The sequence below is a fragment of the Oncorhynchus mykiss genome, chromosome 11, assembly GCF_013265735.2.
Source record: "Oncorhynchus mykiss isolate Arlee chromosome 11, USDA_OmykA_1.1, whole genome shotgun sequence".
In the NCBI taxonomy this organism is placed as follows: domain Eukaryota; kingdom Metazoa; phylum Chordata; class Actinopteri; order Salmoniformes; family Salmonidae; genus Oncorhynchus; species Oncorhynchus mykiss.
The window spans coordinates 65,348,888-65,592,680 of NC_048575.1; the positions used below are offsets into that span (position 1 = coordinate 65,348,888).

At 42.8% G+C, this 243,793-nt stretch overlaps 2 protein-coding genes across 7 annotated transcripts; both read left to right on the forward strand.

Moving 5' to 3' along the window:
• The first annotated feature begins 93,774 nt into the window (after positions 1 to 93,774).
• LOC110536240 (semaphorin-4C) lies at positions 93,775 to 222,051 on the forward strand. 3 transcript variants are annotated; one of them, XM_021621910.2, is made up of 17 exons: positions 93,777 to 94,409; positions 185,438 to 185,631; positions 203,745 to 203,899; positions 205,374 to 205,436; positions 205,554 to 205,652; positions 206,222 to 206,318; positions 206,413 to 206,532; positions 207,365 to 207,516; positions 208,987 to 209,162; positions 211,475 to 211,619; positions 211,897 to 212,110; positions 214,797 to 214,912; positions 216,382 to 216,539; positions 216,793 to 216,884; positions 217,140 to 219,425; positions 219,974 to 220,150; positions 220,462 to 222,051. In XM_021621910.2, exons 2-15 carry the CDS (start codon positions 185,529 to 185,531, stop codon positions 218,036 to 218,038), a joined length of 2,589 nt encoding a protein of 862 aa, XP_021477585.1. In that variant the 5' UTR covers positions 93,777 to 94,409; positions 185,438 to 185,528; the 3' UTR covers positions 218,039 to 219,425; positions 219,974 to 220,150; positions 220,462 to 222,051. The 3 variants fall into 3 exon arrangements, with proteins under 3 accessions (XP_021477586.1, XP_021477585.1, XP_021477584.1); XM_021621911.2 differs by having other exon boundaries at positions 93,775 to 94,409; positions 214,800 to 214,912; positions 217,140 to 220,150; XM_021621909.2 differs by having other exon boundaries at positions 217,140 to 220,150.
• A 7,139-nt stretch (positions 222,052 to 229,190) lies between these two features.
• On the forward strand, positions 229,191 to 242,721 carry LOC110536242 (cell division cycle-associated protein 2). Of its 4 annotated transcripts, none has more exons than XM_036936138.1 (13): positions 229,191 to 230,123; positions 230,346 to 230,476; positions 230,731 to 230,872; positions 231,609 to 231,802; positions 232,022 to 232,195; positions 232,504 to 232,621; positions 232,894 to 233,189; positions 233,467 to 233,521; positions 233,621 to 233,692; positions 233,959 to 234,035; positions 234,266 to 234,343; positions 239,086 to 239,242; positions 241,274 to 242,721. In XM_036936138.1, the coding sequence occupies exons 1-13, from the start codon at positions 229,967 to 229,969 to the stop codon at positions 242,377 to 242,379; spliced, it is 2,757 nt and encodes a 918-aa protein (XP_036792033.1). In that variant the 5' UTR covers positions 229,191 to 229,966; the 3' UTR covers positions 242,380 to 242,721. The 4 variants fall into 4 exon arrangements, with proteins under 4 accessions (XP_036792033.1, XP_021477587.2, XP_021477588.2 ...); XM_021621912.2 differs by having other exon boundaries at positions 229,192 to 230,105; XM_021621913.2 differs by lacking the exons at positions 229,191 to 230,123; positions 230,346 to 230,476 and having other exon boundaries at positions 230,752 to 230,888.
• The last annotated feature ends 1,072 nt before the right edge of the window (positions 242,722 to 243,793 follow it).

Genomic DNA, 243,793 nt, shown 5'->3' on the forward strand with positions numbered 1-243,793 from the left:
TTCCTTTCGACACACCCACTCCTTTCCACAACTTTCCTTTTGACACACCCACTCCTTTCCACACGCCCGCAACTTTCCTTTTGACACACCCTCTCCTATCCACACGCCCACTGCTTTCCTTTTGACACACCCACTCCTTTCCACATGCCCACAACTTTCCTTTGACACACCCACTCCTTTCCACATGCCCACAACTTTCCTTTTGACACACCCACTCCTTTCCACACGCCCACAACTTTCCTTTTGACACACCCACTCCTTTCCACATGCCCACTACTTTCATTTTGACACACCCACTCCTTTCCACACACCCACAACTTTCCTTTTGACACACCCACTCCTTTCCACACGCCCACAACTTTCCTTTTGACACACCCACTCCTTTCCACACGCCCACAACTTTCCTTTTAACACACCCACTCCTTTCCACACGCCCACTACTTTCCTTTTGACACACCGACTCCTTTCCATACACCCACTACTTTCATTTTGAAACAACCACACCCCCATAACCACATGCCTACGACCGCAAGGCGCTACAGAGGGTAGTGCGTACGGCCCAGTACATCACTGGGGCCAAGCTTCCTGCCATCCAGGACCTCTATACCAGGTGGTGTCAGAGGAAGGCCCTAAAAATTGTCAAAGACTCTTGCCACCCAAGTCATAGACTGTTCTTTCTGCTACCGCATGGCAAGTGGTACCAGAACGCCAAATCTAGGTCTAAGAGGCTTATAAACAGCCTCTATCCCCAAGCCATAAGACTCCTGAACATCTAATCAAATGGCTACAAAAACTATTTGCATTGGGGTCAGATAAATTTATATAAGAAGTTAACTCTAAGAGGAGAGCGTTAGTACTGTTCCATAACAGTAGGATGTGGTCTATGTATCTTTTCCAAAGGGTGATATTCTGGAAAAATGTTTTTTGTGGACATCATAAATGAAGGTCTCCTCCCAGTATCCCATAAATACATTTGCATAGTTAGGAGTGTTGGCAACTCCCATCGCTGTAACCCGATTCTGATGATAGAAATTGCCCACATATTGGAATTAATTTGATGTGAGGGCTTTTTCAGTGAGAGAACCAAGTCAGATGGAGGCAAGATACGGTCTAGTGTCGAGATAGCGAGAGAGTGTTCGTAGGCCTGCTTCATGAAGATATTAGTGAAGAGCTACTGAATGTCAAGAGTAACCAACATGCTTTCAGTGTGGCATCTATAGTTATTGATGATCTTATGCACATCCCTGGTATCAACTAAAAGGGCTGGCAATGCATCATACTGAGCTAAGGGTTCAAAAGGGCTACTGTTACCTGACACTATGGGACGTTAAGGAGGTTTATCCATACTTGTATGTATTTTCGGTAAGCCATAAAAAACAGGCAGGGTATGGCATAATGAGAAAGTCCTTCTCCGTTTCCGTTATCCAACCCTCACCTGTTCGCATCCTGTACAATGGATTTGCTAAAAGAAATCAATCTCAGCTTTTTTTGATGAATGCTCCAACACCTTTCTGTCTTGAGTTCGTCCTTTTGGAAGTTTTTCCTGGTAAGCTCATCTCAGTGGTAATAGGAAATCAACCCAACATTAGATAGCTGTCACGACTTCCGCTAAAGTCGGTTCCTCTCCTTGTTCGGGCGGCGTTCAGTGGTCGACGTCACCGGTCTTCTAGCCATCGCCGATCCACCTTTCATTTTCCATTTGTTTTGTCTTGTTTTCCCACACACCTGGTTTACATTTCCCTCATTACTTGTCGTGTATTTAACCCTCTGTCCTCCCCCCATGTCTGTGTGTGTTAGTTATGTTTATTGTGTGACGCGTCAGGCTGATTTTTTCCCGGGTATTGCTTTGAACCCGTGGTATTGTATTGTTGTACATTATTTTGTGTGACTAGGGCGCTATTTGCTTCTGCCTTTGGCTGGAGTGTTGTGACGCTGTTGCGTCCGACTGTTTTGCTTCTGACGATTTAAAGTGTGCCTGTTCACTCATCTCTGCTCTCCTGCACCTGACTCCAGTTGACCAGTTGCGCACACAGTCTGACAATAGCTTATTGTTCCAAACAGTCCTTTTGGTCCAAGACAGCAGCCAGTCAAGTGATCCAGAGAAACTAGGTTAGAGTCGAAGTTGAGGAGGAGCATATTAAGTATTAAGACGGTTGTGAGTGTGAAATCTCCAAGAGTCCCCACAAAGATAGTAAAACAAGAACAATTCTCCATTTTGCGGACATTTCCGACATCCCCACGAGGACAAAGGGTATTTTAGGCTTAGGTCTTAGGTTTAGGGTTAGGGTTACAATTCGGGTTAGAATTAGGGTTGAGGTTTAGGGTTAGGGTTAGAGTTAGGGGTTAAGGCTAGGGTTAGGTTTAGGGGTTACTGGAAATTAGGATTTTGAATGGAAATACATTTTAGGTCCCCACAAGGATAGTAAAACATATGCTGTGTGAGTGTGTGTGTGTGTGTGTGTGTGTCTAGTGTATAGTGTATAGTGTCCATGTAACTGCAGGAGTTTGAGGGCACTGTATGTTTGTGGGAGAGTACTGACAAAATGGACAGCTGGTTGAGTTTCCTCCATTCAGCCCTGCAGAGGGGTTAAAATAAGACGGAGCAGGAAACAACTTCGGAAATAATCCATCCTGAAGGAGCCAGGAGGCAGGATGGGGAATATGTCTCTCACCATTCTCTATTCCCCTCATGCAGACACACACAGATACACACACTCAACAGTCACCTCGACTTTCAGCTCTCTGGGGAAGAAATGTGCAACTTTTTCAACATGAAATGTGAACGACTGGGTAAGATGGAGTACTCCAAAACAAAGTCATTAAAATGAATTAATCCGACACCTGCACATGCTCCCTACATCATAGCTGATCTCTCTCCCCCTTTTCCCCTCTTTCTCCCTCCCTCTTTCTCTCTATGCCTCTCTCCATCTTTTCTCTCTCTCCTGCTCTCCCTCTTTCCCTCTCTCTCCCTCTTTCTCTCTCTCCATTTCCCTCTCCCTCTCTCTCTCTCTCTCTCTCTCTCTCTATCTCTCTCTCTCTCTCTCTCTCTCTCTATCTCTCTCTCTCTCTCTCTCTCTCGCTTGTTCTCACTCTCTCTCCCTCTTTCTCTCTCTCTGTGACTCCGTCTCACCCTTTCTCTGCACTGCAGGGCCTCATGGCCATGGCTGTTTGGCTTCAGACATCACTAATCGCTATCGCTGCTCATCAGGCTGATGCTCACCACTGTTTTGGGCTGCCTGTGGCCAGGGTAACAGGCCTGGGAAATGGTCTCGGTCATAGGTGCTGTGGCGGCACCAACCCAAACATGGGATTTAACCCTGACGCCCATTAACAGGCATCGCGCCCCAGCTGTTCCAAACGAACAGCAGTCCCCTTTCTCTCTCTCTCTCTCTCAGTGTTGTGGCATGGGAGTATTTTTGAGATGGTATTTGGATGGGGTAAGCCCCTCTCTTTTTTCATTGGAAAACAGCATGTGTCAGTGACCTAGATCTATCCGGGCCAGAGTTTCCACTTCATCTGTTTGTTTTTCACTCCATACAACAGGATGAAAAACCCTCTCTATAGGTCACACTGTCAGGCCTCTCCACCTGACTGAAGATGAAGTGAAGTTTGGAGGAGCGCTGCAGGAAAAGGCCAAGTCCTTCTGAGATAATTCACACTGATGCTGTTGGCTCCACACAGACTCACTCCTAACCTCCTACGTTTGACTCCCATTCCATCTCCTCCTCCCTTCTTCTCCTATTCCTCCTCCTTCACCGTCTCTTCCACCTCCTCCTATTTCTCCTTCTCCTCCTTCTGCTCCTCCTCATCCTCCTCCTCCTCCTCTTAAACTAGTTGTCTATGATTTAGACCTTCAACCTTTGTCGCCCTGCTAGAGATTGGGGTTTCTTCAAATAATTTTCAGTGTTGTGAAAAGAAAGCACATAAAGCACAACTCCTTGTTCATTTCTAATTCTAGATGTACAGGACATAGCAAAAATAAAGGAAACACAAACATAAAGTGTCTTAAGGTGTTTGTCCACCACGAGCCGCCAGAACAGCTTCAATGCACCTTGGCATAGATTCTACAAGTGTCTGGAACTCTATTTGGTGTTTTGTTGATGGTGGTGGAAAACTCTCCCATAAGTGTTTGATTGGGTTGAGATCTGGTGACTGACAGACACACACACTTTAAACCCCCTATGCGCCTTACTTTCAAAGTCACTGAGATCTCTTCTTCTAGCCATAGTAGGCAAAATAATGGTCAACTGGGCATTTTTATATATGATCCTAAGCATGAGATGTTAATTGCTTAATTAACTCAGAAACCACACCTGCATGGAAACACCTGCTTTAAATACTATACTTTATATCCCTCATTTACTGAAGTGTTTCCATTATTTTGGCAGCTACAGTACCTGTAGACTGTTGATTAATATGTCATTGTGCTGCTGGAGGTGTTCTTCTTTTCAGTGATCCTCTGCCCTCACACAGAAAATGAAATAAAATGAGATCTCCTGCAGTGAGAGGAGATGAGAAAACAAAATGGTGAAGTTCAGAGGTGAGGGCAGGGTGGATGTTGGAGGGTGGAACACCTGGCTTCAGCGGTGTAATGGTGCCTGGAGAAGTGAGTATATTCTAATTTTGCTAAACAAAATTGCCAAACGGCCCACCTGACAAATGGAAAGGCACCCTGTGTGAAAATTTCTATGAGAAACAGTCACATACACTCTGAATGACCTAAAACGATAAATCCCATATTGTTTTTTTCCAGTCAGGGCAACCCAAGCTGTACTGTGCAAGTAGGCTAATTGAAACAGATGAATGAGGCTGTCAACCGAGTTAGAAATTCCCAGGTTTCTGATTTTTCAAAATAAAATGCAAAGTCACACTTTTTTATAGAAAAACAACTAAATTGGATGTTCATATAATCATCATAATAACACTTTTGAGGTCTGGGAAAAATCTAAGAAATGTAGATTTTTTTAAATGTAGTTACCCTTTAATTCAAGTGCACAGGCACCTAGCACTGTTGTTTGGTTAGCTGGGTTCTGGAGCACTTGATATGGAGTTTACAAATCAAATTGCAACTGGATTGATGCAATAATCATGATATTTCTATACCAGGTTGGCATAGACTACTTTGTAGCTAGTTAACATTTAATCGGGAAGGTTTTAGGGAAAGCCTTTCTATCTACCAGAAGATGATTAGGCCTATAGCATCACTATATTTTTTCCTGTTCCTTTTAAATAATTTATTCTGTAACTTTTCATACTTAAGTATAATTTTAGAACTTACATTTACTTTTGATACTTAAGTACAGCTGTATATTTAAAACCAAATACTTTCAGACTTTCAGTGGTGAGTACTACTGAAAACCTATGCTTTAATATTTATATTTGAACTTTTACTTCACTGCATTCCTAAAGCAAATCATTTGCTTTATACTCCATACATTTCCGCTGACACTCAAAAGTACTCATTCTATTTTGAATGCTTAGCAGAACAGGAACATTTTCCAATGCACGCACTTATCAAGAGAACATCCCTGGTCATCCCTACTGCCTCTGATCTGGCAGACTCACAAAACACAAATACTTTGCAAATGATGTCTGAGTGTTGGTGTGAATCTGGTTTTCCGTATATATATATACAGTGGGGCAAAAAAGTATTTAAAGTAAGTTCTCCCACTTAAAAAGATGAGAGAGGCCTGTAATTTTCATCATAGGTACACTTCAACTATGACAGACAAAATGAGAAAAATTATGGTGGAAAATAAGGAATTTTGAATGACTTATACTTTTGATACTTAAGTATATTTTAGCAATTACATTTACTTTTGATACTTAAGTATATTTAAAACCAAATGCATTTAGACTTAAACTCAAGCAGTATTTTACTGGGTGACTTTCACTTTTACTTAAGTAATTTCCTATTAAGAGATCTTTATTTTTACTGAAGTTTGACAATTGGGTACTTTTTCCACCACTGCAAATTAGCCTTTAGCCAAAATCCCACCATTAATTTGTGGACGCTACTTCCTCATGTGTGTTCTCCTGTTTCATTGGTTTTCTTTCAACTTTATTTCATTGTCAGCATAAGGCCATATCCTAGTCATATTAGCAACCCATGATAGTTGTTGCATCTTTAGATTTCCCTCTTTAAATTTATAACGGATATCTCCGCCTCTGTCCTTGAAACAGCTCACATGTGCGGTGCGCATTTTAGAACAGTGTTTTCCTGCTAATTGCATTTTGGAACATTTGCTCTTAGGCCTACCACCATGTGCACATTGCTGTGCCTAAAATGTGACAAAATAATATTTGATCAACATTTTAAGCTAAACATTCTGATCTGTTACTTCAGCCTTATTAATTGATGTGGCGTACAGTATACCTCCACTACACTACTATGATACTCATCGTGGGAATTAAGAAGTGAGTATACGCAACACCCACCAACAAATACGTGGGTATACGGCGCATACCTGCATATACCTGCAAATCCAGATAGCAGATGTCCTGAAAGAGCTGCAAAACCTGGACCCGTACAAATCAGCTGGGCTGGACAATCTGGACCCTCTATTCCTGAAACTATCCGCCGCCATTGTCGCAACCCCTATTACCAGCCTGTTCAACCTCTCTTTCATATCGTCTGAGATCCCCAAGGATTGGAAAGCTGCCGCAGTCATCCCCCTCTTCAAAGGGGGCGACACCCTGGACCCAAACTGTTACAGACCTATATCCATCCTGCCCTGCCTATCTAAGGTTTTCGAAAGCCTAGTCAACAAACAGGTCACTGACCATCTTGAATCCCACCGTACCTTCTCCGCTGTGCAATCTGGTTTCCGAGCCGGTCACGGGTGTACCTCAGCCACGCTCAAGGTACTAAACGATATCATAACCGCCATCGATAAAAGACAGTACTGTGCAGCCGTCTTCATAGACCTTGCCAAGGCTTTCGACTCTGTCAATCACCGTATTCTTATCGGCAGACTCAGTAGCCTCGGTTTTTCGGATGACTGCCTTGCCTGGTTCACCAATTACTTTGCAGACAGAGTTCAGTGTGTCAAATCGGAGGGCATGCTGTCCGGTCCTCTGGCAGTCTCTATGGGGGTGCCACAGGGTTCAATTCTCGGGCCGAATCTTTTCTCTGTATATATCAATGATGTTTCTCATGCTGCGGGCGATTCCCTGATCCACCTCTACGCAGACGACACCATTCTATATACTTCCGGCCCGTCCTTGGACACTGTGCTATCTAACCTCCAAACGAGCTTCAATGCCATACAGCACTCCTTCCGTGGCCTCCAACTGCTCTTAAACGCTAGTAAAACCAAATGCATGCTTTTCAACCGTTCGCTGCCTGCACCCGCACGCCTGACCAGCATCACCACCCTGGATGGTTCCGACCTTGAATATGTGGACATCTATAAGTACCTAGGTGTCTGGCTAGACTCTAAACTCTCCTTCCAGACCCATATCAAACATCTCCAATCGAAAATCAAATCAAGAGTCGGCTTTCTATTCCGCAACAAAGCCTCCTTCACTCACGCCGCCAAACTTACCCTAGTAAAACTGACTATCCTACCGATCCTCGACTTCGGCGACGTCATCTACAAAATTGCTTCCAACACTCTACTCAGCAAACTGGATGCAGTTTATCACAGTGCCATCCGTTTTGTCACTAAAGCACCTTATACCACCCACCACTGCGACTTGTATGCTCTAGTCGGCTGGCCCTCGCTACATATTCGTCGCCAGACCCACTGGCTCCAGGTCATCTACAAGTCCATGCTAGGTAAAGCTCCGCCTTATCTCAGTTCACTGGTTACGATGGCAACACCCATCCGTAGCACGCGCTCCAGCAGGTGTATCTCACTGATCATCCCTAAAGCCAACACCTCATTTGGCCGCCTTTCGTTCCAGTTCTCTGCTGCCTGTGACTGGAACGAATTGCAAAAATCGCTGAAGTTGGAGACTTTTATCTCCCTCACCAACTTCAAACATCTGCTATCTGAGCAGCTAACCGATCGCTGCAGCTGTACATAGTCTATTGGTAAATAGCCCACCCATTTTCACCTACCTCACCCCCATACTGTTTTTATTTATTTATTTTTATTTTTCTGCTCTTTTGCACACCAATATCTCTACCTGTACATAACCATCTGATCATTTATCACTCCAGTGTTAATCTGCATAATTGTAATTATTTGCCTACCTCATGCCTTTTGCACACAATGTATATATAGACTCCCCTTTTTTTCTACTGTGTTATTGACTTGTTAATTGTTTACTCCATGTGTAACTCTGTGTTGTCTGTTCACACTGCTATGCCTTATCTTGGCCAGGTCGCAGTTGCAAATGAGAACTTGTTCTCAACTAGCCTACCTGGTTAAATAAAGGTGAAATAAAAAAATAAAAAAAATAAAAATACCCTCCACTACACCACTGCCGAGCTTTGTTTGGATCTATCTGCCAGCTTAACCCATAACCCTGGACACTTCAGGCCTGAACAGCCAGTAACAACTAAACTGATTGTTAGAGGAGAGGCAGTGTTTGCCACCCTGAGAGGGCCGTGGCTGTGTGTTTCTGTGACCGGTTCTGAGCCACGCACTGTGACCCATTCTGCAACGCATCACACTACTCTTGGGCGTCCTTCCCTCCATCCCAATCTCGGGCTGCCTCTCCTTCTCTGTCCATCACAATCTACCTTCCTGTCTTTGTGCGAGCCTTTTCTCCCTTCCAGGAATTCTCTTGGAGGAAGTGTTGCGTTTCTGCTCTGATAACACCTTGCTTACCCCCTCACTCACACACATACACATAGGCCTATATAATATATGCACACAAATACACATACTAATCAAATAAAATAAAATTGAATTTGTCACATGCGCCGAATACAACAGGTGTAGGTGAAATGCTTACCTACAAGCCCTTAACCAACAATGCAGTCTTAAGGAAAATAGCCCCAAAAAATATTAAGTAAAAGTAACAAATAATTCAAGAACAGCAGTAAAATAACAATAGCGAGGCTATATACATGTGGTACCGGTAAAGAGAGAACAGTCTATGACTAGGGTGACCCATGCCAAATCTATTCAGTCTCCTGAGGGGGAATAGGTTTTGTTGTGCCCTCTTCACAACTGTCTTGGTGTGCTTGGGCCATGTTAGTTTGTTGGTGATGTGGACGCCAAGGAACTTGAAACTCTCAACCTGCTCCACTACAGCCCTGTCGATGAGAATGGGGGCATGCTCAGTCCTCCATTTTCCTGTAGTCCACAATCATCTCCTTTGTCATTGTTCACTTGGACATTATGGCCAAACGGTTCTATTTTTGTTTCATCAGACTAGAGGACGTTTCTCCAAAAAGTACGATCTTTGTCCCCATGTGCAGTTGCAAACCGTAGTCTGGCTTTTTTATGGTGGTTTTGGAGCAGTGGCTTCTTCCTTGCTGAGCGGCCTTTCAGGTTGTGTCGATATAGGACTCGTTTTTCTCTAGACTTTTGTACCTGTTTCCTCCAGCATCTTCACAAGGTCCTTTGCTGTTGTTCTGGGATTGATTTGCACTTTTCGCACCAAAGTACGTTCATCTCTAAGAGACAGAACGCGTCTCCTTCCTGAGCGGTATGACGGCTGCGTGGTCCCATGGTGTTTATACTTGCGTACCATTGTTTGTACAAATGAATGTGGTACCTTCAGATGTTTGGAAATTGCTCACAAGGATGAACCAGACTTGTGGAGGTCTACAAAAAAAAATTCTGAGGTCTTGGCTGATTTATTTTTATTTTCCCATGATGTCAAGCAAGAGGCACTGAGTTTGAAGGTAGGCCTTGAAATACATCCACAGGTACACCTCCAATTGACTCAAATTATGTCAATTAGCCTATCAGAAGCTTCTAAAGCCATGACATAAGTTTCTGGAATTTTCCAAACTGTTGAAAGGCACAGTCAACTTAGTATATGTAAGCTTCTGAACCACTTCTAACCCATATGTGAATTAATGTCTGTAAACAATTGTTGGAAAAATCACTTGTCTCGTGCACAAAGTAGATGTCCTGACCGACTTGCAAAAACTATAGTTTGTTAATTAACAAGAAATTTGTGGAGTGGTTGAAAAACAAGTTTTAATGACTCCAACCTAAGTGTATGTAAACTTCCGACATCAGCTGTACACAGCTGTGACAATAACTGACGAGAATTCTCTTGGGAGATAATATGGCTGGCGTTTGATTGTAAGGAATTCTAGATCGGGTGACTTGCTTGAGTTCCTGTATGTTTTTATGATTACAAAATGAGTCGTTAATCCTGAAGCATACACCCCCCCCCACACCACCACCCCTTTTTCTTCCTAGAGAGGTGTTTATCTTTGTCGGCGTGACGCATGAAGAAGCCCAGTGGCTGAACTGACTGACAACGTATCCCGAAAGAGACATGTTTCCATGAAACAGAGAATGTTACGATCTCTGAAGTTTCTCTGGAAGGCCATCCTTGCTCTAATTTTGTCTACCTTGTTGTCAAGAGACTGAACATTGAAGAGTAGTATACTCTGAAACGGTGGGCCACTCTCTCTGCCTCTTCTGCAGAGACGTTATTTGGAGTCGGCTTCTGGGATTAAATCCCCTGTCCTGGGTGGTGGTCCGAACAAAGGATCCGCTTCGGGAAAGTCGTATTCCTCGTATTCCTGGTCGTAATGTTAGTAAGTTGACTTCGCTCTTATATCCAATAGTTCTTCCCGGCTGTATGTAACACTTAAGATTTTCTGGGCTAACAAGGTAAGAAATAATACATAAAAAAAACAAAATACTGCATAGTTTCCTAAGGACTCGAAGCGAGGCGACCATCTCTATCGGCGCCATCTTTATATGATGTCCCGTTGGTAGGCTATACATGCTTTTAGTTGGTCTACTTTATTATCCAGCGATTGTACATTGGCCAATAGTACTGATGGCAAAGGCAGATTAGCCACTCGTCGCCGGATCCTCACAAGGCACCCTGATCTCCTTCCTCGAAACCTCCGTCTCTTTCTCCTGCGAATGACGGGGATGAGGGCCTGTTCGGGTGTCTGGAGTAAATCCCTCTCGTCCGACTCAATCCCTCCTGTCTTTGTCCAATTCAATGTGAGTAATCACTGTTCTGATGTCCAGAAGCTCTTTTCGGTCATAAGAGACAGTAGCAGCAACATTATGTACAAAATAAGTTGCAAACAATGCTAAAAACCAAAACAAAATAGCACAGTTGGTTAAGAGCCCTTAAAACGCCAGCCATCCGCTCCGGTGCCATTATCATATGCACGCACACACACACACACACACACACACCCACTAATACACATAATACATGCACGCATGCACGCACACACACACACACACACACAAATATTTATTGTCTACAAGCCCCATGATATTGGTATCCATGACCATATTGGCTAGGTATCTGCTTTATCTGCTATTGAAGCGTTCCCAGGTTATTTAGATCATTGCTAAAACAGGAGACTGATACTCTAATACATTTTCAGTTATCCTTTTATAGCTGGTCAATGGGTATGTCCCAAATTGTACCATATTCCCTGGTCAAAAGTAATGCACTATAAAGGGAATTGGGTGCCATTTGGGACACATCAATTACCAGAGGAGCTGATGAAGATGAACTTGTTCTAGAATGAAGTTACAAAGCAGCCTTGATTATGTACAAAGGCACACTGCTTACCTTGATTGGATTTCAGGGCCCACGCATGCGAAACAACAACAAGGTAACAGAGCTCTATCACATTGTGAATATACTCATTTAGACTGTCCTAACACAGAGCTAAGGTGGGCACTAATGCCGATTCATCCTTAACGTACATTCACATCAGTGCATTTAAATGAGCATAGTCCTCAACCCTGAAAGGTCCTTGCATCATTGAAGTCATAATTTGACGAGACAAGTCACTCCAAGTCATAATTCAACTTCAGGTTTTTGGTAGGTAGGACAAACATCAGGGCTTGTGACGGGCCTGGTAGAGGAAGTGCTGTACTATTGCTTTGGTATGGTTGGTCGGTCAGTGGAGAAGGCATGGTCTACAGAAGGAAATCCAGGGTCAGAGGTCGTGTAAACTCTTAGAAAAAAAGGTGCTATCTAGAATCATAAAGGGTTATTGTCTACTGTCGCCATAGGAGAACCCTTTTGGTCCCTTTTGGTTCACTGTAGAACCTTTTCGGTTCCAGGTAGAATGCTTTTGGGTTCCATGTTGAACCCTTTCCCCAGACTGTTCTACATGGAACCCAAAAGAGTTCTACCTGGAACCAAAAAAGGTTCTCCTATGGGTACAACCGCATAGGAGAACCTTTTGGAACCCTTTTTTCTAAGAGTGGTAGTGAGGGCAGGATGTGCTTCTACACCGTGCTTCTACACCTGCATTGCTTGCTGTTTGGGGTTTTAGGCTGGGTTTCTGTACAGCACTTTGAGATATCAGCTGATGTACGAAGGGCTATATAAATAAATTTGATTTGATTTTGATTTGATGTCCTCCTCTTCCTTGCCTTCACTGCCCTTGGCTCAGTTGAGACTGCTGGCAATGATCCCAGTGCCAGTTAGCGCAGGTGAAAAGCCTTGAACGTATACTGCTGACAAGGTTTAACCACACACACGTACACACCTACATTTGGCTACATACACACACAAGCACACATATGCACCTACACATGCACCTTTCAACACACACATGTGCATGCGCACATCACAGGCTCATAATAATGGCTGGAACGGAATCAATGGAATGGTATCGAGCGCATCAAACATGATTTTCATGTGTTTGATACCATTCCATTCGCTCCATTCCAGCCATTATTATGAGCCGTCCTGCACTACCAATGTAGGGAGTAGTAAACTACATGTAGTTCAACTAGTAATTGAACTACTTTTTTTTTTGCAGTAGCTTGGTTGTAGTTAAACTAAATTCAAATCTAGGTAGTGTTTCCAAATCAAATGTTATTTGTCATGTACTTCGTAAACAACAGGTGTAGACTAACAGTGCCATTTTTTCGGTAGTTATTTACTTTTTGCCATTTAGCAGTGTAGCTAACTCCTGGAACTACAGACTACTTTTTTGGAAAAAAATGTAATTAAATATGGGTGAAGTAGGCAGTAATTTCCTTTCGTTTTCGGCATCAGACCTGCCTAATTCTCATTCTCTTGTGTTTAATAGGCTAAATTACATTGAGTTAACATATGAACCCAAAGTGATCTGTCTTGCAATTTGTAGCCTATGACATTTCAGATTTACCTATAATAATGTTGTATTTAGTGAACTACTTTTTCAATGTAACAATATACATACAGCAAGCCTATCCAGTTCTGTCTCCTGCCACGCATTTCCTGTAAGTCAGAGGTGACATCATCATCTCATGTAACGACCTCTCAGACGGTGCCCTGTGGATCACTCAAAAGGCAGGTTTCCATTGACCCAGGTTTATTAGACAAAAGCAATATTGCAACAACAACAAAAATCATTACAACATCTGTAATGGAAATGGCAGATAAAGGATCAACAACATTGTTAGCCATTTGCCAGGAGTGGATTTTTCTTTTGTCAAACTTTCTATATTTTTTTTACCTTTATTTTACTAGGCAAGTCAGTTAAGAACAAATTCTTATTTTCAATGACGGCCTAGGAACAGTGAGTTAACTGCCTGTTCAGGGGCAGAACGACAGATTGACGACCTTGACAGCTTGGGGATTTGAACTTGCAACCTTCTGGTTACTAGTCCAACACTCTGACCACTAGGCTACCCTGCCGCCCCTATATTGTGACAAATGATGATGGAAACTGTGTTTTTCTAATAAATGATGATTGAGGAATAATTCTGAAGGTACACGGGGCACGTGATGTCACCACATAACTATAAAGCTCCAATCCACATTCATTATAAAAGCCTACTTCTTGCAATATCAATTTTTTCAACAACAGAAAGAATGTTTCATTGCTGGACCAGGATTGTCCTGACCTTAAAGAATGCCTGAATTGCTTCGCCTTGCTTTTCTGGTTGGCTGGCAAGTTTCACCGTCCAATTATTTCAGATTTATAGGAGCGCAAGTTTCCCCATGGCACGGACCGTGGCGATATGTCGGCACATGAGATATGAAAAAGATAGGTGGGAAGGTATACTGGCTATCGCCAATTTCTTAATGCTCAATTTGACTAAATGGGTAATTGAAACACTTCAACCACTACATTTTTATTCAAAGCTGTTGTTTTTTGTGAGATTTTTTGGGGGGAGGGGTGTGACGTGACTATGTCCGACACGAGATATTTAAATGGAAATGCACCCTAGCAGGCAATTGTCACATCTATTTTTTTATCCAAACTATGTAAATGTCGACAACAACAAAAACAAAAAAAACAAAAAAATCACATAGCTAGTGATAATTAATTTAAGACCAGACACTGTGTGTGTGTGGGAGGGGGGGGGGGGGGGGGGGGGGGCACTGTGAAACCAATGGGAAGCTTCTGCCACAGTCAAATGTGCATGGACTGGGTGTAAACTATTGAGGAAAGAGTCCATCTGTATAATAATACCTAGCAATACAAAACAATAAGCACATAATCCAAACAGTAAAAAGCAAGAAATTAAGAATGAGCAATGTCAGACTCCGGAATATACTGTTTACAGTACCAGTCAAAAGTTTGGACACACCTACTCATTCAAGTGTTTTTCTTTATTTTTACTATTTTTTACATTTCAGAATAATAGTGAAGACATTAAAGCATGGAGGAGGAGGTGTGATGGTGTGGGGGTGCTTTGCTGGTGACACTGTCAGTGATTTATTTAGAATTTAAGGCACACTTAACCAGCATGGCTACCACAGCATTCTGCAGCAATACGCCATCGCAACATTTTCAGCTTCCAGGAATTGTGTACAGATCCTTGCGACATGGATCTGTGCATTATCATGCTGAAGCATGTGGTGATGGCGGCAGATGAATGGTACGACAATGGGCCTCAGAATTTCGTCACGTTATCTCTTCAAATTGCCATCAATAAAATGCAATTGTGTTCGTTGTCTGTAGCTTATGCCTGCCACCACCATTACCCCATGGCCACCATGGGGCAGTCTGTTCACAATGTTGACATCAGCAAACCGCTCACTCACACAATGCCATACATGCTGTCTGCCATCTGTCCGGTACAGTTTAAACCTGGATGAATTAATAAAGAGCACACTTCTCCAACTCCCCTTTGGCCATCGAAGGTGAGCATTTGCCGACTGAAGTTAGTTACGATGCCGAACTGCAGTCAGGTCAGGACCCTGGTGAGGATGACAAGCACACAGAAAATCTTCCCTGAGACTGTTTCTGACAGTTTGTGAAATTCTTCGGTTGTGCAAACTCCCAGTTTCATCAGCTGTCCTTGTGGCTGGTCTCAGACCATCACGCAGGTGAAGAAGCCGGATGTGGAAATCCTGGGCTGGCATGGTTCACGTGGTCTGCATTTGTGAGGCCAGTTGGACGTACTGCCAAATTCTCTAAAACGATGTTGGAGGCGGATTATGGTAGAGAAATGAAGATTAAATTCTCAACAGCACGGGTGGACGTTCCTGCAGTCAGCATGCCAACTGCACGCTCCCTCAAAACTTGAGACGTCTGTGTCCTTGTGTTGTGTGACAAAACTGCACATTTTAAAATGGTATTTTATTGTTGCCAGCACAAGGTGCACCTTGCGGATGGATTATCTTGGCAACGGAGAAGTGCTCACTAACAGGGATGTAAACAATTTTTGTACAACATTTGAGCGAAATCAGTTTTTTGTGCGAATGGAACATTTATTTTCTATTTCAGCACATGAAACAAGCATCCAACACTTTACATGTACGTTCATCTCTAGGAGACAGAACGCGTCTCCTTCCTGATCGGTATGACGGCTGCGTGGTTCCATGGTGTTTATACTTGCATACTATTGTTTGTACAGATGAACGTGGTACCTTCAGGCGTTTGGAAATTGCTCCCAAGGATGAACCAGACTTGTGGAGGTCTACAATTTTGGCTGATTTCTTTTGATTTTCCCATGATGTCAAGCAAAGAGGCACTGAGTTTGAAGGTAGGCCTTGAATTTTCCCAGGTGTTTAAAGGCACAGTCAACTTAGTGTTTGTAAACTTCTGACCCGCTGGAATTGTGATACAGTGAATTATAAGTGAAATAATCTGTATGTAAACAATTGTTGGAAAAACGACTTTCGCACAAAGTAGATGCCCTAACCAACTTGCCAAAACTATAGTCTGTTAACAAGAAATTTGTGGAGTGGTTGAAAAACGAGTTTTAATGACTCCAACCTAAGTGTATGTAAACTTACGACCTCAACTGTATCATGGTGTGTTTAGAGAGTATGGACAGAATATGAATAGAAAAGGTGTACAGCAGTAGTTATATAGGATGAGCCATGACTAGATTACAGTATATACGTATAAAGTGAGCAAAACAGTATGAAAGCATAATTAAAGTGACTATGTACGTAGGTCAGCAATCTCTAAGGTTCAGGGTAGAGTACCAGGTTGTAGTCGGCTAGTAACAGTGATTAGGTTCAGGGGAGGGTACAGGGCGGAAGCCGGCTAGAGGTGACATTTTAACATTTTGATGGCCTGGAGATAGAAGCTGTTTATCAGTCTCTCGGGCTCAGCTTTGATGTAACAAACAATCTCAGCCTCACTGCCAGAACAATATAATTTGGACTACGTTTCGCCTCCTTGAAACATATACTTAAATGTAGACATGGTAGTTTGGTGGAAAGTGCCTTTCAGGAGAGCTGTGCTGCATTCAAAGGGCTGTGATGTTTTTTCAGGCAGAGATTAACACGGGGTGAATCATCTCTTTGTCCATCGTGTTCTCCATATCAGACAGACCACCGAGAGAGAGAGAGCGAGAGAGAGAGAGATGTTTCCCATAAGTTTCCCATGCCAATAAAGCCCCTTAAATTGAAATTGATTTGAGAGTGCGAGACAGAGGGTGAGAGATAGAGAGAGGCTAAATAGAGACCACAGAGTGAGAAGAGCGAGAGACCAGAGCAAAAGAGAGAGATAGAGGGATGGAAATGAAAGAGAATTCACTCAACATCCTCACATTATTGAAGAGCAGGTTGTTAATACATAAGCAACAGTATTCTATTCCTTTACTGAAAACTCTGAGTAGACAACTCAGCTTAGATCTGTGGGCCAAACAGTGTTTTATTCAAAAGCCCCATCACTAAAAAGTGCTCTTACCCAAGGCCGTTCAGGCTGGTGCTCAATAATTCATCAAACATAGAAATGTATCCTGATTGAAGTTCCTTTGAAATTGGGGCAAGATTTTTCTCAGCTGTTTTTCTGCCGATTTGGGGTAATGTGCTGCTCTATAGCTGAACATAACTGTTTCGCAGGCAGTTTCGCAGGCCTTCGTCCCTGAAGGCCCGAGAGTTTAATTTAAAGCTTCGTAAATTATCTTTAACACAACCATGCTAAATTAGCCTTTTATAATATGTTAATAGAGGAAGCGCAACCTACTGTTTATGGATGCTCTCCTTTTATATTCATATTTCGTATTCTGATATGGCACATTATTATCAACTTTATAGTATTACCTTGCCACGTTATGAGTACAATAGAAAAAACATGGAATTTCAATGTGGTCAAATCCCATTTGGTCACAATTGTCGATAAACTGCTGTCTGTGTATCATATTTGTCCATTTCTGTGGTAGTGTCTCCTACAGACATATCATCTGTTTCATTTGTCATTGTCCAAAGAGGTGTATCAGTAGATGAGAAGCACTCTCTCTTTCACACACACACAGACAAACACACAAATGCAAGTGCACACCAGCCTGGTTTCATAGACTAGACATGACATAGTAAACATATGTTAAGTTTGGTATGGTAAATAAAGGTGAAAGAAAATTTAAAAAATGGTTACTTAAGACAGAAGGTTACTTCAGGGAAAAACAAAAGTAGGGTGGTTGTTCGGGGTTGGTGGGTGGATAATGTGATCGTCTAGCAACCCAAAGGTTGCGTGTTTGAATCTCATCACGGACAATTTTAGCTAATTAGGAACTTTTCAACTACTTCTACTTAGCATGTTAGCTAATCCTTCCCCTAACCCTAAATAACTATTTAACCTAACTCCTAACCTTAACCTTAACCCTAACCTTCACCCTAACCTTAACTCATAACACTAACTCATAGCCTAGCTAACGTTAGCCATTAGCCACTCAGCTAATGTTAGCGTTAGCCACCTAGCTACTGTAACGTTAGCCACAACAAATTGCAATTCAAAACTTATTGTGCAAATTGCAAATAGTACAGTGCCTTGCGAAAGTATTCGGCCCCCTTGAACTTTGCGACCTTTTGCCACATTTCAGGCTTCAAACATAAAGATATAAAACTGTATTTTTTTGTGAAGAATCAACAACAAGTGGGACACAATCATGAAGTGGAACGACATTTATTGGATATTTCAAACTTTTTTAACAAATCAAAAACTGAAAAATTGGGCGTGCAAAATTATTCAGCCCCTTTATTTTCAGTGCAGCAAACTCTCTCCAGAAGTTCAGTGAGGATCTCTGAATGATCCAATGTTGACCTAAATGACTAATGATGATAAATACAATGCACCTGTGTGTAATCAAGTCTCCGTATAAATGCACCTGCACTGTGATAGTCTCAGAGGTCCGTTAAAAGCGCAGAGAGCATCATGAAGAACAAGGAACACACCAGGCAGGTCCGAGATACTGTTGTGAAGAAGTTTAAAGCCGGATTTGGATACAAAAAGATTTCCCAAGCTTTAAACATCCCAAGGAGCACTGTGCAAGCGATAATATTGAAATGGAAGGAGTATCAGACCACTGCAAATCTACCAAGACCTGGCCATCCCTCTAAACTTTCAGCTCATACAAGGAGAAGACTGATCAGAGATGCAGCCAAGAGGCCCATGATCACTCTGGATGAACTGCAGAGATCTACAGGCGAGGTGGGAGACTCTGTCCATAGGACAACAAGCAGTCGTATATTGCACAAATCTGGCCTTTATGGAAGAGTGGCAAGAAGAAAGCCATTTCTTAAAGATATCCATAAAAAGTGTTGTTTAAAGTTTGCCACAAGCCACCTGGGAGACACACCAAACATGTGGAAGAAGGTGCTCTGGTCAGATGAAACCAAAATGGAACTTTTTGGCAACAATGCAAAACGTTATGTTTGGCGTAAAAGCAACACAGCTGAACACACCATCCCCACTGTCAAACATGGTGGTGGCAGCATCATGGTTTGGGCCTGCTTTTCTTCAGCAGGGACAGGGAAGATGGTTAAAATTGATGGGAAGATGGATGGAGCCAAATACAGGACCATTCTGGAAGAAACCCTGATGGAGTCTGCAAAAGACCTGAGACTGGGACTTAGATTTGTCTTCCAACAAGACAATGATCCAAAACATAAAGAAAATCTACAATGGAATGGTTCAAAAATAAACATATCCAGGTGTTAGAATGGCCAAGTCAAAGTCCAGACCTGAATCCAATCGAGAATCTGTGGAAAGAACTGAAAACTGCTGTTCACAAATGCTCTCCATCCAACCTCACTGAGCTCGAGCTGTTTTGCAAGGAATGGGAAAAAATTTCAGTCTCTCGATGTGCAAAACTGATAGAGACATACCCCAAGCGACTTACAGCTGTAATCGCAGCAAAAGGTGGCGCTACAAAGTATTAACTTATGGGGGCTGAATAATTTTACACGCCTAATTTTTCAGTTTTTGATTTGTTAAAAAAGTTTGAAATATCCAATAAATGTCGTTCCACTTCATGATTGTGTCCCACTTGTTGTTGATTCTTCACAAAAAAATACAGTTTTATATCTTTATGTTTGAAGCCTGAAATGTGGCAAAAGGTCGCAAAGTTCAAGGGGGACGAATACTTTCGCAAGGCACTGTACATATCATATGTCATATGAACTGGATGACAGACATCAACAAATTAATACAGACTGTAAAAAAGTAACATATCATACTAATTGGAGTGTATCGCATTTACATTTACTATGTTACATCTACCCCTGAGTCCAGGTTGCGCACACACACACATACACGAAGACACGTACCCACACTCATTTACCATAGCTGAAGAAGATACAGTTGAACTCGGAAGTTTACATACGCCTTAGCCAAATAAATTTAAACTCAGTTTTTCACAATTCCTGACATTTAATCCAAGTAAAAATTCACTGTCTTAGGTCAGTTAGGATCACCACTTTATTATAAGAATGTAAAATGTCAGAATAATAGTAGAGATAATTATTTATTTCAGCTTTTATTTCTTTCATCACATTCCAAGTGGGTCAGAAGTTTACATACACTCAATTCGTATTAGGTAGCATTGCCTTTAAATTGTTTAACTTGGGTCAAATGTTTTGGGTAGCCTTCCACAAGCTTCCCACAATAAGTTGGGTGAATTTTGGCCAATTCCTCCTGACAGAGCTGGTGTAACTGAGTCAGGTTTGTAGGCCTTGCTCGCACACACTTTTTCAGTTCTGCCCACAAATGTTCTATAGGATTGAGGTCAGGGCTTTGTGATAGCCACTCCAATACCTTGACTTTGTTGTCCTTAAGCCATTTTGCCACAACTTTGGAAGTTTGCTTGTGGTCATTGTCCATTTGGAAGACCCATTTGCGACCAAGCTTTCACTTCCAGACTGATGTCTTGAGATGTTGCTTCAAGATATCCACATACTTTTCCTCCTCATGATGCCTTCTATTTCGTGAATTGCACCTGTCCCTCCTGCAGCAAAGCACCCCTACAACATGATGCTGCCACCCCCGTGCTTCACGGTTGGGATGGTGTTCTTCGGCTTGCAAGCCTCCCCCTTTTTACTCCAAAAATGGTCATTATGGCCAAACGGTTCTATTTTTGTTTCATCAGACCAGAGGACATTTCTCCAAAAAGTATGGTCCTTGTCCCCATGTGCAGTTGCAAACCGTAGTCTGTATTTTTATGGCAGTTTTGGAGTAGTGGCTTCTTCCTTGCTGAGTGGCCCTTCAGGTTATGTGGATATAGGACACGTTTTACTGTGGATATAGATACTTTTGTACCTGCTTCCTCCAGCATCTTCACAAGGTCCTTTGCTGTTGTTCTGGGATTGATTTGCACTTTTCGCACCAAAGTACGTTCATCTCTAGGATACAGAACCCGTCTCCTTCCTGAGTGGTATGACGGCTGCGTGGTCCCATGGTGTTTATACTTGCGTACTAATGTTTGCACAGATGAACGTGGTACCTTCAGGCGTTTGGAAATTGCTCACAAGGATGAAACAGACTTGTGGAGGTCTACAAATTTATTTCTGAGGTCTTGGCTGATTTCTTTTGATTTTCCCATGATGTCAAGCAAAGAGGCATTGACTTTGAGGATAGGTCTTGAAATATATCCACAGGTACATCTCCAATTGACTCAAATGCTTTCAATTAGCCTATCAGAAGCTTCTAAAGCCAAGACATCATTTTCTGGAATTTTCCAAACTGTTTAAAGGCACAGTCAACTTAGTGTTTGTAAGCTTCTGACCCACTGGAATTGTGATACAGTGAATTATAAGTGAAATAATCTGTCTGCAAACAACTGTTGGAAAAGTGACTTGTGTCATACACAAAGTAGATGTCCTAACCGACTTGCCAAAAAATTATAGTCTGTTAACAAGAAATTTGTTGAGTGGTTGAAAAGCAAGTTTTTATGAATCCAACCTAAGTGTACGTAAACTTCCAACTTCAACTGTATATGAGCTGCCTGGCACGATCTAAACGAGCATTATAGATTTCCAGTGTTGTAATACATGTATTTATTTTTGCTTTGGGCACACTCAATTGTACATTCCATCTAGCCTCAAGTTAATTTGAACCTTCTTTTCCCTGACTATCTCAGACATTCTGACAACAAGTCCAGGCTGAATGTCACTGCATCCTAACCCAGTGCAACCAGACACGAGCGTTGAACAAATGCATGGAATAAATTGCAACACACGCTCTCTCCGCTCTGACTCGGAGAGCTGCAACGTAGCCGCTCGGATGCTGGATCTGTTACAGTGTCAAATCCACAGAAGTCCTATCAGTCTCTCTCTCCTCAGTGGAAAAAAAGGAATGTTTTGTGTTCGCATGTTGCTGAACCGAATAGCACAGATTCATCTGGCGAGCAAACATGCAGTCCCCAATTAAAATAATGGTACGTGGCTGGTTTTGTTGCTTGTTTGTTATATTCACACACTCTTGGGCTGTGGCCAACCCTTTCTCCCCCTCTCTCCCCCTCCTCACTCAGCCCAGACTCAGTCTGGCAGAGGGGAGATGGGGAGAGAGGGGGAGAACAGGGTCGGTGTGCGTCACATATTGAAGCTGCATCATTGAGCATACCGTCACAACATTGCCTGCCCGCCCAGCTGGATGAGCTTCTTCTGATTCAGGAGATGCAGATTGTTTACTTACTTACGTTTCTTTGACAAGACAGCACAGCCCATATCCTCCTACATGAGAGGCAGGCAGTGTTAACTTGTTGGCAGGAAGTAAACAAGAGTTCCGTGTTTGCTTGTTGTGGCCAATCATGAGTTTGGGCTTGGACTTGAAAGTGCCATGTGGAGAGGAGGGTGGAAAATAAGGCAGACATGTCTGTCAAAGGCACGAAGAGAAAGGAACCCTCAGGACTGAAGGCTGGGATAGAGACTGTCAGCCGAACACAGACAGAGACTGACACACAGACACAAGCACACACACACACATGCACACACACACGCACATGCACACACACACACACACATACACACACAAACACTAACACACACACTTCCGCGCGCAGGCACACATGCACACACACACACACATATACAGAGAGGAACCTGATTCACAGCTTCAGTTGATATGACCGAGAAAATCTGGTTAACAGTCGAATGAAAACAAGACTTGATATCAAAACAAATATGTTAAATAATATTATGGTAATTTCTCTGTGTTGTCTTAATAAGAAGGAAGACTGTATTCACTCTTATCTTAGTACACAGTCTTATCATCCAAGACATGGGGGAGCACTTACAACATAAAGGGTACATGAATATTCATTATGTATGATTTCATTATCCAATCATCATTATAGGCATAACCATGTGAACTGTGATATAAGGGGTTTCCTGATGAGTTTTTTCAAAGCTAGTTTTGTGAATTCACACAACAAATTTGTAATTTTGTTTTACATTGATGACATGATTAGCATATTCTATAATGTTGAACAAATAAGAGACAATAGGACCAGTGGGACCCAAGGGAAAATATGAGCCGCATATAGATCCACACTGCCTTTCTAGGGAGTTTTTCCGAGCCACTGTGCTATTTCATCTGCATTGCTTGCTCTTTGGGGTTTTTGACTGGGTATCTGTATAAGCACTTTGTGACAACTGCTGATGTAAAAAAGCTTTATAAAATACAATTGATTGATTGATTAATTGATTGATTGACGACTCACTCATTCTGAGAGAATATAAATGTATTATGCATGTCATGTACCTTTCTTATTGTTCCATGTATAATGGACTTGAGGCTTTCATATTAGAGCCACAATGACCATGTGACTTATGGTTTTCATGTGACACATTGGTTCTCCGAGGGAACAAAGCTAGACGAGACAGAGCTCACTATGGAGAACATCTAATCTCCATAGTGAGCTGTGTGTCAAAGTGACCGGAGGAGAACTCTTGGGGCGGTGGACAGCAGAAACTCAGGGCCTGGTTTATCATGCATGGCGCCTAGCTCCACATACAATGCATGTCTGATTGAATGATGATTGAATGGTATTGTTGTCAGCCTATTTGCAACCTGCTCCTAATGTATTGAAGCCTAGAGCTGAGATGGTCCAGGTAGGGGCTCCCTATGGTAATGCCTCATTCATCTGTCCCTCTATTCAACAAAAAACATATATACGACCCTAAAATAAAAAATCCAACCCTTATCAGAATGTATATTTAAAAATTCAATTATAACATAGCCCTGCAAACGCAGAGTCAAAGGGCTTCCATTTTTTATGGTTATGCTTAATGTATGCATCAGTAATGTATTCTAGCTCAATTTCAGAGTACACTCAGAACTATATCTCTCTCTCCCTCTTCATTTCTCTCTCTTCATCCCTCGTTCCACTCTGCTTTGAGTCGCTGCATGAGTCACCAGCTGTAGGCGATGGTGCTCCTCTTCTCAACAGATGTCGTGGATCATATGATTGCTACCTCTCTTTGAAGTGTCTGGATGGACATGAAGGTGATTAGAGAAACATGGCCTCCTCCCCTGCCTCTACCCTAACTCCTTCTTTCAATTCAATTAAATTCAAGGGGCTTTATTGGCATGGGAAATGTTTTCATTGCCAAAGCAAGTGAAATTGATAAACAAAAGTGAAATAAACAATGGAAAGTGAACAGTAAATATTACACTCACACAAGTTCCAAAATAATAAAGACATTTCAAACGTCATTTTATGTCTATATACAGTGTTGTAATGATGTGCTAATAGTTAGGAAAATAAATAAATATAGGTTGTATTTATAATGGCATACTGTGGTATTTCACCCAATAGATATGGGAGTTTATCAAAATTGGATTTGTTTTCTAGCTCAGTTTCCACCTCATTTTGTGGGCAGTGTGCACATAGCCTGTCTTCTCGAGAGCCAGGTCTGCCTACCGCAGCCTTTCTCAATAGTAAGGCTATGCTCACTGAGTCTGTACATAGTCAAAGCTTTCCTTATTTTTGGGTCAGTCACAGTGGTCAGGTATTCTGCCACTGTGTACTCTCTGTTTAGGGCCAAATAGCATTAGTTTGCTTAGTATTTTTGTTAATTCTTTCCAATGTGTCAGGTAATTCTCTTTTTGTTTTCTCATGATTTGGTTGGGTCTAAATGTGTTGCTGTCCTGGGGCTCGATGGGGTCTGTGTTTGTGAACAGAGCCCCAGGACCAGCTTGCTTAACGGACTCTTCTCCAGGTTCATCTCTCTGTAGGTGAAGGCTTTGTTATGGAAGGTTTGTGAATCGCTTCATTTTAGGTGGTTGTAGAATTTAACGTTGTACACTGAGGATATTTTTGTGGAGTCTGAATTTGGTGTTTGTCCCATTTTGTGAATTATTGGTTGGTGAGCGGACCCCAGACCTCACAACCATAAAGGACAATGGGGTCTATAAATGATTCAAGTATTTTTAGCAAGATCCTAATTGGTCTGTCAAATTTGATGTTTGTTTTGATGGCATTGAAGGCCCTTCTTGCCTTCTCTCAGATCGTTCACAGCTTTGTGGAAGTTACCTGTGGCGCCGATGTTTAGGCCGAGGTCTGTTTTGTTTGTGTGCTCTAGGGCAACGGTGTCTAGGTGGAATTTGTATTTGTGGTCCTGGCAACTGGACCTTTTTTGGAACACCCAATATTTTTTGTCTTACTGAGATTTTCAGTCAGGGCCCAGGTCTGACAGGATCTGTGCAGAAGATCTAGACACTGCTGAAGGCCCTCCTCTCCCTAGCTCTATTTCTCTCTCCCTCTATTTCTCTTTTCCTCTCTCTATTTTCTTTCTCTCTCCTCTCTCTTTTCTGCCCTGATTCACAGTGAGTCTGTGCTATAGGTAGAGAGAGAGCGAGAGAGAGAGAGAGAGAGAACAAGAGACTCTCTCAACACACTGAAGCAGCAGCAGCCAGTCAGGAGACTATTGCCTGCCCTCTGAGAAACTCACTAGCTGAACTTGAACACACTCTGTTAAAAGGTTTCGTTTGGTTGCATCACTGCAGTCATAATGCTTCCACTCAGATCGTAAGTTGTATTTTCCCCTCTGTACATAAATGCCTTTATACATTTAAATTTTGCTCCTGTATTCATAACACAATACCTACATTTCTTATGTTACCCTGTCACACATCTTAACAAATTGGTGAAATACATGAATTTAGTTTTTTATTTTACCTTTATTTAACCAGGCAAGTCAGTTAAGAACAAATTCTTATTTTCAATGACGGCCTAGGAACACTGCCTGTTCAGGGGCAGAACAACAGACTTGTACCTTGTCAGCTCGGGGGTTTGAACTTCCAACCTTCCGGTTACTAGTCCAACGCTCTAACCACTAGGCTACCCTAACAGTACAGACATTTACACTTGCTTTTCTGTACTTTCCGAGATGGACGCAGGACTGATAGCCGCAGGACTGATAGCCGCAATCAACATACATACAATGTATAGTCAACTGTGAAAGGGAAGGAGATAGGGCAAAGAATGGGAGAGATAAAGAGGAAAGGAGTAAGCGCAAAAGAAAGAGAGAGAGCCCAAAAGATAAGGAGAAAGCAGAGAGAGAGAGAGAGAGACGCTCACAAACACAAACAGACCCCACAGAGTCCCAGGACAGCAACACAATTAGACCCAACCAAATCATGAGAAAACAAAAAGCTTATTACTTGACACATTGGAAAAAATTATCAAAAATACTGAGCAAACAAGAATTCTATTTGGCCCTAAACAGAGAGTACACAGTGGCAGAATACCTGACCACTTTGACTGACCCAAAATTAAGGAAAGCTTTGATTATGTACAGACTCAGTGAGCATAGCCTTGCTATTGAGAAAGGCTGCAGTAGGCAGACCTGGCTGTCAATAGAAGACAGGCTATGTGCACACTGCCCACAAAATGAGGTGGAAACTGAGCTGCACTTCCTAACCTCCTGCCAAATGTATGACCATAGAGTCACATATTTCCCTCAGATTACACAGACCTACAAAGAATTCATAAACAACCCCATTTTGATAAACTCCCGTATCTATTGGGTGAAATACCACAGTGTGCCATCACAGCAGCAAGATTTGTGACCTGTTGCCACAAGAAAATGACAACAAGTGAAGAACAAACACTGTCACGTAGAGTAGGCCAGAAGGCTATACTGGAAAACCTAAACTCTATCAAAATAAAAAGATGTCAGAGCCACAAAAGTTCTTCTGTGCTTCAGGGTGTTTATTTACAAAGTGATTCCGGAACAAAAACAACAGTACTGAACTCAACCGTATACCTTATGGTACAGCTTAAAACCAATGTTGCCCCATTCACAGCTCAATCCAAAATAACCTCTCCGTGAACTGAAAGAGAGGCTCCTTTTGTAGGGCTAGCCCCTCCCCTCGGAACAATTAACCCTAATTAATTAAGCAATTACCTAGTCAAACCTACATTTTCCATTAACTAAACATACTAAAGGATATACATTGCTACACGTTTTTGAAACAATATCACCACATAACAGTTACAAAATTACATCACTACTGACAGTGTCTTTTAATATGCCCATTTACATTAATGAGCCATTTGGGACAGGCACTACAAAGTCAGCCCAATTCCCTTTGCTCGGGTCCTTATCCAGCATACTTGGAAGCTACAGAGATAGAGAGGAACAGAACAAACAAACAAAAAAATGCTCATCCACAACATAGATAAGTATAATACATATTGCATATATTAACTATGAACATTGAAGTGTGAAATGTATGTACTAAGACAGAAGTTAACTTGTGTGTCGACCCACATTGTTACCTTATCTGATAATGGAGCACGGAGGAGTGATGAATGTGTGCGTGCTTTAAAGTACTAAATGCTGCCTGCGGCCAGTGACGGACTTCTACGTCATAAACACCATTCTAAATACAACCATATTTTTGTTTATTTCTTTTCCCTTTTGTACTTTAACGGTTTTCAGATAATATGACATTTGAAAAGTCTTTATTTTTGAACTTTTGTAAGTGTAATTGTTACTGTTAATTTTAATTGTTTATTTCACTTTTGTTTATTATCTAGTTCACTTGCTTTGGCAATGTTAACATGTGTTTCCCATGCCAATAAAGCCTTTAAATTGAATTTAATTGAGAGTGTAGAGAGAGAAGGGGAAGAGAGGCTTGATATCAGGAGCTAGGCCATGCCTCCCTAGCAGTTGACACGGGGAGGAGAAGAATAGACAGAGGCGTTTGAAGTCAAACAGGCATTTCTTCAGCGGCCTCGGATATCTAATGACAGAAATGGGGTAAGGGAGCGAACTAGGGGCAAATGAGATACGGGGGAGGCGAGGGAGGGAGGCAGAGAGGGAGGGAGAGGTTGAGACAAGGTGCTAAATATTAAAAGGTGGAAAGTAAAATTGGGAATGAGCAGAGAGGCATCGGGAACAAATAGTGTTGAAAAATATGAGATATGGTGAAAGGAATGTGTTTTGGTTGAGTGCACTGAAGGGATTTGTAGAGGAGGAGAGGAGAAATCTGTGGTGCCGAGAGGGGATATCCATGTTCAAAGTGCATTTACTCTTTTTCTACATTTTGATTGAATTTCAAATCTGACATCAAGTATTTTTATTACCATGCCTTGTATAAATGCATTATATTTGGTACCACAGAGAATTTGTTAACTTATGCGAATACAAAATAACACATTGCCTGATTGCCAAGCGTGCTGACAGTAACTTCCGTCTCAGATGGTGCTATGCCATGCTTTAGTAAATGGGCACAGTCAAACATACTATAGCTTTGAGATGACACATTCATATATGTTTTGGAGTGGCAGGCCAGTAATAAGCTGGTCCTGAACATCTCTAAAACAAAGAGCATTGTATTCGGTACAAATCATTCCCTAAATTCTAGACCTCAGCTGAATCTGGTAATGAACGGTGTGGCTGTTGAACAAGTTGAGGAGACTAAATTACTTGGTGTTAACTTAGATTATAAACTCATGGTCAAAACATACAGACTCAATGGTTTTAAAGAAGGGGAGCGGTCTGTCCGTAATACAGAGATGCTCTGCTTTTTTGACACCACATCCCAAAGAGCAAGACCAGCAGGCTCTAGTTTTGTCTTATCTTGATTATTGTCCAGTCCTGTGGTCGAGTGCTGCAAGGAAAGACTTTGTTAAGCTGCAGCTGGCCCAGAACAGAGTGGCATGTCATGCTCTTCATTGTAATCAGAGGGCTGATATAAATACTATGCAGTCAGTCTCTCTTGGCTAAGAGTTGAGGAGAGACTGACTGCATCACTTCTTCTTTTTAAAATAAACATTAATGTGTTGAAAATCCCAAATTGTTTGCGTAGTCAACTTACACACAGCTCTGACACACACTTACCCCACCAGACATGCCGCCAGGGGTCTTTTCACAGTCCCCAAATAGTATAGATCAAATTCAATAAATTGTACAGTATTATACAGAGCCATTATTGCATGGAACTCCGTTTCACCTCATATTGCTCAAATGAACAGCAAACCTGGTTTTAAAAAACAGATAAAGCAACACCTCACGGCACAACGCCTCTCTCCTATTTGGCCTAGATAGTCTGTGTGTGTGTGTATTGGTATTGATATGTAGGCACAGCAGTCTAAGGCACTGCATCTCAGTGTTAGGCGTCACTACAGACCCTGGTTCGATTCCAGGCTGTATCACAACCGGCTGTGATTGGGAGTCCCATAAGGCTACCCACAATTGGCCCAGCGTCGTCCAGGTTAGTGTCTGGCCGGGGTAGGCCATCATTGTGAATAAGAATTCATTCTTAACTGACTTGCCTAGTTAAATAAGGGTTAAATAAAATAATTAAATATGTGTTCCTTTAAAAAATATATATGTGTAGTTCTGTCCTTGAGCTGTTCTTGTCTATTCATGTCTATTGTGTGGACCCCAGGAAGAGTAGCTTCTGCTTTTGCAACAGCAAATTGGGATCCTAATAAAAGACCAAAATACCCATTGCAATCCACATAATCGCAATGTTTAAAATGCATATCCGGCAGGATAGCTTTCCACTGATCTGATCTGTCACTAGCTTCATTATCCACCTGATCTAATCACACACACACTCACTCACACACCCACAAGCACACACACACAGTCGCTAATCTATTGTCATCAACACTACAATACATTTTTTATTGCATTGCGACAGTCAATAAAACCAATTATGCTTCTCTTTTGAGTGCAATTTCCCAGGCTATTGCATCTGGATGTGTGGTAGTTTGGAGTCTGGCTCGTTTCATTCCTGTTCCTAACTGAATGCTTACTGAGAGACTGGTTGAGGGACATAGACACAGTGTGTCTATCCCAAATGGAATCCTATTCTCTATATATTGCAGTATGGGCCATGGTAAAAAAGTAGTGCACAGCGTAGGAAATGGGCTGCTATTCACTAGCTGTTTATACCACTTGAATGAAGAAGGAAAATAAGTGTCCACTCCGTAAAAGATCAACTTTGTCAGATTGTTGTCAAATGTCAACTCCGTCAGAGGGGATTTTTAAATGAATGATTTTCCATGTTTTACCAATGTTTCTATTGAACTTTTAGTTTAAGAGGCAAAAATGTTTTGAGAATCTGTATTCAACTCCATCAGTAGCTTGTCAACTCCCCCATCGACTGAGTGAATGTTTTTGTCAATATTCTGGAAAAAATATTTGAATCCCTGTTCTTCAACATGTGATTAAACAACTGAAGTATTTGCTGTGCTAGACTTAAGGGATAGTGTTTGCTTTATAATGTTTCATGTTCTAAATGTAGAAAAACATGCCAAAATGCTAACTAAAATGAATCCTGGAGCATGTAATAGAGCTAGAAAACAAAAACAAGTTTGGAGATTTGTGTTACATATTTAAATCATCTGATTTTAGAGTTAAACAATCAAGGCATTTAAACACTTACTTGACAATAATTGTAAAAATAAAATGCCTTTTTTTGGTGTTAGTTGCATTTTATGAAAGCATTTTTTTTTTTATTAGGAGATTGTTTATATAGATTGTTTATATAGATTGTTTATATAGATTGTTTATATAGATTGTTTATATAGATTGTTTATATAGATTGTTTATATAGATTGTTTATATAGGAGATTGTTTATATAGATTGTTTATATAGGAGATTGTTTATATAGGAGATTGTTTATATAGATTGTTTATATAGATTGTTTATATAGATTGTTTATATAGGAGATTGTTTATATAGATTGTTTATATAGATTGTTTATATAGGAGATTGTTTATATAGATTGTTTATATAGATTGTTTATATAGATTGTTTATATAGGAGATTGTTTATATAGGAGATTGTTTATATAGATTGTTTATATAGATTGTTTATATAGATTGTTTATATAGATTGTTTATATAGATTGTTTATATAGGAGATTGTTTATGTAGATTGTTTATATAGGAGATTGTTTATATAGATTGTTTATATAGGAGATTGTTTATATAGATTGTTTATATAGATTGTTTATATAGATTGTTTATATAGATTGTTTATATAGATTGTTTATATAGGAGATTGTTTATATAGGAGATTGTTTATATAGATTGTTTATAGAGATTGTTTATATAGATTGTTTATAGAGATTGTTTATATAGATTGTTTATATAGATTGTTTATATAGGAGATTGTTTGTTTATATGGATTGATAGCTGATACTTTGGTATATCAAAAAATACACTACCAGTCAAAAGTTTGGACACACCTACTCATTCAAGGGTTTTTCTTTATTTTTAATATTTTCTACATTGTAGAATAATAGTGAAGACAACACTATGAAATAACACATATGTAATCATGTAGTCACCAAAAAAGTGTTAAACAAATCAAAATATATTTTATATTTCAGATTCTTGAAAGTAGCCACCCTTTGCCTTAATGACAGCTTTGCACATGCTTGGTATTCTCTTAACCAGCTTCGTGTGGTAGTCACCTGAAATACATTTCAATTAACAGGTATACCTTGTTAAAAGTGAATTTGTAGAATTTCTTTCCTTCTTAATGTGTTTGAGCTCAGCTGATGTCTTCACTATTATTCTACAATGTAAAAAATAGTAAAAAATAAATAAAAAACCCTTGAATGAGTAGGTGTGTCCAAACTTTTGACTGGTACTGTATATTTAAAATGTTCATATTAAGACTAATATTTTGTGGAGATTGTACCGTCTTTCAAGAATCCCTGATCTCTAAAACACTGCTACGCCAGTGATGCTATTTGGGTCAAAGACAGTGTCAGTGAAAGCCTCCTCTGTTCTGTTTAGAGGACATGACAGGAGGACATATTGAGAGAAACCAGACCCTTGAAGGGAAGGTCATTTTCCTCTGGTGACTGTTCAAAAGATGATTTTCATGGTTGGCAGTTCCCCTTGTGTGTAGTAAGGTCCATACTTATCAGGGAAACACAGACAGCACAGACAGCACAGACAGCACAGACAGCACAGACAGCACAGACAGCACAGACAGCACAGACAGCACAGACAGCACAGACAGCACAGACAGCAGCACGTATACATTACTAATGCAATGCTTGACGGACATGCTCATGTATCATCTTTGAAATATGATTCATTTTAGCCACAATTCTTATTTGAAAAATATTTTTGATATGAGTGTAATGCCCGTAAAACTACATAAAAAATGGACTCTGGTCACCCATTGTACAGTAAATGTTATTCTTAGCATGTATCGAACCCTTTTACTGGGATTAAAGCACATGACTGGCTATGTGAAACAAAAAAATTGCTTATTGAATTGAAAAGCAAAGCAGAGCTGATTTGATTAGGGAGCACATGAATGCAAGTGTTGTTTATCAGGATTTATTTATGAAGCTAACGAAGCAACAGCGTCAGTTTTAGACTTACGTGACAAGTTGACCCAAATAAGAAATTTTCTCTGGGGGAGCTAAAGAACTAGGTTGCATCCCACATTGTACCCTATCCCCTACGTAGTGCACTCCATTCTCAGTGTTAAAAGGAAATAGAATGATTTTAATCAGCGAAAGGGAAAGGGGGATACCTAGTCAGTTGTACAACTGAATGCCTTCAATCAGGGTAACAAGCTGAAGTAACATTTCTTTGTTCACCCAAATGTCACATCTCTAATTCATGTTCTATTCCATCTCTATACTGTTCTTGGAAAATTATTATATATTTTTTTCCTTTTCAACTGTCATCTCTGAAATATTTTGATTGCAGTACCTTCAGAAAGTATTCATACTCCTTGACTTATTCAACATTTTGTTGTGTTTCAGCCTGAATTCAAAATGGATTAAAAATGTTTTCTCACCCGTCTAAACCCAATACCCCATAATGACAAAGTGAAAACATCTTTTAAGAAATGTTTTCAAATGTATTGAAAATTAAATACAGAAATATCTAATTTACATAAGTATTCACACCCCTGAGTCAATACTTTGCAGAAACACCTTTACATTACAGCTGTGAGTCATTCTGGGTAAATATCTAAAAGCTTTCCACACCTGGATTGTGGAACAGTTGCCTATTGTTCTTTAAAAAATTATTCAAGCTCTGTCAAATTGGTTGTTGATCATTGCTAGACAACCATATTCAGGTCTTACCATAGATTTTCAATCAGATTTAAGTCAAAACTGTAACTCAGCCACTCAGGAACATTCACTGTCTTCTTGGTAAGCAACTCCAGTGTAGATTTGGCCTTGTGTTTTAGGTTATAGTCCTGCTGAAAGGTAAATTAATCTCCCAGTGTCTGGTGGAAAGCAGACTGCACCTTGTTTTCCTCTAGGATTTTGCCTGTGTTGAGCACCATTCCATTTATTTTTATCCTGAAATACTCCCCAGTCCTTAATGATTACAAGCATACCCATAACATTATCCAGCCACCACTATGCTTGAAAATAAGGAGAGTGGTAATCAGCAACGTGTTGTATTGGATTTTCCCCAAACATAACATTTTGTATTCAGGAAAAAAGTGAATTGCTTTGCCACATTTTTTACAGTATTACCTGCCTTGTTTCAAACAGGATGCATATTTTGGAATATTTTTTATTCTGTACAGGCTTCCTTCTGTTCACTCTGTCACATAGATTAGTATTGTGGAGTAACTACAAAGTTATTGATCCATCCTCAGTTTTCTCCAATCACAGTCATTAGCAGTTTTCTCGTATCAGTCATTAACAGTTTTCTCCTATCACAGTCATTAAACTGTTTTAAAGTCTCTGAGTGGTTTCCTTCCTCTCTGGCAACTGAGTTAGGTAAGACGCCTGTATTTTTGTTGTGACTGGGTTTATTGATCTAAAGTGTAATTAATAACTTCACCATGCTCGAATGGATATTCAGTGTCTGCTTTTTATTTTTACCCATCTACCAATAGGGGCCCTTTGCGATACATTGGAAAACCTCCCTGGTCTTTGTGGTTGAGTGTGTTTGAAATTCACTGCTCAACTTAGAAACCTTATTGATAATTGTATGTGTGGGGTACAGAGATGAGGTAGCCATTAAAAATAATGCTAAACACTTATTGCACACAGAGTCCATGCAACTTCTTATGTCACTTTTTAAGCAAACATTTACTCCTGAACTAGGTTTGCCATAACTAAGGGGTTGAATAGTTTTTGACTCAAGACACTTCATCTTTTCATTTTGAATTAATTTGTAAAAAAAAAAATTAAAACAAATAATTCCACTTTGACATTCAGGCTGTAACACACCATGAAATGTGGAAAAAGTTGAGGGGTTTCTGAAGGCAGTGTACATCTGCTAATCAAAATTCACTGCCTGTTTTCCTTCCACCAAGTGAGTTTACCCGTGGGGCCCTGGGTTGGGTTGCCAGCTGTAGACAGTAGTCCTGGATAGTGTCAATGGCTTGATACGATACTAAGTGCCATTATTACCCCATGGGTTTCAGGGATTTTAAAATATCTGCTATCAATGATACATATCAGTGAGTCATTTAAGCAATAAGGCCCGAGGGGGTGTGGTATATGGACAATATACCACAGCTAAGGGCTGTTCTTAGCACGACACAACATGGAGTGCCTGAATACAGCCCTTAGCCGTGGTAAATTGGCCATATACCGCAAACCCCCGAGGTGCCTTAAGCTATTATAAACTGTTTACAAACGCAATTATAACAGTAAAAATACATGTTTTGTCATACCCATGGTATACAGTCTAATGTACCACGGCTTTCGGCCAATCAGCATTCAGCGCTCGAACCACCCAGTTTCTAATGTGTAATATAGATTAATGCTTACCGTTAATCAAAACAGTATCACTGATGAAAAAAGCTGCTTGGTTCCTCTCCCTCTCTTTCTCTCAAGTAAATTCAAATCAAGGGGCTTTATTGGCATGGGAAACATATGTTAACATTGCCAAAGCAAGTGATGTAAATGATCAACAAAAGTGAAATAAACAATAAAAATGAACAGTAAACATTACACTCACAAGTTCCTCACTCTAATGCAAACACACAGGAGATGAAGGGAGCAGCAGAAAAAAGGAGGAGAGGAAAGCTGTGTGAGGCAACAGAAAAGAGAAGGGACTTTGTTTTCTCTTTCTCCTTAAGGGCGTGGTGGCACCTCAGGGCTCCCTCTTCCTTTTTCCTCCCTCTGACACTCTTTTCCTTGCTCTTTCACTCTCCCAGCTCCTCTCTACTTGTTTAAGTGAGCCCCCCTGTGCCACGATGGAGAGGACAGACGTCTCTGGTTAGCTTACAGTTAGTCAGGGCCGCTTCTCTCTCTCCAGGCGCACTGCACTGATGAATTTACAAGGCACACACAGATAGTGGGCAGGGCAGACATACACAGAGAATGTATGAGTGGGGTGAGCAGACGACTGTGAAGTTAATTAGAACATCCTGTGCCTACTTCTCTCTCTCCCTATCTCTCATCCACCTTCTCCCCCTCTCTGCCCCTCTCTCCCTGTCGGAGAAGCTTTGATGTGGTGTAGTGCCTGGAAACTTAATGAAACATTTATCATAGCCTTTCCATTATTTCCCTCTTCTCTGTCCCTCTATTTTGTTCCCTCTCTACCTGGTCCTGCCTCCAAGACAAGACTATTTTACACAACATAAGGCAAAGCAGGGTTGAATGCTGTAGACACCACTTGTAATACTTACTCTCTGAGACTCTCTCTTTCTCCTCCCTGCTCCCCTGGCAGTGTCTTTCTTCCAGTCAGGGAAAAGAGTGTTTGATCATTTTCTCTTTGACTCTCTCTCTCTTTCTCTCTTCCTGTCTCTCCCTCTCTCTCACTCTCTTTCCACTCTCTCTTAACTTTCTCTTGACCCTCTCTCTTTCTCTTTATCTCATACGGTCTCTCTCTCCTCACCTCTCTTCTCTCACTTAGAATCTTCATTACTTACAATCAAGTTCAAAGATGTCATTTTTGACTGAAGTAGGACCTGTCAATTCCTCTGACGTGATACACGCTACATTGAATAACTGACAGAATGACTCATGCGAAGCCCATTAATGATATCACAGTTTGGAATGGGGAATGTCAAATCCAATCTATCAGGGCATGTTGCACTTCATCTCGCCTTCAATAAATTTAGTTAGGTATTGCAGATGACTGTGTGTGGAATCATCAAACAAGTCACAGTACCCTGCAGATACACAGTATATTTGCACATCTTATTGCTAAATAGATTTTTCTAACTGGAGCTAGCTCATTAAGCCGACCACGTCTTGGCTGTCTTCGCTTCTGTAACTGTCATCTCTCGTTCCCCTCAGCATCTTATGCATCTCTCCATTCCTCTGCTGCTGTGAGTCTTCATCAACAAAATGTTCCCTCATCTATCTCTCTCGCTCTATTCACTCTCTGTCTCTCAATTCAATTCAATTTAAGGGCTTTATTGGCATGAGAAACATATGTTAACATTGCCAAAACAAGTGAAGTAGATAATAAACAAAAGTGAAGTTAACAATAAAAATGAACGGTAATAATTACACTCACAGAGTTCCAAAAGAATAAAGACATTTAAAATGTCATGTTATGTGTATATACAGTGCCTTGCGAAAGTATTCGGCCCCCTTGAACTTTGCGACCTTTTGCCACATTTCAGGCTTCAAACATAAAGATATAAAACTGTATTTTTTGTGAAGAATCAACAACAAGTGGGACACAATCATGAAGTGGAACGACATTTATTGGATATTTCAAACTTTATTAACAAATCAAAAACTGAAAAATTGGGCGTGCAAAATTATTCAGCCCCTTTACTTTCAGTGCAGCAAACTCTCTCCAGAAGTTCAGTGAGGATCTCTGAATGATCCAATGTTGACCTAAATGACTAATGATGATAAATACAATGCACCTGTGTGTAATCAAGTCTCCGTATAAATGCACCTGCACTGTGAAAGTCTCAGAGGTCCGTTAAAAGCGCAGAGAGCATCATGAAGAACAAGGAACACACAAGGCAGGTCCGAGATACTGTTGTGAAGAAGTTTAAAGCCGGATTTGGATACAAAAAGATTTCCCAAGCTTTAAACATCCCAAGGAGCACTGTGCAAGCGATGATATTGAAATGGAAGGAGTATCAGACCACTGCAAATCTACCAAGACCTGGCCGTCCCTCTAAACTTTCAGCTCATACAAGGAGAAGACTGATCAGAGATGCAGCCAAGAGGCCCATGATCACTCTGGATGAACTGCAGAGATCTACAGCTGAGGTGGGAGACTCTGTCCATAGGACAACAATCAGTCGTATATTGCACAAATCTGGCCTTTATGGAAGAATGGCAAGAAGAAAGCCATTTCTTAAAGATATCCATAAAAAGTGTAGTTTAAAGTTTGCCACAAGCCACCTGGCAGACACACCAAACATGTGGATGAAGGTGCTCTGGTCAGATGAAACCAAAATTGAACTTTTTGGCAACAATGCAAAACGTTATGTTTGGCGTAAAAGCAACACCCTGAACACACCATCCCCACTGTCAAACATGGTGGTGGCAGCATCATGGTTTGGGCCTGCTTTTCTTCAGCAGGGACAGGGAAGATGGTTAAAATTGATGGGAAGATGGATGGAGCCAAATACAGGACCATTCTGGAAGAAAACCTGATGGAGTCTGCAAAAGACCTGAGACTGGGATGGAGATTTGTCTTCCAACAAGACAATGATCCAGAACATAAAGCAAAATCTACAATGGAATGGTTCAAAAATAAACATATCCAGGTGTTAGAATGGCCAAGTCAAAGTCCAGACCTGAATCCAATCGAGAATCTGTGGAAAGAACTGAAAATTGCTGTTCAAAAATGCTCTCCATCCAACCTCACTGAGCTCGAGCTGTTTTGCAAGGAGGAATGGGAAAAAATGTCAGTCTTTCGATGTGCAAAACTGATAGACATACCCCAAGCGACTTACAGCTGTAATCGCAGCAAAAGGTGGCGCTACAAAGTATTAACTTAAGGGGGCTGAATAATTTTGCACGCCCAATTTTTCAGTTTTTGATTTGTTAAAAAAGTTTGAAATATCCAATAAATGTCGTTCCACTTCATGATTGTGTCCCACTTGTTGTTGATTCTTCACAAAAAAATACAGTTTTATATCTTTATGTTTGAAGCCTGAAATGTGGCAAAAGGTCGCAAAGTTCAAGGGGCCCGAATACTTTCGCAAGGCACTGTATATGTCTAAATACAATGTGCAAATAGGTCAAGTTCATCTGTATCTCTCGCTGTGTTCCCCAGTCCCTCTTTATTTGGATCTGTTAGATTTGATTTGATTTAATTCGATTTGACTTGATTTGATTAGACTTGATTAGCTCCCTGCTGTGAAATATTCATTTTATTAGATGAAGTTGTGTGTCCCTCTGCTCTCCACTGACTTCTCCCTGGTGGTTGGTTGTATTTAAAGCCATGTTTATTTGGGTTTCACCTTCCTACTGAGGACTGCCTCCTCAGTCTGTTCCTGAGTGTTTTCCCTTCATCTTAACTCTGTCTTCACATAATACTCAGAGCTCCTCTGTCTACTGACAGACACATACTGTAAAATCTGCAGGTAGTGTAACATCTGAGTAGAACATATTTCCTCTGTCATTTCTGAGCAGATTCTTCTTTTTTTGTTTCTCTCTCTTTAACTCCTGCTCTTAACATCCTCTATAGCAGGGCTACTTAACTCTTACCCTACGAGGTCCAGAGCCTGCTGCTTTTCTGTTTTACCTGATCATTAACTGCACACACCTTTGTGTCCCAGGTCCAAATCATTTCCTGATTAGAGAGGAACAATGAACAAATGCAATGGAAGTGGCTTGGAGTTCAAGAGTTTGAAGGCTCTATAGTGTCCTCTCCTCCACTACTACTCTCCTGGGACCATCATGCTTATCTCCTCTTCTTCTCTCTTTCTCTCCCGCTCTCTTTTTTTCAATTAAATGAAATTCAAGGGGCTTTATTGGCATGGGAAATATCTGTTAACATTGCCAAAGCAAGTGAATTAGATAATAAACAAAAGTGAAATGAACAATGCAAATGAACAGTAAACATTACACTCCCAGAACTTTCAAAAGAATAAAGACATTTCAAATGTCATATTATGTATATATACAGCATTGTAATGATGTGCAAATGGTTAAGTACAAAAGGGAAAATAAATAAACATATATATGGGTTGTATTTACAATGGTGTTTGTTCATCACTGGTTGCCCTTTTCTTGTGGCAACAGGTCACAAATATTGCTGCTGTGATGGCACACTGTGGTATTTCACCCAGTAGATATAGGGGTTTATCAAAATTATTTTTTTCAAATTCTTTGTGGATCTGTGTAATCTGATTGAAATATGTGTCTCTAATATGGTCATACATTTGACAGGAGGTTAGGAAGTGCAGCTCAGTTTCCACCTCGTTTTGAGGGCAGTGTGCACATAGCCTTCTTCTCTTGAGAGCCAGGTCTACCTACTGCGGCCTTTCTCAATAGCAAGGCTACGCTCATCCTTTCTCAATAGCAAGGCTATGCTATGGTGATTTTTTCCAATGTGTCAAGTAATTCTCTTTTTGTTTTCTCATGATTTGGTTGGATCTAATTGTGTTGCTGTTCTGAGGCTCTGTGGGGTTTGTTTGTGTTTGTGAACAGAGCCCCAGGACTAGCTTGCTTAGGGGACTCTTCTCCAGGTACATCGCTCTGTAGGTGATGGCTTTGTTATGGAAGGTTTGGGAATCGCTTCCTTTTAGGTGGTTGTAGAATTTAACGTCTCTTTTCTGGATTCTGATAATTAGCGGGTATCAGCCTAATTCTGCTCTGCATGCATTATTTGATGTTTTACGTACACTGAGGATATTTTTGCAGAATTCTGCATGCAGGCTCTCAATTTGGTGTTTGCCCCATTTTGGGAAATTTGGGTTGGTGAGCGGACTCAAGACCTCACAACCATAAAGGGCAATGGGTTCTATAACTGATTCAAGTATTTTTAGCCAGATCCTAATTGGTATTTTTAGCCAGATCCTAATTCTATGTTCCTTTTGATGGCATAGAATGCACTTCTTGCCTTGTCTCTTAGATCGTTCACAGCTTTATGTGCTCATCGGTAACGATGTCTAGATGCCATTTGTATTTGTGGTCCTGGCGACTGGACCTTTTTTGGAACACCATTATTTTGGTCTTACTGAGATTTACTGTCAGGGCCCAGGTCTAGCAGAATCTGTTCAGAATATCTAGGTGCTGCTGTAGGCCCTCCTTGTTTGGTAACAGAACCACCAGATCATCAGCAAACAGTAGACATTTGACTTCAGATTCTAGTAGGGTGAGGCCGGGTGCTGCAGACTGTTCTAGTGCCCTCGCCAATTAGTTGATATATATGCTGAAGAGGGTAGGGCTTAAGCTGCATCCCTGTCTCACCCCACGGCCTGTGGAAAGAAATGTGTGTGTTTTTTGCCAATTTTAACCGCAGGCTTTTTTGTGTGCATGGATTTTATAATGTCTCTCTCTCTCATCATCTCTTTTCTTTTACGACTTGGCTGTCCTCTGTCCCTTCTCATGCTTACATCTAAAAGGCATCCAAGTACACTTACATACTCTATCACACACACACACACACACACACACACACACACCCTAAACCTAAACCCGAGCCAGAAATGGCCTTTTTACAAGTGAGGACCAGCTAAATGTTCTCACTTCTCTGAATTTTCCTTGGTTTACCATTGTTGTGAGGACTTCTGGTGCTCACAAGTATAGTGAAACAAGCCCACACACGCACACAGTCAGTCCAGTTGAGAAGAATGTCAGTGTAATCACCAGTCCATTGGGGAACAATGCAGGAAGATATCTTGTGGACAGAGAGCACTTTGAATGTACTCTCCTGTATGGATGGGGTCAACTGAAACACACTTTGCACAGGGGCCCTGCCAACACGTCACCCCCATCAAAAACACAGGCTCGCTTTTAATCAACTGATCCCTTGCCTTTCCCTTGCCACATTTGTGTGTGTGTGTGTGTGTGTGTGTGTGCTTGCTTACTCTTGCATGCGTGGTATTTGGCATTTTATTAGGATCCCCATTAGCTGTTGTAAAAGCAACAGCTACTCTTCCTGGGGTCCACACAAAACATGAAACATGACATAGTACAGAACTTTAATAGAGAAGAACAGCTCAAGGACAGAACTACATCAATTTAAAAATGGCACACATAGCCTACATGCTGGTGTAGAGTTTTCGGGGAGTGCATGCCTGTATGTGTGTCACTGAATGGGTGTGGTTGTGTGGGGGTGGTGAGGGTGTGTGTGTTTGAGAATATTTGTGTGTCCAAGCTGTTGGTTGTGTGTGCTCTGATTTGCAGACAGCAGTGACCTTTTCCAATGGCCCAGTCAAGGGATGGCAGGTGGCCTAGTGGTTAAGAGTGTTGGGTTGGTAACTGGTTTGAATCCCTGAAACAGCAAGTTGAAAAAATCTGCAGTTATGAACAGAGCAGCTAACACACATAAACAACTGGTTGCTGATAACGTCAATTAAGGCAGCCCCTTGCACCTCTCTGATTCAGAGGCGTTGGGTTAAATGTGGAAGATGCATTCAGTTGTACAGACTAGTACCTCAGTCTGTCTGTCTTTTTTGGCAAATAGAGAAAAATAATAGACACCAATACGTTTTAAGGGGGTAGATCAGTTTTAATACTGCAGATAGATTGAAGCTTCCATCAATTTAATTGTCTGCGTCACAGCCAAACCCCCATATATATTTTTGTAAATATATATATATATATTTTTGTAAATATATATATATATATATATATATATATATATATATATATATATATATATATATATATACATACATACATACATACATACATACATACATACATACATACATACATACATACATACATACATACATACATACATACATACATACATACATACATACATACATACATACATACATACATACATACATACATACATACATACATACATACATACATACATACATACATACCAATTCGTTTCTTGGCTTAGGCGTATTATTTTGCTTTGCTCCATCCCTCTTTCTTTGTTTACTTGAGGCTCAATTTGCCGTGATTGATTCTGCACTGAGAGCAGACCGAGACCAGACTCACCGCCTCTCAAATTCAAGACAAGCTTTTGGAGATTGTCAAGCATCGATTTTCAATTACTCTTACAATAACTAGATGATAAAGTATCAGGTGTCTCTCTCTGAGGATGGTGAATGAATGTTCTGATTAGGTTTAACACTAAAGGGGCTGGTGACACACACACACTCATACTTACAGTACACACACACACAGTCTGTCGTTCTATTAAAATCAAATAGTCCAGATGTGAACTATTCTGTGTCATGGCTGAGGAGACGTGATGAAGCTAGAATAAGGCTCCTTAAAATGTTGCCAACTTGGACCAAGATAATTCCCAGAGATTATGAAAGTCCTCCAACTGTTTTTTCCACATTTTAGTTATTAGTTTGGTTACACTACTCTATGACAGATGGGTGCTGGAGTGTCTCTGTAACTTCCCCAGTCAACATGGCTGCTTCAAAAAGGAGTGCATACTTCTCTCCACTCCTCCGCATACAGTATTTCTAGATGCCATATTGCCATCAATAGAAAGTGTAACAGAGGACATCCACAGTCCATGGTGTTCTTAAAAGCAATAATTCAGTCGCTGCTCAAACTCTCTTCTCTGTCTACCTATCATCTATCTCCCGCTTTCTCCCTCTATCCCTTTGGGGCGGCAGGTAGCCTTGTGGTTAGAGTGTTGGGCCAGTAACCGAAAGGTTGCTAGATCAAATTCCCGAGTTGACAAGGTAAAATCTGTTGTTCGGACCCTGAACAAGGCAGTTAACCCACTGTTCCTAGGCTGTCATTGTAAATAAGAATTTGTTCTTAACTTACTTGCCTAGTTAAATAAAAAAACATATATATCTCTCCCTGTATATCCCCCTCTCTATCCATATAACTCTATCTCTATCCATATAACTCTATCCTCCTGATTCCTGCTTACAAGCAGGAAGTACCAGTGACTCGCTCAATAAGGTCAGATGACGCAGATGCTAAGCTACAGGACTGTTTTGCTAGCACAGACTGGAATATGTTCCGGAATTCTGCCGATGGCATTGAGGAGTACACCACATCAGTCACTGGCTTGTGCATTGATGACATCATCCCCATAGTGACCGTACGTATATACCCCAACCAGAAGCCATGGATTACAGGCAACATCCGCACTGAGCTAAAGGGAAGAGCTGCCGCTTTCAAGGAGTGGGATTATAACCCGGAAGCTTATAAGAAATCCCGCTATGTCCTTCGACAAACCATCAAACAGACAAAAAGTCAATACAGGACTACCATTGAATCATACTACACTGGCTCCAACGCAAACTATTACGGACTACAAAGGGAAGCACAGCCGAGAGCTGTCCAGTGGCATGAGCCTACCAGACAAGCTAAATAAGCTAAGCTATTCTCGCTTCGAGGCAAGCAACACCGAAGCATGCATGAGAGCATCAGCTGTTCCGAATGACTGTGTGATCACACTCTCTGTAGCCGATGTGAGTAAGACCTTTAAACATTCACAAGGCCACAGGGCCAAACGGATTAACAGGTTGTGTATTCCAAGCATGTACTGACGAACTGGCAAGTGTCTTCACTGACAATTTCAACCTGTCCCTGACCGAGTATGTAATACCAACATGTTTCAAGCAGACCACCATAATCCCTGTGCCCAAGAACACCAAGGTAACCTGCCTAAATGATTACCGACCCATAGCACTCATGTCTGTAGCCATGAAGTACTTTGAAATGCTGGTCATAGCTCACATCAACACCATCATCCCAGAAACCCTAGACCCTCTCCAATTTGCATGCTGCCGCAACAGATCCACAGATGATGTGATCTCTATTGCTCTCAACACTGCCCTTTCCCACCTGGACGAAAGGAACACCTACGCGAGAATGCTATTTATTGACTATAGCTCACCATAGTGCCCTCAAAGCTCATCAATAAGCTAAGGACCCTGGGACTAAACACCTCCCTCTGCGACTGGATCCTGGACTTCCCGACGGGTAACCCCCAGATGTTTACGGTATGTAACAGCACATCTGCCACACTGATCCTGAACACAGGGGCCCCTCAGGGGTGCGTGCTCAGTCCTCTCCTGTACTCCCTGTTCACTCATGACAGGGCACGACAATGCCTATTCCCCCTCAGGAGACTGAAAAGATTTGACATGGGTCCTCAGATCCTCAAAAAGTGATGCAGCTGCACCATCGAGAGCATGGTTGCATCACCGACTGGTATGGCAACTGCTCGGCCTTCGACCACAAGGCAATACAAAGGGTAGAGCGTATGGCCCAGTACGTCACTGGGGCCAAGCTTCCTGCCATCCAGGACCTCTATACCAGGCGGTGTCAGAGGAATGCTCTAAAAATTGACAAAGACTCCAGCTACTGCATGGCATGCGGTACCGGAGCGCCAAATCTAGGCTTCTTAACAGCTTCTACCCCCTAGCCATAAGAATCCTAAACAGCTAAGCAAATGGCTACCCAGACTATTTGCATTGTCGCTCCTCCCCCCCACCCACATTTTTACGCTGCTGCTACTCCCTGTTTATTATCCATGCATAGTCACTTTACCTCTACCAACATGAACATACCTTATGTGCCCACACACATTGCCTCTGTACCGGTACCACCTGTATAGCCTCGCTACTGTTATTATATAATTATTTGTTATTTTTCTTCTTTATTTTTTTATTTTTTATTTTTATTTTTACTTCAGTTTATTTTAGTAAATACTTTCTTAACAGTTATTTTTCTTAAAACTGCATTGCTGTTTAAAAGGACTTGAAAGCATTTCACTGTAAGGTTTACACCTGTTGTATTTGGTGACAAATAATATTTGATTTGATTTCAATAGGATGCCATTTGGGACAAAGCCCAAGCCGACCCCACAGCCGACCCCTCAGCTCGTACAATGTATAGTGCATTTTTAATTATTATCATATTTTACGACCTACTGACTGAGACCAAATTCTCAGTAGTCAAATTAAATCAACGTTTATTGGTCGCGTACACAGATTTGAAGATGTAATCACAGGTGCATCGAAATGCTTGTGTTTCTAGCTCCAACAGTGTAGTAATACCTAGCAATATAAAAAATACAATACACACAATCCATAAAACTATAAAAAAGTTATATAGGATGAGCCATGACTAGAATACAGTTTATACATATGAAATGGGCAAAACAGTATGTAAACATTATTAAAATGATCAGTGTTCAATAACTATGTACATAGGGCAGTCGTATCTAAGGTGCAGGGTAGAGTACGGGGTGGAGGCTGGCTAGTACTGACTGTTTCACAGTTTGATGGGCTGGAGATGGAAGCTGTTTCTCAGTCTCTTGGTCCCAGCTTTGATGCACCTGTACTGTCTCCACATTCTAGATGGTAGTGGGATGAACAGGCCTTGGTTAGGGTGCCTGAGGTCCTGAGGTGTTGGTAGTTTGCCCCTGGTGACGATTTGTGCAGACCACACCACCCTCTGGAGAGCCCTGCGGTTGCGGACGGTGCAATTGCCGTACCCGGCGGTGATATAGCACAACAGGATGCTCTCAATGGTGCATCTGTAGAAGTTTGTAAGGGTCTTAGGGGCCTTCTTCACCACGCTGTCTGTGCGGATGGACCATTTCAGGTTGTCAGTAATGTGCACGTAGAGGAACTTGAAGCTTTTGACCCTCTCCACTGCGGCCCGTTAATGTGGATGTGAGCCTGATTTCTCTGCTCTCTCCTGTAGTCCACGATCTGCTCTTTTGTTTTGTTGACGTTGAGGGAGAGGTTATTTTCCTGCCACTGTTGTCATCAGGCCTACCATTGTTGTGTTGTCAGTAAACTTGTTAATTGAGTTGGAGATGTGTGTGGACTCGCAAGGTGGGTGAACTGGGAATACAGGAGGGGGATGAACACATGTTAAAGATCAGCGTGGTGGAGATGTTGTTGCCTACATTCATCACTTGGGGTCGTCATGAAGTCCAGGACCCAGTTGCACAGGGAGCAATTCAGACCCAGCGCCTTGAGCTTAGTGATGAACTTCGAATGTACAATGGTATTGAAGGCTGAGCTGAGGTCGATGAACAGCATTCTCACATTCAGTTGAAGTCGGAAGTTTACATACACTTAGGTTGGCGTCAATTAAACTTGTTTTTCAATCAATCCACAAATTTCTTGTTAACAAACTATAGTTTTGGCAAATCGGTTAGGACATCTACTTTGTGCATGACACAAGTCATTTTCCCAACAATTGTTTACAGACAGATTATTTTACTTATAATTCACTGTGTCACAATTCCAGTGGGTCAGAAGTTTACAAACACTAAATTGACTGTGCCTTTTAACAGCTGGGAAAATTCCAGAAAATGATGTCATGGCTTTAGAAGCTTCTGAAAGGCTATTTGACATCACTTGAGTGAATTGGAGGTGTACCTGTGGATATATTTCAAGGCCAACCTTCAAACGCAGTGCCACTTTGCTTGACATCATGGGAAAATCTAAAGAAATCAGCCAAGACCTCAGAAACAAAAATGTAGACCGTCACAAGTCTGGTTCATCCTTGGGAGCAATTTCCAAATGCCTGATGGAACCACGTTCATCTGTTCAAACAACAGTATGCAAGTATAAACACCATGGGACCACGCAAACGTGTACAAAAGTATCTATATCCACAGTAAAACGAGTCTCATATCGACATAACCTGAAAGGCCGCTCAGCAAAGAAGAAGCCACTGCTCCAAAACCGCCATAAAAAAGCCAGACTACGGTATGCAACTGCACATGGGGACAAAGATCATACTTTTTGGAGAAATGTCCTCTGGTCTGATGAAACAAAAATAGAACTGTTTGGCCATAATGACCATCGTTATGTTTGGAGGAAAAAGAGGAGGCTTGCAAGCTGAAGAACCTCATCCCAACCGTGAAGCACGGGGGTGGCAGCATCATGTTGTGGGGATGCTTTGCTGCAAGAGGGACAGGTGCACTTCACAAAATAGATGACAACATGAGGTAGGTAAATTATGTGACATCATTAAAGACATCAGTCAGGAAGTTAAAGCTAGGTCGCAAATTGGTCTTCCAAATGGACAATGACCCCAAGCATACTTCCAAAGTTGTGGAAAAATGGCTTAAGGACAACAAATTCAAGGTGTTGGAGTGGCCATCACAAAGCCCTGACCTCAATCCTATAGAACATTTGTGAGCAGAATTGAAAAAGCGTGTGCGAGCAAGGAGGCCTACAAACCTGACTCAGTTACACCAGCTCTGTCAGGAGGAATGGGCCAAAATTCACCCAACTTATTGTGGGAAGCTTGTGGAAGGCTGCTTGAAATGTTTGACAAAAGTTCAACAATTTAAAGGCAATGCTACCAAATACTAATTGAGTGTATGTAAACTTCTGACCCACTGGGAATGTGATGAAAGAAAAAAAAGCAGTTATTTATTTAAAATCATTCTCTACTATTATTCTGACATTTCACATTCTTAAAATAAAGTGGTGATCCTATCTCACCCAAGACAGGGAATTTTTACTAGGATTAAATGTCAGGAATTGTGAAAAACTGAGTTGAAATGTATTTGGCTAAGGTGTATGTTTTTCAGCTAAGGCTAGCTTTTCAAACAGAAATTTGCATTCTGTAGTTCTAACTCCAAAAAGTTCTGAGACACTGTGAAGTCCATGGAGAATAAGGGCACCTCCTCCCAGCTGCCTACTGCACTGAGGCAAGGAAACACTGTCACCACCAATAAATCCACGATATTCGAGAATTTCAATAAGCATTTCTCTACAGCTGGCCATGTTTTCCTCCTGGCTCCTCCTATTCCGGGTAACAGCTCCTCTCCCCCCGCTGCTACTTGCCCAAGCCTCCCCAGCTTCTTCTTCACCCAAATCCAGATAGCAGATGTTCTAAAAGAGCTGCAAAACCTGGACCCGTACATATCAACTGTGCTAAACAATCTGGACCCTCTCTTTCTAAAATTATCCGCCGCCATTGTTGCAACCCCTATTACTAGTCTGTTCAACCTCTCTCGTATCGTCTGCGATTCCTAAAGATTGGAAACCTGCCGCAGTCATCCCTGTCTTCAAAGTGGGTCACACTATAGACCCAAACTGTTACAGACCTATATCCATCCTGCCCTGCCTTCTAAAGTCTTCGAATGCCAAGTTCACAAACAGATCACCGACCATTTCGATTCCCACTGTACCTTCTCTGCTGTGCAATCCGGTTTCCGAGCTGGTCACGGGTGCACCTCAGCCACGCTCAAGGTACTAAACGATATCATAACTGCCATCGATAAAAGACAATACTGTGCAGCTGTATTCATCGACCTGGCTAAGGCTTTCGACTCTGTCAATCACCACATTATTATCGGCAGACTCAACAGCCTTGATTTCTCAAATGACTGCCTCGCCTGGTTCACCAACTACTTCTCAGATAGAGTTCAGTGTGTCAAATCGGAGGGTCTGTTGTCCGGACCTCTGGCAGTCTCTATGGGGTACCACAGGGTTCAATTCTCGGGCCAACTCTTTTCTCTGTATATATCAATGATGTCGCTCTTGCTGCGGGTGACTCCTTGATCCACCTCTACGCAGACAACACCATTCTGTATTCATCTGGCCCTTCTTTGGACACTGTGTTAACAAACTTCCAAACGAGCTTCAGTGCCATACAACACTCATTCCGTGGCCTCCAACTGCTCTTAAACGCTATTAAAACTAAATGCATGCTCTTCAACCTATCGCTGCCCGCACCCGCCCACCCGACTAGCATCACTACTCTGGACGGATCCAACTTAGAATATGTGGACAACTATAAATACCTAGGTGTCTGGCTAGACTGTAAACTCTCCTTCCAGACTCATATTAAGCATCTCCAATCCAAAATGAAATCTAGAATCAGCTCGCTATTTTGCAACAAAGCCTCCTTCACTCACGCTGCCAAACATACCCTCGTAAAACTATCCTACCGATCCTCGACTTCGGTGATGTCATTTACAAAATAGCCTCCAACACTCTACTCGGTGAACTGGATGCAGACTATCACAGGTCCATCTGTTTTGTCACCCCATATACCACCCACCACTGCGACTTGTATGCACTGGTCGGCTGGCTCTAGCTACACATTAGTCGCCAGACCCAGTGGCTCCTGGTCATCTATAAGTCTTTGCTAGGTAAAGCTCCGCCTTATCTCAGCTCAATGGTCACCATAACAACACACACCCGTAGCATGCGCTCCAGCAGGTATATCTCACTGGTCATCCCCAAAGCCAACACCTACTTTGGCCGCCTTTCCTTCCAGTTCTCTGCTGCCAATGACTGGAACGAATTGCAAAAATCGTTGAAGCTGGAGACTTACATATCCCTCACTGACTTTAAGCATCAGCTATCTGAGCAGCTTTCCGATCGCTGCAGCTGTACATAGCCCATCTGTAAATAGCCCATTCAACTACCTACCTCATCCCTACCTACCTCATCCATATTGTTTGTACTTACTTTTTTTGCTCTTTTGCACACCAGTATTTCTACTTGCACATCATCTGCACATCTATCACTCCAGTTTGCTAAATTGTAATTACTTCGCTACTATTAGCCTATTTTATGCCTTATCTCCTTACTCCATTTGCACACACTGTATATAGATTTTTCTATTGTGTTATTGACTGTACTTTTGTCTATCCCATGTGTAACTCTGTGTTGTTTATTGTCGCACTGCTTTGCTTTATCTTGGCCAGGTTGCAGTTGTAAATGAGAACTTGTTCTCAACTGGCCTACCTGGTTAAATAACGGTGAAATAAATAACATTTTTTATTTAACTTCCGATTTCAACTGTATATGCATGCATGACTCTAAGGGGCTTTGGATAAAAGCATCTGCTAAATGGCATATACTGTATTATTATATTATCCTCTATGCACTTCCTGATGAACCCAGTGACCGAGTGAGTGAATATGTTGATACTATTCTCAGAAGAGACCCAGAACATTACCCAGTCCGCTTGATCAAGACAATCTTGAAGCATAGATTCTGATTGGTCAGACCACCATTGAACAGTCCTTACCATTGGAGCTTCCTGTTTAAGTTTCTGCCTAGAGGTGGGGAGAAGCCGAATGGAGGCTTGATCTGATTTGCCAAAGGGAGGTCGGGCAGGGCCTTGATCCAGGGTCCTGGTTGCGCATGTAGCACAGGAGATGTGTTGATATAATTTTGGTAGTGGTGGCACAGAGTTGTCCTTCATCTCCTCAAGGCTGGGTAACTAGGTGGTGTAAACTTCAGATGTAGATAGCCCCTATGTCATGTTGTGCCTGTTGTGACTTTGGGACCTAGGGACAGACATAGGCCAAGGGTGAGTTCCCAAAGAGTCTCAAAGTAGAAGTGCTGATATAGCGTCAGGTCGAGGTCCCCCCGTTCATATAATCTTATTCATTATGATCTAAAAGACAAAAAGCTACTATATCAGCTACATGTACTCCAAGACTCTTTGTGAGTAGCAGCCCTGGGATGTTATCGGCTGTCATTGTGGTGTCAAACCTTGCTCCAGTTTCTTTGTTGATATTCAACAAGGTCTCAGTACATAGCCATTGCTATGAATATAAATGTATAGAAGTAGAAGGTCACTGATTGAATTTGACCATTTTCTTTCATAGTTCTGGAGTGGATGTAATGTCTCCCCGCCCACACTTAGTCATGAACATGAACCTTTCATCCTCTACCGGTAAGAATGTATCAAAGTCTGACCTTTTCTTCACCTATCAGTTAATGGGTTTAATGGCTAAAGACTATGAGCTTCCACTTTAAAGTGGGCATGATCCGGCTACACACACGTGCGCGCAAACACACACTCACCCGCACACTTACAGACCACACGCAGCTTTCTAAAACCAGATCCCAGGGATATTATTCACTCACGTCTATGTATCCTTCTCTCATTCTGGCTGTATGTGCTGCTGTAGGATGGAGTCTGCCTAGCTTTCTGTACATTACAGTACAGTACATCTGTCTCTCTCTACTCCTTCATCCCTCACTCCTCTACCTCCCACGCTCTCTCCTTCCTTCCATTGCCTCCATCTGTTTTTGCCACTTCTGTCTGTCCTGTCTCGATTTCAGTCCTTTTCTCTGCCCCCCCCCCCCCCCCTCTCTTGATCTCTTTCTCAAGGGTCCTGTTCTAATTCAGTCCCTTTCCTCCAACCTAGCTTTCTATTTTCTAATCCTTTTTACACTTTAACTGCTTGTAGGACATAAGATAGCAAGGGCCCTCTCCCCTCCTCTGCCTAGACCGTTCAAAGACATGACTGGCTGGAGGGCGGTTGAGGGCTTTTGCCAAAACTTTCATAAAAGAAACACATTTTCAGAGAGGAATTACAGAGACAGCCGTTTATCCCTCCGCACCTGACACCTTCCAGTGCCTTCCTTCTGCTGGGGTAAACAACCTTACTCTGTCTCGGTCGCTAACTGTCAGCACCCATTCTATCCTGGAGTCAGGGCTCAGTTTCTCACACAGACACACAATCAAACACACTCAGACACACACGCACATTCAGACACTCAGACACAATCAAACACACTCAGACACACACGCACATTCAGACAACTCACACACACAGCGGCATGTATCAGACGGTGTCTGCCACTCTTCCCTGACAGCCCCCTTTCCCTGACGGTGCCAACCAGCCAATGTGTATGTGAAAGGCAGGCCAAGTATGCATTGTATCCAGCTGAACACACACACAAAAACACATAGATATGCAAACATACACCAACAGCCCACAGATAATGATTAGGCGCATCATGTACCCGGCTACCCGCAGCTCCATGCACTCACTAAAACAGGATTTGTGCCAGGGCCTGACTCTTTGGGCCACACACACCGCTTAAGTGCAGTCTCCCATGGACACAGCACAATGCTCTACAGCTCCATCACAGTCTGACCAGTAATGTTGTAAGACTAAATCCACATCTTACATGCTTCATTGAGTAGTAAGCCATGCGTCAGAAAATATTCTAGACAAAGCAGTATCACTATCAAGACAAGGAAAATAATATATATTGTTTATAGGAAACTAATTCAACAATTTTAGGTGAATTTGTGTGGAAAAAAGGACTGGGGGGCAGAATATACTTTTAAGTAAGTTATTGGACCATTAACAGATAGGGCTCATTAATCTATACGGTCCAAATAATGATGCTCCATGCTTCTTTGAAAATATATCTAATAATTTATCAAATCTACAAGCAATACAATACTCTATTATGGTGGGAGATTAAATACCTCAATGGAGAACAACCCTTAGTTCTAAATACCTCAATGGAGAACAGCCCTTAGTTCTAAATACCTCAATGGAGAACAGCCCTTAGTTCTAAATACCTCAATGGAGAACAGCCCTTAGTTCTAAATACCTCAATGGAGAACAGCCCTTAGTTCTAAATACCTCAATGGAGAACAGCCCTTAGTTCTAAATACCTCAATGGAGAACAGCCCTTAGTTCTAAATACCTCAATGGAGAACAGCCCTTAGTTCTAAATACCTCAATGGAGAACAGCCCTTAGTTCTAAATACCTCAATGGAGAACAGCCCTTAGTTCTAAATACCTCAATGGAGAACAGCCCTTAGTTCTAAATACCTCAATGGAGAACAGCCCTTAGTTCTAAATACCTCAATGGAGAACAGCCCTTAGTTCTAAATACCTCAATGGAGAACAGCCCTTAGTTCTAAATACCTCAATGGAGAACAGCCCTTAGTTCTAAATACCTCAATGGAGAACAGCCCTTAGTTCTAAATACCTCAATGGAGAACAGCCCTTAGTTCTAAATACCTCAATGGAGAACAGCCCTTAGTTCTAAATACCTCAATGGAGAACAGCCCTTAGTTCTAAATACCTCAATGGAGAACAGCCCTTAGTTCTAAATACCTCAATGGAGAACAGCCCTTAGTTCTAAATACCTCAATGGAGAACAGCCCTTAGTTCTAAATACCTCAATGGAGAACAGCCCTTAGTTCTAAATACCTCAATGGAGAACAGCCCTTAGTTCTAAATACCTCAATGGTGAACAGCCCTTAGTTCTAAATACCTCAATTGTGAACAGCCCTTAGTTCTAAATACCTCAATTGTGAACAGCCCTTAGTCTTAAATACCTCAATGGAGAACAGCCCTTAGTTCTAAATACCTCAATGGAGAAAAGCCCTTAGTTCTAAATACCTCAATGGACCATAAAGGAAAGGTGCTGTTGTGTTTAAAAAGTGTTGATAGGGGACAGAATGCGGTAGGACCATCAAATAATTGGTATATACAGTATATTACTCTTACATAATTTCCACGTGGGCGAGGATATTGGATATTTTATTAAAGCCTAGTGGATAAAAACCTGCTTTAACTAGGATAGGAACTTATCAAAAAAATTCCAAAATGGTATTCTAACACCCCCCCCCCCCCCCCCCCCCCAAAAAAAATAATAAAAAAAAAATATATATATATATATATACATTTACAAAATAACACTTTCATATATTTATAATTTTCCTAATAGCTTTTCAGAAATGTTCATATCTGATCAATAGTCTTCTGATTAAAACTTCTTCGGGATAGGGGGCAGCATTTTCACTTTTGGATAAATGGAGTGCCCAAATTCAACTTCCTGCTACTCATCCCCAGAATATAGGATATGCATATTATTAGATTTGGATAGAAAACATTCTGAAGTTTCTAAAACTGTTTGAATCATGTCTGTGAGTATAACAGAACTTATGTAGCAGGCAAAACCCAGAGGACAAACCATTCAGATTTTTTTTTTTTTAAGTCACTCAATGATTTTTCATTGGGAAACTAGATTTCTAAGAGACTTGTTTGCAGTTCCTATGTCATGTGTACTGTTTGATAGTTGCGCAAGACCAGAAAGCATGCTTGAGTTTGTTGTCTTCCTGTATTGAACACAGATCATCCCTTCTTCAGTTTTATCAATGATTTACGTTTAAAAATGCCTAAAGTTGTATTACAAAAGTAGTTTGAAATGTTTTGGCAAAGTTTACAGGTAACTTTTGAGATATTTTGTAGTGCCGTTGGTCAAGTTGGAACCAGTGTTTTTCTGGATCAAACGCGCCAAATAAATGGACATTTTGGATATATATGGACAGAATTAATCGAACAAAAGGACCATTTGTGATGTTTATGGGACATATTGGAGTGCCAACAAAAGAAGCTCGTCAAAGGTAAGGCATGATTTATATTTTATTTCTGTGTTTTGTGTCGCGCCTGCAGAGTAGAAATATGCTACTCTCTCATTGTTTACTGTTGTACTATTATCAGATAATAGCATCTTATGCTTTCGCCGAAAAGTATGGCTGGATTCACAACGAGTGTAGCTTTAATTTGGTATCTTACATGTGTGATTTAATGAAAGTTAGATTTTTATAGTATTTTATTTGAATTTGGTGCTCTGCATTTTCCCTGGCTATTGGCCAGGTGGGGGACGCTAGGGTCTCACCTATCCCAGAGAGGTTATTAAACAGTCCAAAATCACATTACACAATTTTACAAACAGTATCATCCTCACTCATTCATCTTATAAAACAATTAGATTGTAAACCTCATATCTGAGGCTATTATATAAACAGCGTTATGGTAATGTGGCCGCACCGTCTCCCATGAGTTTTACCAAACAGACCAGTTCGTAGCTGGATTCTTCACCGATCTTTTATACCTTCTCCGGAACATAAATGTTGTTCGGACCTCAAGTTCTGTGAGGTGGAAGAAATTCCTTTGTTCTCTATGAAACTTCACTCTGACTCTATACTGTGGCCATGAGGAGACAATCTCTTCCAGGAATTTACGACCTCTCTGACCACAGCAGCCTAGTTGTAAGAGGCAGGGAGAGGGGGATGGGGCTTGCTGTACCCAAAGAGGGCAACGTCATGACAGCGGTCAGCCAATCAGCATTCAGGGCTCGAACCATCCAGTTTATAATACACATTGGATCACAAAAAAACAACTTTACATTACCATGTAGTTTATCAATAAAATGGTCTGACGGTGATGTGTGTATACTCTGTATACATGTCCCAAAATAAAGAAATTATCTTACTACGATACATTTTAATAGAAAGTTAGCAAATATAGATAGGATTTTGCTACCTTGGAAAGGAAAATACCTGTCTATTTGTGGAAAAATCCCCCAGATAGACTAAAGAGTTTACCTATTTACTTATGGTCTTGCCTACACCTACACAAATATTCCATTTTATTTGGAACAGCAACCCAGACAAAAATAAACTGGCCTATTCTTATAATGAATATGAATTCGGAGGGCAGAAGTGATTAAATATTAAAACATTAGACCTCTCACTAAAGGCGTCAGTCATACAAAAGTTATATTTAAATCCGAACTGGTTCTCTAGCAGATTAGTAAGAATGGCTCACCCCATGTTCAAAAATGCCTTTTTCCCCTTTATTCAGATTACAACCTCTCACTTCCAGAATATTGCTATTTTTAAAACACACTGTAGAAAGTTGGTTGATATTTAGATTAATCCACCAAAAAAGAAAGAAGAAATAATAAAACAAGTATTGTGGTTATACTCAAATACACCAACATTTTGTTTTTAAGTTTAAAAAAGTTTAATATTTGTAAATGATATCATAAATAGGACTGGTGGAGTTATGTCACACATGCAGCTAACAAAAATATATGGAAATGTTTGCTCTACCCAAAATTACAACCAACTAATTGCAGCATTATCGCAAAAATGGAAGAGGCAAGTGTATGGGGGAAAAAGAAAGCAACTTGTCTGTCGGCCCTGCATTAAAGACCAACATTTGTTTTAAAAAGTTGTTATGAGTAAAAAAAGTATACCAACAAATTGACCGCTGTGCCATATAGATCGCAAAATAGTTGTGAAGAGGTTTTCAATATACAGTTGAAGTCGTAAGTTTACATACACTTAGGTTTGAGTCATTAAAACTTTTTCAACCACTCAACAAATTTCTTGTTAACAAACTGTAGTTTTTGCAAGTTGGTTTGGACATCTACTTTGCGCATGACACAAGTCATTTTTTTCAACAATTGTTTACAGACTATTATTTCACTTATAATTCACTGTATCACAATTCCAGTGGGGCAGAAGTTTACGTACACTAAATTGACTGTGCCTTTAAACAGCTCGGAAAATTCAAGAAAATGATGTCATGGCTTTAGAAGCTTCTGATAGGCTAATTGACATAATTTGAGTCAATTGGAGGTGTACCTGTGGATGTATTTCAAGGCCTACCTTCCAACTCAGTGCCTCTTTGCTTGACATCATGGGAAAATCAAAAGAAATCAGCCAAGACCTCAGAAAAAAAATTGTAGACCTCCACAAGTCTGGTTCATCCTTGGGAGCAATTTCCAAATGCTTGAAGGTACGACGTTCATCTGTTCAAACAATAGTACGCAAGTATAAACACCATGGGACCACGCAAACGGGTACAAAAGTATCTATATCCACAGTAAAACGAGTCCCATATCGGCATAACCTGAAAGGCCGCTCAGCAAGGAAGAAGCCACTGCTCCAAAACCGCCATAAAAAAGCCAGACTACGGTATGCAACTGCACATGGGGACAAAGATTGTACTTTTTGGAGAAATGTCCTCTGGTCTGATGAAACAAAAATAGTCATAATGACCATCATTATGTTTGGAGGAAAAAGGGGGAGGCTAGCAAGCCGAAGAACACCATCACTGCCATGAAGCACGGGGGTGGCAGCATCAAGTTGTGGGGGTGCTTTGCAGCAGGAGGTTGGAAAATTATGTGGATATATTTAAGCAACATCTCAAGACATCAGTCAGGAAGTTAAAGCTTGGTTGCAAATGGGTCTTCCAAATGGACAATGACCCCAAGCATACTTCTAAAGTTGTGGCAAAATGGCTTAAGGACAACAAAGTCAAGGTATTGGAGTAGCCAACACAAAGCCCTGACCTCAATCCTATAGAAAATGTGTGGGCAGAACTGAAAAAACGTGTGCGAGCAAGGAGGCCTACAAACCTGACTCAGTTACACCAGCTCTGTCAGGAGGAATGGGCCAAAATTCACCCAACTTAAGCTTGTTGAAGGCTACCCAAAACGTTTGACCCAAGTTAAGCAACTTAAAGGCAATGTTACCAAATACTAATTGAGTGTATGTAAACTTCTGACCCACTGAGAATGTGATGAAAGAAATAAAAGCTGAACTAAATAATTATATCTACTCTTATTCTGACATTTCACATTCTTAAAACAAAGTGGTGATCCTAACTGACCTAAGAAAGGGAATTTTTACTAGGATTAAATGTCAGGAATTGTGAAAAAGGTGTATTTAAATTTCGGACTGTACCTATTCCATGGCACATGTTTTATGAACTGATAGGCAAAACAATGCCGTATTCAAAACTTAAATTATTGTACAAATTTCTTGCAACCAATAGAATGTTATCTGTATGGGGGATACAACCATCCCGTCTCTGCAGATTTTGCTGCGTAGAGACAGAATCATTAGATCATTTGTTTTGGTAGCTTGTATTTGGCCGCAGGTCCAGGAATGGTAGAAGAAATGTACCTGGAGCTAACTCTGCAGATAGCACTACTCAGTGATTTGAAAGGTCATAGTCAATCGATCAATAATATAATACTTTTAGCAAGATAATGCATCTTTAATTTACAATCTGTAGAAACTAGGAGAATATTAAGGTTCAAAACTTTTGAGAAACATCACAGCACATTTGAAAAATATATATGGCAAATATAAATAAAAATGGATGCTGTATGGAGATAGAGTGGAGCTAAAGGGTGGGATTAAAAATAAAATAACTAATGTAAAATATACTGTGTCTGTAAAATGGAGAGAGAGTGGAGCTAAAGGGTGGGATTAAAAATAAGATAACTAATGTAAAATATACTGTGTCTGTAAAATGGAGATAGATTGGAGCTAAAGGGTGGGATTAAAAATAAGATAACTAATGTAAAATATACTGTGTCTGTAAAATGGAGATAGATTGGAGCTAAAGGGTGGGATTAAAAATAAGATAACTAATGTAAAATATACTGTGTCTGTAAAATGGAGATAGATTGGAGCTAAAGGGTGGGATTAAAAATAAGATAACTAATGTAAAATATACTGTGTCTGTAAAATGGATTCAGGTTCAGAACCTTTCTGAAACAGCACAGTTGAAAATATATGGCAATATAGAAATCAAACTGGATGGGCTTCAGAGATAGATGGGAGGGGTTGATGGTAGTTGAAGGATGATATTAAAAGCAAACAAAAGATAACTATTGTAAAATACATTGTTTATATAAACTGTACTCCAATTAGGGTAGGGGAATATATATTTTTTTAAATATGTGTATATATACTGTATATAGACAGTGTGTGTGTATATATATATATTTATTTACCAAAACATAAATGGGGGATTGGAAATAATGCAGAAAATGACATTGATGGAAGCTACAATCTAGCTGCACCATTAAAGCTGATGTACCCCCCCCCCCCCCCCCCAAAAAAAAGAAGGAAACAAAGGATAACTATCAACCTTGTCCGTAGTAATATTCACTGTATTACTAATTCTCAATTGTCGCTGCTGTATCTTTGCATGACAATGCCCTGCGGCTGGATCTGTTTACCACCATGCCAACATTTTATTTTATTTTTATTATTTAACCTTTATTTAACTAGGCAAGTCAGTTTTAAGAACAAATTATTATTTACAATGACGACCTACCCTGTCCAAACCCTAACACGGATGACGCTGGGACTCCCAATCACAGCCGGTTGTGATGTAGCCTGGAATCGAACTAGGGTCTGTAGTGACGCCTCTAGCACTGAGATGCAGAGCCTTAGACCAACCACTGTGCCACTCGGGAACTAGCAGTCCCATATGAAGTAGAATCTGACATGCTGCCCTCCATCTCATCTCCCCATGTCTGACTAGATGTTATTTGACTAATGTTTTGCTATTTTCATTTGTCTCGGAGGGCACTATTCAATCCGTATTGCGGCAGTTCAGCATTAGTGTGATTAAAATGTAAACGAAACATTCCCGCATTAGAGGAGACTACATTCATGGTATACGCTGCATGCAGCGGTGAGGGCATGCAGCGGTGAGGGCATGCAGCGGTGAGGGCCCTCGGAGTGTGGTGTCAGGAAAATAACCTCACACTCAACGTCAACAAAACTAAGGAGATGATTGTGGACTTCAGGAAACAGCAGAGGAAACACCCCCCTATCCACATCGATGGAACAGTAGTGGAGAGGGTAGCAAGTTTTAAGTTCCTCGGCATACACATCACAGACAAACTGAATTGGTCCACTCACACAGACAGCATCGTGAAGAAGGCGCAGCAGCGCCTCTTCAACCTCAGGAGGCTGAAGAAATTCGGTTTGTCGCCAAAAGCACTCACAAACTTCTACAGATGCACAATCGAGAGCATCCTGGCGGGCTGTATCACCACCTGGTACGGCAACTGCTCCGCCCACAACCGTAAGGCTCTCCAGAGGGTAGTGAGGTCTGCACAACGCATCACCGGGGGCAAACTACCTGCCCTCCAGGACACCTACACCACCCGATGTTACAGGAAGGCCATAAAGATCATCAAGGACAACAACCACCCGAGCCACTGCCTGTTCACCCCGCTATCATCCAGAAGGCGAGGTCAGTACAGGTGCATCAAAGCTGGGACCGAGAGACTGAAAAACAGCTTCTATCTCAAGGCCATCAGACTGTTAAACAGCCACCACTAACATTGAGTGGCTGCTGCCAACACACTGACACTGACTCAACTCCAGCCACTTTAATAATGGGAATTGATGGGAAATGATGTAAATATATCACTAGCCACTTTAAACAATGCTACCTTATATAATGTTACTTACCCTACATTATTCATCTCATATGCATACGTATATACTGTACTCTATATCATCGACTGCATCCTTATGTAATACATGTATCACTAGCCACTAACTATGCCACTTTGTTTACATACTCACCTCATGTATATACTGTACTCGATACCATCTACTGTATCCTGCCTATGCTGCTCTGTACCATCACTCATTCATATATCCTTATGTACATATTCATTATCCCCTTACACTGTGTATAAGACAGTAGTTTTGGTATTGTTAGTTAGATTACTTGTTGGTTATTACTGCATTGTCGGAACTAGAAGCACAAGCATTTCGCTACACTCGCATTAACATCTGCTAACCATGTGTATGTGACAAATAAAATTTGATTTGATTTGCATATGTCAATCAGAAATTACCTTTACATTTCTATCTGTGATGCTTCAATGATACAGATTTAACAGAGCCCTTAGCCAATAATAAACTTATATTAATTTTGTATTTGCATAGAAAATAATGAGAGTACTGTAGCTCAAGAACCAGCCTGCCAGGTCCTGTGTGATTTTAAAGCAGCAGTAGTAGGCTAGAGAAGAGAGGAGAGCCGCAGTAAATAATATGGAGCGTCGAGGAGCCAGTGATTAAAGAAGTATTATTGTAATGAGAAGGTTGCCCTTCCAAATCCCTATGGTGGTGGAGGGAAGCCATAACGTAAATGGCCTTAGTGATTACCCAGCCTGCCTGCCTCTGCCTGCCAGATAAATGAATGGAGAGTATAACTATATAATATATGGGGGCTGACAGAATTACAAAATAAGTTACAGAGGATACAGCCAAGGAGCTCTGCAAAGAGATAATGTTAGAAGTAGCTAACATCCTGTTGCTTGTATTCATTCATTTCTCTGTGTTCATTTGATTTGCCACACTTTAGGCTCGACTAGGCTAGCCTGTTCCCAGAGCTGTTTGTGCTCTTTTGCCAACTCCTATGGTCATTGTTAAAGCTTGAAAAAAAAATCACAAACAGACCAGGCTAGGCTAGGTTTGAACTACAGCCCCAGACTTAATACTAATGGAATGCTCCAGAGAGTGACTGTGGGTGTGGGGTGGGAATATACTGCTGGACAGCAGCCTTTCAGATCCAGACTAGACCAGAAGAGGACAGAGGCCCATTCAAGCCTCCTAATCCCACTAGAAAAGACAGCAGCGTGGACACAGGAAGTCATTTGAATTTGCATTGAGATTGGTTTGACCTCTGCTCCCCTCCCTTTTCTTGGTCTGCCGTCCTGGCTCTGGACGCTCTGAGTGGACACAGCAGATGTTCCTAGAGGTGGAGTTAGGAGGAGGGAGAGGGGGACAGGAGAAGGGAGTTTTAGCATTCAGGATCCCACAGGGGGAATAGAGGACAGCTGTGCTTTGTCTTTGCACGCCAACCATTGTCTGGGTTAAAACACAGAGAGTGAGAGAGGCTGAGAGAGAGAGCGAAACCTTGAAACATGAGACTCCCCACCCTCCCCCCTGCAGACCCCCCCTCTCCGCAGCCCTCCTTGACAAGTGTAAAAACAGGATGAAGGCTCATCATATTGATGCAGCAGAAGTCAAATTTGAATGAGCACCAGGGCTCATATGAAAACCCATACAACTTTACACACACTGTAGTGTACAGAGAGAGACCTTTTCCCCTTCTCCTCTCTCATTGTCTTCCTGTGTCTGTCTGCCGGGTGGCCCAGTGCCAAGACATAATGGCAGGTGTTTATTTCTGTTCAGGTTTTTTGTGTGCTGATACTGCATAAAAACATGAAGTATTTATTAGGACATGTCGTCAGCAGTCTAGACCCCACCCACCCCCCCCCCCCCCCCCCCCCCCCCCCCCGCCCCCACACCCCTCACTCAGAGTCTGTCTGAACTCTAAACCTTTTATCCCTCATCTAGTGTCATTGTGCGAGGGCACTCAAGCAGGTAATTCACTGACAATACATAAAAAGAGACGTCATTATTTTCAAGCACTCACTTGAAATTAAATGGTTGTGAAACATTTGTCAGTGTGTCCATCATCAGTTCCTCAGCTACAGTGAGGCAGAGGTTAATGTTCACTCCAATCAAAATGTGTTGCTGCTGCATGTCGCTTCAGATTGAGTTGGTTGGAGTGTGTAGATAGACATACGCTCACACACACACACTCTCTCAAGATAGGTAGTATAGTGGGGAAATAGGCCTCTTGCTATCATCATAGGGAATGGCTAACATCCTCTGTCCTCTCTCTGAGGTGCCTGTGGAGGACAAATAGATAGTTCATAAATATTTATTCAGAACAGTTCTATTCGCTACATTAAATTTCAACAGATTTTTCTCAATTACACTCTTTACCATAATATTTAAAACATTTACATTACTCTCTTTCTCTCTACCTCTGTTTTATCCACAAATACATACACACACACTAGTGACGCACAGGTCAGCTGTTTGTCCACCCAATTGCTAATATCCCATCTGCAACAGCCCGTGATGAAGCCCGTATGTGATGAAGTGAAAATCTGGGGCCCGCAACCAACTCTAACCTGCTAATATAGAACATGTGCTGTAGGCTACAGTCAGAGACGGCGTTACAATCGTTTGACGGGGTGCATTCTTTTATCTGATTTAGATATGTTTCTGCAAACAATTTGTTTGTCAACTTGTCTATAATTAGCTACAATGCCTTCAGTATTCACATCCCTTGACTTTTTCCACATTTTGTTGTGTTACAAAGTGGGATTAAAATGTATTTAATTGTCATTTCTTTCTCAACGATCTACACAAAATACTCAGTAATGTCAAAGTGGAAGAAAAATTTGAACATTTGTAAAAAATAAATATGTAAAAAATAAAACACAGCTGTGAATCGTTGCAAACAGGATGCATGTTTTGGAATATTTGTATTCTGTACAGGCTTCCTTGTTTTCACTCTGACAATTAGGTTAGTATTATGGAGTAACTACAATGTTGTTGATCGATCCACAGTTTTCTCCTATCTCTTGGATAAATCCCTGGTTGGGATTTAGGAAGGATTTAGGAAGGACTGAGTTTGGAAGGATGCCTGTATCTTTGTAGTGACTAGGTGTATTGATACATCATCCAAAATGCAATGAATAACTTCACCATGCTCAAGGAGATATGCAATGTCTGCTTTTTATTTTTTTTACCCATCTACCAATAGGGGCCCTTCTTTGAGAGGCACTGGAAAACCTCCCTGATCTTTGTGGTTGAATCTGTATTTGAAATTCACTGCTCGACTGAGGGACCTTATAGATAATTGTATGTGTGGGGTACAGAGATCACTAAACACATGCTTCATGTGTTGGAGCATGCCCCTGGCTATCCGTAAATTAAAATAAACAATACAATGTTGCCATCTGGTTTGCAAGTGATTTACACTTGTACTTTTACTTTTGACACATAAGTATATTTTAAACCAAATACTTTTAGACTTTTACTCAAGTAGTATTTTACTGGGTGACTTTCACTTTTACTCAAGAATGAGAATTGGGTTACTTTTTCCACCACTGGTAATTCATTTGTAAAACATGTTTTTTTTTTTAAACACAACTTCACTTTGACATTATGGAGTATTGTGTGTAGGCCAGTGACAAAAAAACTATATTTAATCAATTTTAAATCGAGTCTGTAACACAACAAAATGTGTAAAGTCAAGGGGTGTGAATACTTTCTGAACGTACTGTAGCTTCTCTTCTGTCATTATATGTTGCCCTAGAAGACTAAATAAACCCTTGCTCACAAGAATGTCACAAATCTGTAGAATAAATGCTTCAATCTAGTTGAAATCGATAAAAAAAATTGTCATCCCTGCTTCTTTCACGGAGCAAAGACATTTAGGGCCCGGGGAGAAAATTCAATAACATTCAAAAACTGGAAAGATTTTACGTGCAAGATTTCCAAAATGACATCAGTTTGACTGGTTATAAGAAAATACTATACAAAGCTGTGAAAACCACCAAACATGTTTCTGAAAAGATTTCAGTTTGGCTTGGATACATATTTTATGTGGTTGAAAATACTATCAGCTTTTACGATGCTGATAAAGATAGGGCCTCTAGAGATGGTATCTAACTGTGCAATCACATTCTCTCAAGAAGCTGAAAGAAATAAATCATATTTGAGACACCTGTTCCTGAGTCAAAATTTTGACTACATTTGGTGTATCATTTTACTGCAAGACATAATTCATTCTTAATTAGGTTATAGAACCACAGTCATTGTCCAATATCAGTTTCCATTTAACCCATCTGAACAGTGGGTTAACAGTTCCCTTGAAATGCCATAGGCCTATTTGAAGTCCCTGTCTTTTGTCAAATGTATATAGCGCCTCACAATCAAAACATAACACAGCCACCACTGCTATCATCCTCTTTGACCACTTCACCAAATCTTTCCCAATCAGTACTTTTCTGGGCCTCCCTTCTCTTTGTTTTCAACTCTCCATTTCGCATCTTTTCTCTTATTGTATTCAACTCCGACATTGTTATTTTGCCTGCGTGGATGGCATTAAGTTTTTCTGCCCGTATCCAATCCATTTGTCGATTGCCGTGTAGTCTATTTGGCACGTGTAGAGTTAGGCCCTGAAGCTTAGACTTACGCACAAACGCCAGATAGCCTAAAATAATGGAAGAAAAACCTCAATATAGCCTATAATGTAGATATAAATTACACAAGCATGAAACATTCATGGATTTTTTAAGGTATTGTTTTCCCTTTATTCAACCCGTCCGACATCCACCCGCCCTTCATCCACACAATAGTCAATGACCTTAAACCCGCCTGCCCCGCAGATGTAACCACGGAGACTGTGGGTTATGAGTCAACCCGTGCTTCACTAACACACACACATTCCCCCTCTTTGCAGATGTAACCACGGAGACTGTGGGTTATGAGTCAACCCGTGCTTCACTAACACACACACATTCCCCCTCTTTGCATCGTTGAGTAAGGTTGGAGTCAGATAGTTTAACATATTAGTGCTTCCCTAGGGCTACTGTTTATACCCGTTCAATTCAATACTGAGCAGATGAGTAGAATTCCAGTAGCTTGCATGCATTAGGCATATATAAGCAGCAGCAGCAGAGAAGGCCCCAGTGGACCAGCAGCCCTTCTACTCCACACCAGATAATCAGGCAGCGATGTGCTCACACTGCTCAAACAGAACCGGCTTGTGCTGCTAACAAGTTACTTTGCAACACATTACCACTCACTAGTCAGCAGTCAGCAGTCAGCAGTGGGTTCACAGTGAGTTCACAAGAGTGGGTTCGCAAGCTCAACAAAAGACCTCTATGGAGAAGAGAACAGAGGTTGCATCCCAAATGACCCCCTATTCCCTATATAGTGTACTACCTTTGACTAGGGCCCTATATATTAGATAGGGTGGCATTTGGGAGGCACGAAGAGGGAAGTCAGGTGACTTCTTGTTCAGGCCACAGTCCTTAATGCCCAAATCGGTTTTGTTTTCCAAATCTGTTTTGGAAGACTGACTGTCCAAACAGCAAGTTACAAGTGACCTGTTACAAGTGACCTTTGTGTGTGTTGATTGTTCAGACTGTTGTCATTTGCTTACACGGCCACGCTAGTTTCCATAGTAACAACGGGTGTGTGTGAAGTGGTGTCCCACATTTTTTGTGGACTAAAGTCTGGATAGAATTGCAGAAAATTAGTCTGTAAATATACACTACCGTTCAAAAGTTTGACGTCACTTAGAAATGTCCTTGTTTTTGAAAGAAAAGCTCCTTCTTTGTCCATTAAAATAACATCAAATTGGTCAGAAATACAGTGTAGACTTGTTAATGTTGTAAATGACTATTGTAGCTGGAAACGGCTGATTTTTAATGGAATATCTACATAGGCGTACAGAGGCCCATTATCAGCAACCATCACTCCTATGTTCCAATGGGACGTTGTGTTAGCTAATCCAAGTCTATCATTTAACAGGCTAATTGATCATTAGAAAACTCTTATGCAATTATGTTAGCACAGCTGAAAACTGTTGGGTTCGATTACAGGATCAAAATGGCCAGAAACAAAGCACTTTCTTCTGAAACTCATACGTCTATTCTTGTCCTGAGAAATGAAGGCTATTCCATGTGAGAAATTGCCAAGAAACTGAATATCTGTGCAATGCTGTGTACTACTCCTCTCACAGAACAGCGCAAACTGGCTCTAGCCAGAATGAAAAGAGTAGTGTGAGGCCCCGGTGCACAACTGAGCAAGAGGAAAAGTACATTAGAGTGTTTGAGAAACAGACAACAGTTTGAGAAACAGACAAGACAAGACCTAAACTAGCAGCTTCATTAAACAGTACCCGCAAAACACAAGTCTCAACGTCAACCGTGAAGAGGCGACTCTGGGATGCTGGCCTTCTAGGTTTCGTGATGAAACAAAGGTGTGGTTGAATTTATTCTGCCACTATGTCTTATTGTCTCGGCCTTAAGCCTACAGTTGAAGTTGGAAATGTACATAAACTTAGGTTAGAGTCATTAAAACTAGTTTTTCAACCACCTCACAAATTTCTTGTTAACAAACGATAGTTATGGCAAGTCGGTTAGGACATCTACTTTGTGCATGACACAAGTCATTTTTCCAACAATTGTTGACAGACAGATTATTTATAATTCACTGTAATTGGTGATCCTAACTGTTGTTTTTTTTACTAGGATTAAATGTCAGGAATTATGAAACCTGAGTTTAAATGTATTTGGCTAAGGTTTATGTAAACTTCCGACTTCAACTGTTCTTTATCACGGTGTCAAGGCATTTAACCCTAAGAGGTTAAAGAGCAAACAACTCAATTATGACAACATATAGGTCGTAATATGGAGTTCTTTCCTGGCTTGGCTTCCACCGTGATTTTACCCACGCACCGCTACTGGATGCAGGATAGAGTACCAGGTGGTAGCCAGCTAGTGACCATGTGTAAGGTGCAGGGTAGAGTACTGGGCAGAGGCCAACTAGGGATGACTGTTTACAGTCTGATTGCCTGAATATAGAACCTGTTTATCAGTCTCTTGGTCCCAGCTTTGATGCACCTGTACTGTCTCCACCTTCTAGATGGTGAACAGGCTGTGGTTCGGATGACTGAGAACCTTGATGATCTTCTTGGCCTTCCTGTGACACCAGGTGATGTAGATGTCCTGTAGTACAGGCACCACCCTCTGTGGTTACAAAGCTCTCCCTCATCCTCCGTTTGGCAAATCTGACCATAATTATATCCTCCTGATTCCTGCTTACAAGAAAAAACGAAAGCAGGAAGAACCAGTGACTCGCTCAATACGGAAGTGGTCAGATGACTCGGATGCGACGCTACAGGACTGTTTTGCTTGCACAGACTGGAATATGTCCCGGGATTCATCCAATGGCTTTGAGGAGTATACCACCTCAGTCATCGGCTTCATCAATAAGTGCATCGACGACGTCATCCCCACAGTGACCATATGTACATATCCCAACCAGAAGCCATGGATTACAGGCAACATCTGCATCAAGCTAAAGGCTAGAGCTGCTGATTTCAAGCAGTGGGACACTAATCCGGGCACTTCCCGCTTTGCCCTCAGACAAACCATCAAGCAGGCAAAGCGTCAATACAGGATTAAGATTGAATCCTACTACACCGGCTCTGACGCTCATCGAATGTGGCAGGGCATGAAAACATTTACGGACTACAAAGGGAAACCCAGCCGCAAGCTGCCAAGTGACACAATCCTAAAAGACGATCTAAATGCCTTTTATGCTCACTTCGAGGCAGGTAACACTGATGCATGCCTGAGAGTGTAACGGATGTGAAACGGCTAGCTAGTTAGCGGTGGTGCGCGCTAAATAGCGTTTCAATCGGTGACGTCACTTACTCTGAGACCTTGAAGTAGTGGTTCCCCTTGCTCTGCAAGGGCCGCGGCTTTTGTGGAGCGATGGGTAACGATGCTTCGTGGGTGACTGTTGTTGATGTGTGCAGAGGGTCCCTGGTTCGCGCCCGGGTATGGGCGAGGGGACGGTCTAAAGTTATACTGTTACAAGAGCACCAGCTGTTCCGGACGACTGTGTGATCACGCTCTTGGTAGCTGATGTGAGCGAGACCTTTAAACAGGTCAACATTCACAAAGCCGCGGGGCCAGATGGATCACCAGGACATGTACTTAAAGCACGCTCTGACCAATTCCCAAGTGTCTTCACTGACATTTTCAATCTCTCCCTGACTGAGTCTGTAATACCTACATGTTTCAAGTAGACCACCATAGTCCCTGTACCCAAGGAAGCAACGGTAACATGCCTAAATGATTATCGCCCGCAGCACTCACGTCGGTAGACATGAAGTGCTTTGAAAGGCTGGTCATGGCTCACATCAACACCAACATCCCAGAAACCCGAGACCCAGTCCAATTAGCGTACCGCCCAAACAGATCCACAGATGACGCAATCTCAATCACACTCTACACTGCCCTTTCCCACCTGGACAAAAGGAACACCTATGTGACAACATTGACAACAGGTCTGCGGTCAACACCATAGTGCCCACAATGCTCATCACTAAGCTAAGGACTCTGGGACTAAACACCTCCCTATGCAACTGGATCCTGGACTTCCTGACGGGCCACCCCCAGGTGGTAAGGGTAGGCAACAACACGTCTGCAACACTGGGGCCCCTCAGTGGTGCGTGCTTACTCCCCTCCTGTACTCCCTGTTCACCCACGACTGCGTGGCCAAATACGAATCCAACACCATCATTAAGTTTGCTTACGACACCGCAATGCTAGGCCTGATTACTGACAACGATGAGACAGCCTATAGGGAGGAGGTCAGTGACCTGGCAGTGTGGTGCCAGGACAACATCCTCACCTTCAATGTTAGCAAGTCAAAGGAGTTGATCGTGGACTACAAGAAAAGGGGGCCCAACACACCTCCATTAACATCGATGGGGTTGTAGTGGAGCGGGTCGAGAGTTTAAAGTTCCTTGGTGTCCACATCACCAACAAACTATCATGGTCCAAACACACCAAGACAGTAATTAAGAGGGCACGATAACACCTTTTCCCCCTCAGAAGACTAAAAAGATTTGGCATGGGCATGGGATCCTCAAAACGTTCTACAGTTGCACCATCGAGAGCATCCTGGCCAAGCTTCCTGCCATCCAGGAGCTATATATTAGGCGGTGTCAGAGGAAAGCCCCATAAATTGTCAGACTCCAGTCACCCAAGTCATAGATTGTTCTCTCTGCTACCACACGCCAAGCAGTACTGGAGCGCGAAGTCTAGGACCAAAAGGCTCCCCTTAACAGCTTCTACCCCCAAGCTATAACTGCTGAACATTTAATCAAATGGCTACCCAGACTATTTATATTGACCCCCCCCCCCCCCCCCCCACACACACACACACACACACACATTTGTTTTTACACTGCTGCTTCACCCTGTTAATTATCTATGCACAGTCACTTTACCCCTACCTACATGAACAAATGACCTCAACTAACCTGTACCCCCACACATCGACTCGGTACCAGAATCCCCCTGTATATTGCCTTATTGTTATTTTATTGTTACTTTTTGTAATTTTTCCTTTACTTTGATAAATATTTTCTTAACTCTTAAACTGCATTGTTGGTTAAGGGCTTGTAAAAGCTTGTATTTCACCTGTTGTATTTGGCGCATGTGACAAATAAAGTTTGATTAGATTTTTTTGTTAATCATGAGACATACCCCTCCACCTCTGTTTTTCCCGGAGAGTTCTTTCTTCCTGTCTGCAAGATAAACAGAGATCCGCGCTGGCTGTGTGGTTGGGGACAATATATCTATAGAGAGCTATGTTGCCTTTAAACAGAGTATGTTACAGTCCCTTTTGTGTGTCTGAAAGGAAACCCTCGCCCTGAGCTTGTCTACGTTATTGTCCAGGGACTGAAATCCAAGATGGCGTAGCAGTCAGACATCTTTGTCTTTGTCTTGTCCCGTGTCCCGTGTATATATATTTTATATCTTTTTGCTTCGCATATCTTTTTATATTTTTCCTAAACCTCAACTTCAATATACTCTCCTGCAACCCGCCTCACCCAATGTGGTATGGATCTGCTCAGTTCTAAAGTATTTGTCTTTACTTTTGAACTGGAATCCCCCAACAGAAGCTAGCCATCTACTAGCTAGTAGTCAGCTAACCACTGCTAGCGGTCATCAGTTAACCTCTAGCTCGGAAATCTCACGCCAATTTGCCCAACCCGATTCAAACCAGAGCATACCGGACTTATTTTCTCTCCATATCCCCGGTTTCCTACCGCAAGCTCCGAACCTTTTCACCTGGATCATCGCAGCAAGCTAGCTGCAATCCGAGTTGCTACTCCTAGCTAACATTTCTGTCCCGAAGCAAGCACCAATTAGCCTGGAGTTAGCCCATGCAAGGCCCATCTCCCAGCTAGCTAAAGAGGTCCATCAGCCACTCCTTGGGCTAAAATACCTATTTTGCCAATTGGCCTGGACCCCTTTTACTACAAGAAGCCCTGCTAATCAATCACGACTGGACTACCGATGTAATCTGCCCGAGGGTTCTTTTTGCTACAGCCCCTCTGTCGCGACATCCCCTGAATGCCCATCTGCTAGCCTGCTAGCCACGGCCCGCTAGCTGTCTAGAGCATATCGGACTGTTAGCTGACGAGGCCCATCGGACAAATTCTTATTTTGCCTTTTTATAAATTATACCTATTTTGCCAATTGGACTGGGCAGCTCTACTAATTGGAACCCTACTAATCCACCATGGCTGGTCTGCCGACGGAACCGCACAAGGAGGCTACAACAGACTTCTTCCGTCGCGACATACCTCTAAGGCCCTTTTGCTAGCTTGCTAGCCCCGGCCCGCTAGCTGTCTGAATCGCTGTGTCTCCAGCCAGCTTAACTACGCACTGAACCCCTATTATCATTTGGCTATGCATGCCTCTCCCTAATGTCAGTATGCCTTGTCAATTGCTGTTCTGGTTAGTGATTATTGTCTTATTTCACTGTAGAGCCTCTAGCCCTGCTCAATATGCCTTAGCTAAACCTTCAGTTCCACCCACACATGCAGTGACATCACCTGGTTTAAATTATGTTTCTAGAGACAATATCTCTCTCATTGTCACTCTATGCCTAGGTTTACCTCCACTGTATACACATCCTACCAATTCTTTGTCTGTACATTATACCTTGAATATATTCTATCGCGCCCAGAAACCTGCTCCTTTTAATCTCTGTTCCAAACGTACTAGACGACCAGTTCTCATAGCCTTTAGCCGTACCCTTATCCTACTCCTCCTCTGTTCCTCTGGTGATGTAGAGGTTAATCCAGGCCCAGCAGTGCCTAGCTCCACTCTCATTCCCCAGGCGCTCTAATTTGTTGACTTCTGTAACCGTAAAAGCCTTGTTTTAATGCGGGTTAACATTAGAAGCCTCCTCCCCAAGTTTTATTTTATTCACTGCCTTAGTGCACTCTGCCAACCCGGATGTTTTAGCTGTGTCTGAAGACCACCAAAAACCATGACATTTCCATCCCTAACTATAACATTTTCCAAAACAAGATAGAACTGCCAAAGGGAGCGGAGTGGCAATCTACTGCAGCGATGCCTGCAGAGTTCTGTCATACTATCCAGGTCTGTGCCCAAACAATTCGAGCTTCTACTTCTAAAAATCCACCTTTCCAGAAACAAGTCTCTCACCATTGCCGCTTGCTATAGACCACCCACTGCCCCCAGCTGTGCCCTGGACACCATATGTGAATTGGTATCTTCAGAGCTCTTGCTGCTAGGTGACCTAAACTGGGACATGCTTAACACCCCGGCCAACCTACAATCTAAGCTTGATGCCCTCAATCTCAGACAAATTATCAATGAACCTACCAGTTACAACCCCAAATCCGTAAATACGGGCACCCTCATATCATCCTAACCAACTTGTCCTCCAAATACACCTCTGCAGTCTTCAACTAAGATCTCAGCGATCACTGCCTCATTGACTGCATCCGTAATGGGTCTGCGGTCAAACGACCACCCCTCATCACTGTCAAACACTCCCTAAAAAACTTCAGCGAACAGGCCTTTCTAATTCACTTGGCCCGGGTATCCTGGAAGGACATTGACCTCATCCCGTCAGTAGAGGATGCCTGGTTATTCTTTAAAAATGCCTTCCTCACCATCTTAAATAAGCATGCCCCATTAAAAAAATGTAGAACAAGGAAGAGATATAGCCCTTGGCTCACTCCAGACCTGACTGCACTTGACCAGCACAAAAACATCCTGTGGCCTACTGCATTAGCATCAAATAGCCTCTGTGATATGTAACTTTTCAGGGAAGTTAGGAACCAATATACAGAAGCAGTTAGGAAAGCTAAGCCTAGTTTTTTCAAACAGAAAAAAGCACAAACTTTAAAAAGTTCTGAGACACTAAAGTCCATGGAGAATAAGAGCACCTACTCCCAGCTGCCCACTGCACTGAGGCTTGGAAACACTGTCAACACCAATAAACCACGATAATTGACTGTTTCAATAAGCATTTTTCTACAGCTGGCCATGCTTTCCACCTGGTTCCCCCTACCCCAGTCAACTGCCCTGCACCCACCACAGCAACTCTCCCAAGCCTCCCCCATTTCTCCTTCACCCAAATCCAGATAGCTGATGTTCTGAAAGAGCTGCAAAATCTGGACCCCTACAAATCAGCCGAGCTAGACAGTCTGGACCCTCTCTTCCTAAAATGATCTGCCAAAATTGTTGCAACCCCTGTTACTAGCCTGTTCAACCTCTCTCGTATCGTCTGAGATCCCCAAAGATTGGAAAGCTGCCGCGGTCATCCCCCTTTTCACTCTAGAAACAAACTGCTACAGACCTCTATCTATCCTACCCTGCCTTTCTAAGGTCTTCGAAAGCCAAGTTAACAAACAGATGACCGATCATTTTGAATCCCACCGTACCTTCTCCTCCATGCAATCTGGCTTCTGAAATGGTCATGGGTGCACCTCAGTCGTCATAATCGACCTGGCCAAGGCTTTCGACTCTGTCAATCACCACATTCTTATCGGCAGACTCAACAACCTTGGTTTCTCAAATGACTGCCTCGCCTGGTTCACCAACTACTTCTCAGAGTTCAGTGTGTCAAATCGGAGGGCCTGTTGTTCGAACCTCTGGCAGTCTCTATGGGGGTGCCACAGGGTTCAATTCTCAGGCCGACTCTCTTCTCTGTATACGTCAACGATGTCGCTCTACGCAGACGACACCATTCTGTATACTTCTGTCTCCTTCTTTGGACACTGTGCTAACTAACCTCCAAATGAGCTTCAATGCCATACAATTCTCCTTCCATGGCCTCCAACTGCTCTTAAATGCAAGTAAAACTAAATGCATGCTCTTCAACCGATCGCTGCCCGCACCTACCCGCCCATCCAACGTCACTACTCTGGACAGTTCTGACGGAGAATATGTGGACAACTACAAATACCTAGGTGTCTGGTTAGACTGTAAACTCTCCTTCCAGACCCACATTAAGCATCTCCAATTCAAAATTAAATCTAGAATCAACTTCCTAATTCACAACAAAGCATCCTTCACTCATGCTGCCAAACATCCCCTCATAAAACGGACTATCCTACCGATCCTTGACTTTGGCGATGTCATTTACAAAATATGCAGTCTATCACAGTGCCATCCGTTTTGTCACCAAAGCCCCATATACTACCCACCCCTGCGACCTGTACGCTCTCGTTGGCTGGCCCTCGCTTCATACTCATCGCCAAACCCACTGGCTCCAGTTCATCTAAGTCTTTGCTAGGTAAAGCCCCGCCTTATCTCAGCTCACTGGTCACAATAGCAGCACCCACCCGCAGCATGCACTCCAGCAGGTATATTCCACTGGTCACCCCCATAGCCAATTCCTCCTTTGGCCGCCTTTCCTTCCATTTCTCTGCTGCCAATGACTGGAACGAACTGAAAAAATCACCGAAGCTGGAGACTCATATCTCCCTCACTAACTTCAAGCACCATCTGTCAGAGCTGCTCACAGATCATTGCACCTGTACATAGCCCATCTGTAGATAGCCCATCCAACTACCTCATCCCCATACTGTATTTATTTATTTTGCTCCTTTGCACCCCAGTATCTCTACTTGCACATTCATCTTCTGCACATCTATCACTCCAGTGTTTAATTGCTATATCGTAATTACCTCACCACTATGGCATATTTTATTGCCTCCCTTATCTTACCTCATTTGCACATACTGTATATATATTTTTTTCCTACTGTATTAATGACTGTATGTTTGTTTATTCCATGTGTAACTCTGTGTTGTTGTATGTGTCGAACTGCTTTGCTTTATCTTGGCCAGGTCGCAGTTGTAAATGAGAACTTGTTCTCAATTGGCCTACCTGGTTAAATAAAGGTGAAATAAAAATAAAATAAAAAAGTTAGAGTGATATACTCAGAAGTGGTGGATGGTTTGATTGTCAGCTGAGCCTGAGTAGCAACCCACTTCTCCTCCCTCTTCTTCGGCGTCAACTTTTTGTTGTAGCACCCATGATGAATGGGGCTGCCTCGGGAAGTCCAAACCAAGGATCCAGGTCAGGGAATTTCGAACTTCAAATTTCTGGTGAGTGACTGCCAGTATTTTTGGCTCTACTAGAAACATTATGAGCAAATAATGTAAGAAATAATGCCCACCCCCCCAAAAAAGATATACTACAAAGTTGGCTAGGGGATAGAAACAGGGCGACCATGTCTGTTGGCGCCATCTAAAATTGGTTGTACCTTTTTCAATAGGTCACCAGAATATGCAGTAACCTACTGCATTTAATAATATCCAGTATCATGACAGGCTATTTCGCAAAATAATTAAACTGATGTTATGATGATACTGAAGATTGTACCATATACAGTGCATTCGGGAAAGTATTCAGACCCCTTGGTGCCAGGTTTCCTCCAGACGTGACGCTAGGCATTCAAGCCAAAGAGTTCAATCTTGGTTTCATCAGACCAGAGAATCTTGTTTCGCATGATTTGAGAGTCCTTTACTGAGGAGTGGCTTCCATCTAGCCACTCTACCATAAAGGCCTGATTGGTGGAGTGCTGCATAGATGGTTGTCTTTCTGGAAGTTTCCCCCATCTCCACAATGGAACTCTGGAGCTCTGTCAAAGTGACCATCAGGTTCTTGGTCACCTCCCTGACAAAGGCCTTTCTCCCCTGATTGCTCAGCAGCCAGCTCTAGGAAGAGTCTTGGTGGTTCCAAACCCCTTCCATTTAAGAATGATGGGGGCTACTGTGTTCTTGGGGACCTTCAATGCTGTAGACATTTTTTGGTACCCTTCCTCAGATCTGTGCCTCGACATAATCCTGTCTTGGAGCTCTACGGACAACTCCTTTGACCTGATGGCTAGTCAGTTGTTCTAACACGCACTGTCAACTGTGGGACCTTACATCAATTTAATTTAGCACAGGTGGACTCCAATCAAGTTGTAGAAACATCTCAAGGATGATCAATGGAAACAGGATGCACCAGAGCTCAAGTTCGAGTCTTATAGCAAAGTGTCTGAAAATGTACGTAAATAAGCTATTTCAGAAAGAAAAAAATATACACATTTGCAAAAATCTCTGAAAAACTGTTTTTGCTTCGTCATTATGGGGTATTGTTTGTAGCTTGATGACAAAAAAATGATTTAATTCATTTTCGAATAAGGCTGTAACATAAAAAATGTGGTCTGAATACTTTCCAAAATGCACTGTACTGAGTATTACTTGCTGTGTTAGGCCTGTAGTCTGCCCTGTAGATAATCATGGCATTCTGCAGGGGCGGCAGGGTAGCCTAGTGGTTAGAGCGTTGGACTAGTAACCGGAAGGTTGCAAGTTCAAACCCCCGAGCTGACAAGGTACAAATCTGTCGTTCTGCCCCTGAACAGGCAGTTAACCCACTAGGCCGTCATTGAAAATAAGAATTTGTTCTTAACTGACTTGCCTGGTTAAATAAAGGTAAAAATAAAAAATTAATAGATGCCCAGGATGGTCCACCATGCAAACAGGCTGTTTTGGTCCTGCATCTTCTGGTGACCTATTGAAAAAGGTACAACAATAAAATATCAAATTTAGATGCGTGATGCCTTTTTGTTTTGATGACAAAAAAAAAAATCCTACACGCCTAACAAGTTTGTCACTGCAGCTCCAACTGACAGGTTGAGTATCACATTCATTTGTTGTTTTTTGAACGGGTAATCGGGTGGGCTCTAGACAATTCTATCAGCCAATCAGGGCTGTATATAAATATATTCAAATATGTATCCCCACACCCACACAGTCAGACTGACCAAGGAGGCTCAGGGAAATAAATTATAAAAAACATATTTGGGAGTTATATAAAAAATACAAAAAAATTAAAAAGTGATTTATTAGACAAACTAATGATTTAAAATAGATTTAGAAAGACTGCATGGGGGCTTTAAAGATACTTTATGTCATGACATAGCACAAGTGGGAGGGCTGGCCTTTTCTTTTGTTCTCCTCAAGCAAGGAGGCCAATGACATCACAAATTCCCATCAGACCAACTCCTTGAACGCCCTACTCCTTAACGTTTGCAGTTGTGTCCAAAAAACACAATTTTGCTCAAAACATATTTTTTTCCCTTTAGTGTGTGTACTTTAATATATTTATATGATGTCATGCTTTAGAAGCTTATGATATGCTAATTGGCATTATTTGAGTCAATTGTAGTGTACCTGTGGATGTATTTCAAGGCCTACCTTCAAACTCAGTGCCTCTTTGCTTGACATCATGGGAAAATCAAAAGAAATCAGCCAAGACCACAAAACATTTTTTATAGACCTCCATAATGCAGACACAGGGAACAAACGGGAGCAGAGAGGGAGAGTGGGAGCAGGCGTGACAGGATGTGTGTGTTTGTTTTAGGTGTGTATGTGTATTACTATCCTCGTTGGTACCAGAAATCCCCAAAAGTCACGACAAGGATAGTAAAACAAGGAAAATTCTCCCTTGTGGGGACATTTCCCACTTCCCACGTCCCCTTGTGGGAACATTTCCTACGTCCCCACAAGGACAGAAGCTATTTTAAACTAAGGAATTAGGGTTAGGGGTTAGGTTTAAGAGGAGAGAGGAGTTAGGAAAAATATGATTTTGTTTGGAAATACATTTTAGGTCCCCACAAGGATAGCAAAACACATGGGAAAGGGAGATACCTAGTCAGTTGTACAACTGAATGCATTCGACTGAAATGTGTCTTCCCCATTTAACCCAACCCCTCTGAATCAGAGAGGCGCGGAGTGCTGCCTTAATCGTCTGTGTCTCTGTGCGTCTGTGTGTCCATGTGTCTGTGTGTGAGAGAGTGAAAGAATCACATGGGCCTGTTTTGTCACACGTCTACAGACAGAATCCATCCCATACGTGGTGCCTTAAAATTTGTTATGCCATGCTCGCTCTGCTCTGCACTCTGTTGGGGTCCAGGTCCAGGGCTACCCAAAAAATATATTTTCACTTTTAAAGGCAAACGTGTGTGTCATGTGGGAGCCTCAGCTGAGCCAGAGTGGGAGACGCTACCCCTGGGAGTGGGGGTAAATCAAGTAATAGAAAATAGGAGGTGGTTCCTTTATAGAGTAGGCTAAAAAAGTATCCTTCTCGGCCCCTCCTTTTAAGGGAATATGCAAACTTAATAACATCTGTGTGAGCCTGAATCTGAACCTGATTCCCTTTAGTGCAGCACAGCTGGAGGGATTAGCCTAGCCGCCTGCCTGGCCACCGTGCCTCGAACTGCGTCCCAATGGCACCCTATTTTCTATAGGGCTTTGGTCAAAAGTAGTGCACTATGTAGGGAATAGGGTAACATTTGGAATACAACCTAGCTTCCAGCCCCTAGCTCCCCTGCGCACCCATCCCAAGCCTGGTAATGGTACAGGTCGGGGTTAGTAAGGATAATTACTACAGTGGTGCTCTGCTCTGCCTACCCTTGCCCCTCATGGCCAAACTGGGAGTGTTTGAGCAGTTGTGTTTTCTTTGTGTGACTAGGCCCGCTATCACATTACTGCACAAATGCTGAGGCAGCACTTATCCATAAAAACTTCTCCCCACCTACCCAACACCAGCACCAACCCCTCCCCTCCCCACCTACCCAGCCCAGCACCAACCCCTCCCCTCCCCTCCCCACCTACCCAGCCCAGCACCAACCCCTCCCTGCTCTGCTCTACTTCCTAAGGACCCTGGCTTTTCACACAGGCACTGAACAAGGCCTGCCCCACACCCACCTCAGTATTCTCTTTCTGCCTCCCTCTCTCTCAGACCGTCCTCCATCTGCCCCCACTGTCTGAAATAGCAGTGTTATAAACCTCAGCTGCCAACATGGCTAAAATCATATCAGCCTGAGTTTGTGACGGCGACTCCAAACGTCCAGGACCTAGGATGTATATTGCACTAGGCAGGAAAGGTCAGGGAGGAACACATCTGAAGATGACCTCCACATGAACAAGGAAAGACTCTCACAACACAGTTTTTAAAGAGTCTCAGTGGAACTAGTATAGTGGGGGCTTGGCTAGGTAGCATACTCCAGACGGAAAGACTGTTGTAGATAAAAAGGGGTTGGTCTGTGTTGTTTTCCAATCCCTGTATAAAGAGGTTCATTGATGGTTTTGGATATGCTTCCCTAGAGGGCGGAAGAGTGGTTTTGAGCTAGTCTCACTCTCTCATCTCTCTCTCTCTCTCTCTCAGCATTACAGTATAATAATAATTGTGGTTGTGTTGGGATTTCAGTGGGGGGAGGGGGAGAGTTTAAGTGGTTATAAAGCACAATTCATGCCATGTACAAAGAGGACTGTACTGCTGTATACTGTACCGGCTGTTCCACCACATACTCACAGACAGATCTTATTGAAAATGTGGTCTGCATTGGTACGTAGATAGAGCACAATGCCGTGTGTGTGTGTGCGCGCCTGTTCGAGTGCGTGCTTGCGTGTGTACGTGCTTGCTTATGTGTGTAGGCTGTGTGAGGAGTCAGAATGTGTGAATCAGTGTGTGGGGGTATTAACGACATGCTGGTATTTAAACCTCTCCTATAACAATGGGGCTTAAGTCTATCATTGTACCCAGAGTCTGTGTCTGTTACACAGCCAATGGCACTAGTCTGCTCACTAAACCAGCAGGACGCTCCACTGACATGACAAGTATACATAAAATACTAAATCACCAAATACGATCAAGACATTTCCATTACCATTTCTATTTAATGGTCTCAGGAGTTTTTCCTGGTTAAATGAAGGTTGAATAAAAAATCGGCAGGTCAAAAGCGCCCAATTTATCATGACTAAGCCTTTTCATAGGAGCTAGATGTGTCAGGATGGGTTCTGAAAACAGCTCTGTCTAGGTACTTTAGGTAAAGGTCAGTGTCAGAGGGAGTTCAAACATTGTCCAAGCTTCCTGCTAGAGATAAAACTACAGCAAGCAGCTCCTCAAAGAGACCTGAAGCGCTCTAAATCAAATAAAATGTTATTGGTCACGTAAAAATATTTTGCAGATGTTATCACAGGTGCAGCAATGAGGAATGAGCGTTACACCGAGGCCTGTACTCTGGAGCGGGATCGATTTGGAGGTGGAGGGTCCGTCATGGTCTGGGGCGGTGTGTCACAGCATCATCGGACTGAGGTTGTTGTCATTACAGGCAATCTCAACTCTATGCGATACAGGGAAGACATCCTCCTCCCTCATGTGGTACCCTTCCTGCAGGCTCATCCTGACATGACCCTCCAGCATGACAATGCCACCAGCCATACTGCTCGTTCTGTGTGTGATTTCCTGCAAGACAGGAATATCAGTGTTCTGCCATGGCCATTGAAGATCCCGGATCTCAATCCCATTGAGCACGTCTGGGACCTGTTGGATCGGAGGGTGAGGGCTAGGGCCATTCCCCCCAGAAATGTCCGGGAACTTGCAGGTGCCTTGGTGGAAGAGTGGGGTAACATCTCACAGCAAGAACTTGCAAATCTGGTGCAGTCCATGAGGAGGAGATGCACTGCAGTACTTAATGCAGCTGGTGGCCACACCAGATACTGACTGTTACTTTTGATTTTGAACCCCCCCCCCCCCCCCCTTTTGTTCAGGGACACATTATTCCATTTCTGTTAGTCACATGTCTGTGGAACTTGTTCAGTTTATGTCTCAGTTGTTGATTCTTGTTATGTTTTATACAAATATTTACACGTTAAGTTTGCTAAAAAATAAATGCAGTTGTCAGTGAGAGGACATTTCTTTTTTTGCAGCAGTCCCTAAGGAGCAGGGAAGAGAGTACCGGGTGGTATCTGGCTAATACCCGTGGTTCAGGGCAGGGTACTGGGCGGAGGCCTGCTAGTGGTGACTAGTCTGATGGCCTGGAGAAAGAAGCTGATTGTCAGTCTCTCGGTCCCAGCTTTGATACACCTGTACTGTCTCCGCCTTCGAGATGGTAGCGGGGTGAACAGGCCGTGGCTCGGGTGGCTGAGGTCCTTGATGATCTTCTTGGCCTTCCTGTGAGACTGGGTGCTGTAGATATCCTAAAAGGGCAGGCAGTGTGCCCCCTATGATCTGAATTTCTTCAGCCTCCTGAGGTTGAAGAGGCACTGTTGCACCTTAACTCACCATGCTGTCTGTGTGGATTGACCATTTCAGGTTGTCAGTAACGTGCACACTGAGGAACTTGAAGCTTTTCACCCTCTCCATTGCGGTTGTGTTGATGTAGATGGGAACGTGCTCTCTCTCCTCTCTCCTGAAGTCCACGATCAACTTCTTCATTTTGTTGACTTTGAGGGAGAGGTTATTTTCCTGGCACCAGGCTGTCTCATCCTTGTTGGTAATCAGACCACTGTTGTGTTGTCTGCAAACTTGATTATTGGGTTATTATTATTTTTGACACATGATATAAAAGGCTGAGTAGTTTATCTGGTGTTTCCCTATATGTCACAAATATAGGCCTCCATTCTGGTGTTTCTCGGGGAGGACGGTTTAGAAGCATGAATGATTGATTGTTGGTCATGATTGTTGACTGTATGGCTAGGCACTGTCACGCCCTGACCTTAGAGAGCCTTTTGATTTCTCTATTTGGTTAGGTCAGGGTGTGATTTGGGTGAGCATTCTAGTTTTTCTATTTCATTGTTGCCAGGTATGGTTCCCAATCAGAGGCAGCTGTCTACCGTTGTCTCTGATTGGGTATCATACTTAGGCAGCCTTTTTTCCACCTTTAGTTTGTAGCTTTACGTTCGTTTTTGTATTTTGTTGTTTTTTCGGTATCATTTAAAATAGAAGTAAAATGTACGCCTACAACGCTGCATCTTGGTCCAATCCATCTCTAAACGATCGTGACAGGCACGTCTCCAACACCATCATCAAGTTTGCCGACGACACAACAGCGGTGGTAGGCCTGATCACCAACAACAACAAGACAGCCTATAGGGAGGTCAGAGACCTGGCTGTGTGGTGCCAGGACAACTACCTCTTCCTCAATGTGATCAAGACAAAGGAGATGATTGTGGACTACAGGAAAAGGAGGACCAAACAAGCCTCCATTCTCATCGACAGGGCTCAAGTTCCTTGGTGTCCACATCACCAACAAACTATCATGGTCCAAACACACTAAGACAGCCGTGAAGAGGGCACGAAAAAACCTATTCCCCTTCAGGAGACTGAAAAGATTTGGCATGCGGTCCTCAGATCCTCAAAAGGATCTACAGCTGCACTGTCGAGAGCATTCTGACCTGTTGCATCACTGCCTGGTATGGCAACTGCTCGGCCTCCGACCGCAAGGCACAACAGAGGGTAGTGCATACGGCCCAGTACATCACTGGGGCCAAGCTACCTGCCTTCCAGGACCTCTATACCAGGCCGTGTCAGATTAAAGCCCTAAAATTGTCAAAGACTCCACCATCCTAGTCATAGACTGTTCTCTCTGTTACTGCACGGCAAGTGGTACCGGAGCACCAAGTCTAGGTCCAAAAGGCTTCTTTACAGCTTCTACCCCCAAGCCATAAGACTCCTGAGCAGCTAATCAAAGGGCTACCCAGACCCCTCTTTTACACTGCTGCTACTCTGTTTATTACCTATGCATAGGCACTTTAACTCTACCTACATGTACATATTACCTCAATTACCTCAACTAACCGGTGCACCCGCACATTGACTCTGTACCGGTACCCCCTGTATATAGCCTCCACATTGACTCTGTACCGGTACCCCCTGTATATAACCTCACTATTGTTATTTTACTGCTGCTGTTTAATTATTTGTTGCTTATATTTTCTATATTTTACTTATCTATTTTTTACTTAACACTTTTTTCCCCTTACCACCTTAAAGCATTGTTGGTTAAGGATTTGTAAGTAAGCATTTCACTGTAAGGTTGAATACCTGTTGTATTCGGCACATCTGTCAAATAACATTTGATTTGATTAGGGACATTTGTAGGAAGTGTTGTAGGTATTTACTGTGTTTTTCATGACTGATTTGCCCTTTAGGAGCTTGAAGATGGCTTTGTTGTGCTGTAGACTTCCTACGGCCAAACGTTGGGGAATGCTGGACACTGTGCCAGCCTTGGCACTGGAGAGAGAGAAGACCCACTGTCTGCCTCGATACATAAAGGGGCTGGGGGTCATGCCAGCGGAAAATGCCCCTGGTAGGATGGGCATGGGGTGGGGAATAACGGCTGTCTACTGAAATCAGCTTCTGGCCGTCCTTGATGTCTACTTTATTCAACCCTAACAAGATGGACATGTTAAATGAGCCCTAGGATAGTTGCCACATGGACTAAGGGAGAGGTGTTTCTCCATTCAGTGGCTTGAATTGCATCATAGAGAATGCATCTCAGTAACTCCTAACAACCCAAATTGCATTAGTTATTATGTAGCGTTCATGGTGGAGGGAGGGATGATGGGGGCAGATGTGGGCAGAAACTGTTGGCACACATGTTTGAAACGTGTGTGAAAGTAGCACACTTACAACTCCTGGCACACGGTTGGTTGACGGGTGCATTACCTCCCCACCCTAGCCAATAGCAATGTGTCATACAATCTGCACTATGTGCCACAATGTTCAACAACATTCAGTTCCATTTGCTCTGCATCGCATTCTATGTCCGTTTTTTTTGTTCACTGGTTCAGTCAGTTGAGGCTCTCAATGTGAAATCAAACAGCCAGAAAGGCAGAATAACACAAACAACATTCCGCTCCAGTCAGATGCAGAGGGTATGTGCCAAATGGAACCCTATTCCCAGTATGCACTGTTTAGGGAATAGCGTACACAAGATCAGCTGGTGGAGGGAGACATGCGCAGGATTCTTGGCAGCTTCTTCAGTGCAAACAGGATAGGACCGTTTATGGGGTTGCTATATCACCACCTAGCCTCAGGCAGGAGATGGCCTTTACAGTGAAGTTAATATGGCTACGTCAAACCAAAACATTGTCTTCTTGGAAAACCTAGCTACTGAAGTCCATGACATCTTCCCTCATGTACAGCAGCTCTCTGTCTCCAACAAACAATTGTATACGGCCTCAGTAAGCCGTGTAACAAGGCCATTTACAGTTCCTTCAGAAAGTATTCACATCCCTTGACTTTTCTACATTTTGTTGTGTTACAGCCTGAATTTAAAATGTATTACATTGAGATTTTGTATCACTGGCCTACACACAGTAACCAATAATGTCAAAGTGGAATTATGTTTTGGTTTTATATGTTTTGTTTTTATACGTGTGCGTGTGTGTATATATATATATATATATAGTTGAAGTCGGAAGTTTACATACACTTAGGTTGGAGTCACTAAAACTTGTTTTTCAACCACTCCCACAAATTTCTTGTTAACAAACTGTATTTTTGGCAAGTCGGTTAGGACATCTACTTTGTGCATCACACAAATAATTTTCCCAACAATTGTTTAAAGAAAGATTATTTCACATATAACTCACTGTAAATTCCAGAAATTGATGTCATGGCTTTAGAAGCTTCTAATATGCTAATTACATAATTGGAGTCAATTGGAGGTATACCTGTGGATGTACTTCAAACTCAGTGCCTCTTTGCTTGACATCATGGGAAAATCAAAAGAAATCAGCCAAGACCTCAGAAAAAAAGTTGTAGACCTCCACAAGTCTGGAGTTATGTAAAAATTGAAAAAAACACAGTGATTTATTAGACAAACTAATGATTTAAAATATATTTTAAAGACTGCATTGGGACTTTAAAGGTACTTTTTGTCAAGACATAGCACCAGTGGGAGGGCTGGCCTTTGCTTGTTTGTTCTCCTCAAGCAAGGAGGCCGATGACATCACAAATTCCCATCAGACCAACTCCTTGAACGCCCTACTCCTTAACGTTTGCAGTTGTGTCCAAAAAACACAATTTTGCTCAAAATATATATTTTTCCCTTTAGTGTGTGTACTTTAATATATTTATATGAAGTCATGCTTTAGAAGCTTCTGATATTCTAATCACATAATTTGAGTCAATTGGGGGTGTACCTGTGGATGTATTTCAAGGCCTACCTTCAAACTCAGTGCCTCTTTGCGTGACATCATGGGAAAATCAAAAGAAATCAGCCAAGACCTCAGAAAAAGATTTGTAAACCTCCACAAGTCTGGTTCATCCTTGAGAGCAATTTCCAAACACCTGAAGGTACCACGTTCATCTGTACAAACAGTAGTACACAATTTTAAACACCATGGGACCATGCAGCCGTCATACCGCTCAGGAAGGCGATGCGTTCTGTCTCCTGAAGATGAACATACTTTGGTGTGAAAAGTGCAAATCAATCCCAGAACAACAGCAAATGACCTTGTGAAGATTCTGGAGGAAACGGGTACAAAAGTATCTATATCCACAGTAAAACGAGTCCTATATCGACATAACCTGAAAGGCCACTCGTCAAGGAAGAAGCTACTGCTCCAAAACCGCCATAAAAAAGCCAGACTAAGGTTTGCAACTGCAAATGGGGACAAAGATTGTACTCTTTGGAGAAATGTCCTCTGGTCTGATGAAACAAAAATAGAATTGTTTTGCCATAATGACCATCGTTATGTTTGGAGGAGAAAGGGGAGGCTTGCAAGCCGAAAAACACCATACCAACCATGACGCACCGGGGTAGCAGCTAAATGTTGTGGGGGTGCCTTGCTGCAGGAGGGACTTGTGCACTTCACAAAATAGGTGGCATCATGAGGGAGGTAAATGATGTGGATATATTGACGCAATATCTCAAGACATCAGTCAGGAAGTTAAAGCTTGGTCGCAAATGGGTCTTCCAGATGAACAATGACCCAAAGCATACTTCCAAAGTTGTGGCAAAATGGCTTAAGGACAACAAAGTCAAGGTGTTGGAGTGGCCATCACAAAGCCCTGACCTCAATTCTATAGAAAATATGTGGGCAGAACTCAAGAAGCGTGTGTGAGCAAGGAGGCCAACAAACTCAACTCAGTTACACCAGATCTGTCAGGAGGAATGGGCCAAAATTCACCCAACTTATGATAAGCTTGTGGAAGGCTACCTGAAACGTTTGACCCAAGTTAAACCATTTAAAGGCAATGCTACCAAATACTAATTGAGTGTATGTAAACTTCTGACCCACTGGGAAAGTGATGAAAGAAATAAAAGCTTAAATAAATAATTCACTCTACTATTATTCTGACATTTCACATTCTTATAATAAAGTGGTGATCCTAACTGACCTAAGACAGATATTTTTTTGCTAGGATTAAATGTCAGGAATTGTGAAAAACTGAGTTTAAATGTATTTGGCTAAGGTGAATGTAAACTTCCGACTTCAACCGTACAATTATCTTTAGGGTCCCTCAGTCAAGCAGTGAATTTCAAACACAGATTCAACCAAAGTTTTAAAAAGACGACATTGAATATCCCTTTGAGCATGGTGAAGCTAATAATTACACATTGGATGGTGTATCAATACACCCAGTCACTACAACGATACAAGTGTCCTTCCTAACTCATTTGCTGGAGAGGAAGGAAATCGCTCAGGAATTTCACCATGAGGCCAATGGTGACTTTAAACAGTTAGAGGTTAATTCATGGCTATGATAGGAGAAAACTGAGGATGGATCAACAACATTGTAGTTACTTCCCAATACTAACCTAATTGACAGTGTGAAAAGTAGTAAGTCTGTACCAATTTTTTTTCTTTCAAAACATACATCATGTTTGCAACAAAGCACTAAAGTAATGCTGCAAAAAAATGCCTCAGAAATTACATTTTTCTCCTGAATTCAAAGTGTTATTTTTGGGGCAAATTCAGTACAACACATTACTGAGTACCACTCTCCATATTTTCAAGTATAGTGGTGGCTGCATCATGTTATGGGTATGCTTCATTAAGTCATTAAGGACTGGGGAGTTTTTCAGGTTAAAAAATAAATGGAACGGAGCTAAACACAGGCAAAATCCTAGAGAACAACCTGGTTCAGTCTGCTTTCCAACAGACACTGGTATATGAATTCACCTTTCAGCAGGACAAAGGTGCTTCTACAAAGTATTGACTCGATGGAGTGGCTACTTATGTAAATTACATGTTTCTGTATTTCATTTTTAATAAATGTGGGAATTTTTTATTTATTTATCTAAAGCGCCTCCAGAGTGGTGCAGCGGTCTAAGGCACTGCATTGCAGTGTTAGATGCATCACTACAAACCCTGGTTCAATCCCGGGCTGTATCAAAACCGTCTGTGATTGGGAGTCCCATAGGTTGGCGCACAATTGGCCCAGCATCGTCCGGTTTAGGGGAGGGTTTGGCCGGGTGGCTCATTGTGCTCTAGCAGCTCCTTGTGGGCCAGGCACCTTCAAGCTACAACGGTCATCAGTTGAGCAGTGTTTCCTCCAACACATTGGTTAAGCGGAAGCGCAGTTTGGCGTGTCATGTTTCAGAGGATCCATGACTTGACCTTTGCCTCCCGAGCCCGTTGGGAAGTTGCAGTGATGAGACAAGATCAAAATTGGGGATAAAAAATAGGGTAAAAAAATGTACATACATTTAATCCATTTTGAATTCAGGCTGTAAAACAATGAAATGTGGAATAAGTCAAGGGGTATGAAAACTTTCTGAATGCACTTTGTTTGCTATGTATTAAAAAGTGAGGTCTTGAGCAGGGATCCAGGCAGTGAGGCAGTGAGTACCATAGGGAGAAGGGGGAGATAGCAGGGAGGAGAGGGAGCTGAGGGATGGGAGGATGGTGGTACTGCTCATTATGGTGACTCAGTGGCCACGGGGGGACAGAGTGACTGAGAAGTAAGTGTAGGGTCCCCTGGGCCCCAGCTCTGCCTCCCTCAGCAACTTTCCGCAGCTCATAGACTGACTGAGCACGCACAGGAACAATGTAGCCAGCGGCCTGGGGACCCAGCCACCGTAGCCGCAGAGCCGACTTCACTTTTAACAGTTTACAACAGAATTAAACAGACCCCAAACTTTTCACTTTACATAAGATAAGGAAATTAGCATAGTGTTACGCCATAGGAGACATAAGACACAAAGTGCGGTGAAGAGGAATATTGTGTGCCAGACAACCAATTTTAACAGCACTAAAGCGGATTTATAGAAGTAGGGACTTACTGAAATTAAGTGGAGGAGAGTTCATGTTTTTTACTTTTAAGGAAATTAGCTACGGCAGTATTTAAAGACAGCCAGCTGGTAATGTTGGTTTCAGGTTGATCTGTCCTGCTTCAATTAAGAAATTACTCCATTTGGGACTTCTAATAACTCACTGTCTTTCAAGGTGATTCAAGAAAGCATATTAATTTTCATACAGTAGGTCAGATAAAAATATCTAGGATATTTGTGAGTTAAAGTAATGAAGGGCAATTGTAAAAAATTTAATTTTCAGTCTAGGAAGCACATGGATTAAAAAAAATGTGTGTGTCAAATCATATCTTCCTGTAATAAATATGCCTACTCAAATTAAATCATGTACTGCTGGGCTGTAAATTCCTTTCCTGGCTCATCCAAAAACGAGAGGTGCAACTCATCATATTGGACATGTTTTAACTATCATCTCAATGTAAATGATTTTCTGCAGTAGATGGCATAGCAGTGAAATATTGGAGCCATTTTTCTAAATGAAATCTTGTCATTTCTCTGCTTCTCTCCTGAAATGTTCACTCGTGAAATTGCTATATAATGAAATGTGACAGGTCAGCATTTGAGGAAAATGGTGGCTGTCAAAAAGCTAAAGTTGCAAAAAGGCCTATGAAGCAGTTATGACGGATCCCTTATTCAGTGTTCAGAATCAAAACATCAATACTGTATGTTACTTTCTTACCTCATACCTCAGTAATTCATATTTGTCTTGAGTAAATAATCAGCCTTATTAACTATTTAATACTAATCATGATTTAGTAGCCTAAGCATCAGTAATAATACCATACAATTACAGCAGCTTGTGTTCTACAGCTTGGTTGTAGACTATAATTACCTGGTAGAGTATAGAAACAAAGACATAATAGTGCAAATGTATATTATGTAAGCTCTGTCATGTTTTAGCTGTGGCCTCAGGTGTGCATTTCAATCGTTGCTATGAACCGGTACAGTAGCTAAAAGGCCTAACATGCTAAGAAATTGTGTATTACAGTATGTTAAATCCAGCAGAATAAGTACTTTATGTCTTTAAACACCATAAACCTCACCCTTTATAAAACATACCTCAAACTATAGCCTCTATAAACTAGCTCATTGTAATGGGAATTTAAAGTGGAGCAAAAACCAGGTAGAACGGGGCTGTCTCAAATGGCACCCTATTCCCTATTTAGTGCACTACTTTTGACTAGGGCTCTCGTCAAAAGTAGCACACTTCATAGGGAATAGGGTGCCATTTGAGATGCAGACTGAGTGATTGGAGACACTACAGCGGAGGCTCCTGGGAGTTGAACTCTTACCTTTGTCATAATGAGGCTGTACCCCACTTCTCACTCAGCCCTGGACTTCTTTCTACAGCTGTCTGTGTCACCATGTGCTCAATACTGTTCTAATACTGTTTCTACTGCCGCTCATGACTCATTTAAACTGGGTAAGACAGACTTGCTACACTCTGGGACCGAAATAAGAAGAATTTAACAAAACAATGATTTAGCATTTCAAGTGTGTTGCTATCTCGCTTATAATACGCCTGGGGATATTTTCTCCCCTTGAAGCTGGAGCGCCACAGGGTTTAACTCCCATCAATACAACAGTTTAAATCTCTCTCTTGTTGCCAGGAAGATTGACCTGATTTGTGAATCCCCCTTTTTGGTAACCCCTACTATGTTTACGATGTGAATCCAAATCTCTACACTACCTTCACAGAGTTGGCCTCACGCGAATCATCCGTCAATCTCTTTACAAGGGATTTATTTAGCCACAGTTATAGAGGTTTGTGTCTGTATGTGATTTGATTGACTTGCCTGGCACTATGTGTTTTTACAGTGTTGTTCACACACTGGATCTCATAGATTTAGCTCCTATCAGCTGGCATGATATATGTTTCCCTTTGAGACCAATTCATCAACACGTGACTGATGAAAGCCCTTTCTCTCTCTGTCTCTCTCTCTGTTTCTTTTTTCAGCTGATAACATAACCCTGCTAGCTTATAGTCACATCCATTACATTTCATTTAAAGCATGAACATGCCAAGGCAGTAAGGTCGATGGTGGCTTATCAAACCAGTTATTACAAAAAATACCCTTTAAATCTATATGATCTATTTAATCTCCTGATTAAATCAAATAAAAAAATCATACAAATCTGCATATTTTATCGCTTTTAATTAACTTTGGGCTAAAAAACACTGTCTGACTGTAGCCTATTGAATTGTTTGGAATTGAATTGTTATTGTCTTTCCTAACTGCTCTATCATCGCTCTAACTACATATTGGGTGTTTCACAAGCTGATTGTTGCATTTTGACTAGCGTTCTTGCCATCTCTGTCAGCAGCTCTAATTTATGCTTTAAGAGTTGTTTCAAACTGCAAAGGCCTAAAATCTGACAGTAAAAAACGATGCCAACTAAACTAAAACTAATTTAGCTCCCCCTCCGTCCTTCCCACTTCTCACAGGTGTTTGAGTTAAGCAAAAAACACTCCATGGATTGGAGGTGTGAATTGGTATGCTAAAGTGGAATGTCCCTTTTTTTTTTTTTGCTACTTAGTGTTTATGTAACCACCTGCTTACCGTTCCTATTGGTAGACACCATACATCAACATTATACTGAACTATAACTGAAGTATCAAAATGTACTTTGCCCAACTGGGATTTTAGTTAAATGGGCCCTCTACATTATTTAAATACATTTTATCTATGCCAGAATCGCTTGACGCTACGAAACCCCACTGTCTAGAGATTTCTGTCAAACATATGAACTGGCTGAGATGTTTGTCATTTCACTTTGATATTTCTGTAACTGGTATAGGCCAATTTCTGAACACGAGCAAACTATTTACCATGAGTCTGTCAGAAAAGCAGGACATAATGCAGTACAATACCTAGCCCACTGTGATAACATAAACTACTGTACCTACAGTGTTAATGCAAACATTTTCTTCGCAGTCTATAGTAACCATTTCAAAAATCGAATCAAAAATCAAATAAAACTTTATTTGTCACATGCACCAAATACAACCATGAAATGCTTACTTACAAGCCCGTAAGACAACAATGCAGTAAAGAAAAATAAGAGTGAAGAAAACGATTTACTAAATAAACTAAAGTAAAAAATAAAAGAGCAACAATAAAATAACCATACACAGGGGGTACTGATAATGAGTCAATGTGTGGGGGCACCGGTTAGTCGAGGTAATTGAGGTAATATGTATATATAGGTAGGGGTAAAGTGACTATGCATAGATAACAGATAATAAACACCGAGTAGCAGCAGCGTAAAAAAAAAGAGGGTGGGGGAGTTGATGCAAATAGTCCGGGTAGCCATCTGATTAGCTGTTCAGCAGTTTTATGGCTTGGGCGTAGAAGCAATGCTGTGCGGTAGCAGAGAGAACAGTCTATGACTAGGGAGTCTTTGGCAATTTTAGGGCCATCCTGTGACACTGCCTGGTATAGAGGTCCTGAAGGGCAGGAAGCTTGGCCCCAGTGATGTACTGGGCCGTGCGCACTACCCTCTGTAGCGCCTTGCGGTCGGAGGCCGAGCAGTTACCATACCAGGCAGTGATGCAACGGGTCAGGATGCTCTCGATGGTGCAGCTGTAGAACCTTTTTGAGGATCTGAGAACTCATGACAAATAGGGAATAGGTGTTGTCGTGCCCTCTTCACGACTGTCTTGGTGTGTTTGGACCATGATAGTTTGTTGGTGATGTGGACACCAAGGAACTTGAAGCTCTCAACCTGTTCCACTACAGCCCCGTCAATGAGAACGGGGAAGTGCTCGGCCATTCTTTTAGTCCACGATCATCTCCTTTGTCTTGATCACGTTAAGGGAGAGGTTGTTGGCCTGGCACCACACTTCCAGGTTTCTGACCTCCTCCCTATAGGCTGTCTCCTCGATGTTGGTGATCAGGCCTACCACCGCTGTGTCACGGGCAAACTTAATGATGGTGTTGGAGTCATGCTTGGCCACCCAATCATGGGTGTACAGGGAGTACAAAAGGGAACTAAGCTTGCACCCTTGAGGGGCCCCCGTGCTAAGGATCAAGGTGACAGATGTGTTGTTGCCTACCAAAACCACCTGGGTTTGGCCCATTAGGAAGTCCAGGATCCAGTTACAGAGGGAGGTGTTTAGTTCCAGGGTCCTTAGCTTAGTGATCGGCTTTGAGGGCACTATGGTGTTGAACGCTGAACTGTAGTCAATGAACAGCATTCTCACGAAGGTGTTATTTTTGTCCAGGTGGAAAAGGGCAGTGTTGAGAGCAGTAGAGATTGCGTAATCTGTGGATCTGTTGGGGCAGTATGCAAATTGGAGTGGATCTATGGTTTCTGGGATGATAGTGTTGATGTGAGCCATGACCAGCCTTTCAAAGCACTTCTTGGCTACAGATGTAACGGATGTGAAACGGCTAGCTTAGTTAGTGTGGGCGCTAAATAGCATTTCAATCAGTGACGTCACTTGCTCTGAGACCTTGAAGTAGTAGTTCCCCTTGCTCTGCAAGGGCCGCGGCTTTTGTGGAGCGATGGGTAACGATGCTTCGAGGGTGACTGTTGATGTGTGCAGAAGGTCCCTAGTTCGCGCCCGGGTATGGGCGAGGGGACGGTTTAAATTTGTACTGTTACATTGATGCTGTTGACCCGGATTACTGGTTGCTGCGGAAAAAAAAGGAGGAAGGTCAAAAGGGGGGTGAGTGTAACGGATGTGAAACGGCTAGCTTAGTTAGCGTGGGTGCTAAATAGCGTTTCAATCAGTGACGTCACTTGCTCTGAGACCTTGAAGTAGTAGTTCCCCTTGCTCTGCAAGGGCCGCGGCTTTTGTGGAGCGATGGGTAACGATGCTTCGTGGGTGTCAGTTGTTGATGTGTGCAGAAGGTCCCTAGTTCGCGCCCGGGTATGGGCGAGGGGACGGTCTAAATGTGTACTGTTACACAGACATGAGTGCTACGAGTCGGTAGTCATTTGGGCAGGTTACCTTGGTGTTCTTGGGCACAGGGACTATGGTGGTCTGCTTGAAACATGTAGGTATTACAGACTCGGACAGGGACAGGTTGAAAATGTCAGTGAAGACACTTGCCAGTTGGTCAGCGCATGCTCGGAGGTCCTGGTAATCCGTCTGGCCCTGTGGCCTTGTGAATGTTGACCTGTTTAAAGGTCTCGCTCACATCGGCTACGGCGCGTGTGATCACACAGTCGTTCAGGCAGAAAATGTGGTATATTTAATGTAAAAATATAAGACAATGTTTATACGACCCCCTTTCAAAGCCTCTTATTCACCACTTTCTTGCAGGTACAGTATACCCCTTTTATACATCAGTGAGTAATGGCAAATTGTGTTGTTAAATCATGTGGCCAATTTGCATTTCAAATTAGGGAGGTGTTAAACAATGGAAGTGTTAATGATTTTATTGACAAAGACGCAGAGAACCATTCACAAATGCAGGAATCATGACTAGGTCTACAGATGAGTTTTAATTTACCAAGTTGAATTATATATGTTATCCCAATACCATGTTCAGATATACAAAAATCATGTATAAAAAAGCAGGCATGGTAAAATAGTGGGATCTGTGTCTGTATATGAAAGGTGTATATAAGAAAAACAACCAATCATATTGACATCGTTATTATGCTTGGCTCACTGTGACAACATAGTTTACAGTGCATATAATGTCAAATGCATTCACATAGGCCCACATTAATCACAAAGTCCCATACGAAGAGACAAAGAAGATGTTTTTGTGTGAATCTATTTGTATGAAATGTCATGGGAATGTGGGATTATCAAATCGAGCTTCTTTCCTGTACCTAATAATCGCCCCACCGAATCTGCCAATCGTAATCCCATGTTTTGTATGTTTACTCTTTGAGATCTGTTTTCTTCCCCTCCTTCATACAATATTTAATCCTTGCTCGTCGTCATCAGACAGACAGATATACCTCTATTGTGTTAACAACAAAGTCCACTTCCTACAACAAATTCCAATAATGGTATAATATTCATAGACTATGCATATATTATTCTAATGTCATAGCGTGAAGTTACCATTACTCATCAAAAGGGCTATTCTTCTGTAACGTGACTCTTGGGACTATCGGGTAGCCGAGTCTGGACAATGCACAGGGGGTGTGTTTGGATGGAGACCTGTTTATGCTTTTATATCATCCCTGGTCGGTCCCTACAGTGATACGTACTGCAGAAGTATGGCACACTGCAGTGTAACGGCACACTACTCCACCGGTATTCCACTGGAATATATGCTTGCCAGCGCCAGCGCCACGACCAACCCATATCCCTGTCTCTCTGCTGACTATTTAACATTTGTAGAAACTTCTACATATCGAGAGTTGTGCAGTTCTGCGCCGGAGAGACGTCAAGAGAGCACCACCAAGGCCAGGTTTTATATGCTTTGGAAGTGAATCTTATTTGCGAATTATTTCCTCCTTGGTTTCGTATTACAGAGGGAGCAGCGCGAGTATCGCTATGTAAACCAACTGCATCATGACATGTTTTACCGATGTTTCGCAAAGAAATCTAAAGGAAAAACGCGAACTAATAGCCTTCAGCTGACATTTGTTAGTATGTGGAATAATTTGTAACTAACTGAATCGTCCGAAAACAAAGCCGAGATAGCGGAAAGGATACGGTATCTGTCGTTAGTTTACGCGGAGGGAACTGACCGGGAGAGTAGGCTATTGCATTATTATCACCACAGCTGCTGAACAGAGGAGCATAAGTGAACGAATACTACGGTAAGTTTGTTGCAGTCATTGCAACATTATTACAATCATATGAGCGTTATCCTGTAGGTTGGATATATTGTGAGACTGCCTAATGTTGGCTCTTTAACGTAACCGAATAGGGGGAAGAAAATTAGAAAAACATCTGATCCTGTTTTTGGCTTAGTCGGCAGGGCTCCAACTGTTGCCCCAAGCTTTAAAGGTAGTCTTTTACCGGGTTATACGCACACTGGACAATATTTTTAAACCAATTGAATTGCGTATTGATGAAACTTTATCTCTGTTTAGTCCACAGTAAACATAGCGCACTGCGGTTGGGAAGCAGTTGGAAGCGAATCAAATGTTTTTTGTTCCGAAACCCCATTTAAATCCTGATTTAGACCATTATATTCGACGCAGTTAGAGATCATCTGGAGAGACGTTTTCCCCATGTTCTCTACATATTCACCATATTCACTCGACTTGTATATTTGACGTGTGTCGCGTTTGTAGTGAGGTACATCATTGGTCCTCTTGGAACAAAACAGAGTCTGTATGCTATTCAAATTCGGGCATAGAGGACCTGAACTGTTATAGCCATTTGAATAAATTGGATCGCAAAACAGCCACTGCAATTAGCTTGGATTCGAAAAAAACATCACATGTCTTAACATGCCTATGTTGTTGTCACCTTATCGCTCATTTGGAGAGGACTTTATTTTAACGGTTATTACAGGGATCATCGACTAGATTCAGCCACGGGACGATGTTTTCTTGGACGGATGGTCAGGGGGCCAGAACATAATTACAAATCATTTGTAGACTGCAAAATCAGCGCAAGAAGAACATAATATATAATATTTGACTAAAACATAATCATTTCAAACATTGCTTACATTGGTGTTATCGCATATATCTCTCTATTATGAGTGGGAATACTTTGGAACAGGTTGTAAAAATTGTATCACTTGGAGCTGGTGTTTTTACAGTCTTTTGTGTTCAACTATAAAATCAAATCACCAGTGGGCCAAATTCCTCCAGTGGTCCGCCAGTTGGGGAACCCTGCATTATTACAATTATCCAGTTCACAGTGACACATTAATTCGGCCTCTTGTTTTGTCTTGCTTTCTTTTTTACGACAATGAAGTAAGTGTTAGCTTCAGCTGGCTGATTACAGTAATTAGGCTACAGCATGGCCAGACCAGTGTGAGCAGAACGGTTGAACTGACTAGCTGGACAACAAGGTTTGTGCATGGGGATATGTGGTGACTGTATTCCTAACGACTGTTGCAGGTTCAGTTTAGTTCATTACATTTAAGAATATGACTGGGGAAGGGAAAGCTGAAGTTCCTGAAAATTAAGACAACCAGAGTTAAATGGGGGAAACCTAGTAAGGTATAGGGAATGGTAAGGATATTATCATGTAATTATACCAATCTCTGTCTTTGTGCGTACATGCGCCACCCCCACGCCGAAATATAATGCAACATGGAAATTACAATGCCATCTTGTTAGTGATGTTGATATTTCCAGGGTGTGTATGATCATCAAATCAAAAATTATTGGTCACATACACATGGTTAGCAGATGTTATTGGTCACATACACATGGTTAGCAGATGTTATTGGTCACATACACATGGTTAGCAGATGTTATTGCAAGTGTAGTGAAATACTTGTGTGTATGCCTATTTACCACACTTCTCCAGAGCCTGTGTGTGTGTCCATTTGGCAGGCAGGAGAAATGGTGGAAGCAGGCACACTCAGCTCCCTCCCTCACCCTAGATGTTAAAGTGTCTATTGAGAGTCCGATTTGGCTCCTGCCAGGTTGATCTCTTCATTGTTACCACACAATGGGCCCCACATCCTGCTGCCTGCCCCTCCTCCTAGGCCCAGAACCCCCACTCGTCAGCCCCCTCTCAGCCTCGCAGGCAGTCTCATGGTTGGCCTATAAAGAGCTTTTAATACTGTGATACCGTCATTCTTTAGGTTAAGCAGCGAGAGATGGATTTGTAATGGCTTGGCCCTCTTTATCTCCATTTTTCACAGCTAGCATGTGTTTGGTTAAGCTGAAGCTGGAGTTAGCTGAGACGTGGGTGCAGAGTGGTGGTTGCATCATGCCTGGGAGGCTGGGACATACTGTAGTCTACATGGAGCACCAACAGATGTCCTGTGTCTGGCTGCTACAGCGTATTCAGTCATCCCTGTGCCACTTGTGACATTTAAATGCAACCGATACTGTAGTGAAGGACCACGCGTGGCAAACAGCCATGCAAACACGTGAATGCATGCGAATTACATGGTTAAATACAACTCTTTACTCTCCCCTGATGATGCTAGAGGTGACATAACACCTCCATATATATGCATGACTGGTTTCAGCATGTTTTGTTCGCAGTTCGCTGGCACTGATCTGTTTGATTGAGATTTACTGCACAGCTCAGTGAGCAACAGTTTGATTTTACCTCTGTGCTACCACAGCAATCTGGGGACGAGATTAAAAAAAGAGCCCCTCTCTTCACAAACTGTTTCATTGCTTTCCTTTGGAAGGATTGGACCCTTCTCCATCTTTTACTTTTCATTCCGCTCCTATCCCTCTCTCTCTGTCAGGTCTCCTTTTCCCCTAATTTTGGCCCTGTCTTTCTCCTCCACCATCCTTCCTTCCACTCTGTCCATCCTCTGACCCATCCTCTCTCCATTCTCCCATCCTCTCTCCATTCTCCCATCCTCTCTCCATCCTCCCATCCTCTCTCCATTCTCCCACCCTCTCTCCATCCTGCAATCCTCTCTCCATCCTGCCATCCTCTCTCCATTCTCCCATCCTCTCTCCATTCTCCCATTCTCTCCATCCTGCCATCCTCTCTCCATCTTGCCATCCTCTCTCCATCCTGCCATCCTCCCATCCTCTCTCCATCCTCCCATCCTCTCTCTATCCTCCCATCCTCTGATCCTGTCTCCCATCCTCTCTCCATCCTCCCATCCTCTCTCCATCCTCCCATCCTCTCTCCATCCTCCCATCGTCTCTCCATCCTCCCATCGTCTCTCCATCCTCCCATCGTCTCTCCATCCTCCCATCCTCTCTCCATCCTCTCTCCATCCTCCCATCCATCCTCCCTATGCCTTCTTCATCCCGGTGTGTAATGAGTGGGATAGTCTTGTATCAGCTCTGTAGCAGGTCAGAGAGGACAAGAGTGCAGTCAGTGCCAGTGGCTGGAGCTGTTATGGTGCGAGGCAGGCCAGCTGAGAGGTCTGTGGAACAGGAGCAGAAGGGTCATCTGGATGTGTGTGTTAGGCCTTAAGAGAAGCGGAAGGGGTTTGGGCTGGGGCTGGACACAGCATTATGTATAGAGAAGCAGGGAGGGGGGGCGGGGGGTCGTATTTTAAGAGCACCATAGAGAGGGCTTGGGGTTGGGGGCTGATATAGGCCTGTGTTTTGATGGTGCTCCCAGAGGCCTGTGTGCTGGAGGGAGGCTGCTCTGTGTGCACAGCTGTGGGCCAGAGAAAGAAACACTCATCGACAGACTGTGAAGTGTGGCTGGGTTCTCTGCAGCACACACAAACACACACACACGCACACTGTCTTGTATAACTAACCTTGTGGGGGACACACATTTCAGTCCCATTCAAAATCTTATACCAACCATAGTTCCTAAACCTAACCCTAGTTCCTATCCCTAAAACTAACCCTGAACCTAATCCTAACACTAATTTGAACCTTAACCCCTAAACCCCCTAGATAGCATTTGATCTTGTGGGGACTAACAAAATGTCCCCAGTTGGTCAAAATGTTCATTGTTTACTATCCTTCAGATATCCCCACAAGTATAGTTACACACACACAAACTACAGGCCATTACACAGTAGGCCTCAGGGCTGGTTAGGAGAGGAGCGGTCCTGTGAATAAATCACGCTGGTGGTTTCTGGCGCCAGTTCTGATTCTACCCTCCTAGCTCTACAAAAGATGAGAAGCTTTGGTCTGTCTTCTTGGTCAAAATACCCAGAGGATGTACACTGTAGTTGGAGTTATTGAGCTTTAGAGAAACCCTCCCACTCTCTACGCAGTTCATAACAAGTCCAGAATTCTGACTGAGGCATTACATTATTTATGGGAGAGAGAGCAGGGGTGGAGAGAGCAATGACCTGCTTCTTTGTTACTAGCTCACCAATACTGACCATCTGCTGTTTCACTGTCCTCCCTCAAGGCTCCCAAACTGTGTGGGTTGGGGGGGCGGGGTTGGGTCAAGTGCAGGTGTTTGTGTTATTTTATGAGAATTTGTGTGTGAGCTTTGCCTGGCATAATGCTATTGGTTTATCGTAGTTTGTGTGTTAAACCTTCTCATAACAGCTTCTTAAAACAACCTTAAATGGGGTCACCTTTTATTTCTTCCATTTGTCTCATCTCAGCATTTGCTTGGTGTGCCCCCCTGAAGCAGCTGGAAGCTAGGTTATATTAGAGACAGTTGGGCAATGATTTCCTTTGTGCCAAAGGCTTGCCAACAAGCTCCGGCTGTATTAGGCCTACGTACTGTGTGTGTGCGTCCCAAATGGCACCCTATTCCCTATAATGTGCCATACTCTTATGTAGGGAATAGGGTGCCATTTGGAACGCATCCATAGTAATTATTCACTGGAATGTTGCTCAGAGAGGAGATTCTTCTGTGGTAGATGGTGGAAGTTGGAACTCCTGCTGTTGCTGTTCACCTTGAACAGATGTTTTCAGCAGCCTGTCTTTCTAAAGTGCATTGTGTTTACTGAGCACCAATGTAATGGTTATATTTTGTACCCTAGTTTATGAGATTTGCCTGTGTGTGGTTGTTGTGCATGTGGTTGTTGTGTGTGGTTGTTGTGCATGTGGTTGTTGTGCATGTGGTTGTTGTGTGTGTGCATGTGGTTGTTGTGTGTGTGTGTGTGTGTGTGTGTGGTTGTTGTGCATGTGGTTGTTGTGTGTGGTTGTTGTGTATGTGTGTGCGTACATGCCTGCATGTCTGCGAGTAAACATGGTGGTGCTAAGGTAGGAGTGTGTGTGTTTTGTGTCTAGCCTGACTGTGGGCCCTGCATTGTGTATGCAGACTGTGGTCCATGCCGATGAACAGCAGGAGACGAGCCCATTTTCCCAGTTGAGCATCGCAGTTTGTTTTTATTAGAGCCTTTTTGGGCATTGTTCTGTTCCGATATAGTTGCCTTGCCTTCTCGTGTGACTGCGCTACCAAGCCGTTAACAGCAGGAAGTGCCAGGAGCACGCCTGTTACACACACACACACAAACTGTTGCTGGAGAAAAATAACTATAAAAAGTAGCCCTGCAGCTGGTATGGAGCAGGAGCTTAGCCAGGAAGGAGTGAGGCTGAACTGAGTTGAGTTGTAGGCCTTTTCTCCAGGGGAGAGCCGGAGAAAAGAGGAGGAGGAGAGTGGGCAGAGGCACAGGGCCACAGCTTATCACTGGGTCCCACCCTTTAGAGACCCAGCCAAACCTAAGCCAAGTTCCCGCCAAACCCCAGCTGAGCTCCACCATGGCTGGACTGAGACAGCTTTTCTCTCAGGGTGTGGTGAGTTGGTTAGTGGTGTTAGCCTAGCCTAGCGCCTCCTGTTGGCAGCCCAATGTCAGTCCAGTCCAATGTCAATGCTCCCTTTCCCAGCTGCGTAAACTGCAGGCAGGGCCAATGCCAGACCTAGGTCCAATAAAGGGGCTGTTGTTAGGGGTGTTGGGCACAGGCCCGTCGCTGTGGCGATGAGGGCCCCACAGGGGTGTATGTATGTGTTTGTGTGTATATGTGTTTACCCCCTTGTCCTCCCAGCCTGTAGCAGCCTGACCTCAGACCAGGGGCTGGCTGCACTCTGCAGACCCCATGCTGATCTTTTCCAGCCGCTGCACCCTATCTGGCTCACTGAGATGGAGAAGGGGTGAAAGACAAAAGGAAAGAGGGTGAGGGAATTGAGAGAGTGAGAGAGATGGTGAGGAGGGAGAGCAATATTAATAGGGAGAAAGAGAGGGAGAGACAGGAAGGGAGAGAGGGGGAGGATGAACTCAAAGACCCCAATATATATAGTAGGAAGAGAGACTGAGTGAGAAATGAAGAGGAGGAGTTGAGGGAGATGAAAGAGAGAAATAGGTGACACAGACCTGGGAAGAGTGAGAGGAGGGCAGACAGAAAGTAATGTAGTGAGGGAGGGCAGACAAAGAAATGGATTGAGGGAGGGTAGACGGAAAGACATGGAGTGAGGGAGGGTAGACAAAGACATGGAGTGAGGGAGGGCAGACAGAGAGAAATGGAGTGAGGGAGGGCAGACAGAAAGAAATGGAGTGAGGGAGGGCAGACAGAAAGAAATGGAGTGAGGGAGGGCAGACAGAAAGACATGGAGTGAGGGAGGGTAGACAGAAAGACATGGAGTGAGGGAGGGCAGAGAATAGCCTTGCACATAGGTTCTGAGAGAGTTAGATAAGGCTGCACCAGCAGTCAACAATTCCACCATCAATCTCCTACATAGTTCTCTCCCTCTCTCCACTTTCCTCTCTTTTCTCTCTCCATTTCTCTTTCTCCCACAATCCCTGTATTTGTAATAGACCCTATCCTGTACTGGCTTCTTTCCCTCCCTCCCTCCCTCCCTCCCTCCCTCCCTCCCTCCCTCAGCACATAGACACACTGACTCGTGGCATATGGAACAGTATATCTGGGAGATTATTTTTTGTGCCTATTAAGCAGTCTCTTTTTTTCCTGAAAAAGGAGAGAGAAAGGCAAACTGTGTTATTATTATGATATTTTACCAGCACTGAGCCCAGGTCAGGCCCATAGTGGCAGGAGACCTAGACCGTTGGTAGCCGGGAGGAGTGAGTTAGTTATTTTGTGCTCGCCCCCTCCTGCTAAGCTCTTAAACCTGCTGCTTCTACACATCAAAAAATCAATAAAGCGTCTCTTTAAAAGCGGCCTGAGAAATAATGGATGAGAGAGACCAAAATGCAGATGGATACCTCCCATCGGTTACCTTTCCACCTCCGTTCTACCTCTTTTTACCCCCTCATCCTCTCTTCCTCCTCTACCTCTCTCTCTCTCTCTCTCTGTCTCTGTCTCTGTCTCTCTGTCTCTCTGTGTGTGTGTGTGTGCCTGGGAAGCATTTAAGGGGGCCAACCTGTAAAGTTAACACATTCAGTTTGTCCCCTATTAAAACGCTGTGTTCCAGCCTCCGCTGTGCTGAGGTCTATCTACTTATGAACCGTGATTTGTGTGCCAGGATTCAATTCCTTAAATTTGTCATTCGAGAGGGCCCTGTTTTTAATTCATTTATGTTGAATGACATTCGCTGTGTGTTTCTGTCTGTGTGTGGCGCTCACATTATTTGGGGTGTGTGGGGCAGTCGGCAACCCAGCAGGGTCTCATGGGTGCGGCCGGTGTGTGTGTGTGTGACCTACTGTGCTGTACTATGTTGTACTATGCTGTGTGGACGTTTCCTTTGTTCTGCTCTGTGTGTTGCTGGTCGTCGACTGCTCCATCCGGGGTTAACATTACCATTGTCTGCTACGCAATGTAGCTAGCCGCCCTGCAGAGAGAGAGAGAGCGCTATATTGAGTCTTGTTTCTCTGTGCTGTATGACTGTGCTCATAGTGTTTCTCTGTGCTGTATGACAGTGCTCATAATGTTTCTCTGTGCTGTATGACTGTGCTCATAGTGTTTCCCTGTGCTGTATGACTGTGCTCATAGTGTTTCTCTGTGCTGTATGACTGTGCTCATAGTGTTTCTCTGTGCTGTATGACTGTGCTCATAGTGTTTCTCTGTGCTGTATGACTGTGCTCATAGTGTTTCTCTGTGCTGTATGACAGTGCTCATAGTGTTTCTCTGTGCTGTATGACAGTGCTCATAGTGTTTCTCTGTGCTGTATGACTGTGTTCATAGTGTTTCTCTGTGCTGTATGACAGTGCTCATAGTGTTTCTCTGTGCTGTATGACAGTGCTCATAGTGTTTCTCTGTGCTGTATGACAGTGCTCATAGTGTTTCTCTGTGCTGTATGACAGTGCTCATAGTGTTTCTCTGTGCTGTATGACTGTGTTCATAGTGTTTCTCTGTGCTGTATGACTGTGCTCATAGTGTTTCTCTGTGCTGTATGACAGTGCTCATAGTGTTTCTCTGTGCTGTATGACTGTGCTCATAGTGTTTCTCTGTGCTGTATGACTGTGCTCATAGTGTTTCTCTGTGCTGTATGACAGTGCTCATAGTGTTTCACTGTGCTCATAGTGTTTCTCTGTGCTGTATGACTGCTGTATGACAGTGCTCATAGTGTTTCTCTGTGCTGTATGACACTGCTCATAGTGTTTCTCTGTGCTGTATGACAGTGCTCATAGTGTTTCTCTGTGCTGTATGACAGTGCTCATAGTGTTTCTCTGTGCTGTATGACAGTGCTCATAGTGTTTCTCTGTGCTGTATGACTGTGTTCATAGTGTTTCTCTGTGCTGTATGACTGTGCTCATAGTGTTTCTCTGTGCTGTATGACAGTGCTCATAGTGTTTCTCTGTGCTGTATGACTGTGCTCATAGTGTTTCTCTGTGCTGTATGACTGTGCTCATAGTGTTTCTCTGTGCTGTATGACAGTGCTCATAGTGTTTCACTGTGCTCATAGTGTTTCTCTGTGCTGTATGACTGCTGTATGACAGTGCTCATAGTGTTTCTCTGTGCTGTATGACACTGCTCATAGTGTTTCTCTATGCTGTATGACAGTGCTCATAGTGTTTCTCTGTGCTGTATGACAGTGCTCATAGTGTTTCTCTGTGCTGTATGACAGTGCTCATAGTGTTTCTCTGTGCTGTATGACAGGTGCTCATAGTGTTTCTCTGTGCTGTATGACAGTGCTCATAGTGTTTCTCTGTGCTGTATGACAGTGTTCATAGTGTTTCTCTGTGCTGTATGACAGTGCTCATAGTGTCTGTTGTTTGAGCTCCATGGTACATCACCAGCTGATGGACACTCGCTGCATATCGTGGGGAACCAGTCCCCCACAACCTCCTATGGTGATTGTATGTGAGCGTGTGTCTCTCACGGTGGTTTATCTACATTGAAATGTGGCTGTGTGTGCTTGTGAGGATGTGTGTGCGTGTACGTCGTGTGCGTTGTGACTTCAGCGAGTCCACAGTGGCTTATCGACAGGTTTATGAGTCCTTTTCAGTGTGTTTTTCTCAGAAGGCAAATTAAGATGCAGAGTCACTGATAGACTGAGTCATCCTGACAGCAGCAGGGAGGGAGAGGGCTGAACGACTGTACACGCTGATCCCCATCTATTGATCTTTATTTCCCCTATTACTCTCACTCTCTAGCTCTCTCTCTAGCTCTCTCTCTAGCTCTCTCTCTAGCTCACTCTCTAGCTCTCTCTCTAGCTCTCTCTCTAGCTCTCTCTCTAGCTCACTCTATAGCTCTCTCTCTAGCTCTCTCTCTAGCTCTCTCTCTAGCTCACTCTCTAGCTCAGCAGCAGCAGGATATAGCAGCAGCAGTATATAGCAGCAGCAGTATATAGCAGCAGTAAATAGCAGCAGCGAGATATAGCAGCAGCAGTCAATAGGATCAGCAGTATATAGCATCAGCAGTATATAGCAGCAGTCAATAGCATCAGCAGTATATAGCAGCAGCAGTATATAGCAGCAGCAGGATATAGCAGCAGCAGGATATAGCAGCAGCAGGATATAGCAGCAGCAGGATATAGCAGCAGCAATATATAGCATCAGCAGTATATAGCAGCAGCAGGATATAGCAACAGTATATAGCTTATAGCAGCAGCAGTATATAGCATATAGCAGCAGGAGTATATAGCAGCAGCAGTATATAGCAGCAGTATATAGCATATAGCAGCAGCAGTATATAGCAGCAGTAAATAGCATATAGCAGCAGCAGTATATAGCAGCAGCAGTATATAGCAGCAGCAGTATATAACAGCAGCAGTATATAGAAGCAGCAGTATATAGCAGCAGTAAATAGCAGCAGCAGGATATATCAGCAGTAAATAGCAGCAGTAAATAGCATATAGCAGCAGCAGTATATAGCAGCAGCAGTATATAGCAGCAGTGTATATCAGCAGTAAATAGCAGCAGTAAATAGCACATAGCAGCAGCAGTATATAGCAGCAGCAGTATATAGCAGCAGCAGTATATAGCAGCAGCAGTATATAGCAGCAGTAAATAGCAGCAGCAGGATATAGCAGCATCAGTATATAGCAGCAGTATATAGCAGCAGTATATAGCAGCAGTATATAGCAGCAGCAGTATATAGCAGCAGTAAATAGCAGCAGCAGGATATAGCAGCATCAGTATATAGCAGCAGTATATAGCAGCAGTAAATAGCATATAGCAGCAGTAAATAACATATAGCAGCAGCGGTATATAGCAGCAGCAGTATATAGCAGCAGCAGTATATAGCAGCAGCAGTATATAGCAGCAGCAGCATATAGCAGCAGGATATAGCAGCAGCAGCATATAGCAGCAGGATATAGCAGCAGCAGTATATAGCAGCAGCAGTATATAGCAGCAGCAGTATATAGCAGCAGCAGTATATAGCAGCAGGATATAGCAGCAGCAGTATATAGCAGCAGCGGGATATAGCAGCAGGATATAGCTTATAGCAGCAGTATATAGCATATAGCAGCAGTATATAGCAGCAGCATATAGCAGCAGGATATAGCAGCAGCAGTATATAGCAGCAGCAGTATATAGCAGCAGGATATAGCAGCAGCAGTATATAGCAGCAGCAGGATATAGCTTATAGCAGCAGTATATAGCATATAGCAGCAGTAGTATATAGCTTATAGCAGCAGTAGTATATAGCTTATAGCAGAAGTAGTATATAGCTTATAGCAGCAGCAGTATATAGCAGCAGCAGTATATAGCTGCAGCAGTATATAGCATATAGCAGCAGTATATAGCATCAGCAGTATATAGCAGCAGCAGTATATAGCAGCAGCAGGATATAGCAGCAGCAGGATATAGCAGCAGTAAATAGCAGCAGCAGGATATAGCAGCAGGATATAGCTTATAGCAGCAGTAGTATATAGCATATAGCAGCAGTAATATATAGCTTATAGCAGCAGCAGTATATAGCAGCAGCAGTATGCAGCAGCAGTATATAGCAGCAGCAGTATATAGCAGCAGCAGTATATAGCAGCAGCAGTATATAGCAGCAGCGGGATATAGCAGCAGGATATAGCTTATAGCAGCAGTAGTATATAGCATATAGCAGCAGTAAATAGAATATAGCAGCAGTAAATAGCATATAGCAGCAGCAGTATATAGCAGCAGCAGTATATAGCAGCAGCAGTATATAGCAGCAGCGGGATATAGCAGCAGGATATAGCTTATAGCAGCAGTAGTATATAGCATATAGCAGCAGGAGTATATAGCAGCAGCGGGATATAGCAGCAGGATATAGCTTATAGCAGCAGTAGTATATAGCATATAGCAGCAGTAGTATATAGCTTATAGCAGCAGTAGTATATAGCTTATATCAGAAGTAGTATATAGCTTATAGCAGCAGCAGTATATAGCAGCAGCAGTATGCAGCAGCAGTATATAGCATATAGCAGCAGTATATAGCATCAGCAGTATATAGCAGCAGCAGTATATAGCAGCAGCAGGATATAGCAGCAGCAGGATATAGCAGCAGCAGTATATAGCAGCAGCAGCATATAGCAGCAGGATATAGCAGCAGCAGGATATAGCAGCAGCAGTATATAGCAGCAGCAGGATATAGCAGCAGCAGGATATAGCAGCAGCAGTATATAGCAGCAGCAGGATATAGCAGCAGCAGTATATAGCAGCAGCAGGATATAGCAGCAGTAGATAGCAGCAGCAGGATATAGCAGTAGGATATAGCTTATAGCAGCAGGAGTATATAGCAGCAGCAGTATATAGCATATAGCAGCAGCAGTATATAGCAGCAGTATATAGCATATAGCAGCAGGAGTATATAGCAGCAGTATATAGCATATAGCAGCAGCAGTATATAGCAGCAGTAAATAGCATATAGCAGCAGCAGTATATAGCAGCAGCAGTATATAGCAGCAGTATATATCAGCAGTAAATAGCAGCAGTAAATAGCATATAGCAGCAGCAGTATATAGCAGCAGCAGTATATAGCAGCAGCAGTATATAACAGCAGCAGTATATAGAAGCAGCAGTATATAGCAGCAGTAAATAGCAGCAGCAGGATATATCAGCAGTAAATAGCAGCAGTAAATAGCATATAGCAGCAGCAGTATATAGCAGCAGCAGTATATAGCAGCAGTATATATCAGCAGTAAATAGCACATAGCAGCAGCAGTATATAGCAGCAGCAGTATATAGCAGCAGCAGTATATAGCAGCAGCAGTATATAGCAGCAGTAAATAGCAGCAGCAGGATATAGCAGCATCAGTATATAGCAGCAGTATATAGCAGCAGTATATAGCAGCAGTAAATAGCAGCAGCAGGATATAGCAGCATCAGTATATAGCAGCAGTATATAGCAGCAGTAAATAGCATATAGCAGCAGTAAATAACATATAGCAGCAGCGGTATATAGCAGCAGCAGTATATAGCAGCAGCAGTATATAGCAGCAGCAGTATATAGCAGCAGCAGCATATAGCAGCAGTATATAGCAGCAGCAGTATATAGCAGCAGCAGCATATAGCAGCAGCATATAGCAGCAGCAGTATATAGCAGCAGCAGTATATAGCAGCAGCAGTATATAGCAGCAGGATATAGCAGCAGCAGTATATAGCAGCAGCGGGATATAGCAGCAGGATATAGCTTATAGCAGCAGTATATAGCATATAGCAGCAGTATATAGCAGCAGCAGCATATAGCAGCAGGATATAGCAGCAGCAGTATATAGCAGCAGGATATAGCAGCAGCAGTATATAGCAGCAGCAGGATATAGCTTATAGCAGCAGTATATAGCATATAGCAGCAGTAGTATATAGCTTATAGCAGCAGTAGTATATAGCTTATAGCAGAAGTAGTATATAGCTTATAGCAGCAGCGGTATATAGCAGCAGCAGTATATAGCTGCAGCAGTATATAGCATCAGCAGTATATAGCAGCAGCAGTATATAGCAGCAGCAGTATATAGCAGCAGCAGGATATAGCAGCAGCAGGATATAGCAGCAGTAAATAGCAGCAGCAGGATATAGCAGCAGGATATAGCTTATAGCAGCAGTAGTATATAGCATATAGCAGCAGTAATATATAGCTTATAGCAGCAGCAGTATATAGCAGCAGCAGTATGCAGCAGCAGTATATAGCAGCAGCAGTATATAGCAGCAGCAGTATATAGCAGCAGCAGTATATAGCAGCAGCAGCATATAGCAGCAGGATATAGCAGCAGCAGGATATAGCAGCAGCAGTATATAGCAGCAGCAGGATATAGCAGCAGCAGGATATAGCAGCAGCAGTATATAGCAGCAGCAGGATATAGCAGCAGCAGTATATAGCAGCAGCAGGATATAGCAGCAGTAGATAGCAGCAGCAGGATATAGCAGTAGGATATAGCTTATAGCAGCAGGAGTATATAGCAGCAGCAGTATATAGCATATAGCAGCAGCAGTATATAGCAGCAGTATATAGCATATAGCAGCAGGAGTATATAGCAGCAGCAGTATATAGCAGCAGTATATAGCATATAGCAGCAGCAGTATATAGCAGCAGTAAATAGCATATAGCAGCAGCAGTATATAGCAGCAGCAGTATATAGCAGCAGTATATATCAGCAGTAAATAGCATATAGCAGCAGCAGTATATAGCAGCAGCAGTATATAGCAGCAGCAGTATATAACAGCAGCAGTATATAGAAGCAGCAGTATATAGCAGCAGTAAATAGCAGCAGCAGGATATATCAGCAGTAAATAGCAGCAGTAAATAGCATATAGCAGCAGCAGTATATAGCAGCAGCAGTATATAGCAGCAGTATATATCAGCAGTAAATAGCACATAGCAGCAGCAGTATATAGCAGCAGCAGTATATAGCAGCAGCAGTATATAGCAGCAGCAGTATATAGCAGCAGTAAATAGCAGCAGCAGGATATAGCAGCATCAGTATATAGCAGCAGTATATAGCAGCAGTATATAGCAGCAGTAAATAGCAGCAGCAGGATATAGCAGCATCAGTATATAGCAGCAGTATATAGCAGCAGTAAATAGCATATAGCAGCAGTAAATAACATATAGCAGCAGCGGTATATAGCAGCAGCAGTATATAGCAGCAGCAGTATATAGCAGCAGCAGTATATAGCAGCAGCAGCATATAGCAGCAGTATATAGCAGCAGCAGTATATAGCAGCAGCAGCATATAGCAGCAGCATATAGCAGCAGCAGTATATAGCAGCAGCAGTATATAGCAGCAGCAGTATATAGCAGCAGGATATAGCAGCAGCAGTATATAGCAGCAGCGGGATATAGCAGCAGGATATAGCTTATAGCAGCAGTATATAGCATATAGCAGCAGTATATAGCAGCAGCAGCATATAGCAGCAGGATATAGCAGCAGCAGTATATAGCAGCAGCAGTATATAGCAGCAGGATATAGCAGCAGCAGTATATAGCAGCAGCAGGATATAGCTTATAGCAGCAGTATATAGCATATAGCAGCAGTAGTATATAGCTTATAGCAGCAGTAGTATATAGCTTATAGCAGAAGTAGTATATAGCTTATAGCAGCAGCGGTATATAGCAGCAGCAGTATATAGCTGCAGCAGTATATAGCATATAGCAGCAGTATATAGCATCAGCAGTATATAGCAGCAGCAGTATATAGCAGCAGCAGTATATAGCAGCAGCAGGATATAGCAGCAGCAGGATATAGCAGCAGTAAATAGCAGCAGCAGGATATAGCAGCAGGATATAGCTTATAGCAGCAGTAGTATATAGCATATAGCAGCAGTAATATATAGCTTATAGCAGCAGCAGTATATAGCAGCAGCAGTATGCAGCAGCAGTATATAGCAGCAGCAGTATATAGCAGCAGCAGTATATAGCAGCAGCAGTATATAGCAGCAGCGGGATATAGCAGCAGGATATAGCTTATAGCAGCAGTAGTATATAGCATATAGCAGCAGTAAATAGAATATAGCAGCAGTAAATAGCATATAGCAGCAGCAGTATATAGCAGCAGCAGTATATAGCAGCAGCAGTATATAGCAGCAGCGGGATATAGCAGCAGGATATAGCTTATAGCAGCAGTAGTATATAGCATATAGCAGCAGAAGTATATAGCAGCAGCGGGATATAGCAGCAGGATATAGCTTATAGCAGCAGTAGTATATAGCATATAGCAGCAGTAGTATATAGCTTATAGCAGCAGTAGTATATAGCTTATATCAGAAGTAGTATATAGCTTATAGCAGCAGCAGTATATAGCAGCAGCAGTATGCAGCAGCAGTATATAGCATATAGCAGCAGTATATAGCATCAGCAGTATATAGCAGCAGCAGTAAATAGCAGCAGCAGTATATAGCAGCAGCAGGATATAGCAGCAGCAGTATATAGCAGCAGCAGCATATAGCAGCAGGATATAGCAGCAGCAGGATATAGCAGCAGCAGTATATAGCAGCAGCAGGATATAGCAGCAGCAGGATATAGCAGCAGCAGTATATAGCAGCAGCAGGATATAGCAGCAGCAGGATATAGCAGCAGTAGATAGCAGCAGCAGGATATAGCAGTAGGATATAGCTTATAGCAGCAGTAGTATATAGCATATAGCAGCAGTAATATTTAGCTTATAGCAGCAGCAGTATATAGCAGCAGCAGTATATAGCAGCAGCAGTATATAGCAGTATTTAGCAGCAGCAGTAAATAGCAGCAGCAGTATGCAGCAGCAGTATATAGCATATAGCAGCAGTATATAGCATCAGCAGTATATAGCAGCAGCAGTATATAGCAGCAGCAGCATATAGCAGCAGGATATAGCAGCAGCAGTATATAGCAGCAGCAGTATATAGCAGCAGCAGTATATAGCAGCAGCAGGATATAGCAGCAGGATATAGCTTATAGCAGCAGTAGTATATAGCATATAGCAGCAGTAGTATATAGCTTATAGCAGAAGTAGTATATAGCTTATAGCAGCAGTAAATAGCATATAGCAGCAGCAGTATATAGCATATAGCAGCAGTAAATAGCATATAGCAGCAGCAGTATATAGCAGCAGTAGTATATAGCATATAGCAGCAGTAGTATATAGCTTATAGCAGCAGTAGTATATAGCTTATAGCAGCAGTAGTATATAGCTTATAGCAGCAGCAGTATATAGCAGCAGCAGTATGCCGCAGCAGTATATAGCATATAGCAGCAGTATATAGCATCAGCAGTATATAGCAGCAGCAGTATATAGCAGCAGCAGTAAATATAGCAGCAGTATATAGCAGCAGCAGGATATAGCAGCGGCAGGATATAGCAGCAGTAAATAGCAGCAGCAGGATATAGCAGCAGGATATAGCTTATAGCAGCAGTAGTATATAGCATATAGCAGCAGTAATATATAGCTTATAGCAGCAGCAGTATATAGCAGCAGCAGTATATAGCAGCAGCAGTATATAGCAGCAGCAGCAGCATATAGCAGCAGCAGCAGCAGCATATAGCAGCAGCAGTATATAACAGCAGCAGTATATAGCAGTATTTAGCAGCAGCAGGATATAGCAGCAGCGGTATATAGCAGCAGTAAATAGCAGCAGCGGGATATAGCAGCAGTATATAGCTTATAGCAGCAGCAGTATATAGCATATAGCAGCAGCAGTATATAGCATATAGCAGCAGTATATAGCATCAGCAGTATATAGCAGCAGCAGCATATAGCAGCAGTATATAGCAGCAGCAGTATATAGCAGCAGCAGTATATAGCAGCAGCGGGATATAGCAGCAGGATATAGCTTATAGCAGCAGTAGTATATAGTATATAGCAGCAGTAGTATATAGCTTATAGCAGCAGTAGTATATAGCTTATATCAGAAGTAGTATATAGCTTATAGCAGCAGCAGTATATAGCAGCAGCAGTATGCAGCAGCAGTATATAGCATATAGCAGCAGCATATAGCATCAGCAGTATATAGCAGCAGCAGTATATAGCAGCAGCAGTATATAGCAGCAGCAGGATATAGCAGCAGCAGGATATAGCAGCAGTAGATAGCAGCAGCAGGATATAGCAGTAGGATATAGCTTATAGCAGCAGTAGTATATAGCATATAGCAGCAGTAATATTTAGCTTATAGCAGCAGCAGTATATAGCAGCAGCGGTATATAGCAGCAGCAGCAGCATATAGCAGCAGCAGCAACAGCAGCATATAGCAGCAGCAGTATATAGCAGCAGCAGTATATAGCAGTATTTAGCAGCAGCAGTATATAGCAGCAGTAAATAGCAGCAGCGGGATATAGCAGCAGTATATAGCATATAGCAGCAGGAGTTTATAGCAGCAGTATATAGCAGCAGTATATAGCAGCAGTAAATAGCATATAGCAGCTGCAGGATATAGCAGCAGTATATAGCAGCAGCAGGATATAGCAGCAGCAGTATATAGCAGCAGCAGCAGCATATAGCAGCAGCAGCAGCAGCATATAGCAGCAGCAGTATATAGCAGCAGCAGTATATAGCAGCAGCAGTATATAGCAGTATTTAGCAGCAGCAGGATATAGCAGCAGCGGTATATAGCAGCAGTATATAGCAGCAGCAGGATATAGCAGCAGTAGATAGCAGCAGCAGGATATAGCAGTAGGATATAGCTTATAGCAGCAGTAGTATATAGCATATAGCAGCAGTAGTATACAGCTTATAGCAGCAGTAGTATATAGCATATAGCAGCAGTAATATTTAGCTTATAGCAGCAGCAGTATATAGCAGCAGCAGTATATAGCAGCAGCAGCAGCATATAGCAGCAGCAGTATATAGCAGCAGCAGTATATAGCAGCAGCAGTATATAGCAGTATTTAGCAGCAGCAGGATATAGCAGCAGCAGTATATAGCAGCAGTAAATAGCAGCAGCGGGATATAGCAGCAGTATATAGCTTATAGCAGCAGCAGTATATAGCATATAGCAGCAGGAGTATATAGCAGCAGTATATAGCAGCAGCAGTATATAGCAGCAGTAAATAGCATATAGCAGCTGCAGGATATAGCAGCAGCAGCAGTATATAGCAGCAGCAGGATATAGCAGCAGCAGGATATAGCAGCAGCAGGATATAGCAGCAGCAGTATATAGCAGCAGCAGCAGCATATAGCAGCAGCAGCATATAGCAGCAGCAGTATATAGCAGCAGCAGTATATAGCGGTATTTAGCAGCAGCAGGATATAGCAGCAGCGGTATATAGCAGCAGTAAATAGCAGCAGTGGGATATAGCAGCAGTATATAGCTTATAGCAGCAGTATATAGCATATAGCAGCAGGAGTATATAGCAGCAGTATATAGCATATAGCAGCAGCAGTATATAGCAGCAGCAGTATTCAACAGCAGTATATAGCATATAGCAGCAGTATATAGCATCAGCAGTATATAGCAGCAGCAGTATATAGCAGCAGCAGCATATAGCAGCAGTATATAGCAGCAGCAGTATATAGCAGCAGCGGGATATAGCAGCGGGATATAGCTTATAGCAGCAGTAGTATATAGCATATAGCAGAAGTAGTATATAGCTTATAGCAGCAGTAGTATATAGCAGCAGGATATAGCTTATAGCAGCAGTAGTATATAGCATATAGCAGCAGCAGTATATAGCTTATAGCAGCAGTAGTATATAGCTTATATCAGAAGTAGTATATAGCTTATAGCAGCAGCAGTATATAGCAGCAGCAGTATATAGCATATAGCAGCAGTATATAGCATCAGCAGTATATAGCAGCAGCAGTATATAGCAGCAGCAGGATATAGCAGCAGTAGGATATAGCAGCAGTAGATAGCAGCAGCAGCAGCAGCAGGATATAGCAGTAGGATATAGCTTATAGCAGGAGTAGTATATAGCTTATAGCAGCAGTAATATATAGCTTATAGCAGCAGCAGTATATAGCAGCAGCAGTATATAGCAGCAGCATATAGCAGCAGCAGCAGCAGCATATAGCAGCAGCAGTATATAGCAGCAGCAGTATATAGCAGCAGCAGTATATAGCAGTATTTAGCAGCAGCAGGATATAGCAGCAGCAGTATATAGCAGCAGTAAATAGCAGCAGCGGGATATAGCAGCAGTATATAGCTTATAGCAGCAGCAGTATATAGCATATAGCAGCAGGAGTATATAGCAGCAGTATATAGCAGCAGCAGTATATAGCAGCAGTAAATAGCATATAGCAGCTGCAGGATATAGCAGCAGCAGCAGTATATAGCAGCAGCAGGATATAGCAGCAGCAGGATATAGCAGCAGTAAATAGCATATAGCAGCAGCAGTATGTAGCAGCAGCAGGATATAGCAGCAGCAGTATATAGCAGCAGTAAATAGCATATAGCAGCAGCAGTATATAGCAGCAGCAGTATATAGCAGCAGCAGCAGCATATAGCAGCAGCAGCATATAGCAGCAGCAGCAGCATATAGCAGCAGCAGCAGTATATAGCAGCAGGATATAGCAGCAGCAGGATATAGCAGCAGCAGTATATAGCAGCAGCAGTATATAGCAGCAGCAGTATATAGCTTATAGCAGCAGTATATAGCTTATAGCAGCAGTAGTATATAGCTTATAGCAGCAGTAGTATATAGCTTATAGCAGCAGCAGTATATAGCAGCAGCAGTATGCAGCAGCAGTATATAGCATATAGCAGCAGTATATAGCATCAGCAGTATATAGCATCAGCAGTATATAGCATCAGCAGTATATAGCAGCAGCAGTATATAGCAGCAGGAGTATATAGCAGCAGTAAATAGCAGCAGCGGGATATAGCAGCAGTATATAGCTTATAGCAGCAGCAGTATATAGCATATAGCAGCAGGAGTATATAGCAGCAGTATATAGCATATAGCAGCAGCAGTATATAGCAGCAGTAAATAGCATATAGCAGCAGCAGTATATAGCAGCAGCAGTATATAGCAGCAGCAGTATATAGCAGCAGCAGGATATAGCAGCAGCAGTATATAGCAGCAGCAGTATATAGCAGCAGTAAATAGCAGCAGCGGGATATAGCAGCAGTATATAGCTTATAGCAGCAGCAGTATATAGCATATAGCAGCAGGAGTATATAGCAGCAGTATATAGCAGCAGCAGTATATAGCAGCAGTAAATAGCATATAGCAGCTGCAGGATATAGCAGCAGCAGCAGTATATAGCAGCAGCAGGATATAGCAGCAGCAGGATATAGCAGCAGCAGGATATAGCAGCAGCAGGATATAGCAGCAGTAAATAGCATATAGCAGCAGCAGTATGTAGCAGCAGCAGGATATAGCAGCAGCAGTATATAGCAGCAGTAAATAGCATATAGCAGCAGCAGTATATAGCAGCAGCAGTATATAGCAGCAGCAGCATATAGCAGCAGCAGCAGCATATAGCAGCAGCAGCAGTATATAGCAGCAGGATATAGCAGCAGCAGGATATAGCAGCAGCAGTATATAGCAGCAGCAGTATATAGCAGCAGCAGTATATAGCAGCAGCAGTATATAGCTTATAGCAGCAGTAGTATATAGCTTATAGCAGCAGTAGTATATAGCTTATAGCAGCAGCAGTATATAGCAGCAGCAGTATGCAGCAGCAGTATATAGCATATAGCAGCAGTATATAGCATCAGCAGTATATAGCATCAGCAGTATATAGCAGCAGCAGTATATAGCAGCAGGAGTATATAGCAGCAGTAAATAGCAGCAGCGGGATATAGCAGCAGTATATAGCTTATAGCAGCAGCAGTATATAGCATATAGCAGCAGGAGTATATAGCAGCAGTATATAGCATATAGCAGCAGCAGTATATAGCAGCAGTAAATAGCATATAGCAGCAGCAATATATAGCAGCAGCAGTATATAGCAGCAGCAGGATATAGCAGCAGCAGTATATAGCAGCAGCAGTATATAGCAGCAGTAAATAGCCGCAGCAGGATATAGCAGCAGTATATAGCAGCAGTAGGATATAGCAGCAGTATATAGCTTATAGCAGCAGCAGTATATAGCATATAGCAGCAGGAGTATATAGCAGCAGTATATAGCATATAGCAGCAGGAGTATATAGCAGCAGTAAATAGCATATAGCAGCAGCAGTATATAGCAGCAGCAGGATATAGCAGCAGCAGCAGTATATAGCAGCAGCAGGATATAGCAGCAGCAGGATATAGCAGCAGTAAATAGCATATAGCAGCAGCAGTATATAGCAACAGCAGTATGTGGCAGCAGCAGGATATAGCAGCAGCAGGATATAGCAGCAGCAGTATATAGCAGCAGTAAATAGCAGCAGTAAATAGCATATAGCAGCAGCAGGATATAGCAGCAGCAGTATATAGCAGCAGTAGTATATAGCAGCAGCAGTATATAGCAGCAGCAGTATTTAGCAGCAGTAAATAGCAGCAGTAAATAGCATATAGCAGCAGCAGTATATAGCAGCAGCAGTATATAGCAGCAGTAAATAGCAGCAGTAAATAGCAGCAGTAAATAGCATATAGCAGCAGCAGGATATAGCAGCAGTAGTAAATAGCAGCAGCAGTATATAGCAGCAGCAGTAAATAGCCGCAGCAGGATATAGCAGCAGTATATAGCATATAGCAGCAGCAGTATATAGCAGCAGTAAATAGCATATAGCAGCAGCAGTATATAGCAGCAGCAGTATATAGCAGCAGCAGGATATAGCAGCAGCAGTATATAGCAGCAGCAGGATATAGCAGCAGCAGGATATAGCAGCAGCAGGATATAGCAGCAGCAGGATATAGCAGCAGTAAATAGCATATAGCAGCAGCAGTATATAGCAACAGCAGTATGTGGCAGCAGCAGGATATAGCAGCAGCGGGATATAGCAGCAGCAGTATATAGCAGCAGTAAATAGCAGCAGTAAATAGCATATAGCAGCAGCAGGATATAGCAGCAGCAGTATATAGCAGCAGTAGTATATAGCAGCAGCAGTATATAGCAGCAGCAGTATTTAGCAGCAGTAAATAGCAGCAGTAAATAGCATATAGCAGCAGCAGTATATAGCAGCAGCAGCAGCATATAGCAGCAGCAGGATATAGCAGCAGCAGGATATAGCAGCAGCAGGATATAGCAGCAGCAGTATATAGCAGCAGTAAATAGCATATAGCAGCAGCAGTATGTAGCAGCAGCAGGATATAGCAGCAGCAGTATATAGCAGCAGTAAATAGCATATAGCAGCAGCAGTATATAGCAGCAGCAGTATATAGCAGCAGCAGCAGCATATAGCAGCAGCAGCATATAGCAGCAGCAGCAGTATATAGCAGCAGGATATAGCAGCAGCAGGATATAGCAGCAGCAGTATATAGCAGCAGTAAATAGCATATAGCAGCAGCAGTATGTAGCAGCAGCAGGATATAGCAGCAGCAGTATATAGCAGCAGTAAATAGCATATAGCAGCAGCAGTATATAGCAGCAGCAGTATATAGCAGCAGCAGCAGCATATAGCAGCAGCAGCATATAGCAGCAGCAGCAGCATATAGCAGCAGCAGCAGTATATAGCAGCAGGATATAGCAGCAGCAGGATATAGCAGCAGCAGTATATAGCAGCAGCAGTATATAGCAGCAGCAGTATATAGCTTATAGCAGCAGTAGTATATAGCTTATAGCAGCAGTAGTATATAGCTTATAGCAGCAGCAGTATATAGCAGCAGCAGTATGCAGCAGCAGTATATAGGATATAGCAGCAGTATATAGCATCAGCAGTATATAGCATCAGCAGTATATAGCATCAGCAGTATATAGCAGCAGCAGTATATAGCAGCAGTAAATAGCAGCAGTAAATAGCATATAGCAGCAGCAGGATATAGCAGCAGCAGTATATAGCAGCAGTAGTATATAGCAGCAGCAGTATATAGCAGCAGCAGTATTTAGCAGCAGTAAATAGCAGCAGTAAATAGCAGCAGTAAATAGCATATAGCAGCAGCAGTATATAGCAGCAGCAGTATATAGCAGCAGTAAATAGCAGCAGTAAATAGCAGCAGTAAATAGCATATAGCAGCAGCAGGATATAGCAGCAGTAGTAAATAGCAGCAGCAGTATATAGCAGCAGCAGTAAATAGCCGCAGCAGGATATAGCAGCAGTATATAGCATATAGCAGCAGCAGTATATAGCAGCAGTAAATAGCATATAGCAGCAGCAGTATATAGCAGCAGCAGTATATAGCAGCAGCAGGATATAGCAGCAGCAGCAGTATATAGCAGCAGCAGGATATTGCAGCAGCAGGATATAGCAGCAGCAGGATATAGCAGCAGCAGGATATAGCAGCAGCAGGATATAGCAGCAGTAAATAGCATATAGCAGCAGCAGTATATAGCAACAGCAGTATGTGGCAGCAGCAGGATATAGCAGCAGCGGGATATAGCAGCAGCAGTATATAGCAGCAGTAAATAGCAGCAGTAAATAGCATATAGCAGCAGCAGGATATAGCAGCAGCAGGATATAGCAGCAGCAGGATATAGCAGCAGCAGTATATAGCAGCAGTAAATAGCATATAGCAGCAGCAGTATGTAGCAGCAGCAGGATATAGCAGCAGCAGTATATAGCAGCAGTAAATAGCATATAGCAGCAGCAGTATATAGCAGCAGCAGTATATAGCAGCAGCAGCAGCATATAGCAGCAGCAGCATATAGCAGCAGCAGCAGCATATAGCAGCAGCAGCAGTATATAGCAGCAGGATATAGCAGCAGCAGGATATAGCAGCAGCAGTATATAGCAGCAGTAAATAGCATATAGCAGCAGCAGTATGTAGCAGCAGCAGGATATAGCAGCAGCAGTATATAGCAGCAGTAAATAGCATATAGCAGCAGCAGTATATAGCAGCAGCAGTATATAGCAGCAGCAGCAGCATATAGCAGCAGCAGCATATAGCAGCAGCAGCAGCATATAGCAGCAGCAGCAGTATATAGCAGCAGGATATAGCAGCAGCAGGATATAGCAGCAGCAGTATATAGCAGCAGCAGTATATAGCAGCAGCAGTATATAGCAGCAGCAGTATATAGCAGCAGCAGTAGTATATAGCTTATAGCAGCAGTAGTATATAGCTTATAGCAGCAGCAGTATATAGCAGCAGCAGTATGCAGCAGCAGTATGCAGCAGTATATAGCATCAGCAGTATATAGCATCAGCAGTATATAGCATCAGCAGTATATAGCAGCAGCAGTATATAGCAGCAGGAGTATATAGCAGCAGTAAATAGCAGCAGCGGGATATAGCAGCAGTATATAGCTTATAGCAGCAGCAGTATATAGCATATAGCAGCAGGAGTATATAGCAGCAGTATATAGCATATAGCAGCAGCAGTATATAGCAGCAGTAAATAGCATATAGCAGCAGCAGTATATAGCAGCAGCAGGATATAGCTGCAGCAGTATATAGCAGCAGCAGTATATAGCAGCAGTAAATAGCCGCAGCAGGATATAGCAGCAGTATATAGCAGCAGTAGGATATAGCAGCAGTATATAGCTTATAGCAGCAGCAGTATATAGCATATAGCAGCAGGAGTATATAGCAGCAGTATATAGCATATAGCAGCAGGAGTATATAGCAGCAGTAAATAGCATATAGCAGCAGCAGTATATAGCAGCAGCAGGATATAGCAGCAGCAGCAATATATAGCAGCAGCAGGATATAGCAGCAGCAGGATATAGCAGCAGCAGGATATAGCAGCAGTAAATAGCATATAGCAGCAGCAATATATAGCAACAGCAGTATGTGGCAGCAGCAGGATATAGCAGCAGCAGGATATAGCAGCAGCAGTATATAGCAGCAGTAAATAGCAGCAGTAAATAGCATATAGCAGCAGCAGGATATAGCAGCAGCAGTATATAGCAGCAGTAGTATATAGCAGCAGCAGTATATAGCAGCAGCAGTATTTAGCAGCAGTAAATAGCAGCAGTAAATAGCATATAGCAGCAGCAGTATATAGCAGCAGCAGTATATAGCAGCAGTAAATAGCAGCAGTAAATAGCAGCAGTAAATAGCATATAGCAGCAGCAGGATATAGCAGCAGTAGTAAATAGCAGCAGCAGTATATAGCAGCAGCAGTAAATAGCCGCAGCAGGATATAGCAGCAGTATATAGCATATAGCAGCAGCAGTATATAGCAGCAGTAAATAGCATATAGCAGCAGCAGTATATAGCAGCAGCAGTATATAGCAGCAGCAGGATATAGCAGCAGCAGCAGTATATAGCAGCAGCAGGATATAGCAGCAGCAGGATATAGCAGCAGCAGGATATAGCAGCAGCAGGATATAGCAGCAGTAAATAGCATATAGCAGCAGCAGTATATAGCAACAGCAGTATGTGGCAGCAGCAGGATATAGCAGCAGCGGGATATAGCAGCAGCAGTATATAGCAGCAGTAAATAGCAGCAGTAAATAGCAGCAGTAAATAGCAGCAGTAAATAGCATATAGCAGCAGCAGGATATAGCAGCAGCAGGATATAGCAGCAGCAGGATATAGCAGCAGCAGTATATAGCATCAGCAGTATATAGCATCAGCAGTATATAGCAGCAGCAGTATATAGCAGCAGCAGTATATAGCAGCAGGAGTATATAGCAGCAGTAAATAGCAGCAGCGGGATATAGCAGCAGTATATAGCTTATAGCAGCAGCAGTATATAGCATATAGCAGCAGGAGTATATAGCAGCAGTATATAGCATATAGCAGCAGCAGTATATAGCAGCAGTAAATAGCATATAGCAGCAGCAGTATATAGCAGCAGCAGTATATAGCAGCAGCAGGATATAGCTGCAGCAGTATATAGCAGCAGCAGTATATAGCAGCAGTAAATAGCCGCAGCAGGATATAGCAGCAGTATATAGCAGCAGTAGGATATAGCAGCAGTATATAGCTTATAGCAGCAGCAGTATATAGCATATAGCAGCAGGAGTATATAGCAGCAGTATATAGCATATAGCAGCAGGAGTATATAGCAGCAGTAAATAGCATATAGCAGCAGCAGTATATAGCAGCAGCAGGATATAGCAGCAGCAGCAGTATATAGCAGCAGCAGGATATAGCAGCAGCAGGATATAGCAGCAGCAGGATATAGCAGCAGTAAATAGCATATAGCAGCAGCAGTATATAGCAACATCAGTATGTGGCAGCAGCAGGATATAGCAGCAGCAGTATATAGCAGCAGTAAATAGCAGCAGTAAATAGCATATAGCAGCAGCAGGATATAGCAGCAGCAGTATATAGCAGCAGTAGTATATAGCAGCAGCAGTATATAGCAGCAGCAGTATTTAGCAGCAGTAAATAGCAGCAGTAAATAGCATATAGCAGCAGCAGTATATAGCAGCAGCAGTATATAGCAGCAGTAAATAGCAGCAGTAAATAGCAGCAGTAAATAGCATATAGCAGCAGCAGGATATAGCAGCAGTAGTAAATAGCAGCAGCAGTATATAGCAGCAGCAGCAGTAAATAGCCGCAGCAGGATATAGCAGCAGTATATAGCATATAGCAGCAGCAGTATATAGCAGCAGTAAATAGCATATAGCAGCAGCAGTATATAGCAGCAGCAGTATATAGCAGCAGCAGGATATAGCAGCAGCAGCAGTATATAGCAGCAGCAGGATATAGCAGCAGCAGGATATAGCAGCAGCAGGATATAGCAGCAGCAGGATATAGCAGCAGCAGGATATAGCAGCAGTAAATAGCATATAGCAGCAGCAGTATATAGCAACAGCAGTATGTGGCAGCAGCAGGATATAGCAGCAGCGGGATATAGCAGCAGCAGTATATAGCAGCAGTAAATAGCAGCAGTAAATAGCAGCAGTAAATAGCAGCAGTAAATAGCATATAGCAGCAGCAGGATATAGCAGCAGCAGGATATAGCAGCAGCAGGATATAGCAGCAGCAGTATATAGCAGCAGCAGTATTTAGCAGCAGTAAATAGCAGCAGTAAATAGCATATAGCAGCAGCAGTATATAGCAGCAGCAGTATATAGCAGCAGTAAATAGCAGCAGTAAATAGCAGCAGTAAATAGCATATAGCAGCAGCAGTAGTATATAGCAGCAGCAGTATATAGCAGCAGCAGTATTTAGCAGCAGTAAATTGCAGCAGTATTTAGCAGCAGTAAATAGCATATAGCAGCAGGATATAGCAGCAGCAGTATATAATGGCAGCAGTATATAATAGCAGCAGTATATAGCAGCAGCGGTATATAGCAGCAGCAGTATAAATAGCATATAGCAGCAGGATATAGCAGCAGCAGCATATAGCAGCAGTATATAGCATATAGCAGCAGCAGGATATAGCAGCAGTATATAGCAGCAGTAAATAGCATATAGCAGCAGAAGTATATAGCAGCAGCAGTATATAGCAGCAGTATATAGCAGCAGCAGTATATAGCAGCAGCAGTATATAGCAGCAGCAGGATATAGCTGCAGCAGTATATAGCAGCAGCAGTATATAGCAGCAGTAAATAGCCGCAGCAGGATATAGCAGCAGTATATAGCAGCAGTAGGATATAGCAGCAGTATATAGCTTATAGCAGCAGCAGTATATAGCATATAGCAGCAGGAGTATATAGCAGCAGTATATAGCATATAGCAGCAGGAGTATATAGCAGCAGTAAATAGCATATAGCAGCAGCAGTATATAGCAGCAGCAGGATATAGCAGCAGCAGCAGTATATAGCAGCAGCAGGATATAGCAGCAGCAGGATATAGCAGCAGCAGGATATAGCAGCAGTAAATAGCATATAGCAGCAGCAGTATATAGCAACATCAGTATGTGGCAGCAGCAGGATATAGCAGCAGCAGTATATAGCAGCAGTAAATAGCAGCAGTAAATAGCATATAGCAGCAGCAGGATATAGCAGCAGCAGTATATAGCAGCAGTAGTATATAGCAGCAGCAGTATATAGCAGCAGCAGTATTTAGCAGCAGTAAATAGCAGCAGTAAATAGCATATAGCAGCAGCAGTATATAGCAGCAGCAGTATATAGCAGCAGTAAATAGCAGCAGTAAATAGCAGCAGTAAATAGCATATAGCAGCAGCAGGATATAGCAGCAGTAGTAAATAGCAGCAGCAGTATATAGCAGCAGCAGCAGTAAATAGCCGCAGCAGGATATAGCAGCAGTATATAGCATATAGCAGCAGCAGTATATAGCAGCAGTAAATAGCATATAGCAGCAGCAGTATATAGCAGCAGCAGTATATAGCAGCAGCAGGATATAGCAGCAGCAGCAGTATATAGCAGCAGCAGGATATAGCAGCAGCAGGATATAGCAGCAGCAGGATATAGCAGCAGCAGGATATAGCAGCAGCAGGATATAGCAGCAGTAAATAGCATATAGCAGCAGCAGTATATAGCAACAGCAGTATGTGGCAGCAGCAGGATATAGCAGCAGCGGGATATAGCAGCAGCAGTATATAGCAGCAGTAAATAGCAGCAGTAAATAGCAGCAGTAAATAGCAGCAGTAAATAGCATATAGCAGCAGCAGGATATAGCAGCAGCAGGATATAGCAGCAGCAGGATATAGCAGCAGCAGTATATAGCAGCAGCAGTATTTAGCAGCAGTAAATAGCAGCAGTAAATAGCATATAGCAGCAGCAGTATATAGCAGCAGCAGTATATAGCAGCAGTAAATAGCAGCAGTAAATAGCAGCAGTAAATAGCATATAGCAGCAGCAGTAGTATATAGCAGCAGCAGTATATAGCAGCAGCAGTATTTAGCAGCAGTAAATTGCAGCAGTATTTAGCAGCAGTAAATAGCATATAGCAGCAGGATATAGCAGCAGCAGTATATAATGGCAGCAGTATATAATAGCAGCAGTATATAGCAGCAGCGGTATATAGCAGCAGCAGTATAAATAGCATATAGCAGCAGGATATAGCAGCAGCAGCATATAGCAGCAGTATATAGCATATAGCAGCAGCAGGATATAGCAGCAGTATATAGCAGCAGTAAATAGCATATAGCAGCAGAAGTATATAGCAGCAGCAGTATATAGCAGCAGTATATAGCAGCAGCAGTATATAGCAGCAGCAGTATATAGCAGCAGCAGGATATAGCAGCAGCAGGATATAGCTGCAGTAAATAGCAGCAGCAGTATATAGCAGCAGTAGTATATAGCAGCAGCAGTATATAGCAGCAGCAGTATAAATAGCATATAGCAGCAGGATATAGCAGCAGCAGCATATAGCAGCAGTATATAGCATATAGCAGCAGCAGGATATAGCAGCAGAGGCAGTAATTGGAACTGGTCTATTGATTTATTGGCAAGCAGGATAATGTGGTGTTCTCTCCCATCGCTTATTCAATCAATGGACTGCACAGGAGGGCAGCGCTTAGCTTAGCACAGGAATCTCTCTCTTCATCTTCCTCTCTCTCTCAATCTCTCTTACCATCTCCCTCGGTTTCTTTCTTTCCAAATATCAAAGGGTGGCAACATTGAAGAATCTCAAATATAAAATATCCTCTGTTGTTCTTACTTAAAGGGCCAGCCAATACTTTTCTTCTTCTGGATTGATACATACCACAACATCCTCCTCCTCTTGTCTCCTAGTGGTTGCTGTCTTTTGAAAGAGGAGAGCAATTTCCGATCATTACTGAGGGCCTTTCTATCGATCTCTTCGCAACTTTAACAGCATTTAATAGCTGCCGTTAACTTTAACTTCTTATGGCTGGGGGCAGTATTGAGTAGCTTGGATGAATAAGATGCCCAGAGGTGCCCAGAGTAAAATGTCTGCTACTCAGTCCCAGAAGCTAAGATATGCATATTATTAGTATATTTGGATAGAAAACACTCTGAAGTTTCTAAAACCGTTTGAATGATGTCTGTGAGTATAACAGCACTCATATGGCAGGCATAAAACCTGAGAAAAAAATCCAACCAGGAAGTGGGAAATCTGAGTTTTTAACTCATTGCCTATCGACGATACAGTGGGATACTGGTCATGTTGCACTTCCTAAGGCTTCCACTAGATGTCAACAGTCTTTAGAACCTTGTTTGATGTTTCTACTGTGAAGTGGGGGGAATGAGTCAGAGGTCTGCCAGAGAGCCACGAGCTGGCCACGCTCGTTCACGTGAGAGCGAGCTCTGTTCCATTGCATTTCTACAGACAAAGGAATTCTCCGGTTGGAACATTATTGAAAATGTATGTTAACACCCTAAAGATTAATTCTAAACATCGTTTGACATGTTTCTATGGACTGTAATGGAACTTTTTGACTTTTCGTCTGTTCCTAGTGATAGCGCATCATGAATTTGGATTTGTGAACTGAACGCGCTAACAAAAGGAGGTATTTGGACATAAATTCTAGACATTATCGATCAAAACAAACATTTATTGTGGAACTTGGATTCCTGGGAGTGCATTCTGATGAAGATCATCAAAGGTAAGTGAATATTTATAATGCTATTTCTGACTTCTGTTGACTATACAACATGGCGGATATCTGTTTGGGTTGTTTTGGTCTCTGAGTGCCGTACAGATTATAGCATGGTGTTCTTTTTCCGTAAAGTTTTTTTAAAATCTGACACAGCGGTTGCATTAAGGAGAAGTGTATCTATAATTCCGTGCATAATAGTTGTATCTTTTATCAATGTTTATTATGACTATTTCTGTAAATTGATGTGGCTCACTGCAAAATCACCGGATGTTTTGGACCTACTGAACGTAACGCTCCAATGTAAATTGAGATTTCATATTTTTATATAAATATGAACTTAATCAAACAAAACATACATGTATTGTGTAACATGAAGTCCTATGAGTGTCATCTGATGAAGATCAAAGGTTAGTGATTAATTTAATCTATATTTCTGCTTTTTATGACTCCTCTCTTTGGCTGGAAAAATGGCTGTGTTTTTCTGTGACTTGGCTCTGACCTAACATAATCGTTTGGTTTGCTTGCGCTGTAAAGCCTTTTTGAAATCGGACACTGTGGTGGGATTAACAAGAAGTGTATCTTTAAAATGGTGTAAAATACTTGTATGTTTGAGGAATTTTAATTATGAGATTTCTGTTGTTTTGAATTTGGCGCCCTGCACTTTCACTGGCTGTTGTCATATCGATCCCGCTAGCGGGATCTCAGCCCAAAGAGGTTCATCATTTCACACAGTGCATTCAGGACATTGATTCTCTAAGCTCTCCCCCACTGTAAATTGATAAGAGAGAGGGGAGAGAGAGAACATGAGAATGAGAGCAAGAGATATAGAGAGGAGAGAAAGAGAGGAGGTCTGTGTTAAAGTGTGTTTTATCTGATCACAGAGTCTGCTTCTAGTCCATCAGCTACTCAGTTACAGACCCACTGATTCCATCATAACCTGAAATATACCCAGTGTACTCGTTGGTATGGTGTGCATCTAAAATGGCGCCCTATTCCCTACGGTCAAATCTACTGCACTAGACAGTGCATTTCAGGAAGTATTCAGACCCCTTCCACATTTTGTTATGTTATAACCTTATTCTAAAATTGATTAAATAAAAAATGTTCCTCAGCAATCTATACACAATACCCCATAATGAAAAAGTGAAAACAAGTTTTTAGAAATGTTTGCAAATGTAGTAAAAATAAAAAACAAATACCTTATTTACATAAATATTCAGACCCTTTGCTATGAGACTCGTAATTGAGCTCAGGTGCATCCTGTTTCCATTGAACATCCTTGAGATGTTTCTATAACTTGATTGGAGTCCACCTCTGGTAAATTAAATTGATTGGACATGATTTGGAAAGGCACATACTTGTCTATATAAGGTCCCGCAGTTGACAGTGCATACCAGAGCAAAAAGCCATGAGGTCAAAGGAATTGTCCATAGATCTCCAAGACAGAATTGCGTCAAGGGACAGATCTGGGGAAGGGTAGCAAAAAATGTCTGCAGCATTGAAGGTCCCCAAAAACACAATGTCCTCCATCATTCTTAAATTAAGGTTTGGAACCATCAAGTCTCTTCCTAGAGCTGGCCGCTCGGCCAAACTGAGCAATCGGGGGAAAAGAGCCATGGTCAGGGAGTTGGAGATGGAAGAACCTTCCAGAAGGACAACCTTCTGCAGCACTCCACCAATCAGGCCAATATGGTATAGTGGCCAGAGGAATGCCACTCCTCAGTAAAAGGCACATGACAACCCGTTTGTTTGCCAAAAAGTCTCAAATTGGGGCTTTCAAACAGGACAATGACCCTAAGCACACAGCCAGGACAATGCAGGAGTGGCTTCGGGACAAGTCTTTGACTGTCCTTGAGTGGCCCAGCCAGAGCCCGGACGTGAACCTGATCGAACATCTCTGGAGAGACCTGAAAATAGCTGTGCAGTGACACTCCCCATCCAACTTGACAGAGCTTGTGAGGATCAGCAGGTAGCCTAGTGGTTAGAGCGTTGTGCCAGTAAGCAAACGGTTGCTGGTTTGAATCCCCGAGCTGACAAACAAAAAATCTGTCGTCCTGCTCCTGAACAGGGCAGTTAACCTACTGTTCCCCAGTAGGCTGTCATTGTAAATAAGAATTTGTTATTAACTGACTGAAAAAGGTGAGAAACTCCCCAAATACAGGTGTGCCAAGCTTCTAGTGTCATACCCAAGAAGACTGTAAGACTGCTGTAATTGCGCCCAAAGGGGCTTCAACAACAAAAAAAGTCAAGGGGTCTGAATACTTTCTGAGTACACTGTATAGGGAATGGGTTGCCTTTTGGGACGTAGATATTGAGAATGCCACTCACGATGAAGTTGCACTTGGGCTGGAAGGCATATGTTCCACAGGTGGGTGTGGTTGTAGCGCTGCGGGAAGCGGATGTAGTTGAAGCTCCTTCTGTGGGAGGGGAGATTAGAGGAGAATGAAGCCATGTGGAGACTGAAGGGTGTCATTAGGGCCGCAACCATGGACTAGGAGGTTAGACCAGGAATATAGATTAAGGCCTCAAGGTACGCAGTGTTACTGATTTTCTCTTCTCCCTGGTTAATTATTTTAATTAGTCTCATGTAATTGATTGATTAATATCATTGATTGGGCACAGAGACCACTCTGTTGTTGCCCCAGGTCTGAATCAGAGCCTGATTTGAAGAGAAAGGATGAAAAACAGCATTGCTGCCGACCAGTGGCGGTTGTAGCTTGTATGGCTCCCTGGGGAACCGCCCCTTCAGCACCTGTCACGTTCGTCGTAAGGATCGGACCAAGGCGCAGCGTGGTATGCGTACATTCTCTTTCAATGAATGAAACACTTAACAAAACCAACAAACGAAACGTGAAGCTATACAACTTAGTTCAGACAGGTAACTAAACATAGTCAAGATCCCACAACACAAATGTGGAAAATGGCTACCTAAATATGATCCCCAATCAGAAACAATGATAAAGGGCCTCCCGGGTGGCGCAGTGGTTAAGGGCGCTGTACTGCAGCGCCAGCTGTGCCATCAGAGTCCCTGGGTTTGCGCCCAGGCTCTGTCGTAACCGGCCGCGACTGGGAGGTCCGTGGGGCGACGCACAATTGGCCTAGCGTCGCCCGGGTTAGGGAGGGCTTGGTCGGTAGGGGTGTCTGTGTCTCATCGCGCACCAGCGTCTCCTGTGGCGGGCTGGGCGCAGTGTGCGCTAACCAAGGTGGCCAGGTGCACAGTGTTTCCTCCGGCGCATTGGTGCGACTGGCTTCCGGGTTGGATGCTTGCTGTGTTAAGAAGCAGTGCGGCTTGGTTGGGTTGTGTATCGGAGGACGCATGACTTTCAACCTTCGTCTCTCCCGAGCCCGTACGGGAGTTGTAGCAATGAGACAAGATAGTAGCTACTACAACAATTGGATACCACGAAATTGGGGAGAAAAAGGGGTAAAATAAAAAAAAAAAGAAAGAAAGAAAGAAACAATGATAAACAGCTGTCTCTGATTGGGAACGATATCAGGCCAACATAGACATACAAAAACCCCTAGACATACAAAAACTAGAGTACCCACCCTAGTCACACCCTGACCTAAGAAAAATATATAGAATTAGTCCGTCCCACCCCAAAGGTGCGGACTCCCGGCCGCAAACCTGAACCTATAAGGGAGGGTCCGGGTGGGCATCTACCCTCGGTGGCGGCTCCGGTTCTGGACGCCCTCTTTATGCTGATCCCTCCGCCTTTGTAGAACCGGACCGTTGATCATTGCCGGAGGCTCTGGACTGCAGCTCGATGCTAGAGGCCCCGGACTGGGGATCGTCACTGAAGACCCCGGACTGTGGAGGCGCACTGGAGGCCTGATGCGTGGTGCCGGCACTGGTGGTACCAGGCTGGTGACATGCACCTCAGGGCGAGTGAGGAGAGGAGGCACAGGACGTACTGGACTGTGAAAGCGCACTGGAGACCTGATGCGTGGGACCGGTACAGGTGGCACCGGGCTGATGACACGCACCTCAGGGCGAGTGCGGAGAGGAGGCACAGGACGTACTGGACTGTGAAAGCGCACTGGAGACCTGGTGCGTGGGACCGGTACAGGTGGCACCGGGCTGATGACACGCACCTCAGCACGCCTGCTCTGCAGCGCTCTCAATGCCAGCACCTCTCTCCGGAATCTTGCGTCGAGCTCCTCACTCGACTCCCTCACTGGCTCCATGTGCCCCCTCCCAATTTTTTTTATTGGGTTGCCTCTTGTGCTTGGTCCGTTGAGCTATCTCCTCGTATCGTCGCCGTTCCACTTTCGCTGCCTCTATCTCCTCCTTAGTACGGCGATACTCCCCGGCCTGCGTCCAGGGTCCTTTTCCATCCAGGATCTCCTCCCAAGTCCACTCCTCCTGTACACGCTGCTTGGTCCATTTTTGGTGGGATATTCTGTCAGGTTCGTTTTAAGGATCGGACCAAGGCGCAGTGTGGTATGCGTACATTCTCTTTTAATGAATGAAACACTTAACAAAAACAACAAAACCAACAAACGAACCGTGAAGCTATACAACTTAGTGCAGACAGGCAACTAAACATAGTCAAGATCCCACAACACAAATGTCAGGGCGTGACAGCACCAACTGTCATTTTTATTCAGACATGTGGAACAACACAAATAAATAATAATAACATTTAAAACTATATAAATATAAAAATATATACACAAATAAGACTCATAAATATCAAATAGAAGTAACAAGGAAAGGCTTTATTAAATAGTACCCGCAAAACACCAGTCTCAACAGGAACAGTGAAGAGGCGACTCCGGGATGCTGGCCTAGGCAGAGCTGCAAAGAAAAAGCCATTTCTCAGACTGGCCAATAAAAAGAAAATATTAAGATGGCCAAAAGAACACAGACACTGGACAGAGGAACTCTGCCTAGAAGGCTAGGATCCCGGAGTCGCCGCTTCACTGTTGACGTTGAGACGGGTGTTTTGCAAGTACTATTTAATGAAGCTGCCAGTTGAGGAATTTAGGCGTCTGTTTCTCAAACCAGACACTCTAATGTACTTGTCCTCTTGCTCAGTTGTACACCGAGGCCTCCCACTCTTCTTTATATTCTGGTTAGATCCAGTTTGCTCTGTTCTGTGAAGGGAGTAGTACACAGTCTTGTATTGAATCTTCAGTTTCTTGGCAATTTCTCACATGGAATAGCCATAATGTCTCAGAACAAGAATAGACTGACACATTTCAGAAGAAAGTTATTTGTTTCTGGCCATTTTGAGCCTGTAATAAAACCCACAAATGCTGATGCTCCAGATACTCAACTAGTCTAAAGAAGCCAGTTGTATTGCATCTTTAATCAGGACAACAGTTTTCAGCTGCGCAAACATAATTCCAAAAGGGTTTTCTAATGACCAATTAGCCTTTTAAAATGATAAACTTGAATTAGCTAACACAACGTGTCATTGGAACGCAGGTTGCTGATAATGGGCCTCTGTACGCCTATGTAGATATTCCATTAAAAAAATCAGCAATTTCCAGCTACAATAGTCATTTACAACATTAGCCATGTCTACACTGTATTTCTGATCAATTTGATGTTATTTTAATGGACAAAAAAAATGAGATTTTCTTTCAAAAACAAGGACATTTCTAAGTGACCCCAAACTTTTGAATGGTAGTGTAAATACAAATAAAAAAGATCATCAAATTTTTACACTATTACCCTATTGCTAACAACAAACACACAAATAAAACTTAATTGCATAAATCCTATATCACACAAATACACAAATAGAATAACACACTTATAAAGAAGAGAACCTGATTATTACACTATTGCACTTCAAACAAGAAACACACAAACTAAATTGCACAACTGCCATCTAAACCCTGACCTTTCTTGCCTTCCTTAATGCAAAGTCATCAATTTTAACATCATCATCGTAAGAAATATGCCAAGCAATTGCATGGTTAATACTGGCGAGAGCAAGGCCACTAAGGCATTCCTGTGACATGGTGGAACTCAGGTAGGATTTGATGAGCTTCAGCTTTGAAAAGCTCCTCTCTGCTTCAGCTACGGTCACTGGAAGAGTAAGACAATTTCCGAGAGCTCCCTTTCGTGTATAAATATCAGCAGCTCAACCAGGGTCATGGTCTTCGATGGCAAGTCAGGCAAGTTCTTCCATTCCTGTGCAAGCTCTCTGCCATCCAACTCTGAGTGTTCTTTATAGTGCAGTGTCATACTAAGGGCCAAACATTGTTCTGTCAGCTCCTCATTTGAGAGACTTTGGAATGTTGACACCACTCCAAACTTCTCTCCCACATTTTCCAATGTGGGAAATCTTTCCTGAAGGGCTGAGGTTGCAGCATCAACAACGACATTGAAAAATGTCCCCTCCAGCTTCTTCAGGGCATCACTCAAAAGTCTCATCAAATGATTCATATGAAAAGTGCTGCTTTGTGGATCTCAGCCCTTTTTGTTGTACATTGGCTTCTAAACTCATACCCTCACAAATATCCTTGGCTGAAGTTTGTGCAGTAATATAGCCTGTTGCCCTGTAGTTGCTGAGACGTCTCTGTCTTTCTGAGAAGACTGACTGCAACATCCACATGCATACTGGGAGATTACATCAGCTTGCTTACATGTTGGATCTGGCTCCAGATATCACACCACACCACTGTACAGATGGTGAAGCGGTATGATCCCACCTCCTCTGACAAGGACTGGGCCTCAATCTTTATCACAGGGTCTTTGGTTTGATCCCTCACCCCAATCAGTGCCTCTCTCACCGCTGCTGCCTGATACCTCAGTGGCTCGACACTCTTAACTTTACTCTTCCACCTTGTCTCAGTCCACATCTTCAAAGTGATGTCCACATGTTTTTTCAAGATGGCCCATTGCTGGGTGGAGGCTGAGAACAAGGTGTACAGTTTGTGTAAGATGCCAAAGTGACCTGTGGCATCGACAGAACTTTTAGCAGCATCAGCCACAAACAGGTTCAATGTGTGAGCCTCACATGGCACAAACAGAGCTCTTCGATTCATTTCCAGAAGTCTGGCTTGGACACCTTTTGTTTCTGCCTCTCATGTTGGCCCCATTATCATCAGACTCTGCAGTCCTCAAAAGAAATGTTCAGCTCCTCTAATCTTTTGAGAATCAGGGATGCCAAATGTTGGCTGTGGACTCCTCTGCCTCCAAAACCCCCATAAAATGTTCATTTATGTGGAGCTCCCCCTTCACTAACACAATTCTAATTACAACTAACAACTGTTCAGTGTGGCTGACATCTGAGATGCAATCTAGAATGATAGAGAAGAATTTTGCCAGCTTGATGTCACTCACCATTATTGAAAGGACTTTGCTGCTCAACAAATCAATGAGTTAATTCTGTATTTGGTGGCAGAGGTAGCTGGTGGTGTGACTCAAGGTCCTTTTTTGGACACGGTTAAGGTGCTCTTTCATGACTGGATCAAATTGTGCCATCAGTTCCTCTTTGAGGAAATGTCCATTTGATGGAGAGTACAGTGTTTCTGTGTGTCCTCTTAGTGACAGATTTCTAATAGCCAGAGACTGCACAATAGCAGTCAGGCGTGTCAACACCTCACTCCATCTTATCCTCTCAGCCTCCGAAAGTGCCACTCGTGCTTATCAATTGTTTCCCCTTTTTTGATCCTCATTGCCAGTTCTTTCCATGTTTTTATGCAGTTTTGGTGTTCTGGACTGCTGTCGGGTGAAGTCAGCAAAGAACGTGCATGTTTCCAGTCTGTCAGTCCTGGGTTTGCTAAATACATTTTCTTCTTAGAAAAGAGTTTGCAGCAGGAGCAGAAGAGGCTGTTGTTTCTTTCAGAATACACCAACCAACTTCTAGGGATTTTTTCATCACTCACCAAGGGCTTCCTGAATACTGGTGGTGGCAACTTCTTCCATCCTTCTCATTCCTTGGGAAAACAAAGTTAGGTGGTACCTCACTTGGTCCTCTGCAAACTAGTTGTGTCCAAATTCTGTCAGTCAGAACGGAAGACCAGTCAGCAGGGTCTGTAGACAGTGCTTCATCCTCAGCAGCAGGATTTGGTAGGGATACTGCTACAGGCATTTCTAATGGAGAGCACATGGGCATTAGTTTACACACGTTATTCACAGCATTTATAGTGGTGGAACATCACACATACATACCCAGTAATAATAAAACCATCATTGTTACCTACAATATGGAAACTTAAAACTTTGCAAAAGGGAAATTATTTATTTTGTTTATGTTATGCAGGGATGCACACATGAACGCATGAACACGTGCGCTCAAACACACCTGAAGAATCCTGCTGGGGAGAAGTGGAAGCAAATGGGTCTTCATCCTCATCCTCAGACAACATTTGTGAAGACACCTGTGTGGGTGGCTCCTCATCCTGAGGCTCCGAGATCATCTCTGAAGAGCCCTGTGTGGCCGAGGAGGTAGATGACTCCTCATCCTGGCCAGTGCCAGAGAGTGCTCCAAAATATTTCAGAAGTGCCCCTGAATTTGCATTGAAGTATTGTATATGAGTCTGACACCCTAAATACATTTGTTGCACAATTAAATATACATGTCATTATGCACAATTTATCAACATTTCGTAATAGGAACCAAATAAATCATATGACCTCCTGGACTAATTCTAGGCATAAGACACCCCAAAAGACTCAATATATCACAAAATATATAAAATATCAGCATAATATTTTAAGTTAGCCTACAACATTGGAAATTCCCCTTGCTGAGCTCACGACCTAGTCAATACAATCACAGAAAACCTTTATGATGTCACCTCAATGAAAGTTAACCAAATCAATAATTTTTGCTGCACATTATCATGATGAAGCTGTGTGAAATTATATCCAATGTTATGTAAGCTAGTTGGACAGAGAACAGAATATTGTCGCCCTATGTGTAATAGCATAGCAAGCAACATAGGCTAACAAACACTAGCCTATGATACTATTTCATTACATACATAATATACTCATAAAGAGATGACATAGTTGCATACCTTTTATCTTTTGCACATTTCTCCTCTTCTTTGCTCTTTTTCTTAGACTGGACACCTGATGGTTTAGACCTTTTCTTATCCATTTGTGTTGATTTGGCACTTGAGCATCAATACATTACCCATCCCCCAACACTGTCAACCAAGAGTCAAGACTAAACCAGTTCATCTTGGTGGTGTGCAGACTGGTTTTATACTATTCTTAATGATTTCACACAAACCAGAAAAAAATGCAACAATATGTCTGTGAAACTATATATTCACAGTATTGTGAATTAATTGTGGTTTATTTGGTAGCATTTCGTAGTGTGACTGATTTTACTAATTGCATTAGTACTGTACAAAGTTAGAGTGCGCTATTTGATAGATTCCCCCGCTCCCCCTACCTCATGCTTCCAGTGAGGAGACCTGAGGTCAACCTACCCCCTCCCCCTACCTCGGGCTTCCAGTGGGGAGACCTGAGGTCAACCCCCCCGCTCTCCCTACCTCGGGCTTCCAGTGGGGAGACCTGAGGTCAACCTACCCCCACCCCCCTTCCCATCTTGTACTTCTGAGTGGGAGACCTTCCCAGGCAGCAGCCTGCCTAGCTCACAAGCTAGAATCAGGGCGCCCACTCTGACGAGGTTAATCAACCCACAGTCCCACACGGTGACATGATATCATTGATGTGACGTGAAAATGAGCGATAGAAAACAGATCGAGAAAATGTCACCATTCCATGGGCGCCGCGGGCGAGATGCTACCTTGGGTGGCGGCCCATGTCGCCCATACCTAAATAAAAAACCTAAGTACATACCTAAATACATACCTAAATACATACTACCTAAATACATACCTAAATCCATACCTAAATACATACCTAAATACATACCTAAATACATACCTAAATCCATACCTAAATACATACCTAAATCCACCGCTGCTGCTGACCTCTAGGCCCTTGTTGTATTTTGCACCAGGCAGTTTCGAGGCCCCTGTTGTATAGATTAACTATGTCCCAAATTACACTCTCATACATATTGCATTTCTCATCAAAAGTAGTGCACTATAAAGGGAATGGGGTGCCATTTGGGCCTCACACATGGTGTAACATGTTAGATGGTGGCTGCCTGTTTCTGTTGAATGGGTGCCCACGAGACAGAGTGTGAGACAGAGAGAGCGAGCCAAAGGCCTGGTTGTGTTCTAGGCTGTTGGTCAGCCTCTAACTGTTCATCATCAGGCAGGAGATGTGACCCAGCCACGCATGGAGGAGAACAACATCCCCTGTGCTCTTTAACCAGCTCCCTCCCTCACAATACACACACACACTTCTTTCTACCTGTTCTCCTCCCTGCAACAAGGCTAGAAGGGAACCATCCTTCTTCTGTCAGAAGGAACAAATCTGTCTGTGTGTCTGCGGTCCCCTTCTTGTCTGTCCTCCTCCTCTACCCCATACACCACACCACTCCACACCGTTACCCTCTGACAGATCACCCCCACACAACCCCTTTGTGTGTGTGTTCGCCCACAGCCCTGTATCCACACAGGCCACCCATTGTGTCGGAGAAGGCCTCGCCATCTCTTAAGGAGCTACAGGAACAGACGGAGAGGAGGAGGGAGGAAGCGAGGGAGAGAGGGATGGGCTGTTTGTTATTGGGGATATTAATAAAGATGACCTAATCAAGGGCCTTTGAGTGTGTGCAGCCCTGCCTCTCTATCTCTCTCTCCATTCTCCTCTCTTCTGTTCTCTCGCTCCTCTCATTTCCCTGTGTGTCTTTGTCCCTTGTTCCTTGTCCTTCTGTCGGCCTCTTACTTTTCTTCTTGAGTGTGCTCTCAGCCTCCCTCTCCCTGGCAAACACTCTCAGCTTCTGTCATACTTTCTCCCTTTTTAGTATGTGCGGAAGGATGTGTGTGTGTGTGTGTGTGTAGCAGTAGATAGATGATGCCCCCCCACTACCCTATGAATGTGATGTGTTTATTACAGCTGAGCTGAGACAGAGACATAGGGGGCTGTGAGACTGTAATCATGTGACCAGTATTCTGTCGTTAGCCTACTGTGCTGCTGCAGCCTGTTATCCTGTACGCTCTATAGTACATTATAAACCGGATGGTTCGAGCTCTGAATGCTGATTGGCTGAAAGCTGTGCTATAGCAGACCGTATACCATGGGTATGACCAAAAATGACTTTTTACTGTTCTAATTACATTGGTAACCAGATTGAGTCGTGCATAAGAACAGCCCTTAGCCGTGGTATACTGGCCATATACCACACCCCCTCGCTTAAGTACCTCTCTGTCACTGTAGCAGCTGTCCAGGGGGACACACTGGGAGGCAGCAGACACATGACATCACCACAACACCCGGCTCTGGAGTCACCCAGGCGCAGCGCCGATCACACAACCACAAAATATACGTGATTGTTAGATCCAATGTTTCACAAAGCAAATCAACACTATGTGCAGTGTGCACTAAAGATGAATTACGCACCAACGTTCACGCTGTATTTGTGGACTCATTCAGGAGAGCAGAACCTCTACTCAGGCACCTGTTGACTCTGCATAGAGCCTGTAGGGAGATCTGTTGTTGTTGTTCATTCACTGGTCCTAGCCTTGTAACATATATCGTCCTAAACCTCTCTCTTCTCTAGTTCGCCGTTCTCTCCCTCCAGACACACAGAAAGGACATGGATTCTTTTGTCATATATCTTTTTTTATCTCAGCAGGATTTTCCTGTGATAAAGAAGGGAGAGAGAGGAGCGGATGCGGTCGGAGAGAGATGGAGAGAGAGCAATAGAAAGCCAGGGACATATGGAGAGGGGAAGAAAGGAGGGCTGAGAGTGATGGAGAGAGAGTGAGGCAGAAAGATGGAGAGAGAGAGGCATACAGAGGTTGTATGTCCAGAGGGGAGTGGGTATGTCCAGTGTTAACTAACTAAAGGTATGGCAGAAGAGCAGTGGGCATCTCTCCACTGGGTATTTGTTTGGCTTTACTTTTTTATGAGGGAAATGTTCAGATAAATCTCCAACAGCCTTGGGCCTTTCTTGTGAAAAGACTAACGCTGAAGCCAAGACATTAGCATGAGATCCTCCCACTTATGTAAACACTCTCACACACACTTCTCTCTGATACACACACAAACTCACTCACACATGAGTGCACAAACATATAAACGTGCGCAGATATGGTATCGACAGATTAACATACAGTACCAGTCAAAGGTTTGGACACACCTACTAATTATTGGGTTTTTCTTTATTTTTACTTATTTCTACATTGTAGAATAATAGTGAAGATGTCAAAACTATGAAATAACACACATGGAATCATGTAGTAACCAGAAAAGTGTTAAACAATTCAAAATATATTTTATATTTCAGATTCTTCAAAGTAGCCATCCTTTGCTTTGATGACAGCTTTGCACACTCTTGGCATTCTCTCAACCAGCATCATGAGGTAGTCACTTGGAATGTATTTAAATTAACAGGTGTGGCTTGTTAAAAGTTAATTTGTGGAGTTTCTTTCCATAATGCGTTTGAGCCAATCAGTTGTGTTGTGACAAGGTAGCGGTGGTATACAGAAGATAGCCCTATTTGGTAAAAGACCAAGTCCATATTATGGCAAGAACAGCTAAAGAGAAACGACAGTCCATCACTACTTTAAGACATGAAGGTCATTCAATACGGAAAACCATCAAGTGCTGTGATGAAACTGGCGCTCATGAGGACCACCACACGAATGGAAGACCCAGAGTTACCTCTGCTGGAGAGGATAAGTTCATTAGAGTTACCAGCCTTAGAAATGGGCAATTAAATGCACCTCAGATTGCAGACCCAATAAATGTTTCACAGAGTTGAAGTGACAGACACATCTCAACATGAACTGTTCAGAGGAGACTGTGTGAATCAGGCCTTCGTGGTCAAATTGCTACAAAGAAACCACTACTAAAGGACACCAATAAGAAGAATAGCTTGCTTGGGCAAAGAAACACAAGCAATGGACATTAGACCAGTGGAAATCTGCCTTTGTTTAACACTTATTTGATTACTACATGATTCCATGTGTTATTTCATAGTTTTGATGTCTTCACTATTATTCTACAATGTAGAAAATAGTAAAAATAAAGAAAAACCCTTGAATGAGTAGGTGTGTCCAAACCTTTGACTGGTCCTGTATATAAGGGCCCTGCTCTAAATGTACATTATGTATTGTATTACTTACATACACATTTATGCTCTCTTCCTCAGTCTCAAATCCATTGCACACGTACACACTCTTTCTCAGACCTGAGCGTTTTTCCTTGATCTTTCCCCTGAGCCAGAGGGTCAGCGATGGTCATTTCTGGGGCAGAAAGACAGCAGGTGTGTCCCAAATGACACCCTGTACCCTATGAGCCCTGGTAAAAAAAAGTAGTGCACTATATAGGGAATAGGCTGCCATTTGTGATGCAGTCACAGAGTGCTAATCTTAGCACATAAATCAGGATCCTGTGAATAATTGGAAGCACTTAAGAGCGAGAGGTGAAAGATCAGAGCTGAAGGAGACTTTTGGACAAAGGAGGCACACATCCTTGTTGTCCTGGCTCGTTTAGGAGGCACACATCCTTGTTGTCCTGGCTCGTTTAGGAGGCACACATCCTTGTTGTCCTGGCTCGTTTAGGAGGCACACATCCTTGTTGTCCTGGCTCGTTTAGGAGGCACACATCATTGTTGTCCTGGCTCGTTTAGGAGGCACACATCCTTGTTGTCCTGGCTCGTTTAGGAGGCACACATCCTTGTTGTCCTGGCTCGTTTAGGAGTGCTGTCCCTCTTTTTGGGGCCTTTTTATAGTCTAAGGGTGTTGACCTTGTCCAGATGGGCCCAATATGGCTCCCCCTCGGTCGTCACTGACCCTTTTAAGAGGATAATAGTCTACCACTCAACAACTGGCTGGAAGACATCTTAGATGGTTTATTGCCAAATGTCTTTTTCAATACGGGCTTTCACACTTACAACCACATCACTGGTTACAGCTGTCATTATGGATACATTACACACACATATTGAGACACACACACACACTTCCAGAATGCTTGCATCTGATTAGCATCTGATTTTGTCATATCCAAGACTTTCTCCAGTGATGAAAGAAACAAAGTCATACTACTTTAGGCTGTTGTCTATGTTCTTTTGAGGATGTGACATTATGATGACATCATTTCACTAGTCACTCTGATTCACGGCCCATCCCTCACATTGCACTTGATAGAAAATGTCATTTATCACAGTTGCGCAGGCAATTTCCTATTAAACTAAAGGCTGTGTACATACAAAAATAGCTAATTCATGCGAGCCTGGCTCAGTTTCATGTTTCTGCTCAGTCCCCCTGTCAGGTTAAGCCAACAGCTGGAGGCGGAGAGAGTACGGTTTTGTGTGCCGGTGTTTTATAAACAGGTGTTCCTATTTATTTTCCCCCTTTCCCTCCCTCCCTCCCTCCCTCCCTCCCTCCCTCCCTCTCCGCCTTAACCTTTCCCCAGTCTGTGAGTGTGAGAGAGTATTTAGCTCAGTGATGTGTGTGTGTGTGTGTGTGTCTGTGTATGTGTTTGTAGTGCAGCATAGTGAGGATTCTCTCGCTCTCTCTCTCCTCTCTCTCTCTCTCTCTCTCTCTCTCTCTCTCTCTCTCTGTCTGTGTAGAACCCTGAGAAAATGTATATTTGTTCACGTGTGCAACAGAGATTTTCCAAACAGACCGTAAAGCCATTGAGCTGGTTTGAGTTAGCAGCACCTTGGGTTCACTCCCAGGTGGGGCGACTAGCTGAAGGGTTAAACACTTCAGCAGAAACAAACCATGCGTAGGTTCCCAGAAGGAGCATGCCACTGATTCAGTCCTTAAATTGAGTTTACAGCTCATTTCATTAAAGTAATGGTCTACTTTTTCATAATATCTGTTTGTTGGTGTGTTTGGCTGTGTTTGTCTGTGAGGTTGTAGAATCTAGAAACCCTTGTGTATTTACATTAGCCATTGTTCTGTTCAGTTGATTGAGGAGTTTCATGTCAAAGGTTTAGTACTCTTTTGAAGCATTCTTAATAGTAATTGTAGACTGCCTATGTGCTGTTGAACCGTCACCCAGCCATATAGAGTTCTCATTATGATTATGAAGCCATTGATGTTGACATGAATCCTGCCTGTAGCACTAGGCTCAGTGGCATTTGGCAGTTATATGATATGCAGTGTGAGTCTGAGCTAAGCTCTTGAAGCCGGAGCCATGAGAGACCTAGCAGCGCTCTGCTTTTATCTGGATTCCCTTTGTGTGGTGTGTGTGTGGTGTCGATGGGGGGTGAGAGGGTGGGTGAGCGTGTCTGTGTGCCTATGTGTGTTTGATTTTCATATTTTGGTGTGTGCACTCTTCTCTGCTCTGGGGGACATCCCCCCCCCCCTCCCTTCTGCCAGCCCAAAGTGACCTTCAGTGAGCAGGGCAGGCTCTAACTGACACTCCCACAGGAAGTCTTAAAGCAGAGAAGAAGAAAAACACTGAGCCTGCATCTTTTACAGCTACTGCTGGTCTGCTGCCTCCACAGAAACAGACCTTTACAGACGCAGAGATAATCTCAGAAAGAGAGGGAGAATGAGACGAGGAAAACAGAAATTGGAGCAGACAGAGACAGAAAAGAGAATCAGAGAAGGGGCTGGAGAAATCTGTTGAGAGGAAAATACAGTAGCAGAGAGAGAGGAAAACAGAGAACAGAGACTGGAGCAGACAGAGAGCGAGAGATAATCAGAGAGGGAGAGGGGGAGGAAAGAAGAACAAAAGCAGGGAGCGGGCGTGGAAGTAAGGGAGGAATTAAAATAAATAGGAGAGGGGAAATGGGGAGAGAAGGGAAAGAAAAATAGAGTGGGGGAGGTTTTTTCTCTCAAAATGGGACATGGAAATTACAGACATTTTAGGGACTGCCGGAAACAAATGATCTTTCAGCGAGATAGCCTTCAGTACTCAGACTGTGGAAAGAGAGACAGATGGAGGGAGGAAGAGAGAGGGGTATAGAAAAAGAGAGAGAGAAAGAAAGAGAATGAAAGGGAGAGAGTGAGAGATGGAGGGAGGGGTATAGAAAAAGAGAGAGAAAGAAAGAGAATGAAAGAAAGAACGAACGAACGAAAGGGAGAGAGGGAGAGATGGGGGTAAAGGGAGAGAAGGAAAGAAAGAGAGAGAGGGAGAGCCTGGGGAGAACATTAGTTTCCAGAGAGTGTCTTTGATTATGAGAGGTTACCATGTGGAGCTATGTGTTTGAGGTTCAGGGGGTCTTAGTGCGAGAGAGTGTGGATGGGAGCCCACTCAATTACTGCCGTGTGTGCCACATTGTCGCTTTGAAAGTGTTCAGATAGATTCTAGAGCCAAGACTTTTGCAAATTTGTCGGGATAAGAGTGTCAGGCAAATAAACCAAGTGATTTGTATCCAGCACCATCGTATAGAATAGAGAGACACACAAGAAGAGCCTGCGCTCATTCTATACACAACACAAGCTGAAGGAATAGCCTTGGGAAAAGTCTATCTCTCTCTCTCTCTCTCTCTCTCTCTCTCTCTCTCTCTCTCTCTCTCTCTCTCTCTCTCTCTCTCTCTCTCTCTCTCTCTCTCTCTCTCTCTCTCTCGTTTACATTGCCAAAGCAAGTGAAATAGACAAACAAAAGTGAAATCAACAATAAAAAATAAACAGTAAACATTACACTCACAAAAGTTTCAGAGGAATGGAGACATTTCAAATGTCATATTATGTATATACTGTATACAGTGTTGTAATGATGTGCAAATAGTTAAAGTACAAAAGGGAAAATAAATAAACATTAAAATGGGTTTTATTTACAATGGTGTTTTTGTTCTTCACTGGAAATTTTAGGCTTGGATAAAAACAAAAGAACATTGTCTGCATATAGGGAAATGTTGTGTTGCGTGCCTTTTTATTTTAACAGAAACTATATCGGCACATGCCCGAATGCGAGTAGCAAGGTGTTCCATGGCTATAGCGAAGAGAGCAGGTGAAATAGGGCACCCCTGTCGGCAGCCCTTGAACAGGCGGAATGACTGTGACATTCCCTGATTGGTTAGCATGGACGCCATTGGGTGTGCATAAATAATTCTTATTCAATTAATAAATTCCTTTCAAACCCGAAATGCTCCAGAACCGACATCATATACAGTGGGACAAAAAAGTATTTAGTCAGCCACCAATTGTGCAAGTTCTCCCACTTAAAAAGATGAGAGAGGCCTGTAATTTTCATCATAGGTACACTTCAACTATGACAGACAAGATGAGATGAAAGAAAATCCAGGAAATCACATTGTAGGATTTTTTATGAATTTATTTGCAAATTATGGTGGAAAATAAGTATTTGGTCACCTACAAACAAGCAAGATTTCTGGCTCTCACAGACCTGTAACTTCTTCTTTAAGAGGCTCCTCTGTCCTCCACTCGTTACCTGTATTAATGGCACCTGTTTGAACTCTGGCCAAGACCAAAGAGCTGTCAAAGGACACCAGAAACAAAATTGTAGACCTGCACCAGGCTGGGAAGACTGAATCTGCAATAGGTAAGCAGCTTGGTTTGAAGAAATCAACTGTGGGAGCAATTATTAGGAAATGGAAGACATACAAGACCACTGATAATCTCCATCGATCTGGGGCTCCACGCAAGATCTCACCCCGTGGGGTCAAAATGATCACAAGAACGGTGAGCAAAAATCCCAGAACCACATGGGGGGATCTAGTGAATGACCTGCAGAGAGCTGGGACCAAAGTAACAAAGCCTACCATCAGTAACACACTACGCCGCCAGGGACTCAAATCCTGCAGTGCCAGACGTGTCCCCATGCTTAAGCCAGTACATGTCCAGGCCCGTCTGAAGTTTGCTAGAGAGCATTTGGATGATCCAGAAGAAGATTGGGAGAATGTCATATGGTCAGATGAAACCAAAATATAACTTTTTCGTAAAAACTCGTCGTGTTTGGAGGACAAAGAATGCTGAGTTGCATCCAAAGAACACCATACCTACTGTGAAGCATGGGGGTGGAAACATCATGCTTTGGGGCTGTTTTTCTGCAAAGGGACCAGGACGACTGATCCGTGTAAAAAAAGAATGAATGGGGCAATGTATCGTGAGATTTTGAGTGAAAACCTTCTATCAGCAAGGGCATTGAAGATGAAACGTGGCTGGGTCTTTCAGCATGACAATGATCCCAAACACACCGCCCGGGCAACAAAGGAGTGGCTTCGTAAGAAGCATTTCAAGGTCCTGGAGTGGCCTAGCCAGTCTCCAGATCTCAACCCCATAGAAAATCTTTGGAGGGAGTTGAAAGTCCGTGTTGCCCAGCAACAGCCCCAAAACATCACTGCTCTAGAGGAGATCTGCATGGAGGAATGGGCCAAAATACCAGCAACAGTGGGTGAACCTTGTGAAGACTTACAGAAAACGTTTGACCTCTGTCATTGCCAACAAAGGGTATATAACAAAGTATTGAGATCAACTTTTGTTATTGACTAAATACTTATTTTCCACCATAATTTGCTAATAAATTCATTAAAAATCCTTCAATGTGATTTTCTGGATATTTTTTTCTCATTTTGTCTGTCGTAGTTGAAGTGTAACTATGATGAAAATTACAGGCCTCTCATCTTTTTAAGTGGGAGAACTTGCACAATTGGTGGCTGACTAAATACTTTTTTGCCCCACTGTACGTCCACTCAATCTGATCAAACACCTTCTCTGCATCAAGAGCTATTACCACTGCCTCAACCTTATGATCGTGATACATTACGTTGAAAAGACGTCTCAAATTGTAGTGTATATGTCGGCCCGGGATAAAACCTGTCTGGTCAGGGTGTATGATGTCGGAAATATATGTTTTCAATCGGTTTGCCAATATCTATGTCAACACCTTGTTTTCTATGGGAAGTAACGACACGGGCGATAAGTTTACATCTCCATGGAATCTCTATCTTTTTTCAAGATCAGTGCTATTGTAGCCTCATACAGTGTTTGCGGGAGTTTGGCATTTTCTTTGGATTGTTTAAACATTCGCAACATAAGTGGAGATAGACGGGCGCAGTACTTCTTATAGAATTCTATTACATATCCATCTGGCCCAGGGGCCTTGCTGTTTGGAAATTGTGCTATCGCTGTGTTAATTTCCTCCAAAGTTATCCCTGCATCGAGTGCAGCAGCTGCCCCCCCTGTCTAGTTTAGGAAGTTCACATTCAGCGAGAAAGCGTTCCATAGTTTGTGAATCAGTAGCAAACTAGCAAGTAAAGAGCCCACCCGTTTCGAAAGGATGGTATTGTATTCATATTTCAACTTTGTGATCTTCTCAAGGACTGTATTTGAGGAATTCGTCCTAAAACGTTCTCCTGTTCCCCTAACTCTCTTTCAATTTCTCTCAGCCTAGTATTGGCGCGTTTCTTCCTCTCTGATGTATAAGAAATAGGGTGGAGTCGTCAACATCCCCTGTGTCGTTAGTTCCGAGGAAAAAGGCAATCTGCTCCTTCAAATAAGTGCCACGGCCGACCTTTCGACATATTGTCGCGTTTCAGCACCATGGACAGAGGAGAGTGGTCCGTAATTAGAATAGGGTGATAGGTAACCGACTCAGCTGCTGAAATTAGTTTGGAGTCCAACAAAAAATAGTCCATTCTGGAATATGATTTATGAACTGATGAAAAGAAAGAATAATCCCTGTCTGTTGGGTGCGTCAGTCTCCAAATATTGACAATGTTAAGGTTTGTCATCAATGTAGTTAGACAGACACTGGCAATGGATTGTTGAAGTGACCTAGATAGCTGTTTATCTAAAAGAGGATCTAATGTACAGTTAAAGTCCCCTCCAACAATAACACTTGTATCCGAGACATTTGGTATGTCCTTAAATACCCTTTGAAAACTGATGGATCATCGAAGTTGGGTCCATATAAATTGACCAAGGTTACTGGTTTCGAATTCAGTGTACCAACCACAATAATATACCGACCATTAGGATCTGAAATCGAGGATGAGTAAACAAAAGGAATGTTTTTCCTTATCAGGATTGCTACCCCTCTCGCTTTTGCATCAAAGTTAGACTGGTATATCTGACCGATCCAGCCGACTCGTAGCTTGGCCTGAGCGGAGCGTTTAATATGAGTTTCTTGAAGAAGCACTATGTCAGCACCCAGTGATTTAAGATGAGAAAAAACCTTAGCTCATTTCACCACATGCCCTAAGCCATTACAGTTCCAGCTGACTATCTTGATTCCACCTGGTCTACTCTGTGCTCTGTCACTATGTGGTCTACTCTGTGGTCTACTCTGTGCTCTGTCACTATGTGGCATTTCTTATTTTAGAGCAAATTGTTGCTGTCATACAAAACTCAGAAGAAAAACGTCCCGCCGTGCGCGAGCTTGTCATGCCACCTGTACTAATAAATGTGAACATAAAACACATACCTCATCCCCCCTCCCGTCCCTTTACTGAGTGACTTCCCCAAACGAAGCACTCCTTGGCTACCACACAAACCTTAGTTCAAGCTGTATGTCTAGACAACCTAACTCGTCATCTATAGATGCTCCGCATATAAACTAATATTAAATAACACTTAACACTTAACTCTCACGTTAGGGGGTGAGTGGCGCTAAAACATGATAGGCTAAACAATGCTGATCTTCTGATCGAAAAGACATAGGCAGGAAATTCAAACACATTCCTGGCCTGTATTTGGTCATTTAGCCGGCTGACACAGCCGTTCTGTATCCTCAGCCAGGGAGCTTGCTTGACAAGAACAGATCGGCCTCTTTTGGGTTGTCAAATGTACGTGTTGATCCCTCGACTGTCACCTTAAACCGGGCTGGGAAGAGGAATCCATATCGGATGTTGGCTGCCCTGCATTTGTTGTGTACCTCATCATACTCTTTCCGTTGGTTCCTCACCTCCAAGGTAAGATCTGGGTAGAAAGGCACCCTGGCTCCGTTGAAGTTAAGTGGGAACTTTTGACTAGTCAGCTTGAGGATGAGATCTCTGGTCTGGGGATAGTGCAATGAATGGCCTTGGGGCCTCGCCCTGGGCCGGCTTCGTTGCCTGTGATATCAGCCAACCTTGTGTCCACCTTCTTGCTTAGTGAGTTTATGGCAGCCAGTATGTCACTTTGCGTAGGCTCTGTGGGGAACTCTTGGAAGCTAGCCTCTTCAGCTAACTCCTCGTGGGTCGGCGACGTTGAAATTGGTTCGTTGTCTATCTCATTCAAATGATCTTGTTTAGCGCTCCCTTTTCTGGTGCCTTTTCCCTTTGTCATATTTGTTTGAAGTTATAGGTCGTGAGAGGTTAAGATAAATACTAATTTGTTTCAAAATAGCAAAGCACGTCTACTCCATAGCACGCTCTCTAGCGCCCCCTACCCATAAGGTGTATATTGATCTGTTTTTTTTTCTTCTATTTAATATTACTGCTTGCATCAGTTACTTGATGTGGAACAGAGTTCTATGTAGTCTTGGCTCTATTTAGTACTCCCATAGTCTGTTCTTGACTTGGGGATTGTCTGTTCTTGACTTGGAGACCTCTGGTGGCATGTCTTGTGGGATATGCATGGGTGTCCGAGCTGTGTGCCAGTAGTTCAAACAGACAGCTCAGTGCATTCAACATGTCAAAACCCCTCACAAATACCTGTGATGGCACACTGTGGTATTTCACCCAATAGATTTAGAAGTTTATCAAAATCTTTTTTTTTTTTTCAAATTCTTTGTGGGTCAGTGTAATCTGAAGGAAATATGTGTCTCTAATATGGTCATACATTTGGCAGGTGGTTAGGAAGTGCAGCTCAGTTTCCACCTCATTTTGTGGGCAGTGTGCACGTAGCCTGTCTTCTCTTGAGAGCCAGGTCTGCCTACGGTGGCCTCTCTCAATAGCAAAGCTATGCTCACTGAGTCTATACATAGTCAAAGCTTTCCTTAATTTTGGGTCAGTCACAGTGGTCAGGTATTCTGCCACTGTGTACTCTCTGTTTCGAGCGAAATAGCATTCTAGTTTGCTCTGTTTTTTTGGTAAATTCTTTCTAATATGTCAAATAATTATATTTTTTGTTTTCTCATGACTTGGTTGGGACTAATTGTGTTGCTGTCCTGGGGCTCTGCGGGGTCTGTTTTTGTTTGTGAACAGAGCCCCAGGACCAGCTTGCATAGGGGACTCTTCTCCAGGTTCATCTCTCTGTAGGTGATGGCTTTGTTATGGAAGGTTTGGAATTGTTTCCTTTTAGGTGGTTGTAGAATTGAACTGCTCTTTTCTGGATTTTGATAATTAGCGGTTATCGGCCTAGTTCTGCTCTGCATGCATTATTTGATGTTTTACGTTGTTATGCAGTTATTGCAGAATTCTGTTATTGCAGAATTATGCATGCAGTCTCAATTTGTTGTTTGTTCCATTTTGTGAGTTCTTGGTTGGTGAGAGGACCCCAGATCTCACAACCACGAAGGGCAATGGGTTCTATAACTTGATTGAAGTACTTTTTGTCAGATCCTAATTGGGATGTCGAATTTTATGTTCCTTTTGATGGCATAGAAGGCCCTTCTTGCCTTGTCTCTCAGATCGTTCACAGCTTTGTGGAAGTTACCTGTGGTGCTGATGTTTAGGCCGAAGTAGGTATAGTTTTTTGTGTGCTCTAGGGAAACGATGTCTATGTGGAATTTGTACGTTTGGTCTGGCAATTGGACTTCTCTCTCTTTTCTCTCTCTCTCTCTCTCTCTCTCTCTCTCTCTCTCTCTCTCTCTCTCTCTCTCTCTCTCTCTCTCTCTCTCTCCCTCTCTCTCAGTTGGGAGATATTGGTTGCTGATCATTAATAGCTATTCACTGACAAGATTCCCATTTTAATGCTGAGATGGCTGGGGGAAGGGAAGAGTGGAAGACAGGAGGAGGGGAGGGTAAAACAGAGATAAAGAGGAGAGGTATGGGGTAGAAGAAGAGAAAGCAGGAAAAGAGGAGAGGTATGGGGGTAGAAGAAGAGAAAGCCGGAAAAGAGGAGAGGTATGGGGGTAGAAGAAGAGAAAGCAGGAAAAGAGGAGAGGTATGGGGGTAGAAGAAGAGAAAGCAGGAAAATAGGAGGGGTATGGGGGTAGAAGAAGAGAAAGCAGGAAAAGAGGAGAGGTATGGGGGTAGAAGAAGAGAAAGCAGGAAAAGAGGAGGGGTATGGGGGTAGAAGAAGAGAAAGCAGGAAAAGAGGAGGGGTATGGGGGTAGAAGAAGAGAAAGCAGGAAAAGAGGAGAGGTGTGGGGGTAGACGTAGAGAAAGCAGGAAAAGAGGAGGGGTATGGGGTAGAAGAAGAGAAAGCAGGAAAAGAGGAGGGGTATGGGGGTAGAAGAAGAGAAAGCAGGAAAAGAGGAGGGGTATGGGGGTAGAAGAAGAGAAAGCAGGAAAAGAGGAGGGGTATGGGGGTAGAAGAAGAGAAAGCAGGAAAAGAGGAGAGGTATGGGGTAGAAGAAGAGAAATCAGGAAAGGAGGAGAGGTATGGGGTAGAAGAAGAGAAAGCAGGAAAAGAGGAGAGGTATGGGGGTAGAAGAAGAGAAATCAGGAAAAGAGGAGGGGTATGGGGGTAGAAGAAGAGAAAGCAGGAAAAGAGGAGGGGTATGGGGGTAGAAGAAGAGAAAGCAGGAAAAGAGGAGGGGTATGGGGGTAGAAGAAGATAAAGCAGGAAAAGAGGAGGGGTATGGGGGTAGAAGAAGAGAAAGCAGGAAAAGAGGAGGGGTATGGGGGTAGAAGAAGAGAAAGCAGGAAAAGAGGAGGGGTATGGGGGTAGAAGAAGAGAACGCAGGAAAAGAGGAGGGGTATGGGGGTAGAAGAAGAGAAAGCAGGAAAAGAGGAGGGGTATGGGGGTAGAAGAAGAGAAAGCAGGAAAAGAGGAGAGGTATGGGGGTAGAAGAAGAGAAAGCAGGAAAAGAGGAGAGGTATGGGGGTAGAAGAAGAGAAAGCAGGAAAAGAGGAGGGGTATGGGGGTAGAAGAAGAGAAAGCAGGAAAAGAGGAGAGGTATGGGGGTAGAAGAAGAGAAAGCAGGAAAAGAGGAGAGGTATGGGGGTAGAAGAAGAGAAAGCAGGAAAAGAGGAGGGGTATGGGGGTAGAAGAAGAGAAAGCAGGAAAAGAGGAGGGGTATGGGGGTAGAAGAAGAGAAAGCAGGAAAAGAGGAGGGGTATGGGGGTAGACGTAGAGAAAGCAGGAAAAGAGGAGGGGTATGGGGGTAGAAGAAGATAAAGCAGGAAAAGAGGAGGGGTATGGGGGTAGAAGAAGAGAAAGCAGGAAAAGAGGAGAGGTATGGGGGTAGAAGAAGAGAAAGCAGGAAAAGAGGAGGGGTATGGGGGTAGAAGAAGAGAAAGCAGGAAAAGAGGAGAGGTATGGGGGTAGAAGAAGAGAAAGCAGGACAAGAGGAGGGGTATGGGGGTAGAAGAAGAGAAAGCAGGAAAAGAGGAGGGGTATGGGGGTAGAAGAAGAGAAAGCAGGAAAAGAGGAGGGGTATGGGGTAGAAGAAGAGAAAGCAGGAAAAGAGGAGGGGTATGGGGGTAGAAGAAGAGAAAGCAGGAAAAGAGGAGGGGTATGGGGTAGAAGAAGAGAAAGCAGGAAAAGAGGAGAGGTATGGGGTAGAAGAAGAGAAATCAGGAAAGGAGGAGAGGTATGGGGTAGAAGAAGAGAAAGCAGGAAAAGAGGAGAGGTATGGGGGTAGAAGAAGAGAAATCAGGAAAAGAGGAGGGGTATGGGGGTAGAAGAAGAGAAAGCAGGAAAAGAGGAGGGGTATGGGGGTAGAAGAAGAGAAAGCAGGAAAAGAGGAGGGGTATGGGGGTAGAAGAAGATAAAGCAGGAAAAGAGGAGGGGTATGGGGGTAGAAGAAGAGAAAGCAGGAAAAGAGGAGGGGTATGGGGGTAGAAGAAGAGAAAGCAGGAAAAGAGGAGGGATATGGGGGTAGAAGAAGAGAAAAGAGGAGGGGTATGGGGTAGAAGAAGAGAAAGCAGGAAAAGAGGAGAGGTATGGGGGTAGAAGAAGAGAAAGCAGGAAAAGAGGAGAGGTATGGGGGTAGAAGAAGAGAAAGCAGGAAAAGAGGAGGGGTATGGGGGTAGAAGAAGAGAAAGCAGGAAAAGAGGAGAGGTATGGGGGTAGAAGAAGAGAAATCAGGAAAAGAGGAGAGGTATGGGGGTAGAAGAAGAGAAAGCAGGAAAAGAGGAGGGGTATGGGGGTAGAAGAAGAGAAAGCAGGAAAAGAGGAGGGGTATGGGGGTAGAAGAAGAGAAAGCAGGAAAAGAGGAGGGGTATGGGGTAGAAGAAGAGAAAGCAGGAAAAGAGGAGGGGTATGGGGTAGAAGAAGAGAAAGCAGGAAAAGAGGAGAGGTATGGGGGTAGAAGAAGAGAAATCAGGAAAAGAGGAGGGGTATGGGGTAGAAGAAGAGAAAGCAGGAAAAGAGGAGAGGTATGGGGGTAGAAGAAGAGAAAGCAGGAAAAGAGGAGAGGTATGAGGGTAGAAGAAGAGAAAGCAGGAAAAGAGGAGAGGTATGGGGGTAGAAGAAGAGAAAGCAGGAAAAGAGGAGGGGTATGGGGGTAGAAGAAGAGAAAGCAGGAAAAGAGGAGAGGTATGGGGTAGAAGAAGAGAAATCAGGAAAGGAGGAGAGGTATGGGGTAGAAGAAGAGAAAGCAGGAAAAGAGGAGAGGTATGGGGGTAGAAGAAGAGAAATCAGGAAAAGAGGAGGGGTATGGGGGTAGAAGAAGAGAAAGCAGGAAAAGAGGAGGGGTATGGGGGTAGAAGAAGAGAAAGCAGGAAAAGAGGAGGGGTATGGGGGTAGAAGAAGAGAAAGCAGGAAAAGAGGAGGGGTATGGGGGTAGAAGAAGATAAAGCAGGAAAAGAGGAGGGGTATGGGGGTAGAAGAAGAGAAAGCAGGAAAAGAGGAGGGGTATGGGGGTAGAAGAAGAGAAAGCAGGAAAAGAGGAGTGATATGGGGGTAGAAGAAGAGAAAAGAGGAGGGGTATGGGGTAGAAGAAGAGAAAGCAGGAAAAGAGGAGAGGTATGGGGGTAGAAGAAGAGAAAGCAGGAAAAGAGGAGAGGTATGGGGGTAGAAGAAGAGAAAGCAGGAAAAGAGGAGGGGTATGGGGGTAGAAGAAGAGAAAGCAGGAAAAGAGGAGAGGTATGGGGGTAGAAGAAGAGAAATCAGGAAAAGAGGAGAGGTATGGGGGTAGAAGAAGAGAAAGCAGGAAAAGAGGAGGGGTATGGGGGTAGAAGAAGAGAAAGCAGGAAAAGAGGAGAGGTATGGGGGTAGAAGAAGAGAAAGCAGGAAAAGAGGAGGGGTATGGGGTAGAAGAAGAGAAAGCAGGAAAAGAGGAGGGGTATGGGGTAGAAGAAGAGAAAGCAGGAAAAGAGGAGAGGTATGGGGGTAGAAGAAGAGAAATCAGGAAAAGAGGAGGGGTATGGGGGTAGAAGAAGAGAAAGCAGGAAAAGAGGAGGGGTATGGGGGTAGAAGAAGAGAAAGCAGGAAAAGAGGAGAGGTATGGGGGTAGAAGAAGAGAAAGCAGGAAAAGAGGAGAGGTATGGGGGTAGAAGAAGAGAAAGCAGGAAAAGAGGAGAGGTATGAGGGTAGAAGAAGAGAAAGCAGGAAAAGAGGAGAGGTATGGGGGTAGAAGAAGAGAAAGCAGGAAAAGAGGAGGGGTATGGGGGTAGAAGAAGAGAAAGCAGGAAAAGAGGAGAGGTATGGGGGTAGAAGAAGAGAAAGCAGGAAAAGAGGAGAGGTATGGGGGTAGAAGAAGAGAAAGCAGGAAAAGAGGAGAGGTATGGGGGTAGAAGAAGAGAAAGCAGGAAAAGAGGAGGGGAATGGGGGTAGAAGAAGAGAAAGCAGGAAAAGAGGAGGGGTATGGGGGTAGAAGAAGAGAAAGCAGGAAAAGAGGAGGGGTATGGGGGTAGAAGAAGAGAAAGCAGGAAAAGAGGAGGGGTATGGGGTAGAAGAAGAGAAAGCAGGAAAAGAGGAGAGGTATGGGGTAGAAGAAGAGAAATCAGGAAAGGAGGAGAGGTATGGGGTAGAAGAAGAGAAAGCAGGAAAAGAGGAGAGGTATGGGGGTAGAAGAAGAGAAATCAGGAAAAGAGGAGGGGTATGGGGGTAGAAGAAGAGAAAGCAGGAAAAGAGGAGGGGTATGGGGGTAGAAGAAGAGAAAGCAGGAAAAGAGGAGGGGTATGGGGGTAGAAGAAGATAAAGCAGGAAAAGAGGAGGGGTATGGGGGTAGAAGAAGAGAAAGCAGGAAAAGAGGAGGGGTATGGGGGTAGAAGAAGAGAAAGCAGGAAAAGAGGAGGGGTATGGGGGTAGAAGAAGAGAAAGCAGGACAAGAGGGGTATGGGGGTAGACGTAGAGAAATCAGGAAAAGAGGAGAGGTATGGGGGTAGAAGAAGAGAAAGCAGGAAAAGAGGAGAGGTATTGGGGTAGAAAAAGAGAAAGCAGGAAAAGAGGAGGGTGGTTGAGAGAGAGCAGAATACACTATAGGGAAGAGACAACTGCCTTTTATGACCGACAAATAGAAACAAAGGAACACACTCAGACACATTACACACACACACACACACACACACACACACACACACACACAATCTCACTCAGCCCATCATCCTGGTAATGAGAGTAACCAGGAACTGTATCCCTCCCTCCCTCTATGGTGGGTGTGAGCCAGCAGCAGATATGTTCGCTCTTATCTTCCGTCGTATCTTCCCCTAAGACCGCTTCGCCTCACCCCACCCCACCCCCCTCAACTCATTGATCAGGGGAACATGTTAGACAGAGCAAGCCAGGCTCACTTAATGTAAAGCAAGGTAATACCAGAGTGAAACCGAGCACTGATGCAGCCTCTCGGCTCCCAGCACCATTTCCCCTTAATGGATTCAAAAAGGAGCTCAAATCATATGACAGCTAACTCAGTCTCCACGCTCTCTACCTTTTCTGTTTGCTCTTCTCTTTATTTCAGTTTTCCCTTTTCTCTCTCTCTTTCCATTCTATTCCTCTCCCTCTCTATATATCCATCTCTCCTTCGTATATAATTATCGCTTCTCTCAATCTCTCCTCCTCTCCCATCCCTCTCTCACCTCCTCTCTCTCTCCTCCCTCCTCCCTTTTCAATCTCCTTCTTTCTCTTAGTGTGGGCTAGTGAAAGTCCAGCTAGGCTTAACCTTTCTCACTGAGTCCCTTGGTCAATGTCTGTGAGAGAGAGGGCTCTGCACTGGGCTCAGTAGGACCCTGGTCCCTGCCTGTGAGGGAGAGGGGTCTGCACTGGGCTCAGTAGGACCCTGGTCCCTGTCTGTGAGAGAGAGGGCTCTGCACTGGGCTCAGTAGGACCCTGGTCCCTGCCTGTGAGGGAGAGGGGTCTGCACTGGGCTCAGTAGGACCCTGGTCCCTGTCTGTGAGAGAGAGGGCTCTGCACTGGGCTCAGTAGGACCCTGGTCCCTGCCTGTGAGGGAGAGGGGTCTGCATTGGGCTCAGTAGGACCCTGGTCCCTGTCTGTGAGAGAGAGGGCTCTGCACTGGACACAGTATGAGCTGGGCCTAGCAGTCAAGTGGGGAGGAGGAGAGAGTGGTGGGGAGGGATGGAGGAAGAGAGGGAGGATGAGTAGGGGGCTAAAGTACAATTATCCCCCTAGCAGCTGGGTGGGCGGTCTCCTCCTATAGAGCCAGAGAGCAGAACAGAGCACAACAACACTGTTATCTCCACTCTTCCTTCTCCACTCTCTCAATTAAATAAGGCAATATTCAAATGCCTGCTGGCGTGGATACAGTCATTCATATTAGGTAGGACTTGTGTATTCTGTTTTGATTCGGCCCTGAAGTACAAAATTGAAAAACAACTTTTAATGAGCTTAAAAGAATGTGGGAAAAAATGGTGTATTTATGGTTTAAATCTGTTTTTTATGTCTCAGAAAGAAAGTATGACTAGTATGGTTTGTGCTTCTATTTGATGTTTGATGATAGGTAGGCGATGCGTTGGTGTGTGATGAGCATATTGTGTACATGTTTTTCTGTTGTGTTCTGTCAGAGCCAGATGTGTGTCTATGCATACTCTATCTGTTTGTCTCATAATGAGGGGTTAGTGAGTGTGAGGGATGCAGCAGATGTGTGTGTGTGTGGTGTGTTTGCTTGTGAAGCTCTCACACGTGGTTATGCTGGCTGGTGTTAATGAGCGAGTACAATGCCTGCAGCACAGACAATCGAGCGGTGAAATCACACACACACACACACACACACACACACACACACACACACAGAGAGAGCTATTCAAAGGATGGGCAGGGTGCAACATGCACGTGATCTTCCGCAGGTCTCTCCACGCTCATGCATGCTCATCACAAACAGCAGTGTCAGTAAATGACTGCCAGCACAAGGTCAGAGAGAGAGAGAGAGAGAGAGAGAGTTCAACAGGTACTGTAGATATACCCCAGGGGCAGCAACATAGGAGATGTAGAGAAACGGAGATGTAGAGAAACAGAGACAGAGTCCGACAGAGAAACAGAGACAGAGTCCGACAGAGAAACAGAGACAGAGTCCGACAGAGAAACAGAGACAGAGTCCGACAGAGAAACAGAGACAGAGTCCGACAGAGAAACAGAGACAGAGTCCGACAGAGAAACAGAGACAGAGTCCGACAGAGAAACAGAGACAGAGTCCGACAGAGAAACAGAGACAGAGTCCGACAGAGAAACAGAGACAGAGTCCGACAGAGAAACAGAAACAGAGTCCGACAGAGAAACAGAGACAGAGTCCGACAGAGAAACAGAGACAGTCCGACAGAGACAGAGTCCGACAGAGAAACAGAGACAAAGTCCGACAGAGAAACAGAGACAGAGTCCGACAGAGAAACAGAGACAGAGTCCGACAGAGAAACAGAGACAGTCCGACAGAGAAACAGAGACAGAGTCCGACAGAGAAACAGAGACAGTCCGACAGAGAAACAGAGACAGTCCGACAGAGAAACAGAGACAGAGTCCGACAGAGAAACAGAGACAGAGTCCGACAGAGAAACAGAGACAGAGTCCGACAGAGAAACAGAGACAAAGTCCGACAGAAAAACAGAGACAGAGTCCGACAGAGAAACAGAGACAGTCCGACAGAGACAGAGTCCGACAGAGAAACAGATAGAGACAGACAGAGACAGTATGTGTGAGAGAAACAGATAGAGACAGTTTGTGTGAGAGAAACAGATAGAGACAGACAGAGACACTATGTGTGAGAGAAACAGATAGAGACAGACAGAGACAGTATGTATGAGAGAAACAGATAGACAGACAGAGACAGTATGTGTGAGAGAAACAGACAGAGACAGTATGTATGAGAGAAACAGATAGACAGACAGAGACAGTATGTGTGAGAGAAACAGATCGAGACAGACGGAGACAGACAGAGACAGTATGTGTGAGAGAAACAGATAGTGACAGACAGAGACAGACAGAGAGAGACAGTATGTGTGAGAGAAACAGATAGACAGACAGAGACAGTATGTATGAGAGAAACAGATAGACAGTATGTGTGAGAGAAACAGATAGAGACAGACAGAGACAGTATGTGTGAGAGAAACACACAGACAGACAGAGACAGTATGTATGAGAGAAACAGAGACAGACAGAGACAGTATGTGTGAGAGAAACAGATATAGACAGACAGAGACAGTATGTGTGAGAGAAACAGATAGAGACAGACAGAGACATTATGTGTGAGAGAAACAGATAGAGACAGACAGAGACAGTATGTGTGAGAGAAACACACAGACAGACAGAGACAGTATGTGTGAGAGAAACAGATATAGACAGACAGAGACAGTATGTGTGAGAGAAACAGATATAGACAGACAGAGACAGTATGTGTGAGAGAAACAGATAGAGACAGTATGTGTGAGAGAAACAGTTAGAGACAGACAGACAGAGACACTATGTGTGAGAGAAACAGATAGAGACAGACATAGACACTATGTGTGAGAGAAACAGATAGAGACAGACAGAGACAGTATGTATGAGAGAAACAGATAGACAGACAGAGACAGTATGTGTGAGAGAAACAGACAGAGACCGTATGTATGAGAGAAACAGATAGACAGACAGAGACAGTATGTATGAGAGAAACATATCGAGACAGACAGAGACAGACAGAGACAGTATGTGTGAGAGAAACAGATAGTGACAGACAGAGACAGACAGAGAGAGACAGTATGTGTGAGAGAAACAGATAGACAGACAGAGACAGTATGTATGAGAGAAACAGATAGACAGTATGTGTGAGAGAAACAGATAGAGACAGTATGTGTGAGAGAAACACACAGACAGACAGAGACAGTATGTATGAGAGAAACAGAGACAGACAGACAGAGACAGTATGTGTGAGAGAAACAGATATAGACAGACAGAGACAGTATGTGTGAGAGAAACAGATAGAGACAGACAGAGACATTATGTGTGAGAGAAACAGATAGAGACAGTATGTGTGAGAGAAACACACAGACAGACAGAGACAGTATGTGTGAGAGAAACAGATATAGACAGACAGAGACAGTATGTGTGAGAGAAACAGATATAGACAGACAGAGACAGTATGTGTGAGAGAAACAGATAGAGACAGTATGTGTGAGAGAAACAGTTAGAGACAGACAGACAGAGACACTATGTGTGAGAGAAACAGATAGAGACAGACAGAGACAGTATGCATGAGAGAAACAGATAGAGACAGACAGAGACAGTATGTGTGAGCGAGACAGACAGAGACAGACAGAGACACTATGTGTGAGCGAGACAGACAGAGAGACAGACAGAGACAGTATGTGTGAGCGAGACAGACAGAGAGACAGACAGAGACAGTATGTGTGAGCGAGACAGACAGAGAGACAGACAGAGACAGTATGTGTGAGAGAAACAGATAGAGACAGTATGTGTGAGCGAGACAGACAGAGAGACAGACAGAGACAGTATGTGTGAGCGAGACAGACAGAGAGACAGACAGAGACAGTATGTGTGAGCGAGACAGACAGAGAGACAGACAGAGACAGTATGTGTGAGAGAAACAGATAGAGACAGTATGTGTGAGAGAAACAGATAGACAGACAGCGACAGTATGTGTGAGAGAAACAGACAGAGACAGTATGTGTGAGAGAAACAGAGAGAGACAGACAGACAGAGACATTATGTGTGAGAGAAACAGACAGAGACAGTATGTGTGAGAGAAACAGAGAGAGACAGTATGTGTGAGAGAAACAGTTAGAGACAGACAGAGACACTATGTGTGAGAGAAACAGATAGACAGACAGAGACACTATGTGTGAAAGAAACAGATAGAGACAGACAGAGACAGACAGACAGAGACATTATGTGTGAGAGAAACAGACAGAGACAGTATGTGTGAGAGAAACAGAGAGAGACAGTATGTGTGAGAGAAACAGTTAGAGACAGACAGAGACACTATGTGCGAGAGAAACAGTTGGAGACAGACAGAGACAGTATGCGTGAGAGAAACTGATAGAGACAGACAGAGACAGACAGACAGAGACACTATGTGTGAGAGAAACAGATAGAGACAGACAGAGACAGACAGACAGAGACACTATGTGTGAGAGAAACAGACAGAGACATACAGAGACAGTATGTGTGAGAGAAACACAGACAGACAGAGACAGTATGTGTGAGAGAAACAGATAGAGACAGACAGAGACACTATGTGTGAGAGAAACAGTTAGAGACAGACAGACAGAGACACTATGCGTGAGAGAAACAGATAGAGACAGACAGAGACAGTATGTGTGAGAGAAACAGATAGAGACAGACAGAGACACTATGTGTGAGAGAAACAGATAGACAGACAGAGACACTATGTGTGAAAGAAACAGACAGAGACAGACAGACAGAGACATTATGTGTGAGAGAAACAGACAGAGACAGTATGTGTGAGAGAAACAGAGAGAGACAGTATGTGTGAGAGAAACAGTTAGAGACAGACAGAGACACTATGTGCGAGAGAAACAGAGAGAGACAGTATGTGTGAGAGAAACACAGACAGACAGAGACAGTATGTGTGAGAGAAACAGATAGAGACAGACAGAGACACTATGTGTGAGAGAAACAGTTAGAGACAGACAGACAGAGACAGTATGTGTGAGAGAAACAGAGAGAGACAGTATGTGTGAGAGAAACAGTTAGAGACAGACAGAGACACTATGTGTGAGAGAAACAGATAGACAGACAGAGACACTATGTGTGAAAGAAACAGATAGAGACAGACAGAGACAGACAGACAGAGACATTATGTGTGAGAGAAACAGACAGAGACAGTATGTGTGAGAGAAACAGAGAGAGACAGTATGTGTGAGAGAAACAGTTAGAGACAGACAGAGACACTATGTGCGAGAGAAACAGTTGGAGACAGACAGAGACAGTATGCGTGAGAGAAACTGATAGAGACAGACAGAGACAGACAGACAGAGACACTATGTGTGAGAGAAACAGATAGAGACAGACAGAGACAGACAGACAGAGACACTATGTGTGAGAGAAACAGACAGAGACATACAGAGACAGTATGTGTGAGAGAAACACAGACAGACAGAGACAGTATGTGTGAGAGAAACAGATAGAGACAGACAGAGACACTATGTGTGAGAGAAACAGTTAGAGACAGACAGACAGAGACACTATGCGTGAGAGAAACAGATAGAGACAGACAGAGACAGTATGTGTGAGAGAAACAGATAGAGACAGACAGAGACAGTATGTGTGAGCGAGACAGACAGAGAGACAGACAGAGACAGTATGTGTGAGAGAAACAGATAGACACAGACAGAGACCGACAGAGACAGTATGTGTGAGAGAAAGAGATAGACAGACAGAGACAGTATGTATGAGAGAAACAGATAGACAGACAGAGACAGTATGCATGAGAGAAACAGATAGAGACAGACAGAGACAGTATGTGTGAGCGAGACAGACAGAGAGACAGACAGAGACAGTATGTGTGAGCGAGACAGACAGAGAGACAGACAGAGACAGTATGTGTGAGCGAGACAGACAGAGAGACAGACAGAGACAGTATGTGTGAGCGAGACAGACAGAGAGACAGACAGAGACAGTATGTGTGAGCGAGACAGACAGAGAGACAGGCAGAGACAGTATGTGTGAGAGAAACAGATAGAGACAGTATGTGTGAGCGAGACAGACAGAGAGACAGACAGAGACAGTATGTGTGAGCGAGACAGACAGAGAGACAGACAGAGACAGTATGTGTGAGCGAGACAGACAGAGAGACAGACAGAGACAGTATGTGTGAGAGAAACAGATAGAGACAGTATGTGTGAGAGAAACAGATAGACAGACAGAGACAGTATGTGTGAGAGAAACAGACAGAGACAGTATGTGTGAGAGAAACAGATAGAGACAGTATGTGTGAGAGAAACAGTTAGAGACAGACAGAGACATTATGTGTGAGAGAAACAGTTAGAGACAGACAGAGACACTATGTGTGAGAGATACAGATAGACAGACAGAGACACTATGTGTGAAAGAAACAGATAGAGACAGACAGAGACAGACAGAGACACTATGTGCGAGAGAAACAGTTGGAGACAGACAGAGACAGTATGCGTGAGAGAAACTGATAGAGACAGACAGAGACAGACAGACAGAGACACTATGTGTGAGAGAAACAGATAGAGACAGACAGAGACAGACAGACAGAGACACTATGTGTGAGAGAAACAGACAGAGACATACAGAGACAGTATGTGTGAGAGAAACACAGACAGACAGAGACAGTATGTGTGAGAGAAACAGATAGAGACAGACAGAGACACTATGTGTGAGAGAAACAGTTAGAGACAGACAGACAGAGACACTATGCGTGAGAGAAACAGATAGAGACAGACAGAGACAGTATGTGTGAGAGAAACAGATAGAGACAGACAGAGACAGTATGTGTGAGCGAGACAGACAGAGAGACAGACAGAGACAGTATGTGTGAGAGAAACAGATAGACACAGACAGAGACCGACAGAGACAGTATGTGTGAGAGAAAGAGATAGACAGACAGAGACAGTATGTATGAGAGAAACAGATAGACAGACAGAGACAGTATGCATGAGAGAAACAGATAGAGACAGACAGAGACAGTATGTGTGAGCGAGACAGACAGAGAGACAGACAGAGACAGTATGTGTGAGCGAGACAGACAGAGAGACAGACAGAGACAGTATGTGTGAGCGAGACAGACAGAGAGACAGACAGAGACAGTATGTGTGAGCGAGACAGACAGAGAGACAGACAGAGACAGTATGTGTGAGCGAGACAGACAGAGAGACAGGCAGAGACAGTATGTGTGAGAGAAACAGATAGAGACAGTATGTGTGAGCGAGACAGACAGAGAGACAGACAGAGACAGTATGTGTGAGCGAGACAGACAGAGAGACAGACAGAGACAGTATGTGTGAGCGAGACAGACAGAGAGACAGACAGAGACAGTATGTGTGAGAGAAACAGATAGAGACAGTATGTGTGAGAGAAACAGATAGACAGACAGAGACAGTATGTGTGAGAGAAACAGACAGAGACAGTATGTGTGAGAGAAACAGATAGAGACAGTATGTGTGAGAGAAACAGTTAGAGACAGACAGAGACATTATGTGTGAGAGAAACAGTTAGAGACAGACAGAGACACTATGTGTGAGAGATACAGATAGACAGACAGAGACACTATGTGTGAAAGAAACAGATAGAGACAGACAGAGACAGACAGAGACACTATGTGCGAGAGAAACAGATAGAGACAGACAGAGACAGTATGCGTGAGATAAACGGATAGAGACAGACAGAGACAGACAGACAGTATGTGTGAGAGAAACAGTTAGAGACAGACAGACAGAGACACTATGTGTGAGAGAAACAGATAGAGACAGACAGAGACACTATGTGTGAGAGAAACAGTTAGAGACAGACAGACAGAGACACTATGTGTGAGAGAAACAGATAGAGAGACAGAGACACTATGTGTGAGAGAAACAGATAGAGACAGACAGAGACAGTATGCATGAGAGAAACAGATAGAGACAGACAGAGACAGTATGTGTGAGCGAGACAGACCGAGAGACAGACAGAGACAGTATGTGTGAGCGAGACAGACAGAGAGACAGACAGAGACAGTATGTGTGAGCGAGACAGACAGAGAGACAGACAGAGACAGTATGTGTGAGCGAGACGGACAGAGAGACAGACAGAGACAGTATGTTTGAGAGAAACAGATAGAGACAGTATGTGTGAGAGAAACAGATAGACAGACAGAGACAGTATGTGTGAGAGAAACAGACAGAGACAGACAGACAGAGACATTATGTGTGAGAGAAACAGACAGAGACAGTATGTGTGAGAGAAACAGATAGAGACAGTATGTGTGAGAGAAACAGTTAGAGACAGACAGAGACACTATGTGTGATAGAAACAGATAGACAGACAGAGACACTATGTGTGAGAGAAACAGATAGAGACAGACAGAGACAGTATGCGTGAGAGAAACGGATAGACAGACAAAGACAGACAGAGACAGACAGACAGTATGTGTGAGAGAAACAGTTAGAGACAGACAGACAGAGACACTATGTGTGAGAGAAACAGATAGAGACAGACAGAGACAGACAGACAGTATGTGTGAGAGAAACACACAGACAGACAGAGACAGTATGTGTGAGAGAAACAGTTAGAGACAGACAGACAGAGACACTATATGTGAGAGAAACGGATAGAGACAGACAGAGACACTATGTGTGAGAGAAACAGATAGAGACAGACAGAGACACTATGTGTGAGAGAAACAGACAGAGACAGTATGTGTGAGAGAAACAGTTAGAGACAGACAGAGACAGTTTGTGTGAGAGAAACAGACAGAGACAGTATGTGTGAGAGAAACAGATAGACAGTATGTGTGAGAGAAACAGATAGACAGACAGAGACAGTATGTGTGAGAGAAACAGACAGAGACATTATGTGTGGGAGAAACAGACAGAGACAGTTTGTGTGAGAGAAACAGATAGAGACAGACAGACAGTATGTGTGAGAGAAACAGATAGAGACAGACAGAGACAGTATGCGTGAGAGAAACGGATAGAGACAGACAGAGACAGTATGTGTGAGCGAGACAGACAGAGACAGGTTGTGTGAGCGAGACAGACAGAGACAGTATGTGTGAGCGAGCGAGACAGACAGAGAGACAGACAGAGACAGGTTGTGTGAGCGAGACAGACAGAGACAGAGAGACAGACAGAGAGACAGACAGAGAGATATACAGAGACGGTTTGTGTGAGAGAGAGAGACAGAGAGACAGACAGAGACAGCGAGACAGACAGAAACAGGTTGTGTGAGCGAGACAGACAGAGAGACAGACAGAGACAGTATGTGTGAGAGAAACAGATAGAGACAGTATGTGTGAGCGAGACAGACAGAGAGACAGACAGAGACAGTATGTGTGAGCGAGACAGACAGAGAGACAGACAGAGACAGTATGTGTGAGCGAGACAGACAGAGAGACAGACAGAGACAGTATGTGTGAGAGAAACAGATAGAGACAGTATGTGTGAGAGAAACAGATAGACAGACAGCGACAGTATGTGTGAGAGAAACAGACAGAGACAGTATGTGTGAGAGAAACAGAGAGAGACAGACAGACAGAGACAGTATGTGTGAGAGAAACAGATAGAGACAGACAGAGACATTATGTGTGAGAGAAACAGATAGAGACAGTATGTGTGAGAGAAACACACAGACAGACAGAGACAGTATGTGTGAGAGAAACAGATATAGACAGACAGAGACAGTATGTGTGAGAGAAACAGATATAGACAGACAGAGACAGTATGTGTGAGAGAAACAGATAGAGACAGTATGTGTGAGAGAAACAGTTAGAGACAGACAGACAGAGACACTATGTGTGAGAGAAACAGATAGAGACAGACAGAGACAGTATGCATGAGAGAAACAGATAGAGACAGACAGAGACAGTATGTGTGAGCGAGACAGACAGAGACAGACAGAGACACTATGTGTGAGCGAGACAGACAGAGAGACAGACAGAGACAGTATGTGTGAGCGAGACAGACAGAGAGACAGACAGAGACAGTATGTGTGAGCGAGACAGACAGAGAGACAGACAGAGACAGTATGTGTGAGAGAAACAGATAGAGACAGTATGTGTGAGCGAGACAGACAGAGAGACAGACAGAGACAGTATGTGTGAGCGAGACAGACAGAGAGACAGACAGAGACAGTATGTGTGAGCGAGACAGACAGAGAGACAGACAGAGACAGTATGTGTGAGAGAAACAGATAGAGACAGTATGTGTGAGAGAAACAGATAGACAGACAGCGACAGTATGTGTGAGAGAAACAGACAGAGACAGTATGTGTGAGAGAAACAGAGAGAGACAGACAGACAGAGACATTATGTGTGAGAGAAACAGACAGAGACAGTATGTGTGAGAGAAACAGAGAGAGACAGTATGTGTGAGAGAAACAGTTAGAGACAGACAGAGACACTATGTGTGAGAGAAACAGATAGACAGACAGAGACACTATGTGTGAAAGAAACAGATAGAGACAGACAGAGACAGACAGACAGAGACATTATGTGTGAGAGAAACAGACAGAGACAGTATGTGTGAGAGAAACAGAGAGAGACAGTATGTGTGAGAGAAACAGTTAGAGACAGACAGAGACACTATGTGCGAGAGAAACAGTTGGAGACAGACAGAGACAGTATGCGTGAGAGAAACTGATAGAGACAGACAGAGACATACAGACAGAGACACTATGTGTGAGAGAAACAGATAGAGACAGACAGAGACAGACAGACAGAGACACTATGTGTGAGAGAAACAGACAGAGACATACAGAGACAGTATGTGTGAGAGAAACACAGACAGACAGAGACAGTATGTGTGAGAGAAACAGATAGAGACAGACAGAGACACTATGTGTGAGAGAAACAGTTAGAGACAGACAGACAGAGACACTATGCGTGAGAGAAACAGATAGAGACAGACAGAGACAGTATGTGTGAGAGAAACAGATAGAGACAGACAGAGACAGTATGTGTGAGCGAGACAGACAGAGAGACAGACAGAGACAGTATGTGTGAGAGAAACAGATAGACACAGACAGAGACCGACAGAGACAGTATGTGTGAGAGAAAGAGATAGACAGACAGAGACAGTATGTATGAGAGAAACAGATAGACAGACAGAGACAGTATGCATGAGAGAAACAGATAGAGACAGACAGAGACAGTATGTGTGAGCGAGACAGACAGAGAGACAGACAGAGACAGTATGTGTGAGCGAGACAGACAGAGAGACAGACAGAGACAGTATGTGTGAGCGAGACAGACAGAGAGACAGACAGAGACAGTATGTGTGAGCGAGACAGACAGAGAGACAGACAGAGACAGTATGTGTGAGCGAGACAGACAGAGAGACAGGCAGAGACAGTATGTGTGAGAGAAACAGATAGAGACAGTATGTGTGAGCGAGACAGACAGAGAGACAGACAGAGACAGTATGTGTGAGCGAGACAGACAGAGAGACAGACAGAGACAGTATGTGTGAGCGAGACAGACAGAGAGACAGACAGAGACAGTATGTGTGAGAGAAACAGATAGAGACAGTATGTGTGAGAGAAACAGATAGACAGACAGAGACAGTATGTGTGAGAGAAACAGACAGAGACAGTATGTGTGAGAGAAACAGATAGAGACAGTATGTGTGAGAGAAACAGTTAGAGACAGACAGAGACATTATGTGTGAGAGAAACAGTTAGAGACAGACAGAGACACTATGTGTGAGAGATACAGATAGACAGACAGAGACACTATGTGTGAAAGAAACAGATAGAGACAGACAGAGACAGACAGAGACACTATGTGCGAGAGAAACAGTTGGAGACAGACAGAGACAGTATGCGTGAGAGAAACTGATAGAGACAGACAGAGACAGACAGACAGAGACACTATGTGTGAGAGAAACAGATAGAGACAGACAGAGACAGACAGACAGAGACACTATGTGTGAGAGAAACAGACAGAGACATACAGAGACAGTATGTGTGAGAGAAACACAGACAGACAGAGACAGTATGTGTGAGAGAAACAGATAGAGACAGACAGAGACACTATGTGTGAGAGAAACAGTTAGAGACAGACAGACAGAGACACTATGCGTGAGAGAAACAGATAGAGACAGACAGAGACAGTATGTGTGAGAGAAACAGATAGAGACAGACAGAGACAGTATGTGTGAGCGAGACAGACAGAGAGACAGACAGAGACAGTATGTGTGAGAGAAACAGATAGACACAGACAGAGACCGACAGAGACAGTATGTGTGAGAGAAAGAGATAGACAGACAGAGACAGTATGTATGAGAGAAACAGATAGACAGACAGAGACAGTATGCATGAGAGAAACAGATAGAGACAGACAGAGACAGTATGTGTGAGCGAGACAGACAGAGAGACAGACAGAGACAGTATGTGTGAGCGAGACAGACAGAGAGACAGACAGAGACAGTATGTGTGAGCGAGACAGACAGAGAGACAGACAGAGACAGTATGTGTGAGCGAGACAGACAGAGAGACAGACAGAGACAGTATGTGTGAGCGAGACAGACAGAGAGACAGGCAGAGACAGTATGTGTGAGAGAAACAGATAGAGACAGTATGTGTGAGCGAGACAGACAGAGAGACAGACAGAGACAGTATGTGTGAGCGAGACAGACAGAGAGACAGACAGAGACAGTATGTGTGAGCGAGACAGACAGAGAGACAGACAGAGACAGTATGTGTGAGAGAAACAGATAGAGACAGTATGTGTGAGAGAAACAGATAGACAGACAGAGACAGTATGTGTGAGAGAAACAGACAGAGACAGTATGTGTGAGAGAAACAGATAGAGACAGTATGTGTGAGAGAAACAGTTAGAGACAGACAGAGACACTATGTGTGAGAGAAACAGTTAGAGACAGACAGAGACACTATGTGTGAGAGATACAGATAGACAGACAGAGACACTATGTGTGAAAGAAACAGATAGAGACAGACAGAGACAGACAGAGACACTATGTGCGAGAGAAACAGATAGAGACAGACAGAGACAGTATGCGTGAGATAAACGGATAGAGACAGACAGAGACAGACAGACAGTATGTGTGAGAGAAACAGTTAGAGACAGACAGACAGAGACACTATGTGTGAGAGAAACAGATAGAGACAGACAGAGACACTATGTGTGAGAGAAACAGTTAGAGACAGACAGACAGAGACACTATGTGTGAGAGAAACAGATAGAGAGACAGAGACACTATGTGTGAGAGAAACAGATAGAGACAGACAGAGACAGTATGCATGAGAGAAACAGATAGAGACAGACAGAGACAGTATGTGTGAGCGAGACAGACCGAGAGACAGACAGAGACAGTATGTGTGAGCGAGACAGACAGAGAGACAGACAGAGACAGTATGTGTGAGCGAGACAGACAGAGAGACAGACAGAGACAGTATGTGTGAGCGAGACGGACAGAGAGACAGACAGAGACAGTATGTTTGAGAGAAACAGATAGAGACAGTATGTGTGAGAGAAACAGATAGACAGACAGAGACAGTATGTGTGAGAGAAACAGACAGAGACAGACAGACAGAGACATTATGTGTGAGAGAAACAGACAGAGACAGTATGTGTGAGAGAAACAGATAGAGACAGTATGTGTGAGAGAAACAGTTAGAGACAGACAGAGACACTATGTGTGATAGAAACAGATAGACAGACAGAGACACTATGTGTGAGAGAAACAGATAGAGACAGACAGAGACAGTATGCGTGAGAGAAACGGATAGACAGACAAAGACAGACAGAGACAGACAGACAGTATGTGTGAGAGAAACAGTTAGAGACAGACAGACAGAGACACTATGTGTGAGAGAAACAGATAGAGACAGACAGAGACAGACAGACAGTATGTGTGAGAGAAACACACAGACAGACAGAGACAGTATGTGTGAGAGAAACAGTTAGAGACAGACAGACAGAGACACTATATGTGAGAGAAACGGATAGAGACAGACAGAGACACTATGTGTGAGAGAAACAGATAGAGACAGACAGAGACACTATGTGTGAGAGAAACAGACAGAGACAGTATGTGTGAGAGAAACAGTTAGAGACAGACAGAGACAGTTTGTGTGAGAGAAACAGACAGAGACAGTATGTGTGAGAGAAACAGATAGACAGTATGTGTGAGAGAAACAGATAGACAGACAGAGACAGTATGTGTGAGAGAAACAGACAGAGACATTATGTGTGGGAGAAACAGACAGAGACAGTTTGTGTGAGAGAAACAGATAGAGACAGACAGACAGTATGTGTGAGAGAAACAGATAGAGACAGACAGAGACAGTATGCGTGAGAGAAACGGATAGAGACAGACAGAGACAGTATGTGTGAGCGAGACAGACAGAGACAGGTTGTGTGAGCGAGACAGACAGAGACAGTATGTGTGAGCGAGCGAGACAGACAGAGAGACAGACAGAGACAGGTTGTGTGAGCGAGACAGACAGAGACAGAGAGACAGACAGAGAGACAGACAGAGAGATATACAGAGACGGTTTGTGTGAGAGAGAGAGACAGAGAGACAGACAGAGACAGCGAGACAGACAGAAACAGGTTGTGTGAGCGAGACAGACAGAGAGACAGACAGAGACAGTATGTGTGAGAGAAACAGATAGAGACAGTATGTGTGAGCGAGACAGACAGAGAGACAGACAGAGACAGTATGTGTGAGCGAGACAGACAGAGAGACAGACAGAGACAGTATGTGTGAGCGAGACAGACAGAGAGACAGACAGAGACAGTATGTGTGAGAGAAACAGATAGAGACAGTATGTGTGAGAGAAACAGATAGACAGACAGCGACAGTATGTGTGAGAGAAACAGACAGAGACAGTATGTGTGAGAGAAACAGAGAGAGACAGACAGACAGAGACATTATGTGTGAGAGAAACAGACAGAGACAGTATGTGTGAGAGAAACAGAGAGAGACAGTATGTGTGAGAGAAACAGTTAGAGACAGACAGAGACACTATGTGTGAGAGAAACAGATAGACAGACAGAGACACTATGTGTGAAAGAAACAGATAGAGACAGACAGAGACAGACAGACAGAGACATTATGTGTGAGAGAAACAGACAGAGACAGTATGTGTGAGAGAAACAGAGAGAGACAGTATGTGTGAGAGAAACAGTTAGAGACAGACAGAGACACTATGTGCGAGAGAAACAGTTGGAGACAGACAGAGACAGTATGCGTGAGAGAAACTGATAGAGACAGACAGAGACAGACAGACAGACAGAGACACTATGTGTGAGAGAAACAGATAGAGACAGACAGAGACAGACAGACAGAGACACTATGTGTGAGAGAAACAGACAGAGACATACAGAGACAGTATGTGTGAGAGAAACACAGACAGACAGAGACAGTATGTGTGAGAGAAACAGATAGAGACAGACAGAGACACTATGTGTGAGAGAAACAGTTAGAGACAGACAGACAGAGACACTATGCGTGAGAGAAACAGATAGAGACAGACAGAGACAGTATGTGTGAGAGAAACAGATAGAGACAGACAGAGACAGTATGTGTGAGCGAGACAGACAGAGAGACAGACAGAGACAGTATGTGTGAGAGAAACAGATAGACACAGACAGAGACCGACAGAGACAGTATGTGTGAGAGAAAGAGATAGACAGACAGAGACAGTATGTATGAGAGAAACAGATAGACAGACAGAGACAGTATGCATGAGAGAAACAGATAGAGACAGACAGAGACAGTATGTGTGAGCGAGACAGACAGAGAGACAGACAGAGACAGTATGTGTGAGCGAGACAGACAGAGAGACAGACAGAGACAGTATGTGTGAGCGAGACAGACAGAGAGACAGACAGAGACAGTATGTGTGAGCGAGACAGACAGAGAGACAGACAGAGACAGTATGTGTGAGCGAGACAGACAGAGAGACAGGCAGAGACAGTATGTGTGAGAGAAACAGATAGAGACAGTATGTGTGAGCGAGACAGACAGAGAGACAGACAGAGACAGTATGTGTGAGCGAGACAGACAGAGAGACAGACAGAGACAGTATGTGTGAGCGAGACAGACAGAGAGACAGACAGAGACAGTATGTGTGAGAGAAACAGATAGAGACAGTATGTGTGAGAGAAACAGATAGACAGACAGAGACAGTATGTGTGAGAGAAACAGACAGAGACAGTATGTGTGAGAGAAACAGATAGAGACAGTATGTGTGAGAGAAACAGTTAGAGACAGACAGAGACATTATGTGTGAGAGAAACAGTTAGAGACAGACAGAGACACTATGTGTGAGAGATACAGATAGACAGACAGAGACACTATGTGTGAAAGAAACAGATAGAGACAGACAGAGACAGACAGAGACACTATGTGCGAGAGAAACAGATAGAGACAGACAGAGACAGTATGCGTGAGAGAAACGGATAGAGACAGACAGAGACAGACAGACAGTATGTGTGAGAGAAACAGTTAGAGACAGACAGACAGAGACACTATGTGTGAGAGAAACAGATAGAGACAGACAGAGACACTATGTGTGAGAGAAACAGTTAGAGACAGACAGACAGAGACACTATGTGTGAGAGAAACAGATAGAGACAGACAGAGACACTATGTGTGAGAGAAACAGTTAGAGACAGACAGACAGAGACACTATGTGTGAGAGAAACAGATAGAGACAGACAGAGACACTATGTGTGAGAGAAACAGATAGAGACAGACAGAGACAGTATGCATGAGAGAAACAGATAGAGACAGACAGAGACAGTATGTGTGAGCGAGACAGACCGAGAGACAGACAGAGACAGTATGTGTGAGCGAGACAGACAGAGAGACAGACAGAGACAGTATGTGTGAGCGAGACAGACAGAGAGACAGACAGAGACAGTATGTGTGAGCGAGACGGACAGAGAGACAGACAGAGACAGTATGTTTGAGAGAAACAGATAGAGACAGTATGTGTGAGAGAAACAGATAGACAGACAGAGACAGTATGTGTGAGAGAAACAGACAGAGACAGACAGACAGAGACATTATGTGTGAGAGAAACAGACAGAGACAGTATGTGTGAGAGAAACAGATAGAGACAGTATGTGTGAGAGAAACAGTTAGAGACAGACAGAGACACTATGTGTGATAGAAACAGATAGACAGACAGAGACACTATGTGTGAGAGAAACAGATAGAGACAGACAGAGACAGTATGCGTGAGAGAAACGGATAGACAGACAAAGACAGACAGAGACAGACAGACAGTATGTGTGAGAGAAACAGTTAGAGACAGACAGACAGAGACACTATGTGTGAGAGAAACAGATAGAGACAGACAGAGACAGACAGACAGTATGTGTGAGAGAAACACACAGACAGACAGAGACAGTATGTGTGAGAGAAACAGTTAGAGACAGACAGACAGAGACACTATATGTGAGAGAAACGGATAGAGACAGACAGAGACACTATGTGTGAGAGAAACAGATAGAGACAGACAGAGACACTATGTGTGAGAGAAACAGACAGAGACAGTATGTGTGAGAGAAACAGTTAGAGACAGACAGAGACAGTTTGTGTGAGAGAAACAGACAGAGACAGTATGTGTGAGAGAAACAGATAGACAGACAGAGACAGTATGTGTGAGAGAAACAGACAGAGACATTATGTGTGGGAGAAACAGACAGAGACAGTTTGTGTGAGAGAAACAGATAGAGACAGACAGACAGTATGTGTGAGAGAAACAGATAGAGACAGACAGAGACAGTATGCGTGAGAGAAACGGATAGAGACAGACAGAGACAGTATGTGTGAGCGAGACAGACAGAGACAGGTTGTGTGAGCGAGACAGACAGAGACAGTATGTGTGAGCGAGCGAGACAGACAGAGAGACAGACAGAGACAGGTTGTGTGAGCGAGACAGACAGAGACAGAGAGACAGACAGAGAGACAGACAGAGAGATATACAGAGACGGTTTGTGTGAGAGAGAGAGACAGAGAGACAGACAGAGACAGCGAGACAGACAGAAACAGGTTGTGTGAGCGAGACAGACAGAGAGACAGAGAGACAGAGAGACAGACAGAGACAGGTTGTGTGAGAGAGACAGACAGACAGAGACAGAGAGAGAGACAGAGAGACAGACAGAGACAGGTTGTGTGAGAGAGACAGACAGACAGAGACAAACAGAGACAGAGAGACAGACAGACAGACAGAGAGACAGACAGAGAGACAGACAGAGACAGAGAGACAGACAGAGAGACAGACAGATAGACATACAGAGACAGAGAGACAGACAGAGAGACAGACTGAGAGACAGAGAGACAGACAGAGACAGAGAGACAGACAGAAACAGAGAGACAGACAGATACATAGAGACAGACAGAGACAGACAGACATACAGACAGAGAGACAGACAGATATAGAGATACAGACAGACAGAGAGACAGACAGAGACAGAGAGACACACAGAGACAGAGAGACAGACAGAGAGACAGACAGAGATAGAGAAACAGAAAGAGACAGAGAGACAGACAGAGAGACAGACAGATACAGAGAGACAGACAGAGACAGAGAGACAGACAGACAGAGACAGACAGAGAGACAGACAGAGACAGAGATTGTGTGTGTGTCGGTGTATCAAAGAGCTATCCACTCTGAGCCAGATGGATTTCTAGTTGTCTGGTTAACTCCTGTGTGATTGAAATGAGCTGAGCTGTGCTCTGGTCACAGGGCGGTTTGATCCATTTCAGCTCTAATGACGGCCAGCCGTTGGCCTGATGGAACAGATCAAGGCCTTGATCAAGGTATTATTATTATGGCCGCAGGATGGCTGGAGCACTGAGGCATGGAGAGCCCTGGAGGGCTGGGTAGTGGTGGGCCACTCCGGGGACTGTCTGCTACTCCCAGGGGAGGGGGGGGGGCTCTACTGTAGCAGACAGTCCCCGGAGGATTCCTAGGAGGATGAGGGCCTGGGGACACTGATCTGAAGTACAGTAGCTAGGCTAGCTACAGTTGAAGTCGTAAGTTTACATACACTTAGGTTGGAGTCATTAAAACTTGTTTTTCAACCACTCCACAAATTTCTTGTTAACAAACTATAGTTTTGGCAAGTCGGTTAGGACATCTACTTTGTGCATGACAAGTCATTTTTCCAACAATTGTTTACAGACAAATTATTTCACTTATAATTCACTGTATCACAATTCCAGTGGGTTAGAAGTTTACATACTCTAAGTTGACTGTGCCTTTAAACAGCTTGGAAAAATCCAGAATGATGTCATGGCTGATGATGTCAATGATGTCATGGCTTTAGAAGCTTCTGATAGGCTAATTGACATAATTTAAGTCAATTGGAGGTGTACCTGTGGATGTTTTTCAAGGCCTACCTTTAAACTCAGTGCCTCTTTGCTTGACATCATGGGAAAATCAAAAGAAATCAGCCAAGACCTTGGAAAAAAATGGTTGACCTCCACAAGTCTGGTTCATCCTTAGGAGCAATTTCCAAACGCCTGAAGGTACCACGTTCATCTGTACAAACAATAGTACACAAGTATAAACACCATGGGACCACGCAGCCGTCATGCCGCTCAGGAAGGAGACGCGTTCTGTCTCCTAGAGATGAACGTACTTTGGTGAGAAAAGTGCAAATCAATCCCAGAACAACAGCAAAGGACCTTGTGAAGATGCTGGAGGAAACATGTACAAAAGTATCTATATCCACAGTAGAACAAGTCCTATATCGACATAACCTGAAAGGCCACTCAGCAAGGAAGAAGCCACTGCTCCAAAACCGCCATAAAAAAAGCCAGACTAAGGTTTGCAACTGCACATGGGGACAAAGATTGTACTTTTTGGAGAAATGTCCTCTGGTCTGATGAAACAAAAATAGAATTGTTTGGTCATAATGACCATTGTTATGTTTGGAGGAAAAGGGGGAGGCTTGCAAGCCGAAGAACACCATCCCAACCGTGAAGCACGGGGGTGGCAGCATCATGTTGTGGGGGTGCTTTGCTGCAGGAGGGACTAGTGCACTTCACAAAATAGATGGCATCAGGAGGTAGGAAAATGATGTGGATCTATTGAATTAACATCTCAAGACATCAGTCAGGAAGTTAAAGCTTGGTCGCAAATGAGTCTTCCAAAGGGACAATGACCGCAAACATACTTCCAAAGTTGTGGCAAAATGGCTTAAGGACAACAAAGTCAAGGTATTGGAGTGGCCATCACAAAGCCCTGACCTCAATCCTATAGAACATTTGTGGGAAGAACTGAAAAAGCATGTGCAAGGAGGCCTACAAACCTGACTCTGTTACACCAGCTCTGTCAGGAGGAATGGGCCAAAATTCACCCAATTTATTGTGGGAAGCTTGTGGAAGGCTACCTGAAACATTTGACCAAAGTTCAACAATTTAAAGACAATGCTACCAAATACTAATTGAGTATATGTAAACCTCTAACCCACTGGGAATGTGATGAAAGAAATAAAAGCTGAACTAAATCATTCTCTCTACTATTATTCTGACATTTCACATTCTTAAAAAATAGTGGTGATCCTAACTGACCTAAGACAGGTCATTTTCACTAGGATTAAATGTGAGGAATTGTGAAACACAGAGTTAAATGTAGTTGGCTAAGGCGTATGTAAACTTCCGACTTCAACTGTATATAGTGATATACCTTATGTCTGGTAGGGGACAGGGCTGTGGTTTCTTACATAGTTTTCGATTGTTGACTGGTCATTAGGGTTGGATTACATGTATTTCACGAATGAGAATGTCCACATTGAAAAATAATTGGCAACGTTCAAGTCGTGGATTGAATTTCAATTCATCCCCTGAACTGTCTGAATAAAGAAATAGAATTGGCCCCAGCCCTGGTCAGTTAACTAGACCGTACATGATGTAGTAGAGATGAGTGGGCTTGTGTACAGGTACTGTAGTGACAGTATGGGGGACATGAGCGATACATTGAGATGTTGGCAGGAAGTGTGTGTGTGTCTGTGGCTTGTGGGGATGGATGCTCTCCTCCCATGAGACACACACACGCCCAGCCTGCAGCTGATCAAACCCCCTTTCATTATCACTCTTTCATCTAAGCCTGCTCTCATACAAACTCTGCATAATCTGCCTGTACGTCACATACAAACGCATACACACACACACACACACACACACACACACACACACACACACATCCAAGGACACAGTATTTCATGCTGTCTGGTGGATACAGCTCTTTAACACCCACACTCACTTTGTCTTCAACACTATCTCACACACACACACACACACACACACACACACACACACACACACACACACACACACACACACACAAGTACACTCAGCCATCAGCTGATGCTTTGTTCAGGACAACAGGACAGAGCTGGGTCAAGGAGGACTGTTCATGTGCCAGCCTAGCAGGTCAGAATAAAGCAGTGCACCACGCCACGCTCTCACTTCCTGCTTGCTGTCTGGAGGGCTCTACTCACACGCAGCCCTCTGGTGGGTGGATGGGTGTGTGTGTGTGTGTGTACTTGAATCCATGTGTGTTTGTGCTCAAGTTGATACACCTCTGCTACTCCTAGACAGTCTTTAAACTTCTTTTGAGACTGAGTGGAAATGTTCCATAAAAGTTTCCTTTAAGCTGTTTTGCTCATATCATGGAGGGTGTGAGGGTGTTTGATCCTACTCCCTCAGAGAGAGAAAGGCAGGGAGGGATGGATGGAGAGAGTAGGACAGGGAGTGAGGGAGGGAGGGAGGGAGGGAGGGAGGGAAGGAAGGAAGGAAGGAAGGAAGGAAGGAAGGAAGGAAGGAAGGAAGGAAGGAAGGGCAGGGAGTGAGGGAGAGAGAAGGGCAGGGAGGGAGGGAGGGAGGGAGGGAGGGGGAGAGAGAAGGGCAGGGAGGGAGGGAGGGCGGGAGAAGGGCAGGGAGGGAGGGAGAGAGAAGGGCAGGGAGGGAGGGGGAGAGAAGGGCAGGGATGGAGGGGGAGAGAAGGGCAGGGAGGGAGGGAGAGAGAAGGGCAGGGAGGGAGGGGGAGAGAAGGGCAGGGAGGCAGGGAGGGAGAAGGGCAGGGAGGGAGGGGGAGAGAAGGGCAGGGAGGGAGGGGGAGAGAAGGGCAGGGAGGCAGGGAGGGAGAAGGGCAGGGAGGGAGGGGGAGAGAAGGGCAGGGAGGGAGAGAGAAGGGCAGGGAGGGAGGGAGGGGTAGAGAAGGGCAGGGAGGGAGGGGTAGAGAAGGGCAGGGAGGGAGAGAGAAGGGCAGGGAGGGAGGGAGAGAGAAGAGCAGGGAGGGAGGGAGAGAGAAGGGCAGGGAGGGAGAGAGAGAGAAAGGCAGAAACAAAGCGCTTTGACAGTGTGCTGCTGTATAGATGTATTTGTTTTGGGGTTGGAGAGACGAGGGGGAAGGTGTGGTTCTTTGTACATCCGTCCGGCGTGGCCTGCTCTACTCTAATGTAGTGGCACGTCACAGTCAGTGACTTCTCTCTGCCATCCGGCGTGGCCTGCTCTACTCTCTCTGCCTAGACATCTGTGACTTCTGGAAAGATCATGGGTTCAAAGGTCACGATACCTCGTCATCAGCGATGAGAAAGGAGGAAGCGATGAACAGGAAGTGAGGGCATGAGAAGGACAGAGGTTGACCAGAGAGATTGAAAACACTTAAGAATGGAGATTCCGCTCAGCTCACTTCCTATCCTAGGTGCCCCTCTTTCCTAATCCTTTCCCGAACATCCATCCTTCCCCATCGGAAGAAACATCGGTGTGTTTTCCCCCTGGGGGACTTGGCTGAAGCAGCAGAGTCAGAACATGTGCCTTTTTTCTCTCTCAACGTCAGACTAATTAGCTAGCGATTGTCGGAAACACTGACTGATATTATTAGCCTGCCGTGTCGTTTCTAATTTGTTGAACGTCATTAGGCAGCCCAGTGAAAACAAGTCCCCACCACCAATCATTAAAAAAGGTGATTGGATACAGCCAGGAGGCCTGCCTGCCTGCCTGCCTGCCTGTTTTGAATTTGTGTGACAGGAAGTATAATTTATTCCGTGCATTTCAAATAAATTCCACTTAGTCATAGAACATGAGAGTTTCATTGAATCTCACTGGTAGTACTTCCAGATACCAACGAATATATAACTTTTCTCTGGAAACAGTGTTCTTTAACTCTTTTAGCCTTAGTGCTTAGAATTGCCAATTATATTTTCACCAACCATTTCATTTGTTTGGCTTATTTTTGAAGGTTTTAGGGTCAACTTGAGGGTAAAAAAAAAAGAAAATGCAGTATTTCCCCCATATTTAACTAAATGTTTGTGATTAATGAAATATAATAACCTATAATATTCACATTCAGGTTTTGTTTTCCTTGATAATTTATTTAAAGATTTTTTCCTGAAAATCAGATGTGTCAACAGTATTTTATATACATGTATATAATGACGTGTTGGATGTTTTATGTACAAGATGTATATTTGATTAGACTACACCTAATATAGAATAGAAGAGGCATTTGAATTTCATTTAATTTCACTGAATTCAATTATATTTCCTTTAATTAAAATTCCAATTCCAATTCTGTATCCTTGTTTACTAGTTCAATTCAAATTCAAGAATTGAATTGGAATTTGAGGCATTCTCAATTCAATTCTGAATTCAACACAATCCTGCTGTCCGCCTCCCTGTCTGCCTGCCTGTCTGCCTGCCTGTCTGTCTGGGAAATAGCTACAGTCATGACAGACAAAGCTTAGCAGTTCCCTGAGTTGGAATCTGCTATAGGCTTTTGAGGAGAGACACCCTGAGTCCACCCTCGCCCATCTCTCTACCCTCACCTCCCCCAGCTACAGTATGTTTACACAGGGCTAGTCCTCTTAATCCGACCTCCAGGATGCTCACTCAGTCAATGTCTTATCTCTCAGCAGAAAGAGTGAAAAAAAGAGGAGAGAATGCCATTTGAGATTTGAGGACACTCAGCAGCTTGGGAGATAATGTGAAGCCTTTCGTTGCTGGTTCCAGACACCCTCCATGTTTCTAAACACACAGGCTCTCTTTCTCTATTTCCCTCCTCTCTCTATCTCTCTCTCTCTCTCTCTCTCTCTCTCTCTCTCTCTCTCTCTCCATTCCATCCTCCCCCTCTCTCCCTCTACTCAACCCTAAGCCAAAGGCCTCTCCATCGATCCAATAAAACCTGAAGTCAGAACTGTGAGCTGTAAGTCATCAAATAGTTTTATCCCGGCCCTCCACTAAGTCCAGTCATTTAAAGCACATTTAGATCATCTTGGACTTTCTCTGTGCGGCTGCTCTTTCTTTCCCAAAAACTAAATCAATAGAAGTCAGATTGGGTGCAGAATGTGCTGTACAGGCTTTGCATCTAAATTCACACCCCAGTCTCCTGAATGGCAAACTGGACACAAAGTCTGCCAATTAAAGCAGACATTTAAAATTCACGTAACATTTGGGGCTGACTTACATCAAGCAATGAAATGCATCGGCGCAGACAGACATTTTTCATCCATCTCCAAGAGTAAACACAATTTGACATTTTATGCACATTTAGAAGTCAACCTTCTCAAATCAGCAAACAGCATCAAAGTGTTGATTTGGCTCTCTGATGGACACCAGCAGGTGTGGAATGGCGATTCCACAGAAGGAGGGAAAGTGGGATACGTTTTATAGTGTCCTCCTGTTGCATTTTGAGTGTTTTCAAACTGCGTCTGTGGTAATGTCTGTATTGTTAACCTCCATTATTAAAACAGGCTGCTGTTAGCATCGCCTGTCAAAGACAAAACAAGTTTGTTGTTTGACATAACCATTTAGGATAATTATCATCAACTACATTGTGTGTTGAATTGTCCTTGCTTTGACATTCATTTTCTGTGTCTGGTTGACGGGCTGCCAACACACATTAACATTGCTACGTGGTGTTTCAATGTAATAACTGTCTTTGAATTGGCTTGACAGAACTCTGATAAGATGTTTATTTTTCTTATTGATTGATTTATTTTCCTTTGTTATTCCCCACAAACCCTACCACCCCTCCCCCAATTGGAGTAAACTATTAAACAATAACACTTAGGCTTCTTCCTTCAGTTTATACATACTATTCACATTTTACAGACAATCTATTTTACAATAGTTCTATTTTATTTGTTTTTAGTCCTTCCTCTCTTTCTGATGTCCATCCAGTTTGATTTCTATTTGTAACTGTGCTATTTCACAAAGGTTCTGAGCCTATATACATTTTACAGACTCCGACACTAGACACCCCCCCTAACCCTCCCGTTTTGCGGCCGGAGTCCGCAACTTTAGGGGGGGGGGGGGGGGGGGGTACTGTCACGTCCTGACCATAGAGATCCCTTATTTTCTATGGTAGAACAGGTCAGGGTGTGACTGGGGTAGTCTAGTTTATTATTTCTATGTGGGGTTCTCTTATTGTTCTCTTATTGTTATTAGTCCCACCCTTCAGCTCCATTCAACCCCTCCCATCTATCTCTTAACACCATCCATTTTGGATTTTTAAAACCATTCTATTATCCTAGTTTCTACAGATTTTAAATTAAAGAAACATTTTTGCTAAAATTATTATTATATTAATAATCGATTAACTATGACTTTTCAAGTCACCCAGTATTGCTATTTGCAGCGTTAGTTCTATGTAAATGTTGCAATTCGTCAGCCATTCCTGGACCTGTGACCAAAAATGAGCTACATATGGACAGGACCAAAATAAATGATCTAATGACTCTGCCACCTCACAGCAAAATCTACAGGGCTGTGAAGATTGTGTCCCCCATATTAGAGGTCGACCGATTATGATTTTTCAATGCCGATACCGATTATTGGAGGACCAAAAAAAGCCGATACCGATTAATCAGCGATTTTTATTTATTTGTAATAATGACAATTACAACAATACTGAGTGAACACTTATTTTGACTTAACATCAATAAAATCAATACATCAATAAAAATACATTTAGCCTCAAATAAATAATGAAACATGTTCAATTTGGTTTAAATAATGCAAAAACAAAGTGTTGGAGAAGAAAGTAAAAGTGCAGTATGTGCCATATAAAAAAGCTAATGTTTAAGTTCCTTGCTCAGAACATGAGAACATATGAAAGCTGGTGGTTCCTTTTAACATGAGACTTCAATATTCCCAGGCAAGAAGTTTTAGGTTGTAGTTAATATAGTATTTATAGGACTATTTCTCTCTATACCATTTGTATTTCATATACCTTTGACTATTGAATGTTCTTATAGGCACTTTAGTATTGCCAGTGAAACAGTATAGCTTCCGTCCCTCTCCTCGCCCCTACCTGGGCTCGAACCAGGAACACATCGACAACAGCAACCCTCGAAGCATCGTTACTCATCGCTCCACAAAAGCCGCGGCCCTTGCAGAGCAAGGGGAACAACTACTCCAAGTCTCAAAGCGAGTGACGTCACCGATCGAAGCGCTATTAGCGCGCACCCAGCTAACTAGCTAGCCATTTCACATCGGTTACACCAGCCTAATCTCGGGAGTTGATAGGCTTGAAGTCATAAACAGCTCAATGCTTGAAGCATTGCAAAGAGCTGCTGGCAAAACGCACAAAAGTGCTGTTTGAATGAATGCTTACGAGCCTGCTGCTGCCTACCATCGCTCACTCAGACTGCTCTATCAAATATCAAATCATAGACTTAATTATAACATAATAACACACAGAAATACGAGCCTTTGGTCAGTAATATGGTCGAATCCGGAAACTATCATTTAGAAAACAAAACGTTTATTCTTTCAGTGAAATACGGAACCGTTATGTATTTTATCTAACGGGTGGCATCCCTAAGTCTAAATATTGCTGTTACATTGTACAACCTTCAATGTTATGTCAGAATTATGTAAAATTCTGGCAAATTAGTTCGCAACAAGCCAGGCGGCCCAAACTGTTGCATATACCCTGAATCTGCGTGCAATGAATGCAAGATAAGTGACACAATTTCACCTGGTTAATATTGCCTGCTAACCTGGATTTCTTTTAGCTAAATATGCAGGTTTAAAAATATATACTTCTGTGTATTAATTTTAAGAAAGGCATTGATGTTTATGGTTAGGTACAGTCGTGCAACAAGTGTGCTTTTTTCGCAAATGCGCTTTTGTTGGGGCGGCAGGGTAGCCTAGTGGTTAGAGCGTTAGAGTGTTGGACTAGTTAACTGTAAGGTTGCAAGTTCAAGTCCCCGAGCTGACAAGGTACAAATCTGTCGTTCTGCCCCTGAACAGGCAGTTAACCCACTGTTCCTAGGCCGTCATTGAAAATAAGAATTTGTTCTTAACTGACTTGCCTAGTTAAATAAAGGTAAAAAATATATATTTTTAAAAAATCCCCCGTTTGGCAAAGTTGGCTGTGACTTGTGTATTGATTTTAAGAAAGTTTATGGTACACGTTGGAGCAACGACAGTCCTTTTTCCGCGAATGCGCACCGCATCGATTATATGCAACGCAGGACAAGCTAGATAAACTAGTAATATCATCAACCATGTGTAGTTAACTAGTGATTATGAATGATTGATTGATTGTTTTTTATAAGATAAGTTTAATGCTAGCTTACCTTACCTTACCTTGGCTTCTTACTGCATTCGCGTAACAGGCAGGCTCCTCGTGGAGTGCAACGAGAGGTAGGTGGTTAGAGCGTTGGACTAGTTAACTGTAAGGTTGCAAGATTGAATCCCCGAGCTGACAAGGTACAAATCTGTCGTTCTGCCCCTGAACAAGGCAGTTAACCCACTGTTCCTAGGCCGTCATTGAAAATAAGAATTTGTTCTTAACTGACTTGCCTAGTTAAATAAAGGTAAAAAAATATTTTAAAAAAAAAAATCCCCCGTTTGGCAAAGTTGGCTGTCTTTGTTAGGAAGAAATAGTCTTCACACAGTTTGCAACGAGCCAGGCGGCCCAAAGTGTTGCATATACCCTGACTCTGTTGCAAGAAAAGTGAAACAATTTACCTAGTTAAAATAAATTAATGTTAGCAGGCAATATTAACTAAATATGCAGGTTTAAAAGTATATACTTGTGTATTGATTTTAAGAAAGTTTATGGTACACGTTGGAGCAACGACAGTCCTTTTTCCGCGAATGCGCACCGCATCGATTATATGCAACGCAGGACACGCTAGATAAACTAGTAATATCATCAACCATGTGTAGTTAACTAGTGATTATGAATGATTGATTGATTGTTTTTTATAAGATAAGTTTAATGCTAGCTAGCAACTTACCTTGGCTTCTTACTGCATTCGCGTAACAGGCAGGCTCCTCGTGGAGTGCAATGAGAGGTAGGTGGTTAGAGCATTGGACTAGTTAACTGTAAGGTTGCAAGATTGAATCCCCGAGCTGACAAGGTACAAATCTGTCATTCTGCCCCTGAACAAGGCAGTTAACCCACCGTTCCTAGGCCATCATTGAAAATAAGAATATGTTCTTAACTGACTTGCCTAGTTAACTTCTTGATGCTACCCATCTCGTTAGCGGGATTATTTTCGTCAGCAACCGCTGAATAGCATAGTCAAATAATATTACAAAAAAATATTCATATTCATGAAATCACAAGTGCCTTACTGCAAAACACAGTTTAGCCTTTTGTTAATCCACCTGTTGTCTCAGATTTTGAAATTATGCTTTACAGTGAAAGCAATCCAAGCGTTTGTGTAAATTTATCGAAAACATAACATAACATTATGTACACTAAGCATTAAGTAGCTAGGTCACGAAAATCAGAAAAGCAATCAAATTAATCGTTTTCCTTTGATGATCTTCGGATGTTTTCACTCATGAGACTCCCAGTTACACAACAAATGTTCCTTTTGTTCCATAAAGATTATTTTTATACCCAAAATACCTCCGTTTGTTTGTCGCGTTATGTTCAGAAATCAACAGGAAAGAGTGGTCACGACAACGCAGACGTATATTCCAAATAACATCCATAATGTCCACAGAAACATGTAAAACATTTTTATAATCAATCCTGAGGTTGTTTTTAAAATATATATTTGATAATATATCAACCGGGTGTGTAGGTTTTTCAGTAACACCGGGAGAAACAATGACCACTTTACTCTGTAGCGCAAAACTCACTCTGAGAGCCCCCACCTATCCACTTACGCAATGTGATCTTTCACGTTCATTTTTCTAAATAAAAGCCTGAAACCATGTATAAAGACTGTTGACACCTGAGGGACGCCATAGAAAAAGGAATCTGGTTGATATCCCTTTAAATGGAGGATAGGCATGCACAGGAACAGAGAGGTTTCAAAATAAGAGGCACTTCCTGATTGGATTTTCCTCAGGTTTTCACCTGCAATATCAGTTCTGTTATACTCACAGACAATATTTGTACAGTTTTGGAAACTTTAGAGTGTTTTCTATCCTAATCTGACAATTATATGCATATTCTAGTTTCTGGGGCTGAGAAATAGGCAGTTTGAAATGGGTACGTTTTTTAGCCAAAAACGAAAATACTGCCCCCTACACGCAAAAGGCTAAATAAAGGTGTAAAAAAAAATCGGTGTCCAAAAATACCGATTTTCAATTGTTATGAAAACTTGAAATCGTCCCTAATTAATCGGCCATTCCCCATTAATCGGTCGACCTCTACCCCATATATATATATATATATATATATATATATATATATATATATATATAACATTCTATTGGTTGCAAGAATTTTGTATAATAATTTAAATTGAAAAATTCTAAATTACAATCCAACATCGTCTTGTGTGTCAATTCATAAACCATGTGTCATGGAATCGGTACATTGAAAAAATCTTCCCAACGATTTTGCAATTGATATGGCAGAGCTGTCAATTTTTTGGTCCTTAAATGAAACTGGTAAATATTTTTATTTGTCACAATTTTCTATAACCATTTTTGGTCTTTAATAAAGCAGGTCTGACAGACAAGTTCCTTACTTTCCCCTCTTCCACTTGCCTCTTCTATTTTTGTGGTTATGCTGCAATTAGTTGGTTGTAATTTTGGATAGAGCAGACATTTCCATAAGTCTGTGTTAGCTGCATGTGTGACATAACTTCACCAGTCCTATTTAGGATATCATTAACAAAGATTATACTTTTTTTTAAATATTGAAAAATATTTGTATCAATTAGTATATTTGAGGTTAACCACAATATTTGTTGTTTTATTTGTTCTGTTTTTCAGGTGGATTAAACTGAAATTACAACCAACTTTCTAAGGCTTGTTTAAAAAATAACTATATTTTGGAGATTATTTCATTCTCAAATAACGAAAGTGAGCAGTTGTTATCTGAATAAATGGGAAAAGGCCATTCTTGAACATAGGGTGAGACATTCTTACTAATTTACTAGAGAACCATTTTGGATTTAGGTATAACTTTTGTATGACTGATGCCTTTAGTGAGAGGTCTAATGCGTTAATATTTCATATTTTCTGCCCTCCGAATTCATATTCATTATATAAATAGGCCCTTTTAATTTTGTCTGACTTGCCATTACAAATAAAATGGAACATTTTTTGTTCATATAATTTAGAAAGCAAGTCACTAGGTGTAGGCAAAACCATAAGCCAATAGGTAAACTGCGATATGACTGATGAGTTAATCAGGGTGATTTTTCCACAAATAGACAGGTGTTTTCCTTTCCATGGTAGCAAGATCGTATCTATTTTTGCTAACTTTCTATTAAAATTTATTGGAGTGAGATCATTTTTTTATTTCGGGATATGTATACCGAGTATGTCCACATTCACATACGTAGTATAGTACACTTAATCATCATTTGGCTTTAATTCAGAGAGGTTAGCAAAAGTATCTAGATTCTCTATGAGGCTGTGGAGGGATTCTAATTGTGGTTTTAAAAGAAAACATGAATCATCAGCGTAGAATGACACCTTTGTTTTTAAGCCACGAATTTTTAATCCCTTGATATTATTGTTGGATCTAATTTTAACAGCTAACATTTCGATGGCCATAATAAATAGATATGCCGATAGTGGACAACCTTGTTTTACTCCTCTTGACAGTTTAAAACTATAAGATGTATATTCCAGGAATTTATGTATAAACTCCTGTTGTACTTTATCAAAAGCCTTTTCAATGTCAGCTATGAAAACTAGGCCTGGTTTCCCCGATATTTCATAGTGTTCTATTGTTTCCAGTACTTGTCTTATATTATCTACAATGTACCGTCCATGTAAAAAAAAAATGTCTAATTAGGTTGAATAATATCTGCCAAAATATTTTTAATTCTATGTGCCAAGCATTTAGCTAGAATTTGTGCATCACAACACTGAAGTGTAAGAGGCCTCCATTTTTTTAAATGGACTGGATCTTTATATATACCACTTGGATCCTGTTTCAGTAATAATGAAATCAGACCTTCCTGTTGCGTGTCGGATAATCTACAGTTTATGTAGGCGTGGTTAAAACATACTAATAATGGTCCTCTGAGTATATCAAAAAAAGTTTGTTATACTTCCGCTGGTATGCCATCCAGCCATGGAGTTTTAACTGACATTAAGGCTTTAATTGCATCAAGAAGTTCCTCCTCTGTAATTTGGCCTTCACATGTGTCTTTCTGTACAGATGTTAATTTTACATTATTAATAGGGGGAAAATACATACAATTAGCTTCGGTTAGTGGAGATGAAACAAAAACATATTCTTAAAGTACTTTACTTCCTCTTTCAAAGTATTGTTTGGTGAATCGTGAATGAATCCATCATTTATAACAAGTTTCAATAAAACTTGTTACAAAGCATTTCTATGTTGAAGATTGAAAAATAATTTGGTGCATTTTTCCCCATATTCCATCCAGTACACTTTATTTTTATAATATATTACACTGGATCTTTCTTGAATAAGTTCCTCCATTTATTTTTGTTTTTCCTCTGACTTATTCTGTGTCTCTATGGTACAGTTTTATTGATATCTAACTGTACTGTTAATCCTTCAATTTCCTTTGTTAATATGGACTCTTTTGATCTGAATTGCTTTTGTTTTATAGATGAGTACTGAATTGCATGGCCTCTAATGGCATATTTAAAAGTGTCCCATACAATAAGGGGATTTTCTGTACCTTTGTTATGTCGGAAAAAAATCTGTTATAAATTATTTCGTCCTAGTTAAAAAATAAGTTATCATCCTGTAGGCTTTGATGACATTTCCAATATCCTCTCCCACATGGAAATTCTGTAAGAGTAATATATAAGCCAATTATGTGATGGTCCGACCGCATTCTGTACCCTATCAACACTTTAACTTTTGGTGCCAGAGAAAATAACATAAGAAAGTAATGAAGACGACTAGCTTGATTAAGCCTCCGCCATGTATATCTCACTAGGTCAGGGTATTTAAGTCTCCATATATCCACTAATTCCAATATATCTTTGACATTCATGATTTCCTTAAGTGCCTGAGGGTGATAGTTTTTCAGTGTGATTTTGTTTACGGTCCATAGAGGTATTTAAAACTGTTTGTGAATGTCGTCCTGCTGCTCGGCTGGGGAGACATAGTGGCTGTTGTTCATGACGCTTTAACTGACTTTATTTTTGATCTGTCTTTGGCAGGCTGCCAGAGGCTGTTCCCACACTGTCTATCTCCACTGTCACTCAACATCAACCAGCGAATCAACGGCCTCGCTGAGACGCTATCGGAGCCATGGGTGAGGCTAAGGTCCTGATGTTGCTTCTTCTGATTGGTTGGGAGAAGTCGTTGAGTCTCAACTGGAACCCAATACCACGCAAGACCGTCAGATATCATGGTGAGTGTCTACCTGAAGTGAAACCCTATTCACACTATAGTGCACTGCCAGGGTCCATAGTAGGGTCCATAGTAGAGGTCGACAGATTAATCGAAATGGCCGATTTAATTAGGGACGATTTTAAGTTTTCATAACAATTGGAAATCAGTATTTGGCCGATTTAAAAAAAAATATATATATATTTTTTTACCCCTTTATTTAACTAGGCAAGTTAGTTAAGAACACATTCTTATTTTCAATGACGGCCTAGGAACGGTGGGTTAACTGCCTTGTTCAGTGGCAGAACGACAGATTTTGTTTTTGCAACCTTCCGGTTACTAGTCCAACGCTCTAACCATCTGCCTTACATTGCACTCCACGAGGAGCCTGCGTGGCAGGCTGACAACCTGTTACGCGAGGGCAGCAAGAATACAAGGTAAGTTGCTAGCTAGCATTAAACTTAGCAAAAACAATCAATCTTCACATAATCACTAGTTAACTACACATGGTTGATGATATTACTAGTTTATCTAGCGTGTCATGCGTTTCATATAATCGATGCGGTGCCTGTAAATTTCTCATCGAATCACAGCCTACTTCGCCAAACGGGTGATGATTTAGCACTGGCTTGCACCAAACCTAACCATAAATATCAATGACTTTCTTTAAAATCAATACACAAGTATATATTTTTAAACCTGCATATTTAGTTAATATTGCCTGCGAACATGAATTTCTTATAATTTGGGAAATTGTGTCACCACTCTTGTGTTCCGTGCAAGCAGTCAGGGTATATGCAGCAGTTTGGGTCACCTGGCCCGTTGTGAACTGTGTGAAGTTCATTTATTCCTAACAAAGACCGTAATTAATTTGCCAGAATTGTACATAATTATGGCATAACATTGAAGGTTGTAACAGCAATATTTAGACTTAGGGATGCCACCCGTTAGATAAAATACGGAACAGTTCCGTATTTCAATGAAAGTATAAATGTTTTGTTTTCGAAATGATAGTTTCCGGATTCTACCATATTAATGACCAAAGGTTCGTATTTCTGTGTGTTATTATGTTATAATTAAGTCTATGATTTGATATTTGATAGAGCAGTCTGAGTGAGCGATGGTAGGCAGCAGCAGGCTCGTAAGCATTCATTCAAACAGCACTTTCGTGCGTTTTGCCAGCAGCTCTTCGCAATGCTTCAAGCATTGAGCTGTTTATGACTTCAAGCCTATCAACTCCCGAGATTAGGCTGGTGTAACCGATATGAAATGGCTAGCTAGTTAGCGGGGTGCGCGCTAATAGCGCTTCGATCGGTGACGTCACTCGCTTTGAAACTTGGAGTAGTTGTTCCCCTTGCTCTGCAAGGGCCGCGGCTTTTGTGGAGCAATGGGTAACGATGCTTCGAGGGTGGCTGTTGTCGATGTGTTCCTGGTTCGAGCCCAGGTACGGGCGAGGAGAGGGACGGAAGCTATACTGTTACACTGGCAATACTAAAGTGCCTATAAGAACATCCAATAGTCAAAAGTATATGAAATTCAAATGGTATAGAGAGAAATAGGCCTATAAATACTATAATAACTACAACCTAAAACTTCGTACCTGGGAATATTGAAGACTCATGTTAAAAGGAACCACCAGCTTTCATATGTTCTCATGTTCTGAGCAAGGAACTTAAACATTAGCTTTTTTACATGGCACATATTGCACTTTTACTTTCTTCTCCAACATTATTTGCATTATCTAAACCAAATTGAACATGTTTTATTATTTATTTGAGGCTAAATTGATTTATTATATTAAGTAAGGGAACACCCCCCTGAAATGGACAAAAATGAATGGGAAGTCATTGGCACGATACGAAACATATACACGGTGTCCAATACCACTCAATTCGGCGTCGTTTCATTCAAAGTTGATTGCAAATGCCATATGGCAAATTCCAAGTGTAACACTCCAAAAATCCAACAGATGGCGAGTGCGCTCCACTGTGATTTTTCATGTTGCAAATGTAACACAAGTCAAGACCCAAGAGTAAAATTTTGAAAAATGTAACATTTTTTCAAAAACATTTTTTCAAAAACTTATCACCACCTTAAAAAAAGTGCTTTCTGGACCGTTTTACGAAATTCTTTAGATTTTTTGTCAATTACACATGTATAAGAACTGTATGAACATACTTTTGTCATATTTGATTATCATCATTTTTTTAAAACTTGTCCATAGGGCATATGTTTTGTCCATTTGCAATATGATTTCATAGGAAGTCAAAAGTCTTTTTTTTGGGGCCAAATGCCATAAGAAATGTCCAAATGCAATATGAAAGATTTGAAAGTGCCAAATCAGGATGTTATGTCCATTTGCCATGTACGATCAATGGAAGTCGGTTTACAAACCCAAAAGTCAGTGAACCATGTCCAAAAGGCATTTATACTGCCAAAATGAATTTTAGGGTGAATTGAATCACTTCCGGTTGCTTCAGAAGGCTTAGAATCAACACAGATAGACCTCATAGTAAGTAGCCTGATGGATTGTCATTGAAGACAGGTTCATACGGCATTCATAATCCACATAGGCTTCAGGTTGAATTTAGGGGTGCAGGCAATGTATTCCTATGGGGAGAGAAGTCAGTAAAAACTGTTTGATGTAAACATCTTCTTTTAACTGTTAAGGGTTAATGCTATATGGTCAAGGTTTGCACAGATCGGGAGGACCTCAGGAACGTACCTGAGGTCGAATTGTTCTTCTCACCCTAACGGTTCTCTCACTGTCACCCAAAAGCAAATTACATTTAGGGCTGGGCTTCATTTTGGGCCTACTTTTTCTCATGGTCACTGTGCTTAGACCGAGTGAGCTAAGGTCAAGCAGGGCATCTCGTTGAACTCGGCACAGCCTAGAGATTATGTCAATGCCATTGCAGGCTCTGTGTGTCTTTAAGCACCGCACTTTGTCACTCCATCCTTGCTGTGTGTGTGTGTGTGTGTGTGTGTGTGTGTGTGTGTGTGTGTGTGTGTGTGTGTGTGTGTGTGTGTGTGTGTGTGTGTGTGTGTGTGTGTGAGAGAGAGCTTTTCTTTGACATCTGTTGGGAGAAATGACTGATTTACAGTTCATGAGGGTTGCCTAATAACACATATGAAGTTTTGAAAAGATCAGACCTTTTTAACCATTCGAAACGGCACCTATGACACCATTTTAAGGCACTTCCGGTTTACACAGGAAGCTGAAAGTGAACACATATCCTCCTTGGGGTAGGCACTTATAGAATATTGTTTTAAGTCTGAATGTTAAGAACTGACTTATTTACAGAGGGTTGAATGAGTGTGTGTTATTTTAGAAAATCACAGAAATCTCGCATAGCTCGGAAACACAATTCAAAAAGATTAGTCTGAACACGCTGCAACTGGATCTGTAACTTTGTTTTTGAACATCACCAATTTGACATTGTACGATTTCTCTCAAATTACGCTAGATAAATGGATGGTTCTTTTTTTATTGACACCGTAGGTTAATTTACTTTGACGTGAAGTGGAAAAATTATTGCTCTATTTTCATTTAATCCCAGAAAAATGGCCATAACTCAAAAACCTTTGAGGCTTAGACGCCATCTTGTTCGGGGCCAACTGCCCATTATGCCAAACCTATGCTCACCATGTTTCGTCTTCAAAATCTTTTCCGCTTAGGAGATTAGGTCACGTCGTGATTGGTGATGTTTTGTTCATTTGCAATATGATTCCATTCGCCCTCTTGTGGGATTTACCGGGAGAGCGGAAAAATGACCAAAATTGAACATTTTATAAAACGGAAACCGAATGTCAGAGAGAGTTCTTTTGATGACTTCCTGGAAGGTCCGGCCCTGCTACATGGCCCGACGCCGTCCGCAAATTTTAGAAACGTTGTCGGACGTCTAGTAAGGGACTGTACATTTGCAATGTGGACTTTCTCACTAACCATATGGCAAATGTCAAAATGTTCCCTTAATTATGGAGGTGGTCCCTGCACAGGGATAGCTCAGCGGAAATTTCAGAGCACCACCTATAGTACTTGAGTAAAGTACTCGATAAAGCTCAAACTTTCATAAAAATACACATGCAAGGTACTGAATTAAAGCTACACTCGTTGTGAATCTAGCCACCCAGTCAGATTTGTAAAATGCTTTTCGGCGAAAGCATGAGAAGCTATTATCTGATAGCATGCACCCCCCAAAATACCAGCACGACACATAAACAACAGATTTTGAGGTAGCCGGCGCTACCCAAAATGCAGAAATAAAATATAAAACATTCATTACCTTGGACGAGCTTCTTTGTTGGCACTCCTATATATCCCATAAACATCACAATTGGGTCTTTTTCCCGATTAAATCCGTCATTGTATACCCAAAATGTCATTTGCTGAAGACCAGTCTGATGCTGAGAAAAGTCCATTTACAAGACGCAACGTCACTTTTTAAAATTACAAAAGTCGCCTATAAACTTTTACAAATCACTTCAAACGACTTTTCTAAACCAACTTTAGGTATTAATAAACGTTAATGATGTATCAAATTGATCACGGGGCGATCTGTATTCGATAGCAGCAAGTCTGGAAATCATCGTCCATTTTTTCAGTTTCACAACATACTGTGATGCGCCTCAAGAAAGGAGGGGTCTATTCGTGTTGTAACCAAGGATAAATGATTCTGATATTGATAGCAATGACACCGTGTGGAAGCTGTAGGCGTTTACAGGGGGTTCGCATATATTTTCTCTCGTCTTAAACAATTCATTGAATGGCGGACAAATATTTTTGTTTTGTTTTTGGTAAACAGTTTTACCAGGGATTTTTACTCCTAAACACGTTCTGTTATAGCCACAGACCCGATTTAACCAGTTTTAGAAACTTCAGAGTGTTTTCTATCCACACATACTTATCATATGCATATACTATATTCCTGGCATGAGTAGCAGGACTTTGAAATGTTGCGCGATTTTTAACAAAAAGCTGCGAAAATTCGCATGTTAAATAAGTGTTAATTCAGTATTGTTGTAATTGTCATTATTACAAATAAATGTAAAAAAATAGTCAGATTAATCGGTATCGGCTTTATTTGGTCCTCCAATAATAGGTATCGGTATCGGCGTTGAAAAATCATAATCGGTCGACCTCTAGTCCCATGGGGGATCAGTATGAAAAATGGATGTGCTCACTACTCTAAAGCCAAAATCACATGGAGAGACCCCAGAGTAGCCAATTCACATACACTGTATATGCCAACGTTGTCATGAAAATCCATAATAAACAGTGGTGTTTGTTCGCTATGTAGCCCCCCAGCGTTGCTGTTGTGAGTTCCTTATGAGAGCCAGTGCTAAACTGTTGTTGCTTTGCTAGCTCACAAGGATGTTATAGCTAATAAACCAGAGTTGCTTATAAACAACCGTCTCGTTCTTATACATAAACAGTATTCTCTATTGAAATCCGAGTCCTCTAGTTTTCCAGTTGTAGCCTGACTATGCTATATGCCTTTGATTGAAAGTGTTTTCAAATATGTAGCCTATTTGACTGATAAACTTTAGCTTATAGCCCAATACATTTTAAACTACATCTTTAGTCTACTTAGCATAGGGAGACATAACGGTTCCTCTAATTCCATTTCTACAAACGACCCACGCAATTTATTTGCTTTTACCAGATTGCTCTGTGTAGACGCAAGAAAAATAGACTTGCTTTCCAATTTGACATGCTATGATGCCGTAGACGCCGTTGACGCTGTTTTCTCTCAAATGCCTTCTATTTCCAGCCTGAGCACACTAGTTCTCGCACTTAAAATATTTTTGCTGTTTTCATCTGTCTGTTTTAAGTCCAGCTGTCAATGAAAAACAATAGCAATTGTTAGAAGCGGAGAAAATATCATTTCAGAAGGGGAAGTTGATTTACTTCTGCCTCTTTCTCACTCATATACCACATAACCACCTCACACCTTTATTCTGTCCTTTCTGTTCCTTCACTTCCTTCTCTTTCTTCTCCTTTTTATCCCACTCCTCCATCCTTTCTTTGCTTTCAGCCCTGATAAGAACCAAACTGCCTGTACTATTCTCACAAAGACATCACACTTCAGCTGTACTTATCAAGACTGCTATTATATAAAAGCAGCCTCTTTTCTTTCTGTCACACTCTCTCTCTCTCTCTCTCTCTCTTTATCCCCCTCTCCCCCACACTCCTTTTCCTGTCCCTGACTCTCAGCCGTCATTGTTAGTGTGAGAGGTGTGGATGGAAACACAATGGAAACCAATCGACAAGCAGTCAATATCAGCGAGAGAGAGAGAGAGAGAGAGCATATAGAGAGCATAAGGAGAGATAGAGAGCATAAAGAGAGAGAGAGCTTAGAGAGAATAGATTAGAAAGAGAGAAATAGAGAGAGTTAGAGAAAGAGAGAGAGAGTTAGAGAAATAGAGAGAGAGAGGGAGAGAGAGTTAGAGAGAGAGAGTTAGAGAAAGAGAGAATAGATTAGAGAGAGTTAGAGAAAGAGAGAATAGATTAGAAAGAGAGAGAGAGAGTAGAGAAAGAGAGAATAGATTAGAAAGAGAGAGAGAGTTAGAAAAAGAGAGGAGCAGATAGCCATAAAAGGAGAGGAAATATCTTCACAGGAGTAAGAGGAGCAACGCAGTGATAAAGAGACAGAAAAGACAATCACACAGAGCATAACGTCTACAAAGTGTTTTATGTCACGGTGGAGCTGTCTCTGCACACACAGATCACATAAACATCAACTGTGTGTGTGTGTGTGTGTGTGTGTGTGTGTGTGTGTGTGTGTGTGTGTGTGTGTGTGTGTGTGTGTGTGTGTGTGTGTGTTGTTTGGTGGTGGTGCGAGCAAGAGTAGGCCAATAAAGAGTGAGGCAGAACAAAGCAGAGAGGGGGAGAGAGAGTGAAGAACAAACACCATTGTAAATACAACCTATATTTGTGTTTATTCATTTTCCCTTTTGTGCTTTAACTATTTGCACATCATTACAACACTGTATATAGACATAATATGACGTTTGAAATGTCTTTATTATTTTGGAACTGTTGTGAGTGTAATATTTACTCTACATTTTTTATTGTTTATTTCACTTTTGTTTATTATCTATTTCACTTGCTTTGGCAATGTAAACATGTGTCCCCTGCCAGAAAAGCCTTTAAATTGAATTGAATTGAGAGAGCTACCAGAGTGTGTATAATGCTTAGCCTAGCAGTCTGAGGGATTTAGTGCTCCCAGGCAGTTTGGGGTGGGTGGTGATGGGGGAGGGTTAGGGAGGGGGAAGTAGGGAGATGGGAGCAGAGATAATATTTATTCCCTCTCCCCCCACACCCCACCCAGGCCCAAGCCCTACTTCTATAATTATGTGTGGCTAAGTAATTTGGGATCTGAAGAGGAAAAAACAGACATTTTTAACTGCTTCTTCCCTCTCTCTACTTCTTCTCTCACTCTCTCGCTCTCCTCTCTTTCCTTCTCTTTCTTTTCCACTCTTTTCTCATTTATCTCTCACATACACTCCAGTACACCTCCCTCGTTGCTCCCTGATTTTAGCACGCCTGACTGGAGTATCCATTAGCTGGTTATTTTCGAGCACTTAACGGACATAGACACAGCCCCGCTAGATGCTACTCATCCCAGCCTTTCTTGTGGCCCAGTCAGGAGCAGTTAAAATGGAGTTAGGTGTGTGTGGGGGAGGGGTGCTTCCTCACCCCTCTCCTAGCCAAACCCCAATGACAGCCCTGTAAACCAGCTCTATACAAAGCACAGCATCTGTAGTCTGAGAGAGAGAGAGAGAGAGAGAGAGAGAGAGAGAGAGAGAGAGAGCCAAAGCTTCCATAACGGAGGGAGGGAGGGAGGGAGGGAGGGAGGGAGGGAGGGAGGGAGGGAGGGAGGGAGGGAGGGAGGGAGGGAGGAAGGGAGGGAGGGAGGGAGGGAGGGATGGCTGTTCATTTCTGATTGTTTATTTCATTTTTGTTTATTTCATTTTTGTTTATTGTTTATTTTATCTTTTGTTTATTGTTTATTTTATCTGCTTTGGCAATGTTAACATATGTTTCTCATGCCAATGAAGCCCCTCTGAATGGAATTGAATTGAGAGAGGGAGAGGGGTGGGGGTTTGTTTGAAATGGCAGCAGGATGCGTTGATGCAGAGAATGAGACTTAAACTTAAAAGGAAAACCATTGCAAATGAGTGGCACGGATTTAATTATTGGCAGGTAAACATATGTTTACATTGCCAAAGAAAGTGAAATAGATAATAAACAAAAGTTAAATAAATAATAAAAAGTAAACAGTAAACATTACACTCACAAAAGTTTCAGAGGAATGGAGACATTTCAAATGTCATATTATGTCTATATACAGTATACAGTGTTGTAATGATGTGCAAATAGTTAAAGTACAAAATGGGAAATAAATATGGGTTGTATTTACAATGGTGTTTGTTCTTCACTGGTTACCCTTTTATTGTGGCAACAGGTCACAGATCTTGCTGCTGTGATGGCACACTGTGGTATTTCACGCAATACATATGGGAGTTTATCAAAATTGGATTTGTTTTCGAAGTCTTTCTCTCTCTGCCCACCAATTACGGTAATGAGTGGTTGGGAGGGATGGAGGCAGGGATAGATGGATGGAGGTGAGGTGTGTGATTGGGGGAGAACAGACAGAGAGGACAGACAGTATTTTTTATCTATTTCACTTTTGTTTATTATCTATTTCACTTGCTTTGTCAATGTAGACATATATGTTTCCCTTGCCAATAAAGCCCTTTGAATGGAATTTAATCGAGAGAGGATCTCTCCATTCTCCACTATGTCCCTGGTTGAATGGAATTAAGATGGAGTATATGGCATGATCTAAAGTGGAGTATAGTCATTTTTTTATAATTTTTTATTTAACTAAGCAAGTCAGTTAAGAACAATTTCTTATTTACAATGACGGCCTACCAAAAGGGAAAAGGCTTCCTGTGGGGACGGAGGCTGGGATTAAAAATAAATACAAATATAAATATAGGACAAACACACAACACTACATAAAAAGAGACCTAAAACAACAACATAGAAAGGCAGCAAGACATGACAACACAGCATGGTAGCAACATAACAACAACATGGTAGGAACAGAACATTATAGCAACACAAAACATGGTACAAACATTAGTGGGCACAGACAACAGCACAAAGGGCAAGAAGGCAACAATACATCACACAAAGCAGCCACAACTGTCAGTAAGAGTGTCCATGATTGAGTCTTTGAATGAAGAGATTGAGATAAAACTGTCCAGTTTGCAGCGAACTGAAAAGACGAGCGACCCAGGGATGTTTGCGCTTTGGGGACATTTAACAGAATGTTACTGGCAGAACGGTTGTTTTATGTGGAGGATGAGGGCTGCAGTAGGTATCTTAGATAGGGGGGAGTGACGCCTAAGCGAGTTTTATAAATAAGCATCAACCAGTGGGTCTTGCGCTGGGTATACAGAGATTACCAGTTTACTGAAGAGTATAGAGTGCAGTGATGTGTCCTATAAGGAGCATTGGTGGCAAATAAGATGGCCTAAAGGTAAAGATCATCTAGCCGCTCGAGAGCACCCTTACTTGCCGATCTATACATTACGTCTCTGTATTCTAGTATGGGTAGGATGGCCATCTTTATCAGGGTTAGTTTGACAGCTGGGGTGAAAGAGAAGCAGTTATGATAGAGGAAACCAAGTCTAGATTTAACTTTAGCCTGCAGCTTTAATATGTGGTGAGAGAAGGACAGTGTACCATCTAGCCATACTCCCAAGTACTTGTATGAGGTGACTACCTCAAGCTCTAAACCCTCAAAGGTAGTAATAACACCTTTGGGAATCGGGGCATTCGTCTTACCAAACCACATGACCTTTGTTTTGGAGGTGTTCAAAACAAGGTTAAGAATGCTTGTTGGAGACTAAGAAAGCTTTGTTGTAGAGCAGTGGTTCCCAAACTTGTTATAGTCCCGTACCCCTTCAAACATTCAACCTCCAGCTGCGTACCCCCTCTAGCACCAGGGTCAGCGCACTCTCAAATGTTGTTTTTTGCCATCATTGTAAGCCTGCCACACACACACTATATGATTCATTTATTAAACATAAGAATGAGTGTGAGTTTTTTTCACAACCCGGCTCGTAGGAAGTGGCAAAGAGCTCTTATAGGACCAGGGAACAAATAATAATATAATAATAATCGATAGTTTTGCTCTTTATTTAGCCATCTTACGTATAAAACCTTATTTGTTCATCGAAAATTGTGAATAACTCACCACAGGTTAATGAGAAGGGTGTGCTTGAAAGGATGCACATAACTCTGCAATGGGTTGGGTTGTATTGGAGAGAGTCTCAGTCTTAAATCATTTCCCACACAGTCTGTGCTTGTACTTAGTTTTCATGCGTGTGAGGGCCGAGAATCCACTTTCACATAGGTACGTGGTTGCACAGGACATCAGTGTCTTAACAGTACAATATGCCAAGGCAGGACACTGAGCGCAGCCCTATCCAGAAATCTGGCAGTGGCTTCTGATTGAATTCAATTTTCACAGAACAGCTTGTTGCAATTTCGATGAGGCTCTCTTGTTTAGATATTTGTAAGTGGACTGGAGGCAGGGCATGAAAGGGATAACGAATCCAGTTGTTTGTGTCATCTGTTTTGGGGGAAAGTACCTGTGTAATTACACATCCAACTCACTCAGGTGCTTCGCTATATCACATTTAACATTGTCTGTAAGCTTGAGTTCATTTGCACACAAAAAAATCATGCAATGATGGAAATACCTGTATGTTGTCCTTGTTAATGTCTCGCATATTGAATGTAGTTGCAGAGAGTCCCTGTTATCCTAGATTCAGATCATTCAGGCGAGAAAAAACATCACCCAGATAGGCCAGTTGTGTAAGAAACTCATCATCATGCAAGCTTTTGACTACATATGGACCATTAGTGGAATTCCCGCGAGAGAGTAACGGTTAATCTGATTGGATGTTAATTATTTGACTAGGCTACCTGTATTTGACATTGTGTTGTTATTTGCTGAACACTAGATGGTTTAATTTTATTTTTTGTAGTGAAACGAGGCTACTCAGGCGAGAACAAAACCTCACCCGAATGTATAGCCCCGTTGGAAAATATAAATGAACGATTTGAATTATTATTATTTTTTAATTGTCGTACCCCAGACGGCATTGCGTGTACCCCAGTTTGGGAATACCTGTTGTAGAGCATTTAACGGGGAGGCGTAAGCTAAGTGTAAGACAGTATCATCTGTATATCAATGGATGAGAGAACTTGTTACTGCCTGAGCTATGTTGTTGATGTAAATTGAGAAGAGCGTTGGGCCTAGGATCGAGCCTTGGGGTACTCCCTTGGTGACAGGGAGTGGCCGAGACAGCAGATTTTCTTACTTTTATACACTGCACTCTTTGAGAGAGGTAGTTAGCAAACCAGATCAAAGACCCCTCAGAGACACCAATACTCCTTAGCCAGCCCACAAGAATGTTAATAAAAATAACAGCACACTATTGCTTAGAATCAAGGGCAATGGTGACATCATTAAGGACCTTTGAGGTTGCAGTGACACATCCATAACCTGAGAGGAAACCGGATTGCATACCATAGAGAATACTATAGACATCAAGAAAGCCAGTCAGTTGATTAGTGACAAGTTTTTCCAACACTTTTGATGAATAGGGCTAAATATAAATAGTCATATTGTTCTGTAAACTGCTGGGGGCCCATCACAAAACAGTTATGATTATCATTAATCCATCCTTGCGCCATTCTCTCTCTCTGGCTTTCTCTCTCATTGTCCCTCTCTCAATTCAATTCAAAGGGCTTTTGTTGGCATGAGAAACATATGTTTACATTGCCAAAGCAAGGCGGCCAGGCAGCATGAAGTGGACACTCTTAACCGTGGCACTCTTTTTCAGCAAGGTAATTTGTGGAATAAATCAACTTCATTTAATCGTCTTTATGTAGAATTGAACTGCAATCTCCCACTGCTTCAGTCCCTGCCCTGTTTCTGCTTTCATCGCCCTCATATCTCCTCCTATCTCCCCTGGTCTTCCACTCGTCCTGTTGTTGTGTTAATCCAATTTTAGCATTTCCTCTCCATGTTTTCCCTTCTCCTCCCCCATATCTCCTAGTCCACTTCACCCCTCTCTCACCATTCCCTCCCCTAATCTACAGCAATTACACAGCTCTTCCATCTCTCTCCATGTACTCATTGTCTCATGCCTTGACTTTCAATACAATCTCCTCTGAAGTTCCTCTCGTCTCCTGATGCAACAACTTGGTTTGTGTGTGTGTCCCCGTTAAACGACTGTTTGTCTGTGTATTTATCTCCATGTGGGTACCTGGGTTGTTCCACCAATTAGGTGCCTTTTGAGTAGTGTAACTTGGTCACCTAATTTTAACATTCTGTCATAAAGAGCGCATTTTCAACTGAATAAAACACATGTTTTCCCATCTAAAAAAAATAATACTATAGTAAGTGCCTATTAAGTGCCAAATAAAGTAACAGGGTTGACCATAACAGGGTTGACCATAACAGGGTTGACCATAACAGGGTTGACCATAACAGGGTTGACCATAACAGGGTTGACGACTAAATCATCCATAAATTCTCCTGTGACAGAGGGAATGGAAGCTTGCTGTGTGCAACAGGGAAGGGCAGGGAAGTGCAATTGAATTCAAGCTTTCACATTTGCTTTATTGTTAAACATGTCTAGCCTGTCTATCTATGGGGAATAGGGTTGATGTGTTATGTGCAACCTGCTTAGTTATCCAACACAAAATGGCCAAAAGGAGTAAAACCAGCTCCCCTGCTTTTACACTATGATTTACTATTAGATGTTCAATGTTTCTTTTGAAGACTAAAATAAAGGAATAGTTTCACCCTATTAAAACAAGAGTTCAATTCACGTAACAGGGTTGCCCTTAAAATGAGGGACATGTTGTTGTGTTTTTTTTTACCTTAAAGTGAATAATGATCTTCAAAAATGACATTGTCAACAAAATAACTAGGTCTTTACAATGATGGTGAAAACTTGGATAAATGTTGGTGTTAAGTGGGTTAAAATCTTCCTAGAAGTCACAGTGGAGGCACAGAGGGACGTGTCAAAATGCACAATCTTGGCACTTTAGCAAGATTTAAAAATACATTTAAAAAATGTATTTTATTTTCCATGTGGTTTATATTAAAGGACACTCTATTGAGTATAATAGGCTTTTAAAATTATATTCAATATTAGTGCACAATTTCTACTTAAAATATCAAAGGGGTGCAAAATGCACCCATTTCATGGAATGCTTTTGACCAGGGTTTGTGTGTGTATTATTTTATAGTGGTCGGGTGCTGTACAGTTTAGGTTTCCTTCTTTCTTGGTCTGAATCATTTTAGCCTGCATGTTGCTGCTTCAAATAGCCTAAAATAGCCCTTTAATTATAGTGCAGTGTGTGAGCTCCTCCATGGTTAGCAGCTATAAGCAGAGCCTGGCAGTATGTCCAGTAAGGCTCTCATTGAAAGGAGCGCTTGCTGACTGAAGAGAGAGGCTGGAGTCAGCAGCATACATGGTGGCACATCAGAGGAGACCTAAAGGAGCTCTGAACCAGCCAAGCCCTGCTCCCTGGTCTGCTGCTCTGGCCCTTCCCTCCACAGCCTGACCGTGATCTCTCCCTCAACGCAGCACACGCACATACACACACCTAGAGTGAACATGGGAGCGAGACATCACAGAGATGGGAGTGGAGAACTCTTATAGCGGAGTGGCTAGCTAAAGTCCCAGAGAGATGGAACACTGGTACTCTGTTTCCATAGAACCCATAGAAGTGACCGTGGCACATCTCAAGAGTTCAACTGTGGAGAGACACAGACCTCTGCTGCCTCACCCACAATCAACATTTTATGGGTTTGCAGTTTTCCCTTTGGTCTGTGGTGTGTGTGTTTCATCTGTTGAAATCATTAGACCTTCTCTTTGCTCTCATTTCTGTGGCATGTTTCTCCTTATCTCCCCTTCATTCTATTTTCCCTTATTAGTTTAGTCTCTTCTCTTATGTAGGGACTTTAATATCTAGTATCTTTTCATAATACCTGCTAAATCTGACAGAGACCCCTCATTAAGCCACCCTACCACGCAGGCAGTCAGACTGGCCTCAGGGCTGACGCTGTGTGGTGACAGATGGGAAGTGCAGTCTGCCATAGCGACTGGTAATGACAGTGGCACTAATCATTTTAAACAACCGCCTTCAAGCTCTGCAAAATGTTACGTTATTGTGGGGAAATGTTCAAGTCACTAAGCAGGTACCCCGGAGGGTTGTTTGGGAGTGTGTGTGTGTGTGTGTGTGTGTGTGTGTGTGTGTGTGTGTGTGTGTCAACACCAGACCTTTTCTGGCAGGGTAGAACCTAGCAGATGTGCTCTTGGCTCCCTTGAGGATCTCGTCTCTTCTCCTCTCATCTTGTCTCTCCTCATCCAGCACACGCGCCCATACCCTCCAATGTTTACACGCTGCTGCTCTCTAGATAATAACTATATTCCACGTTTATTCCCTTCTCCCCACTGCCTATCCCCTCAAGTTTCCCCTCCTCTCTTCCTTATCCTGGCTTTCTATACCTCCATGGTCTCTCTCTTTCTCCGTCCCTCTCCCTCCCCCTCTCTTTTTGTCTTTGACTTAATGTCCTCCAACCCACCACCTCTATAGTTCTGGTTCGTTGCTATACCCTCAAACTAGGCCAGGAAGAAAGTAACGTGATGTCGTCACCATAAATCATAACTCCTCTTGAAGGAGCTCAGGTCTTATTTTTAGAGGTACAGAAATATTATTCAGTTCATGATATCACTTTATTGAGGATTGTCTGACGTTTTGCACGACTTCCCTTTGATAAGAGCGAGGCACGGAGACGCGACAGGGAACACAGGCGTGGATAATGGAAACTACACTGCATTTTCATTTCCGCTCTATCGGTTTCTTACTGTCTGTGGCTCTGTGTGTTTGTGTTTTACTGCATTGTGTGTGTGTGTGTGTGTGTTGGGAGGGTGTGTGTGTGTGTGTGTGTGTGTTGGGAGGATGTGTCTCTGTGTGTGTGGGTGTGTATGTGTTGGGAGGATGTGTCTCTGTGTGTGTGGGTGTGTATGTGTTGGGAGGATGTGTCTCTGTGTGTGTGGGTGTGTATGTGTTGGGAGGATGTGTCTCTATGTGTGTGTGTTGGGATGATGTGTCTCTGTGTGTGTGGGTGGGTGTGTGTGTGTTGGGAGGATGTGTCTATTCATGTGTCTCTGTGTGTGTGTTGGGAGGATGTGTCTCTGTGTGTGTGGGTGTGTATGTGTTGGGAGGATGTGTCTGTGTGTGTGTGTGTGTGTGTGTGTGTGTGTGTAGCGAGGATGTATCTCTGTGTGTGTATGTGTTGGGAGGATGTGTCTCTGTGTGTGTGTTGAGAGGATGTGTCTCTGTGTGTGTGTTGAGAGGATGTGTCTCTGTGTGTGTGGGTGTGTGTGTGTATGTGGGTGTGTGTATGTGGGTATGGGTGTGTATGTGGGTGTGTGTGTATGCGGGTGTGTGTATGTGGGTGTCTGTGTGGGTGTGTGTGTGTATGTGGGTGAGTGTGTGTGTGTGTGTGTGGAGGTGTGTGTCTCCGCCAGTGTGTATGTGGGTGTGTGTATGTGGGTATGGGTGTGTATGTGGGTGTGTGTGTATGCGGGTGTGTGTATGTGGGTGTCTGTGTGGGTGTGTGTGTGTATGTGGGTGAGTGTGTGTGTGTGTGTGGAGGTGTGTGTGGGTGTGTGTGTGTCTATGTGGGTGTCTGTGTGTATGTATGTGTGTGTATGTGTGTGTGTGTATGTGTGTATGTGTGTGTATGTATGTATGTGTGTGTGTGTGTGTATGTGTGTATATGTGTGTGTGTGTGTGTGTGTATGTGTATGTATGTATGTGTGTGTGTATATGTGTGTGTGTATGTGTGTGTGTGTGTGTGTATGTTTATGTGTGTGTATGTATGTGTGTGTATGTGTATATGTGTGTGTGTATGTATGTATGTGTGTGTGTGTATATGTGTGTGTGTATGTGCCACTTTGATGACAGAGAAAGTCATCAACATCCCACTGCTGCTGAACTCTGATAATTATGGCCTCAAAGGTTTTTCATTTGTGACATAAACTATAAATGTACGACACTTCGATGTGCATTGCCAATCTTAGGTTAAGTGAAACGTGTGTATGTGTTTCAAACTGTATTATCTAGGTACAGTGCCTTCAGAAGGTATTCACACTCTTGGACTTTTTCCACATTTTGTTGTTTCTGCCTGAATTTAAAATTGATTAAAAATAGATTTTGTGTCAATGGCCTACCCCCAATACCCCATAATGTCAAAGTGGAATTATGCTTTTAATTATAAATGAGTCTTGAGTCAATAAGTATTCAACCCCTTTGTTATTGCAAGCCTAAATAAGTTCAGGAGTAAAAATTTACTTAACAAGTCACATAAGAAGTTGCATGGACTCACTCTGTTTGCCATAATAGTGTTGTAACGGTTTTCGTAGGTGGAAAAAGGTGAGGACCAAGGTGCAGCGTTGTACGTGTTCATAATTATTTTAATAGAACACTGAAAAATACAAAAACAGCAACGTGAACGAACAAAACCGAAACAGTTCTGTCTGGTGCAGACACAGAGACAGAAAACAACTACCCACAACACATAGTGGGAAAACAGGCTGCCTAAGTATGGTTCTCAATCAGAAACAACGATAACCAGCTACCTCTGATTGGGAACCATACCAGGCCTAAACATAGAAACACAACACCTAGACATACAACATAGAATACCCACCCACATCACACCCTGACCAAACGAAAAATAGAAACATACAAAGCAATCTACGGTCAGGGCGTGACAAGTGTTTAACATGATTTTTGAATGACTACTTCATCGCTGTACCCCACACATACGGTTATCTATAAGGTCCCTCAGTCGAGCACTGAATTTCAAACACAGATTCAACCACAAAGACAAGGGAGGTTTTCCAATGCTCAAAGGGATGCTCAAAGGGATATTCAATGTGGTTGTTTTTTTGTAACCATCTACCAATAGGTGCCCTACCTTGTGAGGGCACTTATTGGTAGATAGGTACAAATCAAATTAAAATAAACATTGAATATCCCTTTGAGCATGGTGAAGTTATTAATTACACTTTGGATATCAATACACCCAGTCACTACAAAGAAACAGTTACAGAGTTTAATGGCTGTGATAGGAGAAAACTGAGGATAGAGGAACAACATTGTAGTTACTCCACACTACTAACCTAAATGACAGAGTGAAAAGAAGGAAACTTGTACAGAATAAAAAATATTACAGAACATGCATCCTGTTTGCAACAAGGCACTAAAGTAAAACTGCAAAATAAATGAACTTTATGCCCTGAATACAAAGTGTTATGTTTGGGGCACATCCAACAAAGCACATCACTGAGTACCGCTCTTAATATTCTCAAGCATGGTGGTGGCTGCATCATATTATGTGTATGCTTGTCATCTGCAAGGACTATTGAGTTTTTTTAGGATAAAAAGAGTTGGAGCTAAGCACAGGCAAAATCCTAGAGGAAAACCTGATTCAGTCTGCTTTCCACCAGACACTGGGAGATGAATTCAGCTTTCAGCAGGACAATAACCTAAAACACAAGGCCAAATATACACTGGAGTTGCTTTCCAGGACAACATTGAATGTTCCTGAGGGGCTTAGTTAAATGTTTCTACTTAATCGTCTTGAAAATCTTGAATCTTGAATCTTGAAAATGGCTGTCTAGCAATTCTCAACTACCTACTTGACAGAATTGAAGAATTTAAAAAAGAATAATGTGCAAATATTGTACAATCCAGATGTGCAAAGCTCTTAGAGACTTACCCAGAAAGACTCACAGCTGTAATTGTTGCCAAAGATGATTCTAACATGTATTGACTCAGGGGTGTGCATACTTATGTAAATTAGATATTTCTGTATTTCATTTTCAATAAATGTGCAAATATTTCTAAAAACATGTTTTCACTTTGTTTTGTGCATAGATGGGTGGGGAAAAATGTGTGGAATAATTCAAAGGGGTATGAATACTTTCTGAAGGCACTGTATGTGTGTTCCTCTACAGAGGTACTGGACAGCATGGCCAGGTTCCGGGCTCTAGGTGTGTGGAACTACACCATGGTGACTCTAGCAGAACACGAGAGGGTTCTGTATGTAGGAGCTAGAGAGGCCCTGTTCGCCCTGGACCCTAACGACATCAGCAGACAGCTACGACCTCTGGTAACTACACACAGACACACACACACACATACACTATGGACACACACACACACACCTCAGCACGGCAGACATCAACCACAACTACAACCTCAACCCCATAGACCTGCTACAAGAGTGCAGTCAGTTTCTTATGCAACATTCCTTAACAATGTTGAATGGAATTAAAGTTGCCTGATTCTGATGTCGTTTGTTCAGTGGTGGAGGGGTAACAAAATGATGACATGATTATCTCTATGAATGTAATTAGGTAATTAGTCCATAAAAAGCTTAGTACAATGAAAACTTGGTAAAAGTTGTTAACGTGCCTCTGTACCTCACATCTTATATCCACTCAGACAAATGCGTCTTTGAACAGCAGTATAGAGATTGTTATTTGATTTAACTTTATAATGAGCGTTAATTGGATTGTTGTGTGACTGATAATGAACAACCAACAGTTCTGTGTTGTGAGCATCCCAGTAATAAGCAGCCCACCTGTTTGCTGCTGTTCTGGTGTGGTTTAGAGGGATGATAGGGCCACTGGACGCCAACTGCCTCACTATGTCCCCAGTCTGCACCTATCTCACCATCTGCTTTGTCATCCTCTCATCTCTCTCTCCCACTGTCTCTCTCTCCCCCACTGTCTCTCTCTCCCCCACTGTCTCTCTCTCCCCCACTGTCTCTCTCTCCCCCACTGTCTCTCTCTCCCCCACTGTCTCTCTTTGCCCCACTGTCTCTCTCTCCCCCACTGTCTCTCTCTCCCCCACGGTCTTTCTCTCCCCCACTGTCTCTCTCCCCCACTCTCTCTCTCCTCCCACTCTCTCTCTCCCCCACTCTCTCTCTCCTCCCACTGTCTCTAAATCCATCTCTCTCTCTCTCTCTCTCTGGTCCATCTCTCTCTCCCTCCCACTGTCTCTAATTCCATCTCTCTCTATCTCTCCCCACCATCTCTCTCTCTCCTCCCACTGTCTCTAAATTAATCTCTCTCTCTCTCTGATCCATCTCTCTCTATCTCTCTCGCTGTTATCAATTCAATTTAAGGGCTTTATTGGCATGGGAAACATATGTTAACATTGCCAAAGCAACTGAGGTAGATAATAAACAAAAGTGAAATAAACAATAAAAATTAACAGTAAACATTACACTCACAGAAGTTCCAAAAGAATAAAGACATCTCTACCTCACTCTTCCAACTCTCTGTGACTGTCTTTCTTGCATTCATCTCTCTCTCTCTCTCTCTCTCTCTCTCTCTCTCTCTCGCTCTCTCTCTCTCTCTCTCTCTCTCTCTCTCTCTCTCTCTCTCTCTCTCTCTCTCTCTCTCTCTCTCTCTCTCTCTCTCTCTCTCTCTCTCTCTCTCTCTCTCTCTCTCTCTCTCTCTCTCTCTCTCTCTCTCTCTCTCTCTCTCTCTCTCTCTCTCTCTCTCTCTCTCTCTCTCTCTCTCTCTCTCTCTCTCTCTCTCTCTCTCTCTCTCTCTCTCTTTATCTCTCTCTCGCAGATTGAGTGGCCAGCACCACAGGAGAAGAAGAGAGAGTGTTCTGCCAAGGGCAAGAACAACCAGGTACGGATCCTTAAAGTTCCTGTTGACATTAATTTGAGTACTTCATTAGACTGAGTTGATGATTATTGCTATGAATCGTAGAATATTATGCTTCAGTGTTAGTCTCCTCTCCCACAGACAGAGTGCTTCAACTACATCCGCTTCCTGCAGAGCTACAACCACACCCACCTCTACACCTGTGGAACCTTCGCCTTCCAGCCCAAGTGCACCTACATCGTGAGTGGCTCTCAATGGTAGAGTCCCAAATGGCACCCTATTCCCTTCTTAATGCACTACTTTTGACCAGAGCCCTCGGAATAGGGTGCTATTTAGGACCAACAAGGTCTCAGTCACTTCCTGACCTTAAATCTGTGTCTTCAGTCCACTCTGTCTGGAGGTGATATTAGAGTTGATCTGTCCTTGTGGTGGTGTCACAGCTAGCAGCACCAGTGACATGGTGTCATGTCTTCTATCTTCTGTCTGACACCTCCACACCACATCCTCCCCATACGACTGAATCGTCTGTGTCAAAGGAAAGAATATCCCATGCAAACGAGGCAGTGGTATCTATCTATGTGTGTGTGTGTGTGTGTGTGTGTGTGTGTGTGTGTGTGTGTGTGTGTGCACCTGCCTGACGGAGATATGATAAGACGGTGTGGCGAAGGCAGGGAGCGAGGACTGTTAGAACGGTTGTCACGGACAGACAGAGCCCGGAGCTGTGTTAGTCATGCACTGACCACCTGTGTCTCTGTGTATTTGTGTGTCTGTGTGTGTGTCTCTGCGTGTGTCCTGTTGTCAACCCACAGAATGCTGACCACTTCAGTCTCAACCCTGGCTCCCTGGAGGATGGGAAGGGCAAGTGTCCCTACGACCCTGCCAAAGGCCACACAGGCCTCATAGTGGGTAAGCCATCTATTTCACTCTATTCTACTCTATTTTATTCTTTGTGTAAATGTTCTGTAATGGTGCTCATCCTGCCTGTCTCTGTGTCTCCCAGACAAGGAGCTGTACTCTGCCACACTGAATAACTTCCTGGGTACTGAGCCTGTGATCCTGAGGAACCTGGGACAGCAACACTACAGCATGAAGAGTGAATACCTGCCGGCCTGGCTCAACGGTGAGAGGGGGGGGGGGTAAATGAGGAGGGGAAGAGAGAGAGAGAGAGGGGGAGAGGTATGTAAAACGAATGCAAGGATAGAATGAGAGAGGTAAATGGAGGAATTGAGGGAGAGGGGAAGATGGAACTGAAAGAGTTGGAGAGGGAGATGAGATATGGAGAGGTTAGGGGCTAGATAATAGGACCTCAGAAGGAGATGAGATATGGAGGGGTTAGGGGCTAGCTAATAGGACCTCAGAGGCAGTGAGAGATGGAAAAAGCAGGTGAGTGTGAAAAAGCCTGGTAGAGGGGTGAGAGGTGGAGAGATGAGGTTAGAGGAGTGGACAGGAGTGATACATGAGGGAAGAGGTGTTAGAGAGAGATAATGGAAGATGATGGAAGGGTATTAGATGAGACGAGGTTAGAGGGTAAAACATTACATTATATTACAGGGAGTGGAGGTGGCTGTGTGTGTGTGTGTGTGTGTGTGTGTGTGTGTGTGTGTGTGTGTGTGTGTGTGTGTGTGTGTGTGTGTGTGTGTGTGTGTGTGTGTGTGTGTGTGTGCGTGCATGTGTGTGTGCACATGAGTGTGACCGTGCGGGCATACAGATGTAGGATCTTAATATGAACACTCTTTTGTTGCTGAGAATTTTGATACATAGAAGGAAATGCTAACTTGTAATGTGTTCAAGCTTTTGTAATTTAAGGTTAGGGTTATCATCCACTACAACATTATTTTCCTGCTGCAGCAAACTGGCTCAAATTTAAATCCTACATCTGTACGTGTGTGTGTGTGTGTTCACATCTCATGCTCCTGTGTGTGTGTGTGTGTGTCCGTGTGTTGTTCTCTCAGAGCCTGACTTTGTGGGCTCAGCCCTGGTGAGGGAGAGCAGTGGCAGTAAGGAAGGTGACGATGACAAGATCTACTTCTTCTTCAGTGAGAGAGCTGTAGAGCTAGACTGTGACACAGAGCTCACTGTGGCCAGGGTGGCCCGTGTCTGCAAGGTAGGCTACACGCATATATGGTTACACACACACAGATTTGTTGTCGGGAATTTTCAGGACTTTTTGGGAAGTAAAAATGTAACAGGAAATGCTCACCTTCCCATGTCATCACTTTATCTTTCCCAGCTGGAGTGAATGGTAATCTCTGGGTTGATCGATTTGAGCTTGTTCCTCTGTCACAGTGTGCTCCGTTGTATCTAATACATAATATGTTGTAACGTTAACCCTAACCTTAAACCTTAACCTAACCCTTATCCTAACTCCTAACATTAACCCTAAACCTTAACCTAATCCTGATCTTGGCCCTTATCCTAACTCCTAACCCTAAACCTTACCTAACCTTAACCCTTAACCTTAACCTAACACTAAACCTGATCCTAGCCCTTATCCTAACCCTAAACCTTACCTAATCTTAACCCTTAACCTAACACTTATCCTAACTCCTAACCCTAATCCTTACCTAACATTAACCCTAAACTTTAACCTAATCCTGATCTTGGCCCTTATCCTAACTCCTAACCCTAATCCTTAACCCTTAACCTAATCCTTATTCTAACTCCTAACCCTAAACCTTATCTAACCTTAAACCTTAACCTAACCCTTATCCTAACTCCTAACCTTAACCCTTATCCTAACTCCTAAACCTTACCTAACCTTAACCCTTATCCTAACTCCTAAATTTAACCCTAAACCTGATCCTGATCCTAGCCCTTATCTTAACTCCTAACTCTAAACCTTACCTAACCTTAACCCTTAACCTAACCCTTATCATAACTACTAACCTTAACCCTAAACCATACCTAACCTTAACCCTTAACCTAATCCTAACCTTAACCCTTAAACTAATCCTTATCCTAACCTTAACCTAATCCTTATCCTAACTCTAACTCCTAACTCTAACTCCAAACTCTAGCCCTTCTAACTCCAAACCCTAAACCTCACCCTTAAGCATAAAATTGCATTTTAACACATTCAGGACATGAAAAAAGTCCTGACTTTTCAAAAATGTTCTTGTTTTCCTACCTTGTCAGGACATTCTGGTGAATTGTTAGGACATTGTGGTTCTGACACACACACACACTGGCTATTTACACTGAGACACACACACTTCCGTTGTACTCTTTCTTTAAAATCACTCCTCTCACCCAGTTCTATCCTTATTAGGGTTCAATGGTTATCAGGAGAAGTTCCGAGTTATGAGCTCAGAGTTGACCATCCACTATCATTGCATTATACAACCCGTTGTTTTTCCTGGTGGTCTGGATGAACTCCTTTCCCTAGACTACGTCCTAACTCCTCTATCCCCAGTCTGTCTGTTTATCACAGCAGGGTGCTCTCACTCTTCTCACCCCATTCTGTCAAAAACCATCAGCAAATATTATGGAAGTAAAGAGATTTTTACACCCTACTGGCGTTATGGCACCTCTTCTGACTCCTGTCCCTCGACTGACCATGTGTCTCTCCTCTTAGGGTGATCTGGGGGGCACCAGGACCCTGCAGAAGAAGTGGACCACCTTCCAGAAGGCCAGGCTGGTGTGTTCTCTCCCTGAACGCCACGTCACCTTCAACAACCTGCGGGAAGTCTTCACCCTGCCAGGCATCGACTGGCGCACCACCACCTTCTATGGCATCTTCCACGCCCAGTGGTGAGTCACAATAACACTAACGCTAGGGAGTCGATGTGCCAAAGAAAACAGCGTTTGTCTGAGTCCCCAAATGGCACTTATTCCATAAATAGTGCACTACTTTTAAACAGAGCCCTGTGAGCCCTGGTCAAAAGTAGTGCACTATATAGGGAATATGGTGCCATTTGGGACGCAGACAGAATAGCACTGCCAGGGAGTTCGATGTGCCAAAGAGAATCTCTCTGTCCAACTTAGCACTTTTGCTAACACTGGCCTGGCGTGACTTCTAAGTCTATAAACTTTTCCAATTCTTTTGAAGATATTATTTCATACCCAAAATTACAGTTTTACTAGCCTTGAGTCAGCTAATGTGTCTTCTCTGTGTATAGTTGGACTTCAGTGGAGGCTGCTGAGGGGAGGACGGCTCATTATAATGTCTGGAACGGCGCTAATGGAATGGCATAAAATACATAGTAACCACGTGCTCGCTCGATACCATTACACCTATTCCGCTCCTGCCATTATCACGAGCCCGTCCTCCTCAATTAAGGTGCCACCAACATCCTGGGATGGACTTTTCCAATTCTGTTATATAAAACATAAGTAATTCTCTCCTAATAAAACACAACCATCATCCTATTTCTCCATATCCTATGTCATACAAACAGACAATGTAAAATTACTACAGAAACAACACACCTAGCTAATAACAACCTCTCCCTCAATGTGAGCAAGACTAAGGAGCTGATCGTGGACTACAGGAAAAGGAGGGCCAAACAGGCCCTCATTAACATCGACAGGGCTGCAGTGGAGCGGGTCCAGAGTTTCAAGTACCTTGGTGTCCACATCACCAACAAACTATCATGGTCCAAACACACCAAGACAGTCGTGAAAAGGGCAAGACAACACATTTTACCCTCAGGAAACTGAAATGCTTTAGCATGGGTCCTCAGATCCAGCTGCACCATCCTGACCGGTTACATCACCGCCTGGTATGGCAACTGCTCGGCCTCCGACCGTAAGGCACTACAGAGGGTAGTGCATACGGCCCAGTACATCACTGGGGCCAAGCTTCCTGCCATCCATATACTAGGTGGTGTTAGAGGAAGGCCACAAAAACAGGTCATACACTGTTCTCTCTGCTACCGCAAGGCAAGTGGTAACGGAGCGTCAAGTCTTTGTCCAAAAGGCTCCTCAACAGCTTCTACCCCCAAGTCATAAGACTGCTGAACAATTCATTCTAAAAAAACATTTTTTTAACTAGGCAAGTCAGTTAAGAACAAATTCTTATTTACAATGACAGCTTACTGAGGAACAGTGGGTTAACTGCCTTGTTCAGGGGCAGAAAAACTGATTTTTACCTTGTCAGCTCGGGGATTCAATCCAGCAACCTTTCGGTTACTGGCCCGATGCTCTTACCACTAGGCTCCCTGCTGCCCCCTTGGCACCCGGACTATTTACATTGAGCCCCCTTTGTTTTTACACTGCTGCTACTCGCTGTTTATTATCTATGCATAGTCACTTTATGCCTACCTACATATACAAATGACCTCGACTAACCTGTAACCCCACACATTGACTCGGTACCTGTACCCCTTGTAACGGGTGTCGTCAGAAGGATGAGACCAAGGTGCAGCGTTCCTTGAGTTCCACATAATATTTATTGTTGAAGTGAAGCTTTTAGACTAAATTAAACAATAACGAAAACAACGACCGAACAGATTCGTAGTGCAAAATACCTGGTCACAAACGAAGAACAAGATCCCACACAGAAGGAGGGAAAAAAGCTACCTAAGTATGATTCCCACGATTTATAGACAGCTGTCCCTGACTGAGCACCATACCTGACCATACACAAAGAAATAGAAAACATAGAAACATGAACATAGAATGCCCACCCAAATCACACCCTGACCAAACCAAAAATAGAGACATAAAAAGCTCTCTACGGTCAGGGCGTGACACCCCTTGTATATAGGGTGGTGCACAATTGGCCCAGCGTCGTTCGGGTTAGGGGTGGGTTTGGCCGGGGTAGGCCGGCATTGTAAAATAAGAATTTGTTCTTAACTGACTTGCCAAGTTAAATAAAGGTTAAATAAATAAATTAAAAATATAGCTTCGTTATTGTTATTTTATTGTGTTACTTGTATAAAAAAGTGTACTTAATTTATTTAGTAAATATTTTCTTAGCTCTATTTCTTGACCTGGTTAAGGGCTTGTAGGTAAGCATTTCACGGTAAGGTCTACCTACACCTGTTCTATTCGTCACGTGACAAATAATATTTGATTTGATCATATTAAGCCCATTTTTTTGTTGTTGTCTCCTGTCCCAGGGGTGATGTGGATGTTTCAGCGGTGTGTCAGTACCAGATAGGGGAGGTGAAGAAGGTGTTTGACGGCCCGTATAAGGAGTACAGAGAGGGCTCCCAGAGATGGGGACGATACACTGGCACTGTCCCCAGCCCACGGCCCGGAGCGGTGAGTAATGGATGAAGGGGAGGAGGGGGGAAGGGTGAAGGGAGGGTGTGAGGGTGGAGGGAGAGACAAAAGGAGAGAGGGATGAAGAAGGGGTATAGTGGAGGAATGGAGAGTGAGTTGGACAGGGAGAAGGGAGTCTGGAGAGCGATCAGAGCCAACAAGCGATGCCAGCCTGTCCCACAACTAACAACATTCCTTGTTTCTTCCTCTCTCCCTAACCTCTCTCTGTTCCCTCTCTCTCCTCTCTGTCTTCTCTCCTTTCTTCTTCACGGTGCAGTGCATTACAAGCTGGCATAGGGAGAACGGCTACAACACCTCTCTTCAGTTGCCAGACGCCACTCTCAACTTTGCCAAGAAGCACCCTCTGATGGAGGAGAAGGCTCAGGCTCGCCCCCTACTGCTCACCAAGGGCATCAACTTCACCCGCTTGGCAGTGGACCGGGTCAGCTCCCTGGACCAGCGTGCATACAACATGCTGTTCATTGGCACAGGTTACTATATACACAACTATATAACTACACAACTACATACTGTTCATAGTCACAGATAACTATATACAACTATGTAACTATACACCTATATACGGTTCATAGTCACAGATAACTATATACAACTATGTAACTATACAACTATATACTGTTCATAGTCACAGATAACTATATTCAACTATATAACTATACAACTATATACTGTTCATTGGTGCAGGTACAGTGACTTCAGAAAGAATTCACACCCCTTGACTTTTTCAAAATGTTGTTGTGTTACAGCCTGAATTTAAAATGGCTTACATTTTGTGTCACTGGCCTAAACACAATACCCCATAATGTCAAAGTGGAATTATGTTTTTAGAAAATTGTACAAATGAATTTTCTATGAAAATATGAAATGTCTAAATTTAAGAATTCAACCACTTTGTTATAGCAAGCCTAAATAAGTTCAGGATTAAAAATGTGCTTAATTGCTTAACAAGTCACATAATAAAGTTGCATTGAATCGCTCTGTGTGCAATAATAGTATTTAACATGATTTATGAATGACTAGCTCATCTCTATACCCCACACATACAATTATCTGTAAGATCCCTCAGTCGAGCAGTGAATTTCAATAACTGATTCAAACACAAAGAACAGAGAGTTGCCGGAGAGGAAGGAAACCGCTCAGGGATTTCACCATGAGGCCAATGGTTACTTTCAAACAGTTACAGAGTTTAATAGCTGTGATAGGAGAAAACTGAGGATGGATCAACAATACTAACTTAATTGACTGAGTGAAAAGAAGGAAGCCTGTACAGAATAAGAAATATTGAAAAACATGCAATATTTTTGCAACAAGGCACGAAAGTAATACTGCAAAAAATGTGGCAAAGCAATTCTCTTTTTTGTCCTGTGATGTTTGGGGCAAATCCAATACAACACATTACTGAGTACCACTCAACATAGTGGTAGATGCATCATGTTATGGGTATGCTTGTAATCGTTAAGCACTGGGGAGTTTTTCAGGATAAAAAAATAAATAGAATGGAGCTAAGCACAGGCAAACTCTTAGAGGAAAACCTGGTTCAGTCTGCTTTCCACCAGACACTGGGAGATTAACTCACCTTTCAGCAGGACAATAACCTAAAACACAAGGCCAAATATACACTGGAGTTGCTTACCAAGACGACATTGAATGTTCCTGAGTGGCTTAGTTACAGTTTTGACTTAAATCAGCTTGAAAATCTATGGTACAGGTTGGACTCACAGCTGTAATCGCTGCCAAAGGTGATTCTGAGTCAGGGGTGTGAATACTTTTGTAAATGAGATATTTCGATATTTCATTTTCAATACATTTGCTAACATTTCTAAAAACATGTTTTAATTTTGTCATGATGGGGTATTGTGTGTAGATGGGTGACAAAAAAACATATGAAATCCATTTTGAATTCAGGCTGTAACACAACAAAGTAAGTCAAGTAGTATGAATACTTTTTGAAGGCACTGTAACTGTGTAGAACTATATGCTGTTCATAGGAACAGGTAACCACTGACAGGGAATACAACATGCTCTATAAGTACCTACCAATGATGAATATACAGTAGGTATGTTTATGGTACCTTCTGACAGGGCCCAGATTAACCCGGTATGCTGACTAAATATGCTAGAGAAGTTGCTCTGAACCACAGATCAATTTACTTTACCCCCAATCTCCCCCAAAAAAACACAATTTACAAGAGATCAGTGTTCAGGCGGTTTCAGGACAACTTCATCTTACTCCAACTACAGTACTTCCTACTAGCTACTTATAATAGCCTACTAGCTACTTATAATAGCCTACTAGCTATTTATAATAGCCTACTAGCTACTTATAATAGCCTACTAGCTATTTATAATTCCACTCACTGCAGTGCAGAGTGTTTCCCTTACTGTGCCTGCGGTGTGTTGGGAGGCCCATAACTGTCAGAGTGACGATGGGCTCAGTAGCCTGGCAGGCTCCCTGCTGCTGTGCTTCACAGCACATACTCAATGGGGCCCTTGGCAGATGTACACACTGCCAATTGGGCTGCAGGCTTGATTAGCTATTAACTGCAGCAGGACGATAGCTTATGCCGAGAGAACAAATCTGGCGAGAGCGGTTAGAAACTGAGGATGGGATTGGGGGATTAGCCGAAATTCCTGACACAACGAGAGAGGAGCATGATGTGTGTGTGTGTGTGTGTTTTGCTGCTCTGCTCTGTGCCAGGCTCCTGTAGTGTGCAGGGTCAGTCCCTAACATTATCCTTAACAGTCCCACTGTGGTGAGGGTGGGAGGCAGGGCAGGCGCAACACACACAGCAAATCTCTGTTCATAAAAGCCTCATACACCCAGACAGACACACAATGTCACACCGCCGGCAGCAGCAGCTCAATCGCCATTCAAAGCAGGGGATCACAATACTACCCATATAGAAAACTACAGTACAATATTCTGACATTATATATCTCTCTCCTCTCTTCTTACCAACTTCTGCCTCCTACCTTTCCTCTATATTCCCTCTTCTCTTTTCCTTCCACAATCTTTCCTCCTCTCCTCTCTTTCCATCTGTTCTCTCATATCGTCCTATCCTCTTTTCTCTCCTCTACGTTTCCTCTCTTCTCCTACTCTCTTTCATTGCCCTCTTTTCTCTCCTTTTCCCCTCCCCCTCTCCTCTCCTCCTGTAGCAGACGGCTGGTTACAGAGGGTAGTGATCTTTGGCTCGGAGGCCCATGTGATTGAAGAGATACAGCTGTTTGATTCCCCTCAGCCAGTGGACAGCCTAACCATCTCTCACACCAAGGTAACACTCAACATTTGGCTAGCGTTTCAATAAATTCCCTGGTTTTCCAGAAATCCTGGTTGGAGGATTCTGGATTTCCTGCTTATTCCCTCCTGATTCCTCCAACCAGAATTTTGGAAAAAAGTGACATTTATTGAACGTTCCAGTGATTTTGCAACCCTACACAAGGCACAAGAGTTTTCCCCAGCCCTCCATATTTTTACCTTTTATTTAACTAGGCAAGTCAGTTAAGAACAAATTCTTATTTTCAATGACGGCCTAGGAACAGTGGGTTAACTGCCTGTTTCGTGGCAGAACGACAGATTTGTACCTTGTCAGCTCGGGGATTCGAACTTGCAACCTTTCGGTTACTAGTCCAACTATATGGGCGGCTACCCTGCCGCCCATATAGTTGACTGTCACTAAGCCCAGGAAGTATCCCTGGCCTTACACCATCATGGACCATCGCTAGGGTCTGGAGTTTTCCCCAGCTTTACACATAGACAGACCGACAAGGTGTATATGTGCATCAAGCTTTCTCACACTACAGAAACTGTCCTTACCTATGGGCCGTTCTGGCTTGGACAATGCTTACTTACACATAGGCCATCACTGGAGACAAGAGTCTTCTCTGACCATGTGACTACTTATCACCATTATCCCCTCAGATGACGATGTGACTACTGGCCCTACTTATCACCATTATCCCCTCAGATGACGATTTGACTACTGGCCCTACTTATCACCATTATCCCATCAGATTACCATGTGACTCCTGGCCCTACACATCACCATTATCCCAGCAGATTACCATGTGACTCCTGGCCCTACTCATCACCATTATCCCATCAGATTACCATGTGACTCCTGGCTCAACTCATCTCCATTATCCTGTCAGATTACCATGTGACTCCTGGCCCTACACATCACCATTATCCCAGCAGATTACCATGTGACTCCTGGCCCTACTCATCACCATTATCCCATCAGATTACCATGTGACTCCTGGCTCAACTCATCTCCATTATCCTGTCAGATTACCATATGACTCCCGGCCCTACTCATCACCATTATCCCATCAGATTACCATGTGACTCCTGGCCCTACTCATCACCATTATCCTGTCAGATTACCATGTGACTCCTGGCCCTCCTCATCAACATTATCCTGTCAGATTACCATGTGACTCCTGGCCCTACTCATCACCTCTGTTTCACAGCATTACACTCACATGTTGACTGGCATTACACTCATGCTGATCCTTATCTAACTAAACCAGGCTTTTCATGGCTAGCGATTTCATAACAAACTCTTCTCTCCAGCAGAACAAAATGTTATTGTAATTTAGAATGATTATCCTATTATCTCTGCTGCACTCTCTCTGAATTGTTATTTTTAAATTTCCCACCCTCTCTTTCTCACCCCCCTCTCTTTTTGCCCTCTTGTCTCCACCCCTCTCTCTCTCCCTCTTTCTCTGTCTATGTCTGCAGAAGTACTTGTACATTGGCTCACGTTCAGAAGTGCTCCAGCTGCCCTTGGCTAACTGCAGCCGTTATCAGTCGCAGCCAGACTGCCTTCTGTCCCGGGACCCCTACTGCGCCTGGGACAGCGAGGGCCGCGCCTGTGTCCGCATCGACCTCCACCGCGGGTGAGCATGTCTGCCTCTCCCCTCTGCCCCTGCTCAGGGGTTCTGCCTCCCCCCTTCGCTCCCCCCCTCCTCTCCCCTCTGCCCCTGCTCAGGGGTTCTGCCTCCCCTCTTCGCTCCCCCCCCCCTCCTCTCCCTTCTGCCCCTGCTCTGTGGGCTCTAACTGTGCCAGCAGCAGCTCAGTGGAGGCTTCTCAGACAGTATAGCAGAAAGACATGTTATTAATGCCTGTTCTCTGTGCTCTCTGTTCCCACAGGTCTACCTCCTCCCTATCCCAAGATCTGATGCTGGAGAGATTCAGTAGGGGCAAAGCCAAATTTGACAAGCCTGTGGCCATCCCCAGCCCTGGTGAGTGGGAAAGAGACACTGGACTGGTGGCCCCTGGTGATGATAGCTGGTTACTACAGCTATCACCACCAGTTGAATGGAGTTGAACTTAGAATTTATACTTTTTTTGTTGAGTTGAACTAAGAGTTGATAATTTACATCTAATAGAGTGAATTGAACTCAATTGAACTTAGAGTTGATGAGTTGAACTTAGAGTTCAGGATATAAACATCTTGGTTAACACATCTTGGCTAACACAGATCCCCTCTCTCCCAGACAACTCTCGGCTGAGGAATGTGACAGTAGTGGTAGAATCAGACATGGTTTTGCCCTGCCAGCTGGTGTCCAACCTGGCCCAGCCCTCCTGGGTCCTCAACGACCGCGAGCTGCAGCTAGGAGACGAGGAGGCCGGAGGGCCACGCTTCGACCAGGCCCTGAAGGCTCTGGTGGTCCCCAACGCCATGCCAGTGCACGCGGGACGCTACGTGTGTTACTCCGAGGAGCAGGGGGTCAAGTTTCAAATGGAGCGTTACCAGGTGTCGGTGGTGGCCAGCTCCCCTGTGGTCATGGCGGCCCGGGCCCCTGACGGCAGCATGGGTCTGTTCTGGGTGTTGGTGATCACCCTGGGGGCCGCCTGTTTATTACTATTGGTGGCAGCTCTGTATCTGAGGAGACGTCTGAAGCTGGTCCTAGGTAAAGGGGCGGACATGAAGCCTCTGGAGAGCACGCTGGTCTACCCCATCACCCTGCCCAAGGAGCCACCCACCTTCGTGCCCAGCAAAATGCCCAGCGACGAGGACCGCTTCTGGGAGACGGGCGCCAACTACTACTACTCAGACGGATCGCTGAAGATCGTTCCGGGCCACGCCCTGTGCCCCAGCAGCCAGTCTCACCACCACGCTCCAACAGCGTCTCCCAGCACCATCCCCGGCCAGCCCATCCATTCCCCCAGCCGGCTCAGCCTTACCAACATCAGGGGTTCCGGCAGCAACGGCTACATCCGCCTCAACCTGAGCTCGGCCGGGGAGGAGAGGGTTAGCGGGGGTGGTTCTGGTGGAGGAGGGCTGGGCGGGGGCGGGAACGACTACTCCAGCCCCTTCAAGGAGGAGCTGCGTCGGACCCTGCAGCAGAGGAGCGTGCTGCCTGACGCCAACCCTGAAGAGTCGTCTGTGTAGTCTTTCTCCACGCCTGCCGTAATGAAAAAACGAAACAAGAGACAACGAACGGCAACTAACCTACCTCCCTCCTCTCTCTCTCTTTCTCGGCTCCACTGTCACCATGCTCTTTCTCTCTCTCTCTCTTTCTGCCAATGCTCGTTTGGCTGACTCTGTGACTGGCAGAAGACGCTTTTAGCACAGAGCATGTGATGTGACACACACGCCGAATATTCATCAGCATCCGCTCCTGTTATTATTGGGTTTCATCCGCTCCTGTTATTATTGTGTTCCATCCGCTCCTGTTATTATTGTGTTCCATCCGCTCCTGTTATTATTGTGTTCCATCCGTTCCTGTTATTATTGTGTTCCATCCGCTCCTGTTATTATTGTGTTCCATCCGCTCCTGTTACTATTGTGTTCCATCCGCTCCTGTTATTATTGTGTTCCATCCGCTCCTGTTATTATTGTGTTCCATCCGCTCCTGTTATTATTGTGTTCCATCCGCTCCTGTTATTATTGTGTTCCATCCGTTCCTGTTATTATTGTGTTCCATCCGTTCCTGTTATTATTGTGTTCCATCCGTTCCTGTTATTATTGTGTTCCATCCGTTCCTGTTATTATTGTGTTCCATACGCCAAACTGGCTGTCACATTTGAACTTCTTCAGCAGTTTAACTTGCTTTCGCTGTGCAAATCTCAAGCTGTGTAAATTCTGTATTTAAAGACAATTGAACGCAGAGGGCCTACACCTCAAGCATGGCAGTCAAACAAATGGAAAGGTTTCCTGAGAGCACTGCTTCATGATAAGAGAGGACCAAGAACTCATGACAAGATTGTAGCTTCAGCGCTATACCAATCATCCAATAATCGAGCAGTACGAGTCAACTGACTGAAAGATGGAGGAGCTGGCTTGCCTTTTTTCTGTTCTGTTGGAGAATTTTTCGCTTTCTGCACTTAACATGGGAGTATGGGAGTCGATTTTGTATTTGTGAGCAAAGAGAGTGAGAGAGTCACATAAAAGACTAATTAATCTCAAAAGCAAGACGACAATCACGTTCCTCTCTCCGGGGGTAAAACCTGGGAAGGAAAGGGAGGGATGAAGAGAGAGAAAATGAAGGGAGCTTTGTGTGAAAGACACAGGGTTTACATGAAGGACAAACTCAATTAGACTTTCTCGGCTCGATTTGTACTTTTTTTTTACGTTGTCAGTCTTTCCTCTGAGAAAGTCTTCAATCCCTGCCACATTGATATATTGTGACAATTTAAATTAAGACATTTTTATGTGTTGTTTTTCTATGTCTTACGGACTACAGAAGCAACAAATTGAGACCAATGGCTTTAAAGCAACCCTCTGTGAATGAGAATGTGAGAGAAGCATGTACAAACCTCTCCTATCCCTGCTCAAGGTAGATATCTCCCTAAATAACCTCCACACTAGTAAATAGATTTTAGTACTACTTTTACAATAACTGCACTACACATTTACACAAGTGGTTCATGGGAATTTCAGTTAAACCCATTCAGATACACTTCCTTGTGATGTGATTATGGACATTTTGTTTGACATAATCCCACAACAGAACCTACAACAGCACATTCACTTATTATTCTGAATTTGAGATGAGACAAAGGCATTGCTTTCAGTCATGTAGTGGGAATGGCACAAGGGAATGTAGGTCAACTCTCACTAAACTGTTGCGACTGCAGTGGATGTCTCAACAAGTGCTTTATAATATGTATGTGTAAGGGCGGGGGTGGTGGATGGGTTGAACTGCCAAAAGAAGCCCTCCCTCCCCTGCACTGCCCTGAATGCCTAACCTGGTGGATGTAGTAGTGTGTCCTGGAGGGGACGGGCCACAGCACTGTACCTGTCCTAGACACACCCTTTAATAACCCCTTATTTCCCTAAACCCCACCCACCCACCCACCTACCTACCTACCTACCGATGTCCAGAGAATGACCTGGCGCTACTGTGGAAAGCCTGAATTCAGAGAGAAGGATGGGCACTGAACTGTAAACCCACACTGCCTGTGCTGTTAGAGGGACAAGCAGACAACAGATGGAAGATAGATGAATGCCCTGTGACAAACCAACGGCTCCAGAGAGCGATCAGAGGCTCATCAATCAGAGGTATGGCTCGCTCGCTCTCTCTCTCTGAAAGCCTACAGACACCTATCCTGATCCCAGATCTGTTTGTGCTGTCATTCCAACTACTAGGTCATTGTTATGACTTGGCGTGAGAGTTGATGTAGGAGTTGGCAAGACAGTACAAACAAATCTGGGACCAGCCTAAGAGACACCCAAAGACCTAGCCAGAAAAAGAACTGCCACGATCAAGTTTTACAGCCTTGCATATACAATTAAATCTACTGCTGCAGGGACTATATATCACTATGTGTGCCCACTCTAACCTGTTCCTCTTCATGTGCTTTGTTTTCCAGGGGTGGCTTTGTGACACATCTGCAGGGACCAGAGAACAACACAACACAAAGGAGGAACAAGAGGAGTACGATGTTTCTTTCTTTCTCACCAAAATGTATACTAGAGACAGCTGAAGGGGATGTAGAATATTGTAATGATCCCTGGGTTGAAGAGGTACTTACTTGGCCATCAGTGGTTAGATCATCCTAGTGTTGCATGATCCTCTCTGCAAATGTACTGTACACATCTCTGATGACATGATCATAATTGTAAAAGAAGTGTATCATGTTTCAAACTTTTGCAGACACTAATGTTTTCTACTAAAAAAAAGTGTAATTTATGATTAAGAGTTGTTAAGGACTTGTTCATGAATTTGTCCATCTTCTTAACATGTTTACTTTCGCTGTGCCTCTTCACCTTCGGATAAGCCAAAGTAGACTGCAGTTGCTTTTTTGAAAATGTGTATTATTAGATATTATTTTATTATTCCACTTCGATATTTAAGTTTCAACAGTCTGTCCAACTTCAGTTCAAAGAACTCTCATGCCTGGAACTTTCCTGCATATTTTATTTAGAGATTAATTTTCTTCAGAAGGCAACAAGCTTGTGGATGGTCAACATCCTGTTTAGATGTCAGTAGTAATCTACTGAAGCCGATCCCTGACTTCCTAGCACATGAGAAAGTAAACAAATCATCAGAGCGTCATAGCACCAACCAAGCAAAGCAACTTCCTTTTAACCAAATGATAACTCGTGATTTCATGATCTGAGGTTTGATATAAAATCTTAAATATTTATACATCCATTTAATATGTGTAGATTGAATATGTTACCAAGCACTGGTTCAGACACTTTACAATCTATTAACATTGCTGTGAATTCAAGCTACAGGAGCTATTAAGATTGTTATAGATATTTAACTGATTTGTCTTATAATTATGTATTTTAAAAAATCATTGGACATTATGTCTGATATGTCATAAAACTCTCTTAGAAGAAAATGATCCATCAAACTCAAAAAAGTGATGTAAAGCACTAACCCCCAAAAAATCTGCATGTGCAATTCTGGATCTATATAGCAAAAAGGCAGTAACTGCTCATAGTGTGGATCTGAGAAAAAAGGCTTTTATTTACCTTGGTTTAACAGTAACTTTATGCAGTTACTACTAACATGACCCCCATGTTCTCCAAAACACAATACAATAGAGGCAGTATACTTGTCCACATGATTAAGCATGTATTTAATGTAGCAGAAATGACATGAACTCATTTTGGACCAAATGAGCAGTTACTGCCTTTTTGGAGATTACACTCTGCCGGGTCATAAACAACGCTTTCCACAATCTTCTCATCTAAGCCTTTTTATTCTGTTGTTTTTCATTAATATTATTATTATATTACCATTATTATTATTATTAATTTCCTTTTTGGCTTTAAGTTGCAAAAATTCCTCTGGCTGTTTGTTCTCAATCTTTTAATGTTTATGAAAGGATGTTAAGTAAATTATTTCGCTTGTAAAAACATGTCGATATTTATTATCATTGTACATATGTCCTTATTTTTTTATATGTGTGTATATATACATGAATAAAAGTAGAAATCTACTCAAATTGTGTATGTGTGTGCTGGGGGTTCATGTAAATGAACCATCAAACCAAGAGACTGGGTGTAGACATAAACATCCCTGTTATCCAACATTCAAGGGTACAAAATTATACTATAAATTTAAATCAGAGTGCGCTTCAACTCATTAGTGAGATAACAGCCTGGGCATTCAGTGCATTAGAGGCAGAATGTGCAGAGGATGTAGGCCTAGTCGTATACTCTCACTAATTGAAACAAGTAGCTATGGGGAAAGAACAAGAAACACAAACATCACACATGTTATGTAGGAACATATTTAAGATACCTCATTAAAGATTCTTCTTTATCACACAGGGGAATTATAATGGTTATATAAAGGCTTCGTAAGGAAACTGAACCAATTAGTAACATTACACTTACATTTTAGCCTACACTCTTATACAGAGCAACCCAAAATTGGGTTAAGTTGCTCAAGGGAACATCGTCAGATTTTTCACATAGGGGATTCAAACCAGTGACCTTTCAGTTACTGGCCCAACACTCTTAACCACTGGGCTACCTGCCACCCTAACATCTTAAATGAGGCCTACTGGCCCAACACTCCTAACCACTGGGCTACCTGCCACCCTAACATCTTAAATGAGGCCTACTGGCCCAACACTCCTAACCACTGGGCTACCTGCCACCCTAACATCTTAAATGAGGCCTACTGGCCCAACACTCCTAACCACTGGGCTACCTGCCACCCTAACATCTTAAATGAGGCCTACTGGCCCTGTGCTTTTGGAGTCCTTTTTTGAACATGTCATTCATTCTATTATTCTATTAGGCTCAATATAATATTCTATTAGGCCTGATATTAGGTTGAGTCATTATTATATACTATTAAGCCTCTGTCAGAGCCTTTCAACTCACCTTGAGCAAAGCCTGGGAGCCAATACTATATTCCAATAGGCCTGGTTCTATTTTATTAGGCCTGATACAGTATAAGGCCTATAATTCTATTCTATCAGGCCTATTTTCTCTCCAGTTTCAAGACCTGCATTACCATGTCTAGCGTTCCTCCAGCCTCCTCTTCCCTGTTGACGTTGTGCCTGCTGCTTGCCCGTATGCCTGGTGCTAGCAAAGCCACATGCTCTCAGTGTGCCAGACCCACAGACCCAGCTGTGGGGAGGGAGAGGTGGGAGTGTGACGTCACAGAGTACACAGCTGGGCCGCAGAGAATGCTTTAATCTCCTCTTTATAGGTCACCAACCACGGCTATGTATGCTCTTACTCATCTCATCGCACTCACATGCACGCACACAGACACACACAGGCTACAGAGAGTGAAATAAAGTGAGAGAGAGAGACAGAGAGAGAGAGAGAACATGGTAGCCGCACATATGCCCAGGCCGTGAACAGAGCAACAGGCCCAACCCCCACTAGTACACCCGCCCAAACACCATCCCGTGACCTAAGAGGTATGTATCAGATGCTCAACATGCTCTGCTCACACCTACTGTAATGGTCCCTAAACCACACAAAAACAACACTAGACACTATGGAACACAAAGCATTTACTATCTCATCCTGGAATATACAAGGTCTGAGGTTATCTGCCTTTGGCCTAAAGAGCAGGAACAGACTTCATAAAAAAAAATATATATACAGACATTGTCATCCTACAAGAAACATGGTATGGAGGAGACGGACCAACTGGTTGCCCCCTAGGTTACAGAGAGCTGGTAGTCCCATCCACCAAACTACCAGGTGTGAAACAGGGAAGAGACTCAGATGACATCTTCTCCAACCTAGAGGGGGAGATCAACCATTTCCAGGCCCGGGGACATGTACTAGTCTGTTGCGACCTTAATGCCAGAACCGGATAAGAACCTGACACTCTCAGCACACATGGGGACAAACACCTACCTGGAGGTGACAGTATTCCCTCTAAATATGCCCCTCTAGACACAACTATCACAAAACAACCAACAGAAACTCCTGTAGCTCTGTCGCACGCTGGATCTGTACATAGTTAATGGTAGGCTTCAAGGAGACTCCTATGCTAGGTACTCCTACAGCTCATCCCTTGGCAGTAGTACTTTAGATTACTTTATCACTGACCTCAACCCAGAGTCTCTCGGAGCATTCACAGTCAGCCCACCATCACCCATATCAGATCACAGCAAAATCTCAGTATACCTGAACAGAGCAATACTCGATCACGATGCATCAAAGCCAAAGGAACTGCACAATTTTAAGAAATGCTATAGATGGATAGCAGTGTAGAAACCTACCAAAAACAATTAGGCCACAACAAATTCAATCCCTTTTAGACAACTTCCTGGACAAAACAGTTCACTGCAATTGTGAAGGTGTAAACTTTACAGTAGAAAACCTAAAAATTGTATTTGACCTTTCAGCTTCCCTATCAAATCTAAACATTTCAAGCAGACAACCTAAGAAAATTAAAAACAATGACAAATGGTTTGATGAAGAATGCAAAACCCTAAGAAAGAAACTGAGAAACCTGTCCAACCAAAAACATAGAGACCCAGAAAACCTGAGTCTACGCCTTCACTATTGTGAATCGCTAAAACAATATAGAAATACACTACGGAAAAAGAAGGAACAGCACGCCAGAAATCAGCTCAATGTAATTGAAGAATCCATAGAATCAAACCACTTCTGGGAAAAGTTTAATACACTAAACAAACAACAACACAAAGAGTTATCTATCCAAAACGGAGATGTGTGGATTAACCACTGTTCTAATCTTTTTGGCTCTATAACAAAGAACAAACAGCAAAACATATACATGATCAATTACACATCTTAGATTCATCAGCTTTTAAAGACTACCAGAACCCACTGGATTCTCTAATTACTACAGGACAAAATACAAACCCTTCAACCCCAAAAAAAGCCTGTGATGTTGATGGTATCCTACATGAAATGATAAAACATACAGACCACAAATTCCAATTGGCTATACTTAAACTCTTTAACATCATCTCAGCCCTGGCATCTTCCCCAATATTTGGAACCAAGGACTGATAACCCCAATTTACAAAAGTGGAGACAAATTTGAACACAATAACTACCTTGAGATATGCGTCAACAGCAACCTTGGGAAAATCCTCTGCATTATCATTAACATCAGACTTGAACATTTCCTCAGTGAAAACAATGTACTGAGAAAATGTAAAATTGGCTTTTTGCCAAATTACTGTACAGCAGACCACGTATTCACCCTGCCCACCCTAATTGACAAACATACAAAACAAAACAAAGGCAAAGTCTTCTCATGCTTTGTTGACTTCAAAAAAGCTTTTGACTGAACTTGGCATGAGGGTCTGCTATATAAATTGACGGAAAGTGGTGTTGGGGGAAACACATACAACATTATAAAATCCATGTACACAAACAACAAGTGTGCATTTAAAATTGGCAAAAAACACACATTTCTTTTCACAAGGTCGTGGGGTGAGACAGGGATGCAGCTTAAGCCCCAACCTCTTCAACATATATATCAATGAATTGGCAAGGGCACTAGAACAGTCTACAGCACCCGTCCTCAACATCCTAGAATCTGAAGTCAAATGATCTGGTGCTTCTGTCACCAACCAAGAAGGGCCTACAGCAACACCTAGATCTTCTGCACAGATTCTGTCAGACATGGGCTCTGACAGTAAATCTCAGTAAGACAAAAATAATGGTGTTCCAAAAAAGGTCCAGTTGTCAGCACCACAAATACAAATTCCATCTAAAGACCGATGCCCTAGAGCACACAAAAAACTATACATACCTCGGCCTAAACATCAGCGCCACAGGTAACTTCCACAAAGCTGTGAACAATCTGAGAGACAAGGCAAGAAGGGCCTTCTATGCCATCAAAAGTAAAATGAAATTTGACATACCAATTAGGATCTGTATAAAAATACTTGAATCAGTTACAGAACTCATTGCCCTTTATAGTTGTGAGGTCTGGGGTCCTCTCACCAACCAAGAATTCACAAAATGGGACAAACACCAAATTGAGACTCCGCAAAAATAAGATTTCTACAAAAATAAGTGTACAATTTAAAACACCAAATAATGCATGCAGAGCAGAATTAGGCCGATACCCACTAATTATCAAAATCCAGAAAAGAGACGTTAAATTCTTCCATAACAAAGCCATCACCTACAGAAAGATGAACCTGGAGAATAATCCCCTAAGAAAGCTGGTCCTGGGGCTCTGTTCACAAACACAAAAGACCCCACAGAGCCCCAGGACAGCAACACAAATAGACCCCAAAAAATCATGAGAAAACAAAAAGATTACTTGACAAATTGGAAAGAATTAACAAAAAAACTAAGAAAAATGGAATGCTATTTGGCCCTAAACAGAGAGTACACAGTGGCAGAATAATTTACCACTGTGACTGACCCAAAATTAAGGAAGGCTTTGACTATGTACAGATTCAGTGAGCATAGCCTTGCTCTTGAGAAAGGTCACTGTAGGCAGACCTGGCTCTGAATAGAAGACTGGCTGTGTGGCTGTGTGCACACTGCCCACAAAATGAGGTGGAAACTGAACTGCACTTCCTAACTTCCTGACAAATGTTTGACCATATTAGAGACAAACATTTTTCCTTCAGATTACAAAGAATTCTAAAACAAATCAAACTTTGATAAACTACCATATCTATTGGGTGAAATACCACAGTGTGCCATCACAGCAGCAATATTTGTGATCTGTTGCCACAAGAAAAGGGCAACCAGTGAAAAACGAACACCATTGTAAATACAACCCATATTTATGTTTATTTATTTTCCCTTTTGTGCTTTAACTATTAGCACATCATTACAACACTGTATATAGACATAATATGACATTTGAAATGTCTTTATTATTTTGGAACTTGTGTGAGTATAATATTAACTGTTCACTTTTAATTGTTTATTTCACTTTAGTTTATTATATATTTCACTTGCTTTGGCAATGTAAACATATGTTTCCCATGCCAATAAAGCCCCTTGATTTGAAACTGAATTGAGAGGACATGAAGGGAAGCAGACTGCTCTGCAGATGTGAATTAGGAGGTGGATGTGCTGTAGAGGGAGGGTCAGAGGGAGAGATAGTGAGTGGAAGGAAGAAAACAGTACATCAGATTTTCTGTAGTCTTTCTTCCTACAATCCTGGATGTCCTCGGTCTTGTACTCACTTTTTTCTTCTTCACATTTTCAAACAGTACATTTATATTTTCCAATGGGGCAATACATTTGGGCAAGTTTTTTTTCTCACCTGATTAGCCTCGTTTCACTGCCAGAAATAAAATTAAACCATCTAGTGTTCAGCGAAATGACAACACAATGTCAAATACAGGTAGTATAGTCAAATAATTAACATCCAATCACCTTCACTCGTGCGTGGACATTTAGAAACTAAACATGACAATTTGAAAAATAAGCCACTGGAGTTTTTTGAGTGAGAATAAAGATGACTTTCGAGTAGTAAGACATGGGGTCAATTGAGGAAGACATCCTCTTCCTCTTCTGCAAACCACTGGAAACCAGGACAACATGAGAGGACATTTTTAAAGTACTGGATAACTTTGTGACATCAAATGGACTTTGGTGGTCAAGATGTGTTGGTATCTGTACTAAGGGTGCAAAAGCTATGACAGAGAGACATAGTGGCATGCAAGCAGTTGCTCCCGACACTACTTGGGTATACTGCAGCATCCACCGAGAGGCTCTTGCTGCCAAGGGAATGCCTGACAGCTTGAAAGACGTTTTGGACACTACAGTGAAAATGTTTAAAGCAAGGCCCCTGAACTCTCGTATATTTTCTGCATTATGCAATGATATGGGCAGTGACCATGTAATGCTTTTACAACATACAGAAGTGCGCTGGTTATCAAGGGGCAAAGTATTGACATGTTTTTTAATTGAGAGGCGAGCTTAAAGTTTTCTTTACTGACCATCATTTTCACTTGTCTGACCGCTTGCCCGATGACGAGTTTCTCACACGACTGGGCTATCTATGTGATGTTTTTTCTCGCCTGAATGATCTGAATCTAGGATTACAGGGACTCTCCGCAACTATATTCAATGTGCGGGACAAAATTGAGGCTATGATTAAGAAGTTGGAGCTCTTTTCTGTCTGCATTAACAAGGACAACACACAGGTCTTTCCATCATTGTATGATTTTTTGTGTGCAAATGAACTCAAGCTTACGGACAATGTCAAATGTGATACAGCGAAGAACCTGAGTGAGTTGGATGCACAATTACGCAGGTACTTTCCCGAAACGGATGACATAAACAACTGGATTCGTTATCCCTTTCATACCCTTCCTCCAGTCCACTTACAGATATCTGAACGAGAGAGCCTCATCGAAATTGCAACAAGCGTTCTCTGAAAATTGGATTTAATCAGAAGCCACTACTAGATTTTTGGATAGGGAAATGATTTAAGACTGAGACTCTCTCCAATACAACCCAACATTGCAGAGTTATGTGCATCCTTTCAAGACCACCCTTCTCATAACCTGTGGTGAGTTATTCACAATTTTTGATGAACAAATAAGGTTTTATATGTAAAATGGCTAAATAAAGACATTTATTTATTATTCTTATATTATTTGTGCCCTGGTCCAAGAAGAGCTCTTTGTCATTTCCCACCGGTCGGGTTGTGACAAAAACTGACACTCGTTCTTATGTTTAATAAATGTGTCATGTGTGGCAGGTTTACAAGGATGGCAAAGAACACCATTTGAGAGTGCGCTGACCCTGGTGCTAGAGGGGGTACGCAGCTGGAAGTTGAATGTTTGAAGGGGTACGGGACTATAACAAGTTTGGGAACCACTGATCTAACCGATCCAACTGTTTGCCTATTTGGTTTTCATCACAATTTCTTGACATTTTAGATGCATTATATAGGCTATGTGAGACTAAGTTGCAATACAAAGAAGAGTGCATGAAAATACCACTGTATTTCTGAACAATTCGGACGTTTCTTTAGCTTTGATTTGTTTCGGGGAATACGTTGGGATACTTCAGCTGTTCATACTTATTTTGAATGCGTAGGGACACATTTTACAGTACTAAATCAAATGTGATTCATTGGATATTGCCGAGACACGTGACATGTGTTTTCACATTCATTGGCGAGTTCGTATGAAATTAGATCCTTCTGTAGACATACGAAATAGTCCCCAAATGTCCATAACTTCGCATTATGTCAGTATTTTGATACGTTTGAATGCAAACGTTTTTGAATGTACTTTTACGTTTGTTAAACGTACATGTAATTATTTTGTTGGATATTTTTACGTTCAACAAGATTTTAGCCTTTATTCGAGTCGCGGAAGGAATTTCGAGCCACGGCTACTGTGAGTGGTGCATTTCGCTAGGGACCTAGGCTAACTTGCCAGCTGTAATATGTTAGCTAGCTGGAAAACGGTTTCATTGTTGCTATCTAGTCATTTAGCTTATTATTATTATTATTATGGTCGCTGATCTGTTTCGCTGGGTAATATGTTTGTCGATTTAGTGAATGTATTGTTAAAGTTAGCTTGCCAAGAAACTCTGAGCTAACGTTAGCTAGCCATTTTGTAACGTAAATGTGAACTTGTATTTCACTAACGTCAGAGTCGGTTTATAAAGGTGTTAAATTGCTTTAACTTCGTTTTAATATGCACTTGTTGGATGTATAGCGTCAATAACTTCCAAGCTACAACGCCTGTTGCATAACCTTTCCTCGCTAGCACTTGTTTAAACTTTTGTGTGATCATCAGTCGTTGCCTGGTTTGTCAGCCTTTTGGCCTTTATTGAATGCATTATCGACCCAATTTGATCAACTGTTATTGACAACAGTTGAGTGATTTCTTGGTGTAGATGACAGACCCCACTTAAGGTGCTTCCAGTCCTTTCTGTTGAAGGTAGTTAACGTTAAGTTCAGAGTTGAAAATGGACAACTTGACTCTACTGGAGGCCTCGTGTCTTTCTCCAATGAGCAACATCACATCACCCTTGGATTTCACCCTGCTCACACCCTCCCAACTGGGTATCTCCACTCAAAGCTTCACGCCATCTTCTAAAGTCAAAGGTAATTCAGACAGAAGAAGTGAGTTGACTCTGTTGATATCATTCCACTGGGTCCACTGCTCTTTCCGACTTTACCCTGCAATTAACTCATTATTATAACCCTAAATACAAATGTATCTGGGCAATGTAGCTAGCTATATGTTCAAGGTCTAGACATTGCTTTGTCAAGACACAAGACAATTGTTTGTTTTTCTGAATCAAGAATGTCCCATTGAATGGTGCATGTATTGTCTTTCCCCAGAAAAATCTTGCCTAGCTCAGCTGAAGGTGAAGCGGAGGTCCAATGTTGGGGTACGGAGTTCACCAGAGACCAACTCCCTAATCCGCTACATTGCCCAACAAAGGATGAAAACTCCCCCCACAACACCACAGGTGAGATGAGTTTGCTCATTCATTCATACTCAAAGATTGTGCAATTAACTAACTAGTGCACTGCAGATAAAAGTTGCTCTAGGACTGTTTCTGTTCATCTGAGTTGGAACTATAATAATCTTAGTTACATTTATGACAAGCCTATAAGCTGTCTCTTGCTACACTGCATTTGTCACTGAAAATGAACCAATTGCATCACATAAAATTAAGCCATTTGTGTTAACCGTGCTTTTCTTTTTTCTCTCTCTTCGTAGGATACCCAAGCCATCCCCTTCTTTCCCAGAGTCCCCTCTACTCTAAAGCAGAAGATGGCCATCTTCCAGAGCATTATGAATGTGGAGGAGAATGAAGATCACACGGGGGGATGCATCAAGACAAGAGATGTTCTGTCTGGTGGTCAGTCTGCTTCAATGTAAAAAGATAAATCAGTTATTAATCACATATTATTACGTGAACTGAAACTGGTGCTTTGTCTGAGTATACTATTTAAAAATTATCAGATTATGTTGGATTTTTTCCCCAAAAAATGTTTAAAGGTGCTACACACAGGATTTGTAAGATATTTTTTGCGTTGTAATTTCAGAAAATGTCCATAATATACAGTATCTGGTGCTAATAGTGGAATTATAGTGTTCTACAGTATTACGCCAGTGATGTGATTGGCTGTGATATTTGCCTATTGATTTTTCCAGAAGGAGCAGAATTTGTTGTCGAACTGGGAAAGCTGTTTCGTAATTTCCTTCTTGCTAAAATTCTACACTGTTCCCTCAATTTCAGTTTGTGGTACAATGATTCCCTACACTATTCACTGCTTGTTTTCTCAATCACCACACTGGTGGGTAAGTAATACTGTGAAACACTATCATTCCATTATTAGCGGAATATGTATTATGGACGTTTCCTGAAATTACAATGCAACAACACAAATCCTATGTGTAGCATCTTTTAAAGTTTTAATATATACGTTATACTTCAGTGAGGGCATGGAGAAACCAGCATTTTTCTTGTGTTATGTTTTTGGAGCTCCTAAAAATGTCTCATCCAGAAACTACAGATTGTCCCTTTTAGTATATTCTTTAAGAGTTTTCTATTCTCGGCTATAGTTGTTGATGGGTGTTGTCTTAACTATCAGGTGGGTGGAGCTGTGATAGTGATGGGAAGGAGAACATGTCCCCAGTGAGCCAGCATCCCTCTCTGACTTCCCCACCCAGTAAGAGGTGCTGCACAGCACGCACTCTGGGGGAGTGTGTGGAGGAGATTAGGGAGGCCACCACTCCTGTCCTCAAACGCACTGCCACCATACTCAAGCAGCAACAGAACACGGAGGTAACCTCATCACACTGGCAAAACATTTCTGTCTGTTAAATGACTAATATAACTTGGCAAACCATTCAGTTGGTGTTGTTGTCTTTTTTTCAACTTTGTCGTGTGCATGTTGAGCAACTGGTAAGAAAAGTCTTTATAAACTAAATTAATTATTATGAACCATTATACTGTGACCACAATGTCCTGACAACCACTAACCCATCATGATCACCTCCTCAGGTTGCAGTTGTCCAGGACAAGGACCATCAGCCAGCTCTCAATGTAGAACCTGCTAGTGTGTCTCTGTTACCAGCCCTGGGTACTGATGCTGTGTCCCAGATCACCCAGGGCAAGCCACAGCCCTCTCCTATGTTGCAGCAGCACTGCACTCCCACCAAGGAGGAGCAGGACCAGGTAAAATTTCATCTAGCCTCTTCCCCACACAAACACACACACACATACACACCAAATGTGTTCCAAATGGCACCCTATTCCTTATGTGGTGTCGACTGACCTGGTGTAAAAATATTTAAAAAATACTTTGTTCCCGGGCCCTGGTCGAATGTAATGAACTATATAGGGTTCCATTTGGGACACAACACCGCAGCCTCCTTTCCTCTCTGTGAAGCCCTCACAGTTCTGCAGCGAACACAACTGCTACTTTCACAACAGGTTCCTGCCTGGCTCTCAAACATTATCTTTGGTTCCCTCTCACCCCACAGGAGTGCTCTTTTGAACTGCACAGCCCCAGCCAACCTCTGGTTTTGCATTCAGGACGAGTCAGGACAACTCTGCCCCAGCTGTTCGCCATGCCATCTCTTTTGGAGATGAACCCCAGGGGTAAATATGCTGCTCTCCTCTGTTGTTATAGAGGATCCTATCCTTTCATCTTTATCACGCTTTGAAGCCCAGTGCAAGTTAAGCATACTACAGACAATATTGACTAAGCAAAAACTGAGGCAAGAAAAGGCTTGTTTCTGAGAGCAGCAAAGGCTGTTGTTGGTCATGATTCATCACCCTCTAAAATGTTTCTGTATGAGAAGCAGTAGGTTGAATAAATCTGTTATGGTCAAGTGATGTTGATGAATAAACAATATTTATTTGTCCTTCAGATGAAGCTGATGGTGGCAACGTTAACTCCACTATGAAGAAGCAGGTGCGTTTCGGGATCCTGTTGCCCCCTGAACTCTTTGACAAGAACCTTCCCCCCAGCACCCCTCTACGGAAGGGGGGAACCCCGGTCCGCGCCCCAACATCTGCCGGGGGGTCCCAGCTGAGGTCACTGCTGAAGACACCCTTAACCCTGGCCCGGCCGGACTTCAGCAGCCCCTCTCTAACTGGAGCCTCCCCACCCCTCACTATGGGACCCTGCTGTGGGGAACAGGAGAGCACCCACACTCAGGGAAAGGTAGGTACCTGTCAATCACCAACACAGTGATTGACCTGTCCCAAAATGATGAGGCCAGGGTCTTATTCATTAGGCACCAAACGGAAGCAGACGGTTACTGAAACAGGAAGGGACTACCTGAACTTCCAATAAGAAACACTTGTTTTCCTTTGCCAAACGTTTTGCTACAGTGTTCCCTAATGAGTACGACCAATCATTGAATTGTTCTTTCTGGTAATCCAGCATGTGGGTTAGTTATTGACCATGTAAATAATGCAGTAATTCTCTATGCCCTCAGATCCCTTTCCCTTCAATGGAAGAAGATGTTGACAGTTCATGGATGGACAATGCAGGTTGGTTGTTGAACAGTGATCATTGCTGAGAGGAAGCTGTTTCTAGTCAAGCTCTGTGTAAAACTTCACATTGTTGTCACTTGCTGTATGTATTTTCAGAGCTGGAGACTGGACCTCTGGATCTGACCTCAGCTTTTCAAGAGGAGGACTCTGTTTGTGAGGAAATGCCAGGTGAGATCTAGTTACTAGTATTAGACACACTAGTTTAGACTGGTGGTGTGTCTCAAATGACACCCTATTTCCTAAACGGTGCCCTATATAGGGAATAGGGTGCCATTTGGGACTTATGGTCAGAATTCAAATTCTATTCCACCCACCTTTCTCTCTCTCCCCTTATGTAACAGCACCTCTCCTCAGCCTCAAGTCATTGGTTTAGTGTTTACAGGGGTGTCAGTGAGGTCAAATGAGAGGCTAAAGCGGAGGTGTGTTTGCTTTAGATGCTGCCCCAGTGCCTGACCCTGCCCTGGAGCCAGAACCAGCCGCCACAGCCTGCTCTCGCAGCAGAAAGAGAAAGGTCTGGTAATGCACCACTCATTCACTGAACAGGATATCCTCATTCCCTCCACTTACACACCAATTAGATAATATTGGTCCAGAGATAATATTATTACTATCTTAATCTGATGATCTAGGGTTAATCTCAATGGAAGAGCTTGTGAGTGTATCCAAATAGATCCTATCCTAATGCCACCTCTCTAAATGTATATCTCTTCATATCTCTCTTATCTATCTCTGTTCTTTCAGCAACCAGAGGAGAAGAGTGAGCCTGTGAAGAAGAGGTCGTCTCGTACGGCTGCCAAGTCTGCCTGTGGGAGGATGAAGGTCGGTCTGGGCTCTGCTCATCACTCATAAGTCTCGCTACAGAGACGTATAATATTACACTCTGTGGCTGTGGGTAGTACAGTGAGCTAAGCCTCGGGGAGGTATTACATACACAAAGCTACTTGCCTCGTTGTAAGCCACGGTCAATCTGCCTTTCTCATGCTCAAGGAATTTAGGTGGTTGCTTTATTAAAATTTCTGCAGAAATTAAACTTAATTTAGAAGGTGGTGGTGTTTGGAGTACTTGTGGTATTTATTTTAGTTTTGGAAAGGAAGGGAATGAGCATTTGAGGGGCCAAAGAAGAAACTACTGGGATTGTTATAATAATATATACAGTCCATTCTGAATGTTTTCAGACCCCTTGACTTTTTCAACATTTCGTTACGTTGCAGCCTTATTCTAAAATAGATTAAATCATCTACACACAATACCGAATAAAGACAAAGCAAAAACAGGTTTTTATTATGTATTACAAAAAAACAGATCACATTTACATAAGTATTGAGACCCTTTACTCAGTACTTTGTTGAAGCATCTTTTGGCAGTGATTACTCCATTGAGTTTACTTGGGTATGAAGCTACAAGCTTGGCACACCTGTATTTGGGGAGTTTCTCCCATTCTTGTCTGCAGATCCTCTCAAGCTCTGTCGGGTTGGATAGGGAGCGTCTCTCCAGAGATGTTTGATCAGGTTTAAGGCTGGGCTCTGGCTGGGCCACTCAAGGACATTGAGACTTGCCCCAAAGCTAATCCTGCGTTGTCTTGGCTGTGTGCTTAGGGTTGTTGTCCTGTTGGAAGGTTAACCTTTGCCCCAGTCAGAACCTGCTCCAGAGTGCTCAGGACTTCATCAAGGATCTCTCTACTTTGCTCCCTTCATCTTTTCCCCAATCCTGACTAGTCTCCAAGTCTCTGCCACTGAAAAACATTCCCACAGCATGATGCTGCCACCACCATGCTTTACCATAGGGATGGTGCCAGGTTTCCTCCAGACTTTACTCTTGGCATTTAAGCCAGAGAGTTCAATCTTGGTTTCATCAGACCAGAGAATCTTGCTTCTTTAGGTGCCTTTTGGCGGACTGTCGCGTGCCTTTTACTGAAGAGTGGCTTCAGTCTGTCCACTCTACCATAAAGGCCTGAATGGAGAAGTGCTGCAGAGATGGTTGTCCTTCTGGTAGGGCTGACCCCAATTAGTCGATTGGCTGTTGGTCGACCGAGATTTGTTTTAGTCGAGCAGTAACATTTGCACCCATCTCAGTGAACTAATCTATTGCGGAGGCCTAGACTAAATTTATGCTCGATACGAAAATGTGGTCGCAGGCTCCATATGGAGGATGTGACGAAATTGCAGAGCATGCAGAGGCTAAATCCAGCTCTGTACCCATCACTACGTGCCTCCCAAATGTTGTAACAATGCGGAGGGCTTTGTAAAGCTCCGCATTGACATGATTGGTTGACGGTAGGTGGGGGTGGTACATCCTGTATAAATACAAACTCACTTCCTTGACAACAGCTCTGCGAAGCGCAAGAAGTATGAATATGCTGCATGGCCAATGCAGACGTGGGATTGACCAGGCTCCCAGATGCACAATTCCACTGCTCTCCAGAATGCGCTCTCTTGCCAATTTGTGCATATTCCTTGTTTTACAGCTTCATTGTGTGAATTGTTTGCATTTGATTGTTAGTGTATATCAATTCCCCATTACATGCAGTATCGGTCAAAATTTTGGACACACCTACCCATTCAAGAGTGTTTCTTTATTTGTACTATTTTCTACATTGTATAATAATTAGTGAAGACATCAAAACCATGAAATAACACATGGAATCATGTAGTAACCCAAAAAGTGTTATATTTGAGATTCTTCAAAGTAGCCACCCTTTGCCTTGATGACAGCGTTGCACAGTCTTGGTATTCTCTCAACCAGCTTCACCTGGAATGCTTTTCCAACAGTCTTGAAGGAGTTCCCACATATGCTGAGCACTTGTTGGCTGCTTTTTCCTTCACTCTGCGGTCCAACTCATCCCAAACCATCTCAATTGGGTTGAGGTCAGGTGCTTGTGCACTCCATCACTCTCCTTGGTCAAATACACCTGCACGTGCTTCTACACCTGCATTGCTTGCTGTTTGGGGTTTTAGGCTGGGTTTCTGTACAGCACTTTGAGATATCAGCTGATGTAAGAAGGGCTATATAAATACATTTGATTTGAAATAGCCCTTACATAACCTGGAGCTGTGTTGGGTCATTGTCCTGTTGAAAAGCAAATTATAGTCGCACTAAACGCAACACCAGATGGGATGGCTTATCGCTGCAGAATTCTGTGGTAGCCATGCTGGTTAAGTGTGCCTTAAATTCTAAATAAATCAGTATCACCACCACCTCCATGCTTCACGGTGGGAACCACACATGCAGAGATCATCTGTTGACTTACTCTGCGTCTCGCTAAGACTCGGCGGTTGGAACCCAAAATCTCATTTGGACTCGTCAGACCAAAGGACAGATTTCCACCGGTCTAATGTCCATTGCTCGTGTTTCTTGGTACTGTATATCACCAGTACATTTACCGTTAATTCCTATCATTTCTAATCTACAATGTTTATGGTTATTTCTTTTAATGCATTCAATATTATTATTTCAGTCTTCCTGTTTTCATTGTGGAGTGGACACGTTGTTTGCAGAGTGCACAATCTATGCTACACTTGTGAGAAGCAAGTTTTGGTTTATTTCATTCCATTTACTAGTTCTGTCAATTTAGTAATTGTCTTTTGTTTGGAGCTCTCCTGTCAATGTTGAGTAAGGACGTGCACGTATAGAGGTAGGCCTATAGTTTACCCCGCCTGCGTGCAAATGTAGGTAGAAAAATGTGCCCATTTGGGGATCTGATAGTATTTCTGATTGGCTTAATGCATCACTACTAATAACCTGTTTTCTTCACCTCAAACAGCAAGCAAACAAAGTCTGTTTTTACATCCATTCACTTTCCAGTTCTCTCCCTTTCAAAAACCACTTGGCGTGAAAGGGGAAAATGTAATGCTCTGATCCAGTGGAAACGTCATAAAATAGGCTTCTTATCAGTACTTGACTTGGACTGAAATAGGTTCCGGTACTTATTTTGGCTGCGGGTACTGTTTATATTTAGGTGCAGGAGCTCCACAATTCTTTTGAGCTAATATTCTATAGAAGGAACAGGAGCTCAAGCAGTAGAACATTTGAGGTGCCGGTACTCAGCGAGCTACTGCCTAAGTCGAGCACTGCTTCTTATCCCTTGCGCAAATAGCCTAAAGCTGTTTCTGTCCAGAGCGTACTGGCATGGGAAAATGAGGGCCGAGAATATTTTCTACAATGTTGCAAGTTCGCTAGGCAAGCTTTGGGCCTGACCCAAGTTAATAGTTGATACAATGTTTCAAGTTCGTTGCAGATGTGTAGCCAATGTGATTTATTGGATATTTATTTTTAATCTGGATATTTTCTACCTGCAGGCCGCAATGTTATTTGTTGGCTTTATGTAGGCAGTTCTTACATAGATGGCAATAGAAGTTACTTTTTAGGTTTATCATTTTAATTTATTTGGATAGAGTTGTTATTAACCACATGACAAGGATTTTGAGATATAAAGGCATTATTATAAATTAAATGAAACTTTCACAAATGTGCATATGTAACATAACTGGCAGGCAGATCGGTAGCCTATTACCGGCAACTTCAGGACAGTAATGGCAGAACCTGCGAAAGCCAGCAGGAGCGGGAGGAGAGTAGTTGGGTTAAGGTTTTTTCTTCTGGTTATCTTGCTCTGGCGCCCTATTGAGGCATCAAACAAGCTCAATGCACATAGTTGATTTTATTACAACACAGGTTCTTGGTCACCTCCCTAAGCAAGGCCCTTCTCCCTGCATTGCTCAGTTTGACCGGGCGGCCAGCTCTAGGAAGAAGAGTCTTGGTGGTTCCAAACTTCTTCCATTTAAGAATAATGCAGGCCACTGTGTTCTTGGGGGCCTTCAATGCAGCAGACATTTTTGGTGCCCTTCCTCAGATCTGTGCCTCGACACAATCCTGTCTTGGATCTCTACGGACAATTCCTTCAACCCCACGGCTTGGTTTTTGTTCTGATGCACTGTCAACTGTGGGAACTTATATAGACAGATGTGTGCCTTTTCAAATCATGTCCAATCAATTGAATTTACCACAGGTGGATTCCAAGTTGTAGAAACATCAAGGATGATCAATAGAAACAGGATGCACCTGAGCTCAATTTGAGTCTCATAGCAAAGGGTCTGAAAATGTATGTAAATAAGGTATTTTTGTTAAAAAACAATTTTTTTAAATTTGCTAATATGTCTATAAACCTGTTTTCACTTTGTCATTATGGGGTATTGTGTGTAGATTGATAAGGAAAACATTTTATTTAATCCATTTTAGAATAAATAAGGCTATAATGTAACAAAATGTGGAATAAGTCAAGGGGCCTGAATACTTTCCGAATGCACTGTAGTATATGCCAGTTAACATAAGCTTTTATACAAAGTGACTTAGTCATGTTGGCATACAATTTACGTATGGGTGGTTCTGGGAATGGAACCTACTACCCTGACGTTACAAGTGCTGTGCTCTACCAACTGAGCTACACTTGTAATAACTGCATTCCTCAGAGGTGACAGTAAAACAATGAATAAACAAAACATAAACAAGGAGTGATGTAAGAATGGGGCAAACCAGCTTGGGTGTTCACTGTGTTTGTGTTTCTCTAGAACTCAGCAAAGCATTGCTTTGGGAAGAAGGCGGTGGACCGTTCTCTGTATGGGAAGAGAGACTATGCATCCAAGAACCCTACCCTCAGTCCCATCACGGAGATCCTGTCCTCCCTTAGCCACTCTCCTCAACACCCCCACAACTGCAAACCCACAGGTAAGCACACAGCTGTTAGGCTCTGTTCGAATACCCAGGAAGAATCATTCCTTCCATGAACTAATTATTGATCTAACATGTTTGGTGAGAGCCAGGCTTCCACTGTATACATCAAGGAAGTATTCGAACAGGCCTTGGACTACAATCACTTATGAAGACACTTTAGATCAAGGGTAGGCAACCGTCCCGCAGGCGATTTAAATTTTTTTAGGGTCCCCCCCCAAGTTTTTGGTAAATTTTTTGTATTAATTGTTGGCCTAAAAATACTAAAATCACCAATTAAAAAAATCTGCCCCCACCTATTCCCACAAATAGAGATTTGTAGAAAAGTATTCCGAAAGTATTCAGACCCCTTCCCTTTGTCCACATTGTTATGTTAGCCTTATTCTTAAATTCATAACATTGTTTTCCTCAACCTACACACAATACCCCATAATGACAAAGCGAAAACAGGTTTTGAAAATGTGTGTTATGTTAAACATTTCATTACAGAAATACCTTTTTTTCATAAGTATTCAGACCTTCTGCTATAAGACTTGATCTCAGGTGCATTCTGTTTCCATTGATCATCCTTGAGATGTTTCTACAACTTGATTGTAGTCCACCTGTGGTAAATTCATTTGATTGGACATGATTTGGAAAGGCACACACCTGTCTATATAGAGGTCCCACAGTTGACAGTGCATGTCAGAGAAAAAACCAAGCCATGAGGTTGAAGAAATTGTCCCTAGAGCACTGAGACAAGAATCTGGAGGAGGAGATCTCGTGACGTATAGCAAAAATTGTCTATCATTGAAGGTCCCAAAGAACACAGTGGCTTCCATCATTCTTAAATGGTAGAAGAACCCGATGGTCACTATGCCAGAGTTCCTCTGTGGAGATGGTTGTCCTTCTGGAAAGTTCTCACATCTCTGCAGCACTCCACCAATCAGGCCTTTATGGTAGAGTTGCCAGATGGAAGCCACTCCTCAGTAAAAGGCATGTGACAGACTTTTTGGAGTTTGCCAATGACCATGAGAAACACGATTCTCTGGTCTGATGAAACCAGGATTGAACTCATTGGCCTGATTGCTAAGCTTCATGTCTGGTGGAAACCTGCCACCATCCTTACAGTGCTGTGGGTATGTTTTCAGTGGCAGGGACTGGGAGTCTAGTCAGGATTGAGGGAAAGCTGAAAGTAGCAAAGTACAGAGAGCTCCTTGATGAAAACCTTCTCCAGAATGCTCAGGACCTCAGACTGGGGCGACGGTTCACCTTCCAACAGGACAATGACCCCAAGCACACACCTAAGACAATGCAGGAGTGGCTTTGGGACAGGTCTCCAGGTGTTATTTTCACATAATTTCTTTTTGGGCTTAATTGTGGTCAATTTGCAGTGTAAAGTGTTATAATTATTTTCTGGCCCCCTGACCAGCTGCAGTTGAATCTAGTTACCTACACCTGACTTAGATACACCACTCAAGTCAAGGCACATTCGACTACTCTCACTGACTCAGACACTTGAGATACAATACTAAGTTCAGTCAATAGAAATGCTACTACTGTGTGTTGTATATGCATTCTCATAGGCCATTCACTCTGACTAGGTGCATGTCCAGAAACAGTCTGTATTGGTAGCTAGTAGCCCTAGTACATTTTCTATTTTAGTAATTTAGTACATGCTTTTGTCCAGAGCAACTTACAGGAGCAATTAGGATTGTGTCTTGCTCAAGGAAGGGCACATCGACAGATTTTTCACCTAGTCAGCTCAGGGAATCAAACCAATGACCTTTTGGTTACTGGCCCAACGCTCTTAACTGCTAGCCTACCTGCCGCCCTTTTTTAACATTTTGCCTGTTCTGGGAACGTACATTTTTCAGGTTGCAGGGAGGTTCTGAGAACATTTTACTATGGTTCCCCAAAAGTTTTCCTGGTAGGTTTTATTAATCTTCTGAGGATGGAAATGATAGGTTATTTTAGGTATTTAATTAACGTTCTGAGAACATGTTTCATGTTCAGTAGTAACCCATGTTGTGTGTCCTCCCGCCACAGCCAAAGAAGACTCCATCCTATTAGAAGATGACTTTAACAGTGACCCCGTCACAGCTGCAGCCCTGTGGTCAAGCTGCTTCTGCCCCCCGGTCAGTGAGGACTCACCAGAAGACACCACCTCAGCTGCAGAGCCCTCTGATGGGCCTTCAGTAGACTGCCAGAGCCCTGTAGGCTCCACCACCACAGACAGCTCTGGGACTGGAAGAGCAGCACAGATCTGGAGAAGATGGTCAGGTCCAACAAAGACCTCCAGAACCAAAAGGCAGAGTGTTATTAGAGTAGGTAGAGGGAAGGGCAGGAAGGTCAGTGTTCCTGTTGATAACTGGCTGAGTGAAGAGACCGAGGAGCAGGTAGAGAACTTTGATACAGAACAAGACCCAACAGAAACAATCCAGCCAGAGGTTTTAGTGTCCAGCCCAGCCAAGCACACAGTACCTGGTAACAGAGAGGGTGAACCTAATACACACTGTACCTCAGACCCTGTAGATACAGATCAATGCACTGGCACACTTCCAGATGCAGGTAGGAGTGGGGATAGTCCAGCTAGAGCAGACACTGATACTGCTACACCCTGCCCTCCTCCAGATGAGGTTAGCACCACAGTGGCTCCCTCAGAGCAGAAGGCAGTGAGCCATGTAGAACAGAGTCCAAACAAAGGCGGGCAGAGAGGAGCAGCTCAGGGCCCAGGCCGCTCCAGAGGTAGAAGGAGCTCTATATACGCCAGCTCAGTCATAGAGGAGGAGCAGGCTTCCCAGCCAAATGGGCCACAGGCAGTGGAGAATGATAACCACGGGTCAGGAATGGAGCTGGGTAACATTATAGAACAGGCCTCCACCTCCTACCCAGAATCCCTCCTTCCCCCCTGGGCACAGGAGGAGTTCAACATTGATGATGTGCTAAGGCCTCTCCCCTGCAGGGGGCATCAGTCTGTCCGCCGCAGCCTGAGGAACCAGAGCAGCACCCTGGAGGCCTCTGGCCTGGCCTGGCTACCCCACACCTCTCCGGACTCCAGTAGTGCTGTCTGCAGGAAGACCAGGCGCAGACGCAGCTCCATCCAGGCTCTACTACACCCTCCCCTGGAAGAAGTGAATCACACTGACCTATGAGCCACTCCAATGCTAGCCTGTCCACTACCTGTACACTGGCTGTGAATGACATGGCACCCTATTCACTACGAAGGTCCTTATTTTTTTTTTACTGGGGTTGGCCATTTCCACCTGCTTTTGATAGCTATTGGTTGTTGTGAGTTTTATAAAGCACTTTTTTTGTTTTTAGTAATTAAGTAGTATAAATAGAACAAGATCTACCTTTTAATGTGATTTAACAGTTTGGCAGTTGTCATTTACCAAGGCTTATGGGAGTAGGAGATGTACAGACAGTGCATAGTTTTACTCTTTGAATGTGTACCTGCTGTATTCATTAAATAAAATGGGGCTCTTCCAAACTATTAATTGTCTGAACATTATACAGGCCTCTCTTGAAATGTCTAAAAAGTTGAATTATACATTTATACACTGACGGTCAAAAGTTATGGAACAGCCACTCATTCAAGGTTTTTTAAAAACTGTTCTATGTTGTAGAAAAATAGTGAAGACATCAAATCTATGAACCAACACATGGAATCATGTAGTAACCAGAAAAGTGTTGGACTGTTATTTCCCTTTGCTTGTTTGAGCTGTTCTTTCCATAATATGAACTTGGTCTTTTACCAAATGGGGCTATCTTCTGTATACCACCCCTACCTAATCACAACACAACTGATAAGCTCAAAAGCATTAAGAAGGAATGAAATTCCACAAATTCACTTTTAACAAGGCACGCCTGTTAATTGAAATGCATTCCAGGTGACTACCTCGTGAAGCTTGGGGCAGCAGGTAGCCTAGTGGTTAGAGCGTTGGACTAGTAACCCGAAAGGTTGCAAGATCGAATCCCCGAGCTGACAAGGTAAAAATCTGTCATTCTGCCCCTGAACAGGCAGTTAACCCACTGTTCCTAGGCTGTCATTGAAAATAAGAATTTGTTCTTAACTGACTTGCCTAGTTAAATAAAATCATAAAGCTTGTTGAGGGAATGCCAAGAGTGCGAAGCTGTGGCTATATTTTGTTTTGTTTAACACTTTTGGTTACTACATAATTCCATGTGTTATTTCATAGTTTTGATGTCTTCACTATTATTCTACAATGTAGGAAATAGTAAAAATAAAGAAACCCTTGAGGTGTTCTAAAACTTGACTGGTAGTGTATATTTTTAAAATTCTAAACAATTAAAGTTACTGCTATAGTTATTTCCTACAATAGATTAGACTGCAGTGATCTGTAGCTGGCTTCCCGAACCAAGCTAGTCAATATACACACAATTATCTACTGACCAACCAATCAATACTAACTCAACTGGTAATCATAGTGAATATTAAATGTCAACATTAAAAACCATTGTATTTAGTCTTACTGGTATTCATTTCCCCTTTGGACCGGATGTATTTTTCCCTATCTCTAATTTGGCTGTTACAGAGAGCCTAAA

Excerpts from the sequence above, each read along its gene's own strand:
- LOC110536240 (XM_021621909.2), top strand. The coding sequence starts at position 185,529 with ATGGGTGAGGCTAAGGTCCTGATGTTGCTTCTTCTGATTGGTTGGGAG. Across the intron at positions 185,632-203,744 it reads CAAGACCGTCAGATATCATG|AGGTACTGGACAGCATGGCC; the intron begins GTGAGTGTCTAC and ends GTTCCTCTACAG. Across the intron at positions 209,163-211,474 it reads GGCATCTTCCACGCCCAGTG|GGGTGATGTGGATGTTTCAG; the intron begins GTGAGTCACAAT and ends CTCCTGTCCCAG.
- LOC110536242 (XM_036936138.1), top strand. The coding sequence starts at position 229,967 with ATGGACAACTTGACTCTACTGGAGGCCTCGTGTCTTTCTCCAATGAGC. Across the intron at positions 230,124-230,345 it reads AGGTAATTCAGACAGAAGAA|AAAAATCTTGCCTAGCTCAG; the intron begins GTGAGTTGACTC and ends GTCTTTCCCCAG. Across the intron at positions 234,036-234,265 it reads CTCGCAGCAGAAAGAGAAAG|CAACCAGAGGAGAAGAGTGA; the intron begins GTCTGGTAATGC and ends CTGTTCTTTCAG.